The sequence below is a fragment of the Aythya fuligula genome, chromosome 5 (genome assembly GCF_009819795.1).
Source record: "Aythya fuligula isolate bAytFul2 chromosome 5, bAytFul2.pri, whole genome shotgun sequence".
Taxonomy (NCBI): Eukaryota; Metazoa; Chordata; class Aves; order Anseriformes; family Anatidae; genus Aythya; species Aythya fuligula.
Window position 1 is genome coordinate 19,363,199 of NC_045563.1, and position 262,538 is coordinate 19,625,736.

Genomic DNA, 262,538 nt, shown 5'->3' on the forward strand with positions numbered 1-262,538 from the left:
CTAGGAAAAAACATACAATGGAATTGATCAGAGCCTGCAGAGGTCTGAACACTTCTTCACCTAGTCTCTTGAAGAGACTGGACAGAAATTTTCTTAAGAAAGCAGGACACAGGGTGGTCACCAGTATTCAATTTTTACAGGCAAGCATTGAAATGTCTAATGATTCTGGCAAAGTTGCATGGAAGCAGTCTGAGTGGTACTACAGACATGTATCTTCTCAGGTTCTTCTGGAAAGATTTTACTTTGCAGCTGCAGTCAGGGCCTAGATCCAGAGTGGCAAAGCTCTCATCTTACAAGCCACAAAAGTTGCACCTACCTCCTCTAAGATCCTGAAAACCTGACTCAAACCCCTCTTAAGTTCCCTACACAGAAGCTCAGGCAATCAGTGGAATCTATGGTGGGGAGCTTCACCTTTACTTAAATAAAATTTCTGGGGACAGAGTCTCCTTGCTGTAGCTTTGCAATGTTCAACACAAAGTTACCATAACTCCGAATACTTCTGCAATACATACACAAAAAGTTTTCCACATCATTTCACCAGACAGCCCCCTAAAAATCCAGATGGAAATTTTGTCCTGATGGTGACAGAGGTTAAATCCCTGAGAAGGCTTGTCAGAAACAAAGATTTAAACTACCAGATCTACAACTATTCTTGTTATGAATATTCCTTTCCACGCTCAACTTCAATTTGCACCTGCTGCTCAGAAAGAAAGCCAGATTTGATCTATTTGTTGCTCAGAAGATGTGATCCATGTTATCTACTAAACTTTTTCCTTTGTCCATAAAGTTCCAGCAACAACCGCAATGTACTTGCCAGAGAGAAATATTTCAACCATTGAAAAGAACAAACAACATTACACACCACAAAGCAGAACAGCTAACAGAAGACCATTTAAAAAAATCAGCTGAGCTGACATTTTAAACAAATCCATTAATGTGAACATACAAGGCAAAAAAACAAGGATGCATTATGCCAACAGTAGCACTACAGAAAAATGTCTTCAAAACAAATGACTGTTTTATTGTTTAGCTATACATTTTCCATTCCATTCTAAGGATACATGAACATCACAGACATTTAAAGTTCAGACAGTAACTTTGTGACCTACCAGCAGAAAGGTAAGAACACATGAAATTGCATTTCACTGAAGCACTAGATGTAGACTTTTATATTTAAACCACAAATGCCAGATGATTCCCTAATGTCCAAGTGCTCTTTAGGGTAGAATTACTAATGGCCAGTAAAATGTCAACCTCAAGCAGGGTCTTCAGCTTCATCAAATCATACTCATGGCCATGGATTTTTTTTTTTTTTTAAGATATAGTTTTCCACAGCTCTAAGTTAATGGCCTATAGAGAGGCAATAAAAAAAGATGTAGTAACAAAAGCAAGGTGGTTTCATAATTGCTTCTGAAGTGTGATGCACTTCCAAGTTTTCTTATTCACAACCTTCATCCATTCAGTGTGTGCAAAACCTGGCATTGCCACTTCAATGTCAGTCACTTCATAGTCCAGGATAGACATTTAAAGACATGTTTTATCCAGTTAACAGACAAGGAAATCCTTAGCCTGCTGGCTCTTCATCCATTCTGTTTGCAAAGAGACCTGCTCTTTCATTTCTTGCTGAATGAAACATCCAAACATGACATGACTTGTTAGTCCACAGCTAAGAAGGGGCTTCTAGCACCCATTCACCTGAAGGAAAAAAGATTTGTGGTTATTTACATGTTTTCTTCTAACTGATAAGATGAAAAAGATAGACAGCCAAGCTATTACCAAAGAACAGAAATCTGTTCATTCCCAGAATCCTAAAATACAGTGACCGAATGCTAACTTGCCAAAGCATAAAAGAAACATGTTTCTCATAACATGTATTTAACAAAGCTTACTGTCTTATTCCACCAGCTTCAATAGATAGCTGTGTACTTCCCAGCCCTTTTTAAACTTTTTTTTTAAATACTCACCAATGCTTTTTTTCCAAAAGACTCAGACTGAATAGGTAAAGCAAAGACAACACATACTTCAGCAGTTAGATAAAAAAATTGTCTGGGGATAAGACTCCTGAAAGCAAAGGATGCTTTGACACTACCTGGTCTTGTTCTCATTTCCCATATGGCCTTACCTGACATTGCAAAGCATAAGAAGATTCTGGACTGCTGGAAGAGTGGAATTCTCATTCTGTCCTGTCACAAGGTGCCTGTCCAGCACAACATGTACAGCATCTGGCTTGCTGGCTACATACAAGAGGAGAAAAATAACAAGCATGACGTTAGTGGACACTACTTCAGTTCCAGCATTTCATCTCATAAAACTCCAATGCACAAGACCAGGATTTCCTGGGTGATGGACATGCTGAACTGTAACCCCAACAGACAGGGACAACCTCAAGCCCCCAGTCCTGAATTTCAGAGGACTTTCTAGTAGTAAGACAGCAACACTGGTCCCTTAATTCAATTAACACCAGACAGGTAAACTGCATACATCAAGAGATTTTCCTAACACAAGCCTTAGAGAAAGCTTTCTAAGTTCTAATTGCCTTGTATAAACTCTTCTTATGCAAGACATCAAAGCTGTGATTATGATGCTACAGAACCTTCAGGAAAACACTTATTTTATGGTCAATTATAATTTTGATGTGTTAATTGTTCAGTACTCCAAGCAGTACTTTTATGTTACTTCATTCCAGACAGAACCCTTATTTTGTCAGTAATAGCCAATTTACCTTCTCTTCCACCTCTCCCAGCCTCTTACTGACCTAAGTACAGCAAACCGCTTTCAAACCACTCATGCTTCTCCTTCTTCTGCTTAATTTGTCAACACCCTCTTCAGCCAGATACACGACATAACATGTACCACTGAAACACCAGCTTATAAACTGTCAGTACTGAACCAATTATGAAGAAAGACATAGCAGCAGCTCATTCAAAAAGCATAAAGATGCCATTTATGCACACAAATAGTCTGATGGCTATTGATGGCATGGACAGAAGAGGATTAAGCAAAGAGTATACAACAATTTGATAAGTATGGCATTTCTTTTTTTTTTATTGTCAATGGAAAAATAGATGCATGGCATTAGGTTCCTGGTTCTATTTCCAACCTACACCACATATGTAATACCTAATCTAGCCACCTCAAGTTGTATCAGTTCAATGGCTGGCATTATTCTGTTAAATAAAGGCTGACTTAAATACCATAGGCATCTCATTAAGTGCAGATTCAAAAAAATAGCAAAATAGGAGACTAAACAGCTGAAAAACAAACAATGGTTGTAAATGCTGTAAATGGTTCTGGTCTTTATTTCTCCCTGTAGCTCTTCAGTACTGAAAGAAAGGAGCTTATAAAAGGAAATTAATGTTTCCCTGCACATCCAGAAATACTCTAGAGAAGGTGACATGTTGAAATGGATATTTTCACTCACACAGTACAGAACTTCAGGTTTTGCAGTTTGAAAGGCAAACTTCTACATTTTTACTAATAATAAAATGACTAGTAATGAAAAAAAACTACAAAACCAGTTTCACCATCAAGTATTTTATTCAAAGCTAGAGAACAACTGATCAGAATAACCAGAAGCATTCAGTGTACTGCCTCTAGCTTTCAATGCTATGACTTAGAGAAGTTAAGCTATGACTTAACCTCTCCCACCGCAGCACATACTCCCTGCTGTGTAGCCAGGAAGCAGCTGCAGCACACTGCTTCCATACAGACATCTCCCTGCAGGTATAGGCTGTGTAGCAGCAGATCAGTGGAAACTCTCCTGCAGACACTTTCCCCTGCAGTATGTATTCTGTCTTCACAGCAGGATAAGCTACCTCATGCTTACCATAGGTTAAAAAAAGTATGGTATGGACAGCCACATAGACAATGTGCTCTACTGTACTGCCCTACTTATCCACATGCAGTATTTCATGGCACTTATTCTTCTCTTTTCAAACCCACTAGGGTATTCAGTTATATCTGTGAAATGAGAATGCAAGATTAGATACCACATCAAAGTCCTGTTCACATGCATAAAATAGGTATGCAGACATTAATTTCTGACACTTGGCCATGAAATGAAGTGCTGGACAATGGGAGTGACATACCACTAAATGTAGCTCCAGAATCTTTCACGAAGTCTTCCACAATAATGGATAAACTGGCAAAGTTAGGCTGCCTTATTAGCTCATACACAGAGGGCTGAAAAAGATCAAAAAGAAATAATTCTTACTTTTATAGAAAATAAGCCAGGCAAAACTGTCATTTTTTCCTGTTTCCCCTACCATCCTCCCAGCTGTACATAGAAAATGCAACAGAAGCAAAGCAGGAAACTAAATGACCACAGACAGCTTCTACAGATTTTCTATAAGGAGCACACTGAAAGTTCCCATGTGAGAAAAAGAAAGTGACAACTCTTTTTGCAGATCAGCTGAAGTGTTCCTGAATTCAAGCCAAAGATCTGCACTGCATGCATTTGATATTTAAACACTTCTTATTTAACTAGAATAGCTAAGCAACATCTCTAAGATGTCACATCCATGATTCTCTCTCCCCTCAGTTGTGAAGCTTTCCAAGAATTAACACAGCATCATACTTTGAAATTGCATTTTTTAAATTCCACTTGATTCAGTTTCCAAACTACTAGTATGAGTTGCTTTAAAATATTCTGAGCGAGAAATTAGAGTGATATAATCTACTGGTCGCCATAGGAATTGAATTCAATGTTATTACCACTATAGGAAGAGAAAACATCTTGCATCCACATAACAGACAGAATCACAGCCTAATTAAAAAAAAAAAAAAAAAAAGATCTTGATATATTACAGCTCTGCAGCAAAGTGTTTCATCCCACAGCAAGTCTGCTGGAGTACACTTGATCTTGATATCAGGAAGCATTAGAGTTTTAAATCAAGATTAGTGTCCCCAGTAAGAAGCTATTGCAGCTCAATATTCTCAGCATCAAGTTTGCTTACTTAACCATTCCAACTGCTTTAAAGCAGAAACAAAAATATATCCCTGTTCCATATTTAAGGCACTTTGAGGTATTAGTAAAGAGAAAGCATCCAACAAAGTCAAGGAAAAATACTGAGAACTCCTGCATCATCACACAGTGACACCAGAAACAAGTCAAGACCTTGGTGTAAGTGTTAGGGAACCTTCTTTCCCAGTAGCAGACAGCCTGATCTTCAGGTCATCAAGGTCTAAAGGTGCTGATATTCAAACATTCAGCCCTCAAAACCAAGATGTGTTTACTCTCAACTAAAGCCTAATCTTGCAGCACTGATCATCTACCTTGAAGCCATGCATGTAGCAACTCTGCAACACCACTAGCCAATATTTCTAGTACAATTGGTTTTCAGGAAACTACTCTGTGGATAAACCATTCAAGACAGGATAAAAGAACATTATGTATCTGCACTGAGGTGAGTGTGGTATAGATCAGATATTTAACTAGGTAGAGGGTGCAGGCCTGGGAACTGAACAGCATACATGCAATTAACTTCATATAAGCAGGAGACCTGCTTAGGTGTTCAACACTAAAATGTACATTTGGAACATTTAGAGCGTCACTCATGGAGTCCAAATAACATTACTCCACTGGGAGCTGAGTATGAGAACAGCTTAAATGAAAAGAAAATAGGAGTATTTAGTAGACATTTTATACACAAAGAAAAAAGTTGAATTTTACAGTTTCCAGTCCAACTATAGCTAGCCCACATCATGACTCTTATTTAAGAGGCTTTATCATAGACTGTAATACCAAATACAAGCACATCAGGACACTGTGATAGCTTTTGAGTCTCAAACTTAATTTATTTGGGTGTAAATTTTCAACTCTAGAAGTAATACTATATAGGCTTGCATTACCTTGGTGCACAGGTGTAACTGCCCTATTAGTCCATAAGGTCAGAAAAAAAGGCAGTGCAGTAGCACAGTACATAAAACATCAGTGTCTGCATACTTTGTACAAACTAGCTTTTAACTCAAAAACAGTTAAACACCTTTCTCCTCAACCCCTGAAACTTTCTCTACACATTTCTCAAGCACCTTGAGAAATAAAGTCTACCTCCAGCATTTGTGCAACAGAAAAAATAATTAAGAGCTCTCAGCTATTAATCCAAAGAGCTGCAGCAGTCATTTCCAGCATCCATAGACTCAGTCTAAAGTTTATGGAACAGTGGGAATGAAAACACTCTCGATGTGACAGCTGAAGTGAGACAATACCTTCATGCATGGTGTTGGGCCCCTTGCTAATGACAACTCTCCACACCTTGAACATAAACTAAGCATACCAGGCTGGTAACTTATGTGTGTAGGAAGTTCCAGGATAAGACCAGAAACACTGGCACCATCACCTGAAGTCACAGGCCCCTGGATAGGTAGAGAGCTTCATAACAGAAAAAGACCCCACACAGAAGTCAGATGAAAGCTCAACCTACCCCTGTCAGACTGTATCCCTGAAACACCCAGGATTTATCCTCATTGGTGGCACAACACAATGCTGCAACACCGTGTCCAACCGCACAGATAGGCTCTAGAGAAAAAAAATCAAAGCATATTTGAGAAGTTGTGCTCATCAGCAAATAGCCAAAAGCCTTGATCTATTGGGGCCTTAATGACTATTCTGGTACATCCCAAATCTTACTCTAAACCTTGAGCCCTACTGACAGAGAGCAATTTCTGCATCACTGAGGAGAGAACCTTCACAAACACATTCCAAAGCTACTGTTATTATTTTTATGATTTGCACAAAGATAGTGCTTTTTAAGAGAAGATACATTTTTCTAAAATAGCTCTTCCAGTTCTGTATGCTGCAACACTCTACAACTACTACATAAACAACTTCTCAGAACAAGTCATTGGAAGGTAACAGTCTTGCAACAATAGCAAGGTAGTATGGATTACTTGATTTAATAAAATATCTAATGATGTTCACTTACTATTCTCAGTGCTGAAATGCTGCAATATCTTAGCCAGGTACCCGCTGTTTGCAAGGTCAGTCACAGCCCCTGGACAGTTCGGAATCAGCAACGCGTGGTATCTAGCACCTAATAAGAAGGAACAGAAACTGACTAATACAAATAAAAGAACTGACCATAAATCCATTCCAGATTTGACAAACTTATGTGATGATGTCCTAAGTCACTCAAACTTCACAAACTGGAAGAACTAAGCAAACTACAAGATCTATGTGGAACAGAGAAAAAGAGGTGGTTCTTAAAACAGAGAACACAATTTTTTAATGAGACATTCTTACTTACACAAAGCTTAAAAGCACTGTCTGCTAGCTTCTACTTTAGGAAAATGTTTATTTCAAGAATTAATAATATGTATGATACTATAGAATAGTAAGAGGGAATTACTAATGCAAGATAAGTAAGAATAAACTACTTGCCACAGCTTCCTCTTAATACACAAGTTTTTATGCCTTTTCTGTATCCTCTAAAGACCTAACAGAAAGAAGCATATTTCCCTCATAAACAGAAATGACACAGTAGCCAACAGCAAAGACCTTACCATCAATTGACTCCAACTTGGCAGGGTTTGCATACGATTTCATGCGGAAGTCCTGTATCCAGCGCATGTTGCTCTCATTCACATCCACAAAATCAATTGACTTCCCCTAGTGGAAACATGGTTCAAAGACTGTGGTCAGTATCACTGCAGATTTCTGCTACATTTCCTGACAGATAAACATAGGATTTTGAGAGACTTTAGCTCTCAAAAACCTTAAGTTTTCAAGTTTTCCCACTGAAATGATTCTCAAATACTTGTCTGGACGCTCATTGTTAAGAGCGTCCAGGATACTGGACAGAGAAGTTTGGAACCATACTACGGCATGCTCATATTCAGGATCAATATGAAGAAATCAGCAGTAAAAAGAAGTGTGTCTTAATCTGTAAGCGAATAAAGGCATCTCAAAGAAAAGAAATAGCGTACTTCTCCCTTATCGATGGAGATATCAATTGGTTTCAGGCTGAAATCACAAAGACTGCTCGTTTTTACTTACCCCAGGGGTGGCGACTTGCAGGTTGAAAGCAGAGCTGGTGAGCGTGAAGCAGTGAAGGAAGGACTGGGCTGACACACCTGGAAGAGAGGAGCCCGGCGGTGTAAGGAAAGCACAGCGGTGTTTTAGCATCCCCGACACCAGCACGCTTCACCTAGCGAGGCGCAAAGACTCGGGCTTCCCTGCTCATCCTACAAGCTCTGAAGGATCTCAGAGAGGTATTTTAAGAGGAAAGCACAGCCTCCTGCGGGGAGAAACAAGGATGCGAGCAGCGCGTCCCTGCGGGCTGGGGGCGCAACACGGAGGGGAAGGAGGGCAGAAGGGAAGGCGCTCGTTTCCCCCAGGCGTGCCTGGGAAGCCCAGGGAGAGGACAGGGGGTGCGCAGCCCCCGGACGAAGAGGAGGAGGGGACCCGGCGGCCTCTCACCGGCGGCGGCGGCGCTGGCGACGATGAGGCAGGTGGGCTTGCCGAGCCGCTCCGACATGGCGGAGCCGGGCGGCGGGGGCGGCGGCCGTCTCCTCATGGGGCCCGGCCGCGCATGCGCAGAGGGAGCCGAAGGGGGGACGGCCGTGAGGGGAGCGGCCATGAGCGGCCCGCGGCGCCTTTTAAACCTCCCGCCCGCCGCCCCCGCACCCTGTGGTGGCTGCTACCTGTGTTTCCCCTCGTAGGCAGCGCCCTGTTGGTTGCAGTGCTTCTCCTCATCGGGTTTTGTGTGGATATTCTGTGCTAGTTTCATTAGTTTCATACTCCCCCCACCCCCATTGATGCTGACTGGAGGCATGTGTTGGCCACCCCACGCTGGGAAGGTGAAGGCAGTGTCAGCGTGTTGGAAATGGAAAAGCAGATGTGAGCGTCGCGATGTCAGCAAGTGTTCGTTGCCCTGATGAGGTGCTGGGTTTCCGACTTTGCTCCGATTTCTGAAACCCCTCCTCAGCCAGCTGAGTACAGAAAGGGTCCCCATGAAGCCCCATGAACATAGGTTTCTGACGCAGGAGATAAGGAACTAAATAAAGCCACCCAAACCTTCCTAAGAGCGTCCTTCCCATCCTTCATCTCGCTTTCAGATCATCTTATTTGTGTTTAATCTTGATTTTTAATGACTAATATTATTCCTCAAGAAAAACACTCATTTATTGCAGATGCCATTGCTTTTGGCTCTATGGGTCACGGGAAAAAATGTGATTTTTTTGCCAGCCTTGTTTAGTTTCTGCAATTTTCATCCTTGTGGTAATTTATTAGGTTTACGTCTTGATGTTTGCTAGAGCATTATAAAGAAACAATGCCATTACAAAATGATGGGTATAAAATGAAGACAGTACAATTCTGCCATTATTTATTGTTTATTTATTTGACGAGACCTGATATCCAGCCAGATTTCCTAAAGGAAATAAAGATCATGCCATCATACTGTCTGCTTGTCTGTCTGTTCAATCACCTGCCCGTCAGTCTTCTTTCCTCTTTAAAAGTGCATTCTGAAACCGCAGACTGGTTAATTGCAGACACCTGGATGCTCTTCTCTCGTTGCTCCAGCTTAGCTACCAGAACCAGATTAAAACCAAGCAAAACTCAAAGGGTACCTTGCACTATTCAGTTTAGCCACCTTGCAGGGGGAGCTTGGTGACGCTCCAGCATCTTTAGCCATTATGGCACTAAGCATTGGATTTATGCTCCTTATTCCTTACTTGTGAGTCTATTTTAGTTTATTTTTTAAATCCATGAGCAGTAAGCAACTGCTGTCTCAAATCCTACTCCATCAGCTCTTAGCATCCTCCCTAGACTGTCCAAAATACAAAGCTTTAGAGGACTTGACAATGATTGAAAGTGAAGACATAGAGAAAGAAAAAAATGCATGTGAGAGAGCCCCAGTTCCTAGGAAATTAGACTATGTAGTGATGTCTTAATACTTAGTCACTGCTCAGTAGGTGCCATAATCTCAGCTTTATCAGAGCACATGCTGGTAGTTTTTGTAAATGCTCTTCTGTTGATTTCTCTTCCAGCAAGCACTGGATGAACTCTTCAGTCTCTCTGTCTGCTTATTTTGGGAGGGTAACAAGCATGAGTAGTAACTAGCACTGCAGTAGGATAACAAGAACAATAAAAATTATTTGCTACCTCATGCAGACTGTTCAGTTTGGTACAGCCTGGATGTTTCGGTTATGTTAAGTTAGCTGAGTGCTTCCTCTTTGAACCTGGTCTGGTAAAACATAACCACAGTGTTTCTTGTTTAGAGTGAAGTGATTTGGAATCATACCGTTTTGTTTGGATAAATGAGGGCTAGAATTGAAAGGAGTGCGGAAAAGCAGCGTATAGGTTAAGATAATTGTAAACATTGCCTCTGCTTTTCATACTTTTTAAATTTCTGTTAACAGGTGCAGGGAAAAAGGTGGAGGACAGTGAGGAAGGATGGATGGGGAATATTGAAGACGTGTCTGTGTGCAGACGTGCCTTGCATTCCATAGGGCATCTGCAAATAAGCTACATCACAGCCGTGCCCACCTGCTGGGACACTCAGGACTGAGCAAGAACATTTCTGGGAAACGCTTGCGCTCACCGTGCATTTGCCAATGATGTTGCAGTGATGCTCTCACGCAGTACATGTAGGGCAGGGCAGGTTTCCACCCCTGCCCAGACGGCTCTGCACTTCCTCACTGTCCCAATATATGTGATGCTCTACACATCCTAGCTGGAGGGCCAGGAATCCACCTGTCGCAGGTCCTCAAAGTCAGGACTTGGACTCAGACAAGAGTTTATTTATGCTTCTGCTTTTATGAATATTAAGACAAGCTAAAATCCTGACCCCTCAGCTGTGTTTCTGCAGCAAGAATCACAGACAATTAAAGCTTTGGCAACTAAAGGCTGCCCTTTTCTCCTGGCCCGAAGGGGTTTACAATGAGGGATTTTGTCTTCCTACTTCTTGCGGGATTCACTTCCAAAAGCCTGCAGATATCTGCAGAGCTCCTTTTTGGAGCTAGCATGTAGCGTGATGGCCACTATTCACAGTGACATGTACTGCCAAGCCTCCTCCCCTCTCGTCAGACACAGACACCAGACAGATGCTCATTTTACTCCTTGTGAGGTTGGACAATCCCAGGCCAACTTAAAAACAAAACCAAGCAAATCAGAGAGTTTATTTGGTGGGGAGAGCATTTCATACTGCAGCAAAGACTGGAGACCAGCCTACAGAATGGGGATCATTGGAGTCAGGAGACGTTTCATTGGTGGCTCTGAAGAAGTCGTCTAGCTGTTCTACACCTCATCTCTCTCTGGGAATAATAAAAATAATCTTTCTTTGCCTACCTTCCTTGGGTAGGCTGGCGTTGATTCGGGGCAAGGACTGCCCTGCATTATGGTTCTTACTGGGATCTCTAATCCTAGCAAATATTCAGCCTGCAGAAAACATGGCCACAGCTGAGGAGTGAGAGGAAGGATAGCCATTTTCACTCACACACCACATACACAAAGATGCTCACATGAGGAATTATTCAATATATCTATATGTATATATAGATATCTATATATAGTTTATTTCTCACAATCCTGGTAAGAGTTACAGGTGTATTGGGAATCATTTACAGTTTCACAGCATATGGAGTGGCCATACAGCTTCTGATGTGAGTAACATACAGTGTGTAGAGAGCACACGTTTCCAACCCATCCACCCACCACTCATACAATGGGTTTTCAAAGCTAATACTAGATTCAGCTACGTAGAAAGCCTGGAAAATGTTAGGGTACAGCGTTGGGTGTCATACAACACTGTCAGTCACAATGGGACAAGCTAAACTACTTTAATTTTCAATCTAGTATTTCTAGTCTACCTGCATTATTGCATTTATACGCTTGTTTTTTTTTAAGTCAAAGTAAATAGAATACTATATGGGAAAGGAAAAATTCTTGACTATTTTAAGGTTTGAGCTGCAGCCCATACAAAGTGTCCATATAAGCATAGACAAGATTATAAATTCAACAAGGTATAAATTAGCTCTATAGCTTTGTGTGTAGGTAGGTGTCCATTTCCCTCCAGGAAATGTATCTAGCAGCATATTGTTTTTGAAAGAAAATTTAAAAAATGATTAAAAATAAAACAATAAAAAGAAAAACACAAACCTTTATGTTGAACACAGGTAAATATGTGTAAGTGACAAGCAGGTCTGTTTGTACAGGGAAGAAATCAAGATGTCATTTTAAAATTAATATCAATTGGAAAACATTTCCAGGGGCTGATACAAAACCCACCAACAATGCTGGAAAGATGCTGGTGGCTTCCAGCCTAGCAGCAGGCATGCCCCTGCTGCTCGTGGTTGAGCTTTCCATCGGACTTCCAAGTCCTTTGGGTCAGTCCCTGGCAAAGTAATAGAATCAAAGCAAACCAAGAGGAAAAAAAAAGAAATCCCCTGTAGTCTGACCTACGAGTTCCCTTTCTACAATTTTGGTTTCTCCACAAGTTTGTAAACAACCTGCACCTACCACTAGAAGGGAGCTGGTTTTCACTGGAGAGTCGAGAATGCACCTTTTAAAGATTTCAATTGAAAGGGTCCTAACCAGTGACTCACGAAAAGGCACCAGGCTTAAGAAGGGCTGCTCAAAACTTAATAAAGCCAAATGATTCTATTTTTATTTTATTTTTATTTTTTTTTAAACATGGCAAACTGTGTGGCACCCTTGTTCTTATCAAATTGTCCCAGAAACTTGACTGCTTGAAGCTGCTGTGGCAAAACCAGGGATACAATGCAGGTCTTTACTGTTGCAAACATGATTAAAGATTCCTCTCTTCCTCCTGGGAGTTTTGGTACTGGAGCATCATCACGCACAGATGGAAAGAAGCAGTGACTATTCTTGGGATCCTGCGCTGGGGCTTTGCTTTTTGAGATATTAGAAAAATGGAATGGAATAATTTGGGAATTTCAAGGTGGGAACAATTAACTGGAAAAGAATTGAGTGCAAGAGTAAGATGTGCAAATGCTGTTGGTCTGAACCTATTTAACCCACATTATATTTCTTAGCAAGAAGATCTATTTACTCAGAAAGGCATAGCCTCAAAGAGCAGAGAGCACGTCTCCCCATGTGCAGCATCTCAGTGTCTGAACATAACAAATGCTTCCTAAAGCAGCAAGCAGAACTTCAGTGCAGGGTAGAGCCAAACTCATGCATTTGGAAAACCAAAGACTAAGATCTGTCCTATTACCATGTGCTTTGTGTCAACTTTTTAGCATGGTTTGTTGAATGAGATGTAAATTTTCCAGGCCCAGTTGTCTCGTGTAACTTCACAAAACTTGAGCAGCCCACTCAAATGGAGGAATCCTTGCAGTCTTCTGTGTCCTCTGCCCTGTAGCTAATGGAGGACGAGAACAGCAGCGTGTTCCTTGCACACGAACTGATTCTTCCAGGCCAGCAAAAATACAGATCATTGGCTTCAGCTGAGAGCCAGCCTGAGAAGTTCAAGGACCTCTCTTCTCTGCCTGTATTTTTGGTGCAAAACCTGGAGGATCAAAGCAGCACTAGCTTCAGCCACATGTAGTGTACGCACACACTGCGTTAACTTCTCCTGAGCAGCCAGAATACAGAACCACAGAATAGATGAGGTCGGAAGGGATCCCCAGAGATCACCTGGTCCTGCCCCCCCGCCCAGCAGGGTCACCTAACACATGGTGCACAGAATTGCATCCAGGCAGGTTTTGAATACCTCCAGAGTAGGAGACTCCACAACCTCACTGGGCAGCCTGTTCCAGTGCTCTGTCGCCCTCCCAGCCAACTGGCAGGCAGCCCCCAGCTCTTCAGTCCCAAGCAGAAGTTGTGGCCATGCAGTGTTTCTCTGATGTGAAAGAGTAAGGACCAGAAAGGGAGCTTCCAGCTAGGTTTTTATCCTCTGCTGAGCTCCTGTGGCAGACAAGCATGCAGTATCTTGCATCTCAGACCCCCATGCCTTAGCAGCTAGGGCAAATGAAGAGTTCATGCATTCCTTGCTACACTACACAGTCTCTGCATTCCCCTTAGGCACCAAGTGGCTGAACTTTGGCTCTGTCTGTTAGGTAGGGCAACCCAAAATCTGCCTCTGCACTGGGGCATGGTTTTTGCCTTGCTGTGGAAAGGCCACATCCGCAGAATTGCCTGGGAATACAGTTGAGTAGCTGAAGCAGCAGCAAAGCACAAGCAATTAATCAGATCTCCGGAAGCCAGTGGAGCTGTATAGTTTGTAGAAGACCTGGCATGAGCAGACAGTCTAGGAATTTGGGATTTAAAAAGGAAACAGGTCACATGGCTGGACTGATGATATGAGAAAGGAAGAAAGTCTTTATCATTAAAAACTCTCTGCTAAACAGATTTAACTCCTCAGGGTCACTCAAAATAATGTGATCTGAGCTAACCAATGCAAGATTCAATAAAAGACTAAAAAATGGTCTTGAAATATAGCCAGCCAAATCAAGCTGAATGGCACATGGGGCATGTTTTAAGCCAGTGTCTCAGTTAGGTTGCAGTCCCCTCAACTGCACCTTGCATCATCATCTGAGCTGCTAATTCAAGGAATCATAGTCTAGCCCAAGGAGAACAATCTTCTTGACAGAAGCATTCAGTAAGATGAACCTAGATGAAGTACACTCTCTTCTTTACCACATATTGACCATGAGAGCTAAGACTATCATTAATCTTATTAGCCATATTCTGTGCTCTTTGCCCTTAAAAAATAACTTCCCATTAATGATTAAGTAATACTTCAAGAAGATGAAATTTGGAAGAGAACCAATTTCTAGTTGAAGTGGGGACAGGAGACATTTTAGGAATAGGACCCAAACAGTCAGTGCAGGACAAGAACAACATGGGGATAGATAGGGGCTGAAAACAGAGCAGCAAAATTTAATCCACAGTAGGAGGCAGACACTGCTCATATCACCCTCTCCTGGCTTCTTTGTCACCCACAGCATGAATTCTGAAGTACGTGGATGGTGCCACATACCCTGGCCCAGAAAATTCCTACTCAGGCTTCCCTGCTTTCTGCAGTGGAGTTGTCAATCGAGTGCCACTCACAAGTCCTAAAATGTGCTGACAGTCCGGGTCAGATCTTCAGCATCAGCAGATTTCTCTGTGAACGAGTAAAGAGCCAAATACCTCTAGTGTAAATATCAGGAAATATCCCAATTCCAGCCTCCAGCACTAAGAACTTAACTAACTTAAATGCAGAATTTTAATTATCCAGGTCAGAGGCAACCCCTTCATTAAGGTAGATGCTCAGCTTGTAAAGCAGAACTGGTAGCAGTTTATGAAAAATATACCATGTGGTTGCTGACTACAGAAAGCAGCTCTTCCACGGGTCCTCAATGAAGGGAAGAAACCTGTATGGTCAGTAAGGTGTACCAGCATCCCTGCTCTAGCAAAACGTCACAAACTGGAGGATCAAAATGGGTTTATATTGGATTTTCAGACCTTTTGACAACAGAGCATGTGAAAAGAGAGAACACCGCCCTTAAAAATGCCTGAATTATAAACCTGCAATTTCCTTTAATTGCACAAAGTTGGTTGTGGAAAACTTCAGGCCTTTTTCTTGCTTCACAAACTCTAACATTGAACAGAGACAGCAAAAACACTTGAGAAATCCAGTTAACAAGGGATAATTTGCATGGCTTTGTAGTCAGACTTTTATGATTATTATTATTACTACTAGTAGTACTATTACTACTATCTTCCTTATTTGGTTTATTTCTTCAAGAACATTTTTTTCTCCTTCATGAATCCTCAGAATTTATATTTTCAACCAATTCTAGTTAGAAAAAGGCAGATTTCTGAACCCAGTGACATATCCAGGAAAGGAAGGGATTTTCAGTCAAGAATCATTCATCTCTTCTCACTGGCTTTAGTATTTTTGGTTGGTTGGTTGGTTTTGTGGTTTAGTTATCCTGTTGTTTATACATAAATGCTAATGTCAGTGTAAGCGTGGCTGCCTCAGGTAATACTAGAGAAGGTTTCCCTTGTACTCAGCAAAAGACTAAGAAGTATTTTTGGCCAGGTTTGTAAAACATGCCACTGAAATGCATTTATATTTTACAGAGACCTGCAATCATAGCCCTGGTGCCGATAAGATCGCGAAGCCTGATCACAGCATGCTGAAACCAATGGAAAAATTCCCCTAGATTTGGTAGCTGGGGGATCAATCCCTAAGCTTTGATTCAGCAAAGACAAATCTATTTTTAATGTATCACTCCACCTAGTGGGACTAATAAGTGCTTCAGGGCAAGCAACTGCTCAGTGCTTTGTGAGGTGTCACAGCACCTGCAAGAATGCATTATTACCCTCCCAAAAATGCTGCTACATTATCCTTCTGTTACCAGGGTTGTTTGCATCCTACTGCAGAACTGTTAGGAGTAGCAGGACTTACCACAGTCTATTAAACCAGGAGAAAGAGGAAGCGGATGTGTAACCCATTTCATCTTTCTTAAAGCTAGAAGCATCAAAAGCCTTCTACAAAGTTGCTCAAGAGCACAACATCTTTGTATTTGACTAAAATGTATGGCTCCTTAAAAATAGACTGGGATCTGGTGTAATAACCAAATCTATAGTTTTAGAGATAAACTGCAATACTTGTGAAGTCAGTTTCCCAAATTTCTAATTTGCACTTTATCAAGAGTAAACTAGCAATCTAGATCTCTTCAAAACCCAAGCGCAGAATCTTACTAGTTTTAAGCATTAATTCATTCTCCCCACGGAGATATCAATAGAAGGACTTCATATCACAAACACCACACAAAGAATAACATCAAGCAAATAACGGCATGTGCTCAGTACGAGAAAAGACAACTATTTATTTAGCACAGCGAGTTCAGTCATTTAAGCCTCTACTTCTCAACAAATTTGGTTTCAATCTCTTTTCGATTCTGAGAGAGATGAATTTGCTCTTCTCAGCCTAGTTCTCGCTGGACGTTTTTTCTCAAAACGAAACCACCGCACAGCCTGGCACGTTAAGGCAGAACAGGAGGTGTTTGCTAAGAGGATGTCGTTTGCAATTCAGGACTGAAGTGCACGGCCCCAGCTGCGTGCTTGGGAGCTTGTATGGCATCTACGCTTGATCTACCTGACTCAAGTCAACACTAGACCCACACTGTGAAAAGCACTACAGCACAGTCCAGTACAGTTCAGAATTGTTTAAAAGTGCCTTATTTTTAAGCGAGCCCACGCGAATATCCAGGGAGGGGGAACAGTGACTTTGAGCTCCTAGCACAATGGGCACATGGTACATTTGGCAGTTCACAAGCCATACATTCTTTGCTCTGAGAAGAAACCAGGACAGAAAAAGGAATTTGGGTGCTGCACGGTGAGATGTGAATGGCACAGAAAAGACGTCATGGACACTTTGTGTGAATGCAGAGGAACAAATGAAGGGTCATCTCCAGGTTTGTTTTGTGTGTTGTTGTTTTGTTTTGTTTTGTTTTTTTCCTTACAAAGAATGTGGCTTTACCCAGACTGCAGTAATATAAACCTGCAGGTATACATACATACACAGAATATTCAAGGCAGGGTGGTGTACAGACACACACAAACACACACGCACACATAGATAGAGGTGTTTTTCCAAACCAAAGAGGTGGGCTCCAGAGAAAGGATCCGGACAGCAGGTGGTGTTAATTGATCGCAGTAAGCAGAAGTTCTCTTATGAGACAAGACAAACCACGTTCACTGCCTAGCGAGGGCTAGCACGTGGTTACATACCCAGAGGATGAGCTGCGGTCCTAGCCCCATCTCTGTGGTATGTTTGTGGATGAAGCCTTGAATCCATCCACGTGCCCTAAGGGCAAGGGGGGCTGGATGTGGACAGAAATGGTTAAGGCCCACATTGGCTGAGAACTGTTTTTCCCCTCTTCCCTTGCTGAACTTTAAGCCAAGGAAATAAAAACACAAAAACATTTTAGAAAGAAAAAACAAGCAGACCAAAAAAATAAAAAAATCACTCAAATGAGGCAGGTGTTTCTTTTTCCTCCCCTGCATCTACCTATGCTGGCCAGTGCTGGATGGATAGATGCTGCATCTGTAATGCCACAGACTGCTAAAAAAAATAATGCTTTTTTAAAAATAAAAATAAATCCCACATCAGGGGTTGAAAGGGAGGAGCAGACAGGGCAGATAGAAATATTTTTTTGAAGACAGGACTTGAAAACAGAAGTCGATGTCTGAAAATCACCAGCCCTACTTCGGCAAAACAAGAATCAGAACAGGGATAGCCGGCTTCCCTTCCTCATGGGCAACATAAGCAAAATTTCTTACAAAATTCCCTCCAGCCAAAAGCTGAAATCTCTTCCCCAGAGATCTGAGGGAAGGGGAGCACAGGAATAGCCATCCCTGTATCCAAACCCCACTCGTTTGGATACGTTACCCTGTACTTGGTGGGCACAGTCCTCCCAGTCACATAGATGAGGTTCCTGGCCGCACTGCACAGCAGTTTGCTTCTGGTGTGTGCACCAAAATCTCCCTCATGGGGAAAGCAGAATGCACAGGTCAGGGTGCAAGCAGCAGCAGGGGGAGGTGGTGTGCAATGGGGCCTCACCCCAGCACGGCACAAGGATGTACCAAGGGCACTGCCGGGGTCTGGGGGCTTTGTAGCACCCCAGGCTCTCAGTTTAGGTGCAGGCAGGAGATGCAGCAGCCCCACTGTGTGCTCTTGCAAAGCCCTCCCGCAGTTGCTGCAAGGGAACGTTGCTGGGACTGCTTCTGAGTTATGTTCTGTCTCACATCTCTGCTTCCCCAATACCTCTCACTCTCTTCTGTTGCTTGCACTCCCTTCTCCCACCCACAAAAAAAAAAAAAAAAAAAAAAAAAGTGAACCACTAAACATCTGCAAAACAGGACGAGGGGAAATCAGTTCTTTAAACAAAAGTGGCATTGTAGAGGCACCTAGCCGTGGACCCTCTGCTTCCAGCACTGCTGCTAGGAGGCATGTGCACAACACAGAGGAAGAGTGCTTTCAGCTAACCGGATTTCCCCTGAGGCTGTTAGCACTCATACCAAAACCACCGTGAACCCAACATAACCATCTCCTGCCTCTGTACTGGTAAAAGTAGAGGTAGACATTAAACTCAAGCTGCAAGCAGCCTGTTGTTCATCAGAAGAGAGCATCTGATACTCCCAGAGGTTGCGTGCCTTTTGGGAATATTTTATGAGCCTTGGAGAAAAGAGGAGGATGACAAAGCTCAGCATAGGAATGGCCAGGCTGTGTCAAAAAGGCATTTTATCTGGGGAAGCCATATGCACTCATCAGGCCAAATTTGGAGGCAAATTAGGATGTGAGCCAAGAGAAGAATTACCAGATTGGGTTATACACATCCACCATGCTATCCAGTAATTTTGCCAGAAGCAGGTACTGCAAAGACAGTACCCAAGGCCTTTCTCTGGCCCAGTACCCACCAAATTTATACATCCAGGCTCAAAGACATGTCACGTTGGATCTTTAACTGATTTCTGCTGAACTCACCCCACCTTCTCATGCAAAACTCCATTGGCTGCAACTGCTGCTGAGCTCCAGAGAGCCTGTGATTCTGACCTCATCTAATCTCTGACCTCATCTGAGCTCTGACCTAATTTAAAAACACAGAGCAAGGTAAAGAGCCTTTTTGCAGTAGCATGGAAGCCAAAAATAGCCTAGTGGAAACTCTCAGAGTAAGATCTGCCCGCTTCTTGGTGTCAGGCGAAGGTCATCTGCCAATGCACCAAAAGCCCTCTGGTCGCCTCCCTTCCTTCTTGCAAGGTCTGGCTTTAGATCTGAGGTACTCACCAATGAAATCAGGCTGTTCCCCAGCATTGGGAATTTGTTTCCATTTCCAAGATGTAGAGGAGTCACAGATCCCTGCCACTCACAGGAGGGAGGTGAGAATTCGCCCTAGGATCACCAGATGGATTTCCAGTGCCCTTGACAAGGGTTTCCTTGGTGTGAAGCAGGTCAGTGTTATTTCTTATGGGGTCCCAGCTCTTGTCCACCCCTAAAACCTGCTTGTGTCTCCCTGTTTTCCTACCTTCTCATCTGCAGAGAGGCCAGAGCCTTCAGTGGGAAAACACCAGGTGAACAGCCTGATCCAGAGCCCCCAGGAAATAAAGAGTCCAGCTGACCTTAAGGGATTTGGGGCTGAGGCCACAGCATCTTGCAAAGCCCAGCCTAAATTTAGGAAATACTAGATCCAAAACAAAGCCTCTCTATCCCAGAACACTGCCCCTGTGACCTTGTTGATCTGCGGGATCTTGAAGGCTGCCAACGTGCAAGAAACCAAGCAGACGGCAGCTGCTGTCTGCCTGCAATCGGCATGGGATTTTGCCAGGTATCTCCATACACTGCTACCTGCACTGTCGGTCACGGTACAGTCCCTCTGCTCACTCCCTAGCTGGCAGCTCAGCCAGTGAAAATACTTGTGTGATGTCCTGAGCTGCTTACTCAGCTCTGCCATGCTGCAGCTTCCAGCTACAGCCGGCCTGGTTTCTCTGGGGCACTTTGGAGTTGGGTTTTTAACGGTGGGTTGATGAGCAGCAGGTACACGAGACCTATTAGAGATCACACTTTGCCCTACACACAATGACAGGTGAACTGGGTCTTCTCACTAGGCTCCATCTCTCCTTACATCTTCTTCACCACAACCCAACTTAGAAACAAACCAAACAGAAACCAAAACACAAAGCAGGGACTCTGGATGGGACAAAGAACACTTTGGACTTGAGAACAGGGGATTGCAAGAGAGGTGGGGGTGTCTCCCAGAGAGGACAGCAGGGAGGGGAGGGGACACCGTCATTTACACCGATCAGGAGAAGCTGTAATCTATACACAGTGGTATAAGCCAAGATATATTACATGAAAAGAACACACTGAGTGCATGGAGTTACCCACATCGGGTCAAACTGGCACAGTTGTCTTGAACAAGACTCTTGGAGTTGCGGTTGGTGTTGTTGACCTATCTAGCTCGCTCTATATATATAGATATGTATAGAATTTCTCTGCATGCATTTGTCTCAAAAGGAGCTGTACAGCCAGGTTGGGTTTCTCAGCCCACCCTGCCTTGGTCTTCATTTTTTCCGGGCTAGGAACGCCACTCCCACAATCACAGCTAGCGCAGCCACTGCCACTCCTCCGATGATGATCAAGGGCTTCATGTTGTCGAAGATGCTGCCTGGTGACTCCTCGGAGCTGTTTCCCTTGTGGTCAGAGTCAGGGGACTGGCCGGTGGCCTCCTGTGTCTCCGTGGCGGCTGGGCTGGGTTTCAGGTTGCTGTGGTTGTTCACGATGGCAGCATCACCGCCTGCCTTCTTGGTGGCAGTGGCAGGAGCAGGCTGCTCTTTGGGGGTCTCCTTCTTGTCTGCATTGGTGGCAGGCACAGGGCTGGGCTTTTCTGGCTTTCCAGAGCTGGTGGCCTTGGCATCGGGTTTGTTTCCACTTCGGACGTTGCCTTTGGAATCCATCCCTATGAGTGCTGTGGGCAGCGACTGGATGCCTCTCACAAGGGGAGCAAGCCCAGGTCTTCACCTCTGTCTGGCTGCTAGTTGAAGCAGAGGAGCCACCTGAGAGGGATGGCTTGGAGTGACTGTCTTGGGATGATGTTCACACTGGTGGTGTCCTACCTGGACATGTTACAGCACCTGGAAGAGAAAGCAGAGCACTGTGAGGTGAATGAAGACAGAGCAAGGCAGTGACATCCCAGCTGAAAGCAATGGAGAAGGACAGAAAAACTGGAAAACTGTTGTCTCTTCCTTTAGTAACTGTGAGCTGCAGTCAAGGCATCTACTACAGTGCCTGCACTTGAGAGAACACCAACCATTCACACCAGCCATCACCTAGTGCTGCCATGGCCATGGTCCACATGAGACAACCTAATCCTAGCCATGGACACTCACCCTTCTCATTTTACAACAGTATCTCATGTGAAGTTTAACAAGTGGTTAATGTGATCTTGTCTGATACTCCCTATTTAGACAGTGACTGCATAATTAAAATAGATTAGTTCCTCAATTATCATGGGTATCAGAGCTACAAGGCTGTCAGCAATGCTACTGTAAGGCAAGGTAAGGGCCAGCTGCTGCCAAATGGTGTACTGACTCCAGTGCAGCTGCACGGATTTGTCAAAAAAAGAGAAGATTTCGGTGGCTGAGAGTTCTCACTCCTGTCTCCTCCTTGCAGTGGTTAGCTGGGCTTGCCTATGGAGCTGAGCAGGACGCCAGCTGTACTGCAGGTGGTTAGCTGGAGCCATTTTCCCCAAGGAGCTGATGAAAGCAGTAAACAGCACGGCTGCATCCCGGTAACTCAGCAGGCAGAGCGGGCTTCAAAGGGACAGAAAAAACACAGCAAAAATATCATCCAGGCAGCAGTCTGGGCAGGACGAGGTGGGAGATGGCACTCCCACCACGACGTCCCTGCATGCAGGGGAGGAAGGAGAGGTGGCCGTGGGCAGCTCGCCATCGGGCTGCCTCCAACAGCACCACGGCAGGTTTGGGAAATAGTGAATAAAGAGGAGGCAGCAGTCAGATCTGAGTCACCTGCTTCATTACCTCCCCGCTGACCTTCGGTGCTGGAGGGGCCTGCTGAGAGTGCTCTGCCTGCTAAGTGAAATATGAGCTTATTAGCTGTCTGGGTTTAGAAATAAAGAGGCTCCTCAGGAACCCATACAGGTAGATGTTTCTTCCATAATGGCTCAGAGGGCAGATCTCTCCTTTAATGACAGACGGACAAGGACCTAGGGTGACAGCAGTGCTTTGTGCTGCTGCCTCTTCAGAGAAATAAGCTAACAAGTGCTGTGTTTTAATCTCCACGTAGGCAGAAATGCTGGCCTGGAGGAAGCCTACTCAGAAATGTCAGGTTTGGGTTCAGAGCAAAACCAGACACTAGTTTCCTGCTTGGTGCGAGAAACTGCCCTCTCTCCTGGTCTCCCTGGAAATTGTTTCTTGTATGATGGCCAGCATCCTCACCAGTGCTGGTCAACTGGAGCTGACTGGGGAAACTGCAGCCTTGGAGTCACGCAAATGTACAGCTCCCGTGCTGCATCACGCTTGTGACCTTGATACTAGTATGGCATATACTTCCCCTGAACAGAGAATATTTTCCTGATCAGGTAAAGCCCATACGGACCACATCCCAGTCAAGCCAGCTCCTCCCCGTCCTGCCTCCTGCCTATGAAAGCTGATGTTCTGGGTGACACCAAAAATTTAACTTGAAATTTGAATTAAAATGCATCTGAAGAGCAAAGTTCTGAGCTGCAGCCTTAGAATGGGGATACACAATGTGCAAGAGATGTCCATCAGCATCTCAGTGAAATTAAATAACACATGCTAAGCTCCAGGCAAGGGTAGCCAGATCACTTCCAGTACTCAAGGTAGCCCTGGCATCTGTCTGCACCGAGTCATGCTCAAGCCATGCTGAACACATCCACCTTATCGTAGTCCTACTGAAAACTCAGTCCCTTCGTATAAAGGTTGGGATGTCTCTCAGCTGTCAGAAAGGTTGGCAGCTAGACCAGGAGAGAGATCTCAGCTCTCCCTGTAGCATGGGGATAGGACATGCACTTCCAGAAGGCTTTTCACTGACCCTCCTTACGCACCTCCCTTAGGACAGATGACTTTTAGCTGAGCAGTTATTCGGTGAGACGGGGCCTTAAGTCTCCAAAAGACATTAGATATCCCAGCTAGCCAGCTTTGAAGTAAACAAATGAAAAGAGACCAATAATCTGCACCCAGGGCTTCATAGCCAGCATTAAACAGGATGTTTGCTAGTCTTCCCTTGAATTTGCCATTCAGTCTATCTTCAAGCTCCTCCCAGAAGAAAATAAATAAATAAATGAATAAATCAAACCAGCTCTTCACTCTGTTAAAAAACCAGCAAATTCCCATGTATCTGCTCTACACGTGCCACGTGTGCCATGGGTGTCCTTCCAAACTACCTCCACTCTACCGTCCTGCTTCAGTGAAGATGTATCAGCTCTAATAAATAACTCATAAATAAATAAATAATCATTATTAAATAGTTTAATGTTATTTAATAATAAATAAATAATAATACGCACCTTGTAGCACACAAACACCATTGCAGGTGCTCACCAAGCTTAAGACCTTCTCTGTGGCCTGGATCTTGGTGGCTAAGCATACGCACTTTGTCAGGAGCAAGGATATTTTCCCTTCCTTGCTCACATGTAATATCTCTGTCAATGCCACCTTCCTTACCTTTTCCTTCCCAGTGCCTCCAAAGACCATTCATAACTTTCTGCTCAGTACATCCAGAGCCATATTCCTACATGCTGTGTTTCCACAGCCACTCGCATGGCACTGCTCCTCTGGTTTGGGAGCAATTTATCCTCAGTTTACATCTGGGGCATTAGCTGGGCTGCTCGCATGTTGTGCAGTCATAGGATGCTCCCATTAAATGTTTGCTGCTTTCCCTAGGAAAGCTATGCGTAGCCCATGGTTATGTGGTGTGTGTGCAAATTGTGGAATGAAAAAATTCACCTCTTTGCTGAGAAATGGGGACTGTGTGCAGCACAGATACCTTGGATTACCCATTCCCTTTCCCCTGTGCCCTGACTGACCAGATCTGGACTCCAGACTCCTTGGAGCTGTTTTTGCTCAGAGCCTTCCCTGTGCCATGGTCCCCATCCCCCATGCCCTGCACCATCACTAACAGCTCACTAAAGAATTTTTTGGTTTCTGAGTTTTCACTAAAAGCAATGCAAACTCCTTATGACAATTAGAAAAGGTTTTAAAAGCCTTAAAAACCAAACTAAACTAAATAATAATAATAATAAAAATCAATATCAGCAGTTCTTAAGTGTGCATGTGAAAGGCTTTCTGACAGTGGTTTGCCACCAGTGGGACTAGCCGCCAGGAAGCTTTGTCCTGCAGTCCTTGTTGGACTATGTGAACATGTTGAACACATTTTACATTTATTTGTTCCCGCCAAGCCAGACTCCAAATGTAGCATAATTTGCACATCCTGCAGATTTGATCCCAAAGCTGTCAGTGTCCATCAGGCTCTCTGACCTTCTCTCAGGTCTCCTCGGGTCAACAACTCCAACACTCCCTGCCTCATCTGCTTGACCAGCCAAGAAAGAACAGAGAAAGGACAAAGCAAACACCTCTGGCCCCTTGCAATGCACTGGGCACTGATTTAAAGAAATCATCCATGCCTTCCTGAAACCCAGTTAACAAGAAAAAAAACCTTGTCCTCACTCCTCCACCCCTGCAGGCACTTCCAGCTAAGTCTGCACAAAGCATTAAAATCTGGGCCACAGATCTGCCCAGCACCTTTCCAAACCCTTTGGCTTGGTCAGGATGATGCTGTCACACAGCATCGAGCAGCTCAAGCACCCCTTCTGCCCCTGGTGGCAGTGGCACTGCTAGAAGGGTTAGCATCCTGATGGCTTGAAGCCACCCATAGCTGCCATCCTCATCTTCCAGACCCAGGGTGCTCATCCTGAGCAGCTCATCCTCTTTCAGCAAGGCTTTTAATCCTCCTCGGGGTGTTATCAGCTGCCTCCCAGACTCCCTACCTTGGGAATCATACATTTCCTTTTGGCTCTCTTTCCCTTTTCCAGTCCTGTGCTTTCGAGGGCATGAGTGTGCTCATTATCAAACACTTCTGTAGCACCTTTCTTTTCCATCTGATGTGGGCTTTCCTCATTTCCAAAAAGATTAAACCTGTGTGTGCACTGCTGTGAGGGTTTTTCTCCTCCTCCCATTCCCTCATTCACTCCATCACACAAAGTTTTTCTCTAATGGCCTGTTTCTCCACCTTTGCTCTTTCTTCTCCATAGCCGATCACATCTATTTATTCCTCCCTTGCTGCCTCTGCCTGCCTACCCGTTCCTCCCCCTTCCAGCTCCCTCCCTGCCTCCCACACAGACAGCAGCACTGGAGAATAGGGTTTTGTGAGAAACAGGCTTTGTTCCCTCCCTCCCCCTGATGCTATTTCTTTGTTTAACAATTTTTGCCATTTCAGAGAGTTTTCCACTTGCTGGCAGCCAACGAGCTCCTCCCCAGGCTGGGAAGGGGGAGCAGAGACCATGACACCAGCAATAAAGGAGAAAAAGGAACAGACAAACCTTCCAAATTCCTGCAGCACACAGGCACCACACTCCTCCTTGGCTGGTTCTGGTTCCTACACTAAGGCCAGCTCAGTGCAGTCTGACCAGTTGCAACAAGCTGGTCCCATCCAAAGCAACAGGGGAAGGCAGAGCTTTCCCTGGCTCCTTGAAGGGCACCTTTTTGCCTCCCCCCCATCAAATTAGCAAATGCATCTATTCATCTGCCTCCTGCATGTGCAGATGAAAGCTGCATCAGTTCTGCACCAAATGGAGCAGATGAGTCACTGCTAGCTTCACCGTGAGGTATCACCGATAGGTTCTGTTCCCTCTGCGGAGACCGGCCTCATTCCTGAGCCCTATAATCATCCCCTTGCTATTTCGAATTAGAAGGAAAACCCAGCAGTTTTGCAAGGAGGAGCAGCTGCTGAGGGGTGTGGTGGGAAGCTGCACCCCACAGACGTGCGTGGGGTCAGAGCAGTGCTGAGCACAGGTTCACGCATGGAGTTTCTCACCCACCCTTCATGAAAAAGCAAACCATTTCCACTGGGTCCCCAAACACCACACTGACTCAGACTGTTGTAGCCTGTCAGCAGGTGACAATTCAGCTGACACAGTGGGGTCATGCATCTGAATTTATACTTGCGACCAAAAAGGCTGACCCACAAACTCCAGCTGTGCTCTGGTTGAAAACATCCTCAGAAATAGTTACTGGCCATGCCTGACCTCTAGCAATGCCATGCCAAGAGAGCCACGCTTGGCAGAAAAGACCTTAAAAAAACTCAAATCTTCTTCCTTAACCTCCCCTCCAGTTCTTTTTCTTCCTGACCTGTCTGAAAAATAAATGCCTGAAGGTTTGCCTTTTCCAGACAAAGGAGAGGGTGATTAAGTACAAAAACCCCATTCTCTCTACTCCTAGCTAAGTAGCATGACCTGTGTTGGCTTTTGGGTGGGGAATTAATTGGGTCCCTAGGGCTAGGCAAGTATTAATGCTTCTCCCTGCCCCATCTCCACTGTCAGCCACCAAACCCCTTAGCCTGGAGCAGCAGAACCATGGCAAGGACCAAGCAGCAGCTCCACACTGCTTGGGCCAGGCATGGCAAGCAGTTTGCTCAGTGCTGGCCAGCAAGGGACAGAGGTCTTCTGTGAGGAGATGAGATGTGCAGCTGAGGCTGCCCACAGTTCCCTTTGACATGATATAGGTGGAAGTGAGCCGAGAGCAGCCAGCAGTGCTGCGGGGATGTGCTGCGCAGCTCCCCTCCTTCCCGAAGCTAAGGGACAGCTCTGAACATGAGAGCACAGCACTCAGAGACCTCATCATATCCTTCAGTTAATTGCTCTTAAACCTGCACGGAAAAACGTTTTCAGTGTGTGAGACAGACGCTGAACACCAATTAGTTTCAAGAGCTTCCCAGACACCGCTGGCAGGTTTTGTAAGTCTCAGCTGCCATACCTGCATTTGGCCATTTCAGACCAAACCAGATTTCTAAGGAACAGAGAACAGCCCTCTTCTCAGACAGATCCTCCCTTTGGCGAATGCAATTTGCACCTGCCAAAAGCAGCTCACAGGACTGAATTACCATCACGGGTTCACGCACCAGCTGGTAGGCGAAGAGCAGGTAATTTTAGCCTGAAGTCTGCAATTTGTTCCTGTGGCAGACTGTGCTCATAAAGAGGGAAGTTAGAATATGGCCACTTCAAAGAGCCACTTGAAAATATAACTTCCCCAAAAGGGGAAAAAAAAATCCAAAACGAAAAGCAGCATTGCTCTGAGTACAAAAGGTAAGGCACCTATGAGATGAAACAGCTGAGGGACCAGGCTGTTAGAAAATGGTGGTGTTTCTGGGGGGGATCAAGTGCTGCCACTGGCTTTGTGTGTCCTCTGCACATCCCAAACTCTGTCCTTCACTGCCTTGTGGAAATTAATTCAATGTCATATCAGAGGCTGAGCTTGCCTGTGCAAGACCCTCAATGGAAATCAAGAAATCAAGGCCGTGTTGAGCATTACCATCACCAAAGAGGTCTTGGCTGAGGTGGCCAAAGGAAAATCAGCTGGAGCACCTGGCTAAGGTCAGCTCATGATGTACTGATGAAAGTGCCAAATAAAAGGTAGCCTATCCTGGTAGTCTTCCTGGTAAGTCTTCCACAGAGACAGCTGAGGTTACTGGCCACAGGGCAGTGCTGGCTCATCGCCACTTGTCATCTTGTAGCAGCAGAAGAAATAGGCTGCGGTCAAGAACATTGCCCTGGAGAAAGGGAGCCCTTCAGAGAGCCATGGGAGTGGGGCTTGGGGTGCCAGTCCTCAGGTCCTGCAGCTCAAGACTATTCTCACCTCTCTTCCTTCTCCCAAAAATTGTCCATTGCCAAATCTCCCCATGAACCAAAGTGGCTTGGAGGTGATTTAAGAAAAAGAGGGAGCATGGGCCAAAGTGACCAGCCTGTAGGAAGGAGTAAAGTCCTGGCTATCTCCAGTGAATGTCACATAGGAAAATATCAAAATCTCACCTTTAAAAAAATAAAAATAAAAATCAGGAGGATTTGTCCCTCCACAGCTGCTAAAGACAGGGCTGGAACCACTTCAGATATTTTAAGGTAGAAATTAGAATCAGCTTGCTGACTCACAGCTAGGCTAGCATTACCTTTTTCCCCATGGGATTCACCTTGAAAGCCCACTGGCTCAAACAGAGCACCTCTGCTATCCTCTGTGGATGTTGGCTCAGCCAAGAGTTTGTATCAGTCACCAGCGCATCCCACCGCCTCTGGACACCCAAGGAGAAGCATCAGTCATGTCTTCACACTTTTCCTGCTGGTCACCTGAGCCGTTCAGTAGACTTTTTTCTCATGCCCCTGCCTGAGACATCCTAGGAACCCGCTCACCTCTTTCACCAAGGCAGCTTGTCCTCAGCCTGCAATCAAGCCAGACGGCTGGTGTGATGGTGAAGGAACAAACTGGGAAGGAACAAACTGGGAAGGAATAATTGGCCTGTGGGAGGCTGAGCTCATGCAGCAGCTGTGCTCAGCAGGAAGCAAGGAGGCCTCCTTTCCTGTATTGCCTGCTAAATCATGCACACGCGTAGACCTTGGCTCCCTGTAAACACCACTGTACCACCACCACAGGTGGTGGAGATATTTCTGTAGCATGGTGGAAGGAGGTCCTTCCCCACTGCTCTGCCCATCCATCAGGTTAAAGCCAGCAGCAGTCGTTAAGGCTGGCCTGATGATTTGTGCTGGATCTGCAAGTGTGCAGAGGGGCTCAGTGTGACGTTAGGGAAAAGAGACCAAAGATAGGCAAGGCTTTTTCTCCCATGGAAGTGAAGAGCTGCTGGTGGCTCCAAGGGGACCACACTTGGGATATTGACCTTCTTCTCTAGCCCCTGAGTAATGCAGCCTGGGGAGTAAAGCAGCCTGGGGACCAGGCACTGTCCCTTGGGAAGTGCCCTGGGGACGTGTGCCTGTTTCCCTGCTGCACTAGGGGGATTCAGCAGGGCTGGAAGGAGCTGGATGCAGCTCTCTGCCCCATCCCAGTCTCCTCCCATGACTCTGGGCAGCTTTTATTTTTCACCCCAGTGTTTCAGCTCACCAGCACCCTATAGCACAAATGGTCCTTCTCCCCCTTTTTGAGCTGCCGTGGCAATAGACACATTAAGGGCGGCGAGGTGCCATACAAGCATCTAAGATAAGCGATGGCAGCGTAGCGTGACTAAGCCTTTTCCTATCTCCAAGAGGTGCCATGGTGATGGATGAGGTAATGCAGTACCTCTCAGTATTGCCATAAATATTGGAAGGGCTTTACGTCAGGAGTTTGTGTTGTTTGGCTGGCATCTCCCCAGAGAGGTTTTTATCTCTATTTCGGACCCCCACTGCTGACGCAATGCACAGCAAATGTGATAAAAACGCAGCGCAGATGCAACCGTAGCAGGAATCGCTTCCCAGAGATGCTTTTTAACAGCCCCGGTGCATCACGACCAGGTTGTGCAGGGAGACAGCTGCACTCACCAGCCCTCCCAAAGCAAAGCCTCGGAGACAGCAGCGCCAAGTTATAGCAAATGCCGCTGACCCACTTCACTCTGATGAAATATTTATGAGTCCTTTTGCCAACCCACTGTTTGCTACTCCCCGCATCCCTCCCCTCAGCCCCGGATTAAACATTTCTCTCTCAAATAAGCCCTTTCAATCTTGACGTGGAGAGCGTCAGAGAGCTGAAAGTGTTTTAACAGGCAGCAGCAGCTTCAAATCAAAGCAAAGCCTCTGCTCCATGGCTGCGTCAGTCCTGCGGCTGCACCAAGACCCAAAATCTGATGGCCTTGCTGGATCTGTGCCACACGGGCACGTCACCTTTCCCTGGGAGGACACCCTGGTGCTCAGAAGCTGCATTATACCCAGCACCAAGGCAGGGTGTGGGAACAGGAGGGGCTTGCACAGCCCCACAAAGCTGTCCTTGTCCAACATCTGCAAAGGGACCAGGATGCAGAGCTGAGCAACCGAGCAACTGCAGAGAGATGGGGCAGAGCCCCAGCTTGCAGCCTGCACACCAGTGTCCTCTCAGAGGATGATGACACAGCCTGGCCACGCTCCCCACGTGGGTGACGCAGCATTTCGTATCCCCACACAGCCTACAGATGCAGTGATGAGCCCTGACTCCTGCCAGCACCAGCCCGGGTGCTGATGGATGGTCCCCAGCCTCCACGGGAGATGACATCTGAGCTGAGCATCACTCCTGCAAGCCACACTTGCCCTGATCCCAAAGCTCTCACCAGAACGGACACGGCAGACATTTTATTCTTGGAGATGGAGGTTTGCACTGAAACGAGACACAGCATGCTACCTCCAAGGGCTTTATTTTTTTTTTTATTATTATTAAAAAAATTATCCAAATCACAGCTCTAAGCTATGCCACAATTTCACCCTGTTCACCCTGTGTTCTCTTACCCTGTGTGAAAATAATTCAGAAAGACCTAAAAAGAGGTATAAACCCTGCCCTTCAACCCATAGTGCCAAGAGGAAAGGGAGGCTGGCTGCTGTCTCACCATGCCCTTCTCTGGGAGCACAGGGGGCTCACCACACACTTCATGCAACACCAATTCCCACCCAGGGCACCTCACAGCCACAAACCCAACCATTTCTCTGTGGCACCATGGGCTGAAGAGCACTTAGTTCAGTTTAGCTTCTTGCCCATCACTCTATTAAAAATGCACAGGTTGCTGCCAAAAAAAAAAAAACAACAAAAAACCACCCTGACCAAACCCACTCCCTCCCTCCTTCATCCCTGGTCCCAAAGGAGCACAGATTGTCCAAACCACTCACTGCCCGGTGCCCTGTGCTGATACGCATACAAAACCAAGACAAAACCCTCTTCTCGTGGCCTGACTTGCAGCTGCCCCAGGACATGGTGGGAACAGGGAAAGCAGCACCAAAGCAGCCCCAAGAAATAAAAGATTTTGTCTTGGACTCTTTATTGCATTAGACCCATTGTGCACCCAACCTGCCATGGGCAGGAGAAGTCACACATGGCAAAGCTGTCACCTGCCTGGTCACCTGCCACCAACCCTCAGATGCAGCTGAAACAGCTGTGCTATCAACCACAGTTTACAGCAAAACCATTTCTAGAATAAGAATCTGAGAATACTTTGCTGTGACTAGGTTGGAAATAGGACTTGTGCTGCAGAGCCCGGCTTTTCAGGGTCATGGCACAGTGCACAGACCCCCAGAGAGGGACCGAGATAACCAGAAGAGTTTCAGAGCATCTTGCTTGGCTGTGTTCTGCCCTAGCTTTAACCTAGGGCTTGCATCCCCCTTGGACGCAGAGTCAAACATTGCTTTTCATTTCATATCTCTGTTTTTTCTAATGGAAAAAGACCATAGCTCTTACCATTCAAAACCACAAGCTATTAGAACCAAGGCCTTTCCCTGATACAGGGCTGAGCACCGCTCACCCCAAGACAGAAGTCTGGGGGTACAAAGGAGGTGCTTTCCAGCCAGGATGGTTTCCTTCCACAGCATTATTTGGCAGGACACAGGTTGAAGCCCTGGGAGCAGTTTCAAGGGGGAACAACTCAGGAGATGCAGCAGAAGATGCTCAGCCAGTGATGTAGACCTCAGCCATCACCCCGCCAGCCTGACAGGCACACTTCTGGGCTCATTCTGCTGAAACCCATGCCCTTGATCTGTGAGACCAAAGCCTGCATCCCACACTGCTGTAGCATGCCCATATCCTACCCTGGGCAGTTCCCCATGTCTCAGCTTTCTGCCACACTTGGTGTTCTGCAAGCACGTTCATTTTGTTTTTTGCTTTTTTTTTAATTTTATTTTTATTTTTTTTTTTATTTTTATTGTGCTTTTCCAGCCCTCTTGGAGCCAAGCAAGTCAATGCCAGCAGCTCAGTGGCACCAGGGAAAAGTTGCTGCACGGAAAGGTGCACGTCCCTTGCAAGGAACAAGCCAGCACCTCCTGTGAGATCTGCAGGGAGGACACCAGAGCATGAAAACCCCATCAGAAGCTGACCCAGCAGCCTCCCATTACAGCACCGCTACCAGGAAAACACTTACTGACCTTTCAGCCTCAGCTTCACACCTCTGCAACCCCGCCTCCATCACCTGGAGGTCTGCACCACATTTTGCTCTGCTCAGGGAGCTGCTTGCTCCATGACGGAGGTTACTGCCACCCCCAAAAACCTCAGGTTTCCCCAGGGAATAGCTGAGCCATTCCCCATTGCGTCCCTCCTAACACCCAGGCAGGGACCACAGGGCAAGCCTCCGTTCCCTGCACTACGCTGGCTTTGCAATGCCATCTCAGGAATAACCTTGTGGTGGGGTCAGCAAATGTTTTCTGCCTCCTTGCCACCGCTGAGAGAACAGCGGACACCTTGCTGCCCCCACCACAAAGCCCAGTTTTTCCCCTTGAACCTTCCAGCACTTGAGAAGCTGCCTTAGCCAAGAGGACAAGTGTTTCCAAACCAAGGTGCTACCCCCTTAGGAACCAGGAGTTAGCACCCGAATGCAAAAAGTCTGATTTCCTAACAAATCACCCAAGCGCATTCAAATCCTCCAAGCTTTGCAGTTCTGTCTTTCTGGATTTTATTTGGTTGGTTGTGTGTGTAGTGTGCAATGTGCCAATGGTGCATGTTACCTTCCCAGTGCTGCTGTTAAGGCCCCATCCTGACAGTCAGCAAGTACCATTTCTTACTCAAATGCAACAGAGAAGCAGAAAAGAAAAAAAAAAAAAGAAAAAAAAGGGGGGGGGGGGGGGGAGGGGGCTGCCTCTGGCATAGTAAAATATCCCCAGGCACTGCAGTAAGCAGCAGCAGATTTGACAGCTCTCTTAATCTTATGGGCACCCTGACAAATCCTTCTGATGGATGCAGGACTGCACCAGGTTCTCCTGCCATCACACCCTTTGCATCTCAGCTGTGGCCAGTAAAGAGATCACAGACGTGCGAATGCAGACCTGCATGAGCAGAGCCAGGTCCGAATCTCACGGCCTGCAGATCTGCAGGCATCAGCCTAAAAGCTGTTGCTTTGCAGCTGAAACGTAAGAAGCCACTGCAGGCGGATGGGGGATAATTCAGCAGAGACCTTCTGGGGAGGCTCCTGGCACCCTGCAGGGAAATGCCCCCCACCAAAACCCGAGCACTCTCCTCTCCCTCCTTGCCACCTGCAGAAGCCGGATAGGATCAGGGGAAGGACACCCCAAGTACATCCTGCATTGAAAGGCTTGCTCAGAGCTGTCCTACCCCTATCCCCCCCCACCACGGATGGGGCCAGCACACCCAGGCAAGCCCACGGTCATGGCTGTCTGCCAGCCAAGGGATGAATACATGCTTTCAGAGGAATTCTGGATTTTTCTCCCACTGTTCTGCAGCAATACCGTGGGTGAGGGGCTAGTTCTAGGTGCTGTGGCTGAGGAAAGATGGAAGCTGCTGAAGGTCACAGCTGTGAAGGTCAGACTTTGGAGGTCAGTCCCGAGACGGAGCAGGGAGCTCCATCCAGCCCCGTCCATCCTCCCTCTCCCAACAGCATCCTGCCCAAGCCCCACCCAAGAAAACTGGGCTGCCACCAGGCTTCTTCCTATCACCCCACCACTGAAGTTTTCCCAGGCTGACCTTGATTCCCAGATAAAAATCAGGTTCCTTCCCCCACTTGATGGTCACTGAGACCCCACATAGGAGCAGGGAACAAATCAACAGGTCAGTGCAAACGTATGGGGCACAGATGCACACAGGGGCAAGGACAGACCAACATTCCCAAGACATCCCCCTTGCATTTCATGCCTGCTGTACACACTGTGAAGCCCAGGTGTCCTCCTCCCCCTGCTCATTTGGTGCGCTCTTCTCCCCAGAGCCTGAAATAGGCAGCCTTGCCACTCCGCTCTCCATTTTGTGCTTATTTTATTTATTTTGGGCAGGTTTTCCTTTGTAAAAGGCTTTCCAGCACAAAGCAGGGGAATATATCAAAGGCTATCCATTTGTAACCAGAGATGTTTGTCCCCCCTGTTGTGTCCCCCCCCCTCCCCCAAAAAAAAAACCCACAGCACAGAAAAGGAGGCAGCAGCAGCGCTCGCTTTGCATAGCCTCCTGCCTCAGGACTGCAAGAGATTAAACACACTTTTAACGCATCGACACAGAGTGAAGGGCGAACGAATGACACCGTGCAGGCAGACAGGAGAGGAAACCCAGCTGGAAGCCTGCTGAGAGCCTTCCAGGGAGGCTTGCAGTTTTCCTGCCGAGACCGAAGCGCCGCAGCGACCTCCTCCCACCCGTACCATTTCCGGGACACGGCCGGCTCTGGTTTTCCATGACCGGAGCCAGCTCTGCCTCCGGAACAGCACTAGGTCCCCAGCCTCCATCCCGGGGCTGCAGCCTCCCCGGAGGCTGGAAGCAAGGAGCCTGGTCCCGGCGAGGCCAGCCTGGCGCATCGCTTGGAGGCTGCGGCAGGTACGCGGAGGCCGGCGGGCTCTGCCTTTGCGGAAATGCCTCCTCCTCTGGCTGCCTGACCTTCAGGGAGCAGGAGGATGGTGCGAGGAAGGGGGCTGCTCACAGCCCCTCGCTGCTTTGGGTTAAAAACATCGTTATTTGTTAACAGGGATAAAAAACAGGCGGGCAGGCGCTCTCGCTCCCGGCGTGGCAGCCCCTGGCCTCCGTCGCACGCAGCTGCAGAGAGGCGGACACTCACCTTGAGCAGGTAGATCTGCGTGGCTGTCTCGCTCAGCCACCCCGCAGCACACACACTGCACAGCTCTCGGCTGATAGCGAGGGACCCCGGCAGCTCTGCCCCCTCCCCAGTGCTGGTGGGCATAGGGGAAAAAGCAGCAGCAGCAGCAGCAGCAGCCCTTACCTCCTGTCCTCCGGCCCTACGAGTCGCACCTCGCAGCTGGCTCTTGCGCAGAGAAGAGGGAGGGAGGCAGAGGAAAGGGGGGGTTGGAAAAAACTTGGGAGTTTCCCACAATGCAGCTCTGCAGACCGCAGGAAGATGGAGAGCAGGGGAGGGGGGAGGATGCTCCAATAGGGCAGGAAGGGCTGGGACTGTGGAGGGGGACAGGATGACAGGGAGGGTGGGGGGAATGAGGCATGCCAGCTCTGTCCCACACCCACATTTCTCAGGGCTGAGCAATTTGGGGCTGTCCCTGCAGCAATGAGCACCCTGCCTGCTCCTCCAAACCCCGCCTGGGTTTGCAGCAAGTTGTAGCCACAAACAGGGGGAAATGTACTGGGCAGAACGGGAGGGGGGCAGCCTGGTAATCTGGGATGTTTCTGTGCATGGAGAAGGAGGGGGGAGGATCTGGGGGTTTACAGCGCCAGGATAATGGATTTCTGAGAATGATGATCCCACAAGGGGTGGCAAGCTATATTGCTAGAGATGCCGTGCACAGGGCAGGGGAGGAAGCTAAAACACTGCATAACGGGGTGGGTTTGTGCCAGCTCTTCTTCCGTTCTCCCTGAATCCTCCCAGGTTAAAAGCAAGTCGTCATCATCATTGTTTCCCCCCCTACTCTGCTGCCCCAGCCCCCACCTCCTCCAGCCACACTCCTCACATTCACATCTCTGGGTTCAAACCTTGCTTTTACTCATGGCCAGGTCCTGGGACTATCTACAGCTCTTTTGGCTTGATTTGCTTGGGAAATAAGAGCTGCATTATTTGTCCATCTTTCTCCATACAATTATGGAGGACCCACTGACCAGCTAAATGTGATTTTGCAGGGAGCCTGGGCATCTTAAGAGACTGTACTGCTGCAAGAGGGGCCAATATGCACAGGTTGGCTATGCTGGTGTGCATCTCAGCTATATCAGTATGCCTAACAAAATACCCAGACTGCTTAAATGCCACTTTAAAGAAAAAAACATCTGCCCACATTTGAAGCAAACATAAAACAAATAGCAGGTGAGTGTCAGTGAAAGCAGAGTGCCAGCACAGCAAGCAGTGCTTCAGCTCAAGATGCAGCAAGGTGAAAGCAGCTCCTTCAAGGTCAGATGGAAACTGGAACCGTAAAAACCATGCTGATGATTTTTCCTCCTCCCCTGGTCTCACAGCATGCAGGGACAAGAACATCCCTGGCTCTGGGGAGCCCCTGCTGCAAGCTCCACTGCTGTGCCTGGGAGCACAGGGGCTCAGCAGCAGCAGCATCCTCAGGAGGGAGCAGGATGAGCCCTGGGCTTCCTGAAGGATGCAGTTGTTCCCAGACCTATTTGATGCCCAGTGAGCTGGAGGATGGCACAATAGGAAGCTCTGAGCAGGACAGCCAGGCTGGGTGGCTACAGCAAAAAGGAGCTTGTATGTACCCTTGTTTTTAGTGCTGTCTGCTGTATGGATTTTAATTCTGTATTATAGGTAGCTTATAAAATTATTTTAGGTTAGAAAACAGCCTTGAGATCATCAAATTCAATCATCGTAACATTGCCAAGTCTACATCTTTTCCCTGAACCTCTCAGGTGTATATTTAATCTTATTTTTAGTCTGTTTCTGGGAGGGGAGTTGTATCTATGCTACAGGAATTTTTTCTCGTCTGAACTCCAGGAAAGGCCTTAGCCCTATCTTGTAACCTCGCTTTTAATCCTCTACCTAATCCTACTTCCTGCTTGGACCTTAGGCCTGTGCTGTAGGTTTCATATAGTAACTGTAGTACTTCATGGCATAACTGGCTAGCTCTGCAATAACCATATGGATAAGCATTTTACCTCTAGTGTGTATTATGATTACAGTAATTGACAAAATCTTTCAAAAATTCAATTAACTAGTTAGCAGGATGTATTAAAGAGTACAAAGCAGCATTTCTCTCAGTCTCTGTTCTTTAAAAAGCTTTTCTGGATGCCTCCCCCTAACCTTTTGAAAATGATGGATGGTTCCCCCTCCATACCCAGTTAGCCATGTGTTTGCTGTTACCAGGAGCAAGATTATAATCATTATAATTGCATGTATGTATATGCTTAATCCACAATTCTGTCTTCAATTAAATACTTCTAGCACTTAGCTTTCTCTCTATTTCAAACTCTTTTTCTTGTTTGATTCCTTCCCCTACCCCATTCCCAAATTCTTCCTGCATCTGCCTTGTTTAAGGGACCATTATAGGATTTCACATCTCTGTCACTATTCTAGCTGCTTCACTGCAACTTCTTGTCCCTTGAGGCTGATCCTGTAAATGAATAAACCCACCAACATCATCATGTTATTATAATTTTAGAGCATTTTTCTGATGCTGTAGCAGACTCTCCAGCCTGGGTGGATCCATCCATGCCATGACTCTCTGGGTTCCCTTGAGAGCTGTAACAGTTCTTATTCTCGGATCCTAAATTATTATTATTGCATTAAGGAGTTAGACCAAGCTAAGCAAGACCACGTCAGGGCACAGGTTAGATATCTAATCATGAAAAATCCTATTGCAGGAATTACTGACTACCCTAGTTAAAATGAAATAAAACAAAGCTCCAGACAGGTAAAATCTGGCAGCTAGGGCATGTTTAGCTACCTCAACACACAGCTAGTGGCCTGGTTTGTGAGTCAGTGCTATGTTCACCTTTCTCCATCTCTCATCACCTACCAAAGGCAAGTTATCTTCTTGAGTCCAGCAAGGATGCTGCAAACACTCCCGTGTCTCAAGACTGCAGCAGTTAAACTGAGCCAGCTGATCTGGCTTTTTAAAATATTTTAGTATTGTTTTTAGTCTTTCCATGTGCTTTACCATGCATTACATATATCTTCTTTCCATTATCTTTCTGAGTTTATCAGAAATCTCATTTTCATTTCCTGCCACATGCTTTCTATCTCCCTTTCTCCAGCCACACCTCCCTATTTTATTCCATTATTAAAATATAAATTTAAAAAAAAATCACAGTCCAAGAAGAGATGCAAAGGGTTCTGCTTAGATGTTTCTTCTCTTAATAATGTCTGTACTCTTAGTGGGCGTGAGTTTTTAATAGTTTCCATGCTACTTGGTCTCCTATTCTATTAACAGTAGCACAGAGGATTATTTTTCTCTGCTCATATCTAGTGTTTTCATAGATGAAGTGTACCTTTGGTTTATTACTAGTACACCTGTACCCACAGCCAATGACTGCAGCTGGCTTTTTTTCTCAGCAGTGTGATCTGCAGCTTGTTCAGACAGGGCAGGAGTGAGATCTGGTCATTGTAAGGTCTGTATGGTAACTCTTCTACCAATTAATATTAATTAATTAATACCAAATAATATTAATGCCCACTGCCTGGACAACTGAAAGGACAACTACCTGAAAGGACATTGTAGTGAGGCGCATGTAGGTCTTTGTTCTCAGGTGACAAATTATTGGACATGAGGAAGCAGCCTCAAGTTATGCCAGGGGTGATTTAGATTGGATGCCAGGATGAATTTCTTCACAGAAGGGGTTGGTAGGCATTGAAACATACTGCCAAAGGAGGTGGTGGCCTGCCCCTGGAGGTATTCAACACATGGTTTAGTGGTGGACTTGGTAGCGTTAGGTGATAGTTAGGCTTGATCTTAGGGGTCTTTTCCAGCCCAAGTGATTCTATAATTAATTTTTCACCTCTCTAGAACCAACTGATGGGGAAGTTCCTATTGAAATTTCTGGTACCAGCTGTTTTGGTGCAGGGGCTTTTAGAGTAGCATTTTCCCACTACTTTGGTGCATCATCATGTCCCTTGCTCCACCTCCACTCCAGAGGCTTAACCAGTAACTTCCATGATGGTCCGTGTCCTGGTTTCAGCTGGAATAGAGTTAATTTTCTTCCTCACAGCTGGTACGGTTATGTGTTTCAAATTAAGATTGAGAATAATGCTATAACACACTGATGTTTTAGTTCTTTCTGAGCAGTGCTCATACAGAACCAAGGACTTTTCAGCTTCTGGGGTTGCTTTGCCAGTGAGGAGGCTGGGGGTGCACCAGGAGCAGGCAGGGGGTAGATCCAGGACAGCTGACCCACACTGGCCAGAGGGACATTCCACGCCATACGGCATCACGCTGAACAATAAAACTGGTGGGGTTGGCCGGGATGGGTGGCGACACTGCTCGGGGCTGGGCTGGGCATCGGTCAGCGGGTGGTGAGCAATTGCACTGTGCATCACTTGCTTTGTGTACTCTTTTATCATTATTATTATCATTATTTTCCCTTCCTTTTCTGTCCTATTAAGCTGCCTTTATCTCAACCCACAGGTTTTCACCTTTTCTTTCTGATTCTCTCCCCCTTCCCACTGTGGGGGTGGGGGGACATGAGTGAACAGCTGTGTAGTGCTCAGCTGCCTGCTGGGTTAAACCACAACAGCCTGCTGATACCAGCAGAGTTATGGGCACATTGCCGTTATAAATTAAATCCCCCTAACGGTGTTCTGAGTCGGGTTTTATCAGAAAAAGCTTTGATTTCATGCAAACCTTAACCATTCTTGCACCTCTCTCTTCCTGTCTCACCAAAGCAGGTAGCCAGGGCTTGTGCTAATTGTGCCTCTTCCAAATGGACTTCAAATCCTGTTTCATCTTTTAATTTTAAAAGCTGGATAACTCTTGCTTCTTCTACAGCTCTGGTTGCTGGAGTAGAATCCACATAAGATGGTGATTTTTCTTTATTCTTTGGAGACAATAGTTTGAACAGATTTCTGAAGTAAGCTTGGGTCCTGCAAGTATGTTGGTAAGCCCCTGAGGTGCCAGTGCAGGGTTTTAATCCTTTCTGTCCAAATGCAAGAACAACACTGAAAAAATGATTCTTCGATAAGTGGGATGGTGGCAAAATGGTTGGATTTATAATTGAAAACCACCTGTTGTCTTCTGGTAACTTAGCAATAACCACTGGCACACTTGCTAAAATAGGAGCTGTTCTGATGGTGAACGTGTTTATTTGGCAGTACTCCACCGCTGTTTGCTAGGGTTTTCTGTCAGCCTTGCTAATGGATCACAGTGAAAAATTAGGTTTATAATTTCTATAAAAAACAACAACATTGTTTTCAAAATTTCTTGAAAATTTCACTCAGAGCAGTCTCATCTTCTTTAGGACCACACATATTTGTCCAGAGGACTGGCAGGTGCCATTACTTCAGCTTTGGTACCAGATTTTCCACCTGGGATTGATCCTCCTAGGATGGCTGTTTCCAGTACTCTGTATCTGTCTTTGTTACAGCTTGTTTCTGTCATTTGACCCTTTATGATGGCCTTTTCCTGTTTTCTGCATTACTTATATAAAAATCCATCTCTTCTGATGTGCTACCACTACCATTGCCATTTCCAGCCACCCCCTACTCCTCTGCTTTGTTGTTTGCCCCCCTTGTTACTGAAAGGTTTCCTCTGCTGTACCTCCCTGCCCAGGAGAGCTGTTAGGTGAGGTCAACAGCCGCTGTTGTTCCCAGATTCTTTTTCCTTTCTGTCCATACATATCACCCCAATAACCATCTTCCCCAGCAGCTCCTAGTCTATTTCTCCATTTTGCACAGCTATTTTTACTTTCTCTATCCTAATCTCTTTTGGCAATCATCTAAACTCAGTTTTACACTTCCTGTGATCGGATCCACCTTGTGAGGTCCCCCTTGCTCCGAGGTTGAAACCGCAGTATGCAGCAGCAACCCCCTGCAGCTTCCTTCTGCTTCCAGCTGCTGCGGGGCCAGCACAGAAGCCCCCAGCTGTAGAAGGGGCCAGCAGCAGGGGCCCAGCCCTCCCTGCCCGTGTCCCTGTGTGCAGCCCGGTGCTGGGGCAGGAGGAAGTGTGTGCCGGGTGCGCAAGCGCCTTTCAAAACCGACACCCTGCTTATATGCATCATTGGGCATTGCCTGGGCCCTTCCGGCACGTCCCCGCTGCAGGAGGAGCGCGTGGTGGCACGGCTCGCTGGGGACCAGGGGTTTGCCTGTTGCCCCCCAGCACCAGCCCCACGTGCTGCCAGGCTGAGCGCTGCTCTGCTCTCAGCTCTACAGTGCCCACAGTGTCCTGGCCAGCCAGGTGGGCACAGCCCCGGGGAAAGCACAGGTTGGTCTCCATGGCTTGTACCTCCAGTGCTGTGCCACACCACTGGGTGACATCCTGGGTGATTGTCCCCTAGGGTTTGCTGCCTTTCTGCATAGGTGTTTCTCCTTTGGAATCTCTGAGCCAACATCTATCCCCGTCTCAGCAACCTTTCCCCTCCCCTGCATATCCAGCTGTGGGTGAAGTTCACACCACTACCCCTACCCTGGCACTTTCTGAATGGCTGTGAGACTGAGTCTTCGGTACCAGCCCAGCTGCTTTTAGTGCTTACATGTTCTCAGGCACGTCCCAGAACGATTGGAGTAGAATGCTGACTTCCAAGCCCTGTTTTTTTTGCAGGTGATTTTCCACATCCTGTGATGGTGGGGGAAGGGAGTGCATTCACTGTCCTCTTAGGTGCACTGGAAGGTCTCACACTTGAAGGCTTCCAAGAGTTCAAGGCAAAGCTGTCCCATGTTCATACCAACGGAGGCTGGAACATCCCTGAGGATGCTCTGGTGGAGGCCACGCACCCTTCCATGCTTGTTAACTGCATGGGCAAGAGCTATGGGGAAGATGCCGCCATGGACATCGCCATTGGGTTGTTTGAGGAGATGAACCAGAGAGACCTTGCTGAAAAAATCCTGGATGAGAAGGTGAAGGGTAAGGAACTGAAGTAAACTTTGATTTTCTTTGTCTTTTGAGTGCTGGAGACAGATAAAAGTGTGTAAAAGAGCAGGTTTCAGCTCTGTGATGAGACTGGAGAGGTGAAGGTGTCCCACTGATCCTGCCAGGTTCCCACTGCTCCCTTCCCCTTAAGGGAGCAGTGGGACTAGCAGCAGAGAGAGGACCAAGGTGATAAGGACAGGGGAGCCTGGAAGGGGCAAGTGGTGCTTCTTCAAGCAGTTCTTGCAGCCAAGAAGACCCAGGTTGCCAGCCAGGCTCCTAGCTGGGGACACGGGGGGACACTTTGGGGACATTCCCATTAGAACCCAGAAAATAAAGGCAGTTTGATGGGTGGCACGTAGGAAATGAGTAACTGAATTTTGCATTCAGAAGAGCATTGAAACAAATGTCCCATGCTGTTGGTGTGTCAGGAGCACAGTCATGCTGGTCAGGAAGTTTGGCTCACTTTGGCACTGACTCTGCTTCTCTCTGGTGTAGAGTACAAGCAGAAGTACAGAGAGCATGTGGCCAGAGAGTTCCTCCAGTACAAAGAGGTGAACTCCTGCCTGGGGGAGAACCTGTCTGTGAGCAGCCGCTACACTGCCCTGACCATCGCCAAGAAGCCTTGGAGCCAGCGTGGAGGCAAGCCTGAAGGTGCAGATGTCAGCTGGGGATGTGCCGACACCACCAGCGCTGTCACTGCACAGACACTGTTTAAACATGATGACGATGGGCAAACACCACAAACTGTGGTGCTGGTGGGTGCCCCAGGCATGGGGAAGACAATGATGGTCAGGAAGATGATGGTGGAGTGGGTGGAAGGGGCCCTCTACATGCAGTTCGACTATGTCTTCTGCATAGACTGCAAGGAGCTTTCCCTTTCCAAGCAAGTGAGTGTGTTGGACCTGGTTTCAAAATGCTGCCCTCACCAGCGAATACCAGCTGGAAGTATCCTGGACAACCAGGAGAAGGTCTTGTTCATCTTCGATGGCTTCGAGGCCCTGGGGTTCCCTTTGGCTCAGCCCAAAGACGAGCTGAGCTCTGACCCCAGGGAAGCAAAGCCACTGGAAACCACGCTGATGAGCTTGCTCAAGAGGACTGTTCTCCCTGCATCCTCTTTGCTCATCACCACAAGGCCAATGGATCTTCAAAACCTGGGGCAGTGCCTGGAGGGTGAGTGTTACGTGGAAATCTTGGGCTTCTCGGCAGCTGCAAGGGAGGAGTATTTCCACAGGTATTTCAAGAATGACAATAAAGCAGATGTGGCCTTCAGGTTCGCCAGGGGAAATGAGGCCCTCTATAGCTTGTGTGTCATCCCCATCATGAGCTGGACCATCTGCACCATCCTTGAGCAAGAGCTTTACAAGAAGAACAACATTCTTGAGTGCTCCAAGGCCACCACGTGGATGGGCATGTTCTACCTCTCCTGGTTAATGAAGTGCAGAGGCAGCGATGCCCAGCAGGACCTGCAGCAGTTCCTGCGCAAGCTTTGCTCCTTGGCCGCTGATGGCGTCTGGAAACACAAGGTCCTCTTTGAGGAAAAGGAAATCAAGGACTGTGGCTTGGACTGGCCAGACCTTCTCTCCCTCTTCCTCAATGAGAAAAGCCTGAAAAAAGGCGTAGACCAAGACAATGTCTACAGCTTCACACACCTGCACCTCCAGGAGTTTTTTGCGGCTATGTTTTATGTCCTGGATGATGATGAGGAAACTGTCAGTGACCCAGAGGCCCTTGCAAAGAACGTAAATACATTGTTAGAAAGCTACAGCAAATCTAGGAAGGATTTGAACTTAACAATTCGGTTCCTGTTTGGTCTGGTAAATCCCAAATCAATAGAGTACGCAGGTGAAAGAATTGGGTGCAGAATTTCACCACGAGCTCAGGAAGATCTTCTGAGGTGGCTTCAGACAAGACACAGAGGCCTTTCCCATCCCAGTGAAGCGTTGATGATTAAGGAGTTGGACACTTTCCATTTTTTGTTCGAGATGAATGAAAAAAGCTTTGCGCAGAATGTGTTGGGATGCTTCACGGGAATAGATTTGCACGACATCAAGCTGACGCTATACGACCAGATGGCTCTTTGCTTCTGCATCAAACAGTGGGATGGACTGGACAGCGTGACCCTCCGGAGCTGCTCCTTCCACCAGCAGCAGTGCAGGGAGGAGCCAGCCACAGTCTTGCCTGGGTGAGTACCACTACTCCGCTCCAGTGGCCAAAATGACAGAGATTTCCCTTTCTCCATCTCAAAGGAGGGTTTTGGAAGCTGAAACTGTGAATGCCTTTCCATCCAAACACCACCATGTCTCTTCCCTAGTGGTTTAGTCCCTTGGTGGAGGGTTTTACTTATTCTTGGGGAGAATCATGCGAGATTATGGACATACCTGTCCCCTCATTCCCAGGCAGCACCCACGGCAGGAGGAGCTGCGCTCTCCTCTGCACCCACTCTGCCAGGCACTGGGGCACGCAGGCAGCTCGCTGCGGAACCTCAGGTATGGAGCCTGCCCCTGGGTGCTGGGTAGCCACCTCCGTCTGCCCTTCTCAGGGGGTGCTGATGCGGAAGGGCTGGACCCCATGTGGGAGGGTGGGGGCAGCATCTCCATGCTTGTGTCCAACCATGGGGTGGGTGGCGGCGGTCCCTCCTTGCTGGCTGGCTGGCTTCTCTGCTGCTCTCCCTGCAGGCTGCAGTGGTGTGGATTGACAGAGGGTGGCTGTGAGGCCCTGGGGACGCTACTGGCCACTCACCCCAGCCTGGCCTGCCTGGAGCTGGGCGATAGAGCATTGGGCGACAGCGGTGTGCGGCTGCTCTGCACCGGGCTGCGGCAGCCTGGCTGCCACCTGCACATCCTACGGTGAGCGGCACTGGGAACGCTGTGTCCCCGGCAGGTCCCTGTGGACACATCCCAGGCTGGGGGAGCAGAGGGGTGGGGATGTGCCCAACAACGTCCTGCAGGCTGGCCTTGTCCCTCTGTCCCACTGACAGAGGGCTGGGGATGGACACTGCAGTGGGGTGTGGCATGGGAGGACTGGCACCGATGAGGTTCTCTCCCGCAGGTTGCGGTACACCCGCCTGACCAGCGCCTGCTGCCAGGACCTCGCTGCAGTGCTGGGCACCAGTCCACACCTGGAGGAGCTGGACTTGTCCTTCAACACAGGGCTGCGGGATGATGGAGTGCAGCTGCTGTGCAAGGGGCTCCGGCATCGCGCCTGCCAGCTGCGGGTGCTGCGGTAAGGGCATGCAGCTCTGGTTGTGCTCCTGCGCAGCCCGAGCAGCTCCAGCACTGCCAGTACATCCCCACCGCTGCTGTCTCTCCTTGGACCTGCAGGCTGGGGAGCTGCCACCTGACGGGCAGCTGCTGCCGGGACCTGGCCACGCACCTTGGGGAGAGCTGCAGCCTGAGATGCCTGGACCTGAGTGACACGGAGCTGGGAGCTGGGGCAGTGCTGCTGCTGCGGCAGCTCAGGCATCCTGCCTGCCCGCTGCAGGCACTGGGGTGAGACCTGCCACGCGTACCCCAGGGAGACTCTCAGGTGCCCCCCTCACCTCCGGTACTGAGGCTTCTTCTTTCCTTCCAATGCCAGGCTGAGTGTGTCGGAGCTGAACGAGGACGCACTGCAGGAGCTGGTTGCACTGCGAGCGCTGAAGCCCAGCCTGAAGATCGGAGACCTCCTGGAGCACGACACCCCACAGGAGGGAGCTATGTCCCGACTACCCTTCCAGCGGGGGGTCCGGGAAGGCAAGGGGTGGCTGGGGGTGCGGAAGACACTCCTCTCCTCTAGTGTGGCTCCTCCCAGCAACAGGAACCACTGCTAACTCAATTATGGATACAGGGGGAGAAGAAATCCCTGGGATGTTCTGTGCCCTTCGCTCAGCCTGTTCTCCTGGTGGGGAGAACGTGCAGCTCTGGGGCCAAAGGAAGGCCCTGGGGCTGGGCCCTGGGCTCTTCCACATCCTTACTGCATGCCCAGAGCCATGGGGATGTGACTGTGGGCCCAGCTCTGCCCCATGGATTTGAGGGACAGAAGATGGAAACGTGAGAGAGAGAGACACAGAATGGTGCTGGGAGCGAGGTCCCAAACACTCGGGGGCTTTAATTGGAAAGAGCCCTGCGCAGGGCTCTTTGCACTGTGCACCACCTGTTTCAAATCTATATACTTATTTATTTACTGCTATCTTCATTATTATTTTCCCATCACTTTGTGTCCTATTTAACTGTCTCATGACAGTAACCCATGACTTTAACCTATTCTTTGTTTTTCCTCAATTCTCTGCCCCATCCCACTTGGGCAGGGGAGGGGACCCACTGAAGGGCTCTGTGGTACTCAGCTGCTGCTGGGTTAAACGACAGCAACCTGTGCCAAGTCAAGCAGCTGTGCTGGAAATTACCAATCACAACCATCATCTGAGAAAAGGAAGAAGCAAAACCCAGAAAGAAACAGCTCACTACTGCCTTTGTAACCACCACCTATCTTAAGGCTTAGCAGGCTCCTGTCTGGTCCAGGAAGGACAAGGACAGGTAACTGCTGTTGCCTCTGGGACAGGTTTTGCTTTCAGCAGCTACTCGCAGAGCACTAATGACAACATTCTGTTCTAACAGGTCCATGTCCTTCTTGTAGGAGGTGCCTTGGAGTTGAACACGGTACTCAAGGTGTGGCCTCACCAGGGCCGAGTACAGGGGGACAATCACTTCCCTCGCCCTGCTGGCCACACCACTTCTGATCATAGCCTGGATGCTGTTGGCCCTCTTGGCCACCTGAGCACACCGCTGGCTCCTGTTCAGCCACCTGCCGACCAATCCCCCCAGCTCCCTTCCCTCCGGGCAGCTTTCCAGCCACTCTGCCCCCAGCCTGCAGCCTTGCATGGGGTTGTTGTGCCCCACATGCAGGACACGGCACTTGGCCTTGTTGAACCTCGTCCAGTTGGCCTTGGCCCATCGCTCCAGCCTGTCCAGGTCCCTCTGCAGAGCCTTCCTTCCCTAAGGCACATCAACGCTCCTGCCCACCTTGGTGTCCTCTGCCAGCTTGCTGACGGTGCACAATATCCCCTTGCACCAGGACAGGTGGTGCTGGGAGTACTGGGGCAGAGGAGGCGTCCCTGGGACGTGCTGTGCCCTTCCCTCATCCTGTTCTCCTGGCAGGGAGAGCATGCAGCTCTGGGGCCAAAGGAAGGCCCCGGAGCTGGGCCCTGGGCTCTTCCCCGTCCTTCCTGCGTGCCCAGAGCCATGGGGATGTGCCTGCAGGCCCAGCTCTGCCCCATGGCCCCGAGGGATGGACAATGGATGCGGGAGAGAGAGAGAGACACAGAATGGTGCAAAGAGTGAAGTTCCAAGCACTTGGGGGCTTTAATTGGAAAGAGCGCTGCACAGGGAAAGGCCATGCTGAAAAACTTCACAAGGAGCCTGGCGTGATGTTGGGCCATGGGTGCGGGCGGGCCGATGGAGCTGTTTCTGCAGCGTGCTGAGGGCTGGGCAGGGACGGGTGCCCCCCATGGGCAGGGCCAGCCCTCCCTGGGGCCGGAGCCCCCTCCTGCAGCCGTGTCCCCAGGGCCTCCTCACGGTGCTGTCCCCAGGGTGCCCATGTCAACGTCGTCATAGCCCGTGTCCCTGCGGGGCTGCGCCGGGGCGTCCCCGCCGTGGGGAGCGGGGGTCTCCTCCGGCACGGCCGCAGCATCGTCGTAGCCATCCGGGGGGCCGTGCCCGGGCTGGGCCAGGGGGGCTGCGCCAGGCGAGGAGGGGCCGGGGCTGAGGACACAGCCTCAAGGGCCGTGTGCCCTCACCTCCCCAGCACCACTGCTCGATCTTAGCCCCTCTTCTCTGACCCTTGTGCCTTTGTGTCCCTGTTCAGTGCCCTTTCCCCTACCTGGGGCCTCTCCGGGGCTGAGCTCCTCATCATTGCCATCCCAGCTGTCATCCTGTGGCTTCATGCCTGAGCCCTTGGACAGGGAGCCTGCGGTGGAGACTGTGGTGGTGGGTGCTTGGCCAGGGATGGGGACAGCCCCAGGCCCTGGGGACAACCGTGCTCCTACCTGTGTGGCTGGGCACCTCCTGGTACTCGGGCATCAGGCTGTAATCCAGCTCCTCGTACACGGCCTCAGCGCCGACATCCGTGGCTTTCACGGGGTCTGTAAGGAAGTACACGCTGCAACGGCATGCCCCACTGTTCCCCACAGCCCCATGGAGACTCCGAAAGGGGCACCAGGGGAACCCCCGAGGCAGTGCCCACCTCGGCGTTGCAGCCGTGCGCGGTGTGCCTGCACAGCCAGGGCTGCCAGGGCCAGGCCCAGCAACGTCCCCAGGAGCACGCACAGGACCGTGGGCACCGGCACGCTCCCCGACACTGCTGTGAGTGGGGCAACGCTGCTGCTGCTGCTGGCACCTGCAGGGATGGCGAGGGGCAGCGTGAGGCCGGGATCCGCACGGCAGCAGGGGCAGGGGGCAGGGGGCAGGGGGCAGTGGGCACGGGCAGAGCCAGCTGGGCAAGCACCCCCGTGCCGGCAGCTGCTACCTGCAGTGCTGGTGGCCCCGCTCGTGTCCTCGGTGTCCTCGTCACAGGCGATGTGGGCGACCCCCTCGGGGCCGCAGGACTGCAGGTGCCAGGGCGCCGAGGGGCAGCGCCAGAGCGAGGGGGCCCCCTCCTGGCATCGCACCCAGCCCAGCCAGGCGGGGACCGAGCCCTGTGCGGGGACGGCCGCCAGCCTCCCCCCGGTGCCACAGCCCAGCTGGCGGCAGACAACGGCAGCTGTGGCGGGGCTGGTGTCGTTGGCGCACACGCGGCCCCACGTCCCCTCGCGCAGCACCTCCAGGTGCCCGCTGCAGCTGCTGCTGCCCCCCGCCAGACGCAGCAGCCCTGCAACAACAGGGGACGGGGGGGGTCGCGGCACCGTTGGGACAGGTGGGGCAGCGCGCACCCCACGGGCAGCGGGGCCTGCTCCCCACCCAGCTCAGGGATCACAGTGCTCACCTGAGCACACGGCACCGGCACCGCCGCCCCGGCGGCAGCCGCGCCGTGCCGGGGCTGGGCAGGCCCAGAGAGCCGCCTCCGTCCCCGAGCAGCCCCCGGCACCCGGCCACAGCGTCCCCACGCCGGGCCCGAAGCGCTCCGAGCCGGGCGCCTCCAGGGCCCGCCCGCAGCCCAGCTGGCGGCACACGACGTCGGCATCTGGCAGGTCCCAGGCGTCCTGGCAGACGGTGCCCCACGTGCCCTCGCTGTACACCTCCACCCTGCCGGCGCAGCGCCCGGGGCCGCCCGCCAGCCTCAGCCGCCGGCTGCCTGCACGGGAGGGCCAGGATGGGGCTGGGGGCGCCCGCTGGGCACCCGCGGCCCTTCCCGGCGCACTCACCTGAGCAGGCGACGGCCGCCTCTGGGGGGCTGTGGCCGGGCGCTGCGGCAGGCCCCGAGGCGTTGCACTGCGCCAGGAGCTCCTCGGTGCCAGCACAGCGCAGCTCCTGCAGCTCCACGGGGCCCGAGCTGGCGGCCGGCACAGCGTAGACCTTCTCTGGCACACCGCAGCCCAGCTGCCGGCACGCCACGGAGGCAGCTCGGTCGTCCCCCGGCCCCGCAGCCACGCGGGCCCAGGCCCCGGGGCTCGTGGCCACCTCCAGCCGCCCGTCGCACCGGCTCTCCCCGTCCAGCAGCCGCAGGGGCTCAGCGGCGCCTGCAAGAGCCCGGCCGTGCCGTGGGGACGGGCGCTGCTCCCCGCCTGCCACGGGTCCCCGCGGCCCCTGCACCCACCTGAGCAGTTGACGGCGGCGGCATGGCCAGGGGGGCAGGCGGGCTCCCCCAGCAGCGCCACGGGGCACTCGCCCGGGTGCCGCTCGCTCCCGCTGCAGCTCAGGGCATCGCGCCGCAGCGGCCCCGTCGCCGTGCCCGTCCCGAAATGGCCTCCTGGGGGCAGGGAGGCGGCGGGGCCGCAGCCCAGGTGGCGGCACAGGACGTGGGCGTCGCGCAGGTCCCAGGCGCTGGCACACAGCGCTCCCCATGTCCCCTGCGCCTCCACCTCCACCCGCCCGGCGCAGCCCGAGCCGCCATCCGCCAAACGGAAACCGGTGTAGGCTGCGGCGCAGAGAGGGCGCTGGGGGGATGGCAGGGCAGGGACCCCCCGGGGCACCCCACGCTGCAAGGGGCTGCCCCGGCCCCCCGGACAGCGGCCCCAGCACTTACGTGAGCAGACGATAGCAGCGGGGCCAGCACAGGCCTGGCCGTGGGTCGGCCGCCGGGCGCAGCTGGCCAGGAGTGGCTCGCTGCCGTTGCACTCAAAGGCGCCGTCCCAGAGCGGCCCCGTTGCTGCCCCAAAATGGCCGGCAGCGGGGACGGCCACTGCCGTGCCGCAGCCCAGCTCCCTGCACACCACCTGGGCGGCCTTGAGGTCCACGTGGCCGTGGCAGACGGTGGCCCAGGCCCGGCCCTGCCGCACCTCCAGCCGCCCCGAGCAGGCGCCGTCCCCTCCGGCCAGACGGGAGAACCCTGCCGCGAGAGGAGGGCTCCTGGGGGGGATGCGGACGAGGGGGCTCCCTGCAGCACCGCATGTCCCCAGCACTCACCTTGGCACACCACAGTGCTGTCGTATTCATGAGGGCCATCATAGGGTCCCCAGCCTCGAATCTTGCAGTCCCAGAGGGCCTTCTCAGTCCCATCACAGTCAACAAGCGCCAAACTGAGGGGGCCATCAGCTTGGCCAAAATTAGACCCTTTGTAGATGTCAGCAGCCGAGCCGCAGCCCATCTGCTGGCACACTACCTCAGCGTCCTCCATGTCCCAGGCATCATCTGCCACCGTGCCCCAGCGTCCCCGCAGCTTCACCTCCACTCTCCCCTCACACGGTCCCCTGCCAGCCACCAGCCGCAGCTCCAGCGCCTCTGTACAGGGCCGCAAGCCTCAGATTTTTCCAAGGGGGTCCCAGCACAGCATCCCCAGCACCACCACCGCGACTCACCTGTGCAGGTCACCCCCACGTCCCGATCATGGTCACAGAAGTGTTTGCCCCAGCCATAATGGGGGCAGTCCTGCAAGGTGGCCTCAGAGCCACGGCAGAAGAAGGGGTGCAGCCAGATGCGTCCCTTGCCCTGCCCAAATGGGGCGTACGGGGACGCCCGGGCTACTGCTCCACAGCCCAGCTGCCGGCACACCACGCCGGCGCCCCGGTGGTCCCAGTCAAAGTCGTAGCTGCAGACGGAGCCCCACTCGCCCTCGTGCTTCACCTCCACGCGGCCGGCGCAGCGCCCGCCACCATCCACCAGCCGCAGCTCCCCGCTGCCTGCAGGCAACCCCAGGGACCTTGCTGAGCCCGGGGAAGCCCGCCCCACGGCTGCTCCCTGCCCCACCGCTTGCCCACGGCCAGCCCCTGCCCCACGGCCAGCCCCACCACTCACCCCTGCAGAGCTGCACGCAGAGGAGCAGCCCCAGTGCCCTGGCAGGCACCATCCTGCCCCCAGTGCCAGACGCAGCCCCGCGCCGGGGAGGGGGATATATAGGCAGCCCCCGCTGGCAGGAGCCAATGGGGGCGGCGGAGGCACCTTGTGAGCCGCTATCAGGAGGGTTATCTGCTGCCTGCCGGGGCCCAGCCTCCAATAACCTGCTCCGTGCCCAAATATGAGACTCGGCTCCGCTTCTGGCGTCACGCACCCCCCCGCCTCCCTGCTGGGGCTCAGCACCCAAATGTCCCCGAGGGGAGCCAGCCTGCCTGGCTCCTGTATCCCCCTGAGCTGCGGTTGGGACTGTGCCTGAGAGCAGGTCCCCATGGGGACAGGGTTATCCCCAGCATGGGGTCCTCCCTCATATCATGGCCTCCCTCAGCACCCCAGTACTCAGCCTGTGTCGCGGGGTCCTTGACCCAACTGGAAGAACCCCGGGGTTCACTGTGCATAATCAGGTCCCTGTGCTGGCCTCAAGACATGCAGGAGGGACATCTCCAGCCCCTGCAGAGGCTGGTAGCACAGGGCACAAAGGGGGCAGATTCCCCCTCCCAGAGACCCGGCGGCGGCTTTAACTGCACGCAGCTGCTGAGGCACCTGCGCTGCTGGCGATAGCATCGTGCCTTTGAGCAGCAGTGGGGATGCTGCCAACGGGCTTAGAGCTGAGGCTTCAGCCTCAGGCCACCAAGCTGCAGCACTGTCCATGAAGGAAATGTGTCACATACACAGGTTCCTGTCCAACACCAGGGACAGCTTGTGGCCTGGGCATCACCCAGAAAGACCCCAAAGAGGCCACATGTGCCTCTGGAGCTGGGGGCAGAAAGAAGGAGCCCTAAAGTGGGAGGAGGAGGAGGAGAAGGAGGCAGCCTGACCCTAGCAGCAGGCACATAGAACAATAACAGTGCACAGCTTGTCGTGGAGAGGGGGTGGGGGGCGGGAGGGTGTCTAGCTTCTGTGGGGCCAGCACAGAAGCCCCCAGCTTTATAAGGGGCCAGGAGCAGGGGCCCAGCCCTTCCTGCCCGTGTCCCTGTGTGTAGCCCGGTGCTGGGGCAGGAGGAAGTGTGTGCCAGGTGCGCAGGCGCCTGGCATTGCCCTTCTGGCACTGTCCCGCTGCAGGAGGAGCGCGTGGCAGCAGGGCTCGCTGGGAACCGGTGACTGCTGGGACTACGGCTGCAGCTCCGGGCTCTGCCAAGGGGCTGCGGCTCCCGGGCTGCTCTGAAAGCCCCAGGCCGGGCTTCAGCCTGCAGGACCTTGCTGTGCCAGCAAGCTGGGCGCCCAGCCCCAAAAGCTGTGGTGGGGAGGTCAGCCCCAGGAGCAGAGTGGGGAGTGCTCCCCCACCTGGAGATCACATCTTGGCCCTAGGAATTCAGAATTTTTTTTTCTGGGACAAGTAAGGAGGGGGGTTAGCAGAACTGCTACCTTGGACTTCTGGAGGGCAGACTTTGGCCTGTTCTGGTGACTGGTTGGCGGAGTCCCTTGGGAGGCAGTGCTGAAGGGAAAGGAAGGATGGAAAGGAAGGGAATCCTAAAGGTGCAGGAGCAGGCTGTCCCCATCTGCCGAAAGACAAGACAGCGGGGAAGAGGATCTGCCCAACTGAACAGAGAGTTGTGTCTTGAGCTCAGGAGAGAAAAAAAGAAAAAAAAAAAAAGTTAAAAAAAGTTTAAAAATTTATGACCTTTGGAAGAAGGGGCAGGCCACTCAGGTACAACATCCAAAGATGTCGTGAGCCTATGCAGGGAGAAAAGAAGGGCCAAAGGCCAGCTGAAACCTAGTCAGGCTTGTGCTCCCAAGAACAGTAGAAAATGCTTCTCCAAATACTCTAGCAACAAAAGGAGGATGAGAAAGAATCTCCAGCCCTGACTGGATGTGGGGGAAAAACAAACTGACAAGAGATGAGGAAAAGGCTCAGGTATACTTACCTATATGCAAGTCTATGGTGCCAGATGGGATCCACCCAAGGGTACTGAGGGAGCTGGTGGAAACGCTCAACAAGAATCATAGAATCTCAGTTGACTGGCAACTTGCAAATGTGACGCCCATCTTCAAGAGGGGCTGGAAGGAGGATCTGGGCAACTACAGGCCCGTCAGTCTGACCCTGGTGCCAGGTAAGCTCATGGAGCAACTTACCTTGAGTACAATCACATAACACTTACAGGAGACCCAGGTGATCAGGCCCAGTCAGCATTGGTTTAGCAAAGGCAGCTCCTGCTTCACCAACCTGGTCTCTTTCTCTGACAAGGTGACACGCTCAGTGGATGAGGGAAACGCTGTAGATGTTGTCCACCTAGACTTCATTTAGGCTTTTTACACCATTTCTGAAGCATTCACCTGAAGAACATGGCTGCTCAAGGCTTGGATGGGAGTATGCTTCGTTGGGTTTAAAACCGTCTGGAGGCCAGGCCCAGAGAGTCGTGGTGAATCGAGCTACATCCAGTTGGTCACAAGTGGTGTGTCCCCAGGGCTCAGTGCTGGGTCCAGTTCTCTGTAATCCCCAATGATCAGATGAGGGGATCTCATTCACCCTCAACAAGCTGGCAGAGGACACCAAGGTGGGCAGGAGTGTTGATGTGCCTGAGGGCAGGAAGGCTCTGCAGAGGGACCTGGAGCGATGGGCCGAGGCCAACTGGATGAGGTTCAACAAGGCCAAGTGCCGCATCCTGCATGTGGGGCACAACAACCCCATGCAAGGCTGCAGGCTGGGGGCAGAGTGGCTGGAAAGCTGCCCGGAGGGAAGGGAGCTGGGGGGATTGGTCGGCAGGTGGCTGAACAGGAGCCAGCGGTGTGCTCAGGTGGCCAAGAGGGCCAACAGCATCCAGGCTATGATCAGAAGTGGTGTGGCCAGCAGGGAGAGGGAAGTGATTGTCCCCCTGTACTCGGCCCTGGTGAGGCCACACCTTGAGTACTGCGTTCAGCTCTCAGGCCCCTACTTTGCCAGCTTCCCGGTAGACTGGAAGCTGGCAAATGTTGTGCCGATTTTCAAGAAGGGTCAGAAAGAAGACCCTAGCAATTACAGGCCTGTCAGTCTCACGTCAGTGCCTGGTAAAATCATGGAGAAGTTGGTTTTCGAACTTATTGAGGCGCACCTGGGGGACAAAGCAGTCCTTGGTCCCAGCCAGCATGGGTTTGTGAAGGGTAGGTCCTGCCTAACTAACCTGATTTCCTTTTATGATAAGATCACCCGTATGGTGGACCAAGGGAAACCAGCTGATGTGATTTTTTTGGACTTCAGCAAGGCTTTTGACACAGTTTCCCATACGATCCTACTGGACAAAATGTCCACCATACAGCTAAATAAAAACATCATACGATGGGTGAGCAATTGGCTAACGGGCAGGGCCCAAAGGGTTATGGTAAATGGGGCTGCGTCAGGCTGGCGGGCGGTCACCAGTGGGGTCCCTCAAGGCTCCATTTTAGGGCCGGTACTTTTCAATATTTTTATAAACGATCTGGATGTAGGAATAGAAGGTATTTTGAGCAAGTTTGCTGATGACACCAAACTTGGAGGAGTTGTGGACTCGAATGAGGGTGGAAAGGCCTTGCAGAGGGATCTGGATAGGTTGGAGAGCTGGGCAATCACCAACCGCATGAAGTTCAATAAGAGTAAGTGCCAGGTCCTGCACCTGGGACGGGGAAACCCTGGCTGCACGTACAGACTGGGCGATGAGACGCTGGAGAGCAGCCTAGAAGAGAGGGATCTGGGGGTCGTGGTAGACAGCAAGTTGAATATGAGCCAGCAGTGTGCCCTGGCAGCCAGGAGGGCCAACCGTGTCCTGGGGTGCATCAAGCACGGCATCGCTAGTAGGTCAAGGGAGGTGATTGTCGCGCTCTACTCTGCGCTGGTGCGGCCTCACCTCGAGCACTGTGTGCAGTTCTGGGCACCACAGTATAAAAAGGACATGAAACTGTTGGAGAGTGTCCAGAGGAGGGCTACGAAGATGGTGAAAGGCCTGGAGGGGAAGACGTACGAAGAATGGCTGAGGTCACTGGGCCTGTTCAGCCTGGAGAAGAGGAGGCTGAGGGGAGACCTCATCACAGTCTACAACTTCCTCGTAAGGGGGTGTCGAGAGGCAGGAGACCTTTTCTCCATTAACACCAGTGACAGGACCCGCGGGAACGGGGTTAAGCTGAGGCAGGGGAAATTTAGGCTTGACGTCAGGAGGGGGTTCTTCACAGAGAGGGTGGTTGCACACTGGAAAAGGCTCCCCAGGGAAGTGGTCACTGCACCGAGCCTGTCTGAATTTGAGATTGGACTGTGCACTTAGTCACATGGTCTGAACTTTTGGGTAGACCTGTGCGGTGTCAAGAGTTGGACTTGATGATCCTTAAGGGTCCCTTCCAACTCAGGATATTCTATGATTCTATGATTCTACTACAAGAAGGACATGGACCTGTTAGAACAAGTGCAGGGCATGGCCATGAGGATGATGAAAGGGCTGGAGAACCTCTTGAGAGCAGCAATCTACAGCCAATCACACAGGCTCAGGCAAGGATCTCAGGGAAGAAGCATATTTATTCACAGTTGCAGTGGTGGGCATCCTGCATGTGGGAACACGCAGCAGAAGTGTATCGTAACCTTGTATTCCCCACTACCCAACACTTCATTCCTCCCTTTTCCTTAGTGGTTGAGTACTACAGGTTAACAAGCTACTCAGCGCTTATTACTATACAATATGTGTACAATCTTTATTTGACCAACCTTTAGTTTCTCATTTTCCCCATTTTATTCTTTTACTCTTGTGTATAGAGGGGCCTTTTTTTTTTAATTAATTTATTTTTTTTTTAAATTTTGCTAACCCTTGTTCTTCTGAGACCTCCCACTGTCCCGTTATATAATCAACTTACCTCCTCCTCTCTCCCCCCCCCACCCCTTATGCTTGCACAATCACTTTGGAATATGCAGGGTTGGTGAAATGTTGAACTGCAAGAACACAATTTTAATTCTCACACTCTCCTCTGCAGACAAGCCGAGGGACTTGGGGTTGCATTTCCAGCGTTTTGACCGCACCACACAGCTTGGTGTCAGCTGCAAAGTCGCTGAGGTTGCACTCAATTGCACTGCCCGTGTCACCAACAATGTATTAAACAGCGTCAGTGCCAGCAGTGACCCCTAAGGAACGCCACCCGTCACTGGTCTCCACCAGGACATCCAGCCGCTGACTGGATGGTTGATGGTGGTTGCAGACCCAGGTGTGTGTGCAGAGGCGTGAGTGCTGGTGCTGGCCTGAGTGATGCTGGAGTGAGTGGTGTTCCACAAGGGTCTGTCTTGGGACTGGTGCTTTTCAATACCTTCACTAGTGACTTCGAGGATGGGTCTGAGTGCACCCTCACCAAGTTTGCAGATGACACTGAGCTCAGTGGTGCAGTTGATACCGAAGAAGGAAGAGATGCCATCCAAAAGGACATGGACAGGGTGAAGAAGTGAGCCCGCATGAACCACATCAGGGTCAACAAGTCCAAGGTGCTGCACCTGGGTCGGGGCAATCCCAGTCAGGGGTACACACTGGGAGCAGGACTCATTGAGAGCAGCCCTGCAGAGAAGGATTGGGGGTTGTGGTGGAAGAAAGGCTCGACATGAGCCAGCAGTGCGCACTTGAAGGCCAGAAGGCCACCTGCATCCTGGGCTGCATCAGCAGTGGAGTGACCAGCAGGGCAAGGGAGGTGATTGTCCCCCTCTGCTCTGCCCTTGTGAGGACCCACCAAGAATCCTGCGTCCTGGATCACGGCCCCCAGCACAAGAAAGATGCAGACTTGTTGTCGCGAGTCCAGGGGAGGGCTGCAAAGGTGATCAGAGGGCTGGAGCAGCTCTCCCATGAAGAAAGGCTGAGAGAGCTGGGGCTGTTCAGCCTGGAGAAGAGAAGGCTCTGGGCAGACCTTCTTGTGGCCTTTCGGTATTTTTAAAGGGGTCTTATAAAATAGATGGAAAAGGACTCTTTACTCAGATAGGAAATGTCTGGAACAAGTGGGAATGGTTTTAAACTAAAAGCGGATAGATTTAGGTTAGCCATCAGGAGGAACTTCTTCCCTGTAAGGGTAGTGAGGCACTGGAAAAGGTTGCCAGGAGAAGCTGAGGATACCCCATTCCTGGAGGTGTTCAATGTAAAGCTGCAGGGGGCCTTGGCCAACCTGACATAGTGGGTGGCATCCCTGCCTATGGCAGGGGGTTGGAGTTAGATGATCTTTAACATCCCCTCCAACCCAAGCCTCTCTTCATTCTTCCCAGCACCCAGAGCAGGGCGCACACGCAACCAGGGCCTGGAGGCAAAGGCTGGCAGCTTGTAACATTCATGAGCTGCTGCCTTTAGGATGGTCGCTTTGCTGCTGCTGGAGCATTGCAGGCTTCTGCATAGGAGTCAGTAAGAGAAAACAGGAGTCCCTGCCCCAGCGACAGCAGGTACAAGCAACATCAAATAGCTGCAGTTAATCTGTTTAAGCACTGACTTCGCTCTGGGGAAGCACCCTGCCTATCAGATCATACGCCCTAATACGGAAAGCAGCCTTCGAAAATGCTCCTCACAGCTCTGCCTTTCTCATGCACTTTCTCTGCACTGTGAGTAGCTTCTGAAAGTAAAACCTGTCCCAGCAAAAGAGGCAACAGCAGTCGCCTGCCCTTGTCCTTCCAGAACTGGACAGGAGCCTGCTAGGCCTCAAGATAGGTAGTGATTACAAAGGCAGTAGTGAGCTGTTTATGGGTTTTGTTTCTTCCTTTTCTCAGATGATGGTTGTGATTGGTAATTTCCAGCACAGCTGCTTGACTTGGCACAGGTTGCTGTCGTTTAACCCAGCAGCAGCTGAGTACCACAGAGCCCTTCAGTGGCTCCCCTCCCCTGCCACAGTGGGATGGGGCAGACAACTGAGAAAATAAACAGACATAAAACAAAACAAAAACCCAGATGATATGAAAGGGCTGGTGTTGTGTGGAGTGGGGTCAGGCAGTGCTACTTGGGCCCACCCCTGCACCTGCACGCCGCAGCCTGTCCTATCGGCCTGCCCTGGCTGCCTGGGGCTGGAGCTGCCTAGGGCAGAAAGCGAGAAGCCGGAGGAGCTGGGGGGGAGAGCAGCTCTGCTCTGACACCCCGAGGACATCCTTTGGGCCTGGTCCCCAGGCTGGGGTGTCTGCTTCCCACTCTGCTTGTGGGGCTGACCTTCCCATCGGGGCTTTTGGGGTTGGGCGCCCAGCTTGCCGGCACGGCAAGGTCCTGCGGGCTGAAGCCCAGCCCGGGGCTTTCAGAGGAACCCAGGAGCCGCAGCCCCTTGGCAGATGCCATGCGGATACCATGGGCTTGTTCTCAGCTCTGAGCCCCTGTGCCATTAGCGCAGCTCCCCAGCAGCTGTGTGCAGTCGATGCCGGTGCTGGGTCTCTGGGAGGGGGAATCTGCCACCCCTGTGCCTGTGCCACGAGCCTCTGCAGGGGCTGGAGATGTCCCTCCTGTACGTCTGGAGGCCAGCACAGGGACCTGATTCTCCCTGGTGACCCTCGGGGTTCTTCCAGGTGGGTCAAGGACCCCGCGACACAGGCTGAGTACTGGGGTGCTGAGGGAGGCCATGTTCTGAGGGAGGACCCCATGCTGGGGATAACCCTGTCCCCATGGGGACCTGCTCTCAGGCACAGTCCCAACCGCAGCTCAGGGGGATACAGGAGCCAGGCAGGCTGGCTCCCCTCGGGGACATTTGGGTGCTGAGCCCCAGCAGGGAGGCGGGGGGGTGCGTGACGCCAGAAGCGGAGCCGAGTCTCATATTTGGGCACGGAGCAGGTTATTGGAGGCTGGGCCCCGGCAGGCAGCAGATAACCCTCCTGATAGCGGCTCACAAGGTGCCTCCGCCGCCCCCATTGGCTCCTGCCAGCGGGGGCTGCCTATATATCCCCCTCCCCGGCGCGGGGCTGCGTCTGGCACTGGGGGCAGGATGGTGCCTGCCAGGGCACTGGGGCTGCTCCTCTGCGTGGAGCTCTGCGGGGGTGAGTGGTGGGGCTGGCCGTGGTCCAGGGTCTGGCTGTGGATAAGTGGTGGGGCAGGGAGCAGCTGTGGGGCAGGCATCCCCCGGGCTCAGCAAGGTCCCTGGGGTTGCCCGCAGGCAGCGGGGAGCTGCGGCTGGTGGATGGCGGCGGGCGCTGCGCCGGCCGCGTGGAGGTGAAGCACGAGGGCGAGTGGGGCTCCGTCTGCAGCTACGACTTCGACTGGGACCACCGGGGCGCCGGCGTGGTGTGCCGGCAGCTGGGCTGTGGCACGGTGGCCCGGGCGTCCCCGTACGCCCCGTTTGGGCAGGGCAAGGGACGCATCTGGCTGCACCCCTTCTTATGCCGTGGCTCTGAGGCCACCTTGCAGGACTGCCCCCATTATGGCTGGGGCAAACACTTCTGTGACCATGATCGGGACGTGGGGGTGACCTGCACAGGTGAGTCGCGGTGGTGGTGCTGGGGATGCTGTGCTGGGAACCCCCTGGAAAAATCTGAGGCTTGCGGCCCTGTACAGAGGCGCTGGAGCTGCGGCTGGTGGCTGGCAGGGGACCGTGTGAGGGGAGAGTGGAGGTGAAGCTGCGGGGACGCTGGGGCACGGTGGCGGACAATGCCTGGGACATGGAGGACGCTGAGGTAGTGTGCCAGCAGATGGGCTGCGGCTCGGCTGCTGGCGCCTACCACAGCTCTCACTTTGGCCGAGCTGACGGTCCTCTGAGCTTTGCTCTTGTCGACTGTAACGGCAATGAGAAAGCCTTATGGAACTGTAACATTTTGGGCTGGGGACCCTATGAGAGCCCACATAACTACGATACTGCTGTGGTGTGCCAAGGTGAGTGCTGGGGACATGCGGTGCTGCAGGGAGCCCCCTCGTCCGCATCCCCCCCAGGAGCCCTCCTCTCGCGGCAGGGTTCTCCCGTCTGGCCGGAGGGGACGGCGCCTGCTCGGGGCGGCTGGAGGTGCGGCAGGGCCGGGCCTGGGCCACCGTCTGCCACGGCCACGTGGACCTCAAGGCCGCCCAGGTGGTGTGCAGGGAGCTGGGCTGCGGCACGGCAGTGGCCGTCCCCGCTGCCGGCCATTTTGGGGCAGCAACGGGGCCGCTCTGGGACGGCGCCTTTGAGTGCAACGGCAGCGAGCCACTCCTGGCCAGCTGCGCCCGGCGGCCGACCCACGGCCAGGCCTGTGCTGGCCCCGCTGCTATCGTCTGCTCACGTAAGTGCTGGGGCCGCTGTCCGGGGGGCCGGGGCAGCCCCTTGCAGCGTGGGGTGCCCCGGGGGGTCCCTGCCCTGCCATCCCCCCAGCGCCCTCTCTGCGCCGCAGCCTACACCGGTTTCCGTTTGGCGGATGGCGGCTCGGGCTGCGCCGGGCGGGTGGAGGTGGAGGCGCAGGGGACATGGGGAGCGCTGTGTGCCAGCGCCTGGGACCTGCGCGACGCCCACGTCCTGTGCCGCCACCTGGGCTGCGGCCCCGCCGCCTCCCTGCCCCCAGGAGGCCATTTCGGGACGGGCACGGCGACGGGGCCGCTGCGGCGCGATGCCCTGAGCTGCAGCGGGAGCGAGCGGCACCCGGGCGAGTGCCCCGTGGCGCTGCTGGGGGAGCCCGCCTGCCCCCCTGGCCATGCCGCCGCCGTCAACTGCTCAGGTGGGTGCAGGGGCCGCGGGGACCCGTGGCAGGCGGGGAGCAGCGCCCGTCCCCACGGCACGGCCGGGCTCTTGCAGGCGCCGCTGAGCCCCTGCGGCTGCTGGACGGGGAGAGCCGGTGCGACGGGCGGCTGGAGGTGGCCACGAGCCCCGGGGCCTGGGCCCGCGTGGCTGCGGGGCCGGGGGACGACCGAGCTGCCTCCGTGGCGTGCCGGCAGCTGGGCTGCGGTGTGCCAGAGAAGGTCTACGCTGTGCCGGCCGCCAGCTCGGGCCCCGTGGAGCTGCAGGAGCTGCGCTGTGCTGGCACCGAGGAGCTCCTGGCGCAGTGCAACGCCTCGGGGCCTGCCGCAGCGCCCGGCCACAGCCCCCCAGAGGCGGCCGTCGCCTGCTCAGGTGAGTGCGCCGGGAAGGGCCGCGGGTGCCCAGCGGGCGCCCCCAGCCCCATCCTGGCCCTCCCGTGCAGGCAGCCGGCGGCTGAGGCTGGCGGGCGGCCCCGGGCGCTGCGCCGGCAGGGTGGAGGTGTACAGCGAGGGCACGTGGGGCACCGTCTGCCAGGACGCCTGGGACCTGCCAGATGCCGACGTCGTGTGCCGCCAGCTGGGCTGCGGGCGGGCCCTGGAGGCGCCCGGCTCGGAGCGCTTCGGGCCCGGCGTGGGGACGCTGTGGCCGGGTGCCGGGGGCTGCTCGGGGACGGAGGCGGCTCTCTGGGCCTGCCCAGCCCCGGCACGGCGCGGCTGCCGCCGGGGCGGCGGTGCCGGTGCCGTGTGCTCAGGTGAGCACTGTGATCCCTGAGCTGGGTGGGGAGCAGGCCCCGCTGCCCGTGGGGTGCGCGCTGCCCCACCTGTCCCAACGGTGCCGCGACCCCCCCGTCCCCTGTTGTTGCAGGGCTGCTGCGTCTGGCGGGGGGCAGCAGCAGCTGCAGCGGGCACCTGGAGGTGCTGCGCGAGGGGACGTGGGGCCGCGTGTGCGCCAACGACACCAGCCCCGCCACAGCTGCCGTTGTCTGCCGCCAGCTGGGCTGTGGCACCGGGGGGAGGCTGGCGGCCGTCCCCGCACAGGGCTCGGTCCCCGCCTGGCTGGGCTGGGTGCGATGCCAGGAGGGGGCCCCCTCGCTCTGGCGCTGCCCCTCGGCGCCCTGGCACCTGCAGTCCTGCGGCCCCGAGGGGGTCGCCCACATCGCCTGTGACGAGGACACCGAGGACACGAGCGGGGCCACCAGCACTGCAGGTAGCAGCTGCCGGCACGGGGGTGCTTGCCCAGCTGGCTCTGCCCGTGCCCACTGCCCCCTGCCCCCTGCCCCCTGCCCCTGCTGCCGTGCGGATCCCGGCCTCACGCTGCCCCTCGCCATCCCTGCAGGTGCCAGCAGCAGCAGCAGCGTTGCCCCACTCACAGCAGTGTCGGGGAGCGTGCCGGTGCCCACGGTCCTGTGCGTGCTCCTGGGGACGTTGCTGGGCCTGGCCCTGGCAGCCCTGGCTGTGCAGGCACACCGCGCACGGCTGCAACGCCGAGGTGGGCACTGCCTTGGGAGTCCTCGTGGGTCTAAGGGGAACTGTGAGACGTGCGAGTGCAACACGTGCTTCCTTGCAGGCCCCAATAGAACCACAGATGCCGGCTCCGAGGTTGTGTACGAGGAGCTGGATTACAGCCTGATGCCCGAGTACCAGGAGGTGCCCAGCCACACAGGTGGGAGCACGGTTGTCCCCAGGGCCTGGGGCTGTCCCCATCCCTGGCCGAACACTCAGCAGCTCCTTCTCCACCGCAGGCTCCCTGTCCAAGGGCTCAGGCATGAAGCCACAGGATGACAGCTGGGATGGCAATGACGAGGAGCTCAGCCCCGGAGACGCCCCAGGTAGGGGAAAGGGCACTGAACAGGGACACAAATGCACAAGTGTCAGAGGAAAGGGGCTATGACAGAGCAGTGGTGCTGGGGAGGTGAGGGCACATGGCCCTTGAGGCTGCGTCCTCAGTCCCGGCCCCTCCTCGCCTGGCGCAGCCCCCCCGGCCCAGCCCGGGCACGGCCCCCCGGATGGCTACGACGATGCTGCGGCCGTGCCGGAGGAGTCCCCCGCTCCCCACGGCGGGGACGCCCCGGCGCAGCCCCGCGGGGACACGGGCTATGACGATGTTGACATGGGCACCCTGGGGACAGCACCATGAGGAGGCCCTGGGGACACGGCTGCAGGAGGGGGCTCTGGCCCCAGGGAGGGCTGGCCCTGCCCATGGGGGGCCCATGGGGGGCACCCGTCCCTGCCCAGCCCTCAGCCCGCGGCAGAAACAGCTCCATCGGCCCACCCGCACCCGTGGCCCAACGTCACGCCAGGCTCCTTGTGAAGTTTTTCAGCATGGCCTTTCCCTGTGCAGCGCTCTTTCCAATTAAAGCCCCCAAGTGCTTGGAACTTCACTCTTTGCACCATTCTGTGTCTCTCTCTCTCTCCCGCGTCCATTGTCCATCCCTCGGGGCCATGGGGCAGAGCTGGGCCTGCAGGCACATCCCCATGGCTCTGGGCACGCAGGAAGGACGGGGAAGAGCCCAGGGCCCAGTTCCGGGGCCTTCCTTTGGCCCCAGAGCTGCATGCTCTCCCTGCCAGGATAATGTAGAATGATAGAATCAGAGAATATCCCGAGTTGGAAGGGACCCATAAGGATCATTGAGTCCAACTCCTGCCACCACACAGGTCTACCCAAAATCTTAGACCATGTGAGTAAACGCACAGTCCATGCACTTCTGAAACTCCGACAGGCCTGGTGCCATGACTGCTTCCCTTGGGAGCCTGTTCCAGTCATTGACCCCCCTCTTGGTGAAGAACCTCTTCCTGATGTCCAGCCTAAACCTCCCCTGCCTCAGCTTGACACCATTCCCACGGGTCCTATCACTGGTGATTAAGGAGAATAGGTCAGCGCCTGCCCCTCCACTCCCCCTCATGAGGAAGTTGTAGACCACGATGAGGTCCCCCCTCAGCCTCCTCTCCTCCAGGCTGAACAGGCCCAGTGCCCTCAGACTCTCCTCATGCATCTTCCCCTCTAGGCCCTTCACCATCTTCATCGCCCTCCTCTGTGTCATACACAATAAATATTTGTTCATTGTCTTTTGTATTATAAAAACAAGGAGTTCCGTTTGAGGAGCGGGAGTTGCAAAAGCTCCCTGCTGAAGTAAGGAGCTGTATAATACTTGGAATCATAGAATCATAGAATATCCTGAGTTGGAAGGGACCCTTAAGGATCATCAAGTCCAACTCTTGACACCGCACAGGTCTACCCAAAAGTTCAGACCATGTGACTAAGTGCACAGTCCAATCTCAAATTCAGACAGGCTCGGTGCAGTGACCACTTCCCTGGGGAGCCTTTTCCAGTGTGCAACCACCCTCTCTGTGAAGAACCCCCTCCTGACGTCAAGCCTAAATTTCCCCTGCCTCAGCTTAACCCCGTTCTCGCGGGTCCTGTCACTGGTGTTAATGGAGAAAAGGTCTCCTGCCTCTCGACACCCCCTTACGAGGAAGTTGTAGACTGTGATGAGGTCTCCCCTCAGCCTCCTCTTCTCCAGGCTGAACAGGCCCAGTGACCTCAGCCATTCTTCGTACGTCTTCCCCTCCAGGCCTTTCACCGTCTTCGTAGCCCTCCTCTGGACACTCTCCAACAGTTTCATGTCCTTTTTATACTGTGGTGCCCAGAACTGCACACAGTACTCGAGGTGAGGCCGCACCAGTGCAGAGTAGAGCGCGACAATCACCTCCCTTGACCTACTAGCGATGCCGTGCTTGATGCACCCCAGGACACGGTTGGCCCTCCTGGCTGCCAGGGCACACTGCTGGCTCATATTCAACTTGCTGTCTACCACGACCCCCAGATCCCTCTCTTCTAGGCTGCTCTCCAGCGTCTCATCGCCCAGTCTGTACGTGCAGCCAGGGTTTCCCCGTCCCAGGTGCAGGACCTGGCACTTGCTCTTATTGAACTTCATGCGGTTGGTGATCGCCCAGCTCTCCAACCTATCCAGATCCCTCTGCAAGGCCTTTCCACCCTCATTCGAGTCCACAACTCCTCCAGGTTTGGTGTCATCAGCAAACTTGCTCAAAATACCTTCTATTCCTACATCCAGATCGTTTATAAAAATATTGAAAAGTACCGGCCCTAAAATGGAGCCTTGAGGGACCCCACTGGTGACCGCCCGCCAGCCTGACGCAGCCCCATTTACCATAACCCTTTGGGCCCTGCCCGTTAGCCAATTGCTCACCCATCATATGATGTTTTTATTTAGCTGTATGATGGACATTTTGTCCAGTAGGATTGTATGGGAAACCGTGTCAAAAGCCTTGCTGAAGTCCAAAAAAATCACATCAGCTGGTTTCCCTTGGTCCACCATACGGGTGATCTTATCATAAAAGGAAATCAGGTTAGACACTTGGCTAGACACTATGAAAATTCTTTTGCTTAAGGTAACAAAAAAAAAGAACCCCCTCCCCTTCTCTCCTTCTGCATCTCAATTGCCTCTTTTGTCCAAAGACACTGCTGCAAAGCTCATGTAACCATCTCCTGATAAGTTGCTAAACTAGTGTATCAACATCCTGCCTTCCTGTCTCACGCTGGGCCAACATGACCAAATGAAAAAAGAAGTTGAACCACAACGCCGAGGAAGACTACGGCCTTCATCTTCACGACCACCAGAGGGACAGACACGACCCCCTAGCAACAGTGCGCGCAGTCGCAGAACATACCAGGATGTGCTGCGTAATCCCAGAATTACCAACATATAAAAAGGGACCCTGGCGGGGGTGAGGTGCACGCCGTTGGCGGAGCTGAGACTCCCCGGCTGCCCAGCGCTGTTTTGCTTGCTGTTGGCTTACTCAGTAAATTCCTTTCTATTATTAATGCAATGCTCTCTGAAAATTAATTAAGGGGGCAACTTATAACACTCTGGACACTCTCCAACAGTTTAATGTCCTTCTTGTACTGTGGTGCCCAGCACTGCACGCAGTGCTCCAGGTGAGGCCGCACCAGCACAGAGTAGAGTGGCACCACCACCTCCCTCAACCAACTGGCGATGCCGCGCTTGATGCACCCCAGGGTATTGGCCCTCCTGGCTGCCAGGGCACACTGCTGGCTCACATTCAGCTTGCTGGACACAACCCCCAGATCCCTCTCTGCGGGGCTGCTCTCCAGCGTCTCGTCGCCCAGTCTGTACGTACTGCCAGGGTTGCCCCTTCCCAGGTGCAGGAACCGGCACTTGCTCTTGTTAAACTTCATGCAGTTTAGGCCGCATGAACAGGCTGAGGGAAGGGCACGGCTCGTGGGGACCAGCAGAAACAACAGCACGCAGCGTAGTGTCATTGTAGCCATGCTTAGCTTTGCATCTACTCGCAAGAATGTGCTCGGTGCTGCACAGCAGCAAGAAGAACCGCGGTGTGTGGCCACTCATTGCAAATGGTAGAGGATCAAATCCAGGCAGTGACAAACTCGTGCTCTTCCAAGCTGACGGGAGATCCTCAGAAGCAACTCGGCCTCGGGCGGTGCTGTGGCATCTCCATAGTGTGAGGGCCAGCAGCAAATTGGCTTGTATCAGAACTGGTACGGCCAGCAGAGCCAGCGGAGTGATTGTTCCTCTCTACTCAGCCCTGGAGAGGCTGGAACTGGAAAATTGTGTTCAGTTTTGTGCCCCTCACTACAAGAAGGACAGGGAGGTGCTGGAACATGTCCAGAGAAGGGCAGCAAAGCTGTTGAAGTGTCTAGAGACCAAGTCTTATGAGGAGCAGCTGAGAGCCGCTGAAAGAGGCCTGGAGAAAAGGAGGCTCAGGGGTGACCTTATCATGCTCTTGAAATACCTTAAGGGAAGTTGAAGGGAGTGGGGGTCTGGCTCTTTTCCAAACACATCGGGTGAGCCAAACTGGCCAGAGGGACACTGCATGCTACATGGCATCATGCTGCACAATAAAAATGGAGAGGGTTGGCTGGGGGGACACTGCTGCCTGGGGACAGGCTGGGCTTCGGTCAGAGCACAGTGAGCAATTGCACTGTGCACCACCTGTTTCAAATCTATATACTTATTTATTTACTGCTATCTTCATTATTATTTTCCCATCACTTTGTGTCCTATTTAACTGTCTCATGACAGTAACCCATGACATTAACCTATTGTTTGTTTGTTTGTTTTTCCTCAGTTGTCTGCCCCATCCCACTGTGGCAGGGGAGGGGAGCCACTGAAGGGCTCTGTGGTACTCAGCTGCTGCTGGGTTAAACGACAGCAACCTGTGCCAAGTCAAGCAGCTGTGCTGGAAATTACCAATCACAACCATCATCTGAGAAAAGGAAGAAGCAAAACCAGAAAGAAACAGCTCACTACTGCCTTTGTAACCACCTATCTTGAGGCTTAGCAGGCTCCTGTCTGGTCCAGGAAGGACAAGGGCAGGCGACTGCTGTTGCCTCTGGGACAGGTTTTGCTTTCAGCAGCTACTCGCAGAGCACTAATGACAACATTCTGTTCTAACAGGTCCATGTCCTTCTTGTAGGAGGTGCCTTGGAGTTGAACACGGTACTCAAGGTGTGGCCTCACCAGGGCCGAGTACAGGGGGACAATCACTTCCCTCGCCCTGCTGGCCACACCACTTCTGATCATAGCCTGGATGCTGTTGGCCCTCTTGGCCACCTGAGCACACCGCTGGCTCCTGTTCAGCCACCTGCCGACCAATCCCCCCAGCTCCCTTCCCTCCGGGCAGCTTTCCAGCCACTCTGCCCCCAGCCTGCAGCCTTGCACGGGGTTGTTGTGCCCCACGTGCAGGACGCGGCACTTGGCCTTGTTGAACCTCGTCCAGTTGGCCTCGGCCCATCGCTCCAGCCTGTCCAGGTCCCTCTGCAGAGCCTTCCTGCCCTCAGGCACATCAACGCTCCTGCCCACCTTGGTGTCCTCGGCCAGCTTGCTGACGGTGCACAATATCCCCTCGCACCAGGACAGGTGGTGCTGGGAGTACTGGGGCAGAGGAGGCGTCCCTGGGATGCGCTGTGCCCTTCCCTCATCCTGTTCTCCTGGCAGGGAGAGCATGCAGCTCTGGGGCCAAAGGAAGGCCCCGGAGCTGGGCCCTGGGCTCTTCCCCGTCCTTCCTGCGTGCCCAGAGCCATGGGGATGTGCCTGCAGGCCCAGCTCTGCCCCATGGCCCCGAGGGATGGACAATGGACGCGGGAGAGAGAGAGAGACACAGAATGGTGCAGAGTGAAGTTCCAAGCACTTGGGGGCTTTAATTGGAAAGAGCGCTGCACAGGGAAAGGCCATGCTGAAAAACTTCACAAGGAGCCTGGCGTGACGTTGGGCCACGGGTGCGGGTGGGCCGATGGAGCCGTTTCTGCCGCGGGCTGAGGGCTGGGCAGGGACAGGTGCCCCCCATGGGCAGGGCCAGCCCTCCCTGGGGCCGGAGCCCCCTCCTGCAGCCGTGTCCCCAGGGCCTCCTCACGGGTGCTGTCCCCAGGGTGCCCATGTCAACGTCGTCATAGCCCGTGTCCCCGCGGGGCTGCGCCGGGGCGTCCCCGCCGTGGGGAGCGGGGGGCTCCTCCGGCACGGCCGCAGCATCGTCGTAGCCATCCGGGGGGCCGTGCCCGGGCTGGGCCAGGGGGGCTGCGCCAGGCGAGGAGGGGCCGGGGCTGAGGACGCAGCCTCAAGGGCCGTGTGCCCTCACCTCCCCAGCACCACTGCTCGATCTTAGCCCCTCTTCTCTGACCCTTGTGCCTTTGTGTCCCTGTTCAGTGCCCTTTCCCCTACCTGGGGCCTCTCCGGGGCTGAGCTCCTCATCATTGCCATCCCAGCTGTCATCCTGCAGCTTCATGCCTGAGCCCTTGGACAGGGAGCCTGCGGTGGAGACTGTGGTGGTGGGTGCTTGGCCAGGGATGGGGACAGCCCCAGGCCCTGGGGACAACCGTGCTCCTACCTGTGTGGCTGGGCACCTCCTGGTACTCGGGCATCAGGCTGTAATCCAGCTCCTCGTACACGGCCTCAGCGCCGACATCCGTGGCTTTCACGGGGTCTGTAAGGAAGTACACGCTGCAACGGCATGCCCCACTGTTCCCCACAGCCCCATGGAGACTCCGAAAGAGGCACCAGGGGAACCCCCGAGGCAGTGCCCACCTCGGCGTTGCAGCCGTGCGCGGTGTGCCTGCACAGCCAGGGCTGCCAGGGCCAGGCCCAGCAACGTCCCCAGGAGCACGCACAGGACCGTGGGCACCGGCACGCTCCCCGACACTGCTGTGAGTGGGGCAACGCTGCTGCTGCTGCTGGCACCTGCAGGGATGGCGAGGGGCAGCGTGAGGCCGGGATCCGCACGGCAGCAGGGGCAGGGGGCAGTGGGCACGGGCAGAGCCAGCTGGGCAAGCACCCCCGTGCCGGCAGCTGCTACCTGCAGTGCTGGTGGCCCCGCTCGTGTCCTCGGTGTCCTCGTCACAGGCGATGTGGGCGACCCCCTCGGGGCCGCAGGACTGCAGGTGCCAGGGCGCCGAGGGGCAGCGCCAGAGCGAGGGGGCCCCCTCCTGGCATCGCACCCAGCCCAGCCAGGCGGGGACCGAGCCCTGTGCGGGGACGGCCGCCAGCCTCCCCCCGGTGCCACAGCCCAGCTGGCGGCAGACAACGGCAGCTGTGGCGGGGCTGGTGTCGTTGGCGCACACGCGGCCCCACGTCCCCTCGCGCAGCACCTCCAGGTGCCCGCTGCAGCTGCTGCTGCCCCCCGCCAGACGCAGCAGCCCTGCAACAACAGGGGACGGGGGGGTCGCGGCACCGTTGGGACAGGTGGGGCAGCGCGCACCCCACGGGCAGCGGGGCCTGCTCCCCACCCAGCTCAGGGATCACAGTGCTCACCTGAGCACACGGCACCGGCACCGCCGCCCCCGGCGGCAGCCGCGCCGTGCCGGGGCTGGGCAGGCCCAGAGAGCCGCCTCCGTCCCCGAGCAGCCCCCGGCACCCGGCCACAGCGTCCCCACGCCGGGCCCGAAGCGCTCCGAGCCGGGCGCCTCCAGGGCCCGCCCGCAGCCCAGCTGGCGGCACACGACGTCGGCATCTGGCAGGTCCCAGGCGTCCTGGCAGACGGTGCCCCACGTGCCCTCGCTGTACACCTCCACCCTGCCGGCGCAGCGCCCGGGGCCGCCCGCCAGCCTCAGCCGCCGGCTGCCTGCACGGGAGGGCCAGGATGGGGCTGGGGGCGCCCGCTGGGCACCCGCGGCCCTTCCCGGCGCACTCACCTGAGCAGGCGACGGCCGCCTCTGGGGGGCTGTGGCCGGGCGCTGCGGCAGGCCCCGAGGCGTTGCACTGCGCCAGGAGCTCCTCGGTGCCAGCACAGCGCAGCTCCTGCAGCTCCACGGGGCCCGAGCTGGCGGCCGGCACAGCGTAGACCTTCTCTGGCACACCGCAGCCCAGCTGCCGGCACGCCACGGAGGCAGCTCGGTCGTCCCCCGGCCCCGCAGCCACGCGGGCCCAGGCCCCGGGGCTCGTGGCCACCTCCAGCCGCCCGTCGCACCGGCTCTCCCCGTCCAGCAGCCGCAGGGGCTCAGCGGCGCCTGCAAGAGCCCGGCCGTGCCGTGGGGACGGGCGCTGCTCCCCGCCTGCCACGGGTCCCCGCGGCCCCTGCACCCACCTGAGCAGTTGACGGCGGCGGCATGGCCAGGGGGGCAGGCGGGCTCCCCCAGCAGCGCCACGGGGCACTCGCCCGGGTGCCGCTCGCTCCCGCTGCAGCTCAGGGCATCGCGCCGCAGCGGCCCCGTCGCCGTGCCCGTCCCGAAATGGCCTCCTGGGGGCAGGGAGGCGGCGGGGCCGCAGCCCAGGTGGCGGCACAGGACGTGGGCGTCGCGCAGGTCCCAGGCGCTGGCACACAGCGCTCCCCATGTCCCCTGCGCCTCCACCTCCACCCGCCCGGCGCAGCCCGAGCCGCCATCCGCCAAACGGAAACCGGTGTAGGCTGCGGCGCAGAGAGGGCGCTGGGGGGATGGCAGGGCAGGGACCCCCCGGGGCACCCCACGCTGCAAGGGGCTGCCCCGGCCCCCCGGACAGCGGCCCCAGCACTTACGTGAGCAGACGATAGCAGCGGGGCCAGCACAGGCCTGGCCGTGGGTCGGCCGCCGGGCGCAGCTGGCCAGGAGTGGCTCGCTGCCGTTGCACTCAAAGGCGCCGTCCCAGAGCGGCCCCGTTGCTGCCCCAAAATGGCCGGCAGCGGGGACGGCCACTGCCGTGCCGCAGCCCAGCTCCCTGCACACCACCTGGGCGGCCTTGAGGTCCACGTGGCCGTGGCAGACGGTGGCCCAGGCCCGGCCCTGCCGCACCTCCAGCCGCCCCGAGCAGGCGCCGTCCCCTCCGGCCAGACGGGAGAACCCTGCCGCGAGAGGAGGGCTCCTGGGGGGGATGCGGACGAGGGGGCTCCCTGCAGCACCGCATGTCCCCAGCACTCACCTTGGCACACCACCGCAGTATTATAGACAGGAGGGCCGCGGTATGGTCCCCAGCCTTGAATTTTGCATTCCCAGAGGGCCTTCTCGTCCCCATTACAGTTGACAAGAGCCAAGCTGATAGAACCTACTGCTTGGCCAAAGTGAGAGCTGTGGTAGGTGCCAACAGCTGAGCCGCAGCCGATCTGCTGGCACACTACCTCAGCGTCCTCCATGTCCCAGTCATTGTCCGCCACCGCACCCCAGCGTCCCCGCAGCTTCACCTCCACTCTCCCCTCACACGGTCCCCTGCCAGCCGCCAGCCGCAGCTCCAGCGCCTCTGTACAGAGCCGGGAGCCTCAGATTTGTGCAGGGTAGTCCCAGCACAGCATCCTCAGCACCACCACGCCACCTCACCTGTGCAGGTCACTCCCACATCCCGATCATGGTCACAGAATTGCTTGCCCCAGCCAAAGTGAGGGCAGTCCTGCAGGGTGGCTTCTGTCCCAAAGCAGAAGAATGGGTGCAGCCAGATGCGTCCCTTGCCCTGCCCAAACGGGGCGTACGGGGATGTCCAGGCCACCGCGCCGCAGCCCAGCTGCCGGCACACCACGCCGGCGCCCCGGTGGTCCCAGTCGAAGTCGTAGCTGCAGACGGAGCCCCACTCGCCCTCGTGCTTCACCTCCACGCGGCCGGCGCAGCGCCCGCCGCCATCCACCAGCCGCAGCTCCCCGCTGCCTGCGGGCAACCCCAGGGACCTTGCTGAGCCCGGGGGATGCCTGCCCCACGGCTGCTCCCTGCCCCACCGCTTGCCCACGGCCAGCCCCTGCCCCACGGCCAGCCCCACCACTCACCCCTGCAGAGCTGCACGCAGAGGAGCAGCCCCAGTGCCCTGGCAGGCACCATCCTGCCCCCAGTGCCAGACGCAGCCCCGCACCGGGGAGGGGGATATATAGGCAGCCCCCGCTGGCAGGAGCCAATGGGGGCGGCGGAGGCACCTTGTGAGCCGCTATCAGGAGGGTTATCTGCTGCCTGCCGGGGCCCAGCCTCCAATAACCTGCTCCGTGCCCAAATATGAGACTCGGCTCCGCTTCTGGCGTCACGCACCCCCCCGCCTCCCCGCTGGGGCTCAGCACCCAAATGTCCCTGAGGGGAGCCAGCCTGCCTGGCTCCTGTGTCCCCCTGAGCTGGGGTTGGGGCTGTGCCCGAGGAGAGCAGGTCCCCATGGGTATAGGGTTATCCCCAGCATGGGGTCCTCCCTCAGAACATGGCCTCCCTCAGCACCCCAGTACTCAGCCTGTTTCAGGGGGGGCCTTCACCCACCTGGAACAAGCCCAGGGGTCACCGCGCAGAATCAGGTCCCCGCGCTGGCCTCAAGACATGCAGGAGGGACATCTCCAGCGACTGCAGAGGCTGGTGGCACAGGGCACAAGGGGGGCAGATTCCCCCTCTCAGGGACACGGTGGCTTTCACTTCATGCAGTTGCTGGGGCACCTGCGCTGCTGGCGATAGCATCGTGCCTTTGAGCAGCAGTGGGGATGCTGCCAACGGGCTAAGAGCTGAGGCTTCAGCCTCAGGGCACCAAGCTGCAGCACCGTCCATGGGGGGAATGGGTCACCTACACAGGTTCCTGTCCGACACTAGGGACAGCTTGTGGCCTTGTTATCACCTAGATAGACCCCAAAGAGGCTACTTGTGCCTCTGGACGTGGAGACAGAAAGAAGGAGCCCTAAAGTGGGAGGAGGAGGAGGAGGAGGAGGCAGCCTGACCCTAGCAGCAGGCACAGGGGTACCCACAGAACGTAGCTGGGGGGTCCTGCTGCTGTGGGGCCAGCACAGAAGCCCCCAGCTGTAGAAGGGGCCAGCAGCAGGGGCCCAGCCCTCCCTGCCCGTGTGCCTGTGTGCAGCCCGGTGCTGGGGCAGGAGGAAGTGTGTGCCGGGTGCGCAGGCGCCTCTCTGAAGCGCAGCCCTGCCCGTCCGCAGGGCCAGGAGACTACAAAACCCATAGCAAAACCCATAAAGAAACAGCTCACTACTGGCTTTGTAACCAACACCTATCTTGAGGCCTAGCAGGCTCCTGTCCAGTTCTGGAAGGACAAGGACAGGCGACTGCTGTTGCCTCTTTTGCTGGGACAGGTTTTGCTTTCAGAAGCTACTCGCAGTGCACTAATGAGAGAGGAAGAGCTGTGAGGAGCATTTTCGAAGGCTGCTTTCCGTATTAGGGCGTATGATCTGATAGGCAGGGTGCTTCCCCAGAGCGAAGTCAGTGCTTAAACAGATTAACTGCAGCTATTTGATGTTGCTTGTACCTGCTGACGCTGGGGCAGGGACTCCTGTTTTCTCTTACTGACTCCTATGCAGAAGCCTGCAATGCTCCAGCAGCAGCAAAGTGACCATCCTGAAGGCAGGGCCCTGGCGTCAGCCAGCTGCTCTTAGAGGAAGGCTGCCCAGAGCTGGGGTGGGAGGCTGCACACAGGAGCCCTGAGCACCAGCCCTGCAGCCCCCTGTTGTCCCGCTGGCCGTCCCCCAGCTGCTCTTTGGGCTCTGTGACAGGACACTGAAGGTGGTTGTCAGCCAACATCACCAAGTACTTGATGCACTGGAGCCTGCCCCCGCACAGGGGGCAACGCGGCTTCTTCTTGGCCCACCTCAGCGCACAGCCCAAGCAAAGTTGTTGGAGGCAGGGCAGCAGGTAGGCCATGTCGTCCCGGCTGTGACGATAGAGCATGCAGGCCCAGCCTGACGACCCGTCCATGGCCGCAGGGCGCTGCAGAGATGCCACCAACTGCAAGAGACAGCGAGGCCACGGTCGCTGGCACTCCCAGGGTGGGCGGCAGAGATGCCGCAGTATCCCAGCAGGAAACCCGCGGGCCCCGTGGCTGTGCCGTCCTGTGCTCCCCACTGCCACGGAGCCGGGCTGTGGCCCTGGCAGCTCCCCGAGCCCCACGATCCCCAGGGGGATTCGTCCCCGCACAGCTCAGCTGGAGGCTCCACAGCACAACCTGACCGAATCCTTGCTCAGCCGTCCAAGCCTCACGGACACGCTGGGCAGGAGTGCAGGCACAAGCCAGGCTGGGCCAGGCCCTGCCGGCACCTGGACATAACCAGGGAGGCCCGCGCAGTCCTGGTCCCCAGATTTTTGGGCCATGATTCCACAGAGCCTTCAACCCTTTCTTTAGCTTTCAAGATGCTGAAATGGTCCCTGGCTGAAAAAGAACTTGTTCCCTGCCTGGCACTAAGAATCGTTGCTTCGGGCTAACGTCTGAGTTTCTTTTCCGTTACGTGAACAGCCAGGGAGACTTGGCCTCCCTTCTCCGTTGAGTTTGGTGCTGCCTAGCCTTAACATCTTCAATACTCAGTAGCGTACCCCAGACTCTCGCATTTTGAGAGGGATTGTACTCTCCTTACATCATATGGGAATCCCATTTTTATGAAATGTCTTAAAACAACATTACTTTTTAATTAACTTTTTTTTTCTTTTTTCTCTCTCTCTAGGTCTGCCAGTAGCTTACAAAGTAGAAAGGTGTGCTTCTCTCTCTGTCTTGTATAGAGTTAGAGGCAATGCCAATTTAATCCACGACTGAGGCTCTGCAATGGTGCAAGTCTATCCTACTACTTCAAAATCAGTGATGCAACCTGAGTTTATGCTAATTAACCTTCAGGGATTGAATCAATTTAAAGCTTCTGGACTATGACAATTCTTTGAAAGCATTCCCACTGGTTTATTTTCTCCCTTTACATTTGTTTGCTATCTCCGTCTCATTCCAAGCAGTCAGGACTGGTTTGCTTCTCTGTTGTCTGGAAAAGTTCTCTGCACTAGGAACCATTGTTAGAATCAGAATCCTGATCTAAGAGTATTGCAAGGAATGTTCCAGCAATTCGTGTCAACAGAGGGCTTGAAGGGTAGACCTTGAGTCTCTGATACCTGGGGATAAGAGAACAAAGGGGTCTCAGAATAACTGCTAACTATTGTGACTATTGCGTGGGCCACCAGGCAAGTCTCTGATATCCGGCCAAGATGGACAAAGGAGAAGGACAAGGACAAAGCCTGGGAGGAAGACTATGAGCCTTCATCACGAGAGACCCCCAGAGGGACCGCTGGGGACTGATGCACATGCGCCAGTGGGAGGGTTGGGAATCCGGGAACTAATTATAACAACACTGCCTATTCTAGAAGTAGTAATGAACATGTATTAGCCTAGGAGCAGAAAAAGCAGGCGTCTGATGTAATGTGTGTGCGTGTTGGAGGAGCACAGACTCCCCACGCACCCAGCGCTCTTTACTTGCCTTTTATTAACCCCATAAATAAATCTCATAAAGCTAAGTTGACTTGGAATTTGTAACAGTATGATGAGAAGTGTTGCACTCCAAGTTGGGAAGGGGAGAGGAAAGTGTTCATGTATACGTGAGAATTGTACTCAAACAGCTGACTACACCTTTGCGTACACCTTTTAAGGGAAAACTTTAAACCTGAGAAGCAACAGGAAGTTTGCTACGTTTCCTGCTATGATACCGGGGTATATGATTTAGGAATGATATCAAAGGATGATATCATACCTATAGTCTGCTGCAGGCTGAAAAGTAGCCTGTGCCTCAGGTAGCCTTTTATGTCTTTGCTTTTGTTACTACATCCCTGTAAGTCTTCAAAAGGGAAATGAAATTATCCTACCCAGAACAAACACTGTCCAGAAGACACTTGAGTTGTTAGGGCCTGCATTCTCACTGAAACCAAAGGCAGGGATCTTACTGGCCTGAAGATAGGGGCTTTAATCTATCCGGGCTTGTTTACTCCTGAAGGAGCATGAAAGAGACGCATGTCCTTGTATGGACTGGCTCATTTTCAGCCGACTATCCACCAATATTCCCAGGTCCTTCTCTGCCAGGCAGCTTTCCAACCACTCAACCATCTTCAAACTTCCAGATCTAGAGGAACACTTTGGCTGCAGCCTAAAAGCCATGTGTACAGAAGCTCCCCCAAGCCAGCCAATCTTCTCCGCGCGATCTGCCGGAAAACAGCTGTCCTGGTTTCAGCTACGATAGAGTTAATTTTCCTCCTAGGAGCTGGTAGGGTGCTATGTTGTGGATTAGGATGAACACCCGATGTTTTAATTGTTGCCGAGCAGTGCTTACACTAAGCCAAGGATCACAGAATCACAGAATCACAGAATTTCTAGGTTGGAAGAGACCTCAAGATCATCGAGTCCAAACTCTGACCTAACGCTAGCAGTCCCCACTAAACCATATCCCTAAGCTCTACATCTAAACGTCTTTTGAAGACTTCCAGGGATGGTGACTCCACCACTTCCCTGGGCAGCCTGTTCCAATGCCTCACAACCCTTTCAGTGAAGAAGTTCTTCCTAACATCTAACCTAAAACTCCCCTGGCTCAACTTAAGCCCATTCCCCCTCGTCCTGTCACCAGGCACGTGGGAGAACAGACCAACCCCCACCTCGCTACAGCCTCCCTTGAGGTACCTATAGAGAGTGTTCCCCAGTAGGCTGCTTTTTCTTCATGTTTTCTACCATCTCTGTGAAATAGTTTTGGAGACTCTATGAGCTAGTTACGTTGGTGGTGCCTTCTCAGGACAGGAAAACCCTGGTGGTGCTACTTCCCTGTGAAGTAGTTTGGCAGTGACTCAAGTTCAGAAGCTGGCAGGTAAGTGTTCCTGGGTCCTACAGTTGCTTTGTGTTGGGGAGTTTGAGGACTTCCTTCACCTGGTCTGTTTTCAGTGAAGTTACTTACATGGATTCTAAGCTTCCTTCCGAGCCCTAAAAAAATAAAATAATAATAACAAAAAATAATAAATAAAAACAACCTCAGAAGCTCAAGCGCATGCAGGTAAGGCTGACTTTGAAGAATGTTTTCAAGTATTTGTTAAGATTGAACAACAGGCAGTATGAAAAAGGAGCTTACTGTGAATTCAAATCTTGCTTTGTGGGAAGAAGAAACAGTTTCAGGTAGATATTAGTGGCGTTCTTGTTACTTCGGCGAAGTGTCAAGTGTGGGAATGTGCTGTACGTAGAAGAAATGCTGTTTCCACAATACGCAAATCAAAAGCCTTTAAGAGGAAGATGTGTTTTCCCCCTTGTTCGGTCTCCCTTTCTTCTCCAGGTTTGTTCTGGTAGTTTTCCAAAGCTTTGACTACACTTCAGATGTTCTGACAAGCTCGTCCTTCTCGGTATGTCTCCTGAATGCACTTGAGGCTTTGTCTGGCCCCCGGACCCGGTCCGTCTCTGTGTCTCCCAGGTCCATCGTCCATCCCGTGGGGCCGCAGGGCAGAGCTGGGCCTGCAGGCATGTCCCCATTGCTCTGGGCACATGGGAAGGATGGAGAAGAGCCCAGGGCCCAGCTCTGGGGCCTTCCTTTGGCCCCAGAGCTGCACGCTTTCCCTGCCAGGAGAACAGGACGAGGAAAGGAAGGGCACGGTGCATCCCGGAATGCTTCCTCTGCCCCAGCACCTCCAGTGCCACCCACCCGGGGGCGAGGGGATATTGTGCACCCTTAGCAAGCTGGCTGAGGACACCAAGGTGGGCAGGAGTGTTGATGTGCCTGAGGGCAGGAAGGCTCTGCAGAGGGACCTGGACAGGCTGGAGCGATGGGCCGAGGCCAACTGGATGAGGTTCAACAAGGCCAAGTGCCGCATCCTGCACGTGGGGCAGAACAACCCCGTGCAAGGTTGCAGGCTGGGGGCAGAGTGGCTGGAAAGCTGCCCGGAGGGAAGGGAGCTGGGGGGATTGGTTGGCAGGCGGCTGAACAGGAGCCAGCAGTGTGCTTAGGTGGCCAAGAGGGCCAACAGAGTCCTGGCTAGTGTCAGAAGTGGTGTGGCCAGCAGGGCAAGGGAAATGATTGTCGCCCTGTACTCAGCCCTGGTGAGGCCACACCTTGAGTACTGCGTTCAGCTCTCGGGCCCCCAGTACAAGAAGGACATGGACCTGTTAGAACAAGCCCAGGGCATGGCCATGAGGGTGATGAGAGGGCTGGAGAACCTCTTGAGAGCAGCAATCCGCAGCCAATCACACAGGCTCAGGCAAGGATCTCAGGGAAGCAGCATATTTATTCACAGTTGCAGTGGTGGGCATCCTGCAAGTGGGAGCACGCAGCAGAAGTGTATTGTAACCTTGTATTCCCCACTACCCAACACTTCGTTCCTCCCTTTTCCTCACTGGTTGAGTACTACAGGTTAACAAGCTATTCAGCGCTTATTACTATACAATATGTGTACAATCTTTATTTGACCAACCTTTAGTTTCTCATTTTTCCCATTTTATTCCTTTACTCTTGTGTCTAGGGGGGGCATGTTTTTTTCTTTTTTGTTTTTGCTAACCTTTGTTCTTCTGAGACCTTCCACTGTCCCATTATACGATCAACTTACCTACTCCTCTCTCCACCCCCACCCTTTATGCTTGCACAATCACTTTGGAATATGCAGGGTTAGTGGAATGTTGAACTGCAAGAACACAATTTTAATTCTCACACTCTCCTCTGCAGACAAGCCGAGGGACTTGGGGTTGCCCTTGCAGCGTTTTGACCACACCACACAGCTCGGTGTCAGCCTGCATGAACCCCATCAGGGTCAACAAGTCCAAGGTGCTGCACCTGGGTCGGGGCAATCCCAGTCAGGGGTACACACTGGGAGCAGGACTCATTGAGAGCAGCCCTACAGAGAAGGATTGGGGGTTCTGGTGGAAGAAAGGCTTGACATGAGCCAGCAGTGCGCACTTGAAGGCCAGAAGGCTACCTGCATCCTGGGCTGCATCAACAGCAGAGTGACCAGCAGGGCAAGGGAGGTGATTGTCCCCCTCTGCTCTGCCCTTGTGAGGACCCACCGGGAGTCCTGCGTCCTGGATCACGGCCCCCAGCACAAGAAAGATGCAGACCTGTTGTCGCGAGTCCAGGGGAGGGCTGCAAAGGTGATCAGAGGGCTGGAGCAGCTCTCCCATGAAGAAAGGCTGAGAGAGCTGGGGCTGTTCAGCCTGGAGAAGAGAAGGCTCCGGGCAGACCTTCTTGTGGCCTTTCGGTATTTTTAAAGGGGTCTTATAAAACGGACGGAAAAGGACTCTTTACTCAGGTAGGAAATGTCTGGAACAAGTGGGAATGGTTTTAAACTAAAAGCGGATAGATTTAGGTTAGCCATCAGGAGGAACTTCTTCCCTGTAAGGGTAGTGAGGCACTGGAACAGGTTGCCAGGAGAAGCTGAGGATACCCCATTCCTGGAGGTGTTCAATGTAACGCTGCAGGGGGCCTTGGCCAACCTGACATAGTGGGTGGCATCCCTGCCTATGGCAGGGGGTTGGAGTTAGATGATCTTTAACATCCCCTCCAACCCAAGCCACTCTTTCATTCTTCCCAGCACCCAGAGCAGGGCGCACACACAACCAGGGCCTGGAGGCAAAGGCTGGCAGCTTGTAACATTCATGAGCTGCTGCCTTTAGGATGGTCGCTTTGCTGCTGCTGGAGCATTGCAGGCTTCTGCATAGGAGTCAGTAAGAGAAAACAGGAGTCCCTGCCCCAGCGACAGCAGGTACAAGCAACATCAAATAGCTGCAGTTAATCTGTTTAAGCACTGACTTCGCTCTGGGGAAGCACCCTGCCTATCAGATCATATGCCCTAATACGGAAAGCAGCCTTCGAAAATGCTCCTCACAGCTCTGCCTTTCTCATTAGTGCACTGCGAGTAGCTTCTGAAAGCAAAACCTGTCCCAGCAAAAGAGGCAACAGCACTCGCCCGTCCTTGTCCTTCCAGAACTGGACAGGAGCCTGCTACGCCTCAAGATAGGTAGTGGTTACAAAGGCAGTAGTGAGCTGTTTCTTATGGGTTTTGTTTCTTCCTTTTCTCAGATGATGGTTGTGATTGGTAATTTCCAGCACAGCTGCTTGAGTTGGCACAGGTTGCTGTCGTTTAACCCAGCAGCAGCTGAGTACCACAGAGCCCTTCAGTGGGTCCCCTGGCCAAGTGGGATGGGGCAGAGAACTGAGAAAACAAACAAACTAACAAACATAAAACGAAATAAAACAAAAACTCAGAGGATATGAAAGGGCTGGTGTTGTGTGGAGCAGGGCCTGGCAGTGCTGCTCGGGCCCAGCCCTGTGTCTGCTCGCCGCAGCCTGTCCTATCGGCCTGCCCTGGCTGCCTGGGGCTGGAGCTGCCTGGGGCAGAATGCGAGAAGCCGGAGGACCCGGGGTGGAGAGCAGCACTGCTCTGGCACGCTGTGCCAGAAGAGCAATGCCCAGTGTCCCGGCCCTGCGGACGGACAGGGCTGCGATCATGGCTGCGCTACTGTGAGGCGCCTGCACACCCGGCACACACTTCCTCCTGCCCCAGCACCGGGCTGCACACAGGGACACGGGCAGGGAGGGCTGGGCCCCTGCTGCTGGCCCCTTCTACAGCTGGGGGCTTCTGTGCTGGCCCCACAGCAGTGGGACCCCCCAGCACCAAGCTACGTTCTGTGGGTACCCCTGTGCCTGCTGCTAGGGTCAGGCTGCCTTCTCCTCCTCCTCCCACTTTAGGGCTCCTTCTTTCTGCCCCTAGCTCCAGAGGCACAAGTAGCCTCTTTGGGGTCTTTCTGGGTGATGCCCAGGCCACAAGAGGTCCCTAGTGTCGGACAGGAACCTGTGTAGGTGACCCATTCCCCCCATGGACGGTGCTGCAGCTTGGTGCCCTGAGGCTGAAGCCTCAGCTCTTAGCCCGTTGGCAGCATCCCCACTGCTGCTCAAAGCCACGATGCTATCGCCAGCAGCGCAGGTGCCCCAGCAGCTGCATGAAGTGAAAGCCACCGTGTCCCTGAGAGGGGGAATCTGCCCCCCTTGTGCCCTGTGCCACCAGCCTCTGCAGGGGCTGGAGATGTCCCTTCTGCACATCTTGAGGCCAGCGCAGGGACCTGATTCTGCACAGTGAACCCCGGGCTGGTTCCAGGTGGGTCAAGGCGCCCCCCCCCGACACAGGCTGAGTACTGGGGTGCTGAGGGAGGCCATGTTCTGAGGGAGGACCCCATGCTGGGGATAACCCTGTCCCCACGGGGACCTGCTCTCCTCAGGCACAGCCCCAACCCCAGCTCAGGGGGACACAGGAGCCAGGCAGGCTGGCTCCCCTCAGGGACATTTGGGTGCTGAGCCCCAGTGGGGAGGCGGGGGGGTGCGTGACGCCAGAAGCGGAGCTGAGTCTCATATTTGGGCACGGAGCAGGTTATTGGAGGCTGGGCCCCGGCAGGCAGCAGATAACCCTCCTGATAGCGGCTCACAAGGTGCCTCCGCCGCCCCCATTGGCTCCTGCCAGCGGGGGCTGCCTATATATCCCCCTCCCCGGCGCGGGGCTGCGTCTGGCACTGGGGGCAGGATGGTGCCTACCAGGGCACTGGGGCTGCTCCTCTGCGTGCAGCTCTGCGGGGGTGAGTGGTGGGGCTGGCCGTGGTCCAGGGTCTGGCTGTGGATAAGTGGTGGGGCAGGGAGCAGCTGTGGGGCAGGCATCCCCCGGGCTCAGCAAGGTCCCTGGGGTTGCCTGCAGGCAGCGGGGAGCTGCGGCTGGTGGATGGTGGCGGGCGCTGCGCCGGCCGCGTGGAGGTGAAGCACGAGGGCGAGTGGGGCTCCGTCTGCAGCTACGACTTCGACTGGGACCACCGGGGCGCCGGCGTGGTGTGCCGGCAGCTGGGCTGTGGAGCAGTAGCCCGGGCGTCCCCGTACGCCCCGTTTGGGCAGGGCAAGGGACGCATCTGGCTGCACCCAATCTTCTGCCTTGGAACAGAAGCTTCCTTGGAGAACTGCCCTCACTTTGGCTGGGGCAACCACTTCTGTGGTCATGAGTGGGACGTGGGGGTAACCTGCACAGGTGAGGTGGGGTGGTGGTGCTGGGGATGCTGGGTCAGGATTACAAGTCCAGGACTGAGTCCTGTACTCGGTGCAGAGGCGTTGGAGCTGCGGCTGGCGGCTGGCAGGGGACCGTGTGAGGGGAGAGTGGAGGTGAAGCTGCGGGGACGCTGGGGCACGGTGGCGGACAATGCCTGGGACATGGAGGACGCCGAGGTGGTGTGCCAGCAGATCGGCTGCGGCTCAGCTGTTGGCGCCTACCACAGCTCTCACTTTGGACTAGCAGAAGGTTCTATCAGCTTGGGCTTTGTCGACTGTAGTGGGACTGAGAAGACCCTCTGGGACTGCAAGATTCGAGGCTGGGGACCATACCACGCCCCTCACGACTACGATACTGCTGTGGTGTGCCAAGGTGAGTGCTGGGGACATGCGGTGCTGCAGGGAGCCCCCTCGTCCGCATCCCCCCCAGGAGCCCTCCTCTCGCGGCAGGGTTCTCCCGTCTGGCCGGAGGGGACGGCGCCTGCTCGGGGCGGCTGGAGGTGCGGCAGGGCCGGGCCTGGGCCACCGTCTGCCACGGCCACGTGGACCTCAAGGCCGCCCAGGTGGTGTGCAGGGAGCTGGGCTGCGGCACGGCAGTGGCCGTCCCCGCTGCCGGCCATTTTGGGGCAGCAACGGGGCCGCTCTGGGACGGCGCCTTTGAGTGCAACGGCAGCGAGCCACTCCTGGCCAGCTGCGCCCGGCGGCCGACCCACGGCCAGGCCTGTGCTGGCCCCGCTGCTATCGTCTGCTCACGTAAGTGCTGGGGCCGCTGTCCGGGGGGCCGGGGCAGCCCCTTGCAGCGTGGGGTGCCCCGGGGGGTCCCTGCCCTGCCATCCCCCCAGCGCCCTCTCTGCGCCGCAGCCTACACCGGTTTCCGTTTGGCGGATGGCGGCTCGGGCTGCGCCGGGCGGGTGGAGGTGGAGGCGCAGGGGACATGGGGAGCGCTGTGTGCCAGCGCCTGGGACCTGCGCGACGCCCACGTCCTGTGCCGCCACCTGGGCTGCGGCCCCGCCGCCTCCCTGCCCCCAGGAGGCCATTTCGGGACGGGCACGGCGACGGGGCCGCTGCGGCGCGATGCCCTGAGCTGCAGCGGGAGCGAGCGGCACCCGGGCGAGTGCCCCGTGGCGCTGCTGGGGGAGCCCGCCTGCCCCCCTGGCCATGCCGCCGCCGTCAACTGCTCAGGTGGGTGCAGGGGCCGCGGGGACCCGTGGCAGGCGGGGAGCAGCGCCCGTCCCCACGGCACGGCCGGGCTCTTGCAGGCGCCGCTGAGCCCCTGCGGCTGCTGGACGGGGAGAGCCGGTGCGACGGGCGGCTGGAGGTGGCCACGAGCCCCGGGGCCTGGGCCCGCGTGGCTGCGGGGCCGGGGGACGACCGAGCTGCCTCCGTGGCGTGCCGGCAGCTGGGCTGCGGTGTGCCAGAGAAGGTCTACGCTGTGCCGGCCGCCAGCTCGGGCCCCGTGGAGCTGCAGGAGCTGCGCTGTGCTGGCACCGAGGAGCTCCTGGCGCAGTGCAACGCCTCGGGGCCTGCCGCAGCGCCCGGCCACAGCCCCCCAGAGGCGGCCGTCGCCTGCTCAGGTGAGTGCGCCGGGAAGGGCCGCGGGTGCCCAGCGGGCGCCCCCAGCCCCATCCTGGCCCTCCCGTGCAGGCAGCCGGCGGCTGAGGCTGGCGGGCGGCCCCGGGCGCTGCGCCGGCAGGGTGGAGGTGTACAGCGAGGGCACGTGGGGCACCGTCTGCCAGGACGCCTGGGACCTGCCAGATGCCGACGTCGTGTGCCGCCAGCTGGGCTGCGGGCGGGCCCTGGAGGCGCCCGGCTCGGAGCGCTTCGGGCCCGGCGTGGGGACGCTGTGGCCGGGTGCCGGGGGCTGCTCGGGGACGGAGGCGGCTCTCTGGGCCTGCCCAGCCCCGGCACGGCGCGGCTGCCGCCGGGGCGGCGGTGCCGGTGCCGTGTGCTCAGGTGAGCACTGTGATCCCTGAGCTGGGTGGGGAGCAGGCCCCGCTGCCCGTGGGGTGCGCGCTGCCCCACCTGTCCCAACGGTGCCGCGACCCCCCCGTCCCCTGTTGTTGCAGGGCTGCTGCGTCTGGCGGGGGGCAGCAGCAGCTGCAGCGGGCACCTGGAGGTGCTGCGCGAGGGGACGTGGGGCCGCGTGTGCGCCAACGACACCAGCCCCGCCACAGCTGCCGTTGTCTGCCGCCAGCTGGGCTGTGGCACCGGGGGGAGGCTGGCGGCCGTCCCCGCACAGGGCTCGGTCCCCGCCTGGCTGGGCTGGGTGCGATGCCAGGAGGGGGCCCCCTCGCTCTGGCGCTGCCCCTCGGCGCCCTGGCACCTGCAGTCCTGCGGCCCCGAGGGGGTCGCCCACATCGCCTGTGACGAGGACACCGAGGACACGAGCGGGGCCACCAGCACTGCAGGTAGCAGCTGCCGGCACGGGGGTGCTTGCCCAGCTGGCTCTGCCCGTGCCCCCTGCCCCCTGTCCCCTGCCCCTGCTGCCGTGCGGATCCCGGCCTCACGCTGCCCCTCGCCATCCCTGCAGGTGCCAGCAGCAGCAGCAGCGTTGCCCCACTCACAGCAGTGTCGGGGAGCGTGCCGGTGCCCACGGTCCTGTGCGTGCTCCTGGGGACGTTGCTGGGCCTGGCCCTGGCAGCCCTGGCTGTGCAGGCACACCGCGCACGGCTGCAACGCCGAGGTGGGCACTGCCTCGGGGGTTCCCCTGGTGCCCCTTTCGGAGTCTCCATGGGGCTGTGGGGAACAGTGGGGCATGCCGTTGCAGCGTGTACTTCCTTACAGACCCCGTGAAAGCCACGGATGTCGGCGCTGAGGCCGTGTACGAGGAGCTGGATTACAGCCTGATGCCCGAGTACCAGGAGGTGCCCAGCCACACAGGTAGGAGCACGGTTGTCCCCAGGGCCTGGGGCTGTCCCCATCCCTGGCCAAGCACCCACCACCACAGTCTCCACCGCAGGCTCCCTGTCCAAGGGCTCAGGCATGAAGCTGCAGGATGACAGCTGGGATGGCAATGATGAGGAGCTCAGCCCCGGAGAGGCCCCAGGTAGGGGAAAGGGCACTGAACAGGGACACAAAGGCACAAGGGTCAGAGAAGAGGGGCTAAGATCGAGCAGTGGTGCTGGGGAGGTGAGGGCACACGGCCCTTGAGGCTGCGTCCTCAGCCCCGGCCCCTCCTCGCCTGGCACAGCCCCCCTGGCCCAGCCCGGGCACGGCCCCCCGGATGGCTACGACGATGCTGCGGCCGTGCCGGAGGAGCCCCCCGCTCCCCACGGCGGGGACGCCCCGGCGCAGCCCCGCAGGGACACGGGCTATGACGACGTTGACATGGGCACCCTGGGGACAGCACCGTGAGGAGGCCCTGGGGACACGGCTGCAGGAGGGGGCTCCGGCCCCAGGGAGGGCTGGCCCTGCCCATGGGGGGCACCTGTCCCTGCCCAGCCCTCAGCACGCTGCAGAAACAGCTCCATCGGCCCGCCCGCACCCGTGGCCCAACATCACGCCAGGCTCCTTGTGAAGTTTTTCAGCATGGCCTTTCCCTGTGCAGCGCTCTTTCCAATTAAAGCCCCCAAGTGCTTGGAACTTCACTCTGCACCATTCTGTGTCTCTCTCTCTCTCCCGCGTCCATCGTCCATCCCTCGGGGCCATAGGGCAGAGCTGGGCCTGCAGGCACATCCCCATGGCTCTGGGCACGCAGGAAGGATGGGGAAGAGCCCAGGGCCCAGTTCTGGGGCCTTCCTTTGGCCCCAGAGCTGCATGCTCTCCCTGCCAGGATAATGTAGAATGATAGAATCAGAGAATATCCCGAGTTGGAAGGGACCCATAAGGGTCATTGAGTCCAACTCCTGCCACCACACAGGTCTACCCAAAATCTTAGACCATGTGAGTAAACGCACAGTCCATGCACTTCTTAAACTCCGACAGGCCTGGTTCCGTGACTGCTTCCCTTGGGAGCCTGTTCCAGTCATTGACCCCCCTCTTGGTGAAGAACCTCTTCCTGATGTCCAGCCTAAACCTCCCCTGCCTCAGCTTGACACCATTCCCGCGGGTCCTATCACTGGTGATTAAGGAGAATAGGTCAGTGCCTGCCCCTCCACTCCCCCTCATGAGGAAGTTGTAGACCACGATGAGGTCCCCCCTCAGCCTCCTCTCCTCCAGGCTGAACAGGCCCAGTGCCTCAGATGCTCCTCATACGTCTTCCCCTCTCGGTCCTTCACCATATTCATCGCCCTCCTCTGGACACTCTCCAACAGTTTAATGTCCTTCTTGTACTGTGGTGCCCAGCACTGCACGCAGTGCTCGAGGTGAGGCCGCACCAGCACAGAGCAGAGCGGCACCACCACCTCCCTTGACTGACTGGCGATGCCGTGCTTGATGCACCCCAGGGTATTGGCCCTCCTGGCTGCCAACACAACCCCCAGATCCCTCTCTGCGGGGCTGCTCTCCAGCATCTCGTCGCCCAGTCTGTACGTACTGCCAGGGTTGCCCCTTCCCAGGTGCAGGAACCGGCACTTGCTCTTGTTAAACTTCATGCAGTTTAGGCCGCATGAACAGGCTGAGGGAAGGGCACGGCTCGTGGGGACCAGCAGAAACAACGGCACGCAGCGTAGTGTCATTGTAGCCATGCTTAGCTTTGCATCTACTCGCAAGAATGTGCTCGGTGCTGCACAGTAGCAAGAAGAACCGCGGTGTGTGGCCACTCATTGCAAATGGTAGAGGATCAAATCCAGGCAGTGACAAACTTGTGCTCCTCCAAGCTGACGGGAGATCCTTAGAAGCAACTTGGCCTCGGACAGTGCTGTGGCATCTCCATAGTGTGAGGGCCAGCAGCAAATTGGCTTTTATGGGAAGGGAAGGGAAGGGAAGGGAAGGGAAGGGAAGGGAAGGGAAGGGAAGGGAAGGGAAGGGAAGGGAAGGGAAGGGAAGGGAAGGGAAGGGAAGGGAAGGGAAGGGAAGGGAAGGGAAGGGAAGGGAAGGGAAGGGAAGGGAAGGGAAGGGAAGGGAAGGGAAGGGGAGGGGAGGGGAGGGGAGAGGAGGGGAGGCGAGGGGAGGGGAGGCGAGGGGAGGGGAGGCGAGGGGAGGCGAGGCGAGGGGAGGGGAGGCGAGGGGAGGCGAGGGGAGGGCCAGCGGAGTGATTGTTCCTCTCTACTCAGCCCTGGAGAGGCTGGAACTGGAAAATTGTGTTCAGTTTTGTGCCCCTCACTACAAGAAGGACAGGGAGGTGCTGGAACATGTCCAGAGAAGGGCAGCAAAGCTGTTGAAGTGTCTAGAGACCAAGTCTTATGAGGAGCAGCTGAGAGCCGCTGAAAGAGGCCTGGAGAAAAGGAGGCTCAGGGGTGACCTTATCATGCTCTTGAAATACCTTAAGGGAAGTTGAAGGGAGTGGGGGTCTGGCTCTTTTCCAAACACATCGGGTGAGCCAAACTGGCCAGAGGGACACTGCATGCTACATGGCATCATGCTGCACAATAAAAATGGAGAGGGTTGGCTGGGGGGACACTGCTGCCTGGGGACAGGCTGGGCTTCGGTCAGAGCACAGTGAGCAATTGCACTGTGCACCACCTGTTTCAAATCTATATACTTATTTATTTACTGCTATCTTCATTATTATTTTCCCATCACTTTGTGTCCTATTTAACTGTCTCATGACAGTAACCCATGACATTAACCTATTGTTTGTTTGTTTGTTTTTCCTCAGTTGTCTGCCCCATCCCACTGTGGCAGGGGAGGGGAGCCACTGAAGGGCTCTGTGGTACTCAGCTGCTGCTGGGTTAAACGACAGCAACCTGTGCCAAGTCAAGCAGCTGTGCTGGAAATTACCAATCACAACCATCATCTGAGAAAAGGAAGAAGCAAAACCCAGAAAGAAACAGCTCACTACTGCCTTTGTAACCACCTATCTTGAGGCTTAGCAGGCTCCTGTCTGGTCCAGGAAGGACAAGGGCAGGCGACTGCTGTTGCCTCTGGGACAGGTTTTGCTTTCAGCAGCTACTCGCAGAGCACTAATGACAACATTCTGTTCTAACAGGTCCATGTCCTTCTTGTAGGAGGTGCCTTGGAGTTGAACACGGTACTCAAGGTGTGGCCTCACCAGGGCCGAGTACAGGGGGACAATCACTTCCCTCGCCCTGCTGGCCACACCACTTCTGATCATAGCCTGGATGCTGTTGGCCCTCTTGGCCACCTGAGCACACCGCTGGCTCCTGTTCAGCCACCTGCCGACCAATCCCCCCAGCTCCCTTCCCTCCGGGCAGCTTTCCAGCCACTCTGCCCCCAGCCTGCAGCCTTGCACGGGGTTGTTGTGCCCCACGTGCAGGACGCGGCACTTGGCCTTGTTGAACCTCGTCCAGTTGGCCTCGGCCCATCGCTCCAGCCTGTCCAGGTCCCTCTGCAGAGCCTTCCTGCCCTCAGGCACATCAACGCTCCTGCCCACCTTGGTGTCCTCGGCCAGCTTGCTGACGGTGCACAATATCCCCTCGCACCAGGACAGGTGGTGCTGGGAGTACTGGGGCAGAGGAGGCGTCCCTGGGATGCGCTGTGCCCTTCCCTCATCCTGTTCTCCTGGCAGGGAGAGCATGCAGCTCTGGGGCCAAAGGAAGGCCCCGGAGCTGGGCCCTGGGCTCTTCCCCGTCCTTCCTGCGTGCCCAGAGCCATGGGGATGTGCCTGCAGGCCCAGCTCTGCCCCATGGCCCCGAGGGATGGACAATGGACGCGGGAGAGAGAGAGAGACACAGAATGGTGCAGAGTGAAGTTCCAAGCACTTGGGGGCTTTAATTGGAAAGAGCGCTGCACAGGGAAAGGCCATGCTGAAAAACTTCACAAGGAGCCTGGCGTGACGTTGGGCCACGGGTGCGGGTGGGCCGATGGAGCCGTTTCTGCCGCGGGCTGAGGGCTGGGCAGGGACAGGTGCCCCCCATGGGCAGGGCCAGCCCTCCCTGGGGCCGGAGCCCCCTCCTGCAGCCGTGTCCCCAGGGCCTCCTCACGGTGCTGTCCCCAGGGTGCCCATGTCAACGTCGTCATAGCCCGTGTCCCCGCGGGGCTGCGCCGGGGCGTCCCCGCCGTGGGGAGCGGGGGGCTCCTCCGGCACGGCCGCAGCATCGTCGTAGCCATCCGGGGGGGCCGTGCCCGGGCTGGGCCAGGGGGGCTGCGCCAGGCGAGGAGGGGCCGGGGCTGAGGACGCAGCCTCAAGGGCCGTGTGCCCTCACCTCCCCAGCACCACTGCTCGATCTTAGCCCCTCTTCTCTGACCCTTGTGCCTTTGTGTCCCTGTTCAGTGCCCTTTCCCCTACCTGGGGCCTCTCCGGGGCTGAGCTCCTCATCATTGCCATCCCAGCTGTCATCCTGCAGCTTCATGCCTGAGCCCTTGGACAGGGAGCCTGCGGTGGAGACTGTGGTGGTGGGTGCTTGGCCAGGGATGGGGACAGCCCCAGGCCCTGGGGACAACCGTGCTCCTACCTGTGTGGCTGGGCACCTCCTGGTACTCGGGCATCAGGCTGTAATCCAGCTCCTCGTACACGGCCTCAGCGCCGACATCCGTGGCTTTCACGGGGTCTGTAAGGAAGTACACGCTGCAACGGCATGCCCCACTGTTCCCCACAGCCCCATGGAGACTCCGAAAGGGGCACCAGGGGAACCCCCGAGGCAGTGCCCACCTCGGCGTTGCAGCCGTGCGCGGTGTGCCTGCACAGCCAGGGCTGCCAGGGCCAGGCCCAGCAACGTCCCCAGGAGCACGCACAGGACCGTGGGCACCGGCACGCTCCCCGACACTGCTGTGAGTGGGGCAACGCTGCTGCTGCTGCTGGCACCTGCAGGGATGGCGAGGGGCAGCGTGAGGCCGGGATCCGCACGGCAGCAGGGGCAGGGGACAGGGGGCAGGGGGCACGGGCAGAGCCAGCTGGGCAAGCACCCCCGTGCCGGCAGCTGCTACCTGCAGTGCTGGTGGCCCCGCTCGTGTCCTCGGTGTCCTCGTCACAGGCGATGTGGGCGACCCCCTCGGGGCCGCAGGACTGCAGGTGCCAGGGCGCCGAGGGGCAGCGCCAGAGCGAGGGGGCCCCCTCCTGGCATCGCACCCAGCCCAGCCAGGCGGGGACCGAGCCCTGTGCGGGGACGGCCGCCAGCCTCCCCCCGGTGCCACAGCCCAGCTGGCGGCAGACAACGGCAGCTGTGGCGGGGCTGGTGTCGTTGGCGCACACGCGGCCCCACGTCCCCTCGCGCAGCACCTCCAGGTGCCCGCTGCAGCTGCTGCTGCCCCCCGCCAGACGCAGCAGCCCTGCAACAACAGGGGACGGGGGGGTCGCGGCACCGTTGGGACAGGTGGGGCAGCGCGCACCCCACGGGCAGCGGGGCCTGCTCCCCACCCAGCTCAGGGATCACAGTGCTCACCTGAGCACACGGCACCGGCACCGCCGCCCCGGCGGCAGCCGCGCCGTGCCGGGGCTGGGCAGGCCCAGAGAGCCGCCTCCGTCCCCGAGCAGCCCCCGGCACCCGGCCACAGCGTCCCCACGCCGGGCCCGAAGCGCTCCGAGCCGGGCGCCTCCAGGGCCCGCCCGCAGCCCAGCTGGCGGCACACGACGTCGGCATCTGGCAGGTCCCAGGCGTCCTGGCAGACGGTGCCCCACGTGCCCTCGCTGTACACCTCCACCCTGCCGGCGCAGCGCCCGGGGCCGCCCGCCAGCCTCAGCCGCCGGCTGCCTGCACGGGAGGGCCAGGATGGGGCTGGGGGCGCCCGCTGGGCACCCGCGGCCCTTCCCGGCGCACTCACCTGAGCAGGCGACGGCCGCCTCTGGGGGGCTGTGGCCGGGCGCTGCGGCAGGCCCCGAGGCGTTGCACTGCGCCAGGAGCTCCTCGGTGCCAGCACAGCGCAGCTCCTGCAGCTCCACGGGGCCCGAGCTGGCGGCCGGCACAGCGTAGACCTTCTCTGGCACACCGCAGCCCAGCTGCCGGCACGCCACGGAGGCAGCTCGGTCGTCCCCCGGCCCCGCAGCCACGCGGGCCCAGGCCCCGGGGCTCGTGGCCACCTCCAGCCGCCCGTCGCACCGGCTCTCCCCGTCCAGCAGCCGCAGGGGCTCAGCGGCGCCTGCAAGAGCCCGGCCGTGCCGTGGGGACGGGCGCTGCTCCCCGCCTGCCACGGGTCCCCGCGGCCCCTGCACCCACCTGAGCAGTTGACGGCGGCGGCATGGCCAGGGGGGCAGGCGGGCTCCCCCAGCAGCGCCACGGGGCACTCGCCCGGGTGCCGCTCGCTCCCGCTGCAGCTCAGGGCATCGCGCCGCAGCGGCCCCGTCGCCGTGCCCGTCCCGAAATGGCCTCCTGGGGGCAGGGAGGCGGCGGGGCCGCAGCCCAGGTGGCGGCACAGGACGTGGGCGTCGCGCAGGTCCCAGGCGCTGGCACACAGCGCTCCCCATGTCCCCTGCGCCTCCACCTCCACCCGCCCGGCGCAGCCCGAGCCGCCATCCGCCAAACGGAAACCGGTGTAGGCTGCGGCGCAGAGAGGGCGCTGGGGGGATGGCAGGGCAGGGACCCCCCGGGGCACCCCACGCTGCAAGGGGCTGCCCCGGCCCCCCGGACAGCGGCCCCAGCACTTACGTGAGCAGACGATAGCAGCGGGGCCAGCACAGGCCTGGCCGTGGGTCGGCCGCCGGGCGCAGCTGGCCAGGAGTGGCTCGCTGCCGTTGCACTCAAAGGCGCCGTCCCAGAGCGGCCCCGTTGCTGCCCCAAAATGGCCGGCAGCGGGGACGGCCACTGCCGTGCCGCAGCCCAGCTCCCTGCACACCACCTGGGCGGCCTTGAGGTCCACGTGGCCGTGGCAGACGGTGGCCCAGGCCCGGCCCTGCCGCACCTCCAGCCGCCCCGAGCAGGCGCCGTCCCCTCCGGCCAGACGGGAGAACCCTGCCGCGAGAGGAGGGCTCCTGGGGGGGATGCGGACGAGGGGGCTCCCTGCAGCACCGCATGTCCCCAGCACTCACCTTGGCACACCACAGCGCTGTCGTATTTTGTAGGGCTGGTATAGGGTCCCCAACCCCGAATCTTGCAGTCCCAGAGGGCCTTCTCAGTCCCGTCACAGTTGATAAAGGCTAAGCTGATGGGACCATCTCCCTGACCAAATTCGTTACCTTGGTATGCGCCAGCAGCCGAGCCGCAGCCCATCTGCTGGCACACCACCTCAGCATCCTCCATGTCCCAGGAGTCGTCCACCACCATGCCCCAGCGTCCCCGCAGCTTCACCTCCACTCTCCCCTCGCAGGGTCCCCTGCCAGCCACCAGCCGCAGCTCCAGCGCCTCTGCACCGGATACTGGACTCAGTACTGGACTTGGGGGTCCCGACCCGGCATCCCCAGCACCACCACCCCACCTCACCTGTGCAGGTCACCCCGACATCCCGGTCGTGGTCACAGAAGTGCTTTCCCCAGCCAAAATGGAGGCAATCCTGCAAGGTAGTTTCTCCACCTTGACAGAATGGGTGCAGCCAGATGCGTCCCTTGCCCTGCCCAAACGGGGCATACGGGGACGCCCGGGCTACTGCTCCACAGCCCAGCTGCCGGCACACCACGCCGGCGCCCCGGTGGTCCCAGTCGAAGTCGTAGCTGCAGACGGAGCCCCACTCGCCCTCGTGCTTCACCTCCACGCGGCCGGCGCAGCGCCCGCCGCCATCCACCAGCCGCAGCTCCCCGCTGCCTGCGGGCAACCCCAGGGACCTTGCTGAGCCCGGGGGATGCCTGCCCCACAGCTGCTCCCTGCCCCACCACTTATCCACAGCCAGACCCTGGACCACGGCCAGCCCCACCACTCACCCCCGCAGAGCTGCACGCAGAGGAGCAGCCCCAGTGCCCTGGCAGGCACCATCCTGCCCCCAGTGCCAGACGCAGCCCCGCGCCGGGGAGGGGGATATATAGGCAGCCCCCGCTGGCAGGAGCCAATGGGGGCGGCGGAGGCACCTTGTGAGCCGCTATCAGGAGGGTTATCTGCTGCCTGCCGGGGCCCAGCCTCCAATAACCTGCTCCGTGCCCAAATATGAGACTCAGCTCCGCTTCTGGCGTCACGCACCCCCCCGCCTCCCCGCTGGGGCTCAGCACCCAAATGTCCCCGAGGGGAGCCAGCCTGCCTGGCTCCTGTGTCCCCCTGAGCTGGGGTTGGGGCTGTGCCCGAGGAGAGCAGGTCCCCGTGTTGGCCTCAAGACGTGCATGAGGGACGTCTCCAGACCCTGCAGTGTCCAGTGGCATGGGCTCTCAGTGCAGGTGCGTACCCATGGCCCCTCGGCAGCAGCACGGGTACGCTGGGGACGTTTTCCCCACTCAGGCACCCAGCATCAGCACTGAGCCCATGCAGCTGCTGGACCACCTGCGCTGCTGGCGATAGCATCGTGGCTTTGAGCAGCAGCGGGGATGCTCCAACGGTAGCTGAGGCGCAGCCCACGGGACCTGCAGGGCTCCTGCCAAGGGGCTGCGGCCCCCGTGCTGCTCTGCAAGCCCCGCGCCGTGCTTCAGCCGCAGACCCCGCGGTGGGGAGCAGCGGGGGGCTCCGCGCACCCCAGGGCCCGCATCTCCCGCCTGCACCGCGCCCTCCGGCCGCCAGGGGGCGCTGCCGCCGCCGTTTCGTCCCCTGGCGTCGCCTCCCGCTGCCCGGAAGGAGCCGGGCCGAGGCGGCGGGGCGATGGCGCAGCAGGAGGAGCGGCTGCGGGCGGACGGCGTGCACAAGGAGGTGCTGCGGGAGGGCACCGGGCCCCTGCCCGACTTCCGCGACGGCACCAAGGTGCGGCCGGCACCGCGGGGGGGCGGCTGAGGCCGGGAGGGGGAGCGGGAGAGGCAGCGGGGGCGGTAACGGGAGGATGGAGGCTGGGGGGGGGGAGGCAGGCCCGGTTGCCATGGCGACCAGCGTGGCGCCCGCAGGCCACTTTCCACTACCGCACGCTGCGGTGCGGGGGGGAGGAGGCGCCGCTGGACGACAGCCGGGCCCGCGGGAAGCCGATGGAGCTGATCGCCGGCAAGAAGTTCAAGCTGCCCGTCTGGGAGGCGGCGCTGCGCACCATGCGGCCCGGGGAGCACGCCCGCTTCCGCTGCGACGCCAAGGTGGGGCGGGGCGACGGGCTGGGGGCGGGGCTTAATGGGTGTGGGGCGGGGCTTCAGGGTGGGTAGGGAGTGGGTGCTTGGGCGTCAGGGGGGCGTGGCTTGGTGGGAGGGGGCGTGGCTTGGGGTGGGCGTGGCCTTGGTGGTGGGGGCGGGGCTTGGCCATGTAGGTGGATGGGTTGGTGGTAAGGGGCGTGGTTTGTCGTTGAGGGGCGTGGCTATGCTGTTGGGGGCGTGGTTTGTCTTATATGTGGGCGTGGCTATGTTGGTGGGGGCGTGGTTTGTTGGGGGGCGTGGCCAGCCCAGGGGTGGTTGCACCCCCAGGGTTTGGGGTCCCGGGGCGCCCCCCCCCCCCCCCCCCCTCCTAATTCAGCCACCGCCGCCCCCCAGCACGTGGTGCTGTACCCGCTGGTGGCCAAGAGCCTGCGCAACATCGCGGCGGGGAAGGACCCGCTGGAGGGGCAGCGGCACTGCTGCAGCGTCGCCCAGCTGCACGACCACTACTCGCTGGGCTACCCCGACCTGGACGAGCTGCAGAAGAACCCCCAGCCCCTCATCTTCGACATCGAGGTGCTCAAGGTGAGGACGCACTCAGCGGGCGCGTGAAGCGCTTGTGTGCACCCCTGCCCCCCTAGAGGGTTCTGGGGATTCTGGGGTTTCCCCCCTTCCTGGGGGCACCCGCCGCCAGTGTGACTGGGGGGTGCCGGCAGGTGGAGGAGCCCGGCTCCTACCAGCAGGACCCGTGGGCCATGACGGACGAGGAGAAGCTGCAGGCCGTACCCCTGATCCACAAGGAGGGCAACGAGCTGTACCGGCAGGGCAAGGTGCAGGAGGCAGCGGCCAAATACTACGATGCCATCGCCTGCCTCAAGAACCTGCAGATGAAGGTGGGGCTCCCCGGCCCCTCTTGGGGTCCCCCCCCATCCCTCCCACTGTGCAGGACTCTTCCCCGCTCCTTTTCGTCCTCCAGGAACAGCCTGGCTCTCCGGACTGGATCGAGCTCGACCAGAAGATCACACCACTACTGTTAAATTACTGCCAGTGCAAGCTGCAGTGCGAGGAGTACTACGAGGTGCTGGATCACTGCTCCTCCATCCTCAACAAGTATGAGGGTAAGGAGCCGTGGGCCGTCCCGGCCGGCTGCTACGGGTGCTGGCAGGGCGAGGGGGTGCTGGGGATGCCCCCACGCCCCCCAGCCAACAGCTCTCCCCGCAGACAACGTCAAGGCCTACTTCAAGCGGGGCAAGGCCCACGCGGCGGTGTGGAACGTGGCAGAGGCGCGGGCTGACTTCGCCAAGGTGCTGGCACTCGACCCCTCGCTGCGCCCCGTTGTCTCCAAGGAGCTGCGGAGCCTGGAAGCCCGCCTGCGGGAGAAGGACGCGGAGGACAAGATCCGCTTCAAGGACATCTTCTCGCAGTAGAGCCCGTGGCCGCGTGAGAGAGCGCGACGCTCTCGGACCAGGTTTTTAGATATTCCCCATGTGGAATGTTTTATCGATGTTTATTAATGTTTAATACAAAGTTTACTTATTTGAAGTCATGGGAAGCTGCACGGGAGCTCGACACAGCACGGCGATGCAGCAGCACGCTTAAGCCGCAGTATTAATCAGAGTATAGCAATCGCCGCGTACAGTCGAATTGCAATATGAGCGTGCATCTCCCAACTGCTCACTAGACTGTGCTCGTCGTCACGGTGCCGGGCAGCCCCAAGCGCTACGAAGGACTATGTGGGGTGAAATGAGCTCAAGCCCGCTGCTTTCTTCCATGTTTCTTTTATTTGTTCATTGATTTTTATCTTTTACGTTGGGCTACGCCGTTCTGCATGGGTCTGGCTGAGCTGTTCAGGGCCGTGGGGTCACCAGTGCCAAGGCTGGGCCCCGTCTCTTGCCCCGTCGTGCCTGTGCTGCACCCCACATCCTGCATCGTCACTTCTCAAGGCTGCTGCTATCGTCCCGAGGCTGCGTTTCCTGTGCTACGTCACCACGTCAGTCGTAAATATTTTATCTGAACTAACTGCTTGTTACTGCTATCTATATAAAGCTGTGGTCATGCACTACCGAGATAAACAAAAGTAAAACTCATCACAGACATCTGGCCACTTAGAAAAAATTGCTGTTAGCGACAGCTCAAGTGAAACAAAGTGGCAGGCAGGGCAGGAGCACAAGAGCGAGCCTGGCAAGCCTTGGCCCTGGGGTCCTGCAGGGCTGGACCTGTGAAACTGAGCAGTTTCTTGGTTTGGTAAGTGCTCCACGTCGTTTGTGTACTACAGCTGCTAACGTGTCTAGGGCTGCATGGCTTTACGTCAGGCAGGAGCTTCCACAAGCAGGTGTAAAACCACCGGGCCAGCACCTTCCCTTCACTGCCGAGAGCTCAGCGTGCAGGCAGCGGCCCTGCTGCTCACCCTTGAGCCTCAAGGACATGTGTCCTGTGCCCTGCTCCTCACTGCTCGCCTCCCTCTGCTGCTCAGCCACGTGCTGCCTGCTGCGGCGGCCTCTGAGCCACAGCACGGAGCTGGGGGCACCAGGGCAGCCCCCCCCCGAGGCCCCGGGCTGTGTTTCCTGGCAGGGACACAAAGTCATTCCCCTGTGACGCGTCCCAAATTGCTTACGGCCAGGCCACCTGCCTGCCAGTGCCTGCTCCGCGTGGGGCACCACGTGAGGCCCCGCGTCGGTGGCTCCCTGGGGCCAGGGTTTGGCTGAAGGGGTGGGGGGAGGGAGGGAAGGCGTAGCCCCCGTGCTGGCACAGAGCAGACGTGCAGCAGCTCTGCTTTACATGGCTTTATTCACAATGAAATGAACAGAACAGAGGAACCCTGGTTTGTTGGTTTGTTTGTTTGTTTTTAATCCCAGCCCTTCCCCTACCCCCCCCCCAACAACTTGCAACACCGAACAGAAATAAATACGCGGTCGCAGGGAGGGGGCTGCTGCCCGCGGGGTGCAACCACAACCCCCCCATCACCACCCACCCCCGGCAGGGTGAGCCGGACCCCGGGGGGCACCGTTCCAGCCCCCCAGAGCTGCCGGGGAGGCAAACCCCAAAGGGCACTGCCCCCCAGCAGGGACAGGAGGAGCCCACGGGGTGGGGCAGCAGGGTGGAGGCAGAGCTGGGGGGGCTGCAGGTGGTACCAGGGGGGATCACTCCTGCCCCTGGAGCAGCTGGGAGCGCCTCACAGCCCTCCTCTCGGCTCAGGGCCCGCCGTGTGCTCCAGCCCCAGGCACTCCCAGCTGGGAAATGAAGGCTGTGTCCGGGGGGGAGGAGGGAAGACGATGGGGGCCGCGCCGCGCTCACTCCTCACCCTCCAGCTTGAGGCTGACGCTGCGGGGTTTGGCACGGGGCAGGCTGGGGGGCGCGGGCGGGGGGCCCCCATCCCTCTCTGCCTGGCTGGAGCCCCGCGAGCGCAGGAGCTGGCTCTGCTTGCGGAGGAAATCGACGGGCGCCGGGCAGCCGTAGGTGCCTTTGCCCAGCACGGGCCGGGGGGGGTCCTTTAGGGGAATGGGCCAGGGCTGCCGCCTCCAGCTGGGCGAGGTGGGCTACGTAGCCCTCGGAGAGGAACTGCGAGACACAAGGACGGCCTGAGATCCCGGGGCAGGGGCAGCGCACGGATCCTACAGCCCCAGCTCGGCCCCAGCCCTGCCCCCGTACCTGGCACTGGTTGTGGAACTTCTTGACAGCCCGGCCCACGATGTAGATGTGCGACGGTGCCAGCCCCAGGGAGCTGTAGACAGAAATGTCCTTGGTGGAGCCGTAGCCGGCGACGATGGTGATCTCTGCCTGCGCACAGAGAGCAGGGGTAAGGCAGGGACAGACCCCACAGCACCGGGGCAGCCACGCGAGCCCTGGTTTTGGCCAACCCCAAGGCATTGGGTCACTGTGCCCCCCCCCCAAATCACGGTCCTGGTACCAGCACTGCTGGGCCAGCTCCACAAATCACCCCACGTGGCTCCTCCAAGGACGGAGAGGGACAGGGATTGCAGTTCAGCCCACCCTATACTCACCGCCACCCCTCGCACCCACCTCGGTGCGCAGGCTCTGCAGGAAGGCTGCTTTCTGCCTCAGGGGGTCGTGGGTGAGACCGTCGCAGAAGGAGACGGCGCCGTGAGGGAAGTTGTGCTGGGACAGCCAGGCCACCACGCGGTGCTTCTGCATGTCAGGGCGCCCCGTCACGTAGATGATCATATAGCCCGAGTCCTGCCAGTGCCTGGGGGGGCACAAACCTTGCTGCCGGGAGCCCACCCGAGGACAATCCCGCTGGTGGGAAGCCACCAGGCAGCTCCCGACAGAGCAGGCATGGGCACTGGCTCCAAAACCTTGTCCTCTGTGGGGATTTCAGCAGAGCTGTGTCCTGTCACAGCGGGAGACACCCCAGCTCATCCCTGGGATGGCTCTGCCGCCCCCGCCGCCCCGATCGGTTTGTCACCACGCCACAAAAGGCCGGTTACCCTCCCAAAAAGAGCGCCTACCGTACAACATCAACAGCACCCGCCCGCACTTTGGGGTCGCTGCCCATGATGGAGACGCTGGCCGTGAAGGAGCCGTCGATGCTGAACACCACCGACTCGGTGCCCCGCGCCACCACCGTCAGGTACGCCTCTGCGTAGCTGTGGTCACCCCTGGGACGGGACAGCAAGGGGACTCAGCGCCAGCTCTGTCACCTCCCTCAGCCCCCAGGTTTCTGCCCAACTTGCTGGAGAAGAAGGTGGCCGAGGCGTCCCTGCCAGCCGCACCTCACCTGACCACCATGCGCACGGGGTAGATGCCGATGGCCAGGGCCTTGTCCGGGGGGATGGTGAAGGTCAGGCGCCCGCTGCCGCTCGTCACCTCGGTGCCGTAGTACAGCCACTTCCCCGAGAGCGGCTGCGTCATGATGTAGATATCCACCTGAGCGAGGGGAGAAGGGCTGAGCGCAGAGCCTGCTTAGCTGCTGTTTCCCTAACCTACAGGTCATTACGATCCTCTGCCGCCACATCCTACAAGGTGCTGGTCTCCAGCCCTTCCCCTGCCCCTTGGCTGCAGGTGACACTGGCCCCGTGTTCCCTCCCAGATATCCCTGCCCTTGCTGCACCTCCAGGGACGCCCCAGCAGCACCCCAAAGCCCCAGCAGTACCTTCTCCCCGGTCAGGGTCACCACGTCCAGGGGGCCGTACATGAAGCGGCCGCTCAGGACCTGCGCTTTGCCCTCGCACACGATGGTGTCGCTGGCCCGGTGGTTGGCTGTCACGTTCTGCAGGGACACACGGGGCTCAGCACGGCACCCGAGAGCCCCCGAGCTGGCACGCAGCCCCCGCCAGGCCGTGGGACCAGCATGGCACCCTCGCAGCAGGCAGCAGCAAACCTTCCCAGCTGCGTCACCGCAGGGACTGGGGCTTGCCCAGCCACCTGAGCTCAATCCCAAGCCTGCCCTGGCATAGGGTCAGGTTCCCAGCAGCTACAGCCCCAAAACCAGCAGCTGGCCACGGGGGTACATACCCGGATCTTCACTTGGGTGCGCTTGCGCTGCCACTTCTCCCGGGGGATGGCGGGGCTGTAGATGGAGCTCTCCTCGCTCTCCGCCGGCTGCGGGCCCTCCTTCTCCATCACCTGCCGGGTGGCACGGCACAGCTCAGCCTCCGGCGGGGGAACTGGGCCGCCCGCCCCGCTGCCCCTGCCGTACCTGGCGCAGGATGAAGGCCACCACGTCAGAGGACTCCCAGTAGCTGGCGTGGAAGAGGTGGGGCAGGGTGATGGTGGGGAAGGCGGTCAGCGCGTCGGGGCAGTAGAGCGAGTAGTCGATGCGCTTCGGGCCCCACCAGCGCTCCAGGACTGCCAGGAGAGCTCACATGAATCCATCCCTGGGCCTGATCCCACACCCTGCTCCCCGGCCCCATTTCAAGCCCCGCACAGGACCTCCGGACATCCACGGTGCTGGGACGGGGTGGGCAGGGGGTGACACTCACTCTTGACAACTTCACTGGTGCTGGCGGGCGTGGGGGGCTCTCCAGGCTCGCTGCCCCTCCAGAAGCCCCCGAAGCTGCCGGTGGGAGTAGGGGGAGCAGCCAGGTCCACCTCAGGCAGGAAGAGGGCAGAGTGCATCTGCAGGGCCTCCGCTGCGGGCAGCACCGAGTCAGGCCACCCAGAGCCCATTTTGGCACCCCCCTCGAGAACCCAGGACCGGCCGGGCAGCGCGGGGCCGCTCACCCAGCAGGGAGGAGGTGCCGTCGCCCAGCGGGTACTTCTGGTAGCGGGGCACGCTGAGCGGCGGCACGGCGTGGAAGGCTTTGGCCAGCAGGGGCTCGAGGCGGGAGGCGCAGGGGTCGGCCGCGTGGAAGAGGTTGTAGATCTGCTCGCAGGCGGGACGCAGCTGGGCCACTGGGGCAGAGAGAGAGGAGCAGGGGGTCAGGGCTGCCAGGAGCACAGCAGGGATGGGGGAGGAAGGCTGGGAGGCACGGGGGAGCGTGGCGAACAGGGAGGAGAAAGCGGTACCCAGAGGCAGGAGAGGCTAGGGAGACAAACCCAGGATGCTGGTGACAGCCTGCGGTGCCGTGGGACAGGCTGGGCTGGCACGGGGCAGGAAGGGGGACACTCAGGCACGTGCCAACACCAAGACCCCCACAGCCAGGGCGTGCAAGGGGCCCAAAACCTAAGCAGAGCTGTTTCAGGAGGTCTGGGGGATTCAGACTTGCACGGGGCAAGGGGGAACACAACTCAGGAGCCCCGCAGGGAGGCTTGGGGGCTCACGCCGCAGCCAGAGGGGGTCCTCACCGTCCAGAGCGGGCATGACGGTCTTGCGCAGCGCGAGCACCAGCCCCAGCGGGGAGCCGAAGAGGAAGAAGCCGGATACCTTAAAGTCAAGGCGGCTGCCGCCGCCCTCCGCCCCATCCAGCGCTGCAGAATTGCCTCGCGGTGCCTCTGCCTCCAGCGGGGCCTCACTGGGCTGCAGGCTGCAACAGCAGAGCCGGTGGGCACGGGAAAGCCAGCGCTGCACCCGCTGCAGCCCCGTCAGCCCAGAGGAGCTGCTGGAAGCAGGGGAGCTACAGCAGGGCACCGCACCTCTACCACGCTCCCTCCCAGGATGGTGCAGATCAAAAATTCACCCTTTGCATGGAGTGTAAGATTTGCCTGGATGCCACTAGCACTCCCGCGGGGAGAGGGGGTGGCGCTGCTGACTGTCCCCCTTGCTCTCACCTGCACGAGGAGCCGGGTTGCTGGCTGTCCCCCTGCACACCAGGCTCGGGGCTGGCCTGGCCTGACCCTGCTGCTCCCTCTGCCCCGTCGGCCAGCGGGTCCCTGCCGCCACACAGCTCGGGGGAGATGGGCTCCGTGCTCTGCAGGAGGAGAGGAAAATATCAGCGAGTGGCTGGCTGCTGCTGAGCCACTGCCGACGCCGATGGCTCCAAGACACGGGCACCCACCAGGCTGCCACGGCGGCTGCTGCTCCGGCTGCCCCCTGCGCCCGCCCGGCTCTGGCACAGCGCGTCGAAGCCCAGGATGCCTCCAACGCAGTCCCCGAGCAGCACCACCTGCGGACGGCACGCTGTCCGGGCCGAAAATGTCCCCGGTGGGAGCCAAGTCCCAGCTGGAACCCAGGGTGAAGCTTCCCCCGAGCTCCCCGCCCCTCTCACCTGGCCGCAGAAGCCGGCGCCCTCTCCGGAGTGCAGGAAGGTGCTGTAGGCCTGGTTGGCGCGGGTGATGACGGTGCCCACGGCGTGCTGGTAGCTCCCCGAGGAGGTGGCCAGCAACGGGAGGGCCGCCAGAGGGATGTGGTCCTGGCTGCTGGACAGGCTGTCCCGGTCGTGGCTGTAGGGGCTGAGCCTGAAAGGGGCATGGTGAGCGGGTGAGCCGGGCTGCCCCGGGCATCCCCAAGCCATCGCACCACGCTCGCTTCCCCAAATGCCGCGCCAAGAGAAGAAGAGCCCTCTCCCCGAGCCCACCGCCTCCCCAGACCCCCTCCCGGGAGTGGTTTGCGTGGGGAAAGCCCCCTCTCACCCCACAGCCCCGGCACGCCGTGCCGCCATCCTCACTTGGAGACGAGGGCGTAGGCAGCGGCGCAGATGGGCGGGCAGGGCACCAGGCGCAGCGCCACGTGCCCCAGCGCCTCGGGGAAGTGGACGCGGGTGACGGCGTCGAAGGTGGCCGCCAGCGTCTGCACGTCCGCCTGCTTGGAGCCCGGCTCGCCCACCCCCTGGTCCAGGATGTTGCCGCTGTGGAGGATGAGGAAGAGCGCGTGGATCCGGCACGCCTGCGCCGCGCTCTCGGCCGAGCTGCCCTGCAGGAAGGAAACAGCTCCTGTCTGCACCCACAACGGGGTCCCAGCCATGCGGGGGGAGGCACGAGGGACAGGATGAGGTCTGCACACACCTCAGAGAAACCGGCTGCTGCCAATCCTTCACCGTCTGCCTTGGCAGCGCTGGGCCCCTCCCCTGTGAGCACGTGGCTGGGGTGAGCCGAGGCCGGGCGTCCACGCGGGGAGCAGCCCCCAAGGTTTCGGGCAGGCCGTGCCCGCCCTGCTCACCCAGAGCCTCGTCCAGCTCTGCCGGCCGCTCCAGCGTGTCCAAGAAGTCGTTGGAGCTCCATTTGGTCATCTCCTTCGCAAAGACTTCGTCGCTGTCAGACAGGTCCTCTGCGGTGGCAGGGATGGGGCCGTGGGGTGGGCGAAGGGCAGCCCGCACCCCTGCTGACCCCCGCGGGGCAAACCCAGACCAGCCCCTGCTCAGGCTCCCCCCCAGCAGAACCCAAAGTCGTGGGGCCACTCCACCATACCGTGGGCGTCGAAAAACTCCTCCTCGGAGCTGTTCTCGGAGTCACGGGCAATGTTCTGCATCCGCCACTCGGACAGGCTCTGAGGAGACACCCCCCCTGCCACCAGCACATTGTCAGCGCTCACAGCCCCCAGGGCAGCGAGCCCTTGCTCCCACCCCACAGGTCCCTGCTGCTCCTGCACACAGGGGACACGGAAAAGAGGGTCCCCCGATGTGTCAGCAGCAGCAGCTCTGAGTCTGGGGTCCTGCTCACACCCACCACAGGACCCGTTCCCTCACCTCCGTGCTGGGAAGAATATGAAGAACGGGAAGACGTGGACCACTGCTTGGCAAAAGTATCATCGGGGGAGGCGTCGGACGTGCCCGGTGCCTCGGCACCCTCCTGCCCGCCGGCAGCTCCCGGCTCCGGCCGCCCCTCGGGGCTGGGGCCGGCGGCGGGGGGCTCCTCGGCCTCGCCGCACTTGGCCATCTTCTGGGCCAGCATCCGCGCCGTCTCCTCCTCCAGCTGCCGGATGTCCTCCATGGTCAGGTCCGTCCACTCGTCCTGCCAGCACCAGGCCTGGCGGTGGGCGCGCAGCATCACCTTGCGCAAGCCTGCGACAGGGAGCGGGGAGCGAGCGCGGCGTGGCCCCGGCGGCCCCATCCCAAAATCCCTGCGAGCAGGGAGCCGATCCCACCCCGCGCTCACCGACGTCGTGGATGAACTGCTCGATCTTGGACTGCATCCCCCAGTAGCGGAACTCCACCTTGCAGAGTTTGTAGGCGCACATCAGGGGCCCGCCGGCGGCCGCCTCCAGCCAGTCATCCCCCAGCGGCCCCCGGCCCGTCTTGGCCGAGTGGTAGAGCTTGGGGTCCTCCTCGGGCTTGTACTCCCCGGGGGAGATGGGGTCGCGCACGATGTCGATGGTGTCTGGGGGAAAAGAAGCAGCACTCGTTACCCCTCACCGCTCAGAGGAGCGAGAAACGGGGAGGAAAGCGGAGAAAAACACACAAAAATAGGACCGGGGGCACTCTGAAAATTATTTCCACGCGCCGTGCGCTCATGCTGGCGGCACCACCGAGCACCATCCCCATGGCTGTAACCTCAACAGCACCTTTGGGTGCACTCATGTGCATCCCATCCCCATGCCAGGGCCAGATCCAGCGCCCCGAGGAGCGGCTGCAAGAGGCGCAGGCAGCCACGGGGGGGGCTGGGCGCTGCGAGCTGGGCTGACACACTTAGGAGCATTAGCGAGGAGATTTGGCAGCTGGGAGAAGGCTCGGGTGACCCCGGGGACGCAGGGGCTGAGATTGAGGCCAGCCCAGGCAGCGTGGTGCAGCGGGGAGCCCCCGCTCGCTGCCTCCCCCAGGAATGGGGCGAGGAGCAAAAGCAAAACCTCACAACCCCAAATCTGTTTGTCCCCGCTGACAGCCCCTGTGCCGTGGCAGCAGGGCCAGCACCAGCCCCTAAATCAGCGCCCGGCGAGCTCGGGGAGCAGCTCGGATCATGGCATGGGGCCGGCGTTATTCCTGTGTCATTCCTGTGGGTTTGTTTCTGGGAGAAAACCTGCAAGGACGCCGCTATCGGTGCGGCCAGCTTGGCCCCGACAGCCCCAGCACTCGCTCTGCTGCCAGGCGCCTTTTGAAACGTGAGAGGGGATTTTACATCCAAGGTGCTGGGAGCAAGAGCTGGCAAAGAAAATCCCTCCCGGGGTCAGCAGCGGCCCCGTGCTCCTTGAGGAGGGGCTGGAAGCCATGGGACCGGGTCTGGGGATGAGATCAGGCAGGGGCTGTGCCCTGCCCGCTGTCCCCTCGGCCCCGGTTGCTGCTTGGTGGTGGCAGGGACAAAATTTGTCCCCCCCAGGCCTGCACCGCCAGCGTCCCAGCCGGACATCCCCAGTGCTGCAAGAACCAATGAGAGAAATAGGTCAGATGAATCATTTCCTCCGAGTGCCTATTTTAGGCCTCCATTTTAAGAGCAGAGTGTGACGCGCTGCACTCCAGTGCCTAAAACAACCGCACCGACACCGCCGGGAACAGGAGCAGGCAGCAGCCGGGGACAAACCTGCCCCCAGGGGGGCGGGGGAAGCTGTTTTGGACCCCCGGCTCTGCCCTCAGCCAGTGGAGAGGGGCTGGGACCGGAGAGCAATGCCAAGCAAAGCTCTGGGGAGCAGGAGAAGCAGGGCAGCGAGAGGGGAAAATGGGGACACGCTTTCCCAGCTCCCCCCCTCCAGCCGATCCCAAATGCCCTGCCCAGAGCCCGGTGCAGGTTCCCACTCACACTACGAGAGGGGCAAAGCGGTGCCAGACCATGCAGGATGGGCTGGGACATGGGACAGGGGAGCAGCAAACAAACACACAGGCAAGGCGAGGGGGCAGGAAATGAAATCAACCCCCAGAATGTTTTTAACACAGATACTCGCTTAACGGTGCCACCACCAGACTGGGCAGGGTGCTCGGGGCACAGGTGCCTTTCCCAGATCACTCCCATAACACAAGGGCCAGAGGAGGGAGCAAAACCCACCACATTGCAGGCGCTGAGCCTCTCCTGGGCTGCCCGGTGAAAGGCTGAACCCCTCAGGCTCTGCGGTGCAGCCATCCCCAGGAGAGCTGCACGTGGACCCCGGCAGGCGTTGGATCCTGCTGGGCTGTGGTGACAGCACCCCTGCCTTACGCACCCAAAATCCTCTGCCTCTTCTCAGCCGCACTCAGGTTGAAGACGTTGGTCTGCTGGCCTGCATCGGGCCGGTAATATGTCTCGATCTCGATGGAGAACTTCTCCACAAAGGGGCAGGTGTACCTGCAGGAGGTGCAGGAACGGGGCTGAGTCCGGCAAGCGGCCCCAAAACCCGTCCCGTGTCTCCCCCACCACGAGGTCCCACCTGGTGCGGGTGTAGGGGTAGGCGTTCCAGGACTCCTCCTCCACCTGCAGCGCAGCCTTGGGCAGCAGCGCCCGAAACCAGCTGGGGATGTGCGAGCCCACGTGGTAGATCTTGTGGGTGTACTGGCCGCTGCCGCCGGGGCCATCGCTGTAGGGCCGGTTGGCCAGGATCTCCACCCCGCTGCCCTCGCCGCTCGATTCCTCCCGGCTCTTCTTCTGCGGGGCGAGGGCTGGCTGAGCCCCCGTGCCCCAAAACCCACACCCAGCACCCCAAAACCCAGCACCTCACCAGCACGCAGATCCCCCACATCCTTCCCCAACCGCAAACCCCCTCAGCCCCACAGCTACCCCTGGGACCCCCCTGCTTAGCCCCACACCCCCAAAACCCCTCCTGGGGGGCAGCCCCGTGCCCAGAGCCCCCCAGATTCCACACGGCCCTTCCCAGATCCCCCCCCTCAGCCCCACACCGGCCCCTCACACCCCTCAGCACCCCCCCAGGACCCCTGGATCCCCATCCTGGTGTCCCCAAGACCCCCCAAATCCCCCCCAGCCCCCCCATCTTAGCACCATCCCGATGTCCCCACACGGTCCCGGTGTCCCCACACGGTCCCGGTGCCCCCCCCCCCCTCCCTCAGCAGGCCGGGCCGGGCCGGGCCGGGCCGCACCTGGATCATGTAGAGCTGAGCCACCTGGTACTCCTCCAGGCTCATAGGCAGCAAGATGTGGTACTCCTTGATGAGCATGGCGGCGGGGGGCAGCGCCTGCGGGCACCGCCGTTACACCGGCCCCGCTACCGGTACCGGGCCCGGCCCGGCCCGGCCCGCACGGCGCCCGCCGCAGCGCCGCCAGGCCCGCCCCGTTGCCATGGCAACGCGCCCCCCGCCCGCCCTCCGCGTTCGGCTGCGTTCGGCTCCCTCCGCCCCGCGTTCGGCTCTCTCCGGCCGCGCTCGGCTCCCCCCCGCCCCCCCCCACCCCTTCGGCAACCTTCGGCAACTTTCGGCTCCCTCCGGCCGCGCTCGGGCCCCTCCGCCGCCACCGCCCCCCGCCGAACCTGCTCCCCCGGCTCCGCGCCTCGTGACGTCACGGAAAGGGGGGCGCCCGCTGACGTCAGAGGTGGTGGAGGGGGGGGCGTGACGTCAGAGAGGGGAGGCGGCGCTGCGCGGGGGGCTGCGAGGGCGGCGGGGCCGGGGCGTTAAAACAGGGGAATAATGGGGGGAAAGGGAGGGGTAATAGGGGGGATTTGGGGAGTTTTAGGGGGATTTGAGGAGTCTGGGGGGGTTGGGGAGGATTTGGGGCTTGGGGAGGGGGAGTTTTGGGAAGGGGTTGGGGAGTTTGGAGGGTTTTGAGGAGTGGGGAGGAGGATTTGCGGAGTTTGGGGGGAATTTGGGGAGTTTGGGGCAGATTTGGGGAGTTTGGGAAGTTTTGGGGAAACTGGGGAGTTTGGGGGGGTTAGGGTTTGGAGGGGGGAAATTAGGGGTTTTGGGGAGGGGTTGGGGGGGACTTGGGGAGTTTCGGGAGGGACTTGGAGAGTTTTTTTTGGAGGGGATTTGGGGTGATTTTATTAGGTTTAGGGTCACAGCAGCTCTCGCCCCCCGCCCCCTCCAGGCACCGTGTCCCGAGCTCGTCCTTTATTTATAAAAACCCGCGGCTGCGAAGGGAACCGGGGAGGGCAAGAAGGGGGTCAGGGGGGGAGCCCCGGGGGCGGCCCTGTGCGTGTAGGGGCCACCGGCGGGGCTCCGGTACCGGGGACGGGGCCAGGGTGGGGGGACACCGGGGGCGGCCGTCACGTGCGGGCGTTGCGCTCTGTCTCGGCCAGGCACTCCCGCACCAGCGCCCGCGCGTGGATGATGCCTACGGGGGGGGACAAAGTTGAGGGGGGGGGGGGGGTGAGTCCCGGTGACACCGGGAACCCCCCCTACCCCCCCCCCCGGTGCCGGTGCCGGTGCCGTACCCCGCTTGAGCCGCTCCATGGCGCTCTTGCTGCCGGCGTAGGTGGGCCGGATCTCCTTGCCCATCTCCTCGATGACGGACAGCAGGTCGGTGTAGGTGCTCTGCGAGCCCGGGGCACCGGGGGGCTTCATGGCCTGCGGGGTGCGGAGGGCTGCGGTTAACGGCGAGGGCTCAGCACCGGGCCCCGGTACCCCCCCCCGGTACCCTCCCCCCACACTCACCTGCACGTAACCCATGGAGGGCGGCCCGAAGTCGTTGAAGAGCGGCCGGAACGGGGCGGCGGCGGCGCCGGGCGCGGAGCCTGACGGCGAGGGGACGCTGGTGGCTACCGGGGGGACGGGCACGGGGTTAGCGCGGCCTTACCGGAGCCCCCCCCTCCCGGTACACCTCCCCCCTCCCCCCAACCTCGTCCCCTTCTCACCGGCGGGCGGCGCCGCGGGCCCCGGGGCGGGGCTGGCGCTGGCGGGGGCGGGGGCGATGGGCTTGTAGGACATCCCCGCGGGCCCGCGCCGCGAGCGGCTCCCTGGCGAGCGGCGGCGGCGGCGGCGGCGGCGGCGGGCGCGGGGCGGGGCGGGGCGCGCCGACCCCCCGCCGCCGCCGCCGATTGGCCAGGCCGCGCGGCCCCGCCGCGCTGATTGGCCGCCGGCCCGGCCAGGCCCCGCCCCCCGGCCCCGCCGCGGAGAGAGCGCGGCCCGGCGGCCGCCGCCGCTCGCCAGGCTCCCTCCCCCCCCCACCTCCCCTCCCCTCCCTTCCTCCCTCCGCGCTCGCGCCGATGACGTCGCAGCCCGCGCGCCGCGCTGACGTCAGCGCGCCGCCCCCTCCCCGTTGCCATGGAAACGGCGGCGTCCGCCCCCCCCACGCACAGCGCCGCCATTTTGCCCCCCCCATCCCCATCCCCATCCCCGGTAGCAAGGAGGCGCGGACAGCGGCGGCCGGCACACGGCTTCATTGCACCGGCACCCCCGCACCCGGCCCCACGGCCACCGGCAGGCCGCAGGGGGCGGCGCGGGGGTGGCCCAAGGGGGGAACGGACGGGCCCGGTGGGGAAGGAACGGGCCCGGGGACCCCTCCCGGTGCCGTTGGGGGGGGGTTGAGGGGGGCGGTGCCGGGGCCCTGCGGTCTCGGTAAGGCACGGCGGGGGGGCTCCTGTCCCGGCTGGGCACGGGCCGCCCTCAGCGCGACATCATCCGCACGAACTCTGCCGGGGGAAGCGTGGCGTTAATGGGGGAGGGTTAATTAAGGGGTAACGGAACCGGGGGGGGTCAATAAAGGGGTATTGGAACCGGGAGGGGGGTTAATTAAGGGGTAACGGAACTGGGGGGGGGGTAATTAAGGGGTAACGGAACCAACAGGGGTCAATAAAGATGTATTGGAACCAGTGGGGGTTTAATTAAGGTGTGCTGGTACCTACAGGGGTTAATTAAGGCGTAACGGAACCGGCGGGGGTTAATTAGGGGGCAATAAAGCGGTACCACAACCCGCACACCCCCTCCAGCCCCGTTACCTTCGAAGTCCACCAGGCCATCCCCGTTGAGATCCACGTCCTTGAGGATCTCGTCCACCTCCCGGGGGTTGAGCTGCTGCCCCAGCAGCTTGCGCATGGCCTCCCGCAGCTCGGCCATGCTGATCTGCCCGTCCCCGTTGGTGTCGAACTGCCGGCGAGCGGGTGGGGGGTGACGGACGGTTCCACCCCCCCCCCAACAGCCCGTCCCGGCAGCCCCCCGGTCCCCTCTCACCTCACGGAAGGCGTCGCGCAGCTCCTTGATGCCGATCATATCCGCCGTCTCCGCCAGCATCTTGGGGCCCATCAGCTCCACGAAGTCATCAAAATCCACCTTGCCGCCCGCTGCGGGAGGGAAGCGTGGCTGGGGTGTGAGGCACGGCTCTGGGGACACCGCCGAGGGGACACGGGGTCCTGTCCCCCCACCCCCCCGCAGCACCTCGGCACCTACTGATCTGCTGGGACAGCTCGATGAGCTCCATCTCGGTGGGCATGTAGCCCATGGTCCGCATGCACTCGCCCAGGTCCTTGTAGCTGATGTAGCCGTCCCGGTCCTTGTCGAACTCCCGGAAAGCTTGCTTCAGCTCTGGGGACAGCGCGGGGACGCGGGTGGCACTGGGGGGCACCCCCCTTCCGCCACCCCCCCCGGCCACAGGGTGGGATGGGAGGAGGGGAACGGGTGACGGGTTGGTGACGGGGGAGACTCCAGCCGCGGGCAGCGTCCCCACGCTTTACCTTCGATCTCCTCCGGCCGCAGCTCTCGGTCCTGGCAAGAGAAAGCGGGCTGGAGGGACGGCCCCCACCCTAAAACCCCCCCCCGGGCAGGCGGTGAGGTGGCCGCGGGTGACCCCGTGGGATCCGTGTGCCACAACTTCAACCGGGGACAGGGGAAGGGGGGGCCACGAGGCACCGCCACGGCGTTGCCTTGACCCGAGGAGCCCGGGACGTGCCCCCGGGGTGAGCGGCTGGGGAAAAAAGAGGCAGGGGGGGCCACGACCGGCACGTACCAGCTGGGTGATGGCGATGCTCTGGCGGAGGAAGATGCAGGCCGGCCCCACCAGCCCGTGCAGCACCGAGTAGTTCTGCAACGGCGGCGACTGCGCGGCCTCCGCCGCCTCCTCGGCCTCCTGGGGGCCGGGGGGGCCGCAGCGCTGCCTCCCGTCCTGCGGGCAGAGCCGGCCGGTAACGGGAGGCACCCCCCCGGTAACCCACACCCCATATCCATCCCCCCCCCCCGTGCCTTTAACCACCCCACAGGGCCAGCCTTACCTTGGAGAGCCTCCGCTCAGGGGTCTTGGTGCAGTTGCCCATGGCTGGGGGGTGCCCGGGCATCCCTGGCCCCCCCGGGGGGGGTCGCCTGGCGCAGTCCTGGGGGCCGCCGACTCCGGCCCGGGCGCGCCAGGACGGGGTTTTTTTTATAGTAACAGCGGCTGCGTGGGGATTTGCGGTTTTTATTGAATATCTCGGGATATGGAGGGCGAGGCGGGGGGGGGTGATGGCGGGGGGGGGGGCAGCACGCGCCCGCACACACACATAATCCCCCGGATTATTCCCCGCTCGGCCGCGCTGCTCCAGATGTGGGGGAGCCACCCAGCTGTCCCTGGGGGGGGGGGGGGACGGGGACACCGAGCGGGGACACCGAGCCGTAACCCCGCCACCCTCCTCCCTAAAATAATAAAATGCATTAAAATTAACCCAAAACTCGTCATTCATTCCCCAAAATTATTCATTCATTCATTCATTCATTCTCCCCACTCCCTCCCCCCAAGCACGCCGCCGGTTACCTGCCCACCGGCGGGGGGCACCTCGGGGCCCGGCTCCTCGGTGCTCGCACGGCAGCGACCCGGACCCCCCCCCCCGGGGCTCCGCCGCCCCCGGGACCGGAGGGGTTGGGGGGGGGGCTTCGGTCCCGGGGGGACCCGGCGGGGCGGCCCCCGGGGAGCTGCGGGCAGGGGGCTACCGGGGGCGCGGCGGGGCGAGCCACGGAAGAACAGGAACATGCTGCCGGTGCCCGGTGCTGGTGTCCCCCCCCTCGTCCCCCCCCTCCTTCCACACTCCGCCGCCCCCGAATCCGATCCCCCGCTGCCGGGGTGAGATTGCAGCGGGAAACCGGATCCGCTCCGGGACACCCGAGCCGCACCGGGGAGCGACACCGAGACCGGGGGGTGGGGGGGTGGTTACCGGGGGGGTTACCGGGGGGGTTACCGGGGGGGTTAACGGGGAGAGGGGAGCGGGGGCGCGGGGCCATCGCGGGCACGGCCCCGCTGCTGGTGGGGAGAGCGGGGAGAGACCCCGGTGGGGGTCCCGGTGCCTGTCCAGGTCCCGGTGGGGGTCCCGGTCCCGGTGCCGCCCCCCCCCCCGCCCCGGTCCGTGACGTCACCGCCGCGCCACCGGCGCCCGCCGCTGCCGTCAGTGCTTCGCGCACCGGCGGGGGGCGCCTGAAGGTGACGGGGATTTGGGGGGGGGCCGAGCCCCGCCATGGCCGCCCGGCAGCTGCAGGCGCTGCGCCGCCTCCCCGCCGCCGCCTTCTCGGTGAGTGCCGGCACCGGGACCCCGCAGCCGGGCCCCGGTACCCGGTGCTGAGCCCCCGTTGTGTGTGTCCCCCCCCCACCCTGCAGACGGCGCCCAAGAAGACGCAGTTCGGCTCGCTGCGGGATGAGGACCGCGTCTTCACCAACCTCTACGGGCGGCACGACTGGCGGTGGGGGGCTGGGGGGGCTGGGGAGGGTCCCAAGGGTGCTGGGGAGGGTCGGGGAATGGTGGATGGGGGGCTGGGGGATGCTGGGGGGCTCCAAGGGGTGCTGGGGGGGGCTGGAGGTGCTGGGGAGGGGGCCTGGGGGGGCTGGATTGGGGTTGGGGTGCTGGGGATGGGCTTCGGGGGTGCTGGGGGGGCTGGAGGTGCTGGCAGGGGGGTCTGGGGGTGTTGGGGGGGGTCCACGGGGTGCTGAAAGGGTCTGCGGGGTGCTGGATGGGGCTCTGGGGATGCTGGGTGGGATCAAGAGGTGCTGGAGGGGTCCAGGGGGTGCTGGATGGAGCTCTGGGGATGCTGGGGAGGGGGCCTGAGGGGTGCTGGGGGGGACCAAGAGGTGCTGGGGGGGGATCTGGGGGATGCTGGGGGGGGTTGGAGGTGCTGGGAGGAGATCTGGGGGGTACTGGAGGGGACCCAGTGGTGCTGGGAGGGGGTCTGAGGGTTCTGGAGAGGCCCGGGGGTGCTGGATGGGGCCCAAGGGTGCTGGGAGGGGGTGCTGGGGGGACTTTGAGGGGTGCTTGGGGGGGTCCAGCCCCTCCTGGTGATACCAGCCCCCCCCCGCTGTTGCCGGCAGGCTGAAGGGCGCGCTGCGGCGCGGCGACTGGTACAAGACGAAGGAGATCCTGCTGAAGGGCGTCGACTGGATCCTTGGCGAGATCAAGGCGTCGGGGCTGCGGGGCCGTGGTGGTGCTGGTTTCCCCACTGGCCTCAAGTGGAGCTTCATGAACAAGCCCCCGGATGGCAGGTGGGGACCAGCACCGGCACCGGCACCGCGCGTGCCCGGAGCGCCGATACCGGGGGCTGACGGCGCTTCCTGACAGGCCCAAATACCTGGTGGTGAACGCGGACGAGGGGGAACCGGGCACCTGCAAGGACCGGGAGATCATGCGCCACGACCCCCACAAGCTGGTGGAGGGCTGCCTGGTGGCCGGCCGCGCCATGGGCGCCCGCGCTGCCTACATCTACATCCGAGGAGAGTTCTACAACGAGGCCTCCAACCTGCAGGTGAGCGGCAAGGAGCCCGGCGGGGCGCTGCCGGCGACGTGTCCCCCCCGTGCCCACCCGCTGTCCCCTCCGCAGGTGGCCATCAGGGAGGCGTACGAGGCCGGGCTGCTGGGGAAGGACGCCTGCGGCTCGGGGTACGCCTTCGACGTCTTTGTGGTGAGGGGCGCCGGGGCTTACATCTGCGGGGAGGAGACGGCGCTGATCGAGTCCATCGAGGGCAAGCAGGGCAAGCCCCGCCTGAAGCCACCTTTCCCTGCTGACGTGGGTACGTCCCCGAGCTCCCCTCAGCTCCCGGTGTGCCAGTCGTGGCAGCACAAACCCCAATTCCCCACCAAACGGCCCCTCTCGAGCACGATGCAGTGACCTTGGGCAGTGCCTGGCTGCCGTCCCACCACAGGGACGCGGTTGTGCTCTGGCACCACTCAGCCCCCACCACTTCCAGGTGTCTTCGGCTGTCCCACCACGGTGGCCAACGTGGAGACGGTGGCCGTGTCCCCCACCATCTGCCGGCGCGGCGGCGCCTGGTTCGCCAGCTTCGGGCGCGAGCGCAACTCGGGGACGAAGCTCTTCAACATCTCCGGCCACGTCAACCACCCCTGCACGGTGGAGGAGGAGATGTCGGTGCCGCTGAAGGAGCTGATCGAGAAGCACGCGGGTAAGCACCGTGGCCCTCCTCCGAGTGGGATGTTCCCACTGGGCCCAGCTCAGCCTGAACCCCCCCTTTTTGGCAGGAGGTGTCCGTGGGGGCTGGGACAACCTTCTGGCCGTCATCCCGGGGGGCTCCTCCACCCCGCTGCTCCCCAAGTCGGTGTGCGAGACCGTGCTGATGGACTTCGATTCCCTGGTGCAGGCGCAGAGCGGGCTTGGCACGGCCGCCGTCATAGTCATGGATAAATCGGTAAGGGACGAGCCCTCCCCGCTGCCTGCCTGCCCCCGCCGGGCCCTCACTGTCCCCTTTTTCCCCCAGACTGACATCGTCAAAGCCATCGCTCGCCTCATCGAGTTCTACAAGCACGAGAGCTGCGGGCAGTGCACCCCGTGCCGGGAAGGTGAGCGCATGGTGCCGGGACGGATGGGGTGGGGGGGCAGCAGCCGGTGCCGTGGGACCCTCACCACCTTCCCCTCCTCGTAGGCGTCGACTGGATGAACAAAGTGATGGCTCGCTTCGTGCGGGGCGACGCGCAGGTGGCCGAGATCGACGCGCTCTGGGAGATCAGCAAGCAGATCGAGGGCCACACCATCTGCGCCCTGGGCGACGGCGCCGCCTGGCCCGTGCAGGTGCGGGGCTGGGGGGGCCAAGAAGGGGATTTTGGGGGGATTTTCGGCTGGTGGTTGTTGCCCTGCCCTGTTAATTCTTCCTCGTTTGCTCTCCCCAGGGCCTAATCCGCCACTTTCGGCCGGAGCTGGAGGACAGGATGCGGCGCTTCGGGGAGGCCAAAGCTCGAGCGGCCTCGGCGTGAGGAGGCAGCGGTGGAGGACTGGGGGTGGCACTGTGCTCCCCTGCCTAGGGGGGCTTCGTGGGGGTGAGGGGCTGCTGCTGGGGGCTCCTTAATAAACGCTGCTGTGCTCACAGGCTCCTCTCTCTGCTTTGGGGGGTGCAAGAGGAAGCTGCGGTCATAAAATCAGGAGCAGAGGCTCCCTGGAAAAGGGCGATGTGGCCAGGCTTAGCCAAGGGCTGGGAACCCCCTGGGTGAGGTCCTGGCTCCCCACAAGCCCCCGTTTCCCCTCCTCTCCCTGGACCCCTGAGCCAAGCAGCTCCCTGGCACCAGGGAGGGCTCTTACCTGCACCAGCAAGCTGGAGGCCGTGGTGTAAGTGGTTTAAAACATGGCTTTTTACTACAATCACAGTGTCACAGGCTGGGCAGCAGCGTGGAGTGCGTGACAGCCCCGGGGCTGCCCCCTCTCCGCAAGCGCGTGGCGGGGCTGAGCCCCACGCACCCCAAAAAACAACAAACCAAACCAACAGGCAGCACCCCCGGCGTGCTGCGAAGGGCAGGCGGCACCCCAAAAATTGGGAAAAGGTTGGGGTCAGGCCCTGCGCGGAGGGGCGGTGAGGTGGCGGCCGGGCACGTGGGTCTTCCTGCGGTAGCGCTCGGGCGCCAGCAGCTCCAGCGTCAGCTCGGTGATGATGGCCGTGAGCCCCCAGACGCGGTGGGGGCCGTGGAGGAAAACGGGCAGGGTGTAGCCGTAGCGGCCCCCCGTGCGGAAATGCGTGTAGCCCTGGTTCTCCTCCCGCAGCAGGTGGGCCAGCGGCAGCGTGAAGGTCTCCGCCACCTGCGGGGACGGGGACACGCACGGGGATGGGGATGGAAGGGGGTCCGGAGCGCCCGTGTCCCCTCCCTGGCGTGTGGTCACCCACCTCCTCAGGGTTTGGGGACAGCTTCAGGTTCTCCAGGGGGCCCAGGTTGGCCACGACGGGGACCACCAGCATCCCTTGCTGGAAGGGAGCGGGCGGCAGAGGGGCAGGGAAGTGACAAGTGACAAAAGTTTGTCCCCACTCGCCTGGAGCCCCCACAGCCATCCCTGGACACCCGTGTGCCCCACGTCCCCGTCCCCTCTGTCCCACTTTTCTGCCCCATGTCCTACACAGCAACCACCCCGTCCACCACATCTCTGCCACTGTGTCCCCAGACACCCCTGACCCCATATCCCCACCACCACCTCACCCCTGACCCCAGTGTCCTCATCCCCAGGTCCCCAGTGCCCCCTGCCCCATCTCCCAGCCCCATGTCCCCTTACCCCCACATCCCTGTCACCGTGCCCCTGACCACCCCATACCCCCAGGCACCCCCGGGCCACCTCCCAGCCCCCCGTGTCCCCTCTATCCCTCTCCCCTTTCCCCCAACCCTCCTCCCCCGACCCCGCTGTCCCCGTCCCCGTGCCCCCAGCTCCCCCCCGCCGCCCCCCGGTGCCCGGTACCCGGTCGGGCAGACTTCTCAGCATGCCCCAGACGCTGCCCTCGCCCAGCTCCAGCCCCAGCTCCTCCCGCGTCTCCCGCAGCGCCGTGGCCACCGCGTCGCTGTCCGACGGCTCCCGTTTCCCCCCGGGGAAGCTGCGAGGAGCGGAGACGACGGAGGAACCGGAGGGGGGGGGATGACCGGAGGAAACCGGGGGGGGTACCGAAATCACCGACACCCCTTCCAAACTCACCTCACGTCGCCGCTGTGCGGCCCGGACAGGCGGCGGCAGCGCAGGGTGTAGAGCAGCGAGGGGCGGCCGCGCACCGAGCACAGCGGCACCAGCACCGCCGCCCCCGCCGCCGCCGCCGCCGCTCCGCCGCCCCCCGCCGCCGCCAGCAGCTCCCGGCAGCGCCGCTCGGTGCCGCCGCTCAGGTACCCCCGGCGCGGGGGGACGCGGCCCCAGCCCGGCCCCGCCATGGCGCCGCCGGGGGAAGGGGAGGGGAAAAAGGGCGAGGGGAGGGCGACCGGCACCGGCCCGGCCCCCCCCGGGGCTCCCGGGAGCGCCGCACCGCGGGAGGAGCGCGAGAAAATAGAGCGAGGGGCGTGCGGGGCTGCCGCTGGGTGTGAAACCCGGTCATGGGGTGCGCAGCGGTCCCGGGGGGGGGGGGTTGGAAACTTTCTGCTGGGTGTGCGAGATGGGCACGGGGCGTGCGGTGCTCGTGCTCGGTGGGTAACCCGGTCACAGGGCGAGCAGTGCTCCCAGCGGGAGTGTGACGGCTCCCGCTCGGTGTGTAACCCGGTCATGGGGTGTGCAGTGCTCCTAGGGGGCGTGCAACGCTCCTGCTGAGCGTGCAACGCAGTCACGGGGCGTGCAGTGCCCCCGCTGGGTGTGCAGAGCTGCCTGCTCGGCGTGTAAACCAGTTACTGGGTGTGCAGTGCTCCCCGGGGGTGTGCAACCCAGGCACAGGGCTCCTGCCGAGTGTGCAATGCCCCCAGTCGGTGTGCAACCCTCCCGCCAGGTGTGCAAAGCTCCCTGCTGCCACGGCGCCTTCTCACGGCCTGTGAGAGCCTCCTTCCACCTGGGGAAGACGCCTGCTGGGCGTGCAACCCTGGCAGCAGGTGTGCAAGCCGGGCACTAGGTGTGTTGCCCCCGGGCCGTCGCTTTCCCGCAGCCCGAGAGGTCGGCACGGCCGCTCGTTAAAACAAGGACACAGAGACGGAGCAGGGTCATGTTTCCGGGTGCCATTATCTTGGGGTGGAATTTCCGCTGCCGAAACAAAGCGGGGACACGGCTCCGGCGGCTGCGTCGGGGAAAGGGTGCTGGGGATCGGCTGGGATCAGCTGGGATGGGCTGGGGCAGCGCAGGTTCTCCTGCAGGAAGCCCCCGGCCCCACGACAGACACTCTCACACGGCCACCTTTTGTCTCTCAGGATGAAATGATTTTTAAAAAAACGGTATAGAAATCACAACTCTCGCATAATTCTTTGCCTCCGGAGCTCGGCCTCAGCTTCGCGATTCCGCTCGCAGCTTCTTCAGCGGAACCTCCTCTCCTCCCACACATATCGCTTCCCTGCGGGCACCTTGCGGAAAAACAGGCTGTTCCCTCGGCTCATGTTGCCCTGGAAGAGGACAGGGGTTAGTGCGGGGTGAAGCCGGGATGCTCCCAACCCCATCGCGGCCCCAGAAAACCGCAGGGCTCCCCCTGAGCCCACGGTCGTGGCCAGGGGGTGCGGCGGCCCCAGCCCCTCACCTCCTTGTGCAGCTGGCTCCAGCAGTCCAGCCAGGAGGAGTAGGTGGGTGCGTAGGGAAGCAGGCCCCCGGCCAGCCTGGGGAGGGGAGGAGAGCACCATGGGGTTATTTCCACCCGGGGCTGAGCAGGCGAGGTAAGACACAGCGCCCTGGGGCTGGGCTCAGGCATGCCCGGCTCCCTCCGAGCCCCCCAAGGCAGCGAGGGAGGGATCGAACCCACAGCCACAACGGGTTTGAAACCCTCCTGTACCACTCGGAGCTTTGGAAAGGCAGCTCTGGGGACCGATCCCGCGTGGATGGCTCTCGCTAACCCCTCTGGGCACGCATGCACCCTCGGGGGGAGCGCGGGAGGCGAGGGAGGTGGTGGCAGCACGCTCACCCGCAGTTATTGACGGCCATCAGGTTGGAGACCAGCACGAAGGGGTACGTCAGCATGCTGGCGAAGAACTGCGGGGGAAAAGCAGGGCTGCTCAGCACCTCCAGCCCCTCCAAGGAGCCTCCTGGGTGACAGTGTCACAAATGTGGGTGTGCAAACACCCAGACGGGGGCCGTACTTACTCCGGTGACTGCCTGCGAGTAGCTCTTCATCTCCGCCATGGAGACCTGGGGGAGGAGGGAGGCAGCTTCAGCCCCGATGCGGAGCAGGGACCTGCGTGCCCGCCCTCAGCCCAGCTGCCCCCGCACAGCACCGAGCCCCTACCCCGTTCTCCAGCGCATACGTGTTGATGAGGTAGGCCAGCATGTTGCAGAGCCAGAGCGACAGGATGTCTCCGAGGAGCCGGGGGATGAGGCCGCTGGAAGAGGAGAGAAGAGGCAGCGGGTTTAGGAACAGGAGGGGGCAGCCCCCTGCCCAACAGCTGGGTGAAACTGGGCAGCCCCGTGCCTTGGGATCACAGAGGCTTGGAAAAAAACAGCCTGTGTTGGCTGGAAGAAAGCACACATGATTGGGAGAAAAGGGCTGTGGTGACTCAGAGTGCCCCAAGCTGCCGGCTGTGGGAGGAGGATGAGAGTTTTAATGTCCCCAGGCACAATGTCCCCAGTGCACAACAGGCACTGCGCGCCAGAATTAGGGCCTGGTACAACTGGATGAGGAGATGGGAGGCTGGACAAAGCAAGAAACAACGAGCGAGGCTTGTGGGTTTTGGGGAGAGATCCTGCTGACCCCACAAATTCAACATCGAGAGCACTCACGCGAAGAATCCCAGGATGCCTTCTTCTCGGTAAATCGTGGCGAAGGCGCTTAGTGTCCCACTGGGCCAGGAGGGAAGAGCAGAGAGGTCACGCCACGCAGGGACACGGCACCCCACGGCTGTCCCCACGCCCCGTACCTGTACTTGGTCTCCCTGCCGATGAACTGCACCATGCATCGCAGGGTGATCACTGCGGGCAGAGCCAGGCGACGCGGGGTCAGCAGGGGACAAAGGGACGCTGCGTTGCGGTGGGGACACCACAGCACCCAGCGCCCGGGCTGTCCGTGGGGAGGAGCAGCAGCTAGAGAAGGCCGTGCGGGGGTACCTACCGTGGAATGGGTGGGTGATGAGGGTCGCGGCGGAGCGAGCAACCATCTCTCGGGAGGTCTGGAGGAGAAAGGGGCTGTGAGCAAGGGGAGGAAGGGCAGGAGAGAGCTGCCCAGCCCAGCACCCTCCTCTTCCTGCGCTCCTCACCTCCTTGAGGACCTGCTCCAGAGAGGACACATGCTCCTTCTTGCTGGCTCCTGGCTGGAGACGGGCAGAGGCGTCAGGCAGGGTACAGCACCCCAAAACTCACCCCATTCTCCTCAGGCACGGCTGCACAGCCCCCCAGCACCAGCCCCTCCAGCTCTGACAGCACCCTGCTTCTCCTCTCAAGCCTCACTGGGGCAGCACCAAGAGCCAGCTCCATGCTGGGCTGCTGCTGCTAATCCCCACGCCCGCAGGGCACGGCCTTGCCTGGCAGCAGCAGCTGCTGGGGACACAAGGGGAGGAGGAGGGGAGGGGAGGATTCACCACCAGAGCCTCCTCCAACGTACCTCAGCCTGCTCGGCGTCCTGGTACCGCTGCGGAGAGAAGGGCACATGGTCAGTGGGCACCACGGGAAGACACAGCCCTGCGTGGGCCGTTGCACGGGGCACGGTACCTGCAGCACTTTGCTGTGCACCACGGTGCCGATGGCGCTGGAGCAGAGCCGGGGGGTGAGGCCTTTGAAGAGTCCCGCTCTCCCGTCGACCTTCACGATGTGCTTGGCTGGGGGAGACGCGGGTCAGGCCGCGTCGGGGCCCCAAACCCGGAGGGCACACCCGCGGCCACCGGGCTCCCGGGGACGCTCACTCACCGTAGGCGAAGAGGCCGGGCAGCTGGTAGACCTGGCGGCCGAAGATGTTGCGGCCCAGCGTGGGGGGCAGCGGCTCGTAGCCAACCTGCGGGGAGAGGCGCGGCCCAGTCCCCGCCATCCCGGGCAGCCCGCGGGGCCCAGACCCGGCCCCAACACCCCCCCCCCCGGTACCGGTACCGATCCCGATCCCGGCGCCTTGCCCCGGTGCCGGTAACGCCGCCCCTTACCTGCACCAGCACCTTCACGTACATGAGCGGCTGCGACAGCACCGCCAGCCCCGAGCCCAGCAGCACCTGAGAGGCCGAGTCCGCCATCCTGCCGCTGCTCCCGCTGCCCCTCCTGCTGCCGCCCCGGCGCCACGGCCCAGAAGGACACGGCCGCCGCTTCCGCTTCCGCCCCCGGTACTTCCGCCGCGCCCGCCGCCCGCTTCCGGCCCGGGTTGCCATGGCAACGCGGCCTGCGCCACCGCCGCGGCCTTCGAGGCCTGAGGCGCCGCCATGGCGGCGGGGCCCGAGGGGCCACCGGGCGGGGGAGGTGGCGGCCCCCGGGGCCTGCGGGGAAAAGGGGAGCCCGGCAGGCACCGGGGGACGCGGCCCCGTTAGCGCCGGGCGCAGGCGTAGCAGCGGGGGCTGGCGGGGCCCAGCCGCCCCCCGCGACCACCGGCGGTGGCGGCTCCCGGTGTGGGCAGCACCACGGCCGCGCCCTGCGAGGAACTGGTGGTGGCGGCGGCGGTGGTGATTATGGCGGTGGTGGCACGGGCAGGGCCCACGGCCTTCGTGTCCCCCCGCAGCCGGGCGTCCCCCGCAGTGGCACCACGGCCGCGGGACCCCCTTCCCGCTGCAGCAGGGACGGGCGGACGGGGGACGGCTCCACGTGGCTGCTCAGGCTCCTCCGGCACCCCACGGCCTCCCCCGGCGGTGTTGGGGACCCGCGGTTGTCCCCGGGGTCTGAGGGACCACGGTGGCACCTGGGGGAGCGCAAAGGAGGGGCTCGGTGCAGCCCCCGCGGTGCCACCCGAGCTGGGAGCAGTGTGGGGACGCAGCCACGGGGCAGGGGAGGGGTGAACCGTGCTCACGGGGACACCGGCGGGGCTCTGGCGGATGGGGTTTGGCCGGTGCAGGGCATTCCTCGCCCTGCGGCTCCGCAGCCGCTTCCTCCGCCTCGGCTCCAGCCGCCCTGGGTGGCGGACCGGCACCAGCACCTCCTCCCGGGCACCTCGTCCCTCCCGTTCCCGGGAGCTCCCGGGCTGTGCCGGGGGTCCCTCGGACACGGAGCTGTCGGAGCCGCTGGTGCTGCATGAGGAAGAGGATGGCTGCTGCCTCCGCTGGGCCCGCCGGCCTCAAGGCAGTGTCACCGGGACGTACCTGGACTCGAGGTCTGAGGTGGGGACATCGCTCCAGCTCCCACCGGAGCCCAGCCGCCGCCGCAGCAGCGTGTGCACCTCTGCCAGGCACTGCTGGAACTGCGGGACAGAGCCAGCGTTACTGCCACCGCCACCACGGGGCGCGCCACCAGCCCTGGGCACCCACACACCCACCTTGGCAGAATCGGGGTCGCAGAAGTCCAGCAGGGTGTCGCAGAGGTGGTAGCCCAGCGATTTGAGGTCCTCCACGGTGAAGTGCGAGTTCCTCCCACCTGGAGGGGACACGGGATAAGAAAACGAGCAGCGGCTTCATGAGCCAGGACCCAGAGCCCATCCTCAGGGCTGAAATCCCATTCCCCAGCACAACGCTGTCCCCAGCGCCTCCGCATGGCCGCTCACCCAGCGTGGAGCCACCGAAGGCCGCCTCCATGGTGTAGCTGTTGGTGATGCCCAAACGCCACATGACGACCCTGCCTGTCCCCTCTTTGCTCTTCTGCACCTTGAACTTGCAGCTGGGGAAGGAAAACTGGGGCCGACACCAGGGTCAGCGCGGCGGGGGACACGCTGGATATCACCCCAGGGAGGTGATAAGGCAGAGCCCACCTTGTCGGGCGCGTTCTTGCTCAGCATCAGGGGGAAGACGCGCTCCAGGAACCGCGGCGCTGCCCCGGCCCGGCCCCCGTCGCAGCCGTACATGAAGACGTTGTTCTTGCGGCTGTGCCCGTGGAAGTCGCAGTACAGCACCACCTCCCGCTCCACCAGCAGCCTGCGGGCTCCCGTCAGGATGCGGCCACCAGCACCGGCCCGCCGGCTCCCCCGTGCGCCAGCCTCACCTCTCCACCATGGCCCGCAGGTGCCAGACGGCGGGGAAGGAGCCCCGGCACCCCGTCCTGTAGGCTCTGTTGGGGTCGCGGCCGGCCAGGGAGCAGCGCGAGTTGCCCACCACCACCCCGTCGGGGTTGAGCATGGGCACCACCTTGAAGACGAAGAGGCGGCGCAGGAGCCGGGCGTCGGGTGCGGCGCTGAGGACGAAGTCGAGGAAGCCCCGCATGGCCCAGGAGCCGCCGCTCTCACCGGGGTGCGCGCGGGCGCTCAGCACCACCGCCCGCTTGCCCGCGCCACCAGCCGGGCCGGTGATGGTCAGCAGGTAGACGGTGTTGCCGGCCAAGCTGCGGCACAGCGCCCGCACCGCGCAGTACCGCGAGCGCACCGGGTCGCCCACCACCGCCCGCAGGTAGCGCTGCAGGTCCGAGTAGGTGTAGGGGTAGGAGTGGGCCAAGTAGCAGGTGTCGGCATCGTGGGGGAAGCGCATGCTCCAGGAGAGGCAGAAGGTGGCCGGCTCCTCCCCGCCGCCCCGCCGGTAGTAGCGGACTTTGTCCCCGACGCGGCGCCAGCCGACGGCACGGCTGCGGGCGTCCCGCTGCGAGTAGAGCAGCGGCTGCATGCCCTCACCGTAGAGGCTCTTGGGCTTCGCCAGGTTGGCGATGGTGAAGCGGTAGACGGCGTCTCGCCGGGTGTTTTGCACGCGGAAATAAAACCACTGCGTGTGCTTGGCGGTGTACAAGTCCGGCCGCAGCGTCAGCACGTACTCGTAGGGACCCCTGCCCGGGGGGAAGGGCCACACTGCGGCACCCAGCCCTGCCGCCACGTCCCTCCAGCTGCCCCCACCCCGGCCCTGCTCTTACACCTTGACGGCTTTCTGGAGGTTGCCGCTCTCAAAGCGCGACTCGAACAGCAGCGTGGTGTCCTGGGGGCCCTCCAGGGCCACTGCCGGGGAGGAGAGGGGGCCCGGGGCCCCCCCGGCCCGAGCACGGGTGAAGCAGGAGCCTGGGGGCACTGAGGGACAGCGGGGTTCAGCACCTAAGGGGATGGCGTGGGGACGGGGAGGGTGCCAGCAGCACCCATGGGTGCTACCTGGGCTCAGGTGGTAGACGACGGTGCCCTGCTCCTCGCTGCTGCCCGCCAGCGCCTGCTCATGGCTCGAGGGCTGGCAGAAGGGCTCGGGTTCAGGGGGAACCCACTCTGGGGGGACACAGATGCGCTCCGCTGTCACCGCAGGGGTTGAGGACATGGGGATGAGGGCTGGAGAGGCCGGAGCGCTGCCTCACCGATGTGCTCGATGGCCTCCTTGATGACTTCGCACTCGATGGGCCACCGGGGAGTGGGCAGGGGTCCTCGCGCCGAGGGGAGGGCGAAGAGAGCCCGCGGCTCCCCGGGGAACCCCCAGCCCCCCGAGCGGCCCCGCTCCAGTGCCCTGGGGGCTGCAGGAGGGGCTGGGGGGCTCCCGGCTTCACCACACGGCACTGGCGGAGCACGGGCTGCAAATTTTGGGGACGACACTCCTGGTGTCACCCCCCAAACCACTCGCCACCCCCAGGCAGGGACAAGGACCCTGTGAGGGGTGACGCAGCCCCACAGCCCGGTGCCGGGGGGCTTCACTCACAGCTCAGCTCCTTCCCCACGCGCTGCCGGCAGCCGGGGCCGGCGCTGCCCAGGCCAGGCGCCTCGGCGTGGTGGCACTCGGGGTGTCCTCGTGGGGACACGGGGCTCTGCTTCCCACCCTTCTTCTGGCCTGGGGGAAGAGCCGTGCTGGAGCCCCAGCGGGGGAATTCTGCACCCCAGGGGATAAAGGGGGGGGGGGGACAGCCCCGGGCTCACCTCGGAAGTAGCCGTAGTAGCGCAGGTGGCAGCGCATGAAGCTGTCATAGGGCTCGGGGACCACCTGGGCAGTGCAGTGGGGTCAGGCCCTGCTTAGGGATCCCCCAGGGGCTGCAGCCAGCAGCCCTCCTCCCCCAAACCCCGGCCCTGACCTGCACAGTGGGGTACCCCGAGGGATCCATGGCCGCGAGCCGTGCCCGAGCCTCCTCCCGGCCCTGGCAGTGCAACAGGGCTCACAACGCGGTCGCTGAGCGACCGGTGGCAGCGGGGAGGGACGGGGCGGTCCCGGAGAGGAGCTGGGAAAGGAGCCAGAGGGATTTTGTTATCCCTGGAAGATACGCAGAGGAGCGGGGCCATGGCAAGGTTCCCCCCGTCCCCAAAGCGGGGGTGGTGCTCTGGCCCCAGCCTGCAATCCCACCCCGAACCACCCTCCTGCCGAGGGGCAGGGACAGCCCCCCTTCAAGCAGACAGCACGTCCCAAACTGCTACAATTTATTGGACAACGATTTGAGTCGTAAAGGGCTCTAAACTGTACAACTGTAAAAAAACAAAACAGAACAAAACAAAACAAAAAAAAAACAACAAAAGAGCGCCGCGCGCACGCGCCTCATGTGCTCGACGCGGTTTTCCTCCGCTTCAGCCGCGCTCGCCAGTCCTCTGGCAACGCCTCGAAGTTGGCGTTCCTCTCTGCCATGCCACTGCGGGGACAAAGCGGGGTGTCAGTGTGCGGGTGGTGCACGGGGACGCTCCCCAGCACCCCATCCCCTCATACTCCCAGCCAGAGACCCCAAATCCCGCTCCCTTTAAGGGGGAGGCAAATAAATGCCTGTCCATGTGAGCACCCAAGCAGCACGGCATGACGAAGTGCTGCCGGCTCTGGCACAGCCTCCCGGGCCCGTACCTGAGCAGCTGCTGCTGCTTCCACTCCTCGATGCGCCTCTGTGCCGTCGTCTCCCGGTCCTCCTCGCTGGAGCTGGAGTTCTCCTCCTCGTCCAGCTCCCGCTGGATGCTCTGCCACTTCTTCACCAGAGACGGCATTTTCGTCTTGCCCTTCTTGCCCTGTGCAGGAAATTCAAGTCCGTGGTGAGGGTGGGGGCAAGGAGCGGGCAAGAGGGCAAGGGAAGGGCGAAGGGACATCCTCCTACCTTGTCCTTCCGCCCCTTCCTCGGCTTCTCGGGCTTCTCAGGTGGCGGCGGCGCCTTGGGGGTGGGAGGCGGGGGCGTTTGGGGCGGCGGGGGGGGGCGGCGGCTGCTCGGCAGCGCTGGTGGTGGGCAGGGATCCGCGCGCCGGGGCCAGGGGCACAGCGGGGGCGGCGGTGAGGCTGGCAGGCACGGCACACTCCGAGTAGCTCATGAGGGAAGGCGCCGCGGGCGCCGTCACCCCCAAGTAGCCGGGCTGCATGGCCAGGCCAGCAGGCTGGGGGCCGGCGGCGTGTCCCGGCGCGAGGCGGAGGTTGGCGCGGCCTTGGAGCTCGCCCTGCAGCCGCTGGCGTGGCCGCAGGGAGGCGAGGGGCACGGCCGAAGGCTGGTACTTGCTGGCGGCCATGAGGGGCTGGCTGTAGATGACGGGGCAGCTGCCGATGGTGGCCGTTCGCTGCAGCAGCCCCGGGTTCATCTCGGCGGCTTTCCGCTTCTGAGGCTTGGCGGAGAGCAGCGGGGCAGGGCTGGGTTCGGCAGCTCCCTGCAAAGGACGGCAACGAGGTGAGAGCCCAGACAGGAGGGACAGAACCCAACAGGGCCAGGACTCGCCCCTCGCTCCCCTTTTACCACCACCCTCGCCCTCAAGTGCTTGGGGATCCAACACCAACACGGCACGCGTGCCTGCGCCGCTGCTCACCTGGCTGCTGCTGACAGCCGGGCGCAGGAGAGGCTTCAGGGGAGCGTCTTCTTCTGTTCCCGGGGCAGGCGGCTCCTCGCCCCCCTCGTCTTCCATCTCCACTTCCTGGATCTCGCCGTCTTCTCCAGGCGGTGGCGGGGGTGGTGGCGGCGGCGGCGGGGGCGAATCTGGTGGAGGCGGAGGCGGCGGAGGCATTTCCAAAGGCAAGGGAGGTTGGAGGACCGGGACAGAGGACTGAAGCAGAGTCCAAAATGGAGTGAGCGGCATGAGAGACGTAGCAGGGACTTGGCCTGAGAAGGATTCTTTACAAAGGGAGCCTGAAGAATACATATTGACACAGGCTTGAAAACCCACGCTACTGACCGCGCTGCCGCTCCTGCTGCCAGCACGGGCGCGTGCTGCCTCCTTCCAAGGCCCTGCCGCAGAACGGGGAGGCGGAGGCCAGGCTACGAGCTCAGCCCCACAGCACCCCGCCTTCCCCGGCTCCGCTGGGACGGCCACAACCGACGGGGACGGCTCAGACACAGGAGCGGTGCCTGCCCCGGCTCGGCTAACGCTACTGTGAGCGAGGCGCCCGGTGAGGGAGGTGGTAGCCTCCCGCCAGTACAGCAGGACACATGCCGCGTGTCTGCATGGACGGGAACCTGCTCCTGGGGAGCACAAAACCCAGCATCCCCCCCCCCCCTTCTCCTCCCGCCCCCGTGCTGTACCTGCGGAGCGCTCGGCGGCATCTCCGGCGCGCTCTCCTTTCTCTTTGGGGGGTGGTTTAGGAGGACCGTCGGCTTTTCTGTTGGTGCTCTGCTGTCCTTCGTCTTCGTCCTCCCCGTCGGGGAACTCCCATTGCGACTCTCCTGAGTGCTCGTTAACATAGAAATAGCGTCTATGCTCCCTAAATCACAAGAAAGAAAACGAGTCTTTACTTTCCCTCCCCGTGTAGCGACACTCCCGAGGCGGGCCTGCCCACGACAGCAGTGTGCTCTCGCAGGGAAGACCCTCTGCAGCTGGGCTGCCACTCTCAAACGCAACAAACAACTTTGAGGACAGAGGCAGGAGAGGCCCGAGCCGGCTCGCTCAAAGCGACTCGCACCGCTGGCTGCGTGAACACCGCTGAGCCCCCCGCTCCGGGGAGGGGAGGGCTGAGAAAGCAGGCCAGCGTGCAGCAGAGCGAGGTCGGGCTAGCACCGGGACTTTCAGCCACTGCCTTGGCTCAAAGTCGCCCTCCAAGAAGGGGCACCGGGGAACAGCCCAGTGAGAGAAGCGGCTGCCCCCCTAGCCCACGGTGCGTGGAGGTCGCTTTTATGATACTCTTGGTGTCAAACATACAGTGAATGCTAGAGAGAGGGAGCGGATCTGGGAGCTGAAAAACAAAAGAGCAAAGATTTCAAATAAAGGAAAATTAATCAAGAAAGCCAAATAGAAAAAGAAATGTTTGGGTCTGACCTGCTGGCAGGAGACAGAAATCTTGTTCTTCATTCCGTCGGTGAGTTGAAGTTTGTCCTTTGTCAGAGCTGTTGGTCAGAAGAGGTGATCCAGAGATCCTGCAAAGTTCACAGAGCTCTCGCATGCGCGACCCCCCAGGCCCGCCCTCCGCAGCGCTTTACACTCGCGAGAGTGAACACCAGCTCTGTCCAATCAGTGAATCGGCTCCGTCTCAAAGCACTGAGCTCTCGCTTTGCATTCTCCAATTTGGCGGCTGGCCCCAACTCTGTAAGTGCCGGAAGTTGCTCTGCCTGCCCAGCACCGCTAACGGAGTCTCCGAGAGGGACGGCGCCACGTCGTTTCAGGTGGTGATGGTCACAAATCATGTCTGAGATGTCAGAGATGAAAGGTGAGAAAGGTAGGAGAGCGCGTACCTGTCCCAGTGGCAGGACCAGCCTTTAGGGGTGGCGTTTATTTCGTATTGTTTTAGCTGTTCGGCTGCGTCTTGAAGTTTGCGTTTGAGGTAGTTTCCATTGAGAGCACCTTCTCGCCAGTCTGCAATGCGGGTCTAGAGGGCAAGAACCGGGGGAAGCCGTTGAGGGGGGCTGCAAGCGGCCCTCGGGACAGGACTCGAGGTCCAGGAGGCTCCCTTACGGCACGGGACGCGGGGGGCCAGGAGGAAGAGACCGCCTCCGCGCAAAGCCATGCTCGCCCCCCGCGGAGGAAGGGCCCTGCGGCGCAGGAGGCGGGCGGGCGGGCGCGCGGCACCGCCACGAGCTTCACGCAGCACCGGCCCTCGGCGCTCGAGCGGCGGACAGTATCTGATCCGCTTCGGGACGGAAGGCCGGAGCGAGGGGCGAAGGCTTGGTTACCTCTGTCTGCAACAGCAACATGTGGAAGTTGGAGATAGATTGTCTGTTGATGCCCAGGAACTCCAATTTACTAGTCAGAGTGTTTGCCAGCTCTCCGATCTGAAACTGCCAGGGAGAAAGGGGAAAGAGTCAAGAGCCGCGCTCGGGCGGCGTCACAAGGCTGCTGCGCCCGCTGCAGCCCCGCGGCTCGAGGACATCCCGGGGGCTCTCCGCGGTCCTTCGGCACGGCTGGGTGAGGAAATCCCCCTGGAACCGGCATGGGCTGCCCCCTCCTTCGAGCCCGCTCCCTCCCGCGCCCCCCGGGATGGGATCTGCGCGGGGTGGCCCCTCTGGGCGAGCCCCTTTCTGCATGGCGGCCCCCAGCTCCAAACCAGCCAACGGCTCGGTGCGCTCCGGCTTTGGAGTCACGGCAGAGCTACTGCCACAGCACAAAACGTGCAATAAAAGTCTTTCAGTTGCTTCCCAAAGGAAATGGGCCGGGACGTATCCGCAGCCTTTGTAAATCACCACTCCCCACGGAACTAGCTGGGAGTGCGGAGGGAGCTGCTGTGCCCGCTCTGCATTTACTCAGGAGCTGGGCCAGGGCTGTGTTAAGATCCAGACCTGCCCGCAGTGACCGGGGGCTCAACCCCAGCACTCTGCAGGAGTGGGAACTCCGCGATGGGCGCAGCACTGGGACGTGACCAAAGGGAAGGGGCTAAGAGCAAGTAATGAGCCAGGAAGTGATCGAGGGCAGCACAGATGCCTCTGAGGACATCGTGACTGATTGCTTCAAGGACGGCTCTGAAACAATTTTTGTTTTCCGTCATTCTTCAGCAGAGGCTTTGGAAGGTCCCCAAAGCCAACAATGTGGCGCCTGTCCCCAGGGACAGGGCTGGGCCGGGCTGACGAGCCGTGCTAGAGGAGCCCGAGGCAGGGAAATGAATTCCCACACCGACATCCCTACGAGAAGCCGGGAAGGTCCCACATCTGAGGGCGGCTCCGCAGCGGAGGATCTCCTACGAACCAGAGGCTGGCAGGAGAGAGACAACCCCGAACCGACGAAGCGAGCGGTACAAATTACCCGAGGAGATGGCATTCCTCCAACAGCGCTAGAGGGCTCCTGCACGTGAAACCACCACGCTACGGCAACCAGTCCGTCACACAGAGCACCTCCAGCACCAGAAGAAAAGGTGACAGCAAATGTGACGGTTTGAAAGGCTGTCGGCAGCCGGCTGGGACACAGCAGCCAGCGCGCGTGATCCTCGCTGCAGGCTTTTTTTTTTATAAATAAATTAAAAAACCACAAAAGCCTCATGGATATGCTACGCTAGAGGAGGCTCGCTGGTTCTGTGCAGAGAACATCACATCTCAAAACTCGTTAAGAGTTGTTTTTTTATGGGACAGAGGCTAAATCTGTCACCAGGATGGTAAAGCTCTTTCTCTCTGTAAAAGTGATTAAATGAGGGGAAATAAGGACTAAGAAATAAGTGCGAGGTTTCTCTGCAGAAGGTTTCTACTGGGGTTCTACCATGAGCTGGCAATTCCCCATCCATAAAGGACATCCATAAGGAAATGGCATCCATAAAGGACACGGCCAACAGAGGCAACAAACTTTGCAAACGGAATGAAATCACTCAGGAGTCGAATTTAATGCCGCAGATCTCACAGTAGTGAGCGGCTGGGGAGTGAAGGGGACAGGTTGGGACGGACAAAGATCTCCTCTGGCACTCTGCGTAACCATCACCCAGCACCTGCAGCTCTGCGTGCAACTGATGCAGCTCCGGGAGGAGCTCTGGGAATTGTTCAGCCACAGTCAGCAAGGCAAACTGAGCCCCTGAAGAGAAAATATCAGAACGATGGTGCAGAAATGCCCGGGGCTTCCCCAGTTTGCACCTAACAGCCAACTGCTGCTTCGTAAAGTAACGCCAGGTACAGGGCAGAACCTGAACACTGGCAGCCTCCGGACACAGAGGTTACGGACGAGGAGTCTTCGGCCTGGAGGCAGGACGGTAACGGCGTTAGTATCAACAAGTCAAGACAAAAGCGTTTGCTCTCTCTTGTGACAAGACCCAGGGGCCGTTCTTTGTGCCCCCACCCCCCTTTTTTTTTTCTTTTAAGAGGCTCTCTCAAGACTTTGCTGCTGGCTCCTGCTGGAGACAGGATACGGAGCGACAGAGATGCTGGCCCAATCCTGCACAGCTGCTCTTTCACGAGGCAAGCTGTTCCTGCAGCCTGAGGTGTCAAAACTGCCCCCACCTTCCCCAAAAACAGCCAAAGCCCCAGCACCGACTGCCTGGAGGGGGCCAAGGCACCCAACAGCCCCGCAGCACTGGGGGGAGCACCCTGCCGCTGTCCCCGCCATGTGCCGAACGCGGTCTCACGCGCGCACACCTGCATTACCTTTAGGTCCTGCTCCTCTTCTTCTATTTTTGGTGCCCCTTGTGCTTTGGCTTTCTCCTGGGGCTCCTCAGACTCTGCCTCTTTGTCTGAATGCACATCAGGTGCTTCCGTGCCCGCGGCTGCAGGAGAAGAAACGAGAGGTGAACCTCGTGTCCTGCCGCCACCGCGGCGCTGCCCGGGCTCCACGCGCCGCTGCCAGAGCCAAAGCCCGCTGCTGGGAAAAAAAAAAAGCCTGAAACCAAACGCAGAGAGGGCTGCAGACCCTCTATGTCAGATGGCCATGGTTCTTCCAGAAGAACAGGAAACGGTGAATTACAGCTGCTAGGATGTGAGGACAGGAAGAGCAACAGAGAGCCTGCAGCAAAGGTTGAAGGAAGTGCAGGGAGAGCCAGCCGCCGGGCGGGCAATCAGGAAACTCCTGCAGCTTAATAATTCGTCAGCAAGACGTGTCACATGTTAAGCAGGTTGAGGCAATTGTCAGAGAGACCAGAGTACTCCCAAAAAGCTGCTTTTTGACCATAACGTCCTGTTTGGGCAAGATCACAGGACGGCAGCAACTCAGTAACTGCCCGAGTGCCAGGGACCCCAACCAAAAGCCCTCAGGTTAAAGCAACGCGCTCCTGGTGCTCGATCCCCTTGCTACCCCCCAGTACAGGGTGCAGACAGACATTACACAGGTTGCAGTAACAGCTTCACATTCCCTTGGGATGCCAAGTGGGAAAATAGCACTGCTGCATGACAGCCGGTCCCAGGCACATTCTGTCTGCGAGCCCACGAGGGACAGGGAAAAGCCCCGTGGCAAAACCCCTGTGGCAAAACCAGCCCCTGGGGGCCACCCGGACACACACAGTCACCGATTTCGTGCAAGCTCCACAGCGAGGCTCCTGATCACACCCCTGCATGAGGCACGCACACGTCAGGGTCACAGCAGCCCCTAACCAGGCTCACGCCGCCTCCCGCTGCAGCAGGACGCAGCCTGCTATGGGCACAGGGCACTTCCACACCCGATTTCACTAGAAAAAGCTGATGGCTCTTATTTGGCAAGTTTTGTGTTCAAGAGGGGCTGCGCTGCTCCGTTACGAGGCAGGCAGGTGCTGGCCTGAAGCTGCACTCCCAGGAGGGGTTGGCAGCCAGGCACGCGCCGTTTGTTCTCCCAAAGTGTTTTGAGGAGAGCTGGGGAGCTTCCAGCCACCGGAGCACGCGCTGCAGCGGCCATGACCGTGCCATTTCCCCGAGGCAATAAATCTATGTGGTGCTCTGCAACGCCCACTGGGCAGAGGTCCCTGAAAGGCCTCTTGGCACCACACGGGAAGCGGAGAGCTCAGGGGCACACGAGCAGCTCCGTGGGCATTCAGTAAGGCGCAGGGTACGGGGTGGTCGCTGCTCAGGCACCTCTCCTGAAACAGCCTCGTAGGAACGAGGGGCATCTCGCAGCGAGGTCCTGCCTTAGGTTTGTACGCACTGGGTGCAGAGCCGGATGGCTCTCAGGGGACATCTCAGCTGCTAAAACACAGCGACTGCTCCCCCACAACACACAGACAGAGCTTACAGAGGAGGTAACAGCTCCCGACATAGCCTAGTTAGGGTTCAGAGCATCGGGAGGAAAGCAGAAGGCAGCAGGGCATGAAGCCACCGCTCCCCACACTTTTGCTTTCTCTTTTCCAATAACACGCCCAGTATCGGCGTTCTGCTAAATATTTTAGCTAGAGAAGAAAGCAGAGGATTTGGCAGAGCACCTCGTTGTCCCTGTGCCCGTGGGACTCTCACCCCGCGGCCGGGCCCTCCTGCCCCGCGCACGTACCTCGCCTCCCGGCACCGCTACGCGCCGCACGGGGCTGCGGGCCAGCCGCATCTTCAGGGGGAAGAGGCCCCGGCAGGAGAGGGCTGCGGCCTTTCCAAGCACCCGCGCCTCCCTCCAAAGGGAGCCTTTCGAATTACCTGCTTCTCCCGCCTCCGGGCTCTCCCGGCCCGTTTTGCTGGAGCCTCGACTAGTGGATTCGGGGCTGGCAGCTCCCACAAACAGTTTCCATTTCCCTCGCTTGGAGGCCAGCCTGCGGGTCGCATCCTGCGAGGCCGACTGGCTCCCGTCAGAGAGCGGGCTGGAGCCTGAAACGCTGCCGTCTCCTTCCTCCAAGGCACGCAGCTCTGCCTGTGGAGACACAAGCCGGTGAGCTGCGCTGTAGGGTCCTAAACCGCCCCAGGAAGACAACCATGGGTGTGAGTTGTGTGTGAAAGGGAAACGGCTGCTCTAATCAGGATGTGGCGTTAACGGCAGCGAACATGGAGCAACAGCTCCAGGACTGCCAGGGGAGCAGCTGAACACAGCCACAGCTGATCGAGCTTCCAGCTCTGCAAGGAGCCCGACCGGGAGCAGCAGGGGATGAGCTGGGTCCTCTCCCAAAGGGCTCGGGGAGGGACGCGAGCGTCTGCTGCTCCTGGGTCTTTCCTAGCTGCTATTTGGCTGCACCCGCAGCCTTATTCGCAGCCTTATTCACGTGACAAAGAACTTCCTGTACCTTCTTTCTCTCCAGCACCATCTCCAGTTCGAGCGTGTCTTGCTCCTCCTCTTCCTCCCCGCTCTCCCCCGATTGCACCACGCTGCACAGCTCCTCCTGCAGCGTGTCCTCCAGGGGGTCCCTGCCAGCTTCGGGCTCTTCAGGAGCAGCAGCAGCAGCAGCCACCGCCGCCGCCTCCTCTGCTTTCGCCTCCTCTTCCGGGGGCGGCTCGACTTCCTCTTTGCAGATCACCTTTCTCCGCCAGCGCTCCTCTTCCTCCTTCACCACATCTGGCAGGAGCGGCGCCAGGAGGGCCGCGGCCACCCCTTTCTTCTCCTCCTCGCTGTTGGAGAGCGCCTGCACGCCTTCATTCACCTCCTGCGGGGTCCAAGAGCCACGTCAGCCTGCGGGCAGCAGCTCCGCACACCCCTGGCCTGAGCCCTGCTCACCCCACTCACCTTCTTCACCGGCTTGGCCAGGCCGGCCCCGCGGCCGCCCGCTGCGGCCCCTTTCTCCTGCGGGTACAGCTCCGCAGACGCCGCGAAGCTCCCGTTGGCACCCGCTGCTGCAGCACTGAGGAGGAAGAGGAGCAGTGAGGGGCCGCTGTGGGGACGCAGCCCCACTGTTTCCACGCAGCCGAGCTCGCCCTCACCTGTGCTGGTAGTGCTGCAGGCCCTGAACCTGCGCCGCCAGGTACTGCGGCAGCTCCCAGGTCACCTCGTTGCTCTGCGTGTTCCAGTAGTAGTAGCAGCCCGTGTTCTCGTCCCACACCTCCTGCCAGTCGCCCATCTCCAGTTCTCCCACTGTTGGTGGGGTGAGGACGAGTCGGTCACTCGCAGGACACCCCCATCGCATCCCCAAGACTCTTGTCACCCCCCCTTTAATTCCGCCACCTCCCCGGGTTCCCCGTGTAGTCACGGCCCCGGCGGCGAGCGCTCACCTCCCGCCAGCGAGCACTGGGTGTCGTACTGCCACTCGGGGGCCGGCGCCGCGTCCGTGCCGTTGGCGCTGGCGGTGCCGGTGCCGGCGGGCTGCCCAGCGCTCGGCTCCTTGGGCTCGGGGCGGGGAGGCGTGGGGGGAGGCACAGCAGCAGGCTCAGCGGGCTGCGGGGGGGCCGTGATGGCGTCGATCTCCTTTAAAAACAAGGCAGCCAGGCGAGTCAAAGCCGCGGGCGAGGGAGAGCGGAGCGGGAGGGTGGCATCCAGGAGCCGCCCGCTCCCCGCCGCGGCTCCCTCTGGCAGGGGGAAGCCCCCGGAGCCCCCCGCTCACCGCCAGGAAGTTTGCCAGCGTGCTGTCGATGTCGGCCGAGTTGTTTCCGTTCGCGTCCCCGGAGCGCGCCGACTTCTCGGCAGCTTCGCCCTCCTCATCGTCACTGTCTGCGTAGGCGCCGAGCAGGCACAGGCCGCCTGGCCGGGGAGAGGGGACCCTCAGCGGGGAGGGGATGGGGACCCCGCAAAAGGAGCGCCCCCCCAGATGGGTTTTTTCCTGGATTGGGGGGGCACAGGCAGGAGAAACGAGGAGCAGAGAGTGCCCCTCGACGTGGCGGGCATCGTATCCCACCCGCAAACCGAGGGGGCATCGACCCACCCCCGAAAAACTGAAGGAAGAGGGAAAAAATCTCTTACCAAAAAAAAAAAAAGGAAACAAAAAATGTGTATGCACAAAAAACAACAACAACAACAACAACAAAAAAACAACAAATACACACCAAAATAATAGGTGGAAAAACAGCATCTGCCACCCCAAACTGCTGAGGGGGATCAGCCATGCAGCACTTGGGGGGGCACCCCAAAAATCAGTGAAGGGGGGCGGGGGGCAATAACCCTGCTCCCCCATCCTCCCCAATAAAAAGGCATCTGGGGGGTGAGAGAGACGTTGCACTGCGCCACATAAAAGGGGCTTAAAGGGTGAGATTACGCTACTTATTTAAAAAAAAAAAAACATGTAAATAATGAAAAAATAATTATTTAAAAATTAATTTATGCAAAAATAATTCATGCAAAAAATAATTTATGGAATATATAAAGAAAAAGAGGGAGTTCACAAATACAATCGATGAAAAAATAATCAGTAAAAAAGTCAATTAATACAACCACCCGGTTCTATAAAGAAAAAAAGGGGGGTTAAAAATATATATTTAACACAAAAATAACGAGTTTAAAAAGTTATTGTATACAACCACCCCGTTATATAAAGAAAAAGAGCGGGCAAGGAATATATAAACAATAGAAAAACGGTTATTAGATAAAGTTAATTTATACAACCGCCCTGTTGTATAAGGAAAACGGGGCGGGGGGGGATAACATTAAAACCACAGAAGGTCGCGGTGTGTCTCCGGGGGGTCAGCAGGGTGGGTTTTTGGGGTCCCCCCCCCCTTACCTGTGGGCTTGACGGCGGCGGGCGCGGGGGGCGGCGGGTGGGGGGCGCTGCGGGGCGGCTCCGGCCCCGCCTCGGGCTCGTCTGCGGGGGGAAGGGGCACAAAGGGGGGGGTCACGGCCAAAGCCCGGGGCACCCCGAGGGGGGACACGGGGCCGAAGCGGCCTCCGAGACACAAAGGCGTCGCCCTTTTGCCCGGAGGGGAGAGGAAATGGGGGAGGGGGGGGGGTTTACCCGGCTCCGAGCCCGACTCCGCGCCCTCGGGGGGCTGCGGCGCCGGCCCCGCGTCCTCCCGGCGGGGGGCGGGCGGGGAGAGCTGCAGGATGGGGCGGCGGCACGGAGCGCTGCGGGACTTCTTGCCCATGGCGGCGAGAGAGAGGCAGGGAGGGAGGGGAAGGAGGAGGAGGAGGAGGAGGAGGAGGAGGAAGAGGCGTGCTGCGTCACCGCGCCCGGTGGGGGCGGGGGGACACGCCCGGAGGGGGCGGTCCTCCAACGGGTACGGCCCTATAGCGGGTAGGGCCCTATAGGGAGCATGGCCCTATAGCTGGTATGGTGCTATGGTGAGTAGGGCTCCCTATGGCAAGTATGGTCCCCTATAGGGAGCATGGCCCCATAGCAGGTATGGTCTGCCCTAGTGAGTATGGTCCCCTACAGTAAGTATGGTCCCCTACAGTGAGCGTGGCCCCATAGCAGGTATAGTACTATAGTGGGTATGGCCCCATAGCGAGTATGGCTCCCTATGGGAAGTATAGTCCCCTATGGTAAGTATGACCCCATAGCAGGTGTGGCTCCAGCCCCCCTATAGCAAGTATGGTCCCAGAGGGAGTCCAGCTCCCTATAGTGAGGCCAACCCTATAGCTAGTCCAGCCCCATAGTGGGGGTTGCAGCTTAATCCTGCCCCCACAGTGCAAACCACTGTTTAGGGTCATAGCTTGATCCTACCCCATAAGCAGGGTCCTGCCCCAAAGCTCTGTCCTGCTCCCCTAAGCAACAGTCCCTATAGTGAGTGCTGCCCTACAGCACCATATCACCTAAGGATGTTCCCACCACACTGCCCTACAGGGCTGTAAGCCCCATTCTACCCCCACACACGCCCTTAGGGCTGTAACTGTTCTGCCCTATAGTGCTACCCCCACAGCTGCCTTGCAGTGAGGTTGATGCTGCCCTGGCCTGTAGTGTGTGCAGTAGTACAGGGTGCTGCCACGCCCCTCAACCCATGGGGCTGTAACTCAGTCCTGCCAGGCTTATGGTATAGGCCAGTGGTGCTCGATCCTGCCCTGCAGGCCTGTAGCTCCGTCCTGCCCTACAGCAGGGCAGTGCTGGGCCTGCCTGGCCCCATAGCAGCCCCCTATAGCTGTCCCACAGCCCCACATCCTCTTTGATCACAGCTGGGCTTGAGGAGGCACCCCTAGAAGCACCCATCCCCACGCAGGCCTTAAAACAACGCTTCGCTTTTATTAAAGTTCTTCCAAAATGACAACAATAAATAAAAGAAAGGCCGAGGCCTTCCACATATCGTACGTACATGGCAAGAGGGGAACTGCCCCGGGGGGCTGGGGGGCTCTGTAAAAAAAGACAGGTGAGGGCAGTAGCACAGGCCGGGTGCAGGGACAGCAGCGTGACACTGCACTGCCTTGAACTGGACCCTCATGGAAAAAAAACAAGTAAAAATAGCACCGCTGGCTGAGCGAGTGCAGGGTGGGGCTTCCATGAGCTCACGCAGCCCCGTCACCTCGAGCAGGAGCTGTTCCAGGGCAGGGAGCTGGGCCCTGGCATGGTGGGGAGGGGGCTGCCGCTAGTTGTGCCGGTACAGGCGGTCCCGGGAGGCCAGGCTGACCTTCTGGTGGTAGTCCTCCAGCTTCTCGTGCAGCTTCTGGTAGAGCTGGGAGAGGGGCAGGGGGCGGTCAGAGAAGGAAGAGGAGAGGAGGCAGCATCCCCCTCATCCTCCCCCACCTACCATGATGTTGTACTGGTTGGTGGTGCTCTCCTGCAGGGCCTGGAGCAGCTGGTCGATGGCGGTGTAGGGGAGCCACACCATGGGGGCCGTGGCCGACAGCGGGTGCTGGAGGGGAGAGGAACCCTTGTGCCTCGTGCCCGTGGCAAAGAGGAGCCCCTGGGCCACAGCCCAGCCCACCCCAGGCTGCTCACCTCAATCCCAAAGTACTGGTGCCCCTTGCCCAGCACAGCATCCACGTACTCCAGCACCAAATCCGCAGCCTCCTCCAGCAGGTCGTAGTTGAGGTAGAGGCGCAGCAGCTCGGCCGCATCCACTTTCTGCAAGCAAAAAGAGCCGGGGTCAGCCCGGCTGCTTTGGGCACAGCCAGCCCAGGGCCAAGGAACCCGATCCAAGCCTCAGGAGCAGGCACAAAGCATGGGAGGAGCGTTCCTGAAGCTTGCCTCTCCTTCAGGAGGTGCCTGCCTGGGCGCTTTTTTGGCCCAAGCCACCACACAAGCCATGCCAGGTGGTGACGCTCGCCCTGTTCTCACCTTGTAGCTGTTAATGAGCCAGTTGGGCAGAGGTATCCCGTGTGCCAGGAGCTTGTTGATGACGCAGCGATGGTACAGGCTGTTCTGCGATGGGTAACGCTCCAAATAGGACGACAGCAGCCGCCAGGCTTCATCCGTGGCGCTGCAAGGCAATATTTCCCCTCAGCAGCCCTGCCAGCAGCTGCGACTGCCTGCAGTGCCGCGGCGTGCCCCGGGGGACCCGTCCTGCTGCCTGGGTTCGTGTCCCAGCAAAGCGGGTTGTGCTGCACACAGCAGGCTGAGGAGGGCACAAAGCACGGCTTTTTGGCCACCCTGGTCCCTTGGGTCTGCTTTAAGGCAGCCACCACTCAGGGATTTACGAGCTGGTGACCCTCAGGGCTCCTGCAAAACTTTGCCTGTGCTCAGAGAGCAGCTCCGAGCCCCTCCACCAGGGACACGGGCTTACCTGGACTCCTTGGTGGTAATCAGTGCAGAGAGCTGGTTTGCTGCTAGCCAGTCCCAAGCCTCTGCCTGCGCCGCCTCCCCTCCCAGCTGCAGCTTGATGCACCTGGAAGACACAGAGCAGTGCAGACGGGGCTGCCTTCAGCCCCATCGCTCGGCCTTGCCACAGCTGCCGGTATCGATGCCGCCCCTCTGAGGCCCATTCCAAAGCAACAGCTACAAATTAACAGGCTTGGCAGGGAAAGACGGCTGCTTGAGTGATTCCTGAGCTGCTCTAAATGCCCTGGAGGATTTAATAAGTGATGCTAGCAAGCTCTTGGGCCTGAGCTTGGGTAAGGAAAGCTCTCTGTGCATCCAGCCATAGGAAGATGTGCTCCCCAAGAGCTCGGCAGGCACAACACAACTTCGGTGAGCGTGGAACAGCAGCAGAGAGGAATCCTGAGGCTGGGGACGAGCAGGAGAACAAGCAGCTAGCACAGAGACCACAGAGAAGAGCCCGTGCTCTGCCCACCACTGTTTGAGAGCTGCTCAACACAGCTTGAACAAATCTGCACGCAGCTCACTGAGCATCAGCAGGAGCCAGCTCACCAGAAAGATCTCCAGCTGCTGGCTGGGCCTGGGGGTGGGATCACCTGCGACTGTCAGCCCTCTTCGAAGAGAGGAGAAACCTCACCAGTACTGCTCAGGGGACTCCTTACTTCTCCTTTTCACACGTGAAGAGGAGATCTACCCCAAAACTGCTACAACAGTGGCTGCTGTGCAGCTTTAGCAGCCACAGGGAGCAGACAGGTTGGGGTAGCAGCGAGGTACACCCCACAAACACAGCATGGGGCCTCGCCTCGCCCCCACAAGCTGCAGAACCCTGCTACGTACTTGAAAGTGAGCCCCTCAAAGACAGGCGTCAGCGGCAGCTTGAACGTTTGGCACAGGGTGATGGCGGTGTCAAAGAGGCCGGCCCGGACCAGGAGAGCAACCATTTCCTCAGGAGTGGAGCTGCCTGTGGGAAAGCACAACCAGGTGAAAAACACTGCAGCAGCAATTCTCATCGCAGGGCCTGAGGCTTTTTCAGCCTCAGGAGCCATCCCTGGGGAGCCACTCAAGGCAGCAACGCTCCCTGTTAGAGCACAGTGACGCAGGGACCCGTTTCTGCATCAGCTGGAGAGGGACACAAGCAGCAACACAGAGCCCGCAGTCAAATGCTGGCACTGTTGGGGCAAGCAGGGAGGGGACAGTCCTGTCACAGCAGAGCTGTGTCCCAGCAAACAAGGCACCAGTTCAGCTCTGCCAGCACCAGCAGAAGGAGCAGTGGCAAAAGGCAAGATGAACCTGCGATACTCGGCTGCCCCCACTGAGCAGTTTGTCCCCAAATCAGCTTCTCGGTCCTCTCACACTCCCTTACTGGGAATTAAGTCTCCTGATGATATTTACATGGGAAAACTGTGCATGTGTTCCATAGTTTGTACTAAAGAGGAGCAGGATATACTTAGAGGGTCAGGGTGGGAAACAGCAGACTTGCAGGTTTCTGCTCCTTGAAAGAGAAAACCTTCGGTAAGCTGCATGTGGTGTTTCACACCTGGAGACAAACTGCACAGAGCCTGTCAGCTCCTGGTTTTGGCTCGGGGTCAGAACTCATTGCTCCTTCCTCGCCCAAGCTATGACAGTACTCTAACACCTCGGGGGAGAGCGAGGTGGCTGCTCTGCATCCCTCTTACCTGCCACAGCGGCTGTTGACAGGTCATGCTGCACCAGAGTCAGTCGGATCCGGGCCAGCACGCACTCTTTTTCCAAATCCTCTAGCTCCAGGATCTCGATTTGGCGCGTTGCTGCAACAGATGGACATGAAGGGCCCTCAGCATTAACAGCAACAACAACAACAAAGCTCCTTTGGCAAGGTGCAGAACCATTTCCACCTCTCTGCTGTCCTCAGAGGAGCCATAGCACGGGAAGCACCAAAGGAGGGCTCAGGTTTTGCTGCCCTTCCTCGCTGCCTCAAATGGTGCACCTCTTGTCACAGGCCTCCCACTCCTGTTACAGAGACAGCTTCCCAACTCACCTCGTGTGTGGGAACAGCTGCTGCTCTGCCTGCCCAGCATGTGCTACAAAGGAGCTCATTCAGAAATAAAACTATTTTTAAAAATACCTGACCTTAAACTATTCTAGGGTAATGCTGATGTGGGTCAGGAGCCCAACCTGACCATGCAGGGCAGAGGCCTTGCCAGCAGATATGAGCTGCACCAGCAGGGCTTCCAGAAACACAAACAAGAGTTTTAGGGAACAACTAATTGCCTCACAAAGGTGTTGTTTGTTTGTTCTTGTTTAATTAGAAGTTATTCTCACTGACCATATATCAAACCACAGAAAAGGAGGCACAAACTCCTTGGGGAAGAGCCACTGCACAGCAGCACTCTAACAGTGAGGCAGCAGCACTGACAAAGCTAACTTCCTCACAATCCCCCAAATTATTAATCTGCCAGAGATGAGCTGCCACGAGCCTCCCTTCAGCTCGCAGGGGAGCAGCAGAGCTCCAAAGCAAGGGGAAAAAGGTGTAGGACCACAAGATACAGGGAAACACCAGCACTGGGCACTTACTGGGAACAGCCGTGTACTCCCCATCGTGGCTTCTCTTCGGGGATGCTCCAGGACGCTCATACTTGCAGGAAAAAGCAGAAAGAGGGCTGACGGCCAGCTGGTTTCTAAAGGACTAAGCACCTGACACACTCCAGCCCTCAGCTCTCCTTTCAAGCCTTGATTTGAATCAGAAAAGCCGTGCAACTGCTGGGCAGTTCAGGTTACCTTTGTTTATCTCTGGCTATCAGAAACACAGTGCAGTGTTAGACGATCAGGCTGTGGTCACCTCTCCACAATCAGATTTGAAACACAAAGCCTGCTTCAGTAATTCTCGTTTTGGCTGGTATTTCAGCTGTTTGGATTCACCAAGATCTGATTTGTCCTCAACAAAAAGCAGTATCTTCATTTTCGTGGAACTTGCGGGGGAGGGGGGGGTAGAAATACTTTTTGCACCTTTTACAGGCACATTTCTCATAGAACTGAATTCCCCTCTTGCCCCTCTCTCTCCACATTAGGAGTGGTGTGGGACAGGTGAAAGCACATGGCCTTGGGTCCTGGTTTCAGTTAGGACAGTTAATTTTCCTCCGAGGAGCTGGTAGGGAGCAATGTTTTGGATTAGAGGTTAGGCTGGGCATCAGTCAGCGGGTGGTGAGCAATTGCAAGGTGCATCACTTGTTTTGTGCACATTATTATTAGTAGTACTATTATCATTATTATTATAATTGTTGTTATTTTCCTGTCTTAATAAGCTGTCTTTATCTCAACTCACAGGCTTCACTTTCCCATTTCTCTCCCCCATCCCAGAGGGAGGGGGGGGAGGGTGAGCAAACAGCTGTGTGGTGCTGAGCTGCCCGCTGGGTTAAACCACACCACCTTGCAGCTCTGACACTGAGCAACCCAGCAGCAGTTTCCTGTATGCACCAGCCCCCTCCCCCAAGTTGCCCTGGCTCCAAAAAGGGGCAGTGACACGAGGGTGATGGCTAGGACTGATGTGTGCGGCTGACGAGGTGAGAGAAGACCACACACCTCTGCTCATTGCATTGGAAACGATTTTGGAAGCACCTTCCCAGAGGTACAGCTCTAAACGTCCCTGCAGCCAAGAGCTCAGAGGTTTGGTAGCAAGCCCAGCGTTTCCTACCACAGCTCCTGAAGCTGGCTGCACTATCCAGGCGTACTCTGGGCGGATCAACCGTAGGCAGTTAATGGCAGCGAGGAAACAGTTCCCCTGCTTCTGGAGCCCCCGCAGCGTCCGCACCTCCCGGCCCAGGCGCATGCCGTACTCAAACATCACCGTTCCAGCTGCGGAGACAAAGGGGGAGCAATCAGCTCCGCCGCCCGTCCCTGCTGGTGCCACGGGGCAGGGCGAGGAGCATCCCGAGCCACCCCGAGCCTTACCCTTGCGGTAGTTGTGGCGGTAGATGTGGAAAGCGTAGAGCAGCTCGTAGTAATTGTGGGTCATCAGGTCTACTGCTCGAGCGTGGGACTCAATGATCCCCACGACCTGCGACACAGAGAAGCTCAAAATCCCTCTTTGGAAGAGCCACGGCCCCCTCCTCCCAGCACGGGCTAATTAATTACCTCATTATGGAGGTTCACATAGGGGAACTCCACCAGGTCCTGGAGCTGGGAGCGCTCACAGAGAACCACCACTAGCTGGCGCAGACAGTCCAGCTGCCTGCGGAGAGAACAAACACAACCCTTCTGGAAGAGCGGAGCAAAGAGGGACATGAACAAACCCACCTCCAGGGTGCAGGTTTTAAGCCATGAATACGCTGCTTTGTGATGAGCACCGGGGGTTTTGCAGGCTTAGAATAAAGAGGTCCCTTCAGGCTTTCCCTGTGTTGGTAACAAAGATCCTGGACAGCAGAGATCACCCCCTTCTGCCTGGGCCGCTCAGGAGGGCGGTCTCCCTGCCTCAGCTCTGTTTGGTAATGTTTTCTCCTGCCTCTATACCAGAGCTCATCCCTACTTCTTCCCTGAATGTCCGTGACTCCAGCTTCCAGCCATTCCTGCTCATCACACTCTTCTCTGCTACTCTGAAGCTTCCTCTACCCAGTAGGTACAAGCCAAAATTAAATCCCAAATCTTCCCTTTATTAAACTAAATTGATCGGACTCCTAAAGCTTTTCAAAATATAGTGCTGCATACAACCCTTTAGCCTATTTTTTTTTTGTTTATTCTCTGGATCAAGGGAAGAGTTTCCCTTTCAGTTTCCACTTCTGAAATCCTGCCAATAACAACCGTTCTTAGAAAAACGAAGCGTGCCGTTTTAAACACACCTTTACACAAGCTAAAGCAGAACATCTTAATGCAGAGGTCGTGCACTACCCTGAAGTGTCATCTTCCTTTTGGTTTAACAGAAAAATTGAAAGAGGCAGGCACCTACATGGACTTCCAAGACCAGTGAGCATAAAGGCACAAAACTGTCACCCACCTGCTTGGATCTGGGTTCTGTGTTAAGGCTACATATGCTTCACTGTTGTGTCCTAAATCCAAGTGGTGTTTGAAGATGCAAGTCCTCAAGGTAGCCTGAAAACACCACAAAGCATGTTTCAAGCTATAAAGCCAAGAAGAAATTCCCGTGTAAGCTCTCTGAAGAAACATCTCAACCCATACCTGGCTTCTCCAGTCATCTGCCGACTCCATGATAGCTAGGGAGGCCAGCTGGATGACCAGCTCTGGCAGGCCAACCATGTCCAGCAAGCGCAGAACCTGGGGACAACAAAGCTCTACGTGGGCTGCGGTCCTACCACAGGGGTCAGCTTGGGGAGGCTTGAAGAACTACTCCTAACCATAAAAACAGCCAAGAGATTTTTGCCAGTATTTCTAAGTGGTTAGACCAAAAAACAAAACATTTTGGTAAGCTGCAGAGGTCTGAACCAACCCAGCACAACAGGTCCAGGCCGTGGCCTTTCTGGAGGATTCACCTCTGCTGGAGCGTGACTTTCCTGAAACACAAACCCCTGTGGTTACAGTAAACCCCTGCGACAGAAAAGTAAACAGTTCTGTCCCCAAGTATGCACGCAGCTTACGAGGCAGAAGTTCCCTCTCCAAGGTCACTGGACAACTCTTGGGCTTTCTGAGCTTTCAAGTCAGAGAATCCCTTACGAGGAGTCTAGGTCCAAGCTTGCAGCTTGCCTGAACTACAGCATTACGTGAGAAGAAAGATCCTATCTCAAATTAAAGACGTTAATTTTAACTCGTCTCAAAGCTTAATAACCTTCCCTTGAGCAGCATCTCACATCTAGCCTGGACATGTCTGGCTTCTGCTTCCAGCAGCTGGATCTCACAGCCCTCTGCTGCTAGGAAATTAATAGGTGGAAAGCACCTAGCTTTTGTGTTGTAGTCACCCCCCAAAGGAGCTAAACGGGCTGCACTGACATTTTTCCCCAAAAAAGACAATGTTTTCTGAGCCTGAAGTCCCCTTCCCAAAAGCTGAGCAGGAAGCCCCTCTGCAAGCAGTGCTGGTGTGGAATGACTCGGTGCTCACCACGCACGCCGGATGGGCTGGGCTGTACCTTGTTGTAGTACTGCAGGCGCGGCGTGGAGACCATCTCGCCCTCCTCAGGTTGGATCAGCCTGTCCAAGAACTCTTCTCTTCCCACCTCTGAGACAGCTTGGCTGAAGCAGTCCAGGGCCTGGAAACACACCAGAAAGCAGCTTGTGCGTGCCCCTTGGGGGACTGGCCCAGCCTGCTGTACCGGAGAGACGGCGCTGCCCTTTCCAGCACCAGCCCACGAGAGCTGCTGGCCCCACACTAATGAGGGCCACCCCGAGAGCAGATCCCACTGCTCCCCTCCAGTCCTGCTCTTTGCCCAAAAGAGGCAGAGCTCAAGACTGATGTTTCCTGCCCCCATCACAGGAGGAGGTCCCAGACCCCCAGTGCTTGCAGGAGACAAGCGCCTCACCTTGTGGCCCTCACCCATGACGAGGTAGCACCTGCCCATCATGAAGCAGCAGGAGCCCATGTTCACGTGGCACCATGGCTGCAGCAGGCGGATGTACTCCTGCAGGGAAGGAGGAAGAGGAGCTTCAGTCACCACCTGGGTGTGCACCGAGCGTGAAGGGGAGCACACACGTGCGTGAAGGCACCAGGAGAACCAGCAGAGCAGGTGGGAGAAGAACGGTGCTTGTGGAGTAGGGCAGGAGAGGGAGAGAAGCTGAGGGAGACCAGAGGCCACAAGCTGGTTGGAGTGCTGATGGCAGCGAGGACAAACCACAAAGAAAACCACACCACAGACACTGGCTGATACAACAGGGCGATACAACTCACCCTGGCCCCGTGCCTGCTTTGTTAGGATAAAATAAAGGCTGCCAAACCTCGTCACCTATCACAAAGGGGCTAGGAGCTGTGATAAAGACTCAGGAGCCAGCATCCCTCGTGCCTGGGAGAGCTGTGTTTGTTCCACACGCTCAGGTGTGCCAGGCCCACAGGCAGGGCTCTGGGACGCAGCAGGAGGGACGTGGAACGAGGGCCAGGCAGCAGAGCCCAGGTTTTGCTGTCCCACCCCAGTGTTTGCGCACACTGCCACCAGCAGATACCAGCCTACTCCAGGCTCAGGTCTGCAGAAAGCCACATGGCAACGCATCCTCCGAGCCTGGATCCCCTGCTCAGATTAGCCAGCTACAAGAGATAAATCCCACCCCGGACTCGCTTGACAGCTTGTTCTACACAATAAGCACCAAGGACGGGTTTGGCCCCAGTCCCAGGGCAGCGTTTTGGTCCCTAGCCCTTCTCTGCGTGCGCCTGTTACTCGCAGGGTGCTTCCTGCAGTCACCTCTATTTGGGTCACCGCGTGCGCACTCTCGGGCAAAGCTGGTGTTAGCTCGCTGAGGTCAACGCGCTTAATCCACGTTTACGTGACCGACTGGGATCAGTAAGCGTAACAGAAGGCAGCGGGGAGGAGGAAGAGCCCGCTCCTGCAGAGACAAGCCTCTCATCTCTCCTCGAGGCAGGATGCAAGCGAGGAGAAAGCAATGGAAGGAAATTCAAAGCGTGCTCACGCCACGAGAGCACATATGCCAGGAGGCAGAGCGATGCTGCCTGAACCATCCCAGCATTTCCTGGCTCAGAAGCTCTGCGGATTTGACATTCTTCTCAGCAGCGAGAAGAACACAAAAGAAAGCAGCTCAGCCCCCAGGTGTAAGGGACTGCGAGAATAAAAGTTCTGCTAAACATAGGAAAAAACATCTCATTAATAGCACCCTGCCTAGCCCTGAATGCCTTGAGGACTGCCGTCAGTAGGGGAATGAAGCGTGTCACGTGGCGCTGCAGCCAAGAAATCATGCAGTTCAGAAGTAGAGCACGAGCAGCTGCAGCTACCAAGCCCCTGGAGAGCACAGGAAGAGACGTTCTCAGTTCCAGGAAAACAGGGAACTGCTCGGGGGATTGGACTTGATGATCTTTCAAGGTCCCTTCCATTCCCTAACATCATGATTTCTATTCAGAAATAAACCCTGAAATACAGCAGGCTGTGAAGACACCTGAAAAAAACAAACAAAACAGCTTGCTAGGCACTGCTACCAGGACACAGAGCAAGGCTAGTGAGGGATGGACGTTATCTACACCAAATTTTACTAGTGAGGACATTTAAGAAACAGATGAGGCCTCCTGAAGCTGTATTTCTGCTGCTAGGTTGCAGCCAGCCTTCTGCATCCCCTGTCCTGAAGGCAACGTGTTTGCCACGGTGCCGCAGAAGAGGGATTATCAGCAGCTAATGAGCTATTAGGTTACAGGCTCGCCGCGAGAGTCAAACAAGCTCCACGAGGATGTGACCTGCCCGCAGCATCCTGCTGTCAGACAAGCCCTGGGAGGCTGCAGTCCCCCCCAGAAAGGGGGCACAGCAATCCTGAGAGCTTGTGTCTTTCACTTGTTTTCAAGCAAATCCAGAGGAAACGCATGAGGCATCTTAAATAAATCCAAGACAAACTCTGCTGCGTTTTCCAGGTATGAAATATTTCACAAAAAGCCCTTTGCAGGGGTTGAGGTGGCCACTAAAAGAAAAAGGACGGATGCATAAGGAAGATGGAAGTTATTTGCTACCTTACCATTCACTGGGCTGACACAGACAGTGTTAGATGCAGATCTGCCAACTGCCCAGAATTGTTCCTCGCAGCCCACTTCGTTTGCAGGGCAAACTTCCAGCCCTGCACCTCCAAAGAGGAGTCATGGGAGCAGAGTGCTTGGAAACGTCAGTGTGTGTGTGTGAGCTCAGAGGGCAGCAGCCATGGGAAAGCAGAACAAGATCCAGCAGCTGGACAGAGGATGCTTTGGGGAGCTTTCTAAACATGGAATAAGGCAGCTGTGCCCAGAAATCACACTGCATTACACCACTGCATTGGCCAAAGCACAGACCTGCTACTGAAGAAAAAAACGTGTGGAAAGAGACCATTGCACTCCCTCCTGCTCTTCCTCTTTCAGCTCCTGAAGGCAGAAGCAGCACTGGTTTTGCAACCCTGCTGGAACGCTGCACCCCGCTGAGTCTGCCGAGGAGGAGAGCCATGCCAGGGTCCAAGTGGAGACATGCAAATAGCTCTCCCGAAGGGACTGCTGGCAGGCAAGACTTAGAAGCTGCAGCCGACGCAAGCACCTCTGCGTGGAAGGGAAGCAGCCAAGCAAGAGCTGTTCTTTTCAGGCTCTCGCTGACTCTGGGGCACTTGCCTGGCCAGCCCCTCCTGTCTGGGCAGCACAAAGCAAGGCACCTGGCGTTTTGTGGTGCTTTGCTGTGGAAGTGTGGACAGAGAGGCAGCACGAGGCACTCACCTGCAGCTGGGTGTACTGACAGCTCCCCATCAGGCACTCCGGGAAGAGGAAGCCAGGATTGCTGGGCCATCTGAGCAGAGGTTAAGGAACAGAGGGCAAGCTGTTTCAGAGAGCTCAGAGCGCTGGTCTGAAACCCTGCACATGCTCTCGTTCAGTTTGTGGGGAGAAGGAGAGAAGATTAAGCTGCTCTCTCTACAAGTCATTATTCTGTAATAAGATTTATCCATATTAGAACAAAGCCATTAGTACATCTAATCCACAACTGCCCAAATCGTGTTACCCCTCCAGATCTCCCAGCACCGCACCTTGCCAAGTCAACTTTCCAGAGCTCAAGGGCTTAAAGTCAAAAACTCAAATCCTTTGTTGTGCACCTCAACGGGATGGATTCAGTGAAATCTTGTAACACCCACAAATCCCATTAACACTAACAATGGTCACTTGTTCAGGAGACCTGCCTCCGAAATTTGGGTGTGGGAAACTTTAGGAACAAGAAGCTGGGCAGCGCACCTCGCGGCGGGTTCAGGACCAAGGATACAGGAGCGGCAGAAAGTCGGCCACTATCGCCGTGATGAGATGGGGCCAGTTCAAGCTTGTTTCAGCCAGCGAGGCGTTGGGTTGCAGGAAGAGTCGAGATACGATGTGCTTTCTGGCCACTTCCCGAAAGAAGAGCTCCACGATTGTCTGAGGGCTGGACACTAAAACACAAGTTCAGAAGCACAGGAGAACAGGGCCCGCAGCAGACGCCCCAGGCTTTCTGCACCAAGCTGCCACGCTGGGCTCATCGCAGATTGAGCCAGAGCAAAACAGTAAGCACGTTCAGCACCCAAACGTGTTGGTTTTGGATTTCTCCTGACGTCTGGTTAAGTCAGAGGGAGCAGCAGGAGATCAAAGAGCCACATACCGCAGTGTTTATTAACCACAGCTCAATTATAACATGAAAAAGAGCTGCGCTCTCTCTCTCTCCAGTTGTTCTATTTGCAATCCATCTGCGGCTCTCTAACACAAGCGAATGTTCTGCAGGGCAGGGCTGAGGGAGTGCTGATTTTGCTATCTGGCTCTCTTCAAATGCCTCCCTCCTCATTCCAGTCCCCTAAGCAGTGCAATCTCTCATTAGCTAACTGTTTTCAACGCCTCTTCCCAAGCTGCCACCTCCTTTCTGTCTTCCCCACGTTTCACATATTTTTCCTGCAGCACAGTGGCCAAACAGGACTTTCCTCATGAATGGGCCAAGAAATAACCCACGACACTGGCACACACAAAGGATGTTTTCAGTTTTGCTTTCATGCGCTGACATTTACGTCAAGGCAACTGCCTCCTGAACCAGGACACTCACAGAGAGTTCAGACTCCGAAGATAGAGCACAGATCCCCCAGGCCTGGCAGCAAGCAGAGGGAATTCTCCCCAAGCTCGCAGCCCTGCACACTGCTGCCACCGCCACGGAGCTTCCCACTTACTTTTTCAGCTCCCTGACAGGTCTCAGGCTTGAAGTGCCACACAAATTAGCTACAGCAGGCTCTTACCTGTGCTTTCTCCTCCTCCCTGCCCTGCTCATCTCCACTCTCTGTAACTATTTCAAGCTACGTATCCCTTAATTAAGTTCCTTTATATCCTTCGCCAGTAGGATTTCCAGCCCCCTCCCACTCCCCCAAACCGGTAGCTGGAAGCGTAACATTTTGGTGGTTTGCAGCAAGACTTTCATAACCTGAACAAATTATCAGGTGCAGTTTCCCACTCGAGCTAGTGGCCACGAGCAACACTCACATCTGAACCCTCTGGACTGCAAACTACTGGAAGCCCAGGCCCGTTGGGGGATGCATTTTTACACTCTCTCCCTTCCCTAAGCTGCTGCTCCTACTCAATAAACGCTAGCGAGCAGGACAGACCTCGTGTGACCCACTACACTCACTCCAACGTTGCAAGACACTTTCTGGTTGTTGTTAGTGGACAGCAAGACAAATAGCTCCACAGGAGCTGGGGTTGTTCAAACATGCGATCCATTAGCTCACTGCATTAGCCATTTCCCTTGGGTGACAGAGAGGGAGCTTAAGTAGTATAAATAACAGAACCAAAGAGCTGGCAAACTGTGGGCATCTTACCTAGTTTATGGGTTGTTAGAGCAGTGGTGTCTGCTAACTCCAGCACAGAGAGATGCTGCAGATTAGATTCCCTAGAGAAGAAAAAGCCATCAGTGAAGAGACAACAAAACGCCTCTTGCTTTAATTGTACTCATTGTTCAACTCGAATCACTCCTACTGCTGAAAAAGGCAACAGCGTGCAGAACAGCGAGACCTCAGACGGCAGAATTAGCACAAGGCGAAGAGTCAGCTCCAAACAGGAAAAAAAAAAAAAAAAACCCTAGCACAAGCTGACTCCGAGAGCGATATTCCCACAGCAACCACCACCGCCTTGTACTGGGAAGGGCGTTTCGAGCTGCAAAGTCAGAAAGGGCAAGGTAGGGACTCACAGCGTGTCGACAGGGACGTCCGACGCCAGGCACTGGCTGGCCCACCTGATCAGGTAGTACGACAGCAGCAGAGGGGAGGTGCGGTGCAGCAGGTCCTGCTGCGACTGGAACAGCTGTCCTCCTCCCAGCACCACCTGCAAGCAAAGCACATGGGTTGGCACACCGGGAGGCCAAGCAACAACCTAGGCACCTTGGTACCAAGGGGTCAAGTAAATGTTTTGTTGGCCCAGGTGCCGGGGGAAAGTTGGGCAGGCAGAGCTCTGTGCAAACAGAGCAATCGTTTCCCTCATCTGGCAGCAGCTGCTGATAGCAGGGAGAGCAGCAGCAAGGTGCTTGGCACTGCTGCAGTGAGTCAGAGTGAAGTCACAGCTTTGCTGCAGTGATGTGCAGGGACTGCATCCCTTTTTACACCTCAGCTGAGAGCAGTGTGGTTGGATGACATGGGAGAAAAAGGAATCCACACTTGTGAAGGACATAAGTGCGCCAAGGTGGCAAGGCAGCAGCTCCTGCATCAAGCCAGCAGCAGTCACGTGCCTTACGGTCTGTCAGAGCCTGGCTCCAGAAGGGCACCTTGCAACGTGCTTTAAATGCCACCAGGGCAACCTTACCCAGGAAGAAGGGGATTTGTTTTCACCGAGGAAACTACTGCAGTAGTACCTCCAAGCAAATTATGCTGCTTTAAACACCCCTGCACTTTCCTGGGGACCTGCTCCCCTCAAACCATCAGCACTATGGCTTGTGGGGCTGCACAGCCACGGCATCACCCCGGGGCGCTCTGCCCCACAAACACAGCTGCCATCGTGGCAGCTGCTGGCACTGGCTGGAGCAGCCTCACACAGAAGGCAAAGCCATGGCCTCTGGGTAACCGCTGCTGCTGCGAGGCAATGGAGCCGCGCGCTGCACCGCCGGAGAACAAGGCTGCGATTGTCAGCTGTGCGTGCCGGGCGCGCAGTGGGGTGGGAGGGACGGGGACTAGATGGGAGCTGTACGTGCTCAGGCAGCCCCGTTTCAGATGGGAGGCTGGAAACGCTGCCCTCCTCCCTCAGAGAGATTTGCTTCCTGCTTCCTGGAGGCTGAAGCATGGAAACCGGGAGGTTGGGTGTGAGCAGCGCACCGCTGCTTTGCTTAGGATGACAGGAGAGACTGCAGGAGAGAACAGGGCTTGCCCACGCCCCGGGCTAGTTCAAACAGCCACCAGGGCTTTGTGGGAAAAGCTCACAGTCTGGCACCAGCAGAACCCAGACCCAGAGTTCAAAGAGCGTCCTCAGTAGCTTGGAGGGCTGTACTCACAGGATCTCCAAGACGCAGCAACAGCTGTTGGAGGATCAACAGGTCCCGACAGATCAGGAAACGGATCGTGGCAATCTTACATACCCCCCAGCAAACCACGCTGACAGCCGTGCCGCTGCCGTACAGCTGGGTGAGGTTCAGGCGCATATTTAGGGGATGAGCTGAAAGGTAAAGTCACCGCGATAAGGGGAGGAACTCGACCGACAGGAAGACTCGCTGAGCGGCTGCTCTCCCAGCCCAAGCACGCTGCTTTCACCTCTTTCCATGTCAGCGTCTGTCTCGTAGTCCATTTCTCGGATGAGCACCCCGATGGCATGGATCGGGTTCCTGATCTCCTGCAGTTTGCTGTGGATTTCCTCCATCACATTGTCCCTGAAAAAGAAAAAAAGAATGACAAGATGAGGTTTAAACTCAAGAGGGCTCCCTTTCCACCCTTACCAATCCTCTCTGCAAGGGAGCGTATCTGATCGGCTTGGACATTCCTGAAGGGAATCCTTCTGGCTCAGCTTTATGACTGTGCCTGCAGGGACCGGTCTATTTATTCCACTCCCCCGGGCACCAGGAAATAGCAGCCAGATAGCTGGCATTCCACGGGGAATGATTTCAGGAGGATAGCACAGTAACCACATGGCTTGACCACAGCTCTGACCTTTACCTGCTGTCTGCAGGCTCTTGCTTTCCACACCGCAACAATCACCTAACGAGAACTTGTTCCTCTTCTGCCCTGCCTCACCTCAGAGCTGCCAAAATTTCTGCTCAGGAGGGCCCCAGGCAACAGCAGGGTAAAAAGGGGGAGAGAGCAAGGTGGAAATCCCTGCTAACAGGATGTACTCATGCTCCCCACCTCTGAGGTGGGGTGGAAAAGCCTCCCGCAGCACTGGGAGAGCCTGCGTGTTCTGAATGTGCTTTGACGCCAATGGAGGACATCTCCAGGCAATCCCTGCTCAGCCGTCCCTGCCTGCCTGCAGGGGAGCTTCTGCAGAAACGTCTCCTTACGTGTCATTAGCTATCAAGTCCTCCAGGATCTGCTCTGCAGCCTTTTCTGGAGGCTGGAGGCGGGAGCAAGCCATTTCCATTATGAATGCCATTTCCATGGAAATTGATTCTCCGATCAGTCGAAGGCACTGGACAAGACAGACAACATCACGAGACATCTCCAAATCTGCAATGAAAGAATCTAACTGTATATTTACAAGAGATTTCGAAGCAAAGATGGGAGGACCATTCAAAGCCACTCAGTTCAGACCATCATTGGCAAGCCACCAGCAGCCGAGCGGTCTCAGTCCCACGTGTCAAACTGACCCTGACCCCCCTAAAGACTTGGCAGTCGGCAAGGGAAAGATTTGGGCTTTACTATTCGGGAAATAGAAAAAATATTGATGCAGCAATTAAGCCATCACATTCCAGAAGAATTTTCTCCAGCTACAGGTTGAAAGGAAACAAATTAGCGTTTCTCTGCTCTTGCAGTGCACAATGCAGAGGGCTCGAATCGCTCAGCCCTGGTGTACGTGCCAAGCAGGAGCCACTCCTGCTGCAGCAGTTACCCTTTCGCAGCTGAGAGAGGATTTTCACATTCTCAGAAGCGTTCTGAAAACTCATGGCCAGGGGTTTATAGAAAAAAAAATCCCTGCTTTGCCACGCAATGCTTTGTGTATGTGTTTTTAAAGATCAAGTAACTTTTTCTGAGAAGTTTGAAACAGCCAGGGCAGGCGCTGCTGGCCTCCCAGAACCAGCCCAGGCCTCCAGCTTTCCTTCCATTAGAGCCAGAAATAGCTCGACCAAGTGGATGATGATGATTCTTATAAAAATAATTACAAAAAAGGCACTCAAGCATGAAAATGGAACTTAAGTAACATTTTCCACTGCCTTTTTTCTTGTGAAACGTCATTCCACAGGCAGCAAAGCACAGAGGGCACTGTGGTGACAAGACTAATGCCAAATTTTGCTCTCCCTAGCATTTACTTCCAGAAGACCAGAAACTGCCCAGTCCCCAACCACGGCTCACCTGAAAACATTTCAATAAAAACTTAGTTTGCAGAATTGGACAATTGAGCCCAGGACACCCTATCTGTAATCTTTTCAAGGAGTTTGTTCCACCAGCAAGGCACAGAGACTGGGGAATTTTACCAGACAGAAGGGCTCGCACCCATCAGAATAATCTGGTGGGGACGGCAGAGCTGAGGAAGCATCTGATTGAGAAGAGCTAAGGCTTCATATTGGGGGGTCACCAGCTAACGTAATATAAAAATATGAAGGTTTTTGATGGAACTGCCCTCCTGGCCTGGGCTTGAATTCACCTGGCAGCTTTTAGACTGATGCAACAACGCAGAGGACAAACGTGCGCTTCTGAATGCCAGGCTCCCCAGCAGGGCTAAAAGGACCTGCCAGGTCTGTCCCACAGACGGGTGGTACAAAAAAGGCACCGGTAGCCAGAGCCTACCCAGGCAGTTTGGAATAGCCCAAGGGCAAAGGATCACGTCACTGTCACCGAGCCACACGTGGCCTGAAATCTAGGATTCTTTCTCAGTAAGTCACCTGAAGTGACTCATGTCAGGTTTGCAGCCTCGATGTGATTTTTTTTAGTTCCTGCTCTGGGCTCCACAGCAGGTTTCACAAAATACGGCTCCCCTACAGATGCCAAAATTAGAAAACTATCTAAATATAGATAATCGTGGAGTGAGGAGCACTTCAGCAGGGCAATACTGGAACTCCCACTGTCCCTCTGCTCCAGGTTTCCCTGAAATGCAGCGTTGCAGCCTCCCCCAGCTCAAGATCTGTCTCCTCACTTACCATCAAGGATGGCAGCATCGTCCTCCATCAGCAGGTGCTCGTTAGAGAGGAGATAGAGGTGGTCCACCAAGGAGCAGGGTACAAAGAAAGACAGAGAACCCTAGAAAGGAGAGAAAGCTCTTCTTTGAGCTCCCCAAATCCACTCCTCAAGTCCCCAGAGATCTGGGGGCCAATGGGACAAGGAGCCCAGAGCCGCCGCTGCCCGGCCTCACCTTCTTCAGCAGGCACACCATGCTGGTGTAGGGGTTCAAGTGCAGGGCCAGGGGCCGCGAGAGAGCTTCCTGGTACTGAAGGCAGCAGGCGTAGAACTTGGACCAGAACTCCACCTGCAGCTGCCAGAACTCCTCCGGGGAGCACTCGTATTCTGTCACGCTGCCCTGGAACTAGCGGGACCAAAAGAGGACTTCAGATGAAAACAGGCAGCGCATGAGAGAAAAAAACTGAACTGCTTGAACCGCTGCTTTGTCCCCTGCGACCAGTGTCACACAACTGCACTGTTAAGGATCTGCAAAGATCCACTGCAGTTCTCTTCCCCACCTCCTTCCAGAGGAAAATATTTGTTATTTTTTTTCCACAAAGGATTCCAAAAGAGAACAGTGAATGAAAGAGACAGGCAGGCAAAGAGGATTTTATTTCCTTTAAAAACAAAACAAAAAAAAAAAAACAGAACACCTCACATAGCTTCTTTTGAGAGACAAAGAACAAAACACAGCCTGGGGTCACACTGCACCTAACCTAACTCCACCGCACCATCACAATACTACGTAAAGGGGATGGCAAAATGTCATGGGGGGAAAAAAACCTCACCTCGTTTTCCACAGCTAAGGTAACCTCTTTTTTTAACTCGTCCCACGTCAGGTCCATGTGTCTCTCAGTTCCTTGAGAAAAGATCTGAAAAACAACACAACAAACTTTCACTTTAAGCCAAGAGAGCTGCCTCGCCAAGGTTCAGGCAGCATTCAGCAACACAGAACGATCACACCAGCACCATCCAGTGATTTGCAGGATCAAAGTATGAAAAAGCATGGCTGGCTGCTAAATGCAGGGCACGTGGAGGTACAGCCAGCTCCACTCTGCGTGGAACCAGAGGAAGAGCCTGTCCTCCTGGCAGGCAGAGCACTGGGACGAAGGGGAGTGCTGCACACCATCACACCAGCTCTTATACTCTGCCATAGGTCTCATACGGTTGCAGCACAGAGAAACTAAAAGAGTAGCAAAAGTTTGGCTTTTCTGCTTTTCCTGAAAAAGCACCACCGTGTTGCCTTGCCCTGCCCTTCAGTCCCAGAGCTGAGCAGATATATCCTGAGGAACAGCACTACAGAGGACGAGCTCCTGCATTCACCTGGCTCAAGCAGCAGGCAGCAAGCTCTGCAACCTGCTGAGCTCTCCAAGGAGAACAGCTGCTGGAAGCCAGGTTCTGCCTCCCGCCACCAGGACACGCTGGCTGAAGTATGGCACAACAGCCGCTGACTTGCTTCAGTGACTCCTGACAGGTCCACAAACTGCCACATGCAAATTGGTGGCAGCCAGGAGTGCCAAGTTCAAAGGAACTGTGAGTAAGGAGAAGCTGAACAGAGAGAGCAGCGCATAAACGCTCCCTCACTCACCTGTAAAGCCTTCTGGATAGCTGCGTTAGTGAAACGGCCAGGCATGAAGAGATACTCTAGGTAGGTTTCCTGTCAAGAGAACAAGACAGATTTACCAAAATGTGCGTTGGGAAGACAGCATTTAAGACACTGCTTCTGCTCCTTCCTCTCATTCACAAGCTCATCCCCTGGATCTGTGTTTTTCTAGCTTTGGTTCACCCCGACGCCCTGCTCCAACCTCTCCCCTTCCACCCCATTTGCAGCTCCCGTGGCTGCACACGGCTCCCCACGTGCTCCAGACCTTGTTTATTCACACATCGCGTCTCAAGGCTCCCTCCTGCCTGACTTGAAATTTTTCCCTTCTCTCACCTCCTGGCTTCGTAGCCAGGCTTAGTGCGTTAATGCTGTGATGAGAGCCTCAGGCTCATCCTCTTTGCCTTGGAGTCATTTTGTAAGTGTTACAATACAAATTGTACACTTGAGCTGCCTTAATGCTCTCTTTCTGGGCAGAGAAACTTCATTAGTTCTTGTTGCTTTTATATCCAGCTCACCCTGGGGTCCTGATCATGCCGAACCGTCACCTCCTCCTCAGGCAGAGGCTGCACGAAGACCTGGTTCCACTGGCCCGCGACATTTCTGAGAATTACAAGAACAGGATCAGCTTTGCATTGCAACGCTCCAGCGGAGCGCCTCCGGGAGCAGTCACCCAAACCCAACCTGTCTCTTCCACAGACTCTGCAGTAACCTCGGGTTTGGTAAGAGAGGAGCTCTGACGGGTGACAAACGACAGATTTTGCCAGCAGAGCTCCACGGTGGCATCCCCAGCCCTGAGCTAACAGCACAGGCTGGGCTCCTTCATGTCCACTGATGTTCTCTCCTTCACACCTGCTCCCTACACGACTCCCAGACTGACCGGTAGGTTCTTCTGCCCAAACCTGAACTCTCAGCACTTTTTACCCAGGATGGAACTCCCTGGCGTGGACACGCACCAAACCAACCCTCCCAGCTTTGTAAAAATAAGGCCAATGTTTTCACATCGCTGATCTTCTCAAAACACGATCTTTCTTGGAAGAGAGCAGCCAGTTCTGCTGGAAGGAGCTGTTGGTAGAGCGCAGCCCTCCCTCAGACGCTCACAGCGTGCCTACTGCCCAGCTTTCTACATTTTTCACATTCCTGCAGCTGAGCTGTAGCTTTATGATAAAGCAGGACAAAACAAATCCTGTAATCTGCACCGCAGGAAGACACAGCTGTGCACGTGACATGCTGTGATGGGAAGAACTGGGAAGAACTCCTCACCCTCCAGTCGGCAGAGACAGGTAGGAGAAGAGTCAAGGTGCTAGCTGGGGGCTTTTAACGAGCAGTGCCTGGGGCTGCTCCAGAAACTCACTGCTCAAAGTTGATGTATTTCACCACGGTCTGGTTCTCCTCGTTGTGCCACAGGGCCCAGATCTCAGCCGAGGTTAAGGCAAAGTCAACAAGGGTCTCCTAGGAGAGAGAGGGCAGATTTACTTTTTTTTATCATACACGTGAGTACGGCAGAGACGCATGCAGTTAAAAACAGCAAAACATTCCCTCCTATCAGGTAGCCATGCTTTGGAGAGAATTCTTTATTCGCAGTGAAACCCAGGCCTCTTACTTTTCGGTGAGGAACCCTCCCCCTTATCTTGGTACTTCAGGGGAAAGCCCAGCCCCAGCGCTCACCTGGGAGGAGAACAGCGAGGATATGTGGTCAAGGCTGTAGCGGTTGCTCTCGGTGCTCACCAGCTGGAAGACACAGAACTACAAACACGCCTCGTAAGCCATCTTGCTCGAGAGCAGCTACACCAATAGCCAGCATGCAGCCGGGAAAAAAAAAAAGCTCCTCTCCTGTCCTGTTCCTTGCCTGATGCCACCGTCCCCAGGGCCCTGCTGCTGCAGCTGCCTGGCCAAGGGCCAAGCAGAGCACGCCAGGAGCTGGCCGGGCCGAGCCCATGCTCTGCGCCGCGCGCTGAGGTCCCTGACTTCAGCCTTGTTGGCAAGGACGCCATGATCTGCCCCGACTTGAAGGATTTTTAGTTGTATTTTGAAAGACTGGACTAAAAAAACGGTAACAGTGCTGGTTCCTGCTTGTGACAACACGACGCGGGCAAGAAAGGAGATGGAAAAAGCCTCGGATCTGCAGGGCAGCTGCTGCAAACCGAGCTCTGCACGTTCCTACAGGAGCAGGCAGAGCGCTGGGGGGACGGCGCAAGTCACAATGCACAGAGTACAACTCCGCACTCCAATCCCCCGGAGAAACAAAAGGGCAAGCTGTCCCACAGATGAGCGCCGTCATCCTGTCCTGCTAAATTTATTATTGACTGCACGAAGTGGGAGCTGCAGAGAAATCAACGTTTGGCAACACGCAGAGATGCGTTTGTGCGCTCCCAGGAGCCCGACACACACTCACGCTCTCAGCGTTTCCACGCTTTTAGCTCCTTTCAGACCTTTCCCACGGCACGTCTGTTCTGGTAGCATCCCCAAAACACACGAGGTGCATGAGCTTAATCCCACAGGGAACTCCACCCCCAGGGCGAGGGCGCACGTGCCCTGCAGTACTTGGAGGACAAAAAAGTCTCCTCCAAGTGCCACCACCACCCCATCGAGGCAGCCAGGAAACCTTTCTGTCTTTTTTTGCCTTGTGCACGGCCTCCGAGGAGGACGGCTGCAATTCCAGCACTCACGGTGAGGAAGCCCCGTTGCTCCATACCTGCCCTCGCTTGGGCGCGTGCAGGTACACGCCGAGGTAAAGCCCCAGGGACTGGGAGAAGGCCAGCCGCAGGCGGTGCCCGGTGCCAGCCGCGAGCCGCAGGTCCCTGCTGACGGGCACGAACTCCAGCAGATCCGCAACCATCAGGCACATCTGATCCTGCGGGGAACACGGGAGACAGCGCCACGTAACCCCACTGCGCCCCTCCAGGAGCAGCGCGGCCAGACCCTGCACAGATCCGCCCCCACAGGGTGTGCGTAAAGCACCCGCACGCGTGCTGGAGCCGCTCTCCCCACCTCACCTGCGCTCTCCCACCCAGCCTGAATACCACCCAGCCTCCTCCCCTCCCTCGCCACGCACGCATTCCAGCACAGACGGGCCATGAAAGCAGTTGTGCTGCTCCATTAGCTCTGGCACCGACTTTTGGAGCGAGCTGCACGCAGCGAGCAGAGCTTTTATTAACTTTTGGGGAAAAGGGGCCATGTTACGAAGACGCTCTCATTACCACAGCAGCAGAAAGCACATTTGGTGTGCTGCCTCTTACCTTGGGGAGCTCCCACCTGCCTGGACACTCCCCTAAGTTTGGAAATAACCCCACGCTACCCGTTACACTACGTAGAGAAAACCCACCTGCCTCCAAGGTGTGACTACAAACACCCAGTGACAGATCGGACAAACTCTGCAGAAGTTCACCCAAGCAGTTTAACAGGAGGTAAGTGCCAAGGACCCAGTCTTTGCTTCTCCAGCCTCAAAACATCACCCAAGCACTGAAGGAAGACGCTGCTCCCTGAGCCCAGGCCTCACTCACCTTGTAGGACCACATCCTGAGCTTGTGGTCCTGGCAGAGAGCAAAAACAAAGGCATCGTGATCCAGGCAGTGCACGGAGAGGCTGATGGGCAGGTCTGAGGGGCCGCAGTCACCCCTGAAAGCACAGGTTGTTATCGCAGCAGGTTAAAAGGAAGCCAGGGCACAGCTCCAGGACATGGGTTAAACACCGTGATGGAAACCCCAGGGTTAAGAAAACCAAAAGCCAGCTGTCTGGGACCGTGAGCAAGGAGTGTTTTAGGACCACGTGGGCCAGCACAGAGGGGCCCCCACGCTGCTAACGCCCACTTCTTCAGCAGAGCTGCCACATCCCCCCCAGCCCCTGCCTGCAGAAGGCAGGTGAAGGACCCAGCTGCAAGCAGGGGCACGGCCAGCCCCAAGCAACGCGCCCCGACGGTCGCCACATCACCTCCCACTAACGGGGCCCCCAAGCGTGGTCGTACAACCCCAGAAGGAGCCCAGCCTGCACCGACAGCAACGGGCCTGACATTTCGGAGCAAGGACGAGAACCTCCAACTGCTGTAATCCTTAATCTGCGCTGGCTGCGAGCCACGTCCTGGGCAAATCCTCGGAGGCCAATTACTCGCTATAACACGCTCACAGACGCAAAGAATCAGCAGCCCCCCATTAAGATGGGCTAATCCAGCCTTCACGTCCCAGCTTCGGCACTGCGACAGGGCCTGTGACCCAGTTAACTTTTCTGACAGCGTTCACAGACGCTGACTTACCCGCCTTTGACTTCAGCCAGAACCGACACCTCCCCCTACATGAGGGAATTTAAAAAAAACAGAGCTAACTCCGCCCATTTGCCCCCAAACACCAACCTGATGGCAGTCGGCATCCACCCGGTAAGGAAGCGCTGCACCACTGAGCTCTGCTTCAGTTCCACCACCGAAACCGTTCCTTGCAAAAATAAAAGCAACATTGAGAAACAAACACGCTGGGGGCTGGCCGACAAAATATTTGCAGAGAAGACACACGCGACAAAAATCAAACCAAAGGAGCTGGAAAAGGGAAGGCCACGTCCTTCTCCACATCTTTACCTGGCACATCGTGAGGGGGCAGCTTGATGACGAAGATGCCCCCCGTCGCAGAGGGCAGCGCGAACAGAGCCTCCCCCTCGCTGCTCAGCCAGGCCGCCGAGGCCACCGAGTTGGAGGCCAGGCCCGGCACGTTGGGGATCAGGTAGTAATTGGCAGGGTCTCTGAAGTTGATTTTGCCGATATCTGTAAACACGGACTGGATCTGGCTCTCCATTAGCAGCTCCTGAAGGAGGGAAACAGAAAACAGAGTAAGCCTTGAAGGACCTGCCACTTGAAGCACCCTGCCACTTGTCTTCCTTACTTTTAAGCCATGACAGCTGCTCTCGGAGAGCAGCTGGGGTCTTAGAACATGTGGTTTCCCAGCAGAGCGGTCACTCGCTCCCTCCTCCAGCAGCGCTTTGTCCCCAGTGCCACCACACCAGGCCCAAGCACCACCAGCAGAGCTGCTCCCACCCTCAGAGCCTCATTTCCAGCAATTCCCACGGCCGCTGCCTTGCCCGCAGCCTGGGCAAGTTTGGTTCTGAGCAAAGCAAGAGACCGACAGCTGGCTTGTCCTATATTGGGCTGATTTTCCAGTAGCTCTCATTTCTGTGCACAGAGCTGCCATGCGCTGATCAACGCACGGCTCTATCTGGCCAGGAATTAGAGCACTCCGGTCATTCCTGATGATTGTCAATCAATTTAACTGAAAAATACCACCTTGGATATTGTTTGAGTAAAAAACTAAGCCATAGAGTTTCCCCCCCTGTGAAGTCACAAGATTTTGACAGGCTCCAGCTCCCCGCCTCTAGGCACACGCGGTGGTTCCAGCCCAGGGTACAAACCCCACTCAGAAAGAAATCAATAAAAGTGCTGCAAAGGCAGCCACTCGGCACCTCCTACAAGCAGACAGATGCCCAGCCACTTTTCGAGCAACGCCGTGACTTCCCCAAGCCCCCTCCTCTGTTTTCATTGTTGAAGAAAGCGCAGGACAGCCTGGCTCTGCCCACCCCCAGCCCACTCCAGGGATGGGGTGAGCACAAGGGGCAGCCTCGCTGCTGTGCAACCGCTTTTCAATGAAAACCAGAACATCAGCGTGCTACCAACACCGCTTTGGTGTGTTGATATCCGAAATGCAGCACCGGATGAACTGCAGGGAAGGCAGCTTCTATTTCTGCACCGTGTTTAAGCAACGAGCCAAGCTCTCTGAGCCATGTTCAGGTGTGGGACAGTCTCCGAGTACTCACGCTGCGATAGGAGCAAGCCGGATGGGGCAACACCACGCGGTGCACGCTCTGCACGGTGACCAGCAGCACGACCAGGTGGCTCTGCACCTCGCAGATGTGCACGCCGCCCGGCAGCAGCGGGCAGCCCTGGATGCGCAGCCGCACGGCGTTGTTCAGCAGCTCGTTGTCCAGGGACTCCTCCACCAGCTCCAGCGTGTCCCCTGATGTCGTCCTGAGGGGAAAGAGGTTTGGGGTGAGGGGAGGACCGAGCTGGGGGCAGGCAGGGACAGGGAGGGGAGCCAGGGGCCCTCACATGCCCCCCTCTGACAGTAATTACCCCAAAGCTCAACTCTACCTGCCCCAAAGCCCCCTACATACCCCCCCCGACCTTAACTGCCCCAAAGTCCCTTTCATCCCCTCAACCCCCCCCCAACGCTACCTGCCCCAAAGACCCCCACATACCCCACTCTGACCCTACCTGCCCCAAAGCCCAACCCTTCTTGCCCCAAAGCCCCCCCTAGATGCTATCAGCCCCAAAGCCCCCTCCTGCCCCCCTCTGACCCTCCCTGCCCCGAAGCCCGACTCTACCAGCCCCAAAGCCCCCCCCACATCCCCCTCTGTCCCTACCTACCCCAAACCCCGACCCCTCCTGCCCCAAAGCCCCCCCATCCTCCCCTCCTCCTCTACATATCCCAAAGCCCCCTCCACACCCCCTCATCCCCTCCCTGCCCCAAAACCCGCCCCTACCTCCCCCAAACCCCCCCCCATCCCCTCAGCCCCCCCCCCCTTCCCCTCACTCACCACCTGACGAAGCGGTTCCTGGTGGCGGCCCCGAGCTGCGCGCACTCCCGGTAGCAGAACCCGCCGGCGCTGTCCCCGTAACGCCCCAGGGGGAGCGGCGAGGTGCCGGGGGGGCTGAAGGCCACCTCCCGCCACCGCCTCGGCGGGGCCCGGGCCGCGGGGCCCAGCTCCAGGCAGCTGCGCTCCGCCAGCCCCGCCGCCATCTTGTCGGCCGCCTTCCCGCCCGGGCCGCGCGGGGCACCACGGGAAATGGAGGACGAGGGGAGGGGGGCGTGGCCTAACGGGGGGAGGGCGTGGCCTAATGGGGGGAGGGCGTGGTTAAGCGGAGCAGACGGGGAGCGAGGCAGAGAGCGGGGTGGGCGTGGCTTCGGGGAAGTGGGCGTGGTTTGAGGGCGAGTGGACGTGGCTTTGGGGGTGCGTGGGGGCTGTTTGAGGGCGAGTGGGCGTGGCTTTGAGGAGATGGGCGTGGCTTGAGGATGAACGCGCGTTGTTCAGATGCTCAGTGGGCGTGGCTTAGAGGTTGAGTGGGCGTGGCTTAATGCTGACTGGGCGTGACTATATGCTGAAAGGGCGTGGTTTTGTGCCGAATGGGCGTGGCCTCACCGCGGAGGCCCCGCCCATCGCCCCCTCCCCGCTCCCCCCCCCCCCTCCCTTGGCGCTGCCCCCACGCGTGTCCGCGCCCCCCCCCCCCCCCGTTTGGGTGCCGCACCCCGGGGTGCCGGGGCCGGGCGGGGCGGGCGCTGCCGCTGTCCCCGCCCCCGGGGCTCGCCCGCCGCTTCCTGCGGGCACGGCCGGGACGGGGCGGCGGCGGCGGAGCGCGGTGGGTGAGTGCGCGGGGAGGGGGTCCCCGTGGGAGGGGTGTGGGGGGGGGTTTTGGGGTGCCCGGGGCACGCGGGGCTCGGGTTTGGGGCTTTTGGGGTCTTGGGGTGCTCGCCCCGTGGGGCTGCGGTGCCTGGGTTCCGGGCTGGGGGTCCCCGTGGGGATGGGGGCTGGGGGTCCTTGGGGTGCCCGGCACCGTGGGTCCCCGTGGGGTTGGGGTCTGTGGGTGCAGGGGGTGCCTGGAGCCGTGGGTCCCCATAGGGATGGGGTCTGGGGGTCCCACGCGCTTTGAGTCCCTGTAGGAGTAGAGGTTGTGGACCCCATGGTGCACGGTGCTGTGGGGTGGGAGCTGTGGGGTCCCGTGGGGCTGGGGTCGGGGGTCGTGGGGTGCCAGAGTGCTTTGGGTCCCACGGGGGAGGGATCCGCGGGTCCCCGTGGGGCTGGGGGTGACGGGGAGTCCCGTGGGGACGGGGCCCCGCTGTGCCGCCCCGCCGGTGCCCCGCGTCTGTGGGGCCGCCGGAATCCTGGAAAAAGCCTGGAAATGGTGAAAGCGCCTGCCCTTATATGGCTCCGGCGGGTTCTCCCGCCTCCGGCCGGCCACAGGCCTGGGAACGCGCCGTGGGCCGTGCCCGGCTCCCACGCAGGATTTTCCCCCTGCCTCAGTTTCCCCCTCCCGGCGGCCACCTTTGGGATCTGGCATTTCGGGGCCCGGCGGGGGGCACCCGGCTCAGCCCCGTGGGTTGCGGGGCGCAGCCCCTGCTCAGGTCGGGTTAATCTCGGCGCCGAGGCTTTGGCGGCACCGGGAGGGAGGGGGGGGCAGGATAACCCCCCCGTGACGCTGGCCCCGCGCCCTAATCCCGGCGCTGAGCGGATTAGGGCGGCCGGGGGCGGGCGATGGTGGCCGTGGGGCTGGGAGCCACGGCGGCGTGGGGCGGCCGGGGGGGGATTCGGGGAGCTTGGGGGGCCCCGAATCCCAAATCTCCCTCGAGCGACGGGTGCCCCGCGGCCGTGCCAGCTGCCCCGGTGGGGTGCGGGGGGCACGGTGCTGGGTTTTGGGGGGCTCCCCGTCTGCCCGTGGAGGGCGGCGGCGGCAGGATGCGGCCATGCGGCACGGCGGGCGCGGGAGGAGCCGGAGGGAACCGGCTGGACTGGTTCAGGTCCCGTTTCCCCCCCCCTACACCGCTACCGGGAACGGGGCAGGGGGGGGTCCGGGTGGCCCCGGCACCGCCGCCGGCACGTGGCCCGGCTCAAGGTCGCCCGCTCTCCGCCGGCACCGTCCTTCCGCCGGGAGCCGCGGCCCTCGCCGTCTGGGCACGCTTCCTGCCCCGGTGCCACCTCGGTGACCCGGCACCGAGCTCTCCGCCGAGGTGCCCTACGGCTCACCGGGTCACCCCGGGGTCTCCGCTCGCCCCCAGCCCCCGGGGATGCCGGTGCCCGCCTGCCCGCAGCGCCCTGCCCTCGGCGAGGTGCCGGCGGCTCCCACCCGCGGCATGGAGGAGGAGGAGGAGGAGGAGGCGGCGTGCGACGGCGAGGAGCCCTGGCTGGCCAACAGCAACAACAACGCGGCCCCGGGGGGGCGGCCGGGGGCACGGGGCGTGCGCCCCCCGGGCCAGGAGCCCTCGTACCTGCAGCGCGTGCTGCTGGAGATCGTGGAGTCGGAGCGCACCTACGCCCGCGACCTGCGCGGCATCGTGGAGGTGGGGGCACCGTGGGGACGTGGTGGGGATGGGGGGCGGCTCGGGCCCTCGGGTGGCGCTGAGCAGCGGCTGCGTGTGCGCACAGGGCTACCTGGGGAAGATCATCGACGCCGAGGAGCCGCCGCTGCGGCCGGAGCAGGTCAGCGCGCTTTTTGGGAACATCGAGGACATCTACGAGCTCAGCAGGTGAGTGGCACCCATGGTGGTGGCACTGTCCCCTCCCTGTGATGTGCTGGGGGGGCTCTGGTTAACCCCTATCCGTCCCTTGCACCCAGCAACCTGCTGCAGAGCCTGGAGAGCTGCGCCTGCGACCCGGTGGCCGTGGCCGTCTGCTTCGTGACGCGGGTACGGGGACGCGGCGCCGGGGCAGGGGGGGGGCACGCGGCGGGGGCTGTGCTGGGCTCTCACCGTGCCCCCCCCACACTACTCACAGAGCCAGGAGTTCGACATCTACACGCAGTACTGCAACAACTACCCCAAGTGAGCGGGCACCGCGGGGCTGGGCGTTACGGGGAGCTGTGGGGCCGGGCGCCGTGGGGCTGAGCACCCCCCTGGTGCTGTGTCCCCCCCCCCCCCCCAACTCCTCCCCAGCTCGGTGGCGGCGCTGAGCGAGTGCATGAGGAGCAAGCAGCAGGCACGCTTCTTCCGCGAGTGCCAGGAGCAGATGCGGCACGCGCTGCCACTGGGCGCCTACCTGCTGAAGCCCGTCCAGAGGATCCTCAAGTACCACCTGCTGCTCCAGGTGAGCCGGCACGGCGCGGCACGGCGCGGCACGGGTACCCTGCGTGGTTGGGACTGCGTGGCACGGCGTGGGGCACGGCACGGGTACCCGGCAGGGCAGGGTGGGAGCCGACAGCGCGGGCACTCGGCGCGGCGTGGTGTGTCTCAGTAACACAACGTGCCCCCCCCGTGCCCGCAGGAGATCGCCAAGCACTTCGAGCGCAAGTCGGGGGATGACTACGAGGTGGTGGTGGAGGCCATCGACACCATGACCTGCGTGGCCTGGTACATCAACGACATGAAGCGCAAGCACGAGCACGCCATCCGCCAGCAGGTGGGCCGCGGGGAAAGGGGCACGGCGGCGGTGGTGGCAGGGCCGGGTAGGGGCTGCGGTGACGCTGCCGTCCCCGTGTCCCCGGCAGGAGATCCAGTCGCTGCTGCTGCAGTGGAAGGGGCCGGACCTGACCAGCTACGGGGAGCTGGTGCTGGAGGGCACCTTCCGCGTGCAGCGGGCGCGCAGCGAGCGCGCCGTCTTCCTCTTCGACAAGCTGCTCCTCATCACCAAGCGCCGCGGGGACCACTACGTCTACAAGAGCCACATCCTGGTGGGTGCTCACCCCGCTGGGAGGGAGGTGGGGAGGGGGTTTTGGGGTCGAGGGGGGCACCGCAGGGCTGACGGTGTCTCCGCGCAGTGCTCCTCGCTGATGCTGATCGAGAGCACGCGGGACTCGCTCTGCTTCAGCGTGGCTCACTACAAGCACATCAAGCAGCAGTACGGCCTGCAGGTAGGGTGCTGTGGGGTTTGGGGGGGCACAGGGGACCCCCATCCGCTCCCACCACCACCCCAACACCACCCCCAGGCCAAGAGCGTGGAGGAGAAGCGCGTCTGGACCCACCACATCAAGCGGCTCATCCTGGAGAACCACCACGCCATCGTCCCCCAGAAGGTGAGGACACCCCGGCGTTGTCCCCTTGCCTTTCTTAATTTCATTTTCGGGTGTGGGGGAGGCAGGGGGGTGACACCCCCTTGGGGCCACCGCCTCTCACCGCCTCTCTCTGCGCCAGGCCAAGGAAGCCATCCTGGAGATGGACTTGTTCCGTGAGTGCCCCCACCCCTCCACCCCCATCCTATATCCCTGAGCCCCCACCCCACGTCCCTGCGCCACCGTCCCACATCCCTGCGCCCCCTTGTCACCCCCCTGTGCCCCATTTTCACCCCCCTGTGCCCACAGACCCCCCTCGCCTGCCCCGCTACAGCCCCGAGCGCCTGCACCGGAGCCGCTCCTGCCAGCCTCTGGACCAGCCGCGCCACGGCCGCCGGCAGTCGGGTGAGCCCCCCCCTGGTGACACCGTGTCCCCCCCACGGGGACGGCGCCACGCTGACGCCTGTGTCCCCCCCCACGCCGCCCCGCAGAGCCCTTCGAGCGCCGCGACCGCGCCGAGACGCTGCCGGACCGGCTGCGGGGGCACGCGGGGCGCCGGCAGTCGGGTGCGGATGGGGATTGGGGTTGGGGTGTGGTTTTTTTTTGGGGGCGGAGGGGGTGGTTGGGGGCACGGGGATGATGCCACCGCCCTGCTGTGACACCCCCGTGTGTCCCCCCGCAGAGCCCGCCAAGCAGATCCTGCGGCAGCTGGGTGAGCACGGTGAGCGGCTGGGGGTGACATCAGGAGGGGGGGGCAATTTTGGGGTGCTGTCCCCCCCCCCAGAGCTCACCTCTGCTCTTCTTCCTCCCCCCACACACACGGCTGGCAGGGCTTAAGGTAAGGCCAGGGCATGGGGTGGTGTGGGGCTGACCCCTGTGAGGGTGCTGAGCCCTCGTGTCCCCCCCCCAGCACGCAGGGAGTGAGGGGACCCTCCTGGAGGCGGGGGAGCCCCCACAGCCCCCCAGGGCCTGGGCTGCAGCTGGGGGTGTCGTGGAGGAGGAGGAGGAAGAGGAGGAGGAAGAGGAGGCTTTGGGCAAGGACAGCCAGGAGGAGCAGGATGGGCACAGGGACAAGGACGGGGACGTGGCGGAGGAGCCCCAGGAGGAGCAGGTACCCGCACCAGACCCCCACCCCTTCCCCTGCTACCTGCGGCACCCTGCATCACTTGTGGGGCACCCCAAAAGTGCCGTGGGGCACCGCACACCCCTCAGCTTCTGCTGTGCTGAGAGGGCGGGGGGCACGGCCCCCCAAACTTTGCTCCCGCCAGGGGACCCCGGCAGGGAGCTGCGAGTGGCACCACGAGGTCGCCGCCACCCCGGCGTCACCGGTGTCCCCGCTGTGCACCGGGGAGCTCAGCGAGGGACCGGAGACCCCCGCGCCCCCCTCCCCATCGGGGACCCCCCCACCGGGGCTGCCCGACGGGGAGGGCGACCCCGAGCAGCACCCGGATACGGAGGCGGGCACCGGGGAGGACCCGCGGGCGTTGAGCAGCGAGGAAGAGGAGGAGGAGGAGGAGGAAGGCCACGGGGAGGGCAGCATCCTGCCCCCCTCGGTGCTGGACCAGGCCAGCGTCATCGCCGAGCGCTTCGGCAGCAGCCTGTCGCGCCGCGGCAGCCTGGCGCTGGAGGGGCGCAGCGGCAGCACCCTCAGCCTCGACGGGCCCCCCCCCGGACAGCGGGGCGCCCCGCAGCCCCCCGCCGTCCCCAGAACCCCCCCCTCCCACCCCCCGGCGCCGCTCGCTCCTCTCCACCCAGGACCTGCTGCTGCTGCGCAAGATCCGGAGCTACTACGACAACGCCGAGCACCAGGACGCCGGCTTCAGCATCAAGCGCCGCGAGAGCCTCTCCTACATCCCCAAGGGGCTGGTGAGGACCTCGGTCTCCAGAATCAACAGCTGGCCCCCCCCGGAGCCAGCGAGCCCCAAAACACCCCCGGAACCAGCGAGCCCCAAAACGCCTCTGGAACCAGTGAGTCCCAAAACGCCTCCGGAGCCGGTGAGCCCCAAAACGCCTCCGGAGCCGGTGCTGGCGGTGGATGGAGCATCCCCTGCGCGCCAGGAGAACGGGCTGCAGCCCCCCGCCGAGCCGCTGCTCATCCTGGAGGAGGGCGACGTTGGTGCCGGGGACCCCCCGGGGGTGCTGGCACTTGGGAGCCCCCCCGGGCGCCCCGCCACCAGGGTGTACCAGCTGGCCCGCCAGTACAGCCTGCGCATCAAGAGCCGCCGCCGCCGCGCCGGCCTGCTGCTGGGGGACGGTGCCACCCACGCCAGCCCCCCAGGTGGGACACAGTGGGATCGGGGGGACCGTGGGCACCGTCACCTTGCCACCACCCCGCTCTCACCCCTCTCTTTTTTCCCCCAGGTTTGCCGAAGCCACCCGTGTCCCCAGGGGACTCCGTCACCCCCACGGTGTCCGGTGCTCCCCGCAGCCCGCCCAGCCCCGGCGGTGGCGGCACCGAGCCCTTCTCCTGGCCAGACGTGCGGGAGCTGCGTGCCCGTTTCGGCGCCCCGCGGCCACCACCGGTCACCCGCAGCCGCTCGGCACCCGAGGGGCCGGGGCGTGGGGGGCGTCCGGCGGCCAAGGAGCGGGGTGGGGGCCGCAGCCGCAGCGCTGAGGCGGGCGTGGGGACCCCCGACCCATGGCGCGGTGCTGGTGGCGGCGGTGGCCACCATCACCACCAGCAGCAGCCCGGGGGGCTGTGGGTGACGGCGCAGGCACCCCTGGGCCCCGGGGGGCAGCGGGTGGTGGTGCTGGAGAGGCTGCCCCCCCCTGCTGCCACCGAGCCCCCTGCCTACGTGCAGATCCGCTCGCCCACCACCCGCGAGAAGATCTGCCTGAAGGCGGTGGTGGAGCGCTGCAAAGCCTACCAGGCATCCGAGGAGTACCGGCGGCGCTGCCCCACCGGGCAGGGCGAGCCCCCCGAGCCCCCCCGGCACGGCCTCGTCAGGGACCTGCGGCAGAAGTTTCAGACCCTCGACGCCGCCAGCTAGGGGGGGGCAGCCGGGAGATGGGGCGCCCTGTGGATCCCCAGGAGAAGGGACACCCCCCATGGACCACCAGGAGATGGGGCACCATGTGGACTACTGAGAGATGGGGCACCCCATAAATCCCCGGGAGATGGGACACCCCCTGGACCACCAGGAGATGGGGCACCCCATGGATCCCCAGGAGAAGGGGCACCCTGTGGACTACTGAGAGATGGGGAGGTGGACCCCCCAGCTCAGCCAGGACAAGGGGCACCCCGTGGACTCACAGCTCACCTGAAAGAAAGAGCCCCCCATGGGCCCCAAGGAGGTGGACACCTGATGGAGCCCAGCTCCCCCAGGAGATGGGGCACCCCTGGGCCACCAGGAGATGGGCAACTGGACCCCAAGAAGAAGGGGCACCCTGTGGACCCTCCAGGTTGCCCAGGAGAAGCAGGACCCCACAACCACCCTTCATGCCCAGGAGAAGGGTGACCCTGTGGACCACCAGGAGACGGGACTCCCCCTTGCCCCCACCCCGCCAGCCAGAAGGGCCCCCCCAAAGCGCACAGCCCCGGGCCCGCCTTGCTTTGACATCTTTATTACAAAAAAGAAAAACCCAAACCGAACCCAAATTTCCTCTCCGCCCACCCACCCGTGCGCTCCCCCCAGGGACGCTCGGTCCGGCTGTGGGGGTGCAGGGGGGGCCCCAGCAGCGCCGGGACCCCCACCCGCAGCAAGGGGACAAGCGTGGAGGGAAGGGGGGCGCGCTCTTTGGTTGGTGCCCGTGGGGCTGGGGGGGGGGACACACGCTGGTGGGGGGCTTATGGCTTAGAAAAGGGGGCTGGGGGGGGGCCAGGATGCACCCGCGTGGGGTGGGTGCACGTGCATGCATGCGGGGCCACGCGTGTGCATAGACGTGCGTGCACCGACACCGGGGTGCGTGCATGCCCTTCAGCATGGGAACAGATGTATATATATAAATATAAACATATATATATATATATATATATGTACACGCGTGCCGCGGTGTGGGTGCGGTGCTGCCCCCCCCCCCCCCAAGCCCTCCCCTCTTCCCGATTTATTTCTTCTTGGGGAAGAAGCTGAAGCGCTTCTCCTTGTCCCGCCGGGGCGGGCCGGGCTCGGGAGGGGCGCGGGGTGGGGGCAGGCTGCGTGCCTTGGCCGGCAGGGTCTGGCAGGAGGTGATGGCCGCGTGCAGCCCCTGCAGCCACGTCTGCATCTCCTCCTGGGGGGGGCACGGGGCGGTCGGCACCCCCTGGCCCCTGCCGGGTGCCCTATGTCTTGTCCCACGAGCACCAGACCCATGGTGGCCCCCTGGGTACCTCTGGCCACCCCGTGTCCCCTTGGGTGCCCTGCGTGCCTCTGGGCACCACTGCTCATCCTCTGTCCCGTGGGGCACCTCTGGCCACCCCCGTGGCTCCTGGCCACCCCTGGCTGCCCCAATGTCCCCCTGGCCACCCTGCATCTCCCCAAGCACCAGCGGCCATCCCAACATCCCATGGCTGCCCGTGTCCCCACTGGGCACCTCTGGCCACCCCAACGTTCCCCTTGGGGACCTCTGGCCACCACCACTTTCCCTGGCCGCCACCGTGGCCCCTGGTCACCTCCCTTCTCCCCAGAGCTCCACTGGCCATCCTTTGTCCCCTTGGGTACCTCTGGCCACCCCAACGTCCCCTGGCCACCCCCTAGCCCCAAGGGCACCCCTCACCTCATCCTTGCCGTGGAAGAGCCACTCGCTGCCGTTGCTGAGCCTGGGGTCAGAGCAGAGGGCGGTGAGACACCCGCTGCCCCGCGCTGTGCCGTACCCATCCCCATGCCATGCTGCACCCACACCCTACCCGTGCCGTGCTGCGCCGTACCCATGCTGTACGGCGCTGTACCCGTGCCGTACCTGAGCGTGAAGACGTGCTTCTTCTTCTTGTAGCCGGCGGCCACCTGGCAGCGTGCATCGCGCAGCCCCAGGGGCTCCTCGCCCTGGCAGGGCACCCCCAGCGCCCGGCTCTTGGCGTCCTTGAAGAAGGCGAGCTCGCCGCCCCGCAGCACGCAGTACCGCGTGCTCCACGACCTGCGGGCAGCCCCGTCACCGCCGGGCTGGCTGCCACCGTGCCCCCTGCCCGCTTGGGGTGGCCGCCGCGCCGTGCCTACCTGTTGGATGCGCGCTTGGTGGCCGCCTCCAGGTCGTGCTTGCGGCCCAGGTAGCCCTCGAGCTGGACGCGGGCCGGCTGGGCGGGCAGCGTGGCCACCTCCTCCCGCGGCACCGTTGCCGGCTCCTCCTCGCCCTGGGCCGGCTGCCACGAAGCAACAGCCACGTCACAGCCCATCCCCGTGGGTGTCACCCGCTGTCACCTCCCTGCTTCGCCAAGCCACATCCCCGGGGTGTCCTCCCCTCCCCTCTGTGCCACCCCTGGGCATGGTGGCACCGGTGGTGTCCCCCCGTGGGGACGCGCAGAACCCAAGTGCCGATGCCAGGAGCAGTCACCCCCGGTGCTCAGTGACAGCAGCGCTGCACAGGGAAACTGGTGGCCACCGGGAGCTGGTGTGGGGACCCCTGAATGTCCCCCAAACCAGGGCTCAGGGACAGTGGTGCGTGGCAGATGGGATGCCCGGGGTGAGGCTTTGGGCAGGGGCACAGCTGGGTGCAGAGCGCAGTGATGCAAGAGCCCCCTCGTCCTTCGTGTGGGGACGGTCCCAGCCCCTTGGTGTTGGTGGCAGTGAGCCAGGGCCATGTGGAGCTTCTGCGGTGTGCCCCACCGAGGTGGGCAGGAGGAAGGAGGCTGTCCGCAAGCAGCCAGAAGGTGACTGTGTCCCCAAGGAGGCAGGAAGAGGAAGATTGTGTCCCCAAGCTGGCAGAAAGCAGTCTTGTCCCCAAGCAGGCAGAGGGGGACCCTGTCCCCAAGGAGCTGGAAGATGCCCATGTCCCCGAGCAGCAGAAGTGATCTTGTCCCCCAGCAGAAAGTTGGGGATCCTGTCCCCAGAAAAGCGACCTTGTCCCCAAGGAGCCAGGAGATGTCCCCAAGCAGGCAGGAGAGACAGAAGGGGGTGCTGTCCCCGAGCACAGAACAACCAGAAAGCAAATCCTGTCCCCAGGCAGGCGGGAGGGGCGCAGAGGGGGGCAGCGAGCACGAGGTGATGATGCCAGAGGGGGGCAATACCCTGTGGGGTGGCGACGTCTTGCAGGGTGACCCCCATGGGGTGGCGATGCCCCATAGGGTGACAATGCCTTGTAGGGTAGCGATGACACCTCCAGAGGGTGGCAATGTCCCATAGGGTGGCGATGCCCCATAGGGTGACGATGCCTTGCACGGTGACACCCCCAGGGGGTGATGGTGCACCACGGGGTGCCGGTGCCTCGCAGGGTGACAACGCCTTGCAGATCAGCAATGTCCCTCGGGGTGACGATGCCCCTCGGAGTGATGACACCCCTCGGGGTGACGATGCCTTGCAGATCAGCGATGCCCCTTGGGACGACGATGCCTCACAGGGTGGCATCCCCATGGGGGCAGCGATGCCCCTGAGGACACGAGCCAGAGAGCTGGTACAGGCGCATCCATCCAGCCAGCAGCACCGTGTCCCCGTGTCCCCAAGGAGCCGGCTGTCCCCTCCGTGCCAGGACAGAGCCAGCTCCGCTCCCAGCGCTGGGACAGCCGGGTGCCAGGTGGTGGTGGCCATGCCGTGCGGTGTCCCTGTGACTTGCTGGTGTCTCCTGGGACAAACGCCGCTGGGGACCTGCCTGCTCCGGGGTGGCCAGCTCCGAATTTGCCCTGTGCCAGCCTCCACCATCCCCAGCCTCACCCCAGGGCTCCCAGCCGCCACGGGGACATGCGCCGTGGCACAGGGGAAGGCGCTGCCCTTGGGCCCGCCCGTTTTTTTTGGGGGTCATTCAACATTTATTCAATTCAGCGCGAGGAACAACGCGAGGGGTCGTGGCCGTCCCCGGTGCAGGACAGGAGGGAGAGTGAAGGGAGCGGGGCCGGGAGCCATCGGCGCGGGTGCATCCAGGGGCAGTGGTCAGCGTGGTGGGGTCATGCAGGGGGGGACATTCCTGGTGCTGGGGAAGGAGAAAAGCTAAAAGCCAGAACTGACCGGTTGGAGCCCATCGGTGGTAGGCGGAGAGGTGTCCTGCGGCGTCACCCCCTTCCTCTTCTCATCCTCTTCCTCTGACCTGCGGGAGGGAGGTGCTCAGCATCCCAAAGGACGGAGGTGGGCATTGGGACGCCCCCAAAATCCCCGCTGGAGACAGCCCAGGGGGAAACTGCCTGCAGGTGGCCACCTGGGGACACGGTGCCCGCAGCCCTTACCCTGCCTCCAGCTCAGCGTCCAGATCCAGGCGATATTCGGGAGCGGCGTCGTGCGTCACCTCCTCATCCCGCAGCGTCCGCCCGCCCAGGAGCTCCAGCTGCCAGGGAAGGGGATGCAGGTGTTGGGGGGGGGACACCCAGCTGTGTCCCCCCACCACCACCCATGGGGCCACCCGAGCTTTTCCTCACCGTCGTCAGCTTCCTCAGGGCGGCGATGCGTTCCTCCCAGGTGGCCGTGGACTTCTCGAAGGCTTCGTGCCGCTTGAGCAGCTTCTCCACCCCGTCCACCGTCTGCCCGTAGTCGCTGCTGGCCAGGTAGGGCTCCTGCGCCACCAGCCACGACTCGGCCATCGAGGCGTCCCTGGAGAACTGGCACACCTCCAGCACTGCGGGCAGCAGGGGCAGAGTGCTCAGCAGCCGCCTGGGGGGGGTCCCACCAGCCCCAGACACCCCCCCCCCGCTCCCCAACCTGGCCATCACCACACTTACGCAGCCGCAGCCGGTCCCAGCGCTGCTGCCACAGCTCCATCATGGCCTTCCTCTTGTCCAGCAGCTCCATCAGCTTCGCCTTGATCTGCAAAGGGCGGCTGTCACCACGGGGGGGGAGGGGGGGGTCCATCCCCGCTGCCCACCCTCCCCTTCCATCCAGGGGCTGTCCCCACCTCGGGTGACTCCTGGTGCTTGCGCTGCAGCAGCTTCTTGCCCAGCTCAATGCAGGTGGTGAAGCTCTTACTGCGCGCGTCTATCTCGGCGTGGATGCCCTGGTGGTACGTCATGAGCAGCTCCACCGAGGAGACGTCCCTGGGGGCAAGGAGGGGACGAGCGGAGACGTGGGGGCTCAGCGCCATGCCGGTGGGCAGAGGCACGGCGCCCCGAGCCTTCCGCTCCTACCTGGGCTTCTCCTGCGTCTGGATCTGCCTCGTGGTGCTCTCCATCCAGGAGAGGAGGTCGCGTGCCATGCTGAAGAAGCGGAACTTGTCGGCCGTGTCCACCAGGCGCGCCCGGCGCCCGCTGCACGCCTCCAGCAGCGCCCGCAGCGCCCGCGCCACCTCCTGCTCCAGCTGCTGGATGCTGGCCGCCTTCTCGCCGGCGTAGGCGGTCTGCAGCCGCGCTGCCGCCTCCCGAAACTGCTGCACCTGCGTCTCCAGCAGCTGGAGGTCGCGCTCGAAGGCGCTGTGCATGCGGTGGAAAGCCTCCACCGAGCCCGAGTCGTCGCCCAGGTCCTGGGGCAGCTCCTGGTGGCGGTCAGCGATGAGGGCCAGCAGCTCGGCGCCGTCGTAGAAGTACTTGTGCAGGTCGTAGGAGGCGGCCAGCAGCTGCATGCGGGTGTCGATGAGCTCCAGGAGGTCGGCCCAGCTCTCGTTCAGCCCATCCTTCCACTCGGCCATGGTGGCAGCCTCGGTGTGCCCCGCGTCGATGAGGTCCTCGATGGCCAGGTTGACCCGGTCCACGCGCTCCTGCCCCACACTGCCTGTTTCCCGCGCAAACTCCCGAAACTTCTCACGCAGCAGCTGGGGTGGGGAGGAAGAGACAGGTTCACGCCACCCAAAAAACGCCCCAACAGCACCGTCACCACCAGGCCCGTGCCGGCGGGCTCACCGTGACGTGGTCCAGGTCCTGCCCCATTTCCTGGGAGGAGGCGACCACGTCGCGCTCGGTGATCCAGTGCTCCAGGTCCTCCACCTCGCGCTTCAGCTGGAAGAGGTGGCACATGTTCTCCAGGCGCCGCCGGCGCTCCTCGGCCGCCTCCTTCAGCCCCGCGTAGTGCTTGTCCACCTGGCCCTGCAGCCGGATGATCTGCTCCCTGCGCGGCCCCGGGCACACAGACACCCCGGTTCGTACCCAAACCCGACGGTTTTGCCATGCCTCGGGGTGGTTTTGGGGAGAACTCCCCATAGATGTACACCCCATGTCCCTCCACCACCACCAGGCAATGCCATGTGGGGCAGCAAATGCCACCAAACTGCTGTCCCACCCAGCTGGGCACTGCAGGCATGGGGCTGCCCCAGGACTGGGACACGCACGGTGGCACTTACCCCTCGGGGTGGCCGGCGGAGAGCAGCTGCTGCGCCCTCCCCGCCAGCTCCTTGATGGTTTGGCCGTAGTCCTCAATGGAGCGCTGCTGCCGCACGTGTCTCTTCAGCATCACCAACCCACTTTCCTCATCCTGCAGCAGGGATGGCACCACCAAACATCAGCACAGAACTGGGGTTGGGGTGCAGGCCCAGTGCCCACCCTGCAAGGGCGTCCTGCCTCCCCCCGATGCATCAGGGAGCAGCGGTAGGATCAGCATGGCGTGGTGTGCAATGGCATGGGGCAGTGCGTAATGGTGTGAGGTAGGATGGTGGGGAATGGCATGGCACAGGGTGCCGTGGTGCACCGAGAGATGGCATCGTAAAGGCATAGTGCTGGGTGCCACAACATGGGATGGATTGTATGGCAGAGCGTGGCACGGCAAGGGATGACTTTGGATGGCGTGAGAGGACTTGTAATGGCATGGGATGACCTGTAACGGCATGGCATGGCATGGCACGGGATGGATGGCACCATGTGGCATAGGATGGCATGTAGTGACATGGGATGTGATGCACGTCATGCAGTGGCACAGCATGAGATGCCGTGAGACGGCGTGCAACGGCACAGCAAGGCTTGGCATGGGATGGCATGCAATGGCACGGGATGGCACAGCAGGACACAGCACAGAGGCCCCGAGAGAGACATGGGCACACAACGTGGGGCCGCCCTCACCTTCGGCTTCTCCTCATCCCCCATGAAGAGCTCCTGCTCGCTGACCCACGCCTCGGCCTCGCCGGCATCCATGTAGTACTGCTGGGCCTCGCCGGCCTCCTGCAGCCTCCGCTGCCGCGCGGCCACCTCCTCCCGCAGAGCCTCCCACTGCACCCTCAGCTCCTGCGCCCGCTCCGCCAGCTCTGGGCACGGTCCTTTGGCTGCCGCCTCGCCGCGTGCCAGCACCTCGGCCAGCCGGGGGGCATGGCCCTGCAGCTCCTTCTGCAGGGTCTGCCACGGGGCCATGCGGTCAGGACGGGGGGAGGTGGCACCCGGCACCCCCAGGTGGGGCGGTGGGTGCCGCCGTGGCACGGACTCACCTCGTTCCTCTTGGCCAGGCGCTGCACACTCTGCAGGTCAGTGCCGTGGTCCGTCGACCTGGCCCGTGGCATCCTCTCCTGCACCCACAGCTGCAGGCGACAGCACCTGCTGAGTGCCCCATGCCCCCTGGCACTGCAGCCCCCGCTGCCACCGCCACTGTGGTGCTCACCGTCTCATCCTCCAGGTCACGCGCCAGCTGGTACATGGCCTTGGAGGTCTCCAGCTCCCTCCTCCTCCTCCCCAGTGGCTCCAGCAGCTCAAGGAAGCGCTGCTGGAGCCTCTGCTCCTGCCCATCAGGCTCCGGCGCAGCCCCAGCGAGCGGGGCCGCCAGCTCCGCCAGCTCCTCCTGCCGCGCTCCCACTTGCTCCTCCAGCCGCTGGAGGGGGAGAGCCGTCAGGACCCAACCACACCGCCCACAACACCCTTTTAGGATGCTCCCCAACCGCACGCCCGCTGCTCACCGTCAGCCTCTTGAGCATCAGGTTGGCACTGGTGAGGTCCTCGGCCCGCTCGGCGGCGCGCAGCTCGCCCTCCGCCTGCCCCAGCCAGCGCTCCAGGTCACCGTAGCTCTGGGCGCACAGCTCGGCGCGGTTGGCCTCGAAGAGCTGCCGGCCCTTCTCCTCGGCAGCGGCGTGCAGCCCGTCCCACAGTGCCCGCAGCTCGCCCAGGCGCTGTCCCACCACGGCGCCGTACTGCGGCTTGCGGCTCGCCAGCTCCGTCCCCTCCTGCGGCACGGCGGCGTGGTCAGCAGCGGCCGTGTCCCCATACCGGGGGCTGGCTGGCCTGCCTCGCCGGGACCCACCTCTTCGACCTTCTCCATCCATCCTCGGTTGGCAGCCAGCTCGGCCATGAATGCCTGGTGCTTCTGCCACTTGCCGTGGAGACCACGGGCTTCCCCATAGGATGCGTCCTGCGCCGTCAGCATCTTCTCCTCCACCCAGGCGGTGAGCTGTGGGAGAGGGTGTCACGGCTCGGCCCGGGGCACCCCGTGGTGCCACTGGCTGTGCCGCTTGCCTACCTCTCGGCAGCTCTGCAGGAAGCTCTGCAGCTCGTGGTTGTCCTGCAGCAAGCCCGCCGCCTCCTGAGCCTTGGCCACGATCGCCTGGTGCCTGGTGGGGGGACAGGCGGCGTCACCCCACTGCCACCCCACCGCAGTGCCCACAGGGCCCCTTGCCCAGCGCACCGCTCCTGGAGGGCCTGGCACTTCTCGGTGATCTTCTCGGAGAAGATGTTGCCCTCGGCCACCAGCTTGGTGCCGTTGGCCACCACGCTGGGGACCTTCTCAGCGCTGCTCTCCATGCTGGCGTGGAAGTCCTCGAAGCGGCGCAGGGCAGCCACCGAGCCCTCCAGTGTGGTGGGCAGCTCCAGGTGGGCCAGCGTGTACTCCTGTGGGGCACGGGGGCTCAGCACCCTTTTCGGGAGGCTACCAGCCCTCTCCTACCACGGGGATGGGTGCTGTGCCAGGCACAGCACCACCACACCCCAGGTCCTCTCCCCCACCGGTGGCCACGTCCGCACACCCACCTGGTTGGTGAGGAGGATCTCCGCCTGCTTGGCGTCTCGCAGGAACTCCTGGAAGCCCAGGCACTGGGCGAGGAAGCGCTGCCGGGCGTCCCACATCTTGTGCAGGGCGCCCCAGCCCGCCTCCACACCCCGCAGCCGCTCCCGCAGCTGCTCGTACTCGGGGTCCTCCTGGCCCCCCGTCACCCGCTCGCCCGCCTCCACCAGCGCCTCGAAAGCGGCCGCGTGCCCCTCGGCGTCCTGGCGGGCGGCCGCGTGCCGCTGCAGCAGCTCCTCCGCCTCAGCCACCGACACCGGCACCTCCTCGGTGGCCGCCACGGCTTTCTGCGCCCCGAAGAGCCACGCCTGGAAGTCATCCAGGTCCTGCAGGAAGCTCTGCAGCTGCCCGGCTTCCCCCAGCGTGGCCGCCCGGTCCCGCAGGGCACCCTGCAGCCCGTCCATGGCATCCTGAGCCGCCGCCAGCCTCCCCGCCACGTCCTCGGCCAGTTCGGGGCGCTCCTCGGCCAGGCGGGCAGCCTGGGGGCGCAGGGCAGCCAGGCGGCTCTCGGCGGCCGCCAGCTCACGCTCGATGCCGTAGAGCTTGCGCTGGGTGGCCAGGACACCGGCCAGGTCGCGGCCGAGGTCCCGCGTGGACTCCACCACCCGCGTCTTGCCCAGCAGCCAGGAGCGGGTCTCCTCGCACTCCAGCTGGTAGTTGAGCAGGCTGAGCGCCGAGCCCACCGCCGCGCGCCGCCGGGACACCAGCTCCCGAAAACGGCCCCACCTGCACGGCCACAGGGGTCAGGGCGGGGGGCGCGCCGGGGCACAGCCCCCCCGCCACTCAGGGACGTACCTCTCGTTGAGCTGCTGCTGGCACTGCCGCACCTGGGGGCTGCGCGGGTGCCCGCTCTCCAGCAGACCATCGGCCGCGCGATTGACAGCGTCGATTTGGGGAGCCACGCCAGCCATCTCCTGCTCCAGCCCGTCCAGCCTGCGGGGTGTCCAGGCTGAGAACGGGCCAGACCTCGCAGCAACGGGCTGAGAACGGGCCAGAGCTCACGGCACCAGGTGGTGGCACCTCCCTACCTGTGCTGCACCACATCCAGGTCCTCCAGCGCGGCGGGCACCTCCAGCTTCTCCAGCCACCGCTCCTTGGAGGCCATCCAGAGATGGCAGGCTTCGCTCTCCCCGAAAACTGTGTAGAGGTCCAGGGCATCCTGCAGCCGGCGGCTGCGCAGCTCAGCCAGCCCGACCACCTCGGAGTGCAGCGCCCGCAGCGCCGCCAGCCGGCTCTGCGCCTCGGGGCCAGCCTGCAGCTCCGGGGGGAAGCCCTCTGCTTGGTGGCCCAAGCGCTCCAGGAGCTGCCGGGTGGCCACCAGCTCCTCCAGCAGCTCCTGGTGCTCCCGCAGCAGCGCCTGGGTGCGGGCTTCGTCGTGGCCCAGCTCCTCGCTGGCCGCTCGCCGTCGGGCATCTGCCAGCACCTCCGCCAGCTCCGTGGCCTCCGCCTGGAACTGGAAGAAGCCCTCGGCGTCCCGCAGCCCCCGCCGGCGGAAAGCCACCAGCTCCTGCAGCTGGCCCCAGAGCGCCCGGACGGCGGCTGCCCGGTCCCGCAGCAGCCCAACCTCACGCCCCGCAGCTGCCAGCCGCTCGGCTGCCGCCAGCGCCCGCTCCAGCCGGGCACCCCGGGCCTCCAGCTCGGCCTCCAGGGCAGCGTGGCGGCGCTGCAGCAGCAGCACGCCTGCCAGGTCCTTGCCGTAGTCCAGCGCCGAGCAGATCTGCTCCTGCTCCTTGATCCAGTCCTCTGCCTCGTCCAGCTCCCGCAGGCACTGCCAGAGCGCCCGGGACTGCTCCAGCAGGGCTTTGCGCCTCGCCGCCAGCGCCTGCAGCTCCCGCCGGCACATATCCAGGTGGCTCACGCGGTCCCGGATCACTTTGGGGTCGCAGGGGCGGTAGCCTGGCCAGGGAGACACAAGGGAGGGCATCAGAGGGGTCCTGGGATGTGTTGTGGCTTCCTGGAGTGACCCTACCCTTGGAGCGATCCTGCTTTTGGAGAGCCTTGAAGCAGCACTGCCCTTGGAGCAACCCAACCCTTGGAGATCTCTGGGGTACCCAACCCTGGAGTGGCTGTACCTTTGCAGACACTTGGAGCCTCCAACTCCTTGGAAGCCCTTGGAGTGACCCTACCCTTGTAGCAACCCCATCCTTGGAGACCTTTGGAGATCCCCAACCGCTGGAGTGCCCCAAGGCCCCCAGAGACCCCTGAAGCACCCAACCCTTGGAGCAACCCTACCCTTAGAGTGACCTATCTGTGGGAACCCTTGGAGACCCCAACCCCTGGAGTGCCCCCAGCCCCTTGGAGATCCCCTGGAGCACCCAACCCCTGGAGCACCCCCGGCCCCTTGGAGCAGCACACCTACCCTCAGCGTCGGCAAAGCGGAGGGCAGCAGTGCTGACAGCCCGCACCTTCTCCATCTGTAGGGCCATGTCACCTTCCAGCAGCCGGTGGGTCTCCAGCAGCTCCTCCACCTCCAGGAGGTGCTTCCCAGATTCAGGCGATGCCAACTGCGCCTGCGGAAGATCCTGGTGTCACCTGCAGGCTCCGAGCAGGTGGTGAGCACCTGGCACCACGCTGCTGGCTCTGTCATCGCCTGAGCGATGCATGCACCAGGGGACGGACACATCTCCTGGGCGCTGCATTCATAACGTGGTGACGGTGGCCACATCGTCCCTCTCCAGCACCCAAACACCCCATAATGATCTTCTGCCTCCCCAAGAAGTCCCGCTGTCCCCCTGCCTGGTGGGACCAAAGCACCCAACCCATGGTGGCATCAGCCCATGATGATGCCAAACCTCCTGCATCCGCAGCTCACCTTGACCTCGTCCATCCAGTCGATGCTGTGCAGCATCTCCTGGAAGAGGTGCTGCAGGGTGAGGTTCATCTCGAGGCGCTGACGCCGGGCACGCAGCAGCTCCTGCAGCTGCTCCCAGAGCCGCAGGATGTTGTCCTTGCGCGCTTTGATGCGCTTGATGTCGTGGTAGCCCTCTGCCTCCAGCTCCTTCGCCACCGCCTCGATGGCCTGCACCCGCTCCTTGTAGGCGGCCGTGTCCGTCTCGATGGCCTCGTGCTTCTTCTTGGCCGCCTCCACCGCCGGCAGGTCCTGGCCGAAGTTTTCCTGCCGGGAGCAAAGCTGGTGGTGAGGCAACTTTGGGGTGTCCCCGTCCCCGCGGTGGGTGCCCCGCAGCCCACCTGTGCCACCAGGTGCTGGTTCTCGCTCAGCCAGGCCTCCCGCATGGCCGCCTTCAGGTCGAAGCGCCGCGCCAGCTGCTCCAGCTTCTCCTGCCGGATGAGCTCGTTGCGCAGCGCCAGCTCCCGCTCGTGCTCCGCTCTCTCCAGCTGCTCCCACGCCTGGCAAAAGGCAGCGCCGGATGGGGTGGGACCCGCGTGCCGCGTCCCACCGGCACCATCTCGCTCTGCTGGTGAACCCCAATGTGCTCCACGGGTGGGAGAGCATCGATGGAGAACCCCAACCTGCCCTGGGATGGGATGGACCCAACTGGCCCCAAGACGGACCCAACTGGCCCCAAGACGGACCCAACCGGCCCCAAAATTAATCCAGCTTGCCCCAAGATGGACCCAACCTGCCCCAAGACAGACCCAACCTGACTCAGGATCCCAAATGCCCTAGGATGGACCCCAGATGCCCCAAGACCTGAACTGCCCCAGGATGGACCTAGCCTGCCCTAAGCTGGACCCTACCTGCCCCATGACCTGAATTCCCTCAGGATGGACCCAACCTCCCCAAGATGGACCCAACTTGTCCAGAACAACCCAAGGGGAAAAACCCCTGGGGTACTGGTGGAAAAGCTGCCCCCAATGCCCCCGGGTGCCCCAGGAGCAGCCACATGTCCCCATATGGGGCACAGCCGGAGGGTCCCCATACCCGGTTGATGTCGCAGACCAGGCGCCCCTCATGCGGGGTGTAGACGCGCTGGTTGTTGGCTCGCATCCGCGACTGGATGGTGAAGAGCAGCACCTCCAGGTTGCCCTTCTCCTGAAACCTGACCCGCAGAGAGCTCAGCACAGGGCACCCATGGGTGCTCGCTGCGGGCCGGGGGCTGAGGGGACACTTACTTAGGGGGCTTCTCCACCGTGCGGTAGGTGCTGAAGGCTTGCAGCTGGTGCTGCACCCCGGCCAGCGAGTTGGCGAAGCTGCGGCTGTTGAGGGAGACGATGGTCTGCTCGATCCAGGTGAGCAGGTCGGAGGCCAGCCCCCCGTAGCCCTCGATCATCCGCTCCGTCTCCTTGGCGTGCTCAATGACCTGTGGTGGGGCTGGCGGTGAGAGCGGGGCACCCCGGCAGCTCCCCCAGCCCCGACGTCGTGCTCACCTTGCCCAGCCGCCTGCCCTTCACCTCCAGCTTCTTCATCTCGGAGAAGTAGTGGTAGAAGGTGGCCACGTAGGTGATGATGGACTTCTCGTCGGGGTTCTCCGTGAACACATCTGCAAGCATGAGAGAGGTGTCAGCCCTGACCCAGCCACTGCAGCACCCCGGGGTGCCACCCATGTCCCCGTAGGACACCTCTGTCCTTCCATGGGCACATCCCAGGGGGGGAAACTGAGGCAGGGGGTTGGCAGCAGCCTCACCTTCGGGGTCAAGGAGTGGGGTGATGCCCAGGTGCCGCTCTGCCACGCTGAACGCATGCTCCAGGTTGTGCCGGGCGTTGGACTTGGTCAGGGTTTTGAACTCGAACAGCTCTGGCCTGGGGACAGAGGAGGACACAGGACACGGTGGCACTGCCGTGCCACCACTGCCCCGCTGCCGGCCACCGTGCCACATACCTGTGCTTGTGGATGAGGGCGTTGAAGGCCAGCCCGTCCTTCCAGCTGGAGGTGAAGTTGGTGATGTTCACGTGGGGGTAGCTGCAATGGGGACACCTCACCGTCAGCTTCTGTGCATCCCCAGACCCCGGGACAGGGGGTGAGGGTCCCACCACCTACCCTGCTGTCTTCATCTGGCACCAGAGCAGCAGCGCGTCCCGGGGGGAGCGCGTCTCCGGGCCCTCCTTCATCTCCTTGATAACATCTTGGATCTGAGGGACAGAAGGACAGCCTGAGTTATCAGAGGACAGCGGCGGAGGACGGCTTCTGTTTGGGTGCTGAGCCCATGGGTGCTGCCCAGCCCACCTGGAAGCGCAGGATGATGGTCCAGATGAGGCCGAGGATGAGGCGGTGGTTGCCGTCCACGATGTCGTGGGAGCCCATGTTCTCCAGGTGCACCCGTTGCTCCTTCAGGAACTGCAGCGCTTTGTCCACGTTCTCCAGGCAGTGGATCCGCATCCGGCCCTTGGTGGGCTTGGGCTGGGGCGTGACAGCGCTCAGCACCCTGCCCTCACCCCCAGGCACCCCCTGCCCTGCCCAGGGACACCCTGCCACCTTCCCCACCCCGGCCTGATGCCAGCCGCGGTGGGGCAGTGCACGGCACGGCCGGAGGGGACTCGTACCAGCATCTCTTTGGACAGCACCTCCAGCAGCTTGATGAGCATCCGCCCGTCCCGGAGGTCCAGGTAGAGGTCTGAGATGCGGCAGGTGACGCAAGCCAAGTGCAAGTTCACCCACTTGGTGAAGGTTTTCTTCTGCACCGCCTCCCGCTCGTCTGCAACGACAGCGGGCACGGTGGCACCGGGAACAACCCCGCGCCACGCGCCGGTGGGGACCACGGGGACCCCAAAAACCATCCCCGCACCTGCCAGGGCTTTGATGCGGGAGCGCTCGAAGAGGCGCGCGGAGCTGTTGTCGTTGTCCAGCTCATCGTCAGAGGCGTCCCAGGGGCTGTAGGAATGCGACTGCTGCACCTCCATGTGGTCGTAGTCGTTCTCCGAGGTCATGGTCCCGGCGTCCCGCGGCCGGGCGGCCGTCGGCTGCAGGGAAGGGGCTGCTGTAGGGTGGTGGGGACATGGGCACGGGCATTGCCGCCCCGCCACGCGCTGGGATTTGTGGCTAAGACCTGCTGGTTAATCGGCTCAATGGGATTTAGCGCCGTGCCCCAGGTGTTTCGGGGCACGGAGGTGCTGCGCACTCGAGGAGCCCCCAGTTGTTGTCACCTTGTGGTGGCTCACGCTGCTGTGTCCCCTTGTGGGTGCCTGGTGTCCCCATGGACACCCCCCAAGGGACACGGGGGCTGCAGGCACCCGCCCCACGCCTGCACCGGGAGGGGCTTCGTGGGGAGAGCTGGCAACAGCTGCCAGCGGGGGGGGGGCCAGGAGGGGACACCCGCCCCCGGGGACATTTGAGACGCAGATAGGACTAGGACGGGCCGGTATCTAAAAATGCCTGCCAGCAGCTGCCGGGAAGGCGGGGGGGGGCTGCGCGGCCACCCTGGGGCCCCCGAAGGGTGCAGGGAGCCAGGCTGAGGGCTGCCACCTCCAGCACTCGCTTGGACCCCCCCTTCTCCCAACAGCACCCCTCCAAAATCCTGGCACCCTCCTTGCCCCATAGGGTGTGCCCAGCCGGGCACCCCAGGGCCTGAGCAGCCCCCCAGGGTGACCCCTCCAAACCTGGAGCCTGTGGGGACGCACAGGGACACCAGGGAGCACAGGGGTGACCCCCAGGGCTGCAGGGGGGGAAAACACCCGTACGTGGCTGGGGGGCCGTTATCGGGGGCCGGCAGGGCTGGGCGCTTTCTCTGCACCCTAATCTCGGCGGCGCAGGCAGGAGTTTGGCTCGGGAGCAGGCATGCACACAAGAGTGTGCAAGGGCATGCCAGAGCGTGCGCACGCGAGCAAGGGCATGCCAGAGTGTGCAAGAGCAAGCACGTGCTAGCAAGGACGTGCAAGAGCACGCCAGAGTGTGTAAGAGCGTGCAAGAGGGCACACACGTGAGCACGGACATGCAAGAGCACGCAGATGCGAGCAAGGACATGCAGAAACATGCCAAGGCATTCAAGAGCGTGCACACGAGTGCAAGGACATGCAAGAGTGTGCAAGAGCGTGCATGTGCGAGCAGGTGCACGCGAGGTTGTTTGTGAGCACATGCAGGGCAAGGCAAGCGTGTGCAGGAGGAGCACATGGGGGTGTGCAAGAGCGGGGCACGCAGCCCCCCGCACTGCACCCCCGGCACCCCTTGGCTCTGTGCCGCTGCCGGCCAGCACCGGGCTCATAGAAAAAAAAAAATAAAAAATAAAAACACAACCATGGGGAACCCCAAATTTTGGGAACCCCCTGGAACTGCGGCTGTGCCGAGCTGTGCCGGGTCTCGGTGCCTGCAACAACAGCGGGGAGCGAGCATCCTCCTCCTCCTCCGAGCCTCCGGCGGGGCCCTGGGCGAGCCAACACCGCGCGTTGGCGACGCGGGCGCTCGCCGAGCCTTTAAATCTCCCTCTGCCGCACCAGCGCCGCCGGGAGAACAACGGCGCCCGGCAGGGGCCCCCCGGCGGCTGCTCCACGCGGGGGTTTGGGTCCCAGCACCGCGACCCCGGCGGCGAGCACCCAGCCCGCGGGCTGCACCCCGCCGCCTTCCCCGGCCGCGGCTCGGCGCCGTGAATCAGCACTTCCCGGCCGGGGGCTGGCACCGAGCCGCCGCCGCCGCCGAGGTCCCCCCGCCGTGCCCGGGGTCCGCGGGGGATGCGGGGGTCCCGCCGCGCCCCCAGCCTCTTCCCCGCTCGCCCGGGCTGCGCGCAGGTGCCAGCCACCGGCGCAGGAGCGGGCACCATCCACTGGAGCGCAGCGCCCCAAGAAAGCCCCCTGGGGTGCCGGGGTGCAGACTCTCAGCATCACCCCGGCTGCTTCGTTTTCCCCAGCTTCATTTTCCCAAAGCAGGCGTGTTTTGTGTTTTTTTTTTTGTTTTGTTTTGTTTTGTTTTGTTTTCCCTTTCTCGCCCCGCTGCCAACAGAGGGACGGCCCCGCAGCCACCGGCAGCACCGCGGGCGTGCGCCCAGGGCCGGGAGCAGATGGCACGGCACGGCACGGCTCCGCCGGACCTCCATGCCCAACGCTGGCCCCCCAACGGGGCCAAGCAGGAGAGCCGGGCTGCCCAGGGCTGCCCAGGGCTGGGCTGGCTGTCACCGTCACCGTCACCGCCACCGTCACCGTCCCAGCCGGGCTGTCCGGTGTCACCGAGCCACGCCGCCGTGGCACACACACGTGCTGAGACGCCGCACGCATTTCTGGCTATAAATAGGCCTGGGCTCAGCCCCGCTCCTGCCCCCGGGCAGGGGGCACCCGAACCCCCCAAAATCTCCATGCAGGGCCCCGAAAGCACCCGGGAACGTGGCACGCACGGGGCTGCTGTGCCGGACACCCCGGCAGCGCTCACCCACAACCAGCAGTTATTATCTCACCAAAGCTGTGATATTTCCCCAAAACACGCGGGACCCTCCCTGGGCACCCCAAATTTCCCCCCACCCCAGTGCCACAGCCGGGGGGAGCAGCGCAGGCACCGGGCACCCCCGGAGCATCCTCCCCGCCAAGGGCACCCAAACTCTTCTTGGGACCCAAATTCCCACAGGGTGACAGCATGGGCCAGGGTCACCGTGTCACCGCCGCGTGTCCCCCTCCCCAAATCCCCCCCCCCAGCATGTCCCACTCCCGCTGCGCACCCCCCACGGGTGACCCCCCTTCCCCACGCATGCCCCCCCCAAAAAATCCCACAGGGGGAACAGCCCTGGGGAGGGGGGGGGGGCGCACGGTAGGTGGCGGCCACCCCGGAGGGGGGGTGGCAGCGGGTCCCCGCGTGTCCCCGCTGCCTGCCGGGGGGGGGGGGACCGCGTCCCGCTGCCGGGGGGGGGGGGGCGCTCACCTGCGCGGGGCGGCGGCGGGAGGGCGAGCGGCGGCGGCGGCGGCGGGCCGGGAGCGGAGCGGGGCGGGGGCAGCGGAGCCGCCGCTATAAATAACATTATCGGGACATTCCTTGTGGGGGCCCGGCCCAGATAGCCCCGCTGTCCGCCCCCCCCCCCCGGGAGGGCCAGGCGGAGGCGGGCGGGCGGGGACGGGCCGCCCGCCCCGCAATGCAGCACAGCGGCCCCCCCCGGCCGCCGCCGCCACCGGCACCGGCACCGGCACCTGGCGGCGCGGGGCGGCGCAGCGCAGCGCCACGGACCCGCCGGCAGCGGGGGGACCCCCCAATAGGGCTGGGTGACCCCCCCCCGGTTAGCACCGGGTACCCCCCCCCCGGTCCACCCAGGTGGCTCGAGGTAGCCCTGGGCGCCCCCAGCCGGATTGGGGTGCCCACAAATAGTCCTGGTACACCCCCAGTTAGTCCTGGTACCCCTAACCGGTTAGTCCTGGGTACCCCAAGTTAGTCCTGGGTGCCCCCCCCAATTAGTTCTGGGTGCCCCCCAGTTAGTACTGGGTACTCCCAATTACCCCTGCACCCCCCCAATTAGTCCTGGTACCCCCCCAGTTAGTCCTGGGTACCCCTAATTAGTCCTCGGTGCCCTTGCCCATAAGACCTGGTACCCCCCCAATTAATCCTGGTACCCTTCTCCAATTAGTCCTGGGTGCCCCCCCCAGCTACCTCTCACTAGTCATGGGTACCCCCAAACAGACTGGATTGTCCCCAGTTAATCCTGGGTACCCCCCCCCAATTAGTCCTAGGTGCCCCCCAACAGTCCTGGGCACCCCACCCCCCAGTTAGACTTGGGGGTGTCCCCCTATAGCCCCCCCCCAGATATCTTGCACTAGCCCTGGGCAACCCAGCCGGCTTGGGGTGCCCCCAAATAGTCTTGGTACCCCCCCAGTTAGTACTAGGTGCCCCCAAATACTCCTGGTACCCCCCCAGTTAGTCCTGGTATCTCCCCAATTAGTCCCGGGTACCCCTAATTAGTCCTGTGTGCCCCCCAGTTAGTCCTGGCTCCCCCTAATTAATCCTGGCTGCTCCCCCCAATTAGTCCTGGCTCCCCCTAATTAGCCCTGGTACACCACTAATGAGCCCTGGGTGCCCCCAAAGAGTCCTGGTACCCCCCAATTAGTCCTGGGTACCCCCTAATTAACCCCGGGTGCCCCCCATTAACCCTGGGTGCCCCCCCAGGGCTGCGCTCCCCCTCCCTGCTACGGGGGGGGCGTGGCTACGATTGACCACGCCCATTTCCAGCCCAAGCCCCGCCCACCCTCCTCCTCCCCGGGAGGCACCGAGGCGGGAGGCACCGCCCACTCGGGCTCATAACCCCGCCCGCTTGCATAAAGCCCCACCCACATCCACATGAGTCACGCCCACCCCTACAAGCTCCACCCCCTCGGCGGAAGTCTCGCGAGAGCGGCGGCGGCGGGCGGGATGTGCGGGGGCTGTGTGGGCACCGAGTTCCCCGAGCGGGTACAGTGGCGGGTGGAGGGGCTGAGGGGGAGGGGGAGCTGTCCGTTACGGGGCCGTTACGGGGCCGTTACGGACCGTTACGGACCGTTACCGGGCCTCTGGATGCCTCCCCACAGGGCACCACCTGCCTGGAGGGCGGCTCCTTCCTGCTCAACTTCGTGGGCTGCGCGCAGTGCGGCCGCCGCGACCTGGTGCTGCTGGGCAACCGCGCCGCCGGCCTGCGGGGGGACGACGAGATCGTCACCTACGATCGTGTGGGGCCGGGGGGGGGGCTGGGGGGTACTGGGGAGGGGTCCTGGGGGCATGGGGAGGGGGCTTGGGGGGTCCTGGTGCTCCCTGGGGGGGGTATTGGGGGGTCCTGATGCTCTGGGAGGTCATGGGGGCAGTCCTGGCAGTCCTAGTGCTTTATAGGGGGGTACTGGGGGCTCCTGGTGCTCTGGGAGGTTATTTGGGGGGGGTCTTGTGATTTAGGGTGGCGTTGGGGGGCATCTGATGTTCCTTGAGGGGTTATTGGGGGGTTCTGGTGCTTTTTTGGGGGGTTATTGGGGGCTCCTGGTGCTCTGGGAGGTTATTTGGGGGGGGTCTTGTGATTTAGGGGGGCGTTGGGGGGCATCTGATGTTCCTTGAGGGGTTATTGGGGGGTTCTGGTGCTTTTTTGGGGGGTTATTGGGGGCTCCTGGTGCTCTGGGGGGTTATATGGGGAGGGTCTTGTGCTTTAGGGTGGTGTTGGAGGGTCCTGGTGCTCCTTGGGGGGGGGGTATTGGGGGTCCTGGTGCTCTTTGGGGGAGTTATTGGGGGGTCCTGGTGATTTTTTGGGGGGGTTATTGGGGGGTCCTGGTGCTCCTTGTGGGGTTATTGGGCCATCCTGGTGCTTTTTTGGGGGGGGTTATTGGGGGCTCCTGGTGCTCTGGGGGGTTATTTGGGGAGGGTCATATGCTTTAGGGGCGGTGTTGGGGGCATCTGGTGGTCCTTGGGGGGGATAGTGGGGGGTCCTGGTGCTCCTTGGGGGGGTATTGGGGGGGTCTGATGCTGTTGGGGGGTTATTTAAGGGGGGTCCTGGTATTCTGGGGAGGGTATTGGGGAGTTCTGATGCTCTGGGAGGTCATGGGGGGGTCCTGGTGCTTTTTGGAAGGGGTTATTGAGGGGTCCTGGTGCTCTGGGGGGTTATGGGGTATCTGGTGTTCTGAGAGGTTATTGGGGGGGGTGTCTTGTGCATTGAGGCAGTATTGGGGGGGCATCTGGTGCTCTGGAGGAATAATCTGGGGAGGGGGGGTCCTGGTGTTGTGGGACGGCTCCCTGGGGAGGATCTGGTGCTCTGGTGGGTTACTGGGGGTTATTTGGGGGGGTTGGGTGAGGGTCTGGGGGTGGGTTGTGCTTGGGGACCCACCCTGGGGACTGGGGGGGCAGTGGGGTGTCAGCCCTTTGGGTGGGGGCTTGGCCCCAAAGTGGCTTTGGGGTGAGGCTGGGGGTTTCCGGGGACAGCGGTGCCAGGGCTGGGCACGTCCCCTGAGCTGCTCCCTGCCCCGCAGACCTGTGCAAGAACTGCCACCACCTGATCGCGCGCCACGAGTACACCTTCAGCGTGGTGGATGACTACCAGGTACGTCCCCACGGGGGTCCCCATCCTCACGGGGGTCCCCGCTGCCTCCTGGGGTCCCCAGCAGCCTCTCCCCGGGCTCCAGAGGCGCCCTGAGCCCTGCTGCTGCCCTCCTGCCCCGGCAGCCGCAGGAGGGAGCTGCGCAGCTTTGGAGGCGAGCACCTCGAAGGCAGGTCGGGAGCTGGAAACAGGAGCCTCGGGCTCACCGCGGCGCTGTCTCAGCGCCAGATTCGCACTCCCCAGCCCTCCTCCCTGGCACATTTCCCATTCGGCAGCTAAACGCTGGAAAATGGGCTCTGGGGAAATGGGGTCCCGGGGGGGATGAAACGCAATCCACCGCGGTCCGATTGCAATCGGGGGATCGGGTGCCGGCCCCGGCTCGGGTTTCCCCAGCGGCGTTGAGGAGTCGGGGAGGGTCTGAGCAGCCTGAGAGCCCCGCGGCCGTGTCCCGCTGCAGGAGTACACCATGCTGTGCCTGCTGTGCGGCCGGGCCGAGGACTCCATCAGCATCCTGCCCGACGACCCGCGCCAGATGACCCCGCTCTTCTGAAGCCCGGCTGTGCCCCGGCCCTGCTCCCCGTGTGCCCTGTGGAGCTGTGGGACCATGCTGCTGGTGCTGGGGGGCCTCGTTCCTGCTCCTGTTCAAACCTCCAGCCTGGATGTGGATGCTGCGTCCTCTGCTCCAGCCCCGTGCTGCGCCTCCTCCCGAGTCCCCCTTGCACTGAAGAAAGGGAGGGCGCCCAGAAACCCACCCCGAAATGGCTCAGGGTGGCCCAGCCACCTCGTCCCACCCCAAAAGGGCCTCTGTGGGCAATAAATGCGAGTGTGTAACAGCTCGGTGCTGCAGGCTGGGGAGCTTTGGGATCGTTCCCCATGCGTGGATGGGGACAGAAGGGGGTGGGGATGATTTTCAGCCCCCTGAGCCCCTCCAGCAAAGGGAGCTGGGGATGGAACAACCTTTTTTCCCTTCCCACCACCCTTCCTTGTGTCCCAGGCGCACATGAACCCTCCCAAACCCCACACCTGAACCATTTACGCAGCAGGATCGTTGTCCCCCCCCCCCCCCCTTCCCGCCCTGCTCTGGGCTGCGCATTCCTGGGCAGGGCAGGGCAGGGCAGGCAGCGCACAGCTCACCTTGGGGCTGCCAAAATTGTTCCTTCCCCCCCCCCTTGCAGCGGGGTTGCAACCGCGCCTGGCTCTTATCGACCCCACACAGCCGCTCCCCGGCCCCAACCGCCCACCGGGGGGACACAAATAGGGGTGCTCGGGCGCTGCCTCCTGCTCCTTTATTGCAGCCGACCCCATTTGGGCGCCCGCCACCCCGGTGGCCCCAGCTCGCCGCCACATCGGGCCCCCTCCCCGCGGGGGTTTCAGAGGGGGCCGTCACCCTGCGGAGGGCCGGGGCCGTCCCCGGGGCAGGGGGGACAACCCTACTTGGCCAGCTTGAGGAGGCGCTGGATGTCGGGCTCCAGCTGGGCGGTGGGCAGGCGGGGGCTGTAGCGGCGGAAAGGTTCCCCCTCGGGACCCACCAGGAACTTCTCGAAGTTCCAGGAGATGTCGGAGCGCCGCACGGGGCTCCACACCACGTAGCGGGGCTCGCTCATCAGGTGGTCGGGTTCGTCCACCGGGGCGGGCAGGTGGGCTTTCAGGTAGGCGAAGACGGGGTGGGTGTCCTGCCCGTTCACCTGGCACTTCTGGAACAGGGTGAAGTTGGGCTCGAAGCCGCCCCCCGGCCGCACGTGCTTCAGGCAGTTGAGGATCTCCTCGTTGGTGCCGTTCTCCTGGGACGGGGAAGGGGACACCGGGGTTGCACCGCCACCGTCCCAAACGCCGGGCCCTGCGCCCCTCATAACCCCCCCAACCCGTGCCGGGCACCTACCTGGTAGCCAAATTGGTTGCAGGGGAAGCCCAGCACCACCAGCCGCCGCGGGTAGCGAGCCTGCAGCTGGTTGAGCTGGGTGTAATCCCGCACCGTGGTGCCTCAGAGCGACGCCACGTTCTCGATGAGGACCACGCGGCCCCGGAAGACGTTGAAGTCCACCTTCTCCCCCTGCAAGGAGGTGGCGCTCAGGTCGTAGAAGGACTTGGCCACGGGGACGCTCATGGCTGCGGGCGCGCTCCGGCTCTGCTGCCTGCCCGCCCGCTGCCCGCCTGCCTTAATGGGGCCGCCCGGCGCCCACGTGACGCCACCGAGGTCCCCGCGCCCCGCCGTGACTTGGCAGAAACTGGAGCCGTCCCACCCGCTGGCACCGGCCCAAGGGGACGAGGAAGAGGCAGAGGAAGGCCGGGGCGATGCTCCAAGCTGCCTCAATAATTCACAGCGCCGCGGCGTGGGGCATGGGCGCTGTCCCCGCTGGGGAAAGGGTGCCCCGCACAGCTGGGGCGCTGAGAGATAACGGGGTGCTGGGTGTGCCCGGGGAGGGACGGCTGCCTCCACGCCTCCCCTTCCCCAGCCTGCTGGGACCAGTTGACCCCGTCCCAGTGCCCACCAGTAGGTTGGTACCTGATGGTGCCCACCCGTCCCAGTAAGGAACGGCATCCCAGTTCCCACCCATCCCAGTAAGCAGCAGCATCCTGGTGCCCACCACCACCCCAGTTCCCGCTGTTTGATGTCCCTGCGTCCCCCCGGCCGTGTCCCCAAGCCAGGAAAGGGGACACCGGCCCGGCCCCTCCATTATTCATCGCCGCTCGGGTTGCCGCGGCCCGGCTGGTGCCGAGGACGCCGCGGTGGCACCGCCGGGGTGACGCCGTCCCGGTGGCACCAGACGAGCCAGCTGGGGAGGTGTGGGGGGGCTCCAGCATCTCCTTTATTGTGGAAACCGAGTGTGCAAAACCGGGGGGCGGGAGGGGGGCGCGGGGTGTGCAAACAGCGCCTGGGACCCCCCCCGCGCACGCCAAGCACCCCCCCACCCCTTCCCCAAAACGGGTCTGGCGGCGGCAGCGGCGGGGAGCCGGGGGGGTTGTGTGTGTATGGGGGGGTGGAGGAACGAACGGGCTTCAACACCAGCAGCTCTTGGGGCTGTCCTGCCCCCCCGGGGGCTGCTGCTCGTCCTCCTCCAGCCGGGCCAGGTCGGGGGGGGCGGCGGCGGCGCGCAGCCCCGCCAGCTCCTTGCGGTGCGCCTGCAGCACCAGCTCCGTCAGCCGCGTGAAGGACTGCGGGGAAAGAGCGGGGTGAGCCCCGGGGGGGGGCCGGGAAGGAGAAGGAGAAGGGGGGGGGGGCACCCCCCGGCTGCCTCCCTCCTTTTTTCCTCCCCCCTCTGCTTTGTCCCCGCGCACCTCCTTGATGTTCAGGTTGCTGCAGGCACTTGTTTCGTAGAAGTCCATGCCGTACTCCCTGGCCAGCTGCAAGGCGAGGGCTCGGCGGCGCCGATGTGATTTTGGGGGGTGGGGGGGGGTTGCCCCCTCAACCCCCCCCCCGCTTCCAGCCTCCCCCCTCCAGCCCCTCTGCTCCCCGCTGGCACGTGGACAGACGGACGGCAGTGGTCCCGTAGGGTGTGACCCCAGGGCCACGTGCTGGGTGCCGTGGGGGGACAGGGGGGGCATTGGGGGGGGGCACTGGGCATTTTGGGGGGCAGACAGGGGGTCCGGGCCACGCTGGAGGTGCAGGAGGGGCTCTGGCTACGGGGGAGACCGCATTGGGGTCGGGGTCCTTGGCCATGCTGGGAGGGAGCACGGGCGGCCTGGGGTTGCTCGGGGTGCAGGAGGCCCTGGGGGGGCACCGAGCTTTTTTTTTGAGGGGGGGGCGGCCATGCTGGGGGTGCCTGCCCCCCCCCAGCTCACCTGCAGCCCTTGCTCTTTGGCCACTTGCCTCTTGTGCTCCTCGTCCGCCTTGTTCCCGATGAGGATTTTCTGGACGCCGTCGGGCGCGTACTGTGGGGGGGGTGTGTGTGCATCATCATCCCACCCCCCCCCCAAATAAAAACCAGCGTGTCACCGCCTCGGCGACCCCCCCAAACCCCCACCTCATCCACGTCGCTGGCCCACTTGACGATGTGCTGGTAGGAGCGCTCGCTGCCGATGTCGTACACCAGGAAGATGCCCTGCAGGAGAGGCGCCGGGGAGGGGGGTGGGGGGCAGCGTTTCCCCCCCCCTCAGCCCTCCCCGTGCCTCAGTTTCCCCCTGCCGTGCCCCTACCTGCGCCCGCCGGTAGTACTGCTTGGTGATGGTCTGGTACCGCTCCTGCCCCGCTGTGTCCCTGGGGATATGGGGGAGGTCGGGGGGGGCCCCATCGCTCTCTCCAGGCCCCGGCCCCACCCCGGGGGTGGGGTGGGGGGGCACAACAGGGGGGTGCGGCCCCCCCCAGGCACTCACCAGATCTGGATGCGCACCTTGATGCCGTCCACCTCGATGGTCTTCATCTTGAAGTCCACGCCTGGCCAGGCCGGGGGCACATGGTTTGTTTTTTTTTTTTTTTTGGGGGGGGGGGAGATTTGGGGGCAGGGCTCTGCTCTGTGCCCCCCCCCTCCCTCCCGGTGCACCCCCCGGCCCACGCTGTGCCTCCAAGCGCGGTGCCTCCCCGGTTCCCCCCCCTCCCGATGCCGGAGCTCTGCGATGCCCCCGGTTACCGGCCGGGCTCCCCGCCGCCTCCCCGCCGCCCCGGTGCCGCCGCTCCCCGCTTTTCCGGTTCCCAGCTGCCCCCAGCTGCCGGCGGTGCCCCCGTTTCCCCGGCTCTCCCATCCCCGGTGTCCCCGTTTTCCCAGCGCGGCGCCTCCCCGGTGCCCGCGGCTTCCCCGGCTTCGGGGCGCGGCGGCGGCGGCGGCGGCTCCCCGGTGGTGCCGCGATGCTCCCGGTTCCCCCGTTTTTCCCCTTTTTTTTTTTTTTTTTTGTTGTTGTGCTGGGAAAACAGCTCCGCGGCTCTCCCGCTGCCCCCCGCTCCCCGCTGCTCGCCGCTCCCCGCTGCCGCGCGTCCCCCGGGGCCGGTACCGATGGTGGAGATGTGCGCGGGGTGGAACTCGTTGTCGGTGAAGCGGCAGAGCAGGCAGGTCTTGCCCACGCCCGAGTCGCCGAGCAGCAGCAGGCGGAAGAGCACGTCGTACTGCTTGGCCATGGCGGCCCCGCGCCGCCGCCGCCGCCGCCACCGCCGCCGTTACCGGGGGCGGGTTCCTGCGCCGCCGCTCCGGGCGGCCGGGCTGGCACCGGGGCGGAGCGCGGGGATGCGCCGGGGGGACGCGGGGATGCACCCGGGGGGACACCGGGGGGACGCACCGGGAAGCACCGGAGCGGGCACCGGGAGATGCCCCGAGGCACCGGGAGGCAGCGCGGGGCTGCACCGGGGGTGGGGGGGAGCTGGGGGTGCGCTGGGGACCGGAGGGGAGAATCCGGGCTGGAGGAGGGGATGGGGGTGATGGGGGGGGATGCAGCTGGGGGGATGCAGGGATGCAACGGGAGGCACCGAGGGGACACCGGGAGGTGCCCCGGGGCATGGGGGTGCACCAGGGGGGCTACGGGGAAGGGGACACGTTGTGGGGGACGCCCAGGCATGGACCTGGGGACACTTGGGGGTGGGCTTGGAGGTGAGGGACCCAGAGCAGGGCAGCGTGGGGCAGCCCCACATGCAGTAGGGCCTGGCCAAGGGCCTCGTGGTGTGGTGCAGCCTGGTGGTGGCACGAGGAGACGGAGCAGGGCAGCGGTGGTGTAGCCATGCAGTGAGGTGGGGCAGAGGCATGGTGCAACGAGGCAGGGCTGCACGCAGCAATGCAACACCACCGTGACAGTGGCATGGGGAAGCGTCGTGCTCAGCGATGCAGCAGCGCAGCACAGGGCAGTGACACCGTGCAGTGAGGTCATGCAGTGGGGCCACCTGGCAGCACCATGATGTGCAGGTGCAGCGCAGAGCAACACAGCAGAGCGAACGCGGTGCCCCAGCAGTGCAGCACGATGCTGTGGTGCCGTTGCACGGTGGCATGACACAGCGCAGTGCAGCATGGAGCAACCATGCAATGGTGCAACATGGTGTAGCTGTGCAATAGTGCAACATGGTGCAATATTGCAAGCATGCAACGTGGAGCATCCGTGCAACAGTGCAATACAGTGCAGCTGTGCAATGGTGCGATGTGGTACAATAGTGCAATGCAGTACAATATTGCAAATGCACAACACAGTGCAGCTGTGCAGTGGTGCAATGTGGCACAGTAGTGCAATGCGGTGCAGCAGCATAATGTGGCGCAGCAGCGCAATGCTACAACACGGCGCAGCTGTGCAATGGTGCACCATGCCCCAGCAGTGCAATGATGCACCGTGGTGTGGCAGTGCAATGGTGCAACATGTGCAACGATGCAGCTGCGCAACAGTGCAACGTGATGCAACAATGCAATGTGGTGGAACAGCGCAAATGTGCAACATGGAGCATCCATGAAGCGGCGCAACACAGTGCAGCTGTGCAATGGTGCGACGTGGTGCAACAGCACAACATGGAGCAGCCATGCAATGGCACAACACGGTGCAGCTGTGTGACGGTGCAACATGGCGCGGCAGTGCAACGGTGCAACATGGCGCAACGTGGCGCAGCTGTGCAATAGCGCAACGTGGTGCAATAGTGCAACACAGCGCAGCAATGCAACGGCACAAGATACAGCAGCCGTGCAACGGCGCGAGAGCGCGACGCGGCTCAGCAGCGCGCTGTCGCGACAGGCTCCGGCGACACGCGGCCGCCGCGCGGCCCGCCATGACGTCACGGCCTCCTATTCCTCGCGAGCGAGCGCGCGCGCGCGCGCGCCGCTCCCGGAGCCGGGCGGTGGCTACGGGGGGAGGGGGCGTGGTCAAGGGGAGGGGGCGTGGCCAAGGCGCGGAGGGGGCGTGGCCGCGTGTTCCCGCCCGGCCGCCGTCGGTCGGCCCCGCTGTGCCCCCGCCCGGGCCGGCCGCAGCATGGCGGGAGCCTGGCCACGGAGCCCCGGCGGGCGGCGGCGGCTGCGGGACGACGGCGTGAGGACACACACCTCCTGCGAGCAGGTACCGGGGGGCACCGGGCCGGGGGGGGTCCGGGCCGGGGGTTTGGGGGGGCTGGGGGCACGGGCACGGAGCTGGGGGGCCGGGGGGTGAAGGGGGTGAAGGGGGTGAAGGGGGTCGGGGCTGGGGGTGGGGGTCTGGGGGGTATGGGGGGGGCCGGGGTTGGGGGTCTGGGGGGTTGAGGGGCGTGGGGAGGGAGCTGGGGGGGCTGGGGGGCTGGGGGGGGTTGGGGTTGGGGGTTTGGGGGCTGGGGGCCAAGGGGTTGGGGGCTGGAGGTAGGGGACTGGGGGGTGGGGGCTCAGGGTTGGGGGCTGGGGGCTTGAGGGGCGCTGCAAGGAGCTGGGAGGGCAGCGGGTGAAGGGGTGAAGGGGATCGGGGTCTGGGGGCGGAGGGAGCTGTGGAGCCTGGAGCCCGGGGTCCCAGCTCCAAGGGGTGCTGGGGCTGGGTATAAGGGGAGCAGGGGGTGAACGCGTCCCCCACCCCAATCCTGGGATGCCCCCCTCGGGGTGAAAGGCGCCGCCGCTTTGAACCCCGTCAGTGCCCTCAGCCCCCATGGGATGCGGTGCGGGGCGGGGAGGGTTCCGCGAGGCTTTGACCTTAAACCCAAAACGGGTGGAAGCTGCTGGAAGGCGCCGCGGGGCCGGGTTGCGGGGTGGCAGCTCCCGGCGGGGCTGACCCCGGTGCTGGGGGTGCCGCAGAGCAAAGTGGAGGACGTCGTGCAGGAGGTGTTCGACGCCTACAAGACCAACCACCACGCCGCGCAGTAAGTCCCCGCGCTGGGAAGTTGGGATCAGGATAAAAAATAAGAATTTAGGAGAACAAAAAAAAGCCCAAATTCTGGCTCTGGTGGCTAAAGGGTCCCGGGGCTGGAGCTGGCGGCGCTGCGACGCCCTGCCTGCCTTGCAGATTGGTGCTGCAGCGGGAGAAGCACTTCCACTACCTGAAGAGAGGCCTCCGGCAGCTGAGCGAAGCCTACGAGGTACCGGGCACGGCCCCGGCGTCCTGCCCCGGGGCTCCCCTACAGCCTCCGGGTGCTGCTTGAATTATCCCCGGGTGTTTCCCACCCCGAATCCCTCGCTGTTGGGTGGCCCCGGGGCAGGCGGAGAGGTGGAGCGGTTCCCGGTGCTGCTTGCGGGTCCCCTTGGCTCGTGCCTGTCCCCACGGGGTGCCCCAGAGCTGTGGGGTTTGGGGGTGCTGCCAGCCCAGCTCCCCGCCTCCTGTCCCCGCAGTGTCTGGACGCCAGCCGCCCCTGGCTCTGCTACTGGATCCTGCACAGCTTGGAGCTGCTGGAGGAGCCCATCCCCGACGCGGTCGCCTCTGAGTAAGTCCCCCCCGGGTCCTGGGGGGCACCGGGACCCCCGCCCCGAGCTGGGTCCAACCCACAGCTGCGCCCACGTGAGCCCGGAGGTGCCCGCTCCCCTGTCCGCCAGGGCCACCTCCCGCCATCCCCGTGGCCCTGGCACCGGCACAAAAGTGCTTTGTGTCCCTCGGGGCCGTCAATGCCACCATTCTTGCCGGCCGGCACGGCTCGTGCTGACTCGTGACAGAGGGGGGAGAGAGGGGACCTGGCTTCAGCCTCCTGGGGGGGGACGGCGGGGGCTGTCCCCTTGTCCCTCGCTCAGGTGGGGGACCCGTCGCCCACGGCGGTGGCTCGTCCTCCAGCCCACCCCAAATCGGTGGCTGTTTTGGGGTCCCTCTCCCCATCTGTTCCTCTCATCCCTGCAGCGTCTGCCAGTTCCTGAGCCGCTGCCAGAGCCCCCACGGCGGCTTCGGGGGGGGCCCCGGGCAGCACCCCCACCTCGCCCCGACCTACGCCGCCGTCAACGCGCTCTGCATCATCGGCACCGAGGAGGCGTTCGGCGTCATCGACAGGTAGAGCGGGGGGCCGGCATGGCACGACGTGGGGGCTGCAGCGGGGTGGGGGCCAGCTCGGTGCTGCCCCTCGTCCCCACATCCCGCAGGAAGAAGCTCCTGGAGTACCTGCAGGCGCTGAAGCAGCCCGACGGCTCCTTCCTCATGCACATCGGCGGCGAGGTGGACGTCAGGTGGGTGAGCGCCCCGCAGCGGGTCTCTGCCCCGTTCCTCCTCCCCAATGCAGTGCGGGGTGAGCCCCGTGGAGCCTCCCCCGGGGCTGTGGGGACGGGGCGGGCGCCCCCCGCAGCCCCCAGCCCCCTTTTCCCGCAGGAGCGCCTACTGCGCCGCCGCGGTGGCGTCGCTCACCAACATCCTCACCCCGGCGCTCTTCGCCGGGACGGCCGAGTGGATCGCGAGGTGAGGAGCCGGCTGGGGGGGGGCGCAGGGGACGTTGTGTCCCCCCTGCTGTGGGTGCTGTCCTCATCGTCACCCCTGTGCAGGTGCCAGAACTGGGAGGGAGGCATCGGTGGGGTGCCGGGCATGGAAGCCCACGGCGGGTACACCTTCTGCGGCGTGGCGGCGCTGGTTATCCTGAAGAAGGAGCAGCTGCTGAACCTGCGCAGCTTGCTGGTGAGCGTTTTGGGGGCGCCCCGGGGTGCTGGGGAGGGGGATGGGGTGTCCCCGTCCTCACGGTGCCACCCGCTGCCCCCTGTCCCCCCCGCAGCACTGGGTGACCAGCCGGCAGATGCGCTTCGAGGGCGGCTTCCAGGGCCGCTGCAACAAGCTGGTGGACGGCTGCTACTCCTTCTGGCAGGCCGGGCTGCTGCCCCTGCTGCACCACGCGCTGCACGCGCAGGGTGAGCTGCGGCTGTGGGGAGGGGAGAAATAGCTGGTGGGCTCCCCAAAAGGCTTTTTTGGGGCAGAAACGGGCTTGTGGGCAAGCGTTCTGGTGTTTCCCGGGGTGGGGGAGGTTTGCTCTCGTCCTGAGGCCGACCCCGGAGGTGTTTCAGCGCCCGCCTTGCCCCCGCAGACGACGCGGCGCTCGGCATGACGCGCTGGATGTTTGACCAGGCGGCGCTGCAGGAGTACATCCTCCTGTGCTGCCAGTGCCCGGCCGGCGGGCTGCTCGACAAGCCGGGAAAGTGAGTATCGAGGCGGGGTGGGGGCAGCCTCGCGCCCCCAGCCCCATTAACTCAGCGCCCTCGGGTTCCCCCCGCCAGGTCCCGGGATTTTTACCACACCTGCTACTGCCTGAGCGGGCTGGCCATCGCCCAGCACTTCGGCAGCGGCAACCTCCACCAGGAGGTGGTCCTGGGCGTCCCCGAAAACCGCCTGGTAGGTGCTGGCATCGCTTGGGGGGGTGCTGTAGGGTGGGCAGGGCACCCCCGCGGACCTGTCTCAGGCGCCTTCTCCTCCCCTCCGGCAGCAGCCCACGCACCCCGTCTACAACATCCACCCGGAGAAGGTGGTGAAGGCGGTGCTGCACTTCTCGCAGCAGCCCGTGCCCGGCCTGGAGGCGGCGGGGTAAGGGCCCCGCTCCTTTCGGACGGCGCGGCCGAGCAGAGCGAGGTCCTCAGGGTGCTAGCCAGACCAAAAAATGAAAAAAAAGCTGCCGCCGCCCTCCCGGCGGGAGCTGAGGGCACCAATAAAAAGCAGAGCTGCCGCCCGCCCTCGGCTGTGCGCGGGGCGAGGGGGAGCGCGGAGCCAGCCCCGACCCCGCGCCGCCCCCTCCCCGACGCGCAGGGAGCTGCGGCCCCCCCCCCAAGAAGAGGCAGCCACCACGGGGAAGGATAAAATAAGTTTTTTTGTTTTTATTATTTATAGTCTTATAGTAAAGGGAAGCCTTAACTTGCAAGACGACTCTGGGCAGTATGTACAACATACTTTTAGATCCATGGAATGAACGGCGTTAAAAGGGGGGGGGAATGGGACGGGACGGGGTCACCTACGGGGGGGGGTGGTTCAGAAAATGACACGAGGGTGGGAGGAAAAGGGGCTGGGGGATGCGTGGGGAGGAGGGGAGGTGGGGGCCGGGGAAGGACGCAGACCACCCAGCCCGAGCCCTGCAGCTCTGTGCCGTGGAGGGCGGTGGGCGCCGTCCCCGCGGCGCGGCGGGGGCCAGGTGGAATTGCACAGGCAGAAAATAAATAGCGAGACCCCCCCGCGGGCGGGTGGGGGACGGGGGCTGCCCGTCTCCTGCACAGCCTGGCGCTCAGCTCTGGGCTGCGGTGGTCCCTGGGTATAAATAGAAATGCTCATATAAAATCGAAGAGGAGGTGTTGGGGGGTTGGGGAGGGGCGCGGAGAGGGGGGCTCGCTAGCGGCGGGGGGGGCGGTGGGGGCATCTCCGCGCGGTCCCCAGGCCCCCCCAAATCCGTCGGGGCGCTGGGGGGGCTGCGAGGCCGCAGTCCGAGAGGCCCCGAGGAGAGAAGGACGAGTCCTTACGGGGCCGGCGGGAGGGCGCAGGCCCCGGCGCGGGGGCGGCAGTGGCGGCGGGCGGGGGGGGGGCCTAGCTGGCCTCCATGCGCAGCTTCTTCCTGCTCTGCGGCTCCTCGGGCTCCGAATCGGAGCTGGAGTCGGAGCCGCCGTCGAAAGCGGAGATGGCGCTGCCCTTGGGGTTGGTGTAGAGGCTGTTGTCCGACGAGGGGTAGTTGGCCTGCAGCTGGGCGCTCGACCGGGCCTTCTCCAGGGCGCGCACTGCGAGGCAGGGCCAGGATATGTCACCCCGGGGGGTGCCACCGTGTCCCCGTCCCCCCCTTTTTTTTTCCCCCGGCGCGCAGCCCCGCTCACCTTGCTGCTCCAGCAGCGCGTTCTGCCGCTTGAGGTCGTCGATGTCCTGCTGGTGCGTGTGGTTTTTCCGGCGCATGTACTGGATGTACTCTGTGGCTTTGTCCAGGATTTGGGCCCGGGATGCCTGTAGCAATAGTGGGAAGCGGGCACGGGGCGAAATAAAGACCTCGGCTCGGCGGGGCAGCTGCTGCGGGCTCTCCTGCTGCAGCAGCGGGGGTTTTGCCGCGTGGAAGCACAGCGGGATGCCCCCCGCTCCTCTCGGGGACCCTACGCAGATCCCCAGGGGGTGGGCACCCCGCAGGGGCCACGCTTTTGGGGATGCCACCACCCTCGTGGCTGCACTGTCACATTTCTGCCCCGGCTGTGCCATCGCCCTGCCCGTGCCAAGCCCTCGGCCCGGTGCCGTTGGGCCGGGCGAGGCAGGAGGAGGAAGCAAAGCCACCTGAGGTGGGGAGGGGGGGCAGGGAGAGAAGCTGGAGCACCCAAAAACACGCTCCACCCCCCCCCCAGCCCTGCACCGCGCTCCACAACCTCACCTTCTCTCCCTGCAGGGAGGGCACGGAGTCCCGCAGGCTGTGGAAGCTGTCCTTGATGTGGTCCCGCCGCTTGCGCTCCAGCGCGTTGTGGTGGGCTCGTTTGTCTGCCTGCGAGGGGGAAGGGGACGGGGACGGACAGACAGACGGACACGGCGTGTGACCCTGGGTCACGGGGTGTGTGCGGGGAGGGGTCACGGGGCCGCCCTGGCAGCGCTTTCGGTTTCCCCGTGGCACGGCACGGCCCGTGGGTGGCTTCCTGCTGCAGGGGGAAGCGCTGGAGCCTGCAGCGGAGCCGGGGGGGCCCCGGCTGGGGGCGGCCCTAAAAGGGGGGCAGCAGCTTTGCCCCCCCCCCCCCATCATGACACTCACGCCCTTACCCTCAAGAAGAAAAAGGCACAACCACCTCATATCCCCCCACATCCCGTGCACCCCCAAAAGAGCCAGTGTTGGCTGTCCCAGCACCCTGTTGTGGGATCCCCTTTAAACAGCCCCGCCCCCAGGACACAAACCCCATGGGCACCCTCCCACCAGTCAGTGCTCCCTGGGCAGAGCCCTCAGATCCCCCCTGAACACCCTCTTCACCCCAAAGCCACCACCCCACGGGCATCCCCATAACCCAACATAGCCTCCAGATCCCCTCCCGATACAGCTCCATGATCCCCCCCCACACTTCCCCAAATAACAGCCCCAAGTTCCCCCATAATCCCAGACCTGCCCCAGCCCACCCTAATAGCAGAGCCCTCAGGCCCCCCCACCTCCCCAATACCACCCCCACCCCCCTAATAACAACCACCCCAAATAGCAGACCCCCCAACTCCAATAGCAGAGCCCTCAGATCTCCCCCCACAACACCCCCCTCCCTAATAGCACCCCCTAGAGCCCCCCTCAATAGCAGATCCCCAATCCCCATAAACACCCCCTTGATCCTCCCACCCCCTTGACACCACCCCCTCCACACCCCCCCCAACATCAGAACCCCCAGGTCCCCCCCAAACACCCCCTAGACCTCCCAATACCCCCCCAGACCCCCCCCCCAATACCTACCCAGACCCCTCCAACTCCTTCAGGCCTCCCCCAGACTCACCCAATACCCCTCTAACCCCCCTTCAGCACCCCCAGACCCCCCCAATACCCCCTAGCCCCCCCCAACACCCTCCAAGCCCCCCTAACACCCCTCCAGACCCCTCCTACCCCCCCTAGAACCCCCTCAACCCCCCCCAGACCCCTCCAACCCCCTTCAGGCCCCCCTAACACCCCCCAGACCCCCTCCCAATCCCCCTCAGACCCCCCAATACCCCCCAGACCCCTCCAATCCCCTCTCAACCCCCCTAGCACCCTCCAGACCCCCTTCCAATCCCCCTCAGCCCCCCCTAACACCCCCCCAGACCCCTCCAACCCCCTCTCAACACCTCTCAACCCCCCCAGACCCCTCCAACCCCCCCCACCCCCCCCCCGTACCGCTGACTGGAAGCGGGGCTGCTCCTCCTGAGGGGGCCGCAGGCCGAAGGAGGGGGGGGGGTGCGGAAGGAGGCGTGTGGGGGGGGGGAGGGAGAGAAACCAAGCGTTACCGCTCCGCCACCGGCACCACCAGCACCCGGGCAGCGTCGGGGGCCGCGGGGAGCGGCGGACTCACGTCGCTCTCCACCTCGATGTCGTCGTTGTCGCTCATCGCTGCCGGCCGGGGAGCCGCGGGCCGCGCCGCCACAACAACAGCGCGCAGCGCGCCTGCGCCGCGCGGCCCCGCCCGCCCTGCCCGCGCGCGGGGCGTTGTGGGGCGGGGAGTCCGCAGGGGGAGCGCGGGGAGGGGAAAGGGAGGGGCGGGGGCTGTATCGGGGGACTACAGCTCCCAGAAGGCAGCGCGGCGCGGCGCGCGTTGCCCGCTGGGAGTTGTAGTCCCCCAGCCTGCATGCGGGAGGCGGGCGGGAGCGCCGCGCCCGCTGCCTCATGGAGGGCGGCGGGGGCGCCGCGAGGCGAAGGCAGCGGGAGGCGGCCCCGGGGGCGGCTCTGTGGGGCCGGGGGGCGGCGTCTCGGGAAAGGGGAGGAAAGAGGGGGGCGGCCGAGGGTGTGGGGCAGGTGTGAGGGGTTTGGGGTTTCTGGGGGGGTTGGGGTTTTGGTAGGGGTTTGGGGTTTCTGAGGGGATTTGGGGTTTTTGCGGGGTTTGGGGTTTCTGAGGGGATTTGGGGTTTTTGCGGGGTTTGGGATCTCTGAGGGGATTTGGGATTTCTGAGGGGGGGTTGGGGTTTTTGCGGGGATTTTGGATCTTTGTAGGGATTTGGGGTTTCTGGGGGGGTTGGGATATCTGAGGGGACTCGGGATTTTTGCATGGATTTGGGATTTTTTGTGGGGTTTGGGATTCCTGGAGGGGATTTGGGATTTTTGCAGGGTTTGGGACTTCTGGGGATTTGGGGTGTCTCTGGAGATTTGGGATTTCTGTGAGGTTTTGGGTTTTCTGAGGGATCTGGGATTTTTGTGGGGATCGGGTATTCTGTGGAGATTTGGGATGCCTGTGGGGATTTGGGTTTTCTGAGGGGTTTGGGATGGCTGTGGGGATTTAGGATTTCCATGCAAATTTGGGTTTGCTGTGGTGCTTTGGAATCTCTGTGGGATTTGGGATTTCTGCGGGGATTTGGGCTTTTTGAGGGGTTTGGGATTCCTACAGGGATTTAGGATTTCTGTGGGGATTTAGGATTCCCATGGGAATTTGGGCTTTCTGCAGGACTTGAGCTTTGCTGTGAAGATTTGGGCTTTCTGTGGGACTTGGGCTTTCTGTGGGATTTGGGCTTTTCAGGCGCAGCCCACATCTAACCCATCCTCTCCCTCTCGTCTTTCGGCAGCTCGTCCCCGCCGTCGGCCTCGGCCGGGTGCCGGTGGTCGTCCTTCTCCTCCTCCTCCTCATCGTCACCATCCCGGCGGCGGCTCGCCCCCTCATCCTCGGAAGCGGTCTCGTCGGAGTCGTCGTCCTCCAGGTAGCGGTAGCCCTTCATCTTGTGGCGCGGGCGGGGGATGCGGGGCAGGCGGTAGGCCACGCGCTGCGCCAGCTTGCGCTCCATCCACAGGTAGGAGCCGGCCGCCAGCCCCAGCGCCAGCAGCATGATGGACAGCTTGGCCTGCGGGACGGAAGCGCTCAGCGGCCAGCCGGCCCCGCGCGCCACGGGATCACAGAATCACAGAATCACAGAATTTCTAGGTTGGAAGAGACCTCAAGATCATCGAGTCCAACCTCTACCTAACGCTAGCAGTCCCCACTAAACCATATCCCTGAGCTCTACATCTAAACGTCTTTTGAAGACTTCCAGGGATGGTGACTCCACCACTTCCCTGGGCAGCCTGTTCCAATGCCTCACAGCCCTCTCAGTAAAGAAGTTCTTCCTAACATCCAACCTAAAACTCCCCTGGTGCAGCTTTAGCCCGTTCCCCCTCGTCCTGTCACCAGGCACGTGCGAGAACAGACCAACCCCCACCTCGCTACAGCCTCCTTTAAGGTAGAGAGCAATAAGGTTGCTCCTGAGCCTCCTTTTCTCCAGGCTGAACAAGCCCAGCTCCCTCAGCCGCTCCTCGTAGGACTTGTTCTCCAGAACCTGGGATCTTCCCGTCCCCGCTCACCTTCATGGGCAGCCCCGACCACAGGTAGACGGTGAAGATGGCCAGCGCCTGCCACCAGTGGTAGATGGTGAAGACGAAGTCTTGGCGCTCCTTGTCCTCGTACAGCATGCCCAGGAGGACTGTGGGAGGAGACGGGTGCGGGGTGTCAGTGTCCCCGTCCCGTGCCGGGGTCCCCTCTCCAGGCACTGCGTGTGCCCACCGCCAAGCTGAGGTGCTGGGGGTCACGAGGAGAGCACAACCTGGTCACACCAGGGGACACGAAGCTGCGGTGGCACCTTCCCGGTACTCACTGCTAATGCCGGTCTTGTTGAGGGCGCTGCCCATGCCCCAGAGCACGGCTATGGAGTAGAGCAGTGGCGCCTGCACCACGCGCCGGGGTTCGGGTGCCCAGCAGAAGAGCGTCACCAGGATGGCGGCGTGGACGAAGGCTCCGGCCAGCAGCGGGCACTGCCGCCGCAGGCGCAGCGTGCAGAGGGCCAGGCTGGAGCAGGCGGAGGCGGAGAAGCCGTAGGCCATGAGGAGGTACGCCAGCTTCTCCAGCCCCAGGGCGCACACGCCGTAGTTCTGCAGCGAGGAGAGGCTCAGCGTCACCCGGCCACGCTGTCCCCCTGCTGCCACCCCAATCCCAACCCCGCGCCGTACCAGGGAGAAGCCGGTGCAGACGAAGAGCACCTCGAAGCCGCTGTAGATGAAGAAGGGGAGGAGGTGGCGGAGGCGGTAGTCCCGCATGTGCTTGAAGGGCAGCTGGAAGATGTTCCCCCAGCCGATGCTGCGCAGGTCGATCTCCTCGGTGGGCCGGTAAGCCGAGCCGCACAGCAGCAGGACCTGACGGTGGCAGCGGCCGGTGAGGTGCCGGTGGCCACCAGGCCCTTCCCTCCTGGCCCCGCACTCACCACCAGCATGGCCAGGAAGGCGGCCGCCATCAGGACGCTCTCCACGATGATGAGGTTGACGCTGCGGGGCAGGCTGTGCAGCACCGTCTTGTTGAAGCCGGGCAGCGTGCCGTGGCTCAGCGTCCCTGCGGGGTGCACGCCGCGGCTCAGCGCCCAGCGGGACGGCGCCTGCCACCCCGAGTCGCCCCCTGCGCTCACCGCAGTGCTTCACCCCGTACAGCGTGTGGTTGAGCTGGTAGAGGTAGTTGTTGAGGAAGAAGAGCATGGGCATCTGCGCGCAGACGAAGCTCAGCTGCGGGACATGGAGCAGGGGGGGCGCTCAGCCTCAAGCTGTCCCCTGTGTCCCCCCCCCAGTCCCTAATCCCCCACCACGCGCCCCGCCGGCCCTCACGTGGAAGCAGGCGTAGAAGATGGTCTGGAAGACGACGACGTAGGTGCTGCAGGCACCCCGCGGCGCTTGCCGCTGCTCCTGCACGTGCTCCTCCTTGTAGTTGGCGTACTCGTAGTACTTCTGTGCCATCCTGCAGCGGGACGCGGGGGTCAGCCCGCACCCCGACCCCCCCTGCCACCCACCCCCCGCTGCCTACCGCGTGATGTAGTGGCCCACGGAGGCCCAGAGGGGCACGATGGCCACCCCGATGGCCACGGCGGAGGGCACCAGCGTGAAGTAGCGCTCCCAGTAGTTGCTGGAGACGAAGAGGGCGTAGATCCCCACGGCCAGGAACATGGTCCACTTGGTGCCGAAGAAGCGGATGAGGACGGGCGTGTAGAGCAGCGCCGCCACCGGCGTGACGTTGATGCCCATCAGCACCTTGCGGTCGATGTCCTCCAGCTCCATGTTGCTGTACTTCACCTCCCGGTACGTCTCGTCGTAGTGCAGGATGAGCTGCATCTGCAGCAGGCCTGGTGGGGCCCCGAGTGGCCGTCACACCGCTGACCCTCTACCGAGGGGGGGTCCCCAAAGAGCCGTGGGTCTCCAAGGGGGGATCCCCAAGGGGTTGGGGCCGTACCCAGGTAGACGCCGTAGGTGAGCGTGGCGGCCAGGCTGGCGGCCAGCACGTTCTTCACCACGCCGAGGCGCTTGCGGCGGAAATATTTCTGCTCCTCCTCCTCCTCGTTGTACTCGGGGTGCGTCCCCACCACGTCGTCCAGCTGCGGGCACCCCCACGGTCATCCCTCGGGGTGCCACCACAAGTGGGGAGCCCCCCCCGTGGCCTCACGTGCCCCCTCCTCACCTGCACCTCGGCGCCCAGCCCCTCGCCCGCCGCCAACTTGGCCGCATCCTGGCAGCAGCTGGGGTCTTCCTCCATCGCTGCGTCTGTGGGGCAGCCCGGTGGTGTCAGGGGGCTGCCACGTGTGTCCCGCACCCCAAAATCCTGCACTTGAGCCTGGCACCTCAAAACCTTGTTTTGCTTGTGCCCTGCATCCCCAGACCCCGCACCCACATGATTTGCACCCCCACATCCAGCACCCCATAACCCTGCGCCCCATAACCCTGCACCCATCACTCCTCTGTCCCCACACACTGCACCCCCAAACCCCACACCCTTGCGCCGGGCACCCCCAGGCCCTGCACCCCCAAACATTGCACCCTGCACCCCGAAATCCTGCACCTTTTTGCAGGGTACCCCCAAACCCAGCACCCCCAAACACCCCTTCTTTCTCCACCTTCACACTCTGCACCCCAAAACCCTGCGCCCCCGGACCCGGCACCCCAAAACCCTGCGCCCTCCATCCCCGAACCCTGCGCCCGTTTTCTCTCCATCCTCACGCCGTGCGCCCCCAAACCCCGCACCCTCGTGCCCCGCACCCCCAAGCCCCGCACTGGGCACCCCAAACCCCGCACCCCGTTCCCCCAGCCCCGTGCCCCCGGTACCGGCACCCCGGACCCGCCGCCGCGCTCGGGCCGGCCGGGGCGGAGCCGCCGCCGCTTCCTCTTTCGGACGGGGCGGGCGGGACCGGGGGCGTTTAAAGGAGCCGCACCGGGACCCCCCCGCGCCCCCAAACCACCCCCTGCTGCCCCCCAGCTCCCCAACCCTCTGCCACCCCGATTTGGGGCGATGTCTGAGGGTGCAGCCCCCCACTCTGCCCCCCACCCCAAATGTGGGTGCCCACCACCTCCCAGGACACGCAGCCCCCTCTTCCTGGGTCTGTGGGGGCAGAGCTGGACCCCCCCCTGTTTTTTCCATCCCCTGGGGGCCACGCAGAGCGTCCCCACCCTGGGCACGTCCCAACTCGGGGTGCGGGGCCCCAGGGCGCACCCAGGTGCCACGAACCCCAATGTCCCCGCAGGTGTCCCCAACAGGGGGGTGGCTGCCAGCACCCCCGCACCACCCCGCTGCTCACCGAGAGGGGGGCACGGGCTGGGAGGGTCCCACAGCGAGGTGGGGGCGCCTCCATCACGGCACCGGTTTGGGGTGAATCCGTGCCCCTTTTGGGGTTTGCGCTCCCCGGGATCTGGGGAGCATCGCCATGGGGCTGAGCACGGCGCAGCACATGGGGCAGGGCTGCTGCCTTCCTGTTTACGAAGCGGGGTAATTAATTAGGGCGTGCGGGGAGTTTGGCAGAGGGGAGGCGGGCGTGGGGCGAGCTCACCCCAGTGGCGATGGGGTGGCAGCGGGCAGCCCTATGGATGGGGTCAGGGGCTCGCTGGTGGCGTGTCCCCTTGGGGTCCCCATGGGTCAGGGTGGCCCTAGGGGACAGGATGAGCGGTGTCAGTGGGTCGGGGCGATGCTGGGGGGCAGGGTGAGGGGTGCCTGTGGGGTGCCTGTGGGTCAGGGCAGCTTTAGGATACAGGGTAAATGGTTTCTGTGGGTTTTCTGTGGGGTGTCTGTGTGTCAGGGCTGACGGTGATGGTTTGGGGGCAGCAGGGCTTCCCCAGCCCCACTGTCCCATGGGGGAGATCCCATCCCGGGCCCCTCAGCCCCACGGAGGCGGGGTGCTGTCTCCCCACTGCCAGCCCCACGGAGGCGGGGCAGCGTCCCGCCCGCCCCTGGCCATGGGGCCAGGCCACCTGCCCCACAGCATTTAGGAGGGACGCCCCAAACCTCAGCAGTGCCAGCCCGGCCTCGCGCTCCTCTCGCCACCGCTCAGCCCCACAGGTAGGTGCCTCCGGGCCCTCTGCGCAGCGCTGGGCTGCCCCACGGCCAGGCTTCGCTGTGGGGCGCCCCACTGCGGGGTTCACCTGAGGAAGGGTGGGTGAATCGGGCACGGATTGGGGCACTGGGAGCAGATGTGGGGTCGTGGCTCTGCGCCCCGTGTCTGGGCACATCTTCATGCCATGCCGTGCCCAAAAGCGTGCTGGGGCAGCACCGCTGCTGCCACACACCTGGGTCCGTGGGGATCCCTTTGGGGCCACCTGGGATGCTGCCTTGCATCGGGGGGCTCTGGGCATCCCCCATCCCTTGGGGTGACCCCGTGTCGGCGGGGCAGGCCCATGGCCGGAGGCTGGCGGCCGCCCGGGCGCGTGAGGACATCCCGGGAATCCCAAACATCTCCCGCCGGGCGCACCAGAGCCTCCGGCTGCTGCTTGGGCTGAGTCACGCCGCAGCCGGGACGGCCTCGAGCATCCCAGCCACCTCCAGAGGTGCTTCGGGGCCGGGTGCTGCTGGGGTGGCTCCCCCCGAGGTCACGCCAGCATCTCCAGGGCTTCTCCACAGCGGGGTGGGCGCAGATCCCGTCTCCCAGCACCGTAACCGGCCTCACGTCTCTCCCCAGGGCCCGTGGAGACCGGCAGCTCCTTCCTACAGCCCAGCATGCAGCACCCCCACGAGCCCCCTGTGCAGCAGCCCCCGGGCTGTGGCAAGCACATCCCCGCGGGTGGCCACGGCGGTGGCTGTGGTGGTGCCATCCCGAAGGGACCGGTGGTCTGCAGCCCCGTGTGGTGAGAGCGAGGGGCTGGGGGGAGCAGGGAGGTGGGCGGCGGGTGCCGTGGGGGTGCTGGGTGGGCACATGGAGCTCCTGTCCCTTGTCACCTGGAGCAGCGGGGGTGAGAGCAGGGCTGGGTCCCTCTGACGCTCGCATCCCCACAGCGGGAACCCCTACGCGGGGCTGGTGAGCCACCTGCGGGCAGCCTGGCTCTCGGGGAAGACGCGGCCCCTGGAGTACCGCCTGGCCCAGCTGGAGGCCCTGGGCCGCTTCCTGGAGGAGAAGAAGCAGGACATCCTGGAGGCCACCGCTTTGGACATGGGCAAGGTGAGAGGAGCTGGCAGCCGGGCGCTGTGGTTGCCTTGTCAGGGTCCCCAAAACCCCCTTCTCTGGGTCTTTTATCCTCCTGGGTGCAGGTGTGGGGCTCTGGGCATCAGGGTCCCCTCAGTAGGCTCTTGCATCCCCTGTGGTGTGCTGCGGGCTGGCACGGGGCACCCATAGGTGCTGGGTCCCTGCAGAGCTCTCCAGCTGGGATTAGCTGGAGCTCACGAGGGGCCACGCTGCTGGACGGGCTCAGTGCCACTCGCCCTGTCCCATTTCCCCGTGTTGTCCAGTGCCAGGTGGGAGCCTCGGCGTTACCGAGCTTCCCCCTGGCACCCTCCACGAGCGCCGTGCCCCAGGTGGCCTCGCAGAGTCCCAGGTGCAGAGGCCGTGTCCCGGGGAGCTCCTCGCCATCCCGATGGCAGCCGGGATTACCGGCGTTGTGCAACGTGCTGGCCTTGCACATTCCTCCTGCGTGCCAGCGGCACGGGGACCAATTTCTCTTGCACGGTGCCGTGGCGTGGGCAGGGACCTGCTGTGGCTTTGGGGATTGCGGCACCCCAGGATCTCTCAGGTGATCTGTCAAGGAGGCAGGGAGCCTCCTCGATGCATTCTCTGCTCAGCGCTTCAGGACCCTTTTCCTGCTTCTTCCTTTCTTGACGTGTCGTGCAGCTCGACAGTCACCTGCATGCTTTGGTCACGCGGTGTGAGGAAAGGTTTTCCTTGGGGTGTTTTGCCCTGGTGCAGCATAACTGAGCTTATCTGGCTGCGGCAGCGCTTGGCTCATTGGGACCACATCTATGCACGCATCAGTGCGGTGGCCGTGCCCGCCCGAAATCTCCCGGGGCTCCTAATTGCCTTGTTTGTTTGGGGGTGAGAACCCTCTGCTTCAGCCAGGGGTAGATACGCATCGGAACTCCAAGTGCGTCGTTCACCTCTCCTAATTGTATGTAATTAGGGCCGGTTGTCTAGTAATACGCTTGTTATGCAGGCAGGCCCTCATAGCTAGATGGACAATTCATCTGCTCTTACGCACCCAGGTGGGTGCCTCGCCCGCAGCGGTGCCGGTTTCTCTCCGCCGATGATCGAAGGCACCCGGGTGACCTCAGACTTAATGTCCCATCACACAGCCACCCTTCGTGTCCCACCAAAACCCTCAGTGGGCCCATCTTCACCAGCGATTTCCTCATCCTCTCAGTGCTGTAAGCGGCTGCCCGCGCTGAGAGTGGCCCCGTTGCTTCTGCCGGGCACATCGAGGAGCTCGGGAGCTGCCGGGGACCCAAAGGTCCCTCAAGTGGGGCTCGGTGCTGGAGCCTCCTGGGAGCATCAGCGGTCAGGGGCTTTGCAGACTCGCCTTAATAGTGCAAAGAGCTTTGCTCTCCAGGGTGATGGGGCATTCCTGAGCCTGCCAAACTCACTCCTGGTGCCTTTGTGCTTTTCCCCCACGAGCGGGCCTCGGCCGCGCTGCTGTGCCGCGGGTATGTCAGCGGAGAGGATTCGGGCGCGCAGGAAATGCCTGCGCAGCCCCTGCGATTCCGGCTCTTGACGCCCAGCCCGCACGCTGCTCCCGAGTCATGGTCAGTTTAGTCACTGCCTGTTGGGACGGTTTATCTCGCGGAAACCTGCTGGGTTTGTTTAATTCCCCCGCACCTTGCCCAACCTGCCCGTCCCGGCCGCGTGCCGGCTCGGCGCAGCAGCCCCGGGAGCTGCGGGGATTTTCCTGCCTGGTGGCGTTGGGCCGAGCTCCGTCCCGCGGGGCGGTCAGGAGGCACTCGCTTTTCTTCGTGTTGCTGTTTGAACAAAGCGAGCTCTTGGGGCCAGCTCCTGCGTGGGGGCCGTGGGAGGAGGCGCTGGGCTCTGCTTCCAGCTCCTGTGCCCAGGCGGTCAGCGTGCAGTGACTTGCAGCCACAAGGGCAAAGGCACCAGTACAGCGTGGTCCAAAATACATTCAATAGTGTTTTTTTTTTCTCTGGCCAAATACCAGTTTTCATAAAATTTCAGTGACTGTGATGTTCCCCAGTGGCCGCAGGAGGTAATGGCTACTCCTGTTTGATAGCTTCTCCTCAATAGCTTCTGCTCTGCCCTTTGTGGGCAAACAGGGGGGCAGATGCCTCCTGTGGGTGGGGAGGAGATGGGGTCGGTGTTGGGGTGACGCTTATGGTGATGTCTGTCCCCAGCCATCCTTTGAGGCCTATTTCACCGAGATCCTCCTCTGCAAGAATGAGCTCAACAACACCCTTAACAACCTGTCCCACTGGATGAAGGACGAGCACGTGGACAAGAACCTGGTAGGGCAGCAGCTCCGGGCTGACCTGGGGAGGGAAGAGGGGGAGACAAAATGAAAAGGGGCAGAGCGGCTTCGGGAATGGCACTGAGGTGGGACCTTTTTTTTTGCAGGTGACACAGCTGGACTCAGCCTTCATCCGCAAGGACCCCTACGGAGTGGTGCTCATCATCGCGCCCTGGAACTACCCCATCCACCTCTTCCTGGTGCCCCTCATCGGGGCCATCGCCGCCGGTGAGGCTGGGCTGCGTGGAGCCAGAGCTGTCTCCTGCCCCAGGACGCAGGCAGCAGCACCAGCAGGGGGACCTGGTCTGGGGTGCCAGGACCATGTCACGGCCCTGATGTCCTGTCCCTCTCCCCGCAGGGAACTGTGTGGTTGTCAAACCCTCAGAGATAGCCAAGAACACCGAGAGGCTTGTCGCCGAAGTGCTGACCTGCTACTTGGACAGTGTAAGAAGCTCTCCCTGTCCCTGTCCCGTGGCTGGGGCATTCCCACCCCTTGCTCACACCCAGCTGTGCCCTGTGCCTCCTCGGCACTGTGGCTCCTTCCTCTGTGCTCAGCCAGTGGCCATGGGCCCAGCAGCCTGGGGTGCTGTTAGTGGGGACGGGGACAGAGTGACCTGGGTAGTTGCTGACAGAGAGAGATGTTTCTTCCTACACCACAGGACTGCTTCGCCGTGGTGACTGCGGGTGTGCAGGAGACCACCAGGCTGCTGGAGAATAAATTTGACTACATCTTCTTCACTGGTACGTCCTGAGAGATAGAGCCTTGGGCTGGGACCTGATGGAGGATCTGGGGTGAGGGTCTGGTGGGACTTGGTGCTCTTTCCCCCGGAGTACCACGTCCCAGAGCCGGGCTGCAGCGTGGTGGGATCCCCGCAGTGACACATCCCCTTATGGCTTGCAGGCAGCCCCTCCGTGGGCAGGATCGTGATGACAGCTGCTGCCAAGCACCTGACACCGGTGACGCTGGAGCTGGGGGGCAAGAACCCCTGCTACGTGTCCGACACCTGCGACGTGCAGAACGTGGCCCGGCGGGTGGCCTGGGGACGCTTCTTCAACGCGGGGCAGACCTGCATCGCGCCCGACTACATCCTGTGCAGCGTGGAGATGCAGGACAAGCTGATGCCTGCCCTGCGCGAGGCCATCACCGAATATTTTGGCCCCAACCCGCAGGAGTCCCCCGACTTTGCCCGCATCGTGGGGGACAAGCAGTTCCGCCGCGTGCGGGCGCTGCTGTGCAGCGGGCGCGTGGCCATCGGGGGACAGACGGACGAGAAGGAGCGCTACATCGGTGAGGGTGCCTGAGCGTGGAAGCGCCTGGCGTGGGGGGATGTGAGATGGGGAAGCGGAGATATGGTGCCAGCCACCGCCGCGGGGAAGGCTCCGCAGCTGCCTGTAGGCAGAGACGCAGGGAGATCGTGGAGGGCTCGAAGCTGCAGTCTGCAGGGGGTGCAGAGCATCTTCTGCTGGGGAAAGGAATCTGAAGCAGCAGGTTCCTGGTGAGCCCAGGGCTTGTGTGAGCGCCTGTGCAGTGAGCGATGCATTGCTTTAACCCTTCTCCACAGCCCCCACGGTGCTGGCAGACGTGCAGCCCTCCGATCCTGCCATGCAGGAGGAGATTTTTGGGCCCATCCTGCCCATCGTCGTCGTGGCCGACATGGACGAAGCCATTGACTTCATCAACGCACGGCCCCGGCCGCTGGCTGTCTACGCCTTCTCCTGCGACAGCAAGGTGCGTGCAGTCCAGGGAGACTAAAAGGGACCGAGGGGAATGGGGCAGCAGGGCTGGTGCCCACCCCGCTGACACCCTGAGGCATGCTCTGGGTACCCTGGACTGGGGGAAAAGTTGGCTGACGTCTGAGCAGCGCTGCCACTGAGCCAGCAGACCACAGCCACGTCCCCTTCTCCCTTCCCCTCCCAGGTGGTGAACCAGGTGCTGGAGAGGACGAGCAGCGGCAGCTTCTGCGGCAACGACACCCTGATGCAAGTGACACTGACCTCGCTGCCCTTCGGTGGCATTGGTAGGTCCACAGCCCCCAACCTGCCCGCCTGGGGCAGACGTAACTGGGCCCCCAGTTTGTCCCACCAGAAGCCTTTTGCTTTGCTGTGCTGGGGCTGAGCCCTGGGGCTCTGCAGCTCTGTTTGTGCTGAGCACGTGTCGAGCACCGCAAGGTTTCTTCTCTCTGTGGCTGCTGGCCCCAGCAGCGTTCCACAGTGTGTCAGGGGAAATGCCTCACGTATAATGTAGGGAAGTTTGCACCACTTGGGTATTTCCTTGGTATTTCTGAGCAGCAAGGGCAATGTGAGTGGATTTTGTGTCTTCCCTGCTCAGGCTTACTCGGGAGCTCCTCAGGTGCTGCTGTCTTTGGTCAATCCATTGCTGCTCCTTGTCTGGAAGCATTGTGCTTCTTGGGTAGGCGAGCTTTCCTCCTGCAGGCAGTGTGGTGCTGGATTGGAGTCCTTAATGTCACTCAGGAGCAGGTTTATACTCTCATTCTGCATTTTAAGACTAAGTATTTAGAGTAAAACACTTATGAAAGTCAGGGAAATCTGCCTGTGGTAATGTGGAGATCCTCCTCAGCCAAAAGGAAGAAGTACCTGGTTTTGAGTGTCCTTATATGAACACAACAATTGTTTTTTCAGGTAAAAAGTGAGGTCTCCTGAGCACTGGGTTCTGGTTGTGGCATTGCCTACAGTGAGTTATCTAGGGAAGAGCAGCACTGGAATACAGGAAGAATTTGATGATGTTGCCCCAGAATACTTTCCTAATCTCGTGGTCTCTTCCCTAGAATATTCTCTGGAGATTATTGTGGGGAAGAGACTCCACATGCTCAGCATCTCTGTCAGAGCTGACAGCTGATTCAGACATAATAAGACGCCGAGACAGGAAAGCAGAATTAATTCCTTACCTGACTGTGGATCAGGGAACAATTGGTGGTGGTTCCTGTGCCGTAACTTATCTTTATGGAAATGATTCAGAGAAACGGCCTCAAATTATCAGGTGGAGGGCCTGAAGTCATCAGGGTGAGATGGCATCTGCCGAAGCTTCTGCAGTAACCTGGCTGTGAAGTCACTGGGCTATTAACCGTGACGTGCAGCCTCAAGCTTAAATCAGCCACAGGAATCAGGGGAACCGGCATTGCCAATGCGCTGCTGATTTTTAAGAGCTGCAGGAAGAGGCTGAGCTTCGTTCCAGGCAGGGTGGTGGCCCCTAGCCATGGCTACGTATGGTAGGGCACCACTGAGGTTGCAGAGGGAAATCATAGACCCAGCAGAGCTTTGTGAAGAGCCTGTGACCACGTAGACAACGTAGACCAGTCACAATGATGTACGTGGACCTCCAAGCAGCGGTGAGCTGCAGGGATTATCTGGCAGTGTGTGACTGAAGAGCTGTAGAGCTGGACAAGGAACAGGGAAGGGCGAGAGGTCCTGTGGGAGATTTGCACGAGAAAATCCTGCAGCCCTGAGGCTCAGGGTGGGCAGGAGGAGAATCCAGGAGCAAGTCTGGACCCGTGCTGTCTGTTGCAGGTAACAGCGGCCTGGGGAAATACCACGGCAAGTTCACCTTCGACACCTTCTCTCAGCACCGCGGCTGCCTGCACCGCAACATGGGCCTGGAGGCCATCAACAGCCTGCGCTACCCGCCCTACAACCAGCAGAAGCTGGGGCTGATGACGGCCACCTTCGAGATCAAGCGCAGGGGCATGTGCACCCTGCTCTGAGGAGTGCCCCGCGCCGCTCGTGGACTGACCGGGCTGGGGATGCTGCAGGGTGAAACCCCCTTCGTCTGCACCTCTGTCCCGTGCCACATCCTTTGCCTCACTGCCACCCGAAGTGTGTTGGACAGCGGGGACAGACCCCTCCTGCATGCTCACTCCCTCTGCTCTGGACCGTGTGCTGTGATGTAGCTAAAATGGCAAAAAATTATTGTTTTCACCCCAGCCTTCTCTTCTTGGCAGAGAAGCAGCCCCCTGGAAGTTGAGAGCCAGCAGTTAGCCCCATCCCTCGCTAGGTGACCCTTTCCTTCCCTGTGGACCTTGCTCTCCTGACAGCTGTTGCTTTTTCCTCCGTGTAACTGCTTTAGTAAAGACTTTGCATTGAGTTCTGCGGCCTCACCTTGTGCCTCCTTCACCTGCCTGGGGGTACAGGGAGTGGGAGAAGACGAGAGGAAAATGCGGCCGTGGGGTTAACCCTGCGCCCCTGCCCAGCCCCAGGACACCCTCTCGTGTCCCCAGGTGTCCCCATGGCCCTGATAGGGACCCTCACTCGTGACATGGTCGCAGGGACAGTTGGCACTTGAGGAACTCTGTGCACTGGCAGTCCCGCGGGGATGCCTGGCTGCAGCACCGCGTGCTGAGGCTGGCTTGCAGAGGCAGGGCAGGGCTGTCCCGCTCCCCTCATCGCCAGCCACTTCCCCGCTGGAGGCATGTTTTGGGCTCACTGTCACCCCACAGCACGATCTGTGGTGGCATCCCACGTCCCAAGCAGTTTGGGCTGGAGCAGAGCCAGCGGTGACGCAGGGAGCCAAGGGGAAGGGCTGGAAGCTGGCAGCCTCCCCCCTCCAGGCACGCGGGGCAGCCTTTGCATGCACCCTGCGCTCAGCAGGGACGTGGCTGTGGTGCCAAGGTGCTGACCGGGCTCCCCAAAGCCACCTCCTCCGGGTGTAAGGCTCCCCGTTAGCCAGGACTGCACGGGAACACGGGCTTTGCAGCCTCGTGCGTCTTCCCAGGGCTGCTGGAAGCTGTCGGCTGCTTCCCACAGCCCGGCATGGAGGAGCTCCGTGGGCATCAGCCTCTGGGCGGTGATGCTGGCACAGCCCCCGAGGATGAGGGTGGCACGAGGTGAGAGCAAAGGGGTGGCAGCGTGCGGCCGGGACACGGGAGGCAGGAGGTGCCTGAACTCCCTGCCCGCTCCCTGGCTTCCCCAGTTTGATGCTGGGTGGGCAGCGGGCTGGGGGACATGGAGCTCCTGCGCCTCAGTGCCTGGATGGGGATGGGGTCCCCCTGATGTCCCCATCCCCACAGCGGGAACCCCTACGCGGGGCTGGTGAGCCGCCTGCGGGCAGCCTGGCTCTCGGGGAGGACGCGGCCCCTGGAGTACCGCCTGGCCCAGCTGGAGGCCCTGGGCCGCTTCCTGGAGGAGAAGAAGCAGGACATCCTGGAGGCCCTCGACTTGGACATGCGCAAGGTGAGGCCACCGGGGTTGGGCACAAGGGGCTGGGGCAGCCAGGGGGCTCTGGATGGAGGCAGTGCTGAGGAGACCACGTCCCAGCCCTGCTGCTCCCACCCCTACCAAGTTCAGCCCGCGAGGGCTGCACAACCCAGCCAGCTCGGAGATCCAGGGTGGACGGGGGCGTGGGGAGCACCTGGAGATGTTCCTCCATCCCCACCCGCAGCAGCCTCAGCGTGCAGGGTTTCTGAGGGCTGGGGCAGAGCAGACCCTCAAAGAGCTCCAGGCCCCCTGATGGATGCTTGGTCCCTTTGGGGAATCCTGTCCTACGTTTCACCCCAAACCCACAGTCCCCAGCCCTGGCTGAAGGCTCGGTGCTGTCCCATAGCCTGGGTTTAAATGCTGCACGGGGTGGGTGTCAGAGCACGTGCCGGTGACGATGGGCACGGTGCTCTGCGTCCCCAGCCACCCTTTGAAGCCGAGTTCTCCGAGGTCCTCCTGTGCAAGAATGAGCTCAACACCACCCTTAACAACCTGTCCTGCTGGATGAAGGATGAGCAGGTGGACAAGAACCTGGTAAGGGGGAAGAGGAGGGGGAATGGACCTTGCCAGGGCAAGCTGTGGGCAAGGCTGGAGCATGGAGGGGGGGGGGTTCACGTGGGGACCTGTCCCACCACAAAGTGCTCCTGATGCGCTGGGTGTCCCGCAGGCGACGCAGCTGGACACGGCCTTCATCCGCAGGGACCCCTACGGGGTGGTGCTCATCATCGCGCCCTGCAACTACCCCATCTACCTCCTCCTGGTGCCCCTCATCGGAGCCATCGCCGCCGGTCAGGCTGAGCCCGTCCCCTGCCTGCAGGACGCCGGGGCTGGGGACGCTGGTGCGGGGTGCCAGCGCATCCGGCTGTGACCATGTCGGTGCTCTGATGTCCTCTCCATCTCCCCCTAGGTAACTGTGTCGTCATCAGACCCTCGGAGACCACCAAAAACAGCAAGAGACTTGCGGTGGAAGTGCTGCCCAGGTACCTGGACAAGGTAAGAAGCTCTCTCCAAGGCTGGCTTCTTCCCACTCGCTGCATGCACTGGGGGTGCCTGCGCTCAGGCACATCCCACCTCGGAGTCCTCCAGGAGATGTGCTGCAGCCTCCAACCTTGCCCGTTCTGCTTCTGCCACATATTGGGGATCCTGTGGCCTCAGCTCTTAGAGCACCAGCCCCTGGCTGCCCCACTGCTCGCTCAGCCCCAGGGTGCTGTTGGTGGGGATGAGGACAGGGTGGCACGGGGACCCTTTCTCTTACGCCACAGGACTGCATCGCCGTGGTGACCGCGGGTGTGCAGGAGACCACCAGGCTGCTGGAGAACAAGTTCGACTACATCTTCTTCACTGGTACGTCCCAAGAGATAGAGCCTTGGGCTGGGACCTGATGGAGGATCTGGGGTGAGGGTCTGGTGGGACTTGGTGCTCTTTCCCCCAGAGTACCACGTCCCAGAGCCGGGCTGCAGCGTGGTGGGATCCCCACCGTGACACATTCACTTGTGTCTTGCAGGCAGCCCCTCCGTGGGCAGGATCGTGATGACAGCTGCTGCCAAGCACCTGACACCGGTGACGCTGGAGCTGGGGGGCAAGAACCCCTGCTACGTGTCCGACACCTGCGACGTGCAGAACGTGGCCCGGCGGGTGGCCTGGGGACGCTTCTTCAATGCGGGGCAGACCTGCATCGCGCCCGACTACATCCTGTGCAGCGTGGAGATGAAGGACAAGCTGGTGCCCGCCCTGCGTGAGGCCATCACCACATTCTATGGCCCCAACCCGCAGGAGTCCCCCGACTTTGCCCGCATCGTGGGGGACAAGCAGTTCCGCCGCGTGCGGGCGCTGCTGTGCAGCGGGCGCGTGGCCATCGGGGGACAGACGGACGAGAAGGAGCGCTACATCGGTGAGGGCTCGCATTTCGGATAAGTCTGTTCCACCTTGCATGGGGTGGGTGCGGGTTTTGGAGAGGGTTTTGCAACCCAAGGGGAGCTGGAAGGGTTATTTAGAGAAGGTCTGCATGGGAGATGGGCAAGGCACCAGCTTTGGAGGAGGAACCTGCCCTCTGCGCAGGTCAAGGTGTCTCCTCCAGCCTCGGGCACAGCCGATGCCTTTGGGTTTCTTCCTCTGCAGCCCCCACGGTGCTGGTGGATGTGCAGCCCTCCGATCCTGCCATGCAGGAGGAGATCTTTGGGCCCATCCTGCTCATCATCACTGTGGCCAGTGTGGAGGAAGCCATTGACTTCATCAACAGCCATGAGCGGCCGCTGGTCGTGTATGTCTTCTCCTCTGACAACAAGGTAGAGCACACGGGCTGCACGGAGCCCATCCCGCGCTCCTTGGTGTGCCTTCAGCCATGTTCGTGCCCCAAAGATCTCGGCTGGAGCAGAGATCTGTGGCCATGGGAGAAGGATGGCAGCTGGGGGTGTGGGGACAGGGTACCAAGCCACGTCCCCTTCTCCCTTCCCCTCCCAGGTGGTGAACCAGGTGCTGGAGAAGACGAGCAGCGGCAGCTTCTGCAGCAACGACACCCTGATGCAAGTGACACTGACCTCGCTGCCCTTTGGTGGCATTGGTAAGTCCACAGCCCTCAACCTGCCTGCCTGGGGTAGATGTGACTGGGTCCCTGGTTTGCCCCACCAGAAGCCTTTTGCTTCGCTGTGCTGGGGCTGAGCCCTGGGGCTTTGCAGCTCTGTTTGTGCTGAGCACCGCAAGGTTTCCTCTCTCTGTGGCTGCTGGCCCAAGCAGCGTTCCCTGCATACAAAGAGATGTCTTATTCAGAAAGGAGGAGATCAGAATGTGGCCACCACAGGAACATTTCAATACCTTCATTTTTTTGTGGATCTCCATTTTAGACTCTGGGTCTGAATACCGCCCCATTTCTTACGAATTGGTCCCTGGGAAGGTCCAATGTTTGTTCTGAGCTGGGGTTTCCTGCTGCCCAAAGGCAGCTGAGAAGGCAGTCACTCAGCTTCCTGCAGTGTCGTGGTCTTTTCCACGTGCCCTGGCCACCGGGCAGCACTTTTAGCTTTACGCTTGGTGAACTCAAGGCATCAGGCAAGGATCCCTGCGATGTGAAGGAAGTGAATATCTTGCTGCAAGGTCTGTAGCCCCCATGTTGCAGAGGCTGCACGCATTTCTGAGCTCCTGTGGGATGTTTTCTATCTGGAGCATCAGCTGGAAGAGGTTCTCTTCCTTCTCTGAAGTCTTGCAAAGGCTTTGGATCACGGCTGTGTTCAGGTCTTCACTCTTTTTCACCATGACCCTAGGCAGATGTGTCAGTAGGAGCAGAGCAGGCACGACTGAGGTATCTCCACCTGTTTCCAGCTCAGAGGATTTGCTACACCAGAAGGATCCCATGTGTTGTGGGGTCTCCAGGCACTTATCCAGGACCTCCTTGAATCCAGGAGGACTTCTGGTCACCACAATTCCTGTGACACAGGGTTTAACATCTCACAGGGAGAAACAGCATGCTGGGGATTTTCCTGTGAGGTCTCCTTAGGCTGAAAAAAACACGTCACTGAGAGGTGCTTCTGTCTCTCCTTGGAGAGGAAGGAGTCCAGGTGATGGAGACACCCGTGTCTGATGAGGAGCCTTGCTACCTGCTCTGGCAGCAAGGAACATCCCCACGGGAGCTGCCTCTGTCCTCTCCAGCTGTGGGGCCAGAGCCAGTGTGGAGGGCGAGGAGGTGTTGGGGGGGGTCTGTGCGTGTGGTGGAGAAGACGTTGTGGTAGGGAAGTGGGGCTGCTGGCGCCTGCTCTGGCACCAGGTGAGGTTTAGCAAGCAGGAACTTCCATTTTCATACTGAGCCAAAAAGAGAACAGAAACTTAGGAGGAGAAGGGGGAACAAGAGCTTAAGACAAAGAAATGAAACCAGGTTAAGGCAAAGAAATGAAAACAATTTACCGAGGGTTTTAGTTGCTTATGGAGATGAGGACCCACCGCCCAGCATCTTCAGGGGCACCCCGTGAAGAAGACCCCACTGAGGGCGAGGACAGGAGGGCAGCGAGGAGGTGGCATTTGGGGTCCTCTCCCCAGTGCCACGGGACAACGGGAAAGGCTTCAGCCTGGCACCCCAGCTCAGACGCCCTGTAGGACAGCCCCTCCTGCGTGGAGATGAAGTTCTGCATAATTACTTCGTGGTAGATGTCTTCTGAGCCTTGTTTAACACTGAGAACTTCACGTCAGTAGTGTTGTGGTGCCATGGGGTGACTGAGGTGGTCTCCAGGGCTTGGAGCCCCATCCAAATTAGAGAAAGCAATTGGGGGGGAGATAACTTCGGGGTGGCCCTCACTGGGTGCCGTCACAAGGCGGGCCCCGTGCTGTGTGTTGCAGGATCCAGCGGCCTGGGGAAGTACCACGGCCGCTTCACCTTCGACACCTTCACCCACCACCGTGGCTGCCTGCAGCGAGGCACCGGCCTGGAGCCCATCAACACCCTGCGCTACCCGCCCTACGGACCCCACAAGACCGGGCTGGTCCGGGCTGCCACCACCGTCAAGCGCCAGGGGGAATGTGCCCTGCTCTGAGGGGCCACCATGGGACCACCATGGGGCCACCATGGGGCCACCATGGGGTCATCTTGGAGCCACCATGGGGCTACCATGGGACCATCATGGGGCCACCATGGGGTCATCATGGGGCCACCATGGGACCACCATGGGGCTACCTTGGGACCAACATGGGGCCACCATGGCCAGACCATGGCTACCATGGGGCCACCATAGGGCCACCATGGGGCCACCACAGCCCCACCGCGGCCATGGCGGCCGTCCAGGGCAGCTCAATGAATGCTTTCAACTGCTGAAGCGTCCGATCGCCTCCCTGCGCCCGCCGCCATCGCGGTGCCCCCTCAGCCCCCTGCCCATCGGGGTGCAACTGCTGGCGGAGGGGAGGGACGGGCAGGGGAGGGACCGTGCCTCCGCAGCGCAGCGCTTCCGCCCTCACTTCCCCCTGCCCAATCGCCGCGCCGCCCCGCCGCCGCACGGCCAATCCGCGGCCACCTCGCTGCAGCCCCTCTCGCTCTCCCCGCGCGGGCCCTCCCCGCGTCGCCAATCATCCAGAGCCAACCAATAGAAAGCGAGCTCGCGCAGCGCGGCCCGCCCACCTCGCCCAAGGCCCCGCCCTCAGCGCGGCGTCCCTCCCCGTGAAGCCAGCGGCGCCGTGCGCATGCGCCGCATCCTTTCGCGCCGGCGCGCCGGGACTTGGGGGCTGGGCCAGGGGTCAGGACGGCCGGGTCCTTGGGGGAGGTGAGGCCGGGACGGGGGGGCCGGGGGGTCCCGGGGGGGGGCCGAGAGGGGCCGGGGGCCTTTGGGGGGGGCGGGAGGAGCCGGGGGCCTTTGGGCGTTTTGGGGGAGGCGAAATGTGGGCCCCTTGGGTGGGTTTTGGAGGGGGGGGGGTGAAATTTGGCCCCCTTGGGTGGGTTTTGGGGATTTTGGGAGTGGGGGGGGCGAAATCCGGGCCCCTTGGGTGGGTTTTTGGGGTGAGGGGGCGAAATTTGGGCCCCTTGGGTGTTATTTTTTTGGGGGGGAGGAGAAATCTGGGCCCTTTGGGTGGGTTTTGGGGAGGGGGAGGTGAAATCTGGGCCCCTTGGGTGTTTTTTTTTTGGGGGGGGGGGGGTGAAATGTGGGTCCCATGGGTGGGTTTGGGGGTGTGGGGGGTGAAATCTGGGCCCCTTGGGTGGGTTTTGGGGATTTTGGGGGTGGAGGGGGCAAAATCTGGGCCCCTTGGGTGGGTTTTGGGGAGGGAGGGGGTGAAATCTGGGCCCCTTGGGTGTGGTTTTTGGGGGGAGGGGCAAAATCTGGGCCCCTTGGGTAGGTTTTGGGGTGGGGGGATGAAATCTGGGCCCCTTGGGTGGGTTTTGGGGAGGGGGTGCATGTGTCAATTAAGCAGGGGGGGCAGAAGGGCTGTGTCCCGTGTGGTGCTGGGGATTTTGGGGGCGTTGGGGGTGCCCAGGACACCCCCGTCCTTCATGGGGGCGAGGGGGGGCTGCCCCCAGCAGCCAGCCCAGCCCCTGTGTGCCCCCCCCACGACCCCCAGCACTCGGAGCCTGCGCCCCCCCCCAGGCAGGAGCGGTCATGGCAGCACTGCGCCTGCTGCACCGGGCTGCCCGCGCAGGTGAGCATCCACCCCGCTCCCCCCACCCCAAAACCAGCCCTGTTATCCCCCCCCCTCACCCATTTTCCCCTTTCTCTGCCCCCTCCCAGGCCCGCTGCCCGCCCCGTGCTACCTGCGCCCGCTCAGCACCACCGCCCCCAGGGACTGCTACAGTGAGTACCCCCCGCCCGCCCCCATCCCGACGGGGGGCTGCTGCCACCCCCCCGCGCCGTGCAGGGTGGGGACGGCGTCCTGCTCCCCGCAGAGTACGTCAACATCCAGGAGCCGGCCATGGACATGAAATCAATCACCGACCGCGCCGCCCAGACCCTGCTGTGGACGGAGCTCTTCCGAGGTGAGCCCCGCAGCACGGCTCCGCGTGTCCCCCCCGCCTCCCTCCATCCCCCTGCTGTCCCCCGGGGTGACGTCCTGCTCGCACTGGCACCCCCCCAGGCCTGGCCATGACGCTGAGCTACCTCTTCCGTGAGCCGGCCACCATCAATTACCCCTTCGAGAAGGGCCCGCTCAGCCCACGCTTCCGCGGGGAGCACGCCCTGCGCCGCTACCCCTCCGGGGAGGAGAGGTGCATCGCCTGCAAGCTCTGCGAGGCCGTCTGCCCGGCACAGGTGAGCCCCCCGCGCCCACCTCATCCATCCCTGGGGGCTCCCGGGAGCCCCTGATGCCGTTTTTCACCCCCCTCCCTCGGTGGCAGGCTATCACCATCGAGGCCGAGCCCAGGGCTGACGGCAGCCGCCGCACCACCCGCTACGACATCGACATGACCAAGTGCATCTACTGCGGCTTCTGCCAGGAGGCCTGCCCCGTGGATGCCATCGTGGAGGTGAGCCCACGATGGGGAGGGCTCCCGTCTCGGGGAATGGGGGGGCCACCGAGCTCCCTGGGGACGTGGGGGTCTCACGGTGAGCGTCTCCCATCCCGGCAGGGCCCCAACTTTGAGTTCTCGACGGAGACACACGAGGAGCTGCTGTACAACAAGGAGAAGCTGCTCAACAACGGCGACAAGTGGGAGGCCGAAATTGCAGCCAACATCCAGGCCGATTACCTGTACCGGTGACGGCCGGGGGCCGTGCCGTGTCCCCCACCCCTCAAATCCCATAATAAAGGGCCTTCAGGTGCCTCCGCAACCCCCCCATGCTGGGGGAGGGTGGGCACCAGCCCCTTCCTAACCCCGAGCTTGTGCCTTGGTCTCTTCTTTGCCAACCCTGCGTGGGGGCAGCAGGGGAGGGGGCGGCACGGTTGTGCCACGGGGAGGGGGACAACGGTGCTGGGGACAGCCCCGAGTGTCCATGCCCCGTTTTGGGGTGGCACGGGGAGCCCCATCAGCAGGGGATGTGGGTGCCGTGGGGTTAAGCTGAGAGGTGCAGGGGGAGAGCGGGGGCCGGGAGGGGGCTTCGGGGTGCGCGCATCAGTGGGGCGCCTTTTGGGGGCGCGCCCCGGGAGCGCCCCCGCCGCCGCGTCCCGGCTCCGCGCGGTCCCCCACGAGGTCCGGGGCAGGCTCCCGGTGCCGGTGCCTCCTCCCCGGGGCCGGGCCCTTCCTGGGGGAAGAGGAAGTGCAGAGCCCGGCCGGCCCCGCGCCCTGCCCCGGCCCCGCCGCCGCGCACCCGGCTCCGAGCGGGCGGCGCCGTCCCGGGGCTGCCCCGGTAGCGGGTGGGTGGGTGGATAGGGGGGACCCTATAGCGGGGGGGCGGGGCTGGGAGGGAGGGAGGGGTTGAGGGGGGTCTGTCCCGGTCCCGGTGCCCCCCCCGGGATGCGCTGGCCCTGACTCAGAGGCAGCTGAGCGGGGCGGGGGGGGGGCGGGCGTTGTGCAAGAGGGGCGCAACGCGGGGCCGTGGCACAGCCCCGGCACCCCCAGCTCCGGGGACACCGAGCGGCACCGGCACGCCCCCGGCACCGGCAGCGGCACCCCCCGGGACCGTCCCCAGCCTCTGAGCGCTCGCCTCCGTCCCCAGCCGGGTGCCCCGGGACCAGCGGGGTGCCCCCCGGGGGGCCACCATGGGGTCCCTGTTCCGCAGCGAGGAGGTCTGCCTGGCCCAGCTCTTCCTGCACTCGGCCTCGGCGTACAGCTGCGTCAGCGAGCTGGGCGAGAGGGGGCTGCTGGAGTTCAGGGATGTACGTAGGGGGACGCGGGGACCCCCGCCCGGATGGCCCTTGGGGTGGTGGGGTGGGCTGCGGTGGGCAGGGCGGGCTGGGGGTTTCGGGTGGAGTGGGTGTAGGGGGTGATCCGGGTGGTTTCGTGGTGCTCCGGGTGCAAGGGTTTGGGTTGTTTGGTTTGGGGTGCTTTGGGTGCAGGGGATTGGGTTTGGGGTGCTCCGGGTGCGAGGGTTTGGGCTTGGGTGCTTTGTGGTGCTCCGGGTGCAAGGTTTGGGTTTGGGTGGTTTGGGGTGCTCTGGGTACAAGGGTTGGGGTTTGGGTGGTTTGAGGTGCTTCGGGTGCTGGGGATTGGGCTTGGGGTGCTCTGGGTGCAAGGGTTGGTTTGGGGTTTGTTTGGTTTGGGTGCTTTGGGTGCAAGGTTTGGGTTTGGGGTGCTCAGGGTGCAAGGGTTTGAGTTTGGGTGGTTTGGGGTGCCTCGGGTGCAAGGTTTGGGTGGTTTGGGGTGCTCCGGGTGCAAGGTTTGGGTTTGGATGGTTTGGGGTGCTTTGGGTGTAGGGATTGGGTTTGGGGTGCTCTGGGTGCAAGAGAGTTTGGGGTGTTCTGGGTGCAGGGGATTGGGTTTGGGGTGCTCCGTGTGCAAGGGTTGGTGTTTGGGTGGTCTGGGGTGCTTTGGGTGCAAGGGATTGGGTTTGTGGTACTCCGGGTGCAAGAGTTGGGTTGGGGTTTGGGGTGCCTCGGGTGCAAGGCTTAGTTTGGGGTTTGTTTGGTTTGGGGTGCTTCGGGTGCAGTGGATTGGGTTTGGGGTGCCCCGGGTGCAAGGGTTTGGGCTTGGGTGGTTTGGGGTGCTCTGGGTGCAAGGGTTGGGGTTTGGGTGGTTTAGGGTGGTTCGGGTGCAAAGGTTTGGGATATTTTGGGTGCAAAGCATTGGGATGAACAGCTTTGGGTGCTGTGGGTGCAGCGGGTTGGGCTTGGGGTGCCGTGGGTGCAGGATAACGGGCACGAGATGTTTGGGGTGCTCTGGGTACAGGGGAATTGGAATGGATGGGTGCGGGTGCAGGGGGTTGGGTGCTCTGGATGCAAGGGTTTGGGGCCGTTTGGCGTGCAGGGGATTGGGATGGGTGGCTTGGGTGCCATGGGTGCAAGGGTTTGGATTTGGATGGTTTAGGGTGCTCTGTGTGCAGGACCCTGGGGTGTTTTGGGTGCAGGGGGGCTGGGATGGATGGGTTTGGGTGCCCTGAGGTGCAGGGGGTTGGGCACGGGTAGTTTGGGGGGCTCTGGGTGCAGAGGGCTGGGGGATTTGGGGTGCCCTGGGTGCAGAGGGTTGGGTCGGGGTGCTGTGGGAGCTGGGGACTGGCACGGGCTGGGGGTGCCGGGGTTGGTGGCACGGTGCTGGCCCAGGCGCTGCCCCCCAGCCCCCCATAACTGTGCCCCCTCTCTCCCCAGCTGAACCCCCACGTGAGCGCTTTCCAGCGGCGCTTCGTGGGCGAGGTGCGGCGCTGCGAGGAGATGGAGAAAACCTTCAGTGAGTGCTGGGGAGTGAGGGCGCGGGGCATCCACCGGGGTGGGGGTCCCACCTTCCCCGAGCCCCTCTCCCACCGCTTTTCTTGCAGCCTTCCTGCAGCAGGAGCTGCGAGGGGCCGGGCGGGAGCTGGGGCCGTGCCCCGAAAACCCCCCGGCGCCGCTGGCCCGCGAGGCGCTGCGGGTGCAGGAGCAGTCGGAGCAGCTGGCGCGGGAGCTGCGGGAGGTCAGCCGCAACCGCGCCGCCCTGCGCGGGCACCTGCGGGACCTGCGCCAGTACCTGCACGTCCTGCGCGAGGGGCAGCGCCTCACCAGCCTGCCGGTGGGTGCCGGGACTCCCCCTTCGCCCCCCACCCGGTTTTAGGGTTGCTGCCCCGCGCCCCACCACCCCCAGCCTCCTCTCTCTGCTCCCCGGCACCGCAGGGTCCCCCTGGATCGCCGCCGTTGAGCCGGGCGTTCTCCGAGCACGATCCTCTGCTCGACCCCTCTGTGCACCAGCACCTCGACCGCAAGATCAAGTAAAGGGGGCCTGTGGGGTCTCCTGGGGGAAGGCTGTCACCTGTGGGGCCGGGGCACGGCTGCAGGGCAAGGGTTGGAGGTGAACCGTGGGGCAGGGGCATCGTGGTTGGAGGATGGGGTTGGAGCTGGGCTGTGGGGCAGTGGTATGGCTGGAGAATAAGGGTCGGAGGTGGACCACGGGGCAATGGCGTGGCCATGGGGCATTTAGGAAGGCTGTAGGACAAGGGTTGAAGAAGGGCAAAGGCACGTCCATAGTGAGCGAGGCTGTAGGGTTAGGGCTGAAGGTAGGGCTTGGCCATGGGGCACCTGGAAAAGCCGTAGGACAGGGGTTGGAGAGGAGCCAGGGAGCACTGCACAAGGCTGTAGGACAAGGGTTGGAGACAGGCTACGGGGCAGGGACAACGCTGTAGGGTACGGGTTGGAAATAGGGCAGGGGTGGTGGCAGAGCTGTGCCCGTCCCAGTGCCCACGCTGCATCCCCACAGCTTCGTGACCGGTGTCATCCACCCGTGGCGGGTGAGTGCCTTCGAGCGGCTGCTGTGGCGTGCCTGCCGTGGCTACCTGGTGGCCAGCTTCGTGGAGATGCCTGAGCCCCTGGAGGACCCGGACACGGTGAGCGGGGTGCTGCGGGGGGTGGCAGGAAAGGGGGACGGGGTGGCCGGGGCTGACATGACCTACGTTGTCCCCAGGGCGAGAGCGTCACCTGGGTCATCTTCCTCATCTCCTACTGGGGCGAGCAGATCGGGCAGAAGATCCGCAAGATCTCGGACTGGTGAGTGAGCGGCCTCACGCCATCCGGCCACAAAAAGGTTTATTTAGCACTGCTCCCCCCCGCCCCGACACGGCGCTGTCCGTCTGTCCCAGCTTCCACTGCCAGGTCTACCCCTACCCGGAGAGCGAGGCCAGCCGGGCAGAAACGCTGAACGGGCTGCTCAGCCAGATCCAGGACCTCAGCGTGGTGAGCAGGGCACCGCGAGGGCATCTGGGGGGGGCCGCACTGGGACCCCCCCCATCCCTGACCCCCCTGTCTGGGCACACGCAGGTGCTGGAGGAGTCGGAGCAGTACCTGGCGCAGGTGCTGGACAAGGTGGTGCAGGCGCTGCCCACGTGGCGGGTGCAGGTGCAGAAGATGAAGGCCATCTACCTCGTCCTCAACCAGTGCAGCTTGGACGTCACCGAGAAGTGCCTCATCGCCGAGGTCTGGTGCCCCGTGCGGGACCTCACCCAGGTGCAGGACGCCCTGCGCCAAGGCTCGGTGGGTGCCCGCTGCGGCGGGGGCTGCGTGGGGGCCCCGTGTCCTTCTGCCAGGGATTGCGTGGTGGCCCCGTGTCCTCATGGCAAGGCTTGCTTGGTGGCCCCGTGTCCTTGTGCCAGGAATAGCTTGGCGGCCCCATGTCCTCATGCCGGGGGTTCCACATTGTCTTTGCGCTAGGGTGAGAAGCGCCACCCCCATGACGTGCCCCATGTTGGGACATTTAATGGGGCAAGGTTTGTCCCCCACCCCCTGGTGCCCTGCATCCCTGTGCCACCCCCAGCTTGTGCCCCATAACCCAGTGCCCCCCCCCCCCATCACGGCGTGGGGGTCAGGCCCTGGGTGCCCTCCCCGCAGTACAAGAGTGGCTCGAGCGTGGAGTGCTTCGTGCAGCGCATCCCCACCATGGAGAGCCCGCCCACCCTCATCCGCACCAACAAGTTCACCGCCGGCTTCCAGAGCATCGTGGATGCCTACGGGGTGGCCAGCTACCAGGAGGTGAACCCCGGTAAGGACCCCCGGACCCTCCCCTCGGCACCTCGGGGCTGGGGGGGGAGCCCGGAGTGACGCAGTGCCCCTGCTCCCGCAGCGCCCTACGCCATCATCACGTTCCCCTTCATCTTTGCCATCATGTTCGGGGATGTGGGGCACGGGCTGCTCATGTTCCTTTTCGCCCTCTGGATGGTGTTGTACGAGAACAGACCCAGCCTGCAGCAGGCCAGCAATGAGGTGAGCAGGACGTGGGGCAGGGCTGGGGGGACGGGATGGGGTTGTGGGGGCACGGGATGGGAGTGGAGGCATGGGATGGGGTTGTAGGTATGGGATGGGGTCGGTGTGGAACAGGGCCACCTGGCTGCGGGGTCGGAGGTGTGGGCAGGGTGGTGTGGGACGGGCACAGCGTGGGACAGGGGTGGCAGCAGGGCGCCACGTTTTGTCCCCCGCAGATCTGGCAGATGTTCTTCGAGGGGCGCTACCTCATCCTGCTCATGGGGGCCTTCTCCATCTACACCGGCTTCATCTACAACGAGTGCTTCAGCAAAGCCACCGTCATCTTCCCCTCGGCCTGGAGCGTGGCCACCATGGCCAACCGCTCCTCCTGGAGGTGGGACCCCGTGAGCCCCCGTGAGCCCCCCAGGTCCCTGCCTGTGCTGACCCCCTGGCTCTGCCCGCAGCTCTGACTACCTCGCCACCCACCCGTCCCTCACCCTGGACCCCAACATCACCGGCGTCTTCCGAGGGCCCTATCCTTTTGGTATTGACCCGGTGAGTGTCCCCTGGGGGCGAGGACGGGATGGGACCCTCGGTGGGGTGGCCCGGCATCTCACCCACATTGCCCCCGGCAGATCTGGAGCTTGGCCACCAACCACCTCAACTTCCTCAACTCCTTCAAGATGAAGATGTCAGTGGTGCTGGGCATCGTGCACATGGCCTTCGGCGTCCTGCTGGGCGTCTTCAACCACGTGTGAGTCCCCTTCCTCGTGTCGTGCCAAGGGGGCCAGGGCCGGACTCACCTGGGGCAGGGTGGGGTGGGCGAGGGGGGTCCTGCCCCGCTATGTCAGAGCTGGGTGCGAGCGTGGTGAGCCCGGCTGGTGCCCCCTGCCCAGGCACTTCAAGCAGCGGCACCGGCTGGTGCTGGAGCTCCTGCCCGAGGTGGTCTTCCTGCTGGCTCTCTTCGGCTACCTCGTCTTCCTCATCTTCTACAAGTGGATCAAGTTCGGCCCCGCCGACTCCCGGGTGGCTCCCAGCATCCTCATCCACTTCATCGACATGTTCCTCTTCACCTCCAACGCCGACAACCTCCCGCTCTACGAGGGGCAGGTAGCACCTCCGGGACCCCCGCCCGGCATCACGAGCTGGGGCTGATGGGGTTGGGTGGGATGTGGGTGCTGGTGGGGCCCCGTAACGCCGCGTGCCGCGTGCAGGTGCCGGTGCAGATGGTGCTGGTGGTGCTGGCGCTGGCGTCGGTGCCCGTCCTGCTCCTGGGGACGCCCCTGTACCTGTGCTGCCAGCGGCGTAGGCGGAAGACAAGCCACCCCCCGGTGAGGATGGGGACACGGTGGGGGGCTCGGATGGGGCAGGGGGCGTGGTGGCATGGCCTGAGTGGGCCGATGTCGCCGTGCAGCCAGCGGCAGAGCAGGAGCCGCTGCTGGAGGGGCAGGAAGCCGGCAACTCCGTCAACGCCACCAAGGAGGACGTGGAGAGCGGGGGGCACGGCCCTGACGCCGAGGTGAGGGCTGGGAGTGAGCGAGGGGGTCGGGCTGTGTCCAGACCCCCCCCCAAACACACAGACACACACAACGTCCCACCTCTGTCCCCGCAGCACTTGGACTTCTCCGACGTCTTCATGCACCAAGCCATCCACACCATCGAGTACTGCCTGGGCTGCATCTCCAACACCGCCTCCTACCTGCGGCTCTGGGCGCTCAGCCTGGCCCATGCACGTGAGTGTGACCCCCCTCACCCCACAAACTGCCCCCCGGGAGCCAGGCTGAGCCTCGCTGCCCCCCCCCCAGAGCTCTCGGAGGTGCTGTGGAGCATGGTGATGCGCAAGGGCTTCGTGCGGCTGAGCTACGCGGGCGGCGCCGTGCTGGTGCCCGTCTTCGCCGTCTTCGCCGTGCTGACCGTGGCCATCCTGCTGGTGATGGAGGGGCTCTCCGCCTTCCTGCACGCCCTGCGGCTGCACTGGTGAGCCTGGCAAGGGGGGGGGTGGCAGGACGGGACCCCCCGCAGGCCCCACCGGGTCTCACCATGCCCCCTCTTTCCTCGGCAGGGTGGAGTTCCAGAACAAGTTTTACGTGGGTGCCGGCTACAAGCTGTGCCCCTTCGCCTTCGCGCCTGATTCCTGGGAGTAGCCGAGCCGCCCCGTGCCGCGTGGACCTGGGGGGCTCGCAGCATCGCCGGGAACCCCCCAGAGCCGTGGGGCTGGGGGGGGGGGTCCAGCTGCAGCACCCCCCGGGTCTCCTCCTCTCCTTCCCGAACCCAGAGGCTTCCGCAGCGAATAAAGCCCCCCTGGCTCCCCCCAGCTCCCCTTCTCCGTCCCCTCCTTGGGTGAGGGTCCAAGGGGGGGGCGCAGGGGGTCCCCCCCCCTCACTGCTGCCCATAGCTGAAGGTGGTCGCGGCGCTGCTGAAGCCGGCTGGCCGCAGGGGGGGCAGTGGGTAGGGGCCGGTGCGGGGTTTGGCCCCCACGTAGACACCGGGGGGGTAGGCGAGGGGCTGGAAAGGCGGCGCGGGGAAGCCAGGGGGGGCCACGGCTGCCAGTGCCCCACGGCCACGGGGGAGCAGCGGGGGGGCAGCGCGGCCCCCAGCCCCACGACCTTTCTGCTGTGCAGCAGCCCGGGGGGGGGACAGCGTGCCCCCACACCTGCAAGAGAGAGGGGGTGTGGGGGGGCTGAGGGCAGGCGGCGCGGAGCCCATCACCGCGGCGGCACGGCAGCACCCAGGGCCTTACCATGGCTCGGGCTCCCCGTCCCGAAAGCCCTTGGCGAAGGGGTTGCTGGCGATCTTCAGCTGGGTGATCTGCGGGGATCGGGGGGTCAGGGGGTGGGGGGCACCCCCGTGTGTCCTCCTCCTCCCCCCCTCAGCCCCCAGCTCACCCGGTGGTTCTGGTAAGCCGTCACCGCCATGAATTGGGTCTCGGGGAAGCTGAAGGACTTGAAGTTCTCGTGGGCGAAGCGCTCGCTGTCGCGCCGGGGGTCCACCAGCACCACATGGAAGCGGGGCTGGTAGCGGTGCATGGAGTTGAGGATGATCTGGGGGGGGACAAAGGGGACGGGCGGTGGGCACCCCCGTTCCTCACCACCCCCCCCCTTCACCGTGTGCCCCCCCGGCACGTCCTCACGTGGCCGTTGTCATCCAGGAGGTTGTTGGTGAGCTTGAGCTTGTCGAAGGAGACGATCTGCCGCATCCACTGGGCCCCCTTGGCGGGCGAGTCGGGGTGGAAATGGACACGGCCGGGGGCTGCCGGGTCGGCACGGCCGGCCACCAGCCAGGAGGAGCTGTGGAAGGCGTACCTGTGGGGCCGGGGGGGGGCTCAGCACCACCAGGACGCAGCCCCCGCGCCCCCATCCCTCCCCATCCCCATCCCCACCTGTATCTCTTGTCATCCAGCGGGACGAAGTCCATCAGCAGCACGTAGTCGGCCGACGGGTCCAGCCCCGACAGCTTCACCTGGAAGGTGGGGAACATCCTCCTGCGGGGAAGGGGAGGCCGTGGGGGTGCCCCCTGCCCTGGGACCCCCCCACATCCTTCCGCGGCGCCTACCTGCCCGCCTTGGTGACGATCATCTCGGTGCCCAGGCGGTTGAACTCCTCCCAGAGGCTGCCCATCTCCAGCCGTGCCGCGGCGTGGCACACGCGCCGGTTCTTGCCGCTGGCCCCCGGCCCCTCGCACGCCCACCCGGGGACGGTGCCCGAGGGGGGACCCTCGCCCGGCATGGCCAGGAAGGCTGCGGGGTTGGGGGGCGATGGGCGCTGAGATTCCTGCGCCGCCCCTTCGGGAAATGACCCCACGCACCCCCAGCCTCATTCACGGGGAGGGCTGGGGGGTCCCCGGCACAGCATGGCTTCATCCCCCACCCCACTGCTGCCCCACACTTATGGGGTTTGGACCACACGCGTGTGGGGCAGCCAGCACCCTGAATAGACCGCGTGCACCCCTCGGCTGAGCGTCGCGGGGACCTTGGCACGGCTGTGCCATGGGTAGGTTTTACCTGTCATGGGTGGGCAGGATGCGGCCGCGGCTCCACCAGCTCTGGACTGCAGCCCCCCCCAGCACACCGAGGGGGTTTTATCCCCCTGCTCGGGGGTGGAGACGAGGGGGCTGGAGCAGCAGCGGGGCTTCGGGGGCGGTGGGAGCACGGCCCCCCCCTCCCACGCTGCCTTCGCGCCTTGATGCGGTGGTGATGGACGAGGGACCAGCGGTGGCTTTGGGACCCTCAGCTGGGTCTGGGGGTACCCAGAGCTGGGGAAGGAGCAGGTGCGGGGATGTGACCGGTGCTACAAAGGAAGGGGGGGTGAGTCCCCAAATGCCACGGGGCCACTAACACAGCTGCGGTGACAGTGACACCACCTTTGGGGTCAGCACCCCAGCAGCACCGGGTTTTGGGAAGCGGGGCTGGAGCAGAGCAGGGAGGGGGGCACCACCTCTCCGAGCCCCCCCATCCATCACCTCTCCTCCTGCATCCCCTGCGGCGCCGGCTCGGCCCCATCCGTCTCCTGCTGTCAGCCGCAGGCCAGCATTGAGCGGGAGATGAGGAGGTGTGAGCGGCGATGTGACAGTGGAGGCTGGGGCTCGGCACGGCTGAGCCTTGGTGTCACAGCCCCCCCCAGCCGATTTTTCTGCTTTCCTTTGGTTTTCAGCAAAGCCTGCCCAAGATAACCTCTCCAGTCACCATCAGCAGGGGGATTTGGGATGGGGAGGGCTGGACGCCATGCAGCAAACCTGGCTTTTAGCAGCTGCTCCTTGGGAGAGAGGCCTCCAGGTGCCAGAAAATGGGGTGGTTGGCTTAAAAAAACCACAAGGCTTGTGAAAGTCGCTGCTTCAGGGCGTCAGCATCATTTGGTTTCACTTCTCCCTTCTGAGGGCTGCAAGCCTCCTATTTTGGGGCCATCAATGCAGCAATTTTGCTGGCACTCTGGTGCTTGCCCACTGGTGCCCCGCAGGGGACTTCCTACAGCCTGAGGGTCTCGAGGGGGTACATCTGGGCCTGGTTTTTGGCTAACCCAACCCCGCTTGGCACAGCTTCTCCCTGCCACGAAGCCAGGCACCACCCCAAGCGTCATGGAGCACAGAAAGGCTGCACACAGCCTCAGCAGGATCACAGAAGGAACCATCCTGGAAGCCCTCAGCAGGCAGAGGAAGGACAAGAAGGTGGCAGCGAGGAGGCACCCTGAATTTACTGAGGGGAAATCACACCCAACCCATGCTGGTGGCTTGGATGGTGAGGTGGTGGCCCTGCGGGCAATCAGGGGAGCAGTGGGAGATATTTGCTTTGGCTTTAGCAAGGTCACCACCATCTCCCACTGCCTCCTCGTAGCCAAATTTGCAAGCTATTGGCCTGCATACGAGGAGCTGAAGATAGGTGGACAGGTGTTTTGTTGCCCGTGCCCAACTCCCCGTCGTGATAACATCAAACTGAACTGTGCACTGGTGAGGCTGTTGTGACCTTTGGGGTGTTCAAGCAGTGGACGTGTGGTGGTCTGGGGTTTGCTCTAACAAGAGCCCGAAGCCCCCTTGATCTTGTCATCTCCTCTGGGTATGCTGCTTCTCCAAGCCAAGGTGCGCGGAGAAAGGATAATGACCCGCTTTGGGCTTCGCCCCTCTCCTGAGCCTCCAGGAGGCTCTCAGCCCCTAAATCCCCAGGTGACGTGGTGGTGGGGGCATTCCCTGATGGTGATTAGATACCCAGCTGCCTTTCAGAGCCTCGGGCAGGCATGTCTTTGTGTCCATCCCCGAGCTCCTCGCCAGGGAAGCAGAAGGAGACACCTCCGAAATGTGAGTGAGCCTCGTGGCACCCATCTGGCCCAGTTTTCTCTTGCAAGAAGGAAAGAGCTCAGAGAGGGCAAGCAATAAGGACACATGCATGGGTTTTGTGTCCCTAACCACCGGGCACCTGCGCTGTGAGCGTCCGTGCATGGCTGTGGGACAGGGAGGTTGTGGGCACTGCTGGCGTGGCTCAGCTGGGCAAAGCATCGTATTTGAGCTGTGCTTTTGCTTTCCATGGGAGAGAGGGGGGCATGCTTGGGAGGCTTCCTCTGTCTGCTGGCCAGGAAGGGCTCCTGGATGAGGACCAGAAGCTCTCCTGTAAAGAACACTCAGGTAGCTCACTCCCTAAGGCAGGGGGCAGGTCCAAAGAGTGATTTTTTTTTCCCAAAAAACTATTTTCAAGGAGAGATTGTTCAGCTTTTGGGGTTGCCTATTTCTCTGGAAAAATCCCAATTTCTCTAAAAACAGACAAGAGAACCAGGAAAAAAAAAAAAAAAAAAAAAAAAAAAAAGATAGCTAAAAGAGGAAGCCAAGAGAAACCTCTGTGTCTCCAGGGCTCACAGTTAAGAAGAAATCCCAGCAAAGAAGGAAGAAGCAGGTGGGTGGCATGTGCCTAAGAGAGCAAGGGCGAATAATTGGTGCCACGCTGGAAGAGCACCGCATTTCTCTGCCTTTCTCTGCATTTGTCCCTGTTTCAGCTCGAGTGGGATGGCCTCAGAGTGAGTGCAGCTCGAGCAGAGTTTGGGTTTTGCAGCACCCCGTTCGTGTTACCCACACAGTGATATGTCTCTCGGCAAGCTGTCTCTAATTGATCCGTGCCTGAAATCTTCCTTTAGGTCTTGTCTCCAAACAGGGCCCACTGGGGAGAGGGCGTTTTGCCTGGGAGATACCTGCCTGTAGCAGAAGAAACTGCCAGCAAGGAGGTCACAATCGTGCTTCACACAGAAAGTGTGTGTCGAGCTAATGGCAGGAAGTAACTGCACCCCGGTGACCACATTCAGTCTAACAGGGCTCACCGACGATCCTGGGGCTCAGGCTGCCCTCTTCCTGCTGTTTCTGCTCATCTATATTGTCACCATCCTGGCAAACCTGGGGATGCTCACATTAATCGTGGCCAGCCCACGGCTCCACACCCCCATGTATTACTTCCTGGGCAATCTGGCCTTTGTAGACCTCTGTTCTTCCACTGCTATCACCCCCAAGCTGCTGGCTGACTTTCTGTCTGAGAAGAAGCTCGTTACTTACGCTGGGTGTGTAGCTCAGGTCTTCATTTTTGACATTCTGGGGGTGACTGAAGGCTTCCTGCTGGCCATGATGGCGTATGACCGCTACATGGCCATTTGCCATCCCCTGCTGTATTCGGTCACGATGTCCTCGAAATGCTGTTTCCAGCTGGTGACCTGCTCGTACCTCCTAGGGCTGACAAACGGCGTGGGGCAGACCATTGGCATGTTGCGTTTATCCTTCTGCAGCTCCAGCGTCATCGACCACTTCTTCTGTGACATTTCCCCTCTGATATCACTCTCGACCTCTGACACCACCTTCAACCAAATTATGCTAAGGACTTTAGCATCTCTGTTTGGCGTCTCCAGTGGCGTCGTTGTGCTGCTCTCCTACATCGCCATCATCTCCACCATCCTGAGCATCCGCTCAGCTGAGGGAAAGTGCAAAGCCTTCTCCACCTGCACCTCCCACCTGGCTGTTGTGAGCATCTTCTACGGGACATCAATCTTTATGTACCTAAAGGCCAGCTCCAGGGACGATAAGCGGGCAGCAGTGCTCTACACCGTGGTGACCCCCATGCTGAACCCCCTGATCTACAGCCTGAGGAACCAGGAGGTGAAGGAGGCCTTGAGGAGACTCACAAAAATGAAAAGATCTTGTATGTTGTACATGTACGGCTAAGTTGAATAAAGATGTGAGTGATGTGCTCAGTTTTTTGGTTAAATAAGGTGCTTTTCTTGCAATGGGCAGCATAGGCTGTCCCTTCTGCTCAGCACATGAGGGCAAACGAGGTGAATCCTGTTCCAGGAAATCTAGCTCTCTTTCAAGGAAGTGTTGTAAAGTCGTTAAGGGCCAGCAGAGCTGGCCTCAGGACGGAAACACCGTTATCAAGAAAAAGAAAGATGACAGCAGCTAGCTGGTATGCTACGTGGGAAATGTTTTTCCTTGTTTATACTCATATCTCCTTCAATGATTAACGGATAATAAATGAAGTATGGCGGTCAGGTGACCTCAGCTGTGAATGAAGGCACACATGCAAAGCATTTGTGTACTGCAGCAAGGGCTCCCCCTGAGGGTAGGTTCTACAAAACAGCCTCTGCCCACTGCTCCGCTCCTTTATCTTTGGTCTTCACGTGGACAGGGAGACAAGGCATGGTCCCCACGGTACACTGCCCACAATAGCTCATGAGAGCCATGGTGCTCTTCTCCTTCAGGCCCCAAACCACCCAAAGTTTTGCACCCACGCCAGCCTGAGCCAGTGCCGATGCCTGTCCTGAAGCCTCTCCTGTTGCTTTCCTGCAGACGATACATAAGCAGGCACTGCCATGAAAAAAAAAACACCAAATGTTCCAGTTGGGGTTTCACCTCAGCCATACCGTACCGTACCATCGGTAAGGACTGTGGTGACAAACTGGAGCTCTGGCGATACCCTGGGGCCATGCAGTAATTTGCAATTGTAATTTGGGTTGGCGGTGTGGCAGGGCAGAGGCTGCTTATCTGGATTAAATCAAATCCGGATGGCGGTGACCTGCTGATCTGTTGACACACGGGTAGCCCTGACCTATGCTTTCAGGGACATGTGAGGCAGCGGGTCTGAGTCCTCCTTTGTTTCCCGAGAATCTTGATAACTCCTGGTTACTCTTTAATCCAGCCCATCGTTGTCTTTCCCATCACTGTGGAGCAAACATACTCTCGGTGTCTCTCTCCCAGGGTTTGCCCTCCCACTCTCCTGCCTTATCAGCGCTGCAGCTGCCCTGCCGAGGGGGGGACCTCACTGGGGTTTCCAGTGTGGCAAATTCACCCTAGAAATTCTCAGCCTGAGCTCCTTCCTCAGCCCTAACGACAAGCCCGTGGGGCGCTTGTTGGTGGTATCAAGGCAAAGTGAAGTTCTTGGTGCACAGTCCCTGCTGATCCCCCGTGCTCCTGCTGCTCCACCACTGCCATCCTCCCGGTGCTGTTTAACCTAGGCGAAGGATTTCTTTTTTTGTAGAAGCCCCCACACTACTTTTATGTTTTGTTTATGGCCCCAGCATGCCTCGTCTTGCTGCTGTGACCAGCGGCTGTTATTTGGCAGTGCAGGAAATACAATATTTAATGAACATGCCCCCCAGGCTTTGTGTCCAGCCAGTCTCACCTCCACCCTACTCTGAATTTAAATGCAAACAAGAACTTTAGGTGTGCTAAAATACAAGTCTGCGGCTCCAGCACGTCTGCTTGGCTCTTTGTGGCTTCCTGACCGAGCCCTGTCTCACAGAGCCAAATGACACCATTTTCCTGCCCATCCTGCAAGCCCTGCCTGCTGTCCTTGGGGAAACCAGAAAGAGCTTCCTAATCCTTATGAGCGGAGAGCAAACAAGCAGCGAGCAAAGATGGGGCTGGCACCTGCATCTGCTCTGTTGGGCTGCCAGTTGCTTTGGCAGCCTCTCCTCTCGACTGGGCAGGATACGTCCTCAAAAACTGTTGTAGCTTTGTCTCTGTGCTGTCTCAAACGCCCCTCCTACTTCAGATGCAAATGAGCTTCCAGCTGAAGTTTGTTTTACTTAAGGAGGCAGAAGTAAGGCAACAAACAGTGGTTTAACCCTGGTTATTGTGTCTTTGGGGTCTTGCCTCTGAAATTGTCCCCTGCAGAAAGCAGGTGCTGGATCTTAGAGATCCGCTGGAGCTCTCTATTTTAGATGTAGCTACCTTAGTTCAGGTTAAATCTGATTTAAACATAAACCCGAGCAAATGCTGCTATCTCAGGTGTAGGATCCACGTCCCCTTTTTTACTTGGTGATTAGAGCTAGGAATAATCTCAAATGGAAAGGACGTGGCTCTTAGCATCAAGCAGCACTGTGTCACCAACCAGCCAGAGGAGATGTGTCACGGGGCCTGGTGCTCACCAGCGCGGGTGAATCCAGTGAGGAGGCTGAGAGCAGAGGCAGCCTGGGCTGCAGCAACCATGTGCTTGAGGAGTTAATGGCATTGAGGAACATGAGCCTGGCAAAGAGCAAAGTCAGGGCCTTGAATTTTAGAAGTTCAGGCCAGGCTGAATGGGGCTTGGAGCAACCTGGTCTGGGGGGTGGCATCCCCGCCTGTGGCAGGGGGGTTGGAACCAGATGAGCTTTAAGGTCCCTTCCAACCCAAGCTGTTCCATGATTCCATAACTCTGTATGTCAACACCCTTTGTGGCTGAGGGAGATTTGGTCAAGTACATTGGTGGGGTCCAGGTCAGACACCAGCGTTCATCAGCTGAGGGAGGCATCAGCCCTGCTGCTTGCGTTGGCCAGAGCCATGTTCACTGCAAGGCTCACGGGAGAGGTAACAGCAGGCACTGAGCTTTGGGTTTCAACCTGTGCTGAAGCTGAAATGGGGTGCAATGAACCCCATTCTGGAGGTCCTTACTAAAGTTGGTGGGTAAGCAAAGGCACAGAAACAGAGACACATATTTATTCTCCTTTGGATAAAAAGAAGTGGACAGCTCCTGGAGAGCTGGAACCTGGAGACCAACCCTTTTCTCTCAGAGCTAGAGGAAAACCGAGCCAACTTCATTTTGCCTTAGCACAGAAATGTTTTTTAATATTGCAACTTAGAGCAAAGGTAAGTATTATGAGTTCCCTGGGGCTGGGACTGCTCCTCAAGTCCCTGGGTCCCAAAGCAGTGATGACTCCAGATCCCGTAAGGCAATATTAGGTGAAGGCAGCTTCTTAGAGAAGTCCCTTTGCAGAGTTGCTTCATAGTTGCATGTCTCAGAGAAGTCACAGGGGGAGGAGGAAGAAAGGACCATTGTGGGAATAGAGATAAATTGTGTAATTTTGAACAACACTGCGATTCACAGGGCTGGTGATGTGTAAGAATTAAGTATTCTTCTATTAAGTAGAAGAAGCAATGCTGCCCTCGCTTGCTGTTTTCATGAGGTTTAACAGGGACTTCTATTGCTAACAGATAAATATAGGATGAGAAGAATTCATAGAGGTAAATTCCAGACTGAGGATGACCTAGGGTGGGGTGTTTTTAGATATTTTTTCTTTTTAAAGATTATTAATGGAGGGAAAGTCAGGATCCCTCTGTGAGGGACTTTAAGGGATGGACCACATATGTTTTTTTGATATATGTGATTTTGCATGTGCAGTGATGATTTTATTTATCCATTGTTTATTTTTCCTTTGTCATTTTTGATGAACCTAGCTGTAATTTTCTCTCTTAGGATCAGGCTGTCTTTCATGACTGTATTTCCTGGATGCCACCAGTGACAGCCCCTCCAGGTCTGGCTTTTTGGGCTGCAGTATTGGTTTCATGAGTTCAGCCATAAGCAATTTGCAAAAGCTTATTCAAGGTCTTCTGCTGTGCTCATTCATGAAAATCCGAGGGAGAAACTGCACACAGACAGTCGAATTCAGCTTAATGGGGTTCGCAGGAAATCCAGAGCTCCAGCTCGCCCTTTTCACGGCCTTTCTGGTAGTTTATCTCATGACTTTGCTAGGGAACCTGGGGATAATCATATTAATCAGGACCAGCCCTCAGCTCCACTCCCCCATGTATTATTTCCTGGGCAATCTGGCTTTGGTAGACCTCCTCTACTCCACAGTTGTCACCCCCAAGCTGTTGTCTGACTTGGTCAGGCAGAAGCCCCTCTCCTACGTGGGATGTGTCACCCAGGTTTTTGTGTTTGGCGTCTTCCTGGTCACCGAGTGCTTCCTGCTGGCCACGATGGCCTATGACCACTACATGGCTGTTAGTCATCCGCTGCACTATTCGGTCCTTATGTCCCCGAGGCTCTGTGTCCAGCTGGTGGGTGGCTCCTACCTGGCTGGGCTGCTGAATGGCATGGGGCAGACCATCGGCATGCTTAACCTGTCCTTCTGTGGCTCCGTCGTGGTCAACCTGTTCTTCTGTGACCTCTCTCTGCTGGCCTCTCTCTCCTCATCCGACAGTACTCTCACTTCTCTTATCATGACAGTTCCGACATTTTTATTCGGCGTCTCCAGCAGCCTCATTATGCTGGTCTCCTACATTGCCATCGTCTCCACCATCCTGAGCATCCGCTCAGCTGAGGGCAAGTGCAAAGCTTTCTCCACCTGCGCCTCCCACCTCACCACCGTCAGCATTTTCTACGGGAATGGCCTCTTTGTTTATTTAAAGCCAAGTTCGCTCAAGTTGAGAGAAGAAGACAAGTGGGTTGCAGTGCTCTACACCGTGGTGACCCCCATGCTGAACCCCCTGATCTACAGCCTGAGGAACCAGGAGGTGAAGGAGGCTTTGAGGAGACTCAGAGCCAGGAAAATAACATGAACAGTGTAAATAAATGAGGTTGTAAGTTATGTGACCAGTGTGTTTGGCATTTACAGTAGCAGATTGGCCTCCAATTTATCTATCTATCTATTTATCTATCTATTTATTTATCTATTTATTTATTTATTTATTTATTTTGTGCGTGTGTTTGCTACAGCAAATTGTGCAATTTGTCTGCAGGCCTGTTAATGTTTGTCTCACAGATCTGAAAAATTTGGTGTCACCAGAGCAACTCCACTAATAAATTAATCAGTATTTACAAATACTTCTGGAAAGCTGAACATGATCAGTTTAGGAGGAGTCACTCTGCAGCCTCTTGTTTCTTTCTGCTAGTTATTAAAAAAGCCTACATGAATAATTTAGGCTAGGCACAAACTTTACTAGATTGAGGATTAGCCCATAGGAAAATTAGAGGTTTTGGAAGGTTCACATGAATGCCAGAAGTTTTGTGACTTAAAAACCATAAATAGTACCATAGCTTGGATAGTAATGTGGTTATGCCAGACTATTTGTCAGCAAGCCAAATTGAAAATGTGCATATTTAGGCAAAATTTGTCCAGGTTTACCAGTATGATCACTCATAACCCCATCTGAAATCAACTGCTTTTCTCTACACAGAACAAATCACACCACTGTTTTTTTTTTCTACTTTCATGGACACCAGACATCTCACTTCTGAATACTCTTTGTAGCAGCAACCATCAGTTGCTTGTAGTGAAAAAAGTACATTTTTTTTTTTTTTTTTTTTCTGAAAAGGAAGGGAAAAAAATCCAGTCTTCTAATTTTATTTTAGTAACAAAACACAGATAAATTCTATTTATTTATTTATTTATTTATTTTTACAGATGCTTTCTCCTCTGTTTTCTCTCTTGCATGCACAGGAGCCCCTATGTGTAGGAGTTCAGTGCACATGCACTGTGCCCAGCAGTTGACAGAGTGTAATTCAACTGCTGGTGGTTTGACTGCTCATAACCTTAGTGTCCATTCTGGATTAACCATGGGTGAAATCAGTGTTAAAAAAAAAAAAAAAGGAAGAGCATTTCCTCTTACAGCTTGTCTTGTGCTTCTTGGCCCTTAACTCCTTGTTATGACATAAATGAGGGGAATTCTGTGGCAGCAGCAGTATAGAGTGTTGCCAATGAACCTCCCTTGCTTTAAACCTTCAGATTGGACAGGGTGAGCAGAGCTGTCTTGCTGGAAAGCAAGGGAGAAATCAGGTGTTACTGAGCTCATGATCTCCCTCCATCACCATTAGCCTGCTCCTCCGTCTTCTCTTTCACCACAGTCTGCACAATTTTAACCACATCTAGCACTGTCTCCTCTTGTGGTGGTGGTTGTGTTTTTTGTTTGTTTGTTTGTTTGTTTGTTTGTTTTCTTTTTTCCTTCAAGTGTGGAACAAATCACAGACTGTTTGCCTATAGCTTTAAAATATAACAATATCTCCCACTATGTGAGCCAATATCATTAAAAAGGACCCCAACATCTCATAGTATAGGTGTGTACGTGTTTGTATACACATTTTTCAAAGGCAATGAATTCATTTTGGTTTCTGTGTTACATGCTCATCACAAACAGTCCAGAAAATTTATGGATAAGTAGAGAGCAGGTAAACACTGACTGGGATGTGAAACAATCAAGTGCTGATGTCCTGGAATGACCATTTCTGAAACAGAGAGTTTGGGGACCTTGCTGTAGGGTGCCAATAGCCACAGCAGGGTAAGAAACAGTGATAAATTAGGAAGGGAATGTGATGAATCTGGGAGGGAAGAGGCAGCGAGGAGCTCGCAATGCAATCAAGACTTGTCTCACTTTGTTACTCCCATTTTTAAAAGTGCCCTCAGGGATGGGAATGAAGCCAAGACTGAGCAGGACACCGCACTCTGAGGCAGTTTCTCCTCCAGTGAGAGGTGTGCTCACGCCTGGCGAGACAACTGAATGTGATCCGAGGAAATAACAGTGAGAACGAGAACACTGTTCACATGAAGTTTATTTAAATACATACAGTGTTTAATTACACAAAATTGTCAATACATTATCAATAAAAGTGTGCTAAAGTTCTCCTTCTAGGGTGGCCCATTCCCCCACCCCAAGCGGCTGGCTGTGCTCATCTCCCAGCACTGCATTGTGCCTGACTTTTGGGGGACTCCCTCCAGGGAGGGTGATCCCAAAGCCTCCGAAGCCCAGGGCTCCTTTCTGATGGAGGCTGATGGAGGCTCTCTTGTGCTTTAGCAATTAAATCCCTGCTTGGCCCATTCCTGGTAAGTGGGTGCCAGATCTCTGCCTTGTGCTGTCTTACACGGGATGGCTTTTGCTCTGGCTGCTTGCTGGGAAGCCATTCAGAACCCCATTTTTACAGTGGTCAGAAATACCCTGCTTTTCAGTCTGCATGCATCCATCCTGGGGAGGCTTTAATTATGGAGTACAGGATGCAAAATGGCTTTTCAAAGGGAGTTGTAAAACAAGCAAAGAAAGGAGGCTGATGGGGTTCAGACTGCAAGCACCAAGTGCTGGAGCTGACCCTGCAGCATAGGAGCCTCACACCACTTGAAAAAAAGATGTCATATCAAGTGTCTCCTTAAACCAGGATGGAACTACCGCATCAGTTCCTCATGCGCTGGGGTCGGCTGCTCTCCTTCCTGAGTCAGAAATCAACACGTCTCCATTACATTTGGATGAATTGTTTTAAAGTTGCCCCAGCAGATATTATATATCAAACAAAACTGAAAGTAAAACTGAAGTGTTCTCTTCTGCTCTTGCCTGCCCTCCTCTCAAACCAAACCAATCTCAGTCCTGCCAACATTTGGCTGTGTTTCTGAACTTCCAGTGTTTGCAATGGAGATATATGGACAAAACCTACTCTGCTGGAAACTAATAACATAATTAACGTTCCACTTTTGCTATTTCTGTGCTTTTATTCAATGTTTTTATTATTAAGAAAAGAAAGGTTTCACCTGAAAGGTGGAAAAACTGCAGGACTCATAAAGCAAAAGAGGAATCCCTATTTTGTGACAAAATACCTTCACCCACTTCTTTTCAAACCTTTTCAGAGATATGCAGCTGCTTCTGTCTCAGGCTCTGAGCTCCAGCAGTGGAGCTTCTGTGCTGCTCATGGGCAGAACACCAAAAGCAAACAAAAGATAGCGAAGCTCCATGTTTTATTCTCTTCCCAAGGATATGTGCAATTACCCAAATGCCTCTAAATGGGGGTGGCATCACCTCTTCAGCCTCGTTGGAGTGGGTATTCCTCCCAGTAATTTAAGAGGTTTCCATCCTTCTTGCAGTTTCAAGGCACTTGGAAGTGCCCAGCTGATGCAACTCCTGCTGCTGGAGGCAAACTTCTGAAGGCAGAGAAGCTCACAGATAAGTCAATCCTAAGCACTTTGCTTTGTCCTGTGGTTTCAGAACACATGCAAAATGTTTGAAAATGAATGGAATTGAAACAAAAGCGGGTGATAACAGACAGCATGTTAAGATGGCACCTTCCTTTCCAGCTCCTCTGTCCTTCCCATTGGTTTTATTCCTTGCTGTCCAGGGTGGCATCCCAAATGGGTAGATTGGAATCACCCAAAACTCAATGACAGAAAATGCCAGGTCCTGGCCATGGTAGGGAATTTCCATTGGACTAGGACAGTTGGCAGAGCAGCTTGGCAGAGAAGGACGCAAGGGTTGTGGGGGCCATCAATGTGTCCTTGCGGCAAAGACATCCTGCAGTGCCCTGGGTCGAGGGACTTTCTACTACCAACCTGCAGCCTCAGCATCAAGGAGCCAAGGGCTGCTTCAAGAAGGGAGATGGGAGAACGGAAATCTTCCTGCAGAAGGAAGTTGTGTTAGAAAATGGAGGGCAAGTTGGGGGGCTGATGGAGGATTATTTAAAGTGTGTGAAAAGGGAAGAAGTAGCTACACCCATTTCTCTCTCAGGAGGATTTTATTCAAATATGTGTAGATTAAATACGAATACAAATAGAATGGAATAGAATAGAATAGAATAGAATAGAATAGAATAGAATAGAATAGAATAGAATAGAATAGAATAGAATAGAATAGAATAGAATATGTAAAGATCATCTGTAGTGGATAATGTGAAAAGCAGTTGTCTCCTTTTTAAATAAATAATTTTATTTTTAATTTTACCATGAATAAGAACAGAAGAAGTCACACAAAGTGACTCTGAATGCCAAGGTGTGTGGCCAGCAGAAAGATATATATATATATATATACATAATATATATATTTCTTTAATATATCCACATCTGCCGTAGGCAGATATCTAATACAAAAGAAAATTAATCTGACCACTGCAAGATAAAATAATGATTTCCTTAAAGTAATCTATTATTTAGAGTTATCAAATGTTATTTTCCAGGAATGTGGGAGAAAAACAAAATCTCTCAAATTTAAATCTTCAGCAAAACCACATTGCTTTGTGCTTTGTTCCTCACAACAAAGCTGTGTGTGTAAGTCGAGTTGCTTGGGCCCCATGTGCATCATTTCTGATGTGCTTTGCGGGTCCCATCCCTAAAACATAAACCCCAGTGAGAAATCTCTGTGTTTAACCCAGGCTCTTTGGGGAAAGCTCACTGTTTTTCAGGTGTTGCAAAGAAAGTTTGGTAATTTGTCCTGTGGGTGTGGGATAAAGCTTAAATCTCCCAGGCATGCCAGGGCTGTGATGGGGACTCTGTTCTGGTGTCAGACAGACTGATGGATCTTGTATGGCACCTTCAGCCCAAGGAGCAGTGAGGACATTCCTGAGAATGACTCAAGATGCTGTGGACCAGAAAAGGTGATTTTTTTGTGTGAATTTGTGAATCCAGGTTTGTGCTGGATGACACGAGGCTGAGCGTCTCTGGCATCCATTCGAAAGCTCTGTACGTTCCCCGCAGGATATTCTGTCATCACCCAGCTGGTGAGGTCTTGTCCGGGCATGGTTTCATGACAATAGAAGAAAACTGCAGAAGCCCCAGCATATCAAGGCAAATTAATGTGATTTTAAAAAATGCAACAAAGAGATGAAGAAAGAAGGGGAGAAAGAGGACAATACATGTTCAGTAGCACCTCTACACAGTACCATTGGATGAGTGCAGTCTGAGCAAGCCCAGAAAGAGCAGAGCACAGACGGTATTTAGAAGATCACAGCAAGCAGCTCACAGCAAGCCCCGATTCCTCAAGCAGAGAAGAGAAACCCAACCCTGAGCTCCAAAGGGCAGCTATGGGCACGAGTAACCACAAAGAGCTGTGTTTGTGTTCACTGGGTTGGGAACAGAAAGCTGAGACAAGTGCGAGTGAGACCACTTGAGAAAAAGATCCAAAAAAACCTGGAATCCTGGAAAACAGGGTTTTCTTAACCAGTGTGCCCACTGCCCTGCAGAAGCAGAAACCCTGTCAGCAAGCAATGTTGTGAAGTTAAGGTGGGAGGAAAAAAGTAAAAAATGGAAGGAAAAATCCCATACCCCAGGACGTCACAACTCTAATCCTAATTCTGAATTCAAACGTTGGATAAAAATTCCTTATAATAGTAGACCCAAGGGGCACAAGAATCATAGAAATATAGAATAATTTAGGCTGGAAAAAGATTATATGTAAGAACAAGCAAACAATGGAAAGGATGGATTCTCCACCCTGTGTGAAAAACTATGGTTTTTTTTGTTGTTGTTTGCTTGTTTGTTTTTTAATGTATATATACGTGTGTATATGCAATACAGCATCTTTTCCTGCTGGCTACCTAATGCATTTATGAATCTAGAGCTGCAACCAAGGGGAGCCAATGATTTAGCCCTAGTCACTGACCTTTTGAGAGACACACCTAATCAGAGATGTTCACATTCATGTTGTTGGTTTATAATTCCAATTAGAAGCGAAAGATTTTCTCTTGAAACTATAAATATGTAGAATTGCAAGCAGGTATGCTAGTCTCACTATAATTGATCCAAACACATCACTAGAGAGTCAGAAAATCACTCTAACATGGTCTGTAATCTATTTAATTAAAGTGGCAAATTAAAGTGCATTTATTTCTCCATAAAAAAGAAACTTCCCCCTAGGGGAAATTAAATCATATTTCCATACCCATTGGAAAGAATCTGGATTGCTCTTGAGAAGAGGTCATTGGCAAGATCTTTTCCAAGATCAATTCTTTTCAGTGTGCTGGCCAGGGCACAGGCTCCAGCTTTAAGATTTATTTTTTATTTTTTTCCTTTTTTATTTTTTTCCAGCAGTGACCTGCTGGCTACTGCTTTTTGATCATCAATCATTGAGGGTAGCTGTTATTTTTTTCTCCAAATAAGCATGTCTATTCACCCAGAAAACACCAAATCCTGCTTTAGCCTCAGGCACTGTGTAATCCTGCAAGCTGGAGAAACGATTTCACCTCTCCTCTGTGTTCCTCTCCATATCCTCTGTGCCAGAACCGGGAGCATGACTGGGGGAAACCACTCGGGTGTGACAGAGTTTGTCCTCTTGGGCTTCACCCACCTGCAAGAGCTGCTCTTCATAATTTTCTTACTCATCTACATCACCACTCTGGTGGGGAACCTGGGAATGATTGTCCTCATCAGGACTGACCCGCAGCTTCACACCTCTATGTACTTCTTCCTCAGCCACCTCTCCTTTCTGGACATCTGCTATTCTTCATCCGTGACTCCAAAGCTCCTGTCGGGCCTCCTCACTGGTAGGAACGTCATTTCTTTCAATGGCTGCATTACACAGTTTTTCTTCTGCATGGTCTTCATCACCACGGATGCCATCTTCCTGGCCATCATGGCATACGACCGCTACGTGGCCATCCGTCAGCCTCTGCACTACGTGGTTGTCATGTCCCACAGGGTCCGTATCCGGCTGGTGGTGGGCTCCTACACTGCTGGTGGCTTGAACGCCTTGGTGCACACCGCTGGTCTTCTCCGACTGTCCTTCTGCGGCCCAAATGTTGTCAATCACTTCTACTGTGAAATCCCACCACTCCTGCCGCTCTCATGTTCTGAAACCCAGCTCAACGAGGTGGTGATGGTCTTGTGTGCCGCCTTCATCATCACCACCACAGGCCTGGCCATCCTCACCTCCTATGCCTTCATCCTGCTCACTGTCTGGAGTACCCGCTCTGGGGAGGGCAGGCACAAGGCCTGCTCCACCTGCACCTCCCATCTGATGGCTGTTGCCCTCTTCTATAGCTCTGCAGCTTTCCTGTACCTCCACCCCCTCTCCAGTCACGCAGAAGAGGAAAGGAAAACAGCCTCGGTCTTCTACACTGTGGTGATTCCCATGCTCAACCCTTTCATCTACAGCTTGAGGAATGTGAAGGTGAGGATTGCCCTCAGAAGAGCTGTGAGGAAGCTCCTCTCCTGTGCAAATCACCACCAGTCTCCCTCCAGCCACACTCAAACAGCTGTCACCTGACGGAGCTGAGGCAGCAGAACAAGTAAATTGGACACCTGATGCAATGAGGGCACTGCACATTCCTGCATATCTCTTCAGAAGACCTTCTGCCTTGTGCTGAACACTGTGTGAATTGTGACTGAACCCCATGATGAGGTCCCGTGAAGACAGAATTGCCCATAATTATGATATCTGATAGAATGAAGAAAAACAGCCCTAAAAACACTTCCATTGTTTGTGACACTTTCATAGGAAATGAATTTATAAGCATTGCTAGAATCTGCACATCCAATACTTTTTGCTGAGGAGGTTTTATGCTAAATCACAATAATATTTGAATTCTGGCAGCTAAAAGAGGTGGCTGAAAGCAGGAGACAAGCTAAATAAAAAATATTTCATGGGGAGGGACAATGCTTTTCATCACTTTGGTTTAAATTTTTCTAAGTAGTTGCCTTGGGTTTTGCTTTAGAAAAATGTACCTGATCTATTATTTTGTTTGGCTTGTCCAAGGGTAGTCCAGGCAGAGATTATTTTCCATCCCAGCTGCAGCTTAATAATTATTTCTGTTTCCAGGTTTCAGAGACAGGGTTTGAGTCATCTCAGTCCAGTAGTCATCAATTCTAATTGTAGGCTTTCATATCTGGGTTAGTCACCACTGGTTCCCCTTTCAGAGACGACTAAGCATCTGGGGACCTTGATTCATCTGATCTATTTTTAACATGCCCATCATGGCGAGATGAATTTTTCTGGAATATATGTTTTTTCCACTTGCTGCTTGGCAGCTGAGGACGATGGGCTGACATGTAGCCATGGCAAATGCAGATTTTGTCCAGAGCAATCACAATCAGGCTATTCTGAAGGGTATACTTAAGCACAAGGGAAAGCATCAGATCCCCACGCTGATGTTCCAGAGTCCTTCAAAAATGCCCTCAAAGGGAGAAAGAGAAACCAGCTTTTAGTCAATGATTTATAATTCAGCTGTACATGTTGCTCAACATGCAAAGGAGTTTCTGGAAAGAACAGAAAAGCAAAATGGATGAAGATAGTCAGTATCAGCACCACGCTTTTGCTTTAACACAAAGGTCACAAAGATCAGATATTAACTTCCCGAATAAATTTTCCATGGATGATATGAAATACTTCCTAGAAGACCTAGTGGCAAATGCTATTACCATTCTGTTCTTTTAAAATCAGTTAAAGGCAAACTTCTCCCCATAAATCCAGCTGTGACTCTATGCCTGGGTCCAGCTCTCTGGGTTTTTAATAACAGGATATCCTATATAACATTAAAACAAACTGTGGCAGAAGAGTTCTTGAATGGTTTTCCTCCCCTTCTCCCCTCCCCCTGCCGTGCCCCAGCTAGTGTTTGTGACACTTCTCCAAAAGCTGAGCTATTGCCTAATCCTTGAATCTCTGTTTTACATCAATTCTTTTAAATTCTCCACTATTTCGATATACAAATCACACATAAAAAGAAGAAGAAAAGCCTCTCAGGCTTGCAGTTAACGTGCTGAAGCTAATTGTGTTTACTTATCAGTGCATGTCTCCTCCACAAGGAGCTGTTTCCAAAGTCATCAACTCCCAAGAGAAATTTCTTGCATGACAAAACATGCTGGGAGGGAAGGGGGGTGTTTGACAAAACTTTTTGATGGAAGAATCATATAAACAGCAGCTTTTATTGGTCAAGGGTTGATGCCCTTTATGGCTGACAAATCATTCTTGCCTTTAGCACGAACACAGGGAGAAAGTGGGGCTTATTTCTCACACCAAGTTTGGGTCTAGAAGACAACTAGTCTCGCCTCTCTGTCGCCCGTAAACTGAAAAGGGTCCTGAGGTGTGAGCAAACAGGTGAGTTAAGAGCATCTCCCAGCATCAGCCTGAAAGCGCTGCCGAGAGCTGAGCTGTTAGGAAGGGTGGACTGAAGCACACAAAACACTTGCCTGAGGTCAGGATCTCTCAGGTGAAACTGAGGAACCCAGAAGATGCTTTTCTGAGCGGAGGGTGCTGGAGCTGCACAGCCTGGCGAGCTTCTACTCATTACTGTGCTCGAAACTCACTGTGTAGCAGCACTGCCTGGGTTGTAGGGAAAACCTCTGATTGCGTTAGGGTGGTGTGAAAGCTTCTGTAACTGGTTTTGAATTCCTGGAAAGGAATATAACTAGCTGTGAAGTCCTGGTCTCACTAAGTCCAGATTTAAGAGATGCGTGTATAGGTCAGATAAGGGCGTGTGCATTGAGATTTTCACGTGCTGAAGGATCCTTTCCAAGGGTATAGTTTGATGTCTTGTGTAACTGCAACCAGTTCTAACTTCTCTTTTGGGAAGAGGTGTTATTATTTTTTTAAACTGCATTATCAGAAGCTTACTTCCCCAACTTAGCAATGGCACCGTAGCGTTGCTGGGGTAGTGATTTTAAAAAATTCCACTGTTATTGATTTTAAAAAATTCTTTCCTTTACCTTTCTCAATTTAGTGGCATCACAAGAATGATAGAAATGGTCTATTTAAAGGTGCATGTATGTTGATATTTACACTAAATACCCTGTTTCGAACAATTCAGAGTTGCTCCCACCTTCTTCACAGGAAGGAAGGGAAGAAATGAGAATTTTATTGTGACATATTCTGGCTTTCCTAAAATAAAACCTCTAAAAATATCTCTATCTCTCACTAATGTTTTTCCTCTTCTGAGACCAAATAAAATAAAATAAAATTGAAATATAAACAAATCAGACTTGAATTTCTAATGTCAGAAATATCTCTAATGTCATGCTGGGGCTGCCTCATTGGACCTGAGTTATAAACTTCTCAAAATCTTCAGAAAATAGAATAAACTTTCCTATTTGTGAAATGACTTTATCAAACCAAATTAGGACCAGAATAAAACCATTAGAAATGCATTCCAACATACACCTTGTTTACTTTAAAATGTATTTTGAGACAAACATTGAATATGTTCTATATATTCACGTACAATTCTATGGTTGCTGCCTCCACACCTTATGTTCCCTGGTAAAAAGACACACCTCTAACATTTATCTAAGGGGGGTGGAAGGAACGAGTATGCTGACTTTGTGTTTCTTTGCATCTCTGCTTTTCTACAGTGACTGTTATGATGTTGGCCAGGGGAAATCACACCCCCAATGATGAATTTGTGCTCTCGGGATTCTCAGAGCACAGGGATGTCCAGGCTGTCCTCTTTATGGTCTTCTCGGTGATCTACGTGGTCACTTTGCTAGGCAATCTGGCGATGATTGTGTTGATCAGGCTGGACTCCCAACTCCACACTCCCATGTATTTCTTCCTGAGCAGCTTGTCTTTCCTTGACGTCTGCTATTCTTCCTCAATCACTCCCAGACTGCTCTCAGACCTCCTGGCATCAAGGAAGGTCATTTCTCACTCTGAGTGCCTTGCACAATTTTATTTCTACGCTGTCTTTGCCACCACTGAGTGCTACCTCTTGGCAGTGATGGCCTATGACCGCTACGTGGCCATCTGCAGCCCTCTGCTCTACGTGATCTCCATGTCCAGCAGGGTTTGTGCATGGCTGGTCGCTGGCTCATACCTTGCTGGGGTTCTGAATGCCACCATTCACACAGGGGTGGCACTTCGGCTGTCCTTCTGCGGCTCCAATGTCATCAATCACTTCTACTGTGAGGGGCCCCCGCTTTATGCCATCTCTTGCACAGATCCCACCATCAACGAAGTCGTGATGTTCGTCGTGGTGGGATTCAACCTGTTCGTCACCAGTCTGACCATCCTCATCTCCTACACCTACATCCTGGCCACTGTCCTCAGGATGCCCTCAGCTGCCAGCAAACGCAAAGCCTTCTCTACATGTGCGTCCCACCTGGCTGCTGTGACCCTCTTCTATGGATCTGCTGCATCCATGTACTCACGGCCCAGCTCCAGGCATTCCCAGGACCTGGACAAGGTGGCCTCTGTGTTCTACACTGTAGTCACCCCCATGCTGAACCCCCTCATCTACAGCCTGAGGAACAAGGAGGTGAAGGACGCTCTGGGGAGGGTGATGGAGAGGAAGCGTTCCTCTGACAGATAGTTTTTCTTGGTGAGTCAGAGGAATTGAGAGATCTTCTTAGAACTTCCTATACCTCTCCATTTCTGCAGCAGTGGTAATGGAAGATTCAGTGCTCTCCAATATACTACTGATGAGCAAGGGGACAGAAGTATTGGTAAATCTCTACTTTGTTCCTAAATGCCTGTTCATGAGCTGCGCTTGGATTGGGCCATTTATTGACCTTACTCAGTCAGGGATGCATTAGTTACTTTGTCTGATAAGAATTTCAGGAACCGAAGGCCTTCTGAGTCTTTGTGGTCTGAGAATGCATTACCACTGTTGCCTTGAGCAGCAAGAAGAAATAACAGCTGTTGCTTTCAGCATGAAAATGATGACAAGAGATCTTTTAATGCCAAAGAACAGGCACATTTCTGGTGAACACACCTAGTGCGTTACAGCTGGTTGACTATGAAACATGGTCCTCTAGCCAGCAGACCAAGATTCATTTCCCACTGACTGTGTGGCACAGGAGTACAGCTTTGTCCCATCTCATAAAGTTCTTCCCAGGTTGCCTTTCTAATCTTTAGCTGGTAAAAAAAAAGCATGCCCACAGATGATCCAGCCACTGAGGCATTTACTGCCTACCTCCTGACATGGGCTACAGGAGGAACTTGGCCTGTGCTGTTGAGTTAGGCACTGTCTTCCCAGAAACTTCCTCCAAAGCCCTGTTTCCTCCTTCCTGCCACCACTGCTTTGCGGAAGCCCTGTGGCCCAGATAATGCAGCGTCACTGGTAATAGCAGCAGACACTGGGCTTTATAACAACATTTTGCTGCAACAAGGACTTATTTTGACTGTAGCTGTGTTTGCAATTTTTTTCTCAGAAACTTCTGCAGTGCCTGCAACCTGCTCAAGGGTCAGACAACTGTGCACAATGGTGAAGGTGCCTGCTCCCTATCCTGGCACTTTGAGCTTATTTTTATTGTATGATTGCTAACTGCTTTAGCTTGGTGTTGTACAGTTGTGTAATTTTTCCTCTAAAATAAATCATAAGATACATTAGGTTGACTAACAAGCTTTAGTAATTATAGTTAAGCTAACCCACTAGACCAATAGGAGAGGAAAGAGTACTGAATAGGAACAAATGTGGTAGGAAAATAGAGAAGTGATCCCAAGCAGACCCAAGACCAGCGTGGCAGAAGCTTTCACCATAACCAGTGCTCCCACCATGCACAACACAATATCTCCTCAATGAGGAGGTGACGGTGCTGCTTGGTCACTGCATGATCCCACCAAGGAAAGAAGACCTCAGCCTGGAGGTGGGGAGTTAACTTCAGGGATGAGGGGCAGGGGCTTTAATCAGGAGAGCTTGGAGGAGCATCCATCTGCAGGCAGCCAGGCCCAGACAATTGCCCTTAGTGTGTCACACACCAACACACTGACCTCCAGCTCTTCGTTTTGGAGCCCGCACTAACTCTGACAAACAAAGTAGATGTAGAGTTGCTCTTTGTCATTAACAAGGAATAAAGTTTCTTTCTTGTTAGTCCCTGCTAATTAGTCTCTCATGCCTTGTTAAGAAGAATGAGTGAAGTTGACTACAAGCCCTCCGAGAAGCTTTCAGGGTGATTAGGAAACTTTCTTTGTAAACCCCAGAAGGACTTGTTAAGCCAATGGCTCCTTGAAGGGTGGTTGGTCTCCAAAGAGCACTTCTTGCTCTGGGAAGAAGGGCAGCATGATTAGTGATGGAAATAATCTTAACCCCCTGTGTGACAAAAGCCCAGAGCCCAAGGTCTGCTGGAAGGGCTTTCTGTAGGCCAAGCTTCTGTTGGTTCCCACTAATTGGACTATTTGTCCCTGCCTGCTTTTGATCCATGTGAAAAAACACCACACAAAACACCAAAACCAAGTAATAATTTCAAAATTCTCTTAAGTGTGGTGAAAGTTGGAGTTGGCCCTGGGCAGGAAAGCACATGCCAAGTGGTGACCCCAGCCTTGATCCTAAAATCCTGCTGGGCACGGAAGTAGGGCTGCAGAGATGGGTGGTATGCAGGCTCTGACAGAGGGAGCTGGGGAAGGTCCTCATACTTCTGCTCACCTGAGAACCTCTTCAAGGACTCCTCAGACCTTGAATTTATTGGTGTCACTTGTCTTAGGAATGATTTTCTCGTGTCTTTATTATTTCTTAGACTGTGAGGCAAGTTGAAGTACTAAACGTACATTCTCCACCCTTGGCCTGCTGTCACAAATGTGTTTCCTACAACTAAGAAGTTAGGATTGGTGAATAAGCTCAAGATTGGATTCACCTGGCTCACAACATCTAAAAATCCATTGTCTAAATATAAGATAATTAGCCAAGATACCTCTAAAGTATGAGGGAATAGAAGTTTTATCACGTCTTAAGACAGGTGGTTAAGACAGTTGTGGTGCAACAGGAGCAGCTCTGGAAGGGCCAGTGCCAAGGACCTGCTACCTATAGCATACACATTTCAGGACAGTTTTCTTCGTATTAAGTTTGTTCTGGTCACAGCATTTGAACACCCACTGGAAGATGAAGTGCTTTAGAAGCCACTTTCAGTTTTGTTTCATCCAAGAGGAACCCAGCTCTACAGCCTGACCCCCAGCCTGTGATGCAAACGAAAGTGTGGTGGGGGAAGGAATGGAGGAGGTCATCTCTAAACTGCACAATTTGCCTGAACAAGAACCGATGGAAATAAAGTCTTATTGATCATGGAGAGGGAGAAGGAACACTGATTTAATTTCTATTTTTCTACATTTGAAGGAGATGGATCTGCTTTGATCCTTCTAACCCCACCACCCATCTGAGTCCTTATAATAAAAATAAGCTTTTTTTTTCTTCTTCTTCTTCTTTTTTTTTTTTTTTCCTTTCAGTTGGACTAAAACTTTATAAAGGAAAATAAAGTACTTTAATAACTTGGAAACAACTTTATCTTTCTTGTTTGTCTTCCTACAAGTGATGCTGGAAATGTGTGTTTCAGGAAAGAAGCAGGCCAGAGTTTGGTTGCCCTCAAGGTTTCTTCTTGTACCACTTGCTGTTTCCTAAGGTGCAAAAGACACTGGCACATGTTTGACATATATGCCATATAGCCTTCAGAGGAGTCAGACCACTGGAACAGCATCTGAAAGATCAGAGGGAGACCTGGAGGCATCTCCATGGTGTTAGAGTCTATGTTCAGGTGACTGAGTTCATTCTCAGAGGCCTCTGCACTTCCTAACATCAATTCTTCAAATCTGACTCACACTATACATAGTGATGTGAACATTTCACAGGGAAAAATAATCTAAGACTATGAAAAACATGTTTATAAGGTGCAATACAGCATTGGAAAGAAATAACAGATTGTTCAGGAGCAGAGACATGTAGCATTCATGCTATAAGGTGCTCTGAGTGAGCTACTGATTTGGGTGTAAGTAAGGAATATTTAATGCAGATAAAGCCCAGCTTGAAGAAGCTGATGTACAGTTCATCATGTAAACAACCAGGCTAGCCACAGATGAGATCCCATTTTGTAGTACTAATATAAATTACATATGGGGAGGAGAGAAAGTCTGTCTGCACAGTGACACCTCCTGTCCATCAGCCAGCACTTCAGGATCTAAAGTGCTTATGCTCCTTTGTTACATCATCTTGCACCGACTGTGAAAGCAAAAATAAAACACAAACAAGAGAAGATAGGAACACTTCCTTCTTGCTCTACACATCTTTGGGGATGTGTAATCCTTACTTTTCTTCTGTTAAGAAGCTGTTTGTCTCTTCACCAGTCTCTTCAGTGCATCGTTCTCATCCTGGCTCACCAGGGTGTATATGAAGGGGTTCAGCATAGGCATCACCATGGTGTAAAGCACAAAGACCACCTTGTCCCTCCCCAGGACATAGGCAGAGCTGGGCCAGGCATAAATGAAGAAGAAGCCATAGTAGAGGGTGAGGCAGTGAGGCAGGCAGCACAGGTAGAGAAGGCTTTGTGCTGCTGCTCAGCAGAGCGTGTATTTCAGGATGATGGCCAGGATGGAGGCACAGGATGTGAAGATGAGCACAGAGATGGTGTCAGAGTGGGGGAAAGTTGCACAAGTGATGGATGACATGGTGACCACATACAGCAAAGGGTTGCAGACGGCCATGTAGCAGTCACAGGCCATTGCAGCCAGCAGGGAACACTCAATGACCATGCAGACCCCACGAAAGTAGACCTGTGCAGCACACCCCAGCACAGAGGTGGCTTTCCTTTCTGCAAAGCAATTCACCAGCATTTTGGGAGCAACCGCTAAGGACCTGACAAGATCTAGCAGACAGAGGTGGCAGAGGAAGAGGCACGGTTCCAAGTTGAGCCTGATAAACATGTTCGTGCTAAGGTTCCCACCAAGGAGGTGACATAGACAAGAAGAAACAGCACAAAGAGAGCCACCTGCAACATCTGCAGTTCCCTAAATAATGATCTCTTCCACCACTGGCCTGTTTCTTCTTGTCATTCTCTTAGTGAAAGCGTGTCTCTGTGAGTGGGACAAAAGGCGAAGGGCACAAATAAGCTATGGCCTTGGGGTGAAAGGATAATTCATGTTGGTACTGGGGACATTCTGAATCTCAGTGAAGTTGAAAGACATGTTTTTGTTTTAATAGGGCCTAAAGTCCCTGCTATTAGATGAGAGATGGGTCCTTTTGAAACATCTGCTGTTCTGGTCTGCATGACATCCCTATGACACTCTCAGAGAAGTCACTTTAAGTGATGGGATGATTGCAGGAAAGCCCAGAGGGTCTGACACCACAGACAAGGCTCTTCTCACCTAACATCACACTCTTGATAGGTCAATGGCCACCTCCAAGACAACATCTGTCAATGGGGACTCAGTAGTCAATGGGGAGAAGTGTGAACTTCCAGGAAGTATTCAGATAAGCTATTTAGGGTGCTTATTTTGGAGCAAGATGGATTGTTTCCTAGAGAATCCGGTGACAGGATGAAGAATGATCAGATGAAGAAGTTTGTACAACATTCAGCTAAATCATGCTCAGACTCAATGCTGAGTCAAGCACAAATGCTGAGGTAGCAGTAGATAGTCTGGAAGAGAAAAAAAAAACACGCTACCACCCCATAATTAGATTTTCATTTCTCAAAACAAAATGTTGATTTAAAGAAAAATAAACAACCACTTTGTGCTTCCAGTCTGGCTTTGGTATTCTTTCCCAGAGTCCTGCAGGGGATGCGGGGTAAGAAACCCCACGCACATCGAGGGGACCATTTGTGGTGACTAGCACCAGCATATGCACCACATGCTAATGCCACTCAGTGATTCATCTCACACCTTGCCATTTCTTTCTTTTGTTCCTTTGAACAATTCCGTGCTCATCCTGTCAGCACTGAGATTTTGCCTCCATGTCTTTCTTCATTTTGGGGAGCTGGAGTCCAAAAGCTCTGGCAGGTTTCTCTGGGAAAGAAGCCATGAAGACTCTCACTGGCTTTTTTTTTTTTTTTTTTTTTTTTTTTTTTCTGTGTGTGTGTGTGTGTGTGTATTTATAGGCTGTTTTCTGTGTTCTTTTATATTAAAATTCATTACAGGATTTTTGGTATTGCTGTATATTTGAGCACAGATCGTGTTTTTACGTATTTTCTGAGTGACTAAGATTTAATGAACAGAATAAGGAGGGAGAATTAAAACAGTAATACAGACCCAATCTGTCAGACCATGATATTTCAGGCTGATGGTACTTTTCCTACCTTCAAAACCACAATAGACACATGCTGGAAAATGCTGCAATAGATGCCATCATGCAGACAGGATTTTTTATTATTTATTTATTTTTTTTAGATGGACAGCTGCTTGGATCTCTAAGATAGTAGAAAATATGTTGAGGTAGTAGACAAGCAGAGGTGAAGCGATCACAGCAAAGCCAGCAGAGGCAAGAAACTATGTTTGTTTGAGGTGTGTATTGGAGCAAAAGAGTGCTGACCCAGGGAGTTCATCACAGTAGAAATGATTGGAAGAAATATGTTTGCATTGCCAAAATCTAGCTAGAGTGGCACTAAAAAAGAATACAGAGAAAGTTAGATAACAGACAGGTGTGACTATGGAAGAAAGTTTTTTTTTTTTTTTTTTTTTTTTTCTTTTGGTGAATCATGTATAAGTGTTTTGGTTTTCATCCACTCCCTTTCCTCTGTATGGGAGAAGGGGGAGGACAACTGCTTAAATCCAGATATTCAAAACAAATTATTTGTGGGCTTCATTAGTGAACCTGCAAATCAAGAAATTTGTATTCCGAAAGGATTTTGCTTGTTGTCAAGTTTCTAGTCTCCATGGAGTGAAATGCCTCCAACGTCACAGAAATTGATATAAATACTATTTGGTCACTAAAAAATCATTCAACAATCATTCTCAGTGCAGTGCTTAAGGAATGATCACTAAAAAGCACTCCCAACATCTGTTTGGAGATGAACTATGGCCTTGGTCATTTCTTCTGGAGGAGCAAACAAAGTCATCCCAGTTGCTGAAGGAACTACATGGACCTGAAGATCTGAGCTCTGTAGGAGAAGTCATGCCCAAGGTGAGGTCTTCAGCTCTGAACAAGTGGGATGTTAAGGGGCATCGTGGAGCTGCAATAAGCACCTTTCTGTTTGTCTTATGAACTTGAACGTAGTGAGATGGGTGAAAGAAAGGACCAGAAGTTTAAGATATCTGATTTATATCAAATAGACTGGGCATAGCAGAAGGAAACTAACATGGGAAGAGGACTGATTTTAAGTTTAGATGATATAAAACGGAGATACATGGACATCCCATCTTTCTGCAGGTACCACTGTAATAGCAGGTGATGACCCCAGTGCTTTCAGTGCAGACTGTATAATTTCCTCTCCCTTCCCTGCTCATCTCCTCATGTGATTGATCTTTTGGCCTTGACTATTCATCCAAGTTCCCAGCCACCACCGTGCCACCATGAGCTTACTTTCCTATGGAGTTGTCAACACCATGTATAATGAAAACTGTGCGTTCAAATCAGACTTAGAAGAAAAATGCCCATGCTTTTGCTCCCCGTTGTTTTGCAAAGGGAAATGAAAATCAATAGGGAAGGTACTTCTGCAAGTTGAATTGTTCCATGTTGTTTTATTTAAAAACAAAAAAAAATTTTTTCCTCCCCCTTTAATTCTTTTTGAAAGGCACCTGATATTGACTAAAGAAAATCAAAATGCATTAAGTATCTCAATTTAAACCAAAACCAAAATAGGTTATTGCTGAATAATGCCCACAGTCTCGACTTTCCACCTGAATTAAATGTCACCAGGAGTACACAAATAATGAAGCCGTGTTGGAGATGAAATGCTGAACTCAACCCAGGTTGGCATTCCCAGTGTTTAGCTTGAGGTTTGCTTTTCAAATGGTTTTGAAGAGGTTTGGCTCTCCCAGGAGCAGTTGGAAGCTCAGCATGATGCTCCAGTAGGGAAGCACTCTGCCTCCTCTTGGCAGCACAGGGCAAGCTGAGGGTCCTGCTGAGCTGCCCAAAATCAGAGGACTGAAGCTGCCAGGTATCCTCTGCTCCCCTCCTGACCCTGGCATTTTCCGTTGCTTTATCCTTACCCCAAAGGCTGAATGTTTTCTGGAGAATGACACCTGTCAATCACACTGACGTGCATGAGTTCATTCTCTTGGGGCTGACCACCCACCCGGATCTGCAGGTCCCCCTTTTCCTGGTTTTCCTGTCCATGTACACAGTGACACTCCTGGGGAACTTTGGGCTGATTGCATTAATCAGGACCGACCTTCATCTTCACACCCCCATGTACTATTTCCTCGGCCACTTAGCTTTTGTTGACATCTGCTACTCCTCCATCATCCTCCCCAGAATGCTGGTACAGATGCTGATGGAGGACAAAACAATTGGCTTCTCAGAGTGTGCAGCCCAGCTGTGTTTCTTCGTTGTTTTTGGGATCACTGAGTGCCTCT

At 59.2% G+C, this 262,538-nt stretch overlaps 33 protein-coding genes across 40 annotated transcripts in view; 15 read left to right on the top strand and 18 right to left on the bottom strand.

The window, feature by feature from the left end:
- Positions 1-996: 996 nt before the first annotated feature.
- On the bottom strand, positions 997-8,513 carry GATD1 (glutamine amidotransferase like class 1 domain containing 1). 2 transcript variants are annotated; one of them, XM_032189027.1, is made up of 8 exons: positions 8,417-8,513; positions 7,994-8,070; positions 7,501-7,606; positions 6,924-7,031; positions 6,423-6,517; positions 4,089-4,182; positions 2,123-2,234; positions 997-1,695 (listed from the first exon to the last, which is right to left on the bottom strand). In XM_032189027.1, exons 1-8 carry the CDS (start codon positions 8,511-8,513, stop codon positions 1,692-1,694), a joined length of 693 nt encoding a protein of 230 aa, XP_032044918.1. In that variant the 3' UTR covers positions 997-1,691. The 2 variants fall into 2 exon arrangements, with proteins under 2 accessions (XP_032044918.1, XP_032044919.1); XM_032189028.1 differs by lacking the exons at positions 997-1,695; positions 2,123-2,234 and adding an exon at positions 2,253-3,960.
- Positions 8,514-18,968: 10,455 nt separating this feature from the next.
- On the bottom strand, positions 18,969-35,457 carry CEND1 (cell cycle exit and neuronal differentiation 1). Of its 2 annotated transcripts, none has more exons than XM_032187894.1 (2): positions 35,340-35,457; positions 18,969-21,586 (listed from the first exon to the last, which is right to left on the bottom strand). In XM_032187894.1, exon 2 carries the CDS (start codon positions 21,407-21,409, stop codon positions 21,017-21,019), a length of 393 nt encoding a protein of 130 aa, XP_032043785.1. In that variant the 5' UTR covers positions 21,410-21,586; positions 35,340-35,457; the 3' UTR covers positions 18,969-21,016. The 2 variants fall into 2 exon arrangements, with proteins under 2 accessions (XP_032043785.1, XP_032043786.1); XM_032187895.1 differs by lacking the exon at positions 35,340-35,457 and adding an exon at positions 35,178-35,228.
- Positions 34,810-46,245, top strand: LOC116489485 (NACHT, LRR and PYD domains-containing protein 12-like). The gene is made up of 9 exons (XM_032187892.1): positions 34,810-34,939; positions 35,088-35,186; positions 41,770-42,072; positions 42,574-44,260; positions 44,475-44,564; positions 44,754-44,924; positions 45,127-45,300; positions 45,399-45,566; positions 45,655-46,245. Exons 3-9 carry the CDS (start codon positions 41,790-41,792, stop codon positions 45,884-45,886), a joined length of 2,805 nt encoding a protein of 934 aa, XP_032043783.1. The 5' UTR covers positions 34,810-34,939; positions 35,088-35,186; positions 41,770-41,789; the 3' UTR covers positions 45,887-46,245.
- Positions 46,246-46,550: 305 nt separating this feature from the next.
- LOC116489498 (scavenger receptor cysteine-rich type 1 protein M130-like) lies at positions 46,551-51,492 on the bottom strand. Its single transcript, XM_032187918.1, has 12 exons — positions 51,441-51,492; positions 51,005-51,325; positions 50,613-50,927; positions 50,233-50,535; positions 49,804-50,124; positions 49,412-49,726; positions 49,033-49,341; positions 48,541-48,918; positions 48,268-48,411; positions 48,098-48,181; positions 47,932-48,018; positions 46,551-46,696 (listed from the first exon to the last, which is right to left on the bottom strand). The coding sequence occupies exons 1-12, from the start codon at positions 51,490-51,492 to the stop codon at positions 46,551-46,553; spliced, it is 2,775 nt and encodes a 924-aa protein (XP_032043809.1).
- Positions 51,493-53,415: 1,923 nt separating this feature from the next.
- LOC116489499 (antigen WC1.1-like) lies at positions 53,416-63,230 on the top strand. The gene is made up of 14 exons (XM_032187920.1): positions 53,416-53,587; positions 53,985-54,145; positions 58,195-58,210; positions 59,553-59,873; positions 59,951-60,265; positions 60,343-60,645; positions 60,754-61,074; positions 61,152-61,466; positions 61,537-61,845; positions 61,959-62,336; positions 62,466-62,582; positions 62,661-62,756; positions 62,836-62,922; positions 63,067-63,230. Exons 1-14 carry the CDS (start codon positions 53,416-53,418, stop codon positions 63,228-63,230), a joined length of 3,075 nt encoding a protein of 1,024 aa, XP_032043811.1.
- A 30,709-nt stretch (positions 63,231-93,939) lies between these two features.
- Positions 93,940-96,362, top strand: AIP (aryl hydrocarbon receptor interacting protein). The gene is made up of 6 exons (XM_032189145.1): positions 93,940-94,035; positions 94,173-94,352; positions 94,740-94,928; positions 95,060-95,236; positions 95,320-95,461; positions 95,565-96,362. The coding sequence occupies exons 2-6, from the start codon at positions 94,251-94,253 to the stop codon at positions 95,768-95,770; spliced, it is 816 nt and encodes a 271-aa protein (XP_032045036.1). The 5' UTR covers positions 93,940-94,035; positions 94,173-94,250; the 3' UTR covers positions 95,771-96,362.
- Positions 96,363-97,445: 1,083 nt separating this feature from the next.
- Positions 97,446-106,716, bottom strand: PITPNM1 (phosphatidylinositol transfer protein membrane associated 1). The gene is given in 24 exon segments (XM_032189085.1): positions 97,446-97,828; positions 97,830-97,901; positions 97,992-98,120; positions 98,364-98,547; positions 98,810-98,959; positions 99,079-99,227; positions 99,454-99,570; positions 99,816-99,926; positions 100,000-100,148; positions 100,283-100,432; positions 100,524-100,694; positions 101,088-101,266; positions 101,511-101,650; positions 101,738-101,845; positions 101,948-102,137; positions 102,347-102,591; positions 102,684-102,745; positions 102,838-102,945; positions 103,086-103,181; positions 103,364-103,678; positions 103,773-103,994; positions 105,742-105,863; positions 105,946-106,160; positions 106,610-106,716. Coding segments are annotated over 24 exon segments (3,657 nt in total). The 5' UTR covers positions 106,688-106,716; the 3' UTR covers positions 97,446-97,633.
- Positions 106,717-107,559: 843 nt separating this feature from the next.
- On the bottom strand, positions 107,560-108,412 carry CDK2AP2 (cyclin dependent kinase 2 associated protein 2). Its single transcript, XM_032189148.1, has 4 exons — positions 108,316-108,412; positions 108,116-108,219; positions 107,896-108,028; positions 107,560-107,795 (listed from the first exon to the last, which is right to left on the bottom strand). Exons 1-4 carry the CDS (start codon positions 108,386-108,388, stop codon positions 107,728-107,730), a joined length of 378 nt encoding a protein of 125 aa, XP_032045039.1. The 5' UTR covers positions 108,389-108,412; the 3' UTR covers positions 107,560-107,727.
- A 388-nt stretch (positions 108,413-108,800) lies between these two features.
- On the bottom strand, positions 108,801-111,407 carry CABP2 (calcium binding protein 2). 2 transcript variants are annotated; one of them, XM_032189134.1, is made up of 7 exons: positions 111,180-111,407; positions 110,403-110,558; positions 110,131-110,161; positions 109,847-109,981; positions 109,631-109,740; positions 109,399-109,546; positions 108,801-109,092 (listed from the first exon to the last, which is right to left on the bottom strand). In XM_032189134.1, exons 1-7 carry the CDS (start codon positions 111,393-111,395, stop codon positions 109,067-109,069), a joined length of 822 nt encoding a protein of 273 aa, XP_032045025.1. In that variant the 5' UTR covers positions 111,396-111,407; the 3' UTR covers positions 108,801-109,066. The 2 variants fall into 2 exon arrangements, with proteins under 2 accessions (XP_032045025.1, XP_032045024.1); XM_032189133.1 differs by lacking the exon at positions 111,180-111,407 and adding an exon at positions 110,665-110,896.
- A 424-nt stretch (positions 111,408-111,831) lies between these two features.
- Positions 111,832-114,661, top strand: NDUFV1 (NADH:ubiquinone oxidoreductase core subunit V1). The gene is made up of 10 exons (XM_032189117.1): positions 111,832-111,927; positions 112,014-112,096; positions 112,719-112,889; positions 112,966-113,149; positions 113,225-113,414; positions 113,592-113,804; positions 113,881-114,047; positions 114,117-114,198; positions 114,282-114,427; positions 114,526-114,661. Exons 1-10 carry the CDS (start codon positions 111,874-111,876, stop codon positions 114,607-114,609), a joined length of 1,374 nt encoding a protein of 457 aa, XP_032045008.1. The 5' UTR covers positions 111,832-111,873; the 3' UTR covers positions 114,610-114,661.
- A 298-nt stretch (positions 114,662-114,959) lies between these two features.
- NUDT8 (nudix hydrolase 8) lies at positions 114,960-116,403 on the bottom strand (the record flags this gene model as incomplete). Its single annotated transcript, XM_032187923.1, has 4 exons — positions 114,960-115,423; positions 115,509-115,586; positions 116,069-116,201; positions 116,300-116,403. Coding segments are annotated over 4 exons (561 nt in total), but the record flags the coding sequence as incomplete, so codon positions are not given.
- Positions 116,404-117,264: 861 nt separating this feature from the next.
- MTCH2 (mitochondrial carrier 2) lies at positions 117,265-120,490 on the bottom strand. The gene is made up of 13 exons (XM_032189130.1): positions 120,337-120,490; positions 120,110-120,194; positions 119,915-120,021; positions 119,808-119,834; positions 119,464-119,517; positions 119,319-119,376; positions 119,128-119,179; positions 118,991-119,050; positions 118,500-118,593; positions 118,358-118,402; positions 118,179-118,246; positions 117,801-117,876; positions 117,265-117,669 (listed from the first exon to the last, which is right to left on the bottom strand). Exons 1-13 carry the CDS (start codon positions 120,421-120,423, stop codon positions 117,583-117,585), a joined length of 900 nt encoding a protein of 299 aa, XP_032045021.1. The 5' UTR covers positions 120,424-120,490; the 3' UTR covers positions 117,265-117,582.
- A 217-nt stretch (positions 120,491-120,707) lies between these two features.
- AGBL2 (ATP/GTP binding protein like 2) lies at positions 120,708-124,312 on the bottom strand. Its single transcript, XM_032187924.1, has 11 exons — positions 124,283-124,312; positions 123,977-124,194; positions 123,581-123,726; positions 123,387-123,494; positions 123,158-123,308; positions 122,306-123,073; positions 122,076-122,238; positions 121,872-121,998; positions 121,647-121,744; positions 121,474-121,571; positions 120,708-121,401 (listed from the first exon to the last, which is right to left on the bottom strand). The coding sequence occupies exons 1-11, from the start codon at positions 124,310-124,312 to the stop codon at positions 120,708-120,710; spliced, it is 2,601 nt and encodes an 866-aa protein (XP_032043815.1).
- A 293-nt stretch (positions 124,313-124,605) lies between these two features.
- Positions 124,606-135,882, bottom strand: FNBP4 (formin binding protein 4). Its single transcript, XM_032189098.1, is given in 17 exon segments — positions 124,606-124,828; positions 125,032-125,189; positions 125,276-125,371; positions 125,373-125,810; positions 125,967-126,283; positions 126,677-126,855; positions 127,820-127,953; positions 128,258-128,362; positions 130,640-130,758; positions 132,578-132,788; positions 133,156-133,512; positions 133,593-133,707; positions 133,787-133,937; positions 134,075-134,267; positions 134,404-134,540; positions 135,514-135,594; positions 135,745-135,882. Coding segments are annotated over 17 exon segments (3,012 nt in total). The 5' UTR covers positions 135,875-135,882; the 3' UTR covers positions 124,606-124,737.
- Positions 135,883-136,945: 1,063 nt separating this feature from the next.
- Positions 136,946-162,705, bottom strand: NUP160 (nucleoporin 160). The gene is made up of 35 exons (XM_032189084.1): positions 162,503-162,705; positions 161,723-161,933; positions 160,497-160,719; positions 160,278-160,356; positions 159,436-159,550; positions 158,628-158,786; positions 157,601-157,678; positions 157,287-157,384; positions 156,451-156,535; positions 155,921-155,989; positions 155,121-155,204; positions 154,526-154,696; positions 154,314-154,413; positions 152,520-152,685; positions 151,780-151,895; positions 151,524-151,684; positions 150,234-150,367; positions 149,866-149,936; positions 148,305-148,464; positions 147,770-147,839; positions 144,915-145,013; positions 144,525-144,644; positions 143,623-143,718; positions 143,441-143,535; positions 142,585-142,681; positions 142,402-142,507; positions 142,145-142,305; positions 141,028-141,088; positions 140,151-140,261; positions 139,312-139,435; positions 138,443-138,544; positions 137,998-138,139; positions 137,659-137,784; positions 137,468-137,572; positions 136,946-137,392 (listed from the first exon to the last, which is right to left on the bottom strand). The coding sequence occupies exons 1-35, from the start codon at positions 162,703-162,705 to the stop codon at positions 137,306-137,308; spliced, it is 4,185 nt and encodes a 1,394-aa protein (XP_032044975.1). The 3' UTR covers positions 136,946-137,305.
- A 2,106-nt stretch (positions 162,706-164,811) lies between these two features.
- Positions 164,812-170,216, top strand: PLEKHG3 (pleckstrin homology and RhoGEF domain containing G3). The gene is given in 19 exon segments (XM_032187925.1): positions 164,812-165,018; positions 165,104-165,204; positions 165,294-165,363; positions 165,452-165,498; positions 165,610-165,760; positions 165,938-166,072; positions 166,161-166,343; positions 166,431-166,523; positions 166,599-166,685; positions 166,804-166,837; positions 166,971-167,066; positions 167,153-167,227; positions 167,344-167,382; positions 167,492-167,499; positions 167,572-167,772; positions 167,930-168,321; positions 168,323-168,953; positions 168,955-169,017; positions 169,019-170,216. Coding segments are annotated over 19 exon segments (3,246 nt in total). The 3' UTR covers positions 169,652-170,216.
- Positions 170,217-170,224: 8 nt separating this feature from the next.
- On the bottom strand, positions 170,225-187,361 carry SPTB (spectrin beta, erythrocytic). The gene is made up of 35 exons (XM_032189083.1): positions 187,345-187,361; positions 184,295-184,469; positions 184,053-184,204; positions 183,736-183,909; positions 183,550-183,641; positions 183,391-183,471; positions 183,196-183,311; positions 182,939-183,051; positions 182,684-182,871; positions 182,493-182,610; positions 181,799-181,957; positions 181,422-181,724; positions 180,969-181,119; positions 179,638-180,505; positions 179,405-179,542; positions 178,576-179,335; positions 178,235-178,437; positions 178,070-178,160; positions 177,854-178,000; positions 177,513-177,776; positions 177,221-177,427; positions 177,051-177,140; positions 176,692-176,961; positions 175,980-176,110; positions 175,543-175,747; positions 174,835-175,454; positions 174,606-174,744; positions 174,433-174,517; positions 174,133-174,329; positions 173,944-174,041; positions 173,729-173,807; positions 171,791-171,933; positions 171,537-171,710; positions 171,354-171,396; positions 170,225-170,870 (listed from the first exon to the last, which is right to left on the bottom strand). The coding sequence occupies exons 2-35, from the start codon at positions 184,434-184,436 to the stop codon at positions 170,706-170,708; spliced, it is 6,906 nt and encodes a 2,301-aa protein (XP_032044974.1). The 5' UTR covers positions 184,437-184,469; positions 187,345-187,361; the 3' UTR covers positions 170,225-170,705.
- Positions 187,362-188,794: 1,433 nt separating this feature from the next.
- Positions 188,795-191,286, top strand: CHURC1 (churchill domain containing 1). The gene is made up of 4 exons (XM_032189146.1): positions 188,795-188,856; positions 188,973-189,108; positions 190,386-190,456; positions 190,911-191,286. Exons 1-4 carry the CDS (start codon positions 188,818-188,820, stop codon positions 191,001-191,003), a joined length of 339 nt encoding a protein of 112 aa, XP_032045037.1. The 5' UTR covers positions 188,795-188,817; the 3' UTR covers positions 191,004-191,286.
- A 454-nt stretch (positions 191,287-191,740) lies between these two features.
- On the bottom strand, positions 191,741-192,597 carry GPX2 (glutathione peroxidase 2). The gene is made up of 2 exons (XM_032189139.1): positions 192,333-192,597; positions 191,741-192,234 (listed from the first exon to the last, which is right to left on the bottom strand). Exons 1-2 carry the CDS (start codon positions 192,555-192,557, stop codon positions 191,884-191,886), a joined length of 576 nt encoding a protein of 191 aa, XP_032045030.1. The 5' UTR covers positions 192,558-192,597; the 3' UTR covers positions 191,741-191,883.
- Positions 192,598-193,245: 648 nt separating this feature from the next.
- On the bottom strand, positions 193,246-195,540 carry RAB15 (RAB15, member RAS oncogene family). The gene is made up of 7 exons (XM_032189135.1): positions 195,377-195,540; positions 194,765-194,825; positions 194,588-194,648; positions 194,416-194,493; positions 194,234-194,323; positions 193,730-193,795; positions 193,246-193,606 (listed from the first exon to the last, which is right to left on the bottom strand). The coding sequence occupies exons 1-7, from the start codon at positions 195,498-195,500 to the stop codon at positions 193,451-193,453; spliced, it is 636 nt and encodes a 211-aa protein (XP_032045026.1). The 5' UTR covers positions 195,501-195,540; the 3' UTR covers positions 193,246-193,450.
- A 1,740-nt stretch (positions 195,541-197,280) lies between these two features.
- LOC116490156 (protein farnesyltransferase subunit beta-like) lies at positions 197,281-201,107 on the top strand. The gene is made up of 12 exons (XM_032189119.1): positions 197,281-197,401; positions 198,097-198,161; positions 198,305-198,377; positions 198,628-198,719; positions 199,124-199,270; positions 199,360-199,443; positions 199,583-199,669; positions 199,753-199,882; positions 199,977-200,109; positions 200,283-200,394; positions 200,473-200,587; positions 200,679-201,107. The coding sequence occupies exons 1-12, from the start codon at positions 197,318-197,320 to the stop codon at positions 200,778-200,780; spliced, it is 1,224 nt and encodes a 407-aa protein (XP_032045010.1). The 5' UTR covers positions 197,281-197,317; the 3' UTR covers positions 200,781-201,107.
- On the bottom strand, positions 201,039-204,367 carry MAX (MYC associated factor X). 2 transcript variants are annotated; one of them, XM_032189140.1, is made up of 5 exons: positions 204,211-204,367; positions 204,036-204,062; positions 202,578-202,685; positions 202,042-202,171; positions 201,039-201,948 (listed from the first exon to the last, which is right to left on the bottom strand). In XM_032189140.1, the coding sequence occupies exons 1-5, from the start codon at positions 204,244-204,246 to the stop codon at positions 201,761-201,763; spliced, it is 489 nt and encodes a 162-aa protein (XP_032045031.1). In that variant the 5' UTR covers positions 204,247-204,367; the 3' UTR covers positions 201,039-201,760. The 2 variants fall into 2 exon arrangements, with proteins under 2 accessions (XP_032045031.1, XP_032045032.1); XM_032189141.1 differs by having other exon boundaries at positions 202,042-202,165; positions 204,211-204,364.
- A 384-nt stretch (positions 204,368-204,751) lies between these two features.
- Positions 204,752-208,989, bottom strand: UNC93B1 (unc-93 homolog B1, TLR signaling regulator). Of its 2 annotated transcripts, XM_032189106.1 has the most exons (11): positions 208,941-208,989; positions 208,309-208,391; positions 208,084-208,225; positions 207,661-207,976; positions 207,465-207,594; positions 207,272-207,365; positions 207,074-207,198; positions 206,823-207,005; positions 206,471-206,744; positions 206,181-206,299; positions 204,752-205,684 (listed from the first exon to the last, which is right to left on the bottom strand). In XM_032189106.1, exons 2-11 carry the CDS (start codon positions 208,381-208,383, stop codon positions 205,379-205,381), a joined length of 1,764 nt encoding a protein of 587 aa, XP_032044997.1. In that variant the 5' UTR covers positions 208,384-208,391; positions 208,941-208,989; the 3' UTR covers positions 204,752-205,378. The 2 variants fall into 2 exon arrangements, with proteins under 2 accessions (XP_032044997.1, XP_032044998.1); XM_032189107.1 differs by lacking the exon at positions 208,941-208,989 and having other exon boundaries at positions 208,309-208,435.
- Positions 207,886-217,663, top strand: ALDH3B1 (aldehyde dehydrogenase 3 family member B1). Of its 2 annotated transcripts, XM_032189112.1 has the most exons (11): positions 207,886-207,932; positions 210,791-210,956; positions 211,105-211,267; positions 213,439-213,549; positions 213,659-213,779; positions 213,910-213,995; positions 214,211-214,292; positions 214,453-214,839; positions 215,114-215,280; positions 215,470-215,569; positions 217,077-217,663. In XM_032189112.1, the coding sequence occupies exons 2-11, from the start codon at positions 210,829-210,831 to the stop codon at positions 217,268-217,270; spliced, it is 1,539 nt and encodes a 512-aa protein (XP_032045003.1). In that variant the 5' UTR covers positions 207,886-207,932; positions 210,791-210,828; the 3' UTR covers positions 217,271-217,663. The 2 variants fall into 2 exon arrangements, with proteins under 2 accessions (XP_032045003.1, XP_032045004.1); XM_032189113.1 differs by lacking the exons at positions 207,886-207,932; positions 210,791-210,956; positions 211,105-211,267 and adding an exon at positions 213,192-213,293.
- Positions 217,664-218,315: 652 nt separating this feature from the next.
- Positions 218,316-223,273, top strand: LOC116490153 (aldehyde dehydrogenase family 3 member B1-like). The gene is made up of 10 exons (XM_032189115.1): positions 218,316-218,389; positions 218,573-218,735; positions 219,183-219,293; positions 219,427-219,547; positions 219,667-219,752; positions 220,022-220,103; positions 220,264-220,650; positions 220,878-221,044; positions 221,220-221,319; positions 223,080-223,273. The coding sequence occupies exons 1-10, from the start codon at positions 218,316-218,318 to the stop codon at positions 223,271-223,273; spliced, it is 1,485 nt and encodes a 494-aa protein (XP_032045006.1).
- Positions 223,274-223,946: 673 nt separating this feature from the next.
- NDUFS8 (NADH:ubiquinone oxidoreductase core subunit S8) lies at positions 223,947-226,033 on the top strand. Of its 2 annotated transcripts, none has more exons than XM_032189136.1 (7): positions 223,947-223,993; positions 224,784-224,861; positions 224,951-225,013; positions 225,106-225,195; positions 225,294-225,466; positions 225,553-225,681; positions 225,784-226,033. In XM_032189136.1, exons 2-7 carry the CDS (start codon positions 224,822-224,824, stop codon positions 225,913-225,915), a joined length of 627 nt encoding a protein of 208 aa, XP_032045027.1. In that variant the 5' UTR covers positions 223,947-223,993; positions 224,784-224,821; the 3' UTR covers positions 225,916-226,033. The 2 variants fall into 2 exon arrangements, with proteins under 2 accessions (XP_032045027.1, XP_032045028.1); XM_032189137.1 differs by having other exon boundaries at positions 223,951-223,993; positions 224,810-224,861.
- An 800-nt stretch (positions 226,034-226,833) lies between these two features.
- On the top strand, positions 226,834-233,262 carry TCIRG1 (T cell immune regulator 1, ATPase H+ transporting V0 subunit a3). Its single transcript, XM_032189100.1, has 19 exons — positions 226,834-226,970; positions 228,396-228,474; positions 228,563-228,792; positions 228,894-228,988; positions 229,474-229,600; positions 229,678-229,760; positions 229,853-229,946; positions 230,031-230,243; positions 230,598-230,748; positions 230,830-230,969; positions 231,185-231,342; positions 231,413-231,503; positions 231,584-231,702; positions 231,845-232,058; positions 232,163-232,279; positions 232,363-232,467; positions 232,561-232,681; positions 232,754-232,925; positions 233,011-233,262. The coding sequence occupies exons 1-19, from the start codon at positions 226,854-226,856 to the stop codon at positions 233,090-233,092; spliced, it is 2,508 nt and encodes an 835-aa protein (XP_032044991.1). The 5' UTR covers positions 226,834-226,853; the 3' UTR covers positions 233,093-233,262.
- A 422-nt stretch (positions 233,263-233,684) lies between these two features.
- On the bottom strand, positions 233,685-234,673 carry TBX10 (T-box transcription factor 10). Its single transcript, XM_032187926.1, has 5 exons — positions 234,501-234,673; positions 234,328-234,429; positions 234,079-234,250; positions 233,834-233,989; positions 233,685-233,756 (listed from the first exon to the last, which is right to left on the bottom strand). Exons 1-5 carry the CDS (start codon positions 234,671-234,673, stop codon positions 233,685-233,687), a joined length of 675 nt encoding a protein of 224 aa, XP_032043817.1.
- Positions 234,674-237,686: 3,013 nt separating this feature from the next.
- LOC116489505 (olfactory receptor-like protein COR4) lies at positions 237,687-238,628 on the top strand. The gene has a single exon (XM_032187928.1). The coding sequence runs from the start codon at positions 237,687-237,689 to the stop codon at positions 238,626-238,628; it is 942 nt and encodes a 313-aa protein (XP_032043819.1).
- A 3,654-nt stretch (positions 238,629-242,282) lies between these two features.
- Positions 242,283-243,218, top strand: LOC116489506 (olfactory receptor 1440-like). Its single transcript, XM_032187929.1, has one exon. The coding sequence runs from the start codon at positions 242,283-242,285 to the stop codon at positions 243,216-243,218; it is 936 nt and encodes a 311-aa protein (XP_032043820.1).
- A 6,411-nt stretch (positions 243,219-249,629) lies between these two features.
- On the top strand, positions 249,630-254,637 carry LOC116490152 (olfactory receptor 1020-like). Its single transcript, XM_032189114.1, has 2 exons — positions 249,630-250,222; positions 253,704-254,637. Exons 1-2 carry the CDS (start codon positions 249,630-249,632, stop codon positions 254,635-254,637), a joined length of 1,527 nt encoding a protein of 508 aa, XP_032045005.1.
- A 3,710-nt stretch (positions 254,638-258,347) lies between these two features.
- Positions 258,348-258,806, bottom strand: LOC116489507 (olfactory receptor 1002-like; the record flags this gene model as incomplete). The annotated part of the gene is given in 3 exon segments (XM_032187930.1): positions 258,348-258,538; positions 258,541-258,596; positions 258,598-258,806. Coding segments are annotated over 3 exon segments (456 nt in total), but the record flags the coding sequence as incomplete, so codon positions are not given.
- Positions 258,807-262,198: 3,392 nt separating this feature from the next.
- Positions 262,199-262,538, top strand: part of LOC116490163 (olfactory receptor 8U9-like) — a 930-nt gene continuing 590 nt past the window's right edge. The window contains exon 1 of the mRNA XM_032189129.1: positions 262,199-262,538. This exon is cut by the window's right edge and continues 590 nt beyond it. Coding sequence (XP_032045020.1) covers positions 262,199-262,538 — 340 coding nt within the window.

Bases quoted from the DNA above. Each gene is read 5' to 3' on its own strand.
- GATD1 (XM_032189027.1), bottom strand. From the start codon at position 8,513: ATGAGGAGACGGCCGCCGCCCCCGCCGCCCGGCTCCGCCATGTCGGAG. The intron at 8,071-8,416 runs GTGAGAGGCCGC...CCTCTCTTCCAG, and splicing joins CGCCAGCGCCGCCGCCGCCG to GTGTGTCAGCCCAGTCCTTC. The intron at 7,607-7,993 runs GTAAGTAAAAAC...TGTTTCCACTAG, and splicing joins TGCAAGTCGCCACCCCTGGG to GGGAAGTCAATTGATTTTGT.
- CEND1 (XM_032187894.1), bottom strand. From the start codon at position 21,409: ATGGATTCCAAAGGCAACGTCCGAAGTGGAAACAAACCCGATGCCAAG.
- LOC116489485 (XM_032187892.1), top strand. From the start codon at position 41,790: ATGGTGGGGGAAGGGAGTGCATTCACTGTCCTCTTAGGTGCACTGGAA. The intron at 42,073-42,573 runs GTAAGGAACTGA...TCTCTGGTGTAG, and splicing joins CCTGGATGAGAAGGTGAAGG to AGTACAAGCAGAAGTACAGA. The intron at 45,567-45,654 runs GTGAGACCTGCC...TTCCAATGCCAG, and splicing joins TGCCCGCTGCAGGCACTGGG to GCTGAGTGTGTCGGAGCTGA.
- LOC116489498 (XM_032187918.1), bottom strand. From the start codon at position 51,492: ATGGTGCCTGCCAGGGCACTGGGGCTGCTCCTCTGCGTGCAGCTCTGC. The intron at 50,928-51,004 runs GTGAGTCGCGGT...GGCCCTGTACAG, and splicing joins CGTGGGGGTGACCTGCACAG to AGGCGCTGGAGCTGCGGCTG. The intron at 48,412-48,540 runs GCTCTGCCCGTG...CCCCACTCACAG, and splicing joins CGGGGGTGCTTGCCCAGCTG to CAGTGTCGGGGAGCGTGCCG.
- LOC116489499 (XM_032187920.1), top strand. From the start codon at position 53,416: ATGGTGCCAGATGGGATCCACCCAAGGGTACTGAGGGAGCTGGTGGAA. The intron at 53,588-53,984 runs GTAAGCTCATGG...CCCAATGATCAG, and splicing joins CAGTCTGACCCTGGTGCCAG to ATGAGGGGATCTCATTCACC. The intron at 60,646-60,753 runs GTAAGTGCTGGG...TCTGCGCCGCAG, and splicing joins CGCTGCTATCGTCTGCTCAC to CCTACACCGGTTTCCGTTTG.
- AIP (XM_032189145.1), top strand. From the start codon at position 94,251: ATGGAGCTGATCGCCGGCAAGAAGTTCAAGCTGCCCGTCTGGGAGGCG. The intron at 94,353-94,739 runs GTGGGGCGGGGC...GCCGCCCCCCAG, and splicing joins GCTTCCGCTGCGACGCCAAG to CACGTGGTGCTGTACCCGCT. The intron at 95,237-95,319 runs GTGGGGCTCCCC...TTCGTCCTCCAG, and splicing joins TCAAGAACCTGCAGATGAAG to GAACAGCCTGGCTCTCCGGA.
- CDK2AP2 (XM_032189148.1), bottom strand. From the start codon at position 108,388: ATGTCCTACAAGCCCATCGCCCCCGCCCCCGCCAGCGCCAGCCCCGCC. The intron at 108,220-108,315 runs GTGAGAAGGGGA...TCCCCCCGGTAG, and splicing joins GCCCGCGGCGCCGCCCGCCG to CCACCAGCGTCCCCTCGCCG. The intron at 107,796-107,895 runs GTACGGCACCGG...CCCCCCCCGTAG, and splicing joins CATGGAGCGGCTCAAGCGGG to GCATCATCCACGCGCGGGCG.
- CABP2 (XM_032189134.1), bottom strand. From the start codon at position 111,395: ATGTTCCTGTTCTTCCGTGGCTCGCCCCGCCGCGCCCCCGGTAGCCCC. The intron at 110,162-110,402 runs GTACGTGCCGGT...TTCTCTTGCCAG, and splicing joins GCATCGCCATCACCCAGCTG to GACCGAGAGCTGCGGCCGGA. The intron at 109,093-109,398 runs GTAACGGGGCTG...TTCCCCCGGCAG, and splicing joins TGGCCTGGTGGACTTCGAAG to AGTTCGTGCGGATGATGTCG.
- NDUFV1 (XM_032189117.1), top strand. From the start codon at position 111,874: ATGGCCGCCCGGCAGCTGCAGGCGCTGCGCCGCCTCCCCGCCGCCGCC. The intron at 113,415-113,591 runs GTACGTCCCCGA...CACCACTTCCAG, and splicing joins ACCTTTCCCTGCTGACGTGG to GTGTCTTCGGCTGTCCCACC. The intron at 114,428-114,525 runs GTGCGGGGCTGG...TGCTCTCCCCAG, and splicing joins GCGCCGCCTGGCCCGTGCAG to GGCCTAATCCGCCACTTTCG.
- MTCH2 (XM_032189130.1), bottom strand. From the start codon at position 120,423: ATGGCGGACTCGGCCTCTCAGGTGCTGCTGGGCTCGGGGCTGGCGGTG. The intron at 120,022-120,109 runs GTGAGTGAGCGT...CGTCTCCCCCAG, and splicing joins GCCCGGCCTCTTCGCCTACG to CCAAGCACATCGTGAAGGTC. The intron at 117,670-117,800 runs GTGAGGGGCTGG...GTCCTCTTCCAG, and splicing joins GGAGCCAGCTGCACAAGGAG to GGCAACATGAGCCGAGGGAA.
- AGBL2 (XM_032187924.1), bottom strand. From the start codon at position 124,312: ATGGATCCCTCGGGGTACCCCACTGTGCAG. The intron at 123,495-123,580 runs GTGAGGCAGCGC...GTGTCCCCCCAG, and splicing joins GGAGGCCATCGAGCACATCG to AGTGGGTTCCCCCTGAACCC. The intron at 122,239-122,305 runs GTGAGGCTGGCG...GGGAGCCCGCAG, and splicing joins CTGCGGGCCATGGTGGAGAG to GCTGCTGGTGGAGCGGGAGG.
- NUP160 (XM_032189084.1), bottom strand. From the start codon at position 162,705: ATGGCGGCGGGGCTGGCGGAGCGCAGCTGCCTGGAGCTGGGCCCCGCG. The intron at 160,357-160,496 runs GTAAAGATGTGG...TATTTTTGCAAG, and splicing joins GCCCCCTCACGATGTGCCAG to GAACGGTTTCGGTGGTGGAA. The intron at 159,551-160,277 runs GTTGGTGTTTGG...CTGTGCTTTCAG, and splicing joins TGGATGCCGACTGCCATCAG to GGGTGACTGCGGCCCCTCAG.
- SPTB (XM_032189083.1), bottom strand. From the start codon at position 184,436: ATGACCTCGGAGAACGACTACGACCACATGGAGGTGCAGCAGTCGCAT. The intron at 177,428-177,512 runs GTGAGCAGCGGG...CTCCCCCTCCAG, and splicing joins TGATGCTCAAGAGGCTGACG to CGGCTGGAGGAGCAAGTGGG. The intron at 174,518-174,605 runs GTGGGGACAGCC...CGCCCTTTGCAG, and splicing joins AGCACCAGGAGTCACCCGAG to ATCAAGGCGAAGCTGATGGA.
- CHURC1 (XM_032189146.1), top strand. From the start codon at position 188,818: ATGTGCGGGGGCTGTGTGGGCACCGAGTTCCCCGAGCGG. The intron at 188,857-188,972 runs GTACAGTGGCGG...GCCTCCCCACAG, and splicing joins GCACCGAGTTCCCCGAGCGG to GGCACCACCTGCCTGGAGGG. The intron at 190,457-190,910 runs GTACGTCCCCAC...GTCCCGCTGCAG, and splicing joins GCGTGGTGGATGACTACCAG to GAGTACACCATGCTGTGCCT.
- RAB15 (XM_032189135.1), bottom strand. From the start codon at position 195,500: ATGGCCAAGCAGTACGACGTGCTCTTCCGCCTGCTGCTGCTCGGCGAC. The intron at 194,826-195,376 runs GTACCGGCCCCG...CGGCCTGGCCAG, and splicing joins CGCGCACATCTCCACCATCG to GCGTGGACTTCAAGATGAAG. The intron at 194,494-194,587 runs GTAGGGGCACGG...CCTCTCCTGCAG, and splicing joins AGTACTACCGGCGGGCGCAG to GGCATCTTCCTGGTGTACGA.
- LOC116490156 (XM_032189119.1), top strand. From the start codon at position 197,318: ATGGCGGGAGCCTGGCCACGGAGCCCCGGCGGGCGGCGGCGGCTGCGG. The intron at 198,162-198,304 runs GTAAGTCCCCGC...CCTGCCTTGCAG, and splicing joins ACCAACCACCACGCCGCGCA to ATTGGTGCTGCAGCGGGAGA. The intron at 198,720-199,123 runs GTAAGTCCCCCC...TCATCCCTGCAG, and splicing joins CCCGACGCGGTCGCCTCTGA to CGTCTGCCAGTTCCTGAGCC.
- MAX (XM_032189140.1), bottom strand. From the start codon at position 204,246: ATGAGCGACAACGACGACATCGAGGTGGAGAGCGAC. The intron at 202,686-204,035 runs GTACGGGGGGGG...TCCCCCTCGCAG, and splicing joins AGCCCCGCTTCCAGTCAGCG to GCAGACAAACGAGCCCACCA. The intron at 201,949-202,041 runs GTGAGCGGGGCT...CCTGCCTCGCAG, and splicing joins CGCGCTGCTGGAGCAGCAAG to TGCGCGCCCTGGAGAAGGCC.
- UNC93B1 (XM_032189106.1), bottom strand. From the start codon at position 208,383: ATGGAGGAAGACCCCAGCTGCTGCCAGGATGCGGCCAAGTTGGCGGCG. The intron at 207,006-207,073 runs GTGAGTGCGGGG...TGCCACCGTCAG, and splicing joins CCTTCCTGGCCATGCTGGTG to GTCCTGCTGCTGTGCGGCTC. The intron at 206,300-206,470 runs GTGAGTACCGGG...CTCCTCCCACAG, and splicing joins CAACAAGACCGGCATTAGCA to TCCTCCTGGGCATGCTGTAC.
- ALDH3B1 (XM_032189112.1), top strand. From the start codon at position 210,829: ATGCAGCACCCCCACGAGCCCCCTGTGCAGCAGCCCCCGGGCTGTGGC. The intron at 211,268-213,438 runs GTGAGAGGAGCT...GTCTGTCCCCAG, and splicing joins CCGCTTTGGACATGGGCAAG to CCATCCTTTGAGGCCTATTT. The intron at 215,281-215,469 runs GTGCGTGCAGTC...TTCCCCTCCCAG, and splicing joins CCTTCTCCTGCGACAGCAAG to GTGGTGAACCAGGTGCTGGA.
- LOC116490153 (XM_032189115.1), top strand. From the start codon at position 218,316: ATGGAGGAGCTCCGTGGGCATCAGCCTCTGGGCGGTGATGCTGGCACA. The intron at 218,390-218,572 runs GTGAGAGCAAAG...CCATCCCCACAG, and splicing joins GAGGATGAGGGTGGCACGAG to CGGGAACCCCTACGCGGGGC. The intron at 220,104-220,263 runs GTACGTCCCAAG...TGTGTCTTGCAG, and splicing joins CGACTACATCTTCTTCACTG to GCAGCCCCTCCGTGGGCAGG.
- NDUFS8 (XM_032189136.1), top strand. From the start codon at position 224,822: ATGGCAGCACTGCGCCTGCTGCACCGGGCTGCCCGCGCAG. The intron at 224,862-224,950 runs GTGAGCATCCAC...GCCCCCTCCCAG, and splicing joins GCACCGGGCTGCCCGCGCAG to GCCCGCTGCCCGCCCCGTGC. The intron at 225,014-225,105 runs GTGAGTACCCCC...TGCTCCCCGCAG, and splicing joins CGCCCCCAGGGACTGCTACA to AGTACGTCAACATCCAGGAG.
- TCIRG1 (XM_032189100.1), top strand. From the start codon at position 226,854: ATGGGGTCCCTGTTCCGCAGCGAGGAGGTCTGCCTGGCCCAGCTCTTC. The intron at 229,947-230,030 runs GTGAGCAGGGCA...GGGCACACGCAG, and splicing joins AGATCCAGGACCTCAGCGTG to GTGCTGGAGGAGTCGGAGCA. The intron at 231,703-231,844 runs GTGAGTCCCCTT...CCCCCTGCCCAG, and splicing joins CTGGGCGTCTTCAACCACGT to GCACTTCAAGCAGCGGCACC.
- TBX10 (XM_032187926.1), bottom strand. From the start codon at position 234,673: ATGCCGGGCGAGGGTCCCCCCTCGGGCACCGTCCCCGGGTGGGCGTGC. The intron at 234,430-234,500 runs GTAGGCGCCGCG...CCTTCCCCGCAG, and splicing joins ATCGTCACCAAGGCGGGCAG to GAGGATGTTCCCCACCTTCC. The intron at 234,251-234,327 runs GTGGGGATGGGG...CCGGCCCCACAG, and splicing joins CTGGATGACAAGAGATACAG to GTACGCCTTCCACAGCTCCT.
- LOC116489505 (XM_032187928.1), top strand. From the start codon at position 237,687: ATGGCAGGAAGTAACTGCACCCCGGTGACCACATTCAGTCTAACAGGG.
- LOC116489506 (XM_032187929.1), top strand. From the start codon at position 242,283: ATGAAAATCCGAGGGAGAAACTGCACACAGACAGTCGAATTCAGCTTA.
- LOC116490152 (XM_032189114.1), top strand. From the start codon at position 249,630: ATGACTGGGGGAAACCACTCGGGTGTGACAGAGTTTGTCCTCTTGGGC. The intron at 250,223-253,703 runs GTGTGCCGCCTT...GATGTTGGCCAG, and splicing joins AACGAGGTGGTGATGGTCTT to GGGAAATCACACCCCCAATG.